The 288,358-nt window shown below is 36.1% G+C and overlaps 1 protein-coding gene and 1 pseudogene across 1 annotated transcript; both read right to left on the bottom strand.

Moving 5' to 3' along the window:
* Nucleotides 1-50,202: 50,202 nt before the first annotated feature.
* Nucleotides 50,203-275,172, bottom strand: Cadm2 (cell adhesion molecule 2). Its single transcript, XM_052159105.1, has 9 exons — nucleotides 275,169-275,172; nucleotides 269,544-269,693; nucleotides 202,423-202,575; nucleotides 199,875-200,012; nucleotides 177,555-177,725; nucleotides 166,242-166,332; nucleotides 142,334-142,512; nucleotides 51,483-51,608; nucleotides 50,203-50,321 (listed from the first exon to the last, which is right to left on the bottom strand). Exons 1-9 carry the CDS (start codon nucleotides 275,170-275,172, stop codon nucleotides 50,203-50,205), a joined length of 1,131 nt encoding a protein of 376 aa, XP_052015065.1.
* LOC127666268 (U6 snRNA-associated Sm-like protein LSm6) lies at nucleotides 77,952-78,296 on the bottom strand (annotated as a pseudogene).
* Nucleotides 275,173-288,358: the final 13,186 nt, after the last annotated feature.

Below are 288,358 nucleotides of genomic sequence, written 5' to 3'. Positions count from 1 at the left end.
TCAATGGACTCAATTCTCCAATAAAAAAGACCTAGACAGGATACATAAACAAGTTCCAGCATTTTGCTGCATACAGAAAACACACCTCAGTGTCAAAGATAAACACTACCTCAGAGTAAAATTTCAGAAAACAATTTTCCAAGAAAATGATCCCAGGAAACAAGTTGGAGTAGCCATTCTGATATCTGAAAAAAAACTGACTTTCAACCAAAAGTCACCGAAAAAGACTTGGAAAGACACTTCATACTCATCAAAGGAAATATCTACCAAGAAGAACTCTCAGTTCTGAACATCTATGCTCCAAATGCAAGGGTACCCACATTTGTAAAAGATACTTTACTAAAGCTCAAAGCATATATTGAATGTTACACAATAATTGTGGGTAACTTCAATACCCCACTCTCATCAATGGACAGATCAGGGAAACACAAACTAAACAGAGAAACAGTGAAACTAACAGAATTCATGGACCAAATGGATTTAACAGATATTTATGGAACATTTCATCCTAAATCTAAAGAATATACTTTATTCTCAGCATTTCATGATACCTTCTTCAAAACTGACCACATAATTGGTCACAAAACACAGCTCAACAGATATGAGAAGATTGAAATAACCCCATACCTCCTATCAGATCACTATGGTTAAAGGCTGGTCTTCAATAGCAATAAAAACAACAGAAAAGCCACATACACATGGAGACTGAACAATGCTTTACTCAATGACACCTTGGCCAAGGAAGAAATAAGGAAAGAAATCAAAGACTTTAAAATTTAATAAAAATGAAGGCACAACTTACCCAAACTTATGGGACACACTGAAAGCAGTGCTAAGAGGAAAACTCATGGATCTGAGTGCCTCCAAAAAGAAACTGGAGAGATTATACACTAGCAGCTTAATAGCACACCTGAAACCTCTAGAACAGAAAGAAGCTAATACACTCTAGAGGAGTAGATATCAGGAAATAATCAAGCTCAGGGCTGAAATCAATCAAGTAGAAACAAAAAGAACTATACAAGAATCAACAAAACCAGGAGCTGGTTCTTTGAGAAAATAAACAAGATAGATAAACCTCTAGCCAGACTAACCAGAGGGCACAGAGACAGTTTTCAAATTAACAAAATTAGAAATGAAAAGGGAGATATAACAACAGAAACTTGGGAAATTCAAAAATCATCAGATCCTACTACAAAAGCCTTTACTCAACACAACAGTAAAATATAGATGAAATGGACAACTTTCTAGACAGATACCAAATACCAAAGTTAAATCAGGACCAAATAGACCATCTAATCAGTCCCATAACCCCTAAAGAAATAGATAAATAAACCCTTAGCCAGACTAACCAGAGGACACAGAGACAGTATCCCAATTAACAAAATTAGAAATGAAAAGACACAGCATACCCAAACTTATGGGACACACTGAAAGGAGTGCTAAGAGGAAACTAATAGATCTGAGTGCCTCTAAAATGAAACTGGAGAGAGCATACACTAGCAGCTTAATAGCATACCAGAAAGCTCTAGAACAGAAAGAAGCTAATACACGCTAGAGGAGTAGCCATCAGGAAATAATCAAGCTCAGGGCTGAAATCAATCAAGTAGAAAAGGGAGCTATAACAACAGAAACTGAGGAAATTAAAAAATCATCAGACCCTACTGCAAAAACCTATACTAAACACAACTCAAAAATCTGGATGAAATGGACAATTTTCTAGACAGATACCAAATACCAAAGTTAAATCAGGATCAAGTAGACCGTCTAAACAGTCCCATAACCTCTAAAGAAATAGAAGTAGTCATTGAAAGTCTCCCAACCAAAAAAAGCACAGGACCAGATAGTTTTAGTGCAGAATTCTATCAGACGTTCAAAGAAGACCTAACACCAATACTTTTCAAACAATTCCACAAAATAGAAACAGAAGAAACACCACCCAACTTGTTCTATGAAGCCACAATTACACTGATACCATAACCATACAAAACTACCTCGTGTGTTTGCAGCAAGTTGGTCTCTCGTGCTTCTTTGGTTGTGCGCCGATCCGGGACTCGAGTCGGGGTCCCTCATTTGGGGGTCCTACACAGGAAAGTAGTTATTGTGGAGACACATGGTTGTTCATGGTATCTGAATACGGGATTGTTGAGTGTCCAGCATTAATGGTGGCACTATTTCACCTTTTCCAACTCTCAAGAAACATTTCAGATTATGTGGAAGGAACATAAGAGTCCTGTAATGAAGAAGAAGGGCATGAAACACTGTCTTCCGAGATGACATGATCACAGCATTCATGAGCTTGTATGGTTAAGGTTGCCTGCACAAAGTTCATACAACCTATTACTAGTATACGACAATATACTACTGAGTCTATTAATGCTCGGTAATAGATGGAGAATGGGCTTACAGGGCCCCTTCCTGTTTAAGGAAGTTGATTGCAGTCTATGGCTTCTGGTAGAGAGGAAGTCATTGTCTTTTGTGTTGGAGCCACTGCTGAGTTACTCACATTCTGGTATAGGTATACAGTATCATACCTATACACATACAAATGAACTTGGTTAAAACTAGTGGGTGACAAAGCAAAAGCAAAAGCAAAAGCAAAACCAAAGCCAAAGCCAAGCCAAAGGCAAAGGCAAAGGCAAAGGCAAAGGCAAAACCAAAACCAAAACCAAAACCAAAACCAAAAAAAACCAAACCCAAAAGACATAAAAGGGACAAGGAGACTTGGTGGTAGATGGTAGGAAGAGTATAATAGATGTGGAAGAATATGTGTGGCCAAAATAAAATTCACATACCTATAAAATTACCAAAAAAATTAATCCAATCCATTATCCAATACTCATCTATTCCAAGTAGGAAGTGACAGGGCATGACTCTAAACTCAGCAATCACAAGCCAGAAATAGGCAGCTCTCTGAGTTTGAGAAGAGCCTAATCTACCTAGTGAGATCCAGGCTAGCTAGGTCTATGTAGAGAAATCAGTCTCAAAAATGTAAATTTAAAAATTCTTCATAAACATTACTTGAAATACAATTGAAGTTGTTATGAAAATGATCACAAAATAGATTTAACAGCAGCTTTTTAACTAGACTTAACAATAAAAATATTAAAGAAAAAAATCAGCCCCTGTATAAAGACATGAAACTTGAATATATATATATACATATATATATATATTCATATATATTCATATATGATCATATGATCACACAGATCATTCGTACATATCATATATGATAAGAACATAATAGCAGAACTTCAACACTTCTAGAATAAAACAATTTCACAGTTATATACACATACATAAAATCTTCATTAGCCATATTTTAAAATTCTATAAAATGCTTATAGTAAATTAATAAGGAAAGTGTAGAGTTGAACAAGCCTGTATGTTGGCAATTCCTGACAGATCTATGGGATCTGTCAGGGACACTGTATATCTGACAATAGACATCAAGTTCTCCTAAAAGGAACATTGATTAATCTTTTCTACACACCATTTACCATACAATGCAAACAATATATTTAATCAAACTATTTTTTTGTCTTATAGAATAAAATGAGAAGAAGAGAAAAATCTGGCATATAAATAAATATGCACAGTGGTGTCACACGCCTTTAATCCCAGCACTTGGGAGGCAGAGGCAGATGAATTTCTGAGTTCGAGGCCAGCCTGGTCTATAGAGTGAGTTCCAGGACAGCCAGGGCTACACAGAGAAACCCTGTCTCGAAAAAAAAAAAAAAAATTGAACAATTTATTGCCAGGTGGTGGGTGGTGGTGGCGCACACCTTTAATCCCAGCACTTGGGAGGCAGAGGTATGCAGATTTCTGAGTTCAAGGCCAGCCTGGCCTACAGAGTGAGTTCCAGGACAGTCAGGGCTACACAGAGAAACCCTGTCTGGAAAAAACCAAATAAATAAATAAATAAATAAATAAATAATGCTAATAAAATTAATGAGGAAAAAATCCTAAAATAGTTTGAGATTAAAGAAATCAAGAGAAAAAATACCATACATGGTGCATAAAGTGAAACATATTTATAAATGAGTATTTTAAAAAGAAAACAATTCCAAACCAATACCTGATCATTATGCAAAAATAAGGAATAAGAACCTAAACTGAAAGTAAGCTGGAAGAATAAAGTTATAGATATGAAAGAGGAGTAAATATAATAGAAATAATTTGAGTGAGCTTTTGAAATAAACCATAATCTTGCCAGTATTTAAATTCTATTGAATAATGAAATACAATGTTAAAAACATTGTTATTTCTTAAGATTATAACTCAAACTCTTCAATATATCCTTGATTTTCTTTCAAACTCATGCTTTCTGTTTCTTTGTTATACCTCCTACATGCACACGCACATGAATATGTAAATGAAACCATTTTAGTCCATATAATGTTTCTTGCATGCATGTTTTCAGGTCTTCCCATTCACTGTCAACCTTACTAAGGTTTCCAGGATAGGAAAAAAAAAAAAAAAAAAAAAAAACCACCATGAACAACTGTGTGGCAACAAATAGGTGAATGAAAAATATTTCTAAAAAAAAAAAAAAAAAAAAAATTAACCAAATTACTGAAGATGACCCAGGAAGAAAGAGATAATTGAAACAGACTTACAGTTGAATAGTTTGCATTAACTTTCTACAACTAAAGGGCTGACTTGGATGGCCTTTTGGACATTTCTTCCTCATGGATAAAGAGAGGCTTATGACTGAAGGGTTGGGGACAATTCCTAATGCATCCTATGAAATTAGTAGTACTTTGATACTAACTAAAAGAAGACATTGTGAGAAAAACAAGTAAGGAACAAAAGTCTCTATACAAGGATCTCTGGTGATCACAGATACCTATACACCTTGTAAGTTCTATAAAGACAATCTCAGCACAAAGAGGTTGGAAACAAATATAACAACATTCAAAAAGGATAATGAAGGTAAACATGATATTTTTTCAAACAATACTTGTTTGGCTTAATGTTTCAAAATTCACAATTATATTATGCAATGCTAATAGAGCAAAGAATAAGAATTATGTAATCATGTCAATAGCAGAAGGAATATTAAATGAAATTGAACATATTTAAATAGTAAAATCCCTTTGCAGACTAGAAATAAATGAAAATACCCTGCCTTAAAAAAAAGCACCAGTGAAAATGCACAAGTACCTTTACAATCAATGATAAACCCTGGATGTCCATGAGAAACTTAGGAAGACTAAGGGTAAATTTTCATATTAAAAATTGTGCTTTAAGTTTTAGTCACAGACATTAAGCAAGAAAAAAATAAGTAGTTTTAGATTAGATCTAAAGAAATATCCCCTTCTTCAGATGACAGGACCTTCTATGTAAGAAGATCCTAATAAGTAAATCCAATAGTATTAGAATAAATTTAATATGATTTTGCTTTCGAAGAATTCCCGCTAAGGAAAAAGAATTATGGACACCAACATAGGGTCTAAACCCTGAGCCTATAATCTGTCCTGCTTGCAAGATATGCGGGAGCAATGGTGGTACAGAATTTATGAAAGTGGACAACCACTGTCTGGTTTAACCTAAGGACCACACCTTAGGTTAGAAGCACATGCTTGACAGTTGCATGGATGGCCAGGAACCTGAGACAGGATAGCCTCAAAACCTAGGTCAGAATCAAAACACAACTGTCAAAAAAATCAATAAAAATATTCTAATGATATTCTCCTGTACTCAGTGTGGTGCTTTTTCCAGTCATTGTTAGAGAGACTTCCTCCTGCAGAAGATGCACTGACCTAGTCAGGAAGGAAGGAGGGGGGTGAAGGAGGGAGGGAGGAAGGGAGGAAGAGAAGGAGGGAGGGAAGGGGGAGGGAGGAAGGGAGGGAAGAAGGATGAGACAGAGGGAGGGAAGATGGGAGGGGTGGGAGAGAGAAAGAGAAAGAGAGAGAGAGAGAGAGAGAGAGAGAGAGAGAGAGAGAGAGAGGAAGAGAGAGAGGGAGAGAGGGGGAGATGGAGAGAGAGAGGGTGGGGGAAAGAGGGTGGGGGGGAGAGAGAGAGAAAGAGAGAGAGAGAGAGAGAAAGAAAGAGAGAGAGAGATTCCATGCTGAACCTCTCAAGTACATTTCCTCAGAGATCCAGGAGCTGCAGAAGAGGAGGCAGAAAGATTGTTTGAGTCAGATTGGAAAGAAGACAACAGAAAAACAAGGACCCCAGAATCAATGAAGCATGGCTCACATGGCTCCCAGAGACCCAGCTGGCAAGAACTGGGTCTGGATGTGTTTGCGGCAGGTCCTTTGTTTATATTTTGTAGCTGTTAGCTTGCTGTTTCACTGGACTTGTAACAGTGGGAAGTAATATATGTGGGACAATTTTACCTACTCTTGGGATTCTTTTTCTTCTATTCTAGCCTTAATATGAGGGCTTTTATCCTGTGTTATTGTCTTATTGTGTCTTGTATGTGGCTGTGGTCACCTGTAGGTCTACTCATTTGTGAAGGGAAGAGGAGGTGGAGGGCATGGATCTTGAAGAGGAAAGGTGTAGAAAATCTGGAAGAAGTGACCAGAGGAGAAACTGTGGTCAGAATGTATTGTTTGAGAGAAAAATCTAATTATAAAAAAACTGAAAAGAGAATCATATCCAAATGTATCTTTTTGGTTTTGTTTTTGCTGTGCTCTTTGTATTTTTGTTTACTAGCAAAGAAAACTACAAAATTTGGAGAACACAAAAATGTTTGAAAATGGCATCATTCAAACAATTCAAATTTAAGTAATATGTTGAAAAGCATAATGCCATACATAAATATTAAAAATAAGAGAATGTGATTATAACAAGTAATGCCTCAGAGAAACTAAGATGATATTTAGAGGTAAATTAACAATGCCAGCAGGATTCAAAACAATAAAAATAGACATTTGGTTTTGGAATGTAAAATTATTGCTCTTTTTGTACCTAATTTATCATAAATTCTACCACAATACACATACAATCATAAGCTTTTCCTTTTTTAAAGTGTGTGTGTGTGTGTGTGTGTGTGTGTGTTTCTGTTGCGAGTATATATGTCATTGTGCTCATAGCAAGAACAGAAGATAGCTAGTAGGAAATGGGTCTTTTCCTCCACCTTGTTATTTCACAGAGCAAACTATGCAGCAATCACCTTTACATGACCCATCTTTCCAACTTAATTAGATACTTTTCTAGACAGGGTTTCTATTCCTGCACAAACATGACCAAGAAGCAAGTTAGGGAGGAAAAGATTTATGTAGCTTACACTTCCACATGTTCTATTTGCTGTTGATCACCAAAGGAAGTCAGGACTGGAACTCCAGCAGGTCAGGAAGCAGGAGCTGATGCAGAGGCCATGGAGAGATGTATCTTATTGGCTTGCTTCCCCAGGTTTGCTTAGCTTGCTTTCTTAACCCAAGATTACCAGTCCAGAGATGGCACCACCCACAATGGGCCCTCCCTACTTGATCACTAATTGAGAAAATGCCTTACAGCTAGATCTTATGGAGGCATTTCCTCAACTGAAGCTCCTTTGTCTGTGATAACTCCAGCTTTTGTCAAGTTGACACATAAACCCAGCCAGTACAACATGTTATATGTTTCTACATGGACCATTTCATTTGCATCAAAATTAGAGATATGACAATATTTCTCAACTTGATATCTCTCTTTATTTCATGTTCCCAAACAAAATGACTAAATATACTCTAAACTTAATACAAGACTCAATTAAACAGATAAATGTAACTCAATCTATATAAGCCTGAAAAACGTCCCTCTGAATTTTGGAAGGCAATTAATGTTATAACTCTAATTATATAAAAATTTTATAGTTATAGTCAAGCTTGTGTTAGTCGCTCTACATATGCTTATGAACTCATGACAAAAATATAAATAAATCTGACAGTGTTTCATAGACTATCCTCATTTTTTAAGTCAAGAATAAGCTCTGTTATATAAATAATCATTTGATATTAGACATTCCAAGTAAAAACTGGAAGCACGGCTCTTACATATTTTTTCTTTTATTGAATATTTTCTTTATTTACATTTCAAATGTTATCCCCTTTCCTGGTGCCTGTGAACCCTCCTATCCCATCCTTCCCTCTTGCCTCTATGAGGGTACTCCCCCACCCACCCACTCACTCCCACCTTCCCGCCCTGGCATTCCTCTACACTGGGGTATGGAAGCCCCTCAGGCCAAAGGACCTCTCTTCCCTCTGACGTCCAACAAGACCATCCTCTGCCACACCACACAAGCAGCTGAAGTTCTATATATTAAAAGTAACAGGAATGTCTTAGGTATCAGGAATACTGGAGTTTCTGAGAAACCAGAGATGCAGGTTTACAGTGTATGGACACCCTATTTCCACAGTTCTCCCTGTGTTTAGTAAGGACTGCATTGCCAAGCCAGTGTGCTTTGTGTGTTTAGTCAATACATAGACAAGATTAATGGTTAAGAGTGACAAACATAAATGAAGTAAATGGTCTTCTCACCTTTTCAGCCTCTCTTCTTTCTTTTACTTGAGACTCGTTTTACATAATTAGCTCTTCTCAGTCTTCTAGTGATTCAAAACTCTAAGCTCAGCTAATGTTCAAAACCATCATATATTATTTAAGAAAAGATCTGTGCTGGATGCATTCCTGTAGACATTAGCCTCCAGGGAAAACTCTTTGAAAATTTTGCTTAGTGGTTAAGTCTAGACAACATTTGTTTGGATACAACTAAAATTCCTAATGCGTCCTCCAAATGCAGTGAACTGCCAGTCCATGCTTTGTTTCCTGGTACTGCTATCTTATTTGTGAATCTGCACAGAATCAAACTTTATATCTTATACTGTTTTAAGCAATTCAGTGAAATTACACAAAATGTCTGGCAGACTAAGTTGGTGGTATTTTCCTCCCAACAAAATTAATCATTGCCTCCAGGACTAAGTCAGACTTCTCTGAATTCAATTTGACCACGCAGATTTTACAACTCACTTGAACTGTTTTGCTATTGGCAAAGTATCTCTGTGTCTGCCACTGCTGTAAACCTGTGCTTGGCATCGTTTGAACTATGAATATGGACACAATAACAAGAGAATCTGCCTAAGAAGCTAATGGCTTTTTCATCAGTCTTTCTCTCAGCAGTAATAGGCTAGCAGATTTTGTGTAATTTTTACCTGGGGATAGTAATGTTAGAAATATGTTTTTTGAAGTTAAAAATAAAAGATCATCATTTTCTCTACAGGAATAGATGAAAGGACAAATTACAAGATACCAGGACTGCTGAGAATAGCCTAGAGCCACCAGGCATTTGTTGAAAGAAAGAAAAGATGTGGACAAATATGTTCTAACATAAAACACATCATTAGTTTTTATTTTCTTCTTAAGCTTCATACCTGCTCAGGACAAATATTTTGTGAATTGGCAATACTTTAAAACTGTTTATTCATTTATTCATTTATTTATCGGTTTTTGGAAACATTATGGGATTGAGCCTACAGTTTTGTGCATCCCAAGCACGTATGTTATTACTGAACTAACAATTTTCTTTTAATTCAGTTTATATAAAGGGATCTGGCCCTGTGGAGGTTGGGTGAGGATATAACAGGGAAGGGTTGAAAATTGATTATCTGTCTGTCTGTAGAAAGCTTTGTTATATGAAAATGTATCACAATGTTATGGAAGCTGAGTTGTGTCAAAATCAGTTTGCGAGTACCCACCGGGTAGAGAATAAGGGATGAGAAAGTCAAGGCAGGCAGAGCCCAAAGCCAAAGAAACCAGTGTGCCACAAACGCTGAGGATCAGGCTCCCAAATTAAGCAGTCTGGATAGGTTTCTTTCTTAGATTTTTGTTCACGTTAGGCCTTTGGAAGATTGTATAAAGACCATATACATTGCTTAATACACCAATTTAAGTATCGGTTACATTCAGAAACTGCCAAATACATACAGAATCCTGCCTAGTGATCACTCTAGCCATATACTTTTTAAAGAAAACAATAACAACAACAAAACAAAAACCAACCAGCCAAACAAACATCCAAATTAAAAAACAAAGCAAAACAGGTAAATGGATTGGATACTACCTAATGGAACATTCGCTATTTTTATACTGAAATCAGTTTAAAAATGAATACTTCAGTCTAATCCAAATGTAGTGCATGTGATTGTGCTATATAGCAATTGTTGGCTGCTTGCAATGAACAGCCTATTTTAATCTTGAGGATCTAGCCAGAGTCTTGAATAGGGTTGGTCTAAATCTGCTAGGGGATTTTTGAATGAGCTATTGGGTTATAAATATCATTTAGTTTTGATATAATCGTACTTCACATTGTATATCATTTTTGAGCCATCCAAAATCTTCTACATACTTGATTTAATCTAAGCATGATGGCCCAAATTCTATAAAAGAAAACTGAAAGCTTTGATGTTGTATTAAAATATACTTACAGCTAGGAGATAAACAACTGGAAGCATACAGAGGTACTTCCTCCAAATCTATCTGGTATATGAAATATAATAAATGATTAAGAAAGTATGGCAAAAAAATAAGCGATAGTAACTCATATTCTTTAGAGGTTTATATAAGTAGACATATTTTACGGTCTAATTTTTTTGTGTGCAAGACAATTAGGTTGTTCAACAATTTCAATATAACTCTTCCATATGGATTGTTTGTACCCTTGTACTGAAAAAGAAACAAAAGACTTTAGATCTAATGACTTTTGGAGCCAATATTTTCAGCAAAGTCAAGCTGATCTGCAGTGTATCTGCTACTGACTAATGTAAAATGTAGCCAATTCTTTGAAGCAACCTCCATGATGTATACACACAATTATTTTATGATTAGGTGGAAACATTTAAAATATTGATTCTGAGTACACAATAAGTTAGCAAAACCCACATATATTTTAACTCAAGTCCAAACTGTATTCTGTTATTCTCACCTTTCATCTATATAAGATTCACTGTATTTCAGAACTTCTGCTGTATCGGGCAACCAAAGTATCTATACTCATGATGTCCACTTTAACACATGGGAAAGATTACAGAAGCAGTTGTTGAATACTCTGAAGTTACTTCCTTTTATATGAAAATAGTTCTAATTTACAATAACCCAAAGCTCTCTGTGCTCTGCACCAACTTTCATGAAAGAAATCATGTCTAACTATGAAGTCATTGGTGACATACATGTACCATTTAGCAATATGAAGAACTAAGTGATAGACCAATTCCAGTGTTATACCACATAGCATTAAAAGGATTGATTTATGTGTATATTATGGGCTAACTAAAACACATTAAGTTAAATTGACAATCATATGCACATAACAGGTTGAAAAGCTCTATCGATATCTAATTCTCATCAGACTTTTCCTTTTTGCTATTATTAGTGTGGCTTATAGCCACACTGGGGTTGCTGAACTGAGCATCTTTCATACCATTGCTCTTTTCTGTTAAGGCATTTGTCATAATCCATCCTTTCTACTAGCTGGAGAACCGTTATATACAAGTTCACCTTTGGGTAATTGGCATGTCATCTGCCTACTCTCCATGTGTGTAGCTGTTCCCACCCTGTAGCTAACAGGGATGCTATTTTGGAAAGACGGTAATTGTCAATGCCAAACAGTGGTTAGCATTTTCAACATCTGCACCTACCACGCCTTTCCTTTCCATTTTCACAAGGTCAAAAATCTCTTTATCCTCCCTACAATCCTGGTATGTGTGGGAAGGCAACTCTGAATTTTACCCTGAATTCTCCATTTGACTCCATCTGTTGTCATTTAACTAGTCCATATTCCTAGTCAGTATATGTCACTGTGTTATAGACTGCAGTACTGATGCACACATCTTTCTTCCAAGATTTGCTGAATAAATTGCCATCTAACCCAAAGCTAATTTAGGAAATATATTAAGAAAATCAACACTTGTAAATATTTGTCGTGCCAACTTCATGTGGATTTTCCTCTACAAGAATGAAAAAAAAAATGACTTGAATTCTTCAAATGGTCTGTTTAGTTTTTGTGCGGTTAAAAATAAGTAGAAAAGAACACACAAAAGCTATTATGTCTGGACCTTCTTGTGTTCTTTGTTTAACTGAACACTGTGTTGACTAAAATTTTTTAGTTGATTGTCTTTGTTTATAGAATTACAAAAGAATGTCCTTCTGTTAGAGATGTATTCTGTAGTTCCAAACCGTGGGAACAGTACCATACCAAATAAAGCAATGTCTAACAAAGTGCCAGGTGCAATCTCACCCTGCATACATATGTGTGATTAGTGAGAAGGAAAAGTACTGAGAATTTACTTACATATAAATAGTAGAAAAGAAACATAACTCACTTCTAATTATCTGTTTATATTTTTCCTTGTTTTAGAAAAATAAATGTATGTGTATATTTACATATATAAAAATATGCATATATATATACTCTAGAAACCTCATTTCTTGCTTTTGCTTTGTAAAGCCATAGCATTTGTCAAAGCTCGTCCATGTTACACTCCACAGATCCAAAGACGCTAAACAAGAGGGAAGGCCCAAGCATGGAAGCAGATGAGGGAGGGAACTGGAAGGGAGTGATGAGGAGATGAATGGGGATTCGGGAACAGGAGAGATGGCTGGATGGCCATGAAAATGAATGGAAATCTGCAGCTGACATGGGTGAGGAGATGGGGCAGCTACAGGATGAGAGACATGGGATAAGGGAGGAACCCAAGAATCAATGAGGGTGACCTTAGATGTGACTCATTACATTGAGGATATGGAACCTTAGTTGGCCACCACCTGTAGCCAGACAGGAACGCCAGTAGAGTAATAGAGACACCAAACTACCCACATAGCTTTCAACCCAAAATTTATCTTGCCTACCTGTAATGTGGGCATGGAGGAGGGAGCAGAGAATGAAGGAATGGTCATCCAATAGCCAGCCTAATTTGAGACCCATCCCATGGGCAGGCATGAATCCATTACACTATTAATGATACCCTGTTATGCTTGCAGACAAGAGCATGTTGTCCTCTGAGAAATTGTACCCAGCAGCTGACTCAGACAGATACAGACATTCTTAGACAAACAGTGGATGGAGCTTGGGAACTCTTATGGAAGAATAGGAGAAACTCCACAGAAATACGCAGAGTCAACTAACCCTTTGGGCTCTCAGAGTCTGGACCACCAACCAAAGAACATAACACCAGCTGGACCTAGGCTTCTCTGTTCATATGTAGCAGATGTGCAGCTTGACCTTCATGTGGGTACTAAACACCTGGACCAGGGCCTAACCTGAAAGCAGCTGCCTGCATGTGGGTTCTACTAGCTGGACTGCCATTATCAAGAAAGGAAGTACCTATAGTGCTTGAGTGTCCTCAGAGACTTGAAGTGCCAGGGTAGGAGGCTATCCAGGGTGGGGGGCACTGCTGAGAGGACAAGGGGAGGGGGGATTGGGGAAGGATTGTGGGACTGGGAGGGAGGCAGTGAGCAGTATGTAAATTAAACAAGTTAAAAAATAAAATTACATATATATATATATATATATATAAATACATATATATATATATATATATATATATATATATATATATATGAGAGTATGCTTTTTCTATTTGAACTGATATTTTAATATCTGTGAATTCATTTGTAGTTTATATTATATGACTAAAGATTATTTACAACAGCATTATTTATAATTATTAGTAGATAAAAAACCCTATATTTCTCAAAAGCAGACATTGGAAAAATCATAATAGTGATAGTGATGAATTCCAGAGAACATGATCTGTCATTGGAGGCTGTGCGAGATTATTACAACAGAATTCAAGGTAAAGTCCTACATATCATAAAAGGTTTGGGAAAAGCTTTTTTCCAAACTGTACTTTGTACATTTACGCTATTTATAAGTATATAGTACAGCTCCTTCTTTATTTAAAACTGTGGAGGGAGAATTCTTAATAAGGAAAACTGACTATACCCCAACCCCCTGTTTATGTTTTCAAATGTTTGTGAAAAGGTAATAGTGGAATTTTAGTCTATCTTTCAGAAGCATTGAATATGGACTTATACTTCAGTCCAAAGACAGAACTTCCAATCTAAAAACATTGTTTTTCTGGTTCCTAATGTTCTAAGCAGTGCTTGGATTAATCTACCAGTGCATACCCTGATTTTCTTGGCAATCAGTTTCAATAGTAGCACTAGACTAATTTATTATTTTAGTTTTAATATTATTTTTTTGTCATTAGGGAAGAAAGCCACAGAGAGACATTCTGTCCATGCTTACAGAACCAACATTATACAAAGTTAGTATTCACAGAGGAGATTGCTACCCACCTTAGTACTTATGTTCTTATGTTGAACACCACTGAATTATTTTTTCCTATCAAATGCCCATGGAACCCACAGTATCAGCCCCATCTTCTTTACACATAGAAATGATTCTATCTCTTTTTTGAAATGAGTCGCATTACCTCACTTCTCTTTTTTCCCTCCAAGTCCTCCCATTTACCTCCTCTTTCTCACCCAAATTCATGAATGTGCTCAGTATGGATAATATTATTTGTATGTCTGAGTTTTCAGGGCTGACTCTGACTAATACGCAAATGCTTGTTCTGCAATATTCATTGCTGCTGTAATCACAATAGCTAGGAAATGAAAATAATCTAAATATCTTTTAACAGACAGATAATGAAATGTAGTATACATGGAATAGTGTCCAGCTGAAAATAATAATGGATAATATTCAGAAGAGCGCAAGGAACTACGAAAGATCAGACTAAGGTTAAGCAGACCTATAAAAATGTATCTTATTTCCTCTTGTCTGCAGCTCCTAGCTACAAATCTTCAGGTGTAAGTATACAGCCTGAGTAATTTCTCAAGACAGGATATCAAAAAGGAACAATTGGGATGGGGAGGAGCAGTAGGCAGGAGAACAGCTGGGTTCAAGTGATTGGAAAGCATACTGGGAAAAATAGGAAGCTTTATTTAAGAAAGAGCATAAGTACAGAAGAAAAGGGAAGGTGGAGTCCTAAAAACAGTAAGGATGTTTGAAAAAGTTACGAAAACCTGACTTAGTCAGGGTTTTACTGCCATGGTGAAAAAACACCATGACCAAGGCAACTCTTATAAGTACAACATTTAATTGGGGCTGGGTTACAGGTTCAGAGATTGAGTCCATTATCATCAAGGCATGAGCTTGGAAGCATCCAGGCAGATGAGGGGCTGGAGGAGCTGAAAATTCCACCTCTTGTTCCAAAGGCAAACAGAAGACTGGCTAGGCATCTAGGATGAGGGCCTGAAGTCCTATCCCATGGTTACACACTTCCTTCAGCAAGGCCACACCTACTCCAACAAGGCCATACCTCCTAATAGAGCCACTCGCTGGGAAAAGTATATACAAACCATTAGATAAACATATTACTATCTATGTAAAATTACATATAATACATGCAAATAAATGCAAATTTATACACACATATACAGTTTAAGCAAAATTTTCCAACCTGGAAAACTATTATTTGAGGTTTGTTTTTAGAATTTTCATATCATCAAGATTATAATAATGTTTTCATTCTCTACTCTCTAATATTAATTGGAGGGTTCTAGTGTCTAATTGGAGTTTACAAAGATTTTAGAAATTAATAGAATTGTCAAGCTATCCCATTCATTACTTTGATTGAGCCTAACCTTTAAGTTGGTTCATTCAATTATGCATCAAGAGTTTTCATTCTTTGTTTCATTCATAGCTCCATAAAAGTTCGGTTTAATTAAAATTCTTAAATTACCCTACATGCAGATGACATTGTGACAATATTTATTTAGTATTTTCTAGCTTTTATGCAATAGCCAGATTCGAAAACAAGACTTATTTATCGCACACAGTAAACAATGAATTTTCCCGTAGAGAATTTGCAACTATTATTTCCTAAAGCATGCATGTATGAGTTAGCCTACATAATCTTTTCCTTAGTAACAACTATTGTGAAAAATTTGTCCTGCTTATTCTGGTTCTCATTCATCCCAATCTACTTGTTATGTTTAACTTTATTAAGCAATGTGCTAATTCACATATAGGATGATTTGTTTTCCCTGTATCATGGGTAGGTATAATCACTGCCAAAGGAGGATCTATCTGTTCATTTACTTTTTGCTTTTCCTTTGCTGAATTTTCTTGATTTTCCTTTATTGAATTCCTCTTTAACCTTCATTTTGTTATTTTCTCCTTTTGTACTTAACTCTGAAATTTGTTTTAAAGTTTTCACTGTCTTCGTTTTACTTGAGCCTTCATATACTGCTTATATACTGCTTTATGTCAATGACATTTATATAAACTTATTTGATATATTAAGGTTTATACATGAGTGTCACAAATGTAGAAAAAATACTCAAGTATTTTTATACTTGAGTATTTTTTCTATGTCTTTTCTGACTTATTTCTAGGATATTCACAAAATACTTCTCAAATGTCAAATCAATTTTCACAATTCATTTTTATTATTGGACTAGATATCATATATATATATATGTATGTATATGTATGTATATTACCTAATTACATACTAATTTGAAGATTCCCTCAACCACTGCTTTGATGAAATTTTAATATTTAATGTTCACAAGAAAGTAGATTAGTGAGTCACTGTAACAAGCATATTTATATTCAGTCAGATTATATTTTAATCTATTGTTTTTTTTTTTCAAGATCATCTTTCTATGGCACCAGGTAACTAACTGTGAGTTTGCCAGAGATTTTACAGTGGCTTCTTGTGTGGGCCTATTCAACTAACACTATACACATAAACACACACACACACACACAAACACGGAGGAGGGAGAAGGATAAAGAGCATTTATTAAGTGATTAGCAAGATTCCTTATATAGATTCTAAGATAGTCCTCATAGTTGACAGAAGAAAGAACTTCAAACGTGATCACAGGGCTTTCTTGGAGTTAGAAGGTATTTGATGCATTTTTTTCCTGTTCACTTTCATTTCCAGTGTTCTGGGCCTTAACACTCCTCTCAGGAGACCTGGCAGAAAGTACTAACTCCAATATCAGTTTTCTCTTCATCTTTACTGACTACAGTTTGCTTTAAAACTGCAATATGCCCATGTATTGAATATTCATGATTTTAGAATGTGTCAGGCCATATGTAAGCACATAATCAGCCAGATCTTGAAAAGGAAACCTTCTAATTGAGGGGGCCCAGCATGGTGCCTTTTCCCAAAAATGACCCATCAGATTGAGATGTCCCTGGCCTCAGCTTACTCTTCCCCTCTTCTTCTGCTTTACAAAGGGAACAATTTTGCACAAGTGATAGATAAGGAAGAAGGGCAGGGAGGACCCCTGTTCTGGTGGTGGTTTCCAGGGTCTGCTGTGGCCTTGCTTTCCCTTTTACTTTGAGTTTGAAAAGAAAATTAAAACATATTTACTAAAAGGTAGAAGTTGAATATGTAAAATGTTAAACTCATCAAATTTAGAAAGGAAAAAAGAAAGGAAGGGGTAAGGGAAGGAGGAAGGAAGGAAGGAAGAAAGGAAAGAAGGAAGGGAGGGAGGTAGGAAGGGAGGATGGATGTAAAGAAAGAAAGAATGAAGAAAGGGGAAAAGAAAAATCACTTTACTTTCTAGAGATCATATTTAAAGTTTCTGAAATTCAGTTTTATTCACTTCCATGTTTTATAGACTTATTCCTAAAGTAAAACAATGCCAGTGACATAGTGGTAGGGAAGTTAAGACTTTAATTCATAGCTGCAAAACCTAGACAATAATAAGCTCTTTATGAAGCACACAGACTGCAAGTAAAATAAAAGGATAAAATACAATGTATTTAAAACAAAGTCACTTTCAGGACAAAAAAAGGCCTATTTTAGTAAATATGCTAAAATGTAAAGCCAGTCCTCAAGGTGACTCATGGGGTGTGTGTGTGTGTGTGTGTGTGTGTGTGTGTTTGTAAATAGAATTTTTACTTAACCTTGGTTGATAAGGCAGCAGTGTAGCTATTTGTAATTCATAGTTCTAGAGTTTGCATTCTGACTTATGCCATGATGAGGTATCTGCATGATTCCTTATGTTTTTTTCTGTTCTGAGTACTGTCAATCCCAATTCATGAAGCTGCTACAATCTGCTTCAACATGTTGATCTGTTCAGAGGAAACTGGTTGTGTGCTCTGACTGTGGATGCTGTAGCTTTATGCGTTGATGCTTCGTAATTCTAAGATGAATTATTTTGATCGAATTTGTTTACCTTTATTTCTGTTGTTATTGTTATTATTATTTTATCATCAAGGAGGAAGGCAGAAATCCTTACTACATTGCAATTCAAAAGCCTTATTCTGTATGAATAAATATGAAAAGTCTCCAGATTTTATTTTATATAAAATTAGTAAAATCATTAAAGACAAAAGTTTCTAAAAGTTAAATTTCCCTTATACATGTCTCACATATTAATTATATTTGTGAAATTTTATGCTTACAACTTACGTGATGTTCTTTTGTGTTTGGATCTTTTGTTTATTCTTTGACAATTTTTATATATGCCTACAGTATATTTTGATAATATTCACCTCTTACTTTATGCCTCCAACTTCTCTAAGAATGTCCATCACATCTCCCTCTAATGTAGTATCCTTCTTTTATAATATTTTGTTTATTGTCATTTAGTCCACTGAGTCAAATTATTCCTGCCCATATACACATTGTCATGGTTCACCCACTGGCCATGGGTTCCTGAAGTAACCATCCTCAGAAAGAAAAGTTTTCTCAGCAAACATCAACTGCAAGTAGTTTCCCAGATGATATACTCTGGGCCTCTCTCTGCTTCATGTTGAAATTAGATTTGATCTTGTGTATATCCTGTACAAGTGACCACAGGTGACTTGTATGTATCTTGTCATATCCAGGAGACAGAATTTCACAGAAGTTTTTTTCCCCATCTTCTCTTGTTAATGTATTCATATGCCAATTTGTAGTATGTTCTCTGAGACTTCCAGGAAGAGGGTCTCATCTACATCTCAATCAATTATTCTTAGCCTTTTGAAGAGTAATACTTCTATTCATTAAATTCTACTTTCTACAATAAGAACCTTGTCTGATAAAGGTTAGGAGAAGAGCACATTTGTAAATACAAACATAAATATTTAAAACTCAGTTTGACAACTTGTGCACATAGAAAAAAATTAATAGCCTCTCCTCCAGGGCTTCTGACTTCTGTAGCCACGTATACAGTCCAGGTTTATAGTAAGCTTCTGTGAAGTGGGCCTCAACTCCTCTAAGAGAGCAGTTGGTTATCCCCATAACAGCAATGCCACTGTTGCATATCAGGCACATCTTGTTTGACAAGTAGCACACAGAGCTAGGGCTGGTGAAGTTCAGTCATGTCTTTTTTTCCCTGCAGTAATTATAGGTGCTTTCTGCACTGCACTTTGAAAATAAACTAAAAGTTAGATATTTTCCAAATTCACACTAGTAGAAAGGAAGAGATGATCAAAATCATGGCGGAAATTAATGATGGAAAGGGAAAAATAATACGAAGAATCCACAAAAATCTGGTTCCTTAAAAAGATTGACATGTCCGTAGTCAAGTTAATCAAAAAGACAGCCAATACCCAAGTTAACAACATTAGAGAAGGGGAGACATTGCAACAAATACCAGTCAAGTTCAGAAAAATATAAAGACATTCTTTAAAACCCATTCCATTAGATTGGAAAGCTGAAAAGAAAATAGAAAATTTAAAACACATTGAAATAAGTGATTTGAAAGTGTCTTATAACCAACAATTAAATTAATCTAGTAATAAAAGTCTCTCAAATACCATAAACAAATAAACAAGTAAGTGCAGAGCAGGAGTTCTCTGCAGTGCAGAATTCTACCAGAAAATCAAAGAAAGGCAAACAATACTACTTAAATTATTCCAGAATAATTTCAGGGGAAAGGAAGGTTGGAAGGAACAAGGAAGCAAGGAAGGAAGGAAGGAAAGAGAGAAATAAGGAAAGAAGGGAAAAGAAAAATCATTTAACTCTCTAGAAATCATATTTAAAGTTTCTGAAATTTAGTTTTATTCACTTCCATGTTTTATAGACTTATTTGTAAGTAAAACAATGTCAGTGACATAGTAGTAGGAAAGTTCAGACTTTCATTCTTTTCATTTTGAGAAATATTTGTTTTCGTTTTGAGAAATCCTTCTCCTCTGAAACATCTTGTGCTGGGTCTGCATAGCTCACAGTGCCCTGTGACCCTCACTCCCACTAGGATGACCCATTAGCTTTCACTTTAAATGTTCAATTGCTTTTTTAGTCTGAAGTCCTAAAGTTCACATTCTGCCTTGAAGCAGCATGATCAGGTCTGTCAGCACCATAACCTACTTTGGGAACCAATTTCTGTCTTAGTCACTCTTCTATTGCCATGAAGAAACATGACCAAGGCAACTTTTACAATAAAAAGCATTTAAAGATGAACTTATGTCTTAGTCAGGGCTTCTATTCCTGCACAAACATCATGACCAAGAAGCAAGTTGGGGAGGAAAGGGTTTATTGAGCTTACACTTCAATGATGCTGTTCATCACCAAAGGAAGTCAGGATTGGAACTCAAGCAGGTCAGGACACAGGAGCTGATGCAGAGGCCATGGAGGGATGTTACTCACTGGCTTACTCCTGGCTTGCTCAGCCTGCTCTCTTAGAGAACCCAAGGCTAGTATCCCAGGAATGTTACAACCCACAATAGGCCCTCCAAACCTTGATCAATAACTGAGAAAATGCCTTACAGCTGGATCTCATGGAGGCATTTCCTCAACTGAAACTCCTTTCTCTGTGACAACTCCAGCTTGTGTCAAGTTGACACACAAAACCAGCCAGGACAACTTGCTTATACTTTCAGAGGTTGAGTCCATTATCATCATGACAGGGGACACGGCAGCATGCAGGATGGTGTGGTGCTTAGGAAGTAGCTGAGAGCTAGATGACTTGGTTTATAAGCAAGCACGCACGCATGACACACACACAAACACACACACACACACACACAAACAGAGAGAGAGAGAGACAGAGAGAGAAAGGTGGGCATTTGAAACCTCAAAACCTGTGTGACACAACTGCCTCCAACAAGGTTGTGCCTTCTTTTATTTTTTTTAATATTTTTATTTTCTATATTCTTTGTTTACATTCCAAATGATTTCCCCTTTCCCGGATCCCCCCTCCCCACATGTCCCATAAACCTTCTCTCCATCCATTGTCCAATCACCTCCCTCCTTTTTCTCTGTCCTTATATTCCCTTCCAAAGCTAGATCAATCCTTTCCAGGATCAGGACCCTCTCCATACTTCTTCATGGGAGTCATTTGTTATATGATTTGTGCCTTGGGCATTCAGGGCTTCTGGGCTAATTAATATCCACTTATCAGAGATTGCATTCCATGTGTATTCTTTTGTGATTGGGTTACCTCACTTAGGATGATATTTTCCAGATTAAACCATTTGCCTAAAAATTTTGTGAATTCATTGTTTCTAATTGCTGAGTAGTATTCCATTGTGTAAATATACCACATTTTCTGTATCCATTTCTCCTGCATTTCTTTAAGGTTTTTTTTTTTTTTTTTTTTTTTTTTTTTTTTTTTTTTTTTTTTTTTTGCCTTTCTTCTTTATTGGCTTCTATCTCTTGGGCCTTATTCTCCTGCATTTCTTTAAGAGATTTTTGTGTTTCCATTATACGGGTATCTAGCTTATTCATGTTCCCCTGTATTTCTTTAATAGATTCATTCATGTCCTTTTTGTGTTCTTCTAGCAGCATCATGAACAGTGATTTTAAATCCAAATCTTGTTTCTCTTGTGTGTTGGCATAACCAGGACTTGCTGATGTTGGAGAGTTTGGTTCAGATGCTGCCATATTGCCTAGATTTCTGTTAGTAGCGTTCCTGAGTTTGCCCTTTGGCATCTTGTTCTCTGGAGCTAGTTGGTCTTGTCTCTGGCTGGTGTTTCAGCCTCCTGAGCAGCTCTAGGTCTATTTCTGCAACACTGGATGGCAGGGTTTCCCCTGTTGCAGATTGCTGATGTGCTGTCCTCCTCTTGGGTGCCCTTGCAGCCCTAGTGTTCTTTGCCCCAGATTGTGTCTGTGAACCAGATGGTGCCTGTTTGCTCCTTCAGGGAGTGCTGAGGGTATATGCTGCTGGGACTTTTTCTGTGTGCTGATCACTCTGCTGGACAGCGGAACTCCCAACCGGGTTGGTGCACACAAGGCTAGCCTAGCTGCTCTGGCCCTGAGTCTAGGCAAAAGCCTGGCAGGCCAAAGTCTGAGCAAAGTTCCCCTCAGCTGTGAGTGTTAATTGGATCTGTCAGGTGGCTAGGATGGTGGCGTGCACGCTCCCTGAGAGTGCTGGGAGAGTCTGCTGGGCTAACAACCTCCTGGCCTGGTCAGCACACAGATGGCCCACCGAGCAGCCCAGGGCCTGGGGGCAGTCCAGGGCCTGACCCTCTTAGACCCCAGCTATGTCAGCCTAGGGCTAGCCTGTTAGCTGGTTTTGCCTGCTAGGACTCTCTGGCTTCCCGTAGGCAAAATGGCGGGGTGCGCGCTGGCCCAAGCAAACAACCTCCTGGCAGGGTTTGCACACTGGTGGCCCCCCCGACCAGCCCAGGGCCTGGGTGCCAGCCAACGCCCGTCAGGCTTAGACCCCCGCTGTGTTGGTCTCTTGTGTACCTCAGTCTGTCTGATATCTCTGGCGTCCGAGAACCAACATGGAGTCCTTTTAACTGACTGGCTGGAGGCAGAGTTCTGATGTGGCTTCTGTGTGGTGAAAGGCGCCTTAAATCATCCGCTGCTTGCAGCCCGGCTGGCCAGCGATGGCCGGTGGTCGTGGGCACAGGGTCTGCCTGGACCCTGTCAGCTTGGTTCTACTGCTGATAGCCCTTCCTCTGGACCAGAGGCTGCTGCTGTTGCTGCTACCGCAGCTGCTTCCAAGATATCTGGAGTAGCCACTCTAATATCAGATAAAATTGACTTTCAACCCAAAGTCATTAAAAGTGACTCTGAGGGACACTTCTTGCTGGTCAAAGGAAAAATACAACAAGAAGAACTCTCAGTCATGAACATCTATGCTCCAAATGCAAGGGCACCCTCATTCATAAAAGAAACTTTATTAAAGCTCAAAGCACACATTGCACCTAACACAATAATTTTGGTTGACTTCAACACTGTACTTTTCTCAATGGACCGATCAGGAAAACAGAAACTAAACAGGGACACAATGAAACTAATTGAAGCTTTGGACCAATTAGATTTAACAGATATATATAGAACATTCTATCCTAAAGCAAAAGAATATACCTTTTTCTCAGTACCTCATGGTACCTTCTCCAAAATAGACCATATAATTGGTCACAAGACAGACCTCAACAAATATAAGAAGATAGAACTAATCCCATGCCTCCTATCAGATCACTATGGAGTAAAGTGGTTTTCAATAGCAACAAAAACAACAAAAAAACCCACATACACTTGGAAACTGAACAATATTCTACTCAATGATACCATGGTCAAGGAAGAAATAAAGAAAGAAATTAAAGACTTTTTAGAACTTAATGAAAAAGAAGACACAACATACCCAAATCTATGGGACACAATGAAAGCAGTGCTAAGAGGAAAACTCATAGCCCTGAGTGCCTCCAAAAAGAAAATGGAGAGAGCATACACTAACAGCTTAATGACACACCTGAAAACCCTGGAACAAAAAGAAGCTATTTCATCCAGGAGGAGTAGAAGGCAGGAAATCATCAAACTCAGGGCTGAAATCAATCAAGTAGAAACAAAGAGAACCATACAAAGAATCAACAAAACCAGGAGCTGGTTCTTTGAGAAAATCAACAAGATAGATAAACCCTTAGCCAGACTAACCAAAGGACACAGAGACAGTATCCAGATTAACAAACTTAGAAATGAAAAGGGAGATATAACAGAAACTGAGGAAATTCAAAAAATCACTAGATCCTACTACAAAAGGTTGTGTGCCTTCTAATCCTGATAATCCAATCAAACAATTCTACTACCTGGTGACTAAGCTTTCAAATATAGGAACCTATTGGTGTGGGGGTGTGCAAGGCACCATAAAGACCTCCTTTGTAAAACAGTCTGGATTCGAAATTGAGGTAATTCTCCTAATTAAGCATCTCCAGTGTTGGGATTACAAGCCTTTATGCCTGCCTTTTAATTTATATATTTTTGTTTGTTTGTTTTATTGCTCATTTTATTTATTTACATTTCAAATGTTATCCTCCTTCCTGGTTTCCCCTCTGCAAACCCCCTATCCGTTCCCCCTACCCCTTGCTTCTATGAGGGTGCTTCCCACTCACCCACACACTCCCACGTCACCTCCCTAGCATTCTATGCTGGGGCATAGAACCTTTAACTTTGAGATAGCAACATACTATAGAGAGATATATTTCCACATCATTGGCTTTATTTTAATATAAATTATATCCTAAATAAGTTCAGAGAAAATTTTAATAACATATAATCCTGTGTTCTTGCCCTAGAGTGAATATCTGTGCATACTAAAATAAATGTGATTACATATGGTTCAATAGTCATGTTCTGTGTTTCTTTAATCTTATGCACATTTCAGTGCTCTATGTCTAAATTTCTCTATCAACAAGTTATGTTTGCTTATAACCCTACCAACAAAACACACCACCTCCACTGACTGTAGACAAATATCACTTTCATTTCTGCTCAGCTGATAATTGCCATATGCATTTGTTCTCCTGGAATGCACCTTCATTGCTATGGCTTCTGTTTGTCATTTACAATCATGTCTGCTGACTGTGTTTATTTTCTTCTGCAAGCTCATTTATTTCTGGTTGTTTTCAAATTCATGTGAGGACTCCTAACCTCAAATATCCAGCAATTGCTTCTTCAGTTCTCATATTACAAATAAAGAAATAAAGACAATTAAAACATTTTTGGCAGAAGGAAAATAAAATTCAAGTATTGTCACTTGAATTCAGATTTTAATTCTATTATTCATAGTTATCTTGAACTACTAAAAATTAATTTCAACATGATGATTCTGAATATGTAAGCATACATTGACAGAAGATAACATGTGAAAAAATGATGAATTTAAACAAAAGACTTCTATAAGACAAACAGTTTGAGTTAGTGCTTCCAAAATCTACAGATTCCAGATCTTTTGGCTAGCAGGTGTTTGGATCATTCCTGCTGTTTAGTGATTCATCTATCAAATATTGACTGGCTTATGAAATCAAGTCAGGTGTATCCACGTAAAAGGTTATTTTTCCCACTTACATTTTTAGACAAATCTTCTGAATATTTCAACATGCCAATAAAACCTTAAAATTTAATGTTGTGAAACATTTATTTTGCCTTTGGATTTGGTATTAGATCTGCTATCTCAGCATAATTTGATTTCACTCTAGTCCTTCAGCTAGGGTTGCTGGAAGCCTGTGGTCTGGGAGCTTAGGAAATCTCATTGATTCGCATGCTAATGCCTGGGCTTAAAAGCTTTGGCTGAAATGTGAAGCAACCAAAACTCTTTGGGAATCTCTCTTTGTGTCTATGTGATTTTTTTTTCCAGCACAGAAGCTTCAAGGTAGTTGGATGCATTACTAGGAAACTCAAGATCTAAAGTATGTGGTTCAAGGGAAAGTCATCAGCCAAAATTGTGCATTTCATTGGGAGCATCTCTGGAATGCACATACTGCATTAACATCACATTCTGTGGGCTGGAGTAGTCTTTGACTGGCCTTCTTCCAGATCCAGAGAAAGAAGCAGCTCTTGTTTTCTGTATAGCATCACTAGAAAGATGCATGGACATGGTCTTTCCCACTCAGTCCACTTAATTATTTCTTCTTCTTCTTCTTCTTCTTCTTCTTCTTCTTCTTCTTCTTCTTCTTCTTCTTCTTCTTCTTCTTCTTCTTCTTCTTCTTCTTCTTCTTCTTCTTCTTCTTCTCCTTCTCCTCCTCCTCCTCCTCCTCCTCCTCCTCCTCCTCCTCCTCCTCCTCCTCCTCCTCCTCCTCCTCCTCCTCCTCCTCCTTCTCCTCCTTCTCCTTCATCTTCTTCTTTCTTCTATTAATCATTTTATTTGTTTACATTTCATATTATATCCCCTTCCCTGTTATCCCTTCACAAACCTCTGATCTCATCTACCTCATCCCCTTCCTCTTTGCCTCTAGGAGGGTGCTTCCCCACCCACTCACCCACTCACCCCTCCCAGCTCTTATATACCTCTACACTGGGGCATTGAGCCTTCACAGGACCAAGGGCCTCTCCTCCCACTGATGTCAGATAAGGCCAACCTCTGCTATATATCCAGCTGGAGCCATGGGTCCCTCCATGTACATATACTTTTTCATTGGTGATTTAGTCCCTGGGAGCTCTGGGGGGGGGTCCTGTTAGTTGATATTGTTCTTCCAATGGGGTTGCAATCCTCTTTAGCTCCTTCAGTCCTTCCCTTAGGTTTTCCACTGGGGTCCCCGGGCTCATTCTGGTGGTTGGCTGAGAGTGTCTGCATCGGTGTTGGTCAGGTTCTGGCAGAACCCCTCAGGGAATAGCCATGCCAGGCATCTGTCAGCAAGTGCTTCTTGGCATCATGGGTTTGGTCTTCACAGATGGGAAGAATCCTTGGTGGGGTGGTGTCTGAATGGACTTTCCTTCAGTCTCTGTTTCAGTTTTCTTCCTGCCTTTCCTTTGGACAGGAACAATTTTAAGATGGGTGGGTGGCACTTACTTTCTTCTTATACACTTGGTAACAAAGCAAATGAAACTTGAGCACTATTCTATAATTATGCACCAGGAAGGATTGTTGAGAATAGGCAGCTAATATTTTTGTGAGGTTTTTCTTGGTTATCTATGTTCATTTAGTTAATCCCAATTTACTTTTTTTCCCCAAATTTCTCTGCACTTGAACCTCTGCTTCTCTTTATTACTCTGCAAAGCTGTTACTCAGTTTCAATATTAGCAAGCACAGAAATTGAGAAACTTATGGTATATCCTTTGTGATGAATGTTTGCATGTCTGAAATATGCCTTTGATCTTTTCCTGTTCTTTCTCTCATTTATTTACTTTCAATCATTATTTTCAGGATTCTTCCCAAGTCTTATTAACTTTTCTCTTGAATACACTTGTAGCTGAAATTAGAATTTAGGAATTGTTTTTCCAACAGAAAAAGATTACACCAACCTACATAATCATATCCTGGACCTACCCACTAACATTTCAGTCAGTACTATGGAGCTATGAAAAGACAGAGTTCACCAATTTCACATGTTTAATTTTTATTTGCAAACATAGTGGTCCCATGACTTTTACAGTAGTTAGGATGTAGGTCACATAGATTACTTTGAATTTTCCCTTTTGTAAGGTTTCTTTCATCTCCCTTCTCCCTTTATTACTGAGAGCTCATTGATTGCCTTTTACCACTGTGATATTTACATTTCATAATGTGCTTTCTTTTTTTATTGATTATTTTGTTTTGTCTCCCCTCTGCAAACTCCCTATCTTATTCCCCTCCCTGCTGCTTCTTTGAGGGTACTCCCCTACCCACCTCACTGCCTTAACATCTTCCTATGCTGGGACATCCAGCCTTCACAGACCAAGGACTTCCCCTCCCTTTGAAGCCAGACAAGGCCATCCTCTGCTATATAGGCATCTGGAGCCATGGGTCCCTCCCATGTGTGTATTCTTTGGATGGTGGTTTAGTCCCTGGACTAAACTCTGTCCCAAGCCCAGAGCTAAGCTAAACTCTGGACTGTCTAGTTAGTTGAGACTGTTGTTCTTTCTATGGGGTTGCAATTCCCTTTAGCTCCTTCAGTCTTTCTCCTAACTCTTTGGTTGGGGTCCTGTGCTCAGTTTGATGGTTGACTACGAGCATCCACATTTGTATTAGTAAGGCTCTGGCAGAGCCTCTCAGGGGACCGCTATACCAGCCAGGCTCCTGTCAGCAAGCACTTCTTGGCATCAGCAAAAATGGGTTTGGTGTCTGCAGATAGGATTGATCCCAAGGTAGAATAGCCTTTCCTTCACTCTCTGCTCCACTCTTAGTCCCTGTATTTTCTTTAGACAGGAACAATTCTGGATTAAAATTTTTGAGATGTGTGGGAGGCCCCATCCCTCAACCCATAGAGACCCATTTTCCCCCAGATATGGTCTCTATAGGTTTTGTCTCCCTTGTGTTGAGTATTTTGACTAATGTCTTCCCCATTGTGTCCCAGGAACCTCTTGTTTCCTTGGCATCTTCAATAGCAAGATATTATTTTTTTAGTGGCTACTCCCTGTTACCCATCCCCCACTGCTACACACCTCTAACACTCAAGTGGAATTACAAAAATGCATACTATATATTTAAAACTTCTTATACTTAACTTAAAAGTTTTGATAACTACCCACTAGTGTTATATTATATCAGAGCATTTGTAGTTGAATTGATTGTATCAGTGACTCACTGATAATATGGCTGTATGTCTTAAAACTTTTTAATTGATGAAACTGTATTATTTTCAGTTTTTTGCTATATGAGTTAAGCTGCCTTTTAAATATTCATATATTTCTGTAGATATGTGCTTTAATATGTCTTGAACAGGCAAACTTCTCTTGGGCTTTCTGGGTGATACAATAAATCAGCCCTTATCTTGTTGAAAAATTGCAATATTTTCTAAAAACTATCCAAATCAATGAAGTTTTCCATTTAATTGAAAATTCTTATCAAAATATAAATGTAATATCACAATTAAACAGCTCAACCTCATGTTTAATGAGAACCATTGTAGCAATGTTTGTGTATATGTGCGTGTGTCTGCATGTGTGTCCATATTTATGTGGATATGTGTAATTGTGTTTACTGGAATGTGTTCTGGTGTACATGAATGTGCGTATATGTGTTCATCCTTGTGAGTATGCAAACCAGAGCTTGATGTCATGTGCATTCCTCAATTTCTCACTACCTTATATTTTTCAAGATTCATTTTAATTTTAATTATATATGTCTGTGAGTATGTGCCACTGTATGTGGTTGCCCAAGTTGGCCAGAAGAGGGCACTGAATCTTCACTGCATAACTAATGGTTGTGACTGAGGAGCACTGGAAACTGAATTTTGGCTCTCTATAGGAGCTGCAATTGCTCTTAACTTCTGAGCCATCTCTCAGGCCAACCACCTTCATTGGGAGACAGGATTTTCACCTAATCTAGAGCGTAACATTTGGATTCTCTGGCCAATGATCTCAAAGGATCCACTTGAATCCATGCCTACCCTATGCACCACTACCGAAGTTCCAGAAGTTTATCACAGTACTTGAGATTTTTACATGCATGCTAGGGATCTAAATTCACAGGATGTTACTGACTGAGCCATCTTCTCTGCCTCTCTATTAATCTTTTATCATTGCAACTTCATTTCTCTTTCCCTCTACATAGTCCATTCTATCCATTTATTCTAAGATAATTCTGTTTAATCATGTTAGAACATATAATCATCCACTCAAAAATGTCCTATGGTCTTGATATTGCTCATATTAAAAACCAAAAGTTGAAGACATCCTGCAACATCCTCTTGAATAAGATGGGAAATGATGGAACACATATTTAATCCTAGCACTTGGGAGGCAGAGGCAGGTGGATGTCTGTGATATGGAGACTAGTCCAGTCTATAGAATGAGTTCCAGATCAGCCAGAGCTAGATGGAGAAATCTTAACTCATGAGGAGGTCAGGAAGATCCTTAATTATTTTTCTTCTACTACCCTCTCACCTCTCTGAAGTCATTTCTGAATCTTTCTTACTACCAAGTGCTTCCTTATTTGTCTTCAGATACAGCATAGATTTAAAGATCTTTAAAGCATTGACTTGGCAGTTCATTTAATCTGAACAACTTTGCTGCCACGGTGCCTCAGTGGGGTCTCATTCTTTCGAGACTTTCTCTCTGTTTGAAAGTCACTATTCAGTGAGCCCTTTAATTACTCATCCATTAGAAATCAATTCCCTATCTTTTTTCCATTGGATGTTTTCAGCCTCTTTATCGAGGATCAATTGGCCATAGGTGTGTGGGTTCATTTCTGGATCTTCAATCCTGTTCCATTGATCCGCCTGCCTGTCACTATACCAATACCATGCAGTTTTTAACACTATTGCTCTGTAGTATTGCTTGAGGTCAGGGATACTGATTCCCCCAGATTTTCTTTTGTTGCTGAGAATAGTTTTAGCTATCCTGGGTTTTTTGTTGTTCCAGATGAATTTGAGAATTGCTCTTTCTAACTCTGTGAAGAATTGAGTTGGGATTTTGATGGGTATTGCGTTGAATCTGTATATTGCTTTTGGCAAAATGGCCATTTTAACTATATTAATCCTGCCGATCCATGAGCATGGGAGGTTTTTCCATTTTTTTTTTTGAGGTCTTCTTCCACTTCCTTCTTCATAGTCTTGAAGTTCTTGTCATACAGATCTTTCACATGTTTGGTAAGAGTCACCCCAAGGTACTTTATACTGTTTGCGGCTATTGTGAAGGGTGTCATTTCCCATCCTTGTGGTGATTCACACTTGAAGTCTCAGTACTTTAGAGAATGGGGCTGGAATACTACAAGTTCAAAACCTGTTTGGATCATATAGTGTTGAAACAGAACCTATTATAAAGTGCAAGAATTTTTTTGAACTATCAGATTTCTCCAAACCTCCTTAAACATTGAAAGAAATATTTTGTGGTTTTTCCCTCTGTATATCTGATCACAGTCTGATGAAAATGTGTTTATTTTATACATTATTTTATCTAGAAATTAATTAAAAATACCATAAAAGCAAGGCTTATCTTCTAAAAACAACTATGAAAGCATTATAAATGTGCAGGAGGCTCTAACATGTAGCAGATACTAGGTGAATGCTGATGTAATGAACTGTTAAAATTTTGTCAATAATTACTACATGGAGTAATTTTTAAAAGTACTTTACCAATAGGAAAAATATTTATGGAACATCGCTCATGTTTTTAGATAGTCCATAATTTGTTTTGAAGTTAGAAACTCAGTTTATGCTACACTCTTACATCAAAATCCACTCTTCATGTAAATCCTTTCATATGTAATGTAATGTTCAGTTGCTCTCACAGTCAATAGGAAAGTTCATTGTATTAATAAAATTAACATTGTACTCAAATGTGGGTAACAATGTTCCTCTGAGGATGGCTATATGTTTTGGAAAGGAATATAGTTAATACCTAAGAGATGTTTAAGGAATCAGTTAAGCATTCTGCAGGTAAGGTTATCCTAGAAAAGGCAAGTAACTAGAGTGGCAGAAGGATATACCTACTTCTGTCCTCTCTGTAAGTCTGAGCTTACCTTGTGCTGGTTTTAAGGAACTTCCTGTTCCTTGACCTTGACAAACTGAAAGGAAGGGCCATAAGAGTCCATTTGACTGGAAGACAATCTGCCTGTAGCTGGAACTGGATGGTCTGCATTATCTGTGTCTAGCAACTCATTCACTGCCTCTGGGCTGGAGACTGTGTTCAGTCTTAGAATGTTTGGATTTAACTGAATTGTAGATCATAAGGGAAATACGATGGATGGTGTATTGTGATTTTGTTTTTCATTCAAACGAGTCAATTTAACCAAAACACAAAACAAAAAAGAAATCTGGTGTTCTTCCAAATGCTTGCAAGTCCAGACAAGAGAAGTAGAGACAGTTTCTAGATTTACGAAAGGTACACAGCAAAAACTTGTCTTTTAAAAGTCAGAGCAGGGGCTGGAGATATGACTTAGCAGTTAAGAGTGTGTATTGTTCTTACAGAAGTACCTAGCAAATGTGGTCTCAGTACTGCCTGCAATCCAGTTCTAGGACATCCCATGCTCTCGTTCAACTTCCAAAGGCACCTTAAATCACCCGAGCATACAGGTGTGTGTGTGTGTGTGTGTGTGTGTGTGTGTGTGTGTGTGCCTGGGCATACACACACACACACACACACACACACACACACACACACACATACACAAATCTATCTTTAAATTAGAGGAAAACACCAGATATACAGAGGTGAAACCACAAAGTATTTCTTTCAATACTCACTCAATAATCTACAAAATGTGTAAAAATAATGCAAATGAATCATGAATACTTCTAAAATGTGCAGGCTGTAATCTCTAAGCAATATCATTCTAAATGAAAAGAAATTACTAAGTATTTTTCTGTTCTAGCAGCAGAAAGAGAGAAGCACCTAATACAATAATTGTGGGTGACTTCAACACTCCACTCTCACCAATGGACCGCTCAGTAAAACAGAAACTAAACAGGGAGACAGTGAAATTAATTGAAGCTTTCGACCAATTGGATTTAATAGATATATATAGAACTTTTCATCCCAAAGCAAAAGAATATACCTTTTTCTCAGTACCTCATGGTACCTTCTCCAAAATAGATCATATAGTAGGTCACAAGACAGACCTCAACAAATATAAGAAGATTGAAATAATCCCATGCCTCCTATCAGATCACTATGGAGTAAAATAATAACAATAAAAACAACAGAAAGCCCACACCTTGGTCAAGGAAGAAATAAAGAAAAAAATCAAAGATTTCTTAGAATTTAACAAAAATGAAGGCACAACATACACAAATCTATGGGACACAATGAAAGCAGTGCTAAGAGGAAAACTCATAGCCCTGAGTGCCTCCAAAAAGAAAATGGAGAGAGCATACACTAACAGCTTAATGACACACCTGAAAGCCCTGGAACAAAAAGAAGCTAATTCACCCAGGAGGAGAAGAAGACAGGAAATCATCAAATTCAGGGCTAAAATCAATCAAGTAGAAACCAAGAGAACCATACAAAAAATCAACAAAACCAAAAGCTGGTTCTTTGAAAAAATCAACAAGATAGATAAACCCTTAGCCAGACTAACCAAAGGGCACAGAGAAAGTATCCAAATTAACAAAATTAGAAATGAAAAGAAACCGAGGAAATTTAAAAAAATCATCAGATCCTACTACAAAAACCTGTACTCAACATAACTGGAGAATCTTGAGGAAATGGACATTTTCTTAGATAGATACTAATTGCAAAAATTAAACCAGGATCAAATAGACCATCTGAGCAGATCTATAACCCCTAAAGAAATAGAAGGAGTCATAGATAGCCTTCTGACCAAAAAAAGCACAGGGCCAGGTAGTTTTAGTACAGAATTCTTTCAGACCTTGAAAGAAGACCTACACCAATACTCTTCAAACTATTTTACCAAATAGAAACAGAAGGAACACTACCCATCTCCTTCTACGAAGCCACTATTATGCTGATACCAAAACCACACAAAGATCCAACTAAGAAAGAGAATTTCAGGCCAATTTCTCTTATGAATATCGATGCAAAAATACTCATTAAAATTCTTGCCCAAGAACACATCAAAACGATCATCCACCATGATCAAGTAGGATTCATCCCAGGGATGCAAGGAGGGTTCAATATAAGGAAATCCATAAATGCTATCCACTACATAAACAAACTCAAAGTAAAAAAAAACACATGATCATTTCATTAGATGCTGAAAAAGCATTTGACAAAATTCAGCACCCTTTCATGCTAAAAGTCTTGGAAAGGACAGGAATTCAAGGCCCACATCTAAACATAGTAAAAGCAATATACAGCAAGCCCGTAGCCAACATCAAACTAAATGGAGAGAAACTTGAAGCAATCCCACTAAAATCAGGTACTAGACAAGGCTGCCCCCTCTCTCTTTATCTTTTCAATATAGTTCTTGAAGTCCTAGCTAGAGCAATTAGACAACATAAAGAGGTCAAAGGGATACAAATTGGAAAGGAAGAAGTCAAATTATCACTATTTGCAGATGATATGATAGTATATTTAAGTGACCCTAAAAACTCTACTAGAGAACTCCTACAGCTGATAAACAACTTCAGCAAAGTGGCGGGCTACAAAATCAATGCAAGCAAATCAGTAGGCTTTATAGACTCAAAGGATAAGCAGACTGAGAAAGAAATTAGGGAAATGACACCCTTCACAATAGCCACAAACAGCATAAAGTATCTTGGGGTGACTCTAACCAAACAAGTAAAAGACTTATATGACAAGAACTTCAAATCTCTGAAGAAGGAAATCAAAGAAGATCTCAGAAAATGGAAAAATCTTCCATGCTCGTGGATTGGCAGGATTAATATAGTTAAAATGGCCATCTTGCCAAAGGCAATCTACAGATTCAATGCTAGCCCCAACAAAACCCCAACCCAGTTCTTCATAGAGCTAGAAAGAGCAATTCTCAAATTTATCTGGAATAATAAAAAACCCAGGATAACTAAAACTATTCTCAACAGTAAAAGAACTTCAGGGGAATTCAGTATCCCAGACCTCAAATTTTACTACAGAGCAATAATGATAAAAACTTCATGGTATTGGTACAATGTCAGGCAAGTGGATCAATGGAATAGGATTGAAGATCCAGAAATGAACCAACAAACCTATGGTCACTTGATCTTCGACAAAGGAGCTGAAAGCATCCAGTGGAAAAAAGATAGTCTCTTCAACAAATGGTGCTGGTTCAATTGGAGGTCAGCATGCAGAAGAATGCGCATCGATCCATTCTTATCTCCTTGTACTAAGCTCAACTCCAAATGGATCAAGGACCTCCACATAAAACCTGACACACTGAAACTAATGGAAAAGAAACTGGGGAAGACCCTTGAGGACATGGGCACTAGGGGAAAGTTCCTGAATAGAACACCAACAGCTTAAGCTCTAAGAACAAGAATTGACAAATGGGAACCTCATAAAACGAGAAAGTTTCTGTAAGGCAAAGGACACTGTCAAAAGGACAAAACATCACCCAACAGATTGGGAAAGGATCTTCACCAACCCTAAATCCGACAGAGGGCTAATATCTAATATATACAAAGAACTCAAGAAAGTAGAGCACAGAGAACCAAATAACCCCATTAACAAGTGGGGTATGGAGCTAAACAAAGAATTTTCACATGAAGATCTTTGGAGGGCTGAGAAACACCTTAAGAAATGTTCAACATCATTAATCATTAGGGAAATGCAAATCAAAACAACCCTGAGATTTCACCTCACACCAGTCAGAATGGCTAAGGTCAAAAACTCAGGAGACAGCAGGTGTTGGTAAGGATGTGGAGAAAGAGGAACACTCCTCCACTGCTGGTGGGATTGCAAGATGGTACAACCACTTTGGAAATCAGTCTGGTGGTTCCTCAGAAAACTGGACATGACACTTCCTGAGGACCCTGCTATACCACTCCGGGGCATATACCCAGAGGATTCTTCAGCATGCAATAAGGACACATGCTCCACTATGTTCATAGCAGCCCTATTTGTAGTAGCCAGAAGCTGGAAAGAACCCAGGTGTCCTTCAACAGAGGAATGGATACAAAAAATGTGGTATATTTACACAATGGAGTACTATTCAGCCATTAGAAACAATGAATTCATGAAATTCTTAGACAAATGGATGGAGCTGGAGAACATCATACTAAGTGAGGTAACCCAGTCTCAAAAGATCAATCATGGTATGCACTCACTGATAAGTGGATATTAGCCTAGAAACTTTGAATACCCAAGACATAATCCACATATTAAATGATGTCCAAAAAGAATGGAGGAGTGGCCCCTGGTTCTGGAAAGACTCAATGCAACAGTATAGGGGAATTCCAGAACAGGGAAGTGAGAAGGGGTGGATGGAGGAACAGGGGGAGGAAAGAGAGCTTATGAGACTTGCAGGGAGTGGGGACACAGAAAAGGGGAAATCATTTGAAATGTAAATAAAAAAATATATCAATAAAGAAAAAATGTAATAAACCCTTGATATAGCTTAATGATACAGATTTTCACCATTCTCAGGCCAAAACACTTTGCATATCAAAGAATTGACCTCTTTCTCTCTTCCATTATCTTCTCTGCTGCTATGAAAGTTTCCTTTGTTAAAATGTTATGAACCTTTTGTGCTTAATATATATCTAATGGCCCAATGAAGTTGAAGGATGCAAAAAAAAAAAAAAAAGAATTTCGAGTGACTTTTCTATAACCCAAGTAACAAGAGCCCCATTGCTCTGTGCACTATGATGCAGCATTTGCTTATTCTAAAGTGTGAATCAGAGTCCCCCCCTTAGTGTTAATTTCCTCAAATACTTAACAAAAATGCAATCATCTGATCATCTGATTATTCTGGTTATCAGTAAATCATTTCAGATTCTTGATTTTCTTTGTGTTTTCCATAAACCTGGAAAGTATTTTTATCTTCTTTTTATCTACACTCCTATTCGTTCTTGAATGTCTTCTGGCTGGTTCTTTTCCCTTATTTTCTGGAAGCATCATACAATCACAGTTATTCTTTTCATGGTTATTGAAGAATAATTGCTTGAATGTTCTCAGAGACAGTCATGATTTGACTAAATGGCATTTCCCCCTTCCTGATTTCTGCAGAAAGCACAATCTCTTTTTGTCAACTTCAGATCAGAGATATATTGTCCAATCTGCAGAACAGTTTAGCTATGTAACATAAATTGTTGTCTGAATAAATTTTAAAGAGCAAGATGGAGAGATAGCTCAGGGGTTAAGAGCACTTCTTGCTCTTCCAAAGGACATGGATAGGATTTCCAGTACTCATCTGGCAGCTGTCAAAGATGATAACTCTCTTTCTGGGGATCTGACCTCCTCTGGCCTCTGTCTATCTATCTATCTATCTATCTATCTATCTATCTATCTATCTATACACATATATACACACATATATGTATATACATATGTATATAAATATGTATATATATACTGATATGATGAACAGACATACATGCAGGCAAAATACTTATGTACATAAAACAAAAATAATTACAATCTCATAAAAGGGGAATATGAGGGCACCTTAAAATATTTAAACATAGCCGGACGTGGTGGTGCACGCCTGTAATCCCAGCACTTTGGAGGCAGAGGCAGGTAGATTTCTGAGTTCAAGGCCAGCCTGGTCTACAGAGTGAGTTCCAGGACAGCCAGGACTACACAGACAAACCCTGTCTCGAAAAACAAAAACAAAAACAAAAAAAAATATTCAAACATGGTTTAATATACATAAATAGTAGGGGTTTTCACAAATTTTCCTGAATCCCCCATTCACAATGAATAAAATAAAATAAAAACTAGAGTTTTCAAAGTATATACTATGTCACCTAAAGTATCTAATATCTTGCAATCTATTGTATACTAACTTTTTATAGTGTGCATACCAATTCAAATATATGCATATGACACAAGAACTTGGGACATGCATGATACCTGAGTCCCACCAGCAAAGATGAAAATTCTGATTGACTTGCATATCTTAACCACAAGGATGTAGTGCAAGAAAATTCCTTCTCAGCTCTTCTCTGCTACTTCATTCTGCTTCTTTCCCTCTGGCTCCAAGAAACAAGAAGGCAGAGAAGGAGAGAAGCCAAGCTTCCATTGGCTATAGTCTAAAGGTGTGTGTACCCCTGAGTTAATATCTTAAAACTGATTTCCTGGTCCAGTGTTATGGCTGATATTGAAAGGAACAGAATATTTTTCTGGATTCTTTGTCTCCTACATAAAAGGATCTGAAAACAAAGCAGAAAGGGAACCCAGAGACTGTTTTTGGAGTCAAGAAGAGAATGGAAATATGGGGAAAGGCATGTTTACAATGCTGAAGAGATGTCGGCTGAGGTAGAGGTCACAGCACACACAGACACAGTAGAGATATGTGGGAATTGTCCTGAGAAGGCGGGGCAACCTTCTCCTGTTTCCTTACCTTGGCTCATGTGTGTCACGTCTCTTTTTGATTTTGGTTTAGGCTGGTTTTTTTCAGCCATGCAACAGATTTCCTCTTTAATGCAGGAAGAATCTTATTTGAAGGATGCTTCCCAATCTTGCCTGGACAGGAAAAGTATACCCAGTCTACATCAGAAAGCTGTTAAATGGCCACAGGTTACACCATTTGTGGCAGACAATGTGGACATACAGACATTCGGATGTCCCAAACGATACGTACACAGGTGGCTCTTTTCTTCCTCCCTAACACTTCCTCTAAATATCATTACAAAACTGACCTTTTGGGGAAACTCTCAAATCATAAGGGCAGATTCCCTAGGAATGGGATTAGTGCCCGATCTAGACAAGCAGAGGGAGCTCCTTCACCTCTTCCTGCTTTGTGTGAAACCATGGCACCAATTTAGCATGTGTGAAACAGTGTGAAGCTCTCATTGCCCAGTGAATGTGCTTAAACCTTCATCTGAGCTCTCCAGACAGTGAGAGGCCAAACACCGTTTGCAAATTTCTCCATTTAAATTATATTGTTACTCTGATCTGAACAGATTAAAGCAACTCTTCTCACCTGGGGTGCCTTTAACCTTTTCATTACTCAGAAGCACAGCGGGGGTTGGGGTCTCCTTTACTCCCGGGGCCAGATCCTGTATGGGGTTTCTCAGGGCCTCAGCAAATGTGTCTACAAGTGTTGCTGTGTGCAAGTTTGCCATTGTCAGTTATCGACACCGTTTCCGCCAAGGGAGCAGGACATACTCTGTGTGCCAAGTGAACAAGCCAAAGAGGCCGGGTTTCTTTCCAGCCAGAGTGTGACAGTGGATTCGTGAAATTTGTGAGCCCGGTATACTATCTCACACCACTCTTCTGGGTTTCTTACCTGGAAATCACTGCTCCCTGACAATTTAAAATGTTTTCTCTTCTGGTGCAAAGACTCTGCCTTTCTATTTCTTAAAAGCACTTTTGTAGTATTTCACAAGTCATGCCTGTGATAAGACAAATTTGGAGAAAAGTCCCTTTGGCTGGTATCTTTCCTGCTGGTTACCGCTGATACAGCCCCTGACATCCGGTGCCTCCGTTGCTTTGGCTCTGGTTTTGATCTACACTTACCAGGCTAATAACTGCTAATTCATTAAAATACTTGCTCATATTTTCCCGCAAGAACATGTCACTTCCAAAGGGCAAGTAGTTTCATTTTTATCTTTCGTTTTCTTGTGTGAGCGGCCACATCATTAGCTAGAATTGGAGATTACATGTAACCCATTGGGGATTTTCTTTTCTGTTCTCCTCTGTTTGCTCTATAAAACATGGAAGAGTCAGATTCTTTACTTAATGGTCACTGTACCAACTGCTCAAGAGATGAACCTGGTATGTTTTATTACTTTAATGTTCTTGTTTAAAAAATAAAGAAAAGATAGCCTAGAGTATTCATGGATAGCAATATATTAAAACACTGGATAGTGTGGGAGAAACGCAATAGCTTGTCTGAATTGACAAGCAATGCAAATAACAAAGATTCATGCATCTTCTTTCTGAAAACACTAAACATTCTTGATGTGCGTTACATAAAAATCGATGAAATCTTGTTAACATTTCTGTACTAGAGAGTCTAATGGTATTAGTAAGTACCCAATTCCAAGCATCCAAGTTTGTATTTGAAGGTCTAAGGGAAGTTACAACTTCCTTCAGTGCTAAGGAGAACCAATTGTGTCTTTCTTATCCTTTGTTATTTACCTGAAAACTCCATTTCATAATTGTTCTACTCTCAGGGAGGAAATCCAGACCCAGGGCCTCTTTCATACTAAAGAGAAACCCTAGTTACAATTCTATTTTTTATTTATGTGTTTATTTTACAGGCTTGCTTAAAATAATGTCATGTCATTTCAAAACAGGTTCTGTTGACTGATCAAACTTCTCTTACAAAACATGACATCAGGGGTGAAATTATGAAGTTCAAGATGACCAAAATGGGTGCCACTAACCAGAGGATTGAGTGTTACTCAGAGCATGGAATCCTGTGAATATTCCTGATCACTGACTATGAGATCAACTCAGATGGTAAGTACTGGGCTCAATTAACGAGTCTTTCTACATTTGGAACTAAAGCTTCAGAAGGGCCTAGCTGAGGCATTATATAACATTAGATCATCTTGGACATCCTAGTAATATCCTGTCTCAAAGCTAGGAATAGAAACTAAGTCATTCAGTTATTATGTTAATAAATTATCCTACCTCAAGATGCCCCTTCATCCTTCTCTGAGACTCCTGGCAAGTGTGTCACAGTGGGGTTTTAGTCATTTATTACTGATGATAGTTTAGAAGAGAAGCATAAAGGTTTTAAAAATCGTCACTCTCAAATTCCAGGAAAACAGATTAATTCTATGTCTGATGAATTCTGTGAAAAATATTCTATAAACAACAATGAGTGAAGAAGCATCAGATTACGTGTGCTCTCAGTGGTACAAATTATCCAGCACAGAAGAAATGCATTTGAGCAGGCAGATTCAGATTTTAACCCTCCGATTCCCACAAATAGACTTCTGACTATTACGTTGGCTCTTTTGTAAGAAGTGGCATTGGCTTCAAGGATCGGTTCAAAGTTATCATCTTCTAATTGGAAAATAATAGTCCCAATGTGTCTCTGAGAAAGTAGTGGATATCTGAGGGAGACAGAAGTCAGGAGGCAGCATGAAGATCAAGATGATTGCCAGGAACAGAAAGGGAAAAAAAATGTTTCCAGAGCCTGCGGACTTGATGTTTAGTACAAGGACAGGGGAGAGTCTCAGCCTAAAGTTCTTAGTAAGAATTATGAGCTTGATTCGATTTAATGTAAATAATGTCAAATACTTATTTTTTTTTATTTCATCAGTTTCGCAGGACATTCTACAACCAAGATAGTGTGTAAAGATGCCTGCTTTCTCTTATTACTGAGGGAAACCATAGTCCAAGAGGCAGTCTTTGTGTCTTTTAGTGTTTAGGAACAAGACATGCCTTGAGAGGAGAAATTGGAGATTTTTAATAATCCATACTACATAATTGAAAGATTTATGTTTTAATGGAAAAAAAACCTATGATCAAAAGATAACATTTTGAAGCAAATAAATACTCAGTGTTTGGTTGTTTAGTACAAGTTGAACTCTTTAGATGACTACATTCTAAACTTAAGGAGAACAGTCTGTGGGATCTTAGACACCGGGAGGCTAAATTTCACAAAATTCTCTGATCTTATTAGAAACATGGTAAACATGCTCCTGTTTTTTGGTAAAATTACCAAATATGTACAGCAGAGCTTTCGATATTTGTTAATCCCCTTTATCTCCCATCTACTGAAAAAAATTTGTTTCTTTATTTGCCCTTAATTTGAGGTTAAAAAAAAACATAATTTCTTCACTTATGAGGTTTATCACTTGTGTTTACAGGACGTGGAGTGATCTTGTACTCCAAGGACATCATATTGTCATCAGCAATGTTTCAAAGAGTTAGCAGTGCCTGGAGTATATACTATTTATTGTATGCCACCTCCGAGTTCCATGACAAGGCTGTGTCTTATCTTTTGTTTGTTTGTTTGTTTGTTTGTTTTTTTACATCTCTTTCATCTCCTTTTCTCTGTTCTTTGACCCTAGGGTTCAGAATGTTGCCTGGGTTGTACATAAAGTCTATATGACCCATCCTAAATCTTTAAAGTAGGTGTGCACCACTCTACAAGACAACATTGTATTTCTATAATCTTTCATCTATTGAATGTGTGTGTGTGTGTGTACATACATGTATATGGCATGTATTGTAGTTATAGTCAAAATTATATTTTCAGGCTTTCAGAAATATCTTTAATCTGTGGTAAAAGCTACTCTTTAGAAGATGATTAAAGTTCATAGCTTGTTATTATAATAAAGCCTTTATTAATATGACCTATATAAAAAGTTAGCATAAGATACAAACAGAAAAATGCGATGTATATTTAAGATTATACACAGTGTCTGAAAAATAAATATGGTTTTGGATTTTACTTTTCTAAATTATGGGAATTGTTTCATAATATATCCATTTTTTAATTACTGAATTTATCTCCTTTTCCACCAAACATAATAATGTCCAAAGTGTGTAAATTAACTATTGTATGTAAGGATAGTCTTATTGTATTTATGAGTTTTGTAGATTAAGGCTTACAGTATTATTTTCAGTTTTTGGGTGTAATTCATCATATAGACTAATTTGACCTCTAAGAAGTGTATTTAGGTAAGGTTTTGGTTAACTAACATGTAGCCTACATTAGTGCTGAATGGAATTTAAATACACATGTAGAATTGTCTTCCTGCTTTCACTTCTTCAAGGTTTCAAAAATCTAGAAACATGTAAATATATAAACTTTTACAAAGCATTATGGTAGAATTTTTTTCCAGAATTTAAACATTGCCTAGACTTTTCTAGTGTCAAAGCACATCTTGCTGTATAAATATTAAAATTATATTAAATTTTTTATACACAAAAGCGTGATTTCATGTATCAAAACCATTATGGAATTAAAGGCATATGAATCAACAAATATTCATTGTGAATTATATGATAAATTATTTGTTTGAAACGTTAAATTTATAATGCCCTAAAATTATCAGAAGTAATTCGCCATTATCAAAGGTTATCCATGTAGGAAGCATGATTGCTGTGTGACTTCTTGGTTTGGTGCTTACATCAACAGGCATGCTGAGTAGTATCACAAGAAAAAAACCACCAATAACAAAAAACCCTTTTATGAATATTTCCCTGAAAATGTTCTTGCTTCCTTTTGATATGTGGAATCTGATTTTTAAGAAAGCTTCAAATTACCAAACATCGCATGCTTTCTTTTGCTGGAAAAAAAATAACTGAAAAATAATACATGTTATTTAATAAAAATAAACCAGATACAAAATCTTGCCTTGTATTTACAGACAAATTTTAATGGAATATTTCATGGTCCAACACAAATATCAGACCCAATGGAACTAATTCTTGTACAGCCTTTGGCTTACCCTGTATAACAAAATCTGTTATTTAAAGTAGACTACAAAATATCTCATGGTAAGTGAACTTCCAAAGACACAAAGAAAATCTTCCATAAATTTAAAAGCTTATCTCAAGTTCTTATTGTTATAAGCTTGGGATGTATATGGTTAATCGCATTATCTTAGGTAGTTGAAAGAGATTGGTTAGAGTGTGCAAATAAAAAAGTTGTTTTAGATATTTTTGCTTCTGTTCCTAGTCAACATTAGTAAACACAAATAAGTGTATGTAAAATTACTTTTACAAAATTTCGAATGTTGGCAATCTCAAGCAAAATTCTTTATGTCAGCGACACTTTTTTTTTACCCTTAGCATATTACAAGGTTCATACATTTCAAGGAGTAATGATTAAATGTTTTATCAGAAAGATAACATTTATTTTTTTAGTAGCTTTCATTTAAAAAAAAAGTTCCCTTTAGAAATTTACAAGAAAATTATGTCATCGAGGAAACCTAAAATCGATGGATATGAAATGCAATTGAGAAAAAGGTATTCCAAATAATGCGTTTGGCATAACAGAATGTGCTCCACAACACCTTTTGTAATCTTTTGCCGGAGAAGAGAAAGTTTATTTCCAATGTCTGTGATCAAGCCTAAAATACACTAAATGAAGAAAAAGTTCAGTAATGTCCAACAGATAATGAAAATTCAAATTTTATTTTTTTTCATATTTATCAGACTTTTTCTTTCTGAGGAGACATTAATGAAAGGATGAGGTGTAAATGGGAACCCTGTGGCATGTTTCTAAGTGTTGTACATGACATTTGAAGTGCCACTCAGTACACATTGAATACTTTGTAAGTATATAGGCATATCAACATGCAAGTGTCATGTACTTAATATTACAATATGCATTTTGTCTTGTGAAAATGTTGATGGTAAGAGTAGATTCAAAAAATGTGTTGGTTTTCTGTGCTTCATTTTGGTGGATCTTCCCTACAGCACAAAATATATTTGAGTGCTGTCATAAGTATACCCTTCCAAAAGATACGGATTTCATGTCATATAAATAGAACACTTTAGTTCTGAAGCTTCATTACTGGGAACACCTGCATTTCTGGACGCTGTTTTCAGAGATAAGTCTTTAAATTTTTTTTTTTAACATGGCAAACTTGTTGCAAGGTTGTTTACACTGAAATGTTTATGATAAGAATGGAGCTGTCTTTAAGGAATATTGATGATTGAATAAGAAGCTAAACAACTGATTCACAATGATATGAAATGAATATGAAGAAGAGATTAGCCATTCCGAACTCAGAAGTCCTTAGTTCACTACGCAATTGCATCATTGAATCAATCGACAACACTTACAGTGAGTACAGTGAAGCAAGTTCGTAAAAAGATTAAAATGTTACATATTTATAAGGAGCAATATTACTAGCTTTGAAAAGCTTCTAGATTGCTTTTTTTTTGTTCTATTTATGACATTCAGTCAACACATCGGAACCACAGAGAAAAGCAAAGAGGAGAAAGATAACGGTTTACATTTTGTACTTGTCTTTAACCAATTAGCGACTATCTGCTTCCAACCGTTACATTTTATTGCGCGTGACTTTCACTATCAGCAAATATAAAAACATGTCTACGAGGATCATGTACAAGGGAAAGCATCTAAAGAAAGAAAGCATTTGAGGTTTGACAGTACTGTGTGTTCGTGTAATGCTGCATTTCATGCCGCGCGTAAAAGTCCGTGTAGGAATCGCTACTGCTTTGACCCTGGATGTGGAGAAAGTGCTTAAGTGCTGAGTGAGCCCTGGGAGATTTTGCTTGTGCCTCTGCAATTGTCATTTCTCTTTTAAATTAACATCTTTGAAATATACATTATATTTCCAAGGGGGTATAGTGTTTTCTTTACATCTTTTTCACATTTGGGCCCAGTTCTCCAAAATAATCACACATTTCATATATATAATATATATGATCATATATATTACATATACATATATGGAAACGATGTTAAAGAGTAAAGCAAATAGTATTTATAACATAACCACATAACACAAAAATCTTACTTTAATTTCAAGCGTATTTTATAGATTCACCATCAGTATTTAATAAATTTATATAATCTATTTTTTTCCTGAAGGAAAATACGCTCATAAAGTGGCATTTTATTTTAACATATTTAAATTACATCATTGAAAAGTTCCTATCATGCCGAGGCAGAAAAAGTGGGCTTTTGAGGCAATATTTTGAATTATTGGGGTTATTTGTTCATAAGGAGGCAGTTTTAATATACTTAATTTTTGTTTATATAGATAATACTTTCTCTGGAAATTAAATCATATACATGATTTGTACTTAAAATACAGCATTAGCTTTGAAGAAATTCTTATACTTTAAAAAGAAAATGAAGTATCAGATTGGATTGCAAACTGCTGCCATCAGATTACTTTTAAAAAGTTACAATTACATAACAGCAAAACATTAACTAGGCATGGGAAGAACTGTCCTCACCAAAGATTCATGTGTTACCTATATGCAGCTAAAGAGAGAGAAGCTAAACAAATGCATATCCATACACCATAAAATACACTACAAGAAGTTGGCTTTTGAGATTTCCCAGGGAGTGGGGAGTGCATTGTTATGAAGGTCCCAAAATGATGCTTCCTGGGATATCCTGTAAATATTTACTTCCGCTATTTATATCGAAGTATCATAGCCCATGTTAAAAGTGAGAGGTAGAAGAATTATTGTAAGTATGCATGGCAGAGAAATTACCAGCTATATCCAATAACTATTGCATTCAATAGTAATCTCAATACATAAAAATGCTGATGATTTTAGAACCCATTCACATATACCACCCCCTTCAAGTTCCATGATTATCTTGCTACGTTCAATCCACTGCCTTTGGAAGGGTATATAGAAGTGCAAAGGGCATGTTTGGGTTGTGCTTGGGAGACAAAGGAAAATATAGAAACGAAAATGTCCTCATTAAAATATAAGTGACTTTAAGTACTAAATATACCTTATGTTCTTTGAATAAATTTTTACTTATAATCAAAGTATGTCAATCTATTAAAGCATGTATATTTCAAAGAAAGGTTAACAATGCCAAATTTGATTAGATATGAAATCAAAGGTTAAAATCCATGTCTTTTCATTCTCTGCAGTAATGTTAAGCACTAAACTATTACCTTAATAATTAACTATGAAAAAAATCTATAACTTACTATAGTTAGTTCTTTAAAAATGAGAGATGAATTAGCAAAACTCTTGGATCTTCTTTAAGAGCATTTAAAAACCCTTTGCATTAAATATCCAGCAATAGAATTAGAGATATTGCACTGAGTATATTTCAATATTGCCAATGTATATTTCAAAACAAATTATATTATCTACACTAAGATTTCCTCTTTCCCAGAATTCAAAATGCATATTATAATTACATGGGTTTCCAACATCCATACACAGCTAGTACAAGATACTTACATGTACATATAGTGTAGTTACCTATATTTTGCATAGTTTTTAGTGTGTACTTGGTGCCACTTAACAAAAAGCATTACTCGTCAGCAATTTCCTTTAGGTATTTTAGTTATTTCAGTTGTGACCACTGAGTAATTACTTCATTGTCTGTACCCATTACAGATTACCATTTGTTAAAGGAAATAAAATTGGGCATTTTCAAAAGTTTTCTGGGACCAAAATATTATGGGAAGGCTGCAGTCTAATATGAAGAGGTTTTTTTTTTCCCACAAATTGGAAAGAAACGTATGAAATTTTGTATTTTTATCTTCTAAGTTATACTTATGTTAAAAAGGTGGGGAAGAAAATGCATTTTCAGCGTGCCCATTGGTAACACTTTGCAATAAGTGGCACTAAATCACACGATAACTGCTATGTTACACGGAAGAGCCATTACTGTCCAACAGCTGCTGTACATGTGCCTATACGGTATCTCAATGCTGTTACAGTCATGGGTACATAATTACAAGTAAGCCTGTCTTTTCAATTGAATATTTATATTTTTACAAAACCCAAACAAAAACCCAAATAAAACAAATGAGGTGTTAGCTTCTTTGTCATAATCAGGAAAGTGGTTTTTCTTTCTCTACTTGATACTGTGATTGTAAAGTTTTTATGAAAGACTAAACATCTCTAATGAGATCATCCGGTTTCTAGATTAAATCCCAATATCAGGTTCCTTAAATTGCTTCTTTCAATTTCTGGTAAAAGAAAACAAGTTGGAAACTCTTTCTCTGTGTTTGTTTTAATCTCTCTTCAATACACACACACAAATACACACACACAAATGTACACACACACAAATATACATACACACAAATACACACACACACACACACACACACACACACACACACACCAATATTCCTATGCGGTATTGAGTCTTACTCTTTTACTCATGTACTTTTCCTTTTTTTTTTTTTTCATAGTTTTGGTCACCATTCTTCCCAGGACATTCAAAAAGGAAAAGAAGACGAGAAGAATATTGGTTAGATCTTACTGATGGAGGACAGTCAATGAACACTCTAAACACTTCTGTCAGAGAGGAAGCTCCTTTTGTAACGATTGATGCTCATAGTCTTTGAAGAGTGTGTGCACACACACATTCTTTTCACTGTGTTTTCTACCTACTGGACTCCCTTAGCAGAGACAGAGACGGCTCCATGTGCATGCGACTGGGCACAGATCAGGCTTCTCAGTTGACAGGAGTCCAATTTAGAAATGTTAATTAATTAATTTATTTATTTTATTTGCTGGAATGGGGAATGCCTACAATTCTCGTAACTTGTTTCCTTCAGTGAAAATCAAATAAACTTTTAGTACCGTAAAGTATAACTCCATCACTTTTGGTCCATGACAGGAAATGCCATTCAATCAAAATTAGCTACGTTTAACTGAAAACCATTTGATTAGAGCCCACTAATTTTTATCTGCCAGTAATTTTTCATTTTACGAGTTCTAATGGGTGTGTGTACTTCTCAGAAGGGTCAAAAGAGTCAAAAGTCTTGAAATGCAAACAATTTGGGGTTTCTAATTTTACAGTGTTATAAATAATGCTTGTGTTATTTAGGCAACAATTTTAGCAGTTGGAGCCAAGTAGAATATAGATGAAGAAGGATATAAATACAGCATCAATGAAGAGTAGCAATTTTGTAAATGTATCCTGAAATTAGGCTTTAAATAGTAACTGATGATACAGTTATACAACATACTTAGCAATAAGAACCTTTCCATTTTGTACTAACAGGATGAATTTTTGCTGCGTGGAGTCTTTCTAAAGATTATGCATTGAAAGATATGAGCAGTTTATAGACCTATTCTAGTTTCAATGTGTCTAGAGGCACCTACCTGATTCTCTCGAACTACCATACTATATTAACATATTATTGCATTTTTTCCACAGATGGTATGGAGTGAACTTTAAAAACAAGCATGCAATCACATCAATGCAGACTTATTTCCTTAAAATGTCATACTGTATATGATTTATTATGTTAACACTCAACCACATCATATTATTTATGTTCTGTATATTTTGAAAAAAGTGCTGCTTGACGGATGTCGTCCTTTTTCTTTTGTAAGAAATCAACAAGAATGCTACACAATTTAAAAAAAGAACTTATAAATTCTAATATTGTCCTTAAATGTTCGATACTTTTCTGATAAATAATCTAATATACAGCACCCTTGTCTTTCATTTGTTCTTAACACAGGATGTTGTATTCAATCATTCTTGTTCCCTGCAAATAAGATCCAAGGTATTTTTAAAACTCCACCATGCTGTTAGACATTACAAGTACAGCTACCATATTGTAATTTTTGTTTTCTTCTTAAAGGTGCAATGCTTGTAAATGGGAAAATAATTTTTTTTCATCTAACTGGATCTTTATTCTTTAGCTTCCAGTAAGTGTAATGAAGACTATTCTACCGATATTATATTTTACCTATAGACTTTGTATTGACTTTGTGACATCTTTAAGATTACAGAATTTCATAATAGTTCAATATACCCAAATTTAAAATAATCCAAAGAAAGAGACTTTCACCTTGGAGTTAAGAGCATGGCACAGGTTCTCTATCACTCTCTGTTTCATTAAGTTTGTACCTCGCAGAATGCATAGACAGGAATTTAATATAAAGAATTAGCTCATTTATGCAGAAAAAATATCATAAACACTTCCTTTTTGGCAAATCAACATAGTTAAGCAGCCATGAAACTGCCAAATGAAAATATGTAAAGTTTTTTTTGTTGTTTTAAATTAAATCAAACTAAGAGTTTGTTTTTAGGTTATTATTCAACTGTGGTTGTGATTTAAACCTGAGGCTGTGCACTGGTTGTTAGCATAAAATTACCTTTCCTTGTAACATTGTGCTTCCATTGTATAACAAATAAAAATTAACAAGAACTAGAAAAATTTTGTTGTTGACAGTGCTGGGACATACAGACAAAAATACTAATACATGTTATCTACTTATAATATCAGTTTATGTAATATCTAAAGGGATATAATGGACGTTAGAAAATGCGTACTTATGACTGAATAGCCTACAGCCAAAAAAGTTAAATATGTATCAAATAATGTTTAATTGGATTTATTATATGCACTATATACAGATACTAAAATGTCTCAAAATTGTGCCCTACTTCAGTTTTGTTTAGGCAGGTGAATTCTTATGGAACAAATAAATTATAGAATCAAATAGAGAAATGAATGAAATCTTTATGATTCCCAAAGCAGTTAAATGTTTGTAATAATTTATTGGTAAATGAAGCTACAATAACCTAATGGTAGGATCTATATAATAATATAAGGTGTCATGTCATGAGTATAATCCATACACATGGTGCCTGTATCAAACACTAAATTTTAAAATAGCAACTTGATACAGTATTACCAGTATAATCTCAAACATTCCAGAAACTACACTACAGTGTTTTTCAGTTTGTGTTTTCTAGGGCGTATGTTTCCACAACATGTTATCTTTGAAGATAGACAGGTAGAAAACATTGTTTGTAAACCTCTAATCTTCGATTAAGCTTAAACACATTAGGTCATCACCTAATCCTGTGACTTGTGATAACTGTCCAATGGCAAACCAATAAAGTCTATGACTTCAAGGAAAACAAATGTAGGGGTGGGGCTCTGCATACATTTCTTCAATGTATAAAAACAACTCAATATCGTGATCCAGTGAGATAATTAACATTGTTAAGGCTGTATATTCAAGCACTGTATGTTAAAAGAGCAATGGTGTCAAATTTAGGCAATAAGAAATGTCCTGCATTATGGATGGTACAATAATTAAAGAATGATGCTTTCAACTGCTGATTGTTGGTATACACTGGCTACTGAGAGCAGTACAGTATGGGTGTTAATAAAAGTAGTAGAAGAAGATGGTTGGAATGATTTCTGAAAGATGATTGCCAGTTTTCTCCAGCAGTCAGCCTAGTAGGTAAAACTCAGAACTTGAAGCCTGAATTTTAAATGAAATACTCTTTTTTCTCTTCAGCATTGACTTGGCTGCCTTCAGCATTGATAATGGCTGTGTCGGCATCTGGTGCATCTTCAGCTCCTTTAGCTTCATTTGTTAGATATGTTCCTGTCAGTATGAGAAGGAGAATGTTAGTTCTGGGCATCTAATAAAATAACTATCATTAAGAGAAAAAATTGACCAACTCTTCGTATATTGGATGATATTATGAGAAGTGATACACCGTGCAATTCGAACATTTAAAATTTTATCTTCCTTTTTGTTTTAAGAGATGTATTTCATGGGATGCTAAGGTACAATTATTTCAAGACAAGAGTGAGGCCGAAATGACTACGATGTAATTTTTTACTTTTTTAATGATGGACTGATTAAGAAGATCACACAATAACCTTAGTTCTTTATTAAGATGCATGCATTTAACAATAGTCTTAATTTTTTACCATTATTTTTCATGTTTACTCACATCTGAACTTCCAAAACAAACTTAAATGAAACTTAATGAAAATGAAACTTAAAATAAATACCAGTAAGACAAAAAGCATCAAAATAAAATAATACAGTTCAGAAGAATAATAGTCTACTTTGTATTGGCCAAATATTCCTGGGCATGAAAATTCTCACTGAGCTAATCTATGTCAATAATATTTAGATTGAACTATTAGGAAAATAAAATCTCAAAAAGAAATGATAAAAACTTTATTTTGTTAAATATCACAATTTCTCGGCTCATAAATTTATATTAATGAATAAAACTTTTAACTAAGTACTCAAGAGTTGATTCTTACTACTACAAATATATTACCATCCTTTTTGTGTTCTCATTCAACTTTTTGTTTTGTTTCTTTACTAAGCATTAAATTGGTGTAGTAAAACAATGTTTGCTTAAATAATGGCCAAAATTTCCAAAGTGAGCCAGTTGCTAGTAGGAAGAATATAAAGTACATACTTTTCTCTAACACTAAACTCCAGCTATGAATGTCTGGTTGATGGTGCGTGATTTTATTTATAGAAGTGTATATATTGTTTCTACGCTGTTAAAGGGAACACAGCATTTAACTTAGAGTTAATTGAATTACTGCTAACCCATTTGAAATAACACTTGTCATCACTTCCCTGAATTAATTTATAATTTACATCCAAATCCTCCTTTCTATCTGCATCCCTGCCTTCAATCACTTGAGAAACATATAGCCTATAAGAAGTCAGAATTAATTAGTGTGTGCAAGATTTTTACCAAGACTGAAAGAGCTTTCTCTAACTACTGCTCACCTTTATGTCTTGCCAGATATCGGCCAAGCAGGAATATGGAGCACAGAGTAACAAATACAACAACAGCCACGATTCCTCCTATGAGAGCATGATCAGGGCCATTCTGGCCAGCAAGAGAATTGGGATCTGCAAGAGAATGAATAACAGTATTTTAGTTGGTCTATTACATATCTGGAACTAGATGAGTCATTTTAAAACAGCATTTTAAAACATATTAAAATGAATTAGCATTGATATATATTAGGCCAATCATTCAGTCAGCAAATATTGGTCGTGTGGCTACAGCACACAAAATACCCGGAGATATAAGATTAAATATGTTAATAATTTTTACCATTGAATTCACATTTTAAGGAAAAGACAGGGTGAATTAAACATACATATACAAGCTTTTGATGTTACATGGTTTTTATTATTATTCACATTTGTAAGTTTAAATGTAGATGTGAATCTATATAATATATATATATATATATATATACATATATGTTTACACATGATACCGAAAATTCATAGGTACATTTTAAAATAAAATCATTCTGATGGAAAACTTCAAGTTTAGTACTATAATTTGAAATTTTCATTACACAAATAATATTTAAAGCTAGGATAATTGATGCAGGCTCTTCAAACATCTTAAGAAAAATCTGACAATAATACTTTGGGGAGTTCAAAGTTTAAAGTACAGATCGTCATAACAAATAATTTCATCAGAGAAAACTGAGGAGGAGAGAGCAGGGTGATTTTGGAGAAAGCACGTGGTGTTTGACGAAAGAGAGTAATATGCTGTGGTGACAGGTTTACACTCCTGTGAAATGCCCATAGAAGGTGAAAGATAAATAAACAACATTGAGAATGAAGTGTTCATTGGATTTATAGATTTCCAAACAATGACTGGAAAAGATTATCAAGAACCTTTACATTCTGCTGTTAATAAGATTTTATTGGAAAAAAAAATAAACCAGTAAAGGATGAAAAGATCAAAAATTTCCAGATGTTTGGACCAGAAAATGTTTGAAAATTGCCATTTATGAAACTCACATGACAAGGAACAAAACTCAATGAAACTTCAAGTAAGAAAATACATTAAGACTCTGCTCTATGGCAAAGATCAAATAAGTGTTCCAGCTTCCTCTCCCAATTGTCTTCTTGCAAAGATCCTCCTGTATTTTCTTATACTTTAGAGGCAGGATTCAGAAGGAGAAAGGCAACAAATAAGTTATGGCTGGCACTAATGCTTTCAAGATCTCAAAGAGTAGCTGTAGAGACATGTATCTGACAAATAGATTTAAGAGTGTGATATTTAATGGAACCAGTGTCCTGTCAAAGAATCATATCCAAACAAAAATAACAACCCGTGTTTAAAACTTCAAACAATCTATAGAGGCCAAAAACTTGGGAAAGAAAGAAATGGAATCTAAAAGCTGAATCGCGCCAATGAAGGTCATACTTTTTAGTGCCTGCTTCTAATGCATCCTGGCAGAGGACCTTACAGGTTGAAAGCAAGGAGAAAACAGTATCGTCAAAGCTGAAGGATCTTCTGATTCTAGTCTGACATACTGTCATTAGTGGTTTCCACTTAACTTGTATTTTCAAGTAGGGGGAATTATAATTAAAAGTGGATAACATGCCTGTAATATGAAGACTGTGCCTTGAAGTACCTGATAGATCATACACAAGGGTGAAATATATATATATATATAAATATATATATTATGTGTATATATATTATGTGTATATATATACATATATAATATATATACACACAAACATACACACATACATTATATATGTGTGTATGTACATATATACATAAACATACATTGTGTGTGTGTGTGTGTGTGTGCATGTATGTAGCAATCTCCATTCACCTCAAAAAAAAAAAACAGAGTAAAAAAGAGAACAAGTTTTCTTTTGGTTCACTCTGACATCAAAGTTCATAATCTGTATTCTGCATTTCACCATTAGAACTTGGAGCTTCAAGATGTCTCCTTTTTTATGATTTCTTTTGCGATTTTTCCTTTCTGTCCCGAGTTGATCTTTTGTCATTTTAGTCTATGGTCTTGCTAAGTTCTCTTGAATCCTTGAGTTATCTTGCATTCATTCTTTGAAATCTTTTCAAGAATGTTATTTATTTCCTCAAGATGTCCTGTTATAAGAAGTAAAGGAGATTCCAGATCCTGATGGGATAAGTTTTGTTTAAGATGGAATCCAGTATGACAGGGCCACATTTGTCACCTTGGAAAGGGCTTCAGCACAAAGGGCTGAACTTCTGGCATTATCCTAAAGATTCCACTGCAGGGGAGGGAAAAACCATCACTATGTCCATGAACTGTACAAGAATTTTAATCCAGCAACATGAATGCTCTGATCATATCCAAAGACCTATACCTGCATGATCTGGTTGGAATGCAGGCACTCTACACACCCTTATACAGATTATAGTCCTGCTCTTAGTACACACCTCTAAGATTAAATTACTTTGTAGAAGGTAACAGCCATATTTGAAAGTGATGCCTAACTGAGGGTTAGGCAAAGTATTGAATTAGAGAAAGATTTCACAGGAGTCAGCGATAGGATATGCCCAAGTCTCATGGAAATATTGCAGGCTATTGCAGCAGGGAAGGTAGAGTCAATAGGGAGGTTGGACAGTAAGTGCAGTGCAGCGAGGTTGAGCTCATTCATGACCATTGCAGGTCAGCAGAGTCAGTTGAAGCCAGAGAATAAGACAGAGCCAGAAGATTATAACAACTGCCAAAGTTAGTCTGAGGCCAAGCAGAAAAGTTCAGTCAGAAGCCGAGAGTCTTCGAGATGGAATCAGTCAGCTTAGAGAGAGTTTGAATAGGGAGAGCTGAGTTGTACCAGCCAGTAAGAGTTCAGAAAGATCTAAAAAGTGTGAGCATATTCAAATTCAGCAGTAAGCCTCCAAGAACAATTGTAACTAGACATAAAAGCAACTTTTAAAAATAGATGGTCTCTATGCATTTGACATGGCCCATTTTCATGAGGCCCTCTATATTGAGAGGGACTCATTCCCTCCTCAGGAAAAGAAATCAAAAGCAAAGAAGAAACACTGGTCCTTCTAGAGGCCATATGGATCTCAAGAAAAATATTCATGATCATTGCAAAGGACATGGAAAGGAGAATCCCCAGAGGCACAAGAAAACGAAGTAGCAGAGTTGGCCATGTAGAAGGTAGTCCTAGAATCAGTGGGGCTTCTCAAGACCTTGATTATCTTGCATGAACTTGAATTGTTCAAGTGCCCAACCTATACTAAGTGTGGGGGAGAGTGAGCAAAAATGTTGCCAAATAAAATAAATGCGTGGTGGTTTTTGCCAGAAGAGAGACCAATATTCTATGCTGACACTGAAAGACAGATGGTTGTAAATCACTGTCTTAGTTAGGGTTTCACTGCTGTGAACAGACACCATGACTAATGCAAGTTTTATAAAAGACAACATTTAATTGGGTCTGGCTCAGAGGTTCAGTCCATTGTCATCAAGGCAGAAACATGGCAGCATCCAAGCAGGCATGGTGCAGGAGGAGCTGAGAGTTCTACATCTTCATCTGAAGGCTGCTAGTAGAAGGCTGACTTCCAGGCAACTAGGGTGAGGGTCGTAAGGCCACACCCACAGTGACACACCTACTCCAACAAGACCATACTTCCTAATAGGGTTTCTCCCTGAACTAATCATATACAAACCACCATAATCACCTAAGGTGACAAGCTCCCAAATGTCAATTTCCCCAGAAATTCCCTTTGCTAACTATGAGGTTGACCTTCCAGGAGGCTGCAGAATCCTCATTGAAGGGCTTCAGTGTCCAGGATGATAGAAAGACTATATCAGTTATTCAATCAGTCCCAACTGCCCATAAGCCAGATATGACCAGAGCAGATACTATATTGGGATTGGAACTAATCAGACAATCAACTCCACTTCCAGGTCTGACAGTTATCAATGCACTATGGACCCTATTACAGTTTCCCTGCCCTGGAGGACCTCCAAGGGAAGGGTACCTGCTTAATGTCACCAAGACACACACTGGATAGTTTCCCCTATTCGAATTACTGAAACAGTACACAGCAGATAATTCCAGGAATGATAGCTGGGTGTATTTACAGGTCCAGAGACTACTCGGTTTGCTTGCTTTAAGGAATGAGCCAAGTGTGCACCTATAGCTTGTTTGCACTGGAGGAAAACACACTTTTTTGCATCCTCACATTTGTTAGTCTACAGGTGTTCATCTACAATGGCTAAGAGGACAGGAAACACCTAAATCTGGATTTCTGGGCTCTCCCCACCCTGCCCACATACAACAAGGCATCCCCATTGTCATTCCTCTGTGGGTAGGGGACTGGCCTTGAGGGCTCAGCTGCAGTTAGAACTTTAGCTATATTTATGGGGCATAAAACAAAAAACATTAAAGCAACTCAGTCACCAAGAAGACTTAGATCCAGGGCATCCAGAAAATTCTGCTTCCCAAATGTGGTTAGACTCTTTAGTCAAGGTTATTTCTGAGACTCAGAAAGAATTGGATCATTTTTTTTTTTTTTTTATGAGACAAAGGAGTCACTGTATGGCACTGGGAGAAACATATTCCTTCTGTGATTATCAGTCAGGGATAAGTAGAGAAAGTTTAGTTAAGGACTAAAATAACTTCTAAGAAAGAGGAAGGAAATATTAAGAATGTAACAGTCTTTTTTCTTCTAGTCCCCCTGATCAATTAATTGCACTACATATGATCTTGGATCAGACATTAATACTTTTGCTTCTAGCAAATATCATACATGTTGCTTAAAAAAGAAAAAAGAAAAACAACCAAAAATATTCCAGATTTTCTGGTAATAAAGCAGTTATTTTTCAAAAGATTCAAGCAGTGAAAATACAGATACTATGCATTATTAACTTAATTTAAAATCAAATTCTTTACACAGTCCAATGCTTATCCAAACCAAAATGGCATGTATATTAAACTATCTTAAGATACAGATACATGGCCTTCATTGTAAGTAACTGAATACATTTTCTAATTAGTTTTGGAGAAATTGTAAATATGAGGGTTGAAATTGTCAGTCAAAAGTAAAGTACTCTTTTATGTGCTTGATATCCCATCAGGGCAAAATGGGAGAGGGAATATGAAAGTTGTTTCTCTATGCAATGACATAAATCAAATGGGTTGACTATAGTCAGAAAGTATGCTGTGGGTTGGCGTGACTTTCTCGCCCTGCCATTCTATTATCAAGTTTTAAAATTAGTTTAAATTGAAATGTTCATCCTTTCATTTCTATTATGACTTGGTTTCTTACCAATTATGGATACCTTATGCCTTTTGTGCAAAGTCTTCCACAGAAATAAGAATTATTTTCCCCAATTATCTTTATAATTTATGCTAAACATTACAGGTTTCATCTCATTAAGAAAATAAATACAGATGTAACACAGTACTTTAAATATTTTAAATATAATTTAGATATGAAGCTTCTTAACATCTCTCCTGCCAAAATTATCTTTAAAAGTTGACATTCACCTGTGTATTGTTGGATTTGCTTTTGATCTCACTATCATCTGTTAAACTAAACGTCTTCCTTAATTTCTATTCATAGCAACTAAAATAAGAGACTGAGGATCAGGTAAGTACCATCTGAACAATGCAGGAATAAGGAATAATTTAAATGGATAAATCCTAGCAAGAAAATCTTATATAGCATTCAACTCATCTTCTACTGTCAGAGAAATAAAAGTGAGGTGTAGCTCACTTTACAGATAGCTAAATTTGCATTATTATTTAATCAAATACATCATCTATCTATAAAGATCATTATTTATTCTCAAGTGTTAGCCCATGACTTTTTTTGCAGGTAATCTGTGGCCATAGGAGGGGGTAAACGTCACTAGACTCTGCCATGTAGCATTAACATTCTTGTCCACCTGCAATGGATAGATGACAGGAAATGGAAGCTACAACTTTAAAAACTTGAGCTAAACATCATTTAATTAAGGTCATTTTTTTGATGCTTTTAAAATAAAATATTCTAAAGAGAAACTTGTGCCCAATGATATTTATGATCAGTAACTCTAGATGTTAAAATGTGGATGATAACAATACATTATAAACTTATTTGAAATTACATTATGGATAAGTCACAAACTATAAAGTCCTATTTGCAAAATCGTACCAGACATGATGCGCTTAGTTTCACATGTCTTTTAAACAAATCTAAATAACATTGCGAACATGTATAGGTTTCTAAATCCACCAAGTTTAAAAACATGTTGAAAAATTAAATTTTAATTACAGTCTGAGGAAAGTCTAAAGCATTAGGTCAAGAGGATGGGGAAGGCCAAGCTTCATGCATCTCTCCTGCAGACAGGATTGGGCCCTGTGCTGGATACACTCAGAGATGGTTTTCTGAGAGCCAGCCACACTATCTCAATCATTGCAACATGCAAAGACTATTCTCTTCCTTCTTTTTATTTTCTATATTCTTTGTTTACATTCCAAATAGTTTCCCCTTTCCCGGTTCCCCTCTCCCCATAAGTCCCATAAACCCTCTTCCCTTGGTCCATTCCCCCTCCCACTTCTCTGTCCTGGTAATCCCCTACAATGCTACATCAAGCCTTTCCAGGACCAGGGACCTCTCCTTCCTTCTTTTTGGGAATCATTTGATATGTGAGTTGTGTCTTGGGTATTCAGAGTTTCTGAGCTAATATCCACTTATCAGTGACTTCATTCCATGTGCATTCTTTTGTGAATGAGTTACCTCACTTAGGATGATATTTTCCAGTTCCAACCATTTACCTAAGAATTTCATGAATTTCATGAATTCATTGTTTTTAATAGTTGAGTAGTATTCCATTGGGTAAATGTACCACATTTTCTGTATTCACTCCTCCATTGACGGACATCTGGGTTCTTTCCAGCTTCTGGCTACTATAAATAAGGCTGCAATGAACATAGTGGAGCATGTGTCCTTATTGAATGCTGGGCAATCCTAGGGCTAATATCCAATATATACAAAGAACTCAAGAAGCTAGACTCCAGAGAACCAAAAACCCTATTAAAAAAAATGTGGTACAGAGCTAAACAAAGAATTTTCACCTGAAGAACTTCGAATGGCTGAGAAGCACCTTAAGAAATGTTCAGCATCATTAGTCATTAGGAAAATGCAAATCAAAACAACCCTGAGATTTCACCGCATACCAGTCAGAATTGCTAAGATTAAAAACTCAGGAGACAGCAGGTGCTGGCAAGGATGTGGAGAAAGAGGAACACTCCTCCACTGTTGGTGGGGTTGCAAGATGATACAACCACTCTGGAAATCAATCTGGCAGTTCCTCAGGAAACTGGGCCTGACACTTCCAGAGGACCCTTCTATACTCTTCCTTCTTTTTGCAGCAAATTTTGATTATGCCTTTTCCTCCTGTCCCTTTCTGATAACCAATCCCATCACTCAATTACACAGTAATTTGTTGACCTATCTATGCCATTCTAAATTCTCACCAACAACTAGGGACTAGAATTCCTCCCTTCACTTGTGGTTTTAGAAGCCTCTTTGAAATCTCTAAGTTCCTTGATTCCCATATTCAATCAGCCATAATTTCCATGTTGAAATCCTTCTATATGGTGTAAGCAATTTCTCTTTGTTTCTAAGTAGTTGTTTTGTCTCAGTTTCTGTTAATGGTCAGGAAAAGTATGAATACTATATAATTTAGCCCTCAATTGTTACAGTCACTTTACAAATGGAATTTAATAATATTTTTATATATTTGCAGCCTGAAAAATTAATAAGGTTTAAAACTATATGTCCTCATAGAAAATGATTTAAAATAATGTTACATGATTACTTCTATAAAAATTGACCATTATTAAAATTAAAATAAATAACATTTAAGGGGAAATTTTTATTAGCATAAAGCCTAATAATTTTTAATGTGGATGGTACTTTTAAAAGGTAAAGATTTATAAATTATTTATTTCAATTATTAAGCCATTTATTATTCTCTGTGTGTCTATGTACAAGTTTTTAAGTACATTTTTTTCTTGAGCTTCATACAAAATAATGTGATTATATTCAACCTTTGTACCTCTTTCTAGGTCTTCCAAGATTTAGTTCCCCATCTTCTCCAAAATCTATGTCTTCTTTTTGATTTTTATAAAACAAACTGGATCCAATTTGGGGTGACTTTATATTCTGAGACAACCAATTGAGTGTAGTCAACCTACCAGCAGCCATTCCCTTAAGAAAATCCATTTCTCCATACCCCTAGATGGTTTTGATTGAGTTTCTGCAGTTAGGACATGAGGCTCTTGAACCACTTACATTAGAATGTAATTGACACTGCCTTGACACTGCATGGCTCCTATGTAAGCAACCACAGATGATATGATTTGATTAGTGGCCTGGTTTCATTGTGTTCAGAGAATACTCTTTCGTTTGGTATGCCAAGACTGCTCGCCCTTACAATCGTTCTGGTACCTCGTTGGTTACCATTCCAAAGGTGTGGGTGTTCAATCACTTGCATGTCCATTCTAGCTCAGCAGTCCAGTGACAATGATTTTCTCTATTTTGACAACTCATGATTTTTTTCTGTTTAAGTCAGATTTTTAATCTCAGCCTTACAATGTAAATAATTGTTATCATACAAGGTCAACAAAATGTATGAATGCGCAAAAAACAACATAAAAGTAAACATAAAAATTAAGCGTTACCTAGGGGGTACCAGGACAGAGAAGTAGGAAGGGGTTGATAGGAGAATGGGTGGAGGGAATATGGTTTAGGGAACTTATGGGGAGTGGGTAACCAGGAAAGGGAAAATAATTTGGAATGTAAACAAAGAATATAGAAAATAAAAAAATTATAATAAAAAAACAAAGGGAAAGAGAGTCCATTGGCTTTCAGGTTCTCAGATCTTTTTCTGAAACATCATTCTTTTTTATTGTAAAATAAAAGTATTAAAAGTTAATTTTCTCCCACAAAAATTTCCAAAAAAAAAATAAATAAATAAACATGACTTAAATGTTAGAACTATGTTGAAAAAAAAAAAAAGACGGAACAAGATGGGAGTGGGAAAGTAGTAGCTTTCCCTTAAAAGGGTCACTTAGCATTTCGACTTGTGATGGTGGCTGAGAACCATGCGAAAGGGCTAAGGGGTTGAAAGATAGGGGAAGTATTAACAATGGAAGATTGTCAGAGTGTTGCAAATAACCTGATGACAATTTCTATAGGTAGGATTAAACAAGAGGGTATCATTTGTTGAAGTTTAAATCATCCAGGCCATAGATTATGAATGTATGTTTTGTTTAATTCACTCAAGCTGTAGACTCAGATATGCATAGTAATTTTAGAAACAAAACTGGATAATCTATGGAACCTCTTTGTGAAATTATGTTTGCAGAGTTCACCAGCAATCATTAAATTCAAATTCCTGATAGTCCAGATTCCGCCCACTTTAGGATGAGATTTGGTTGAGGTCCTGGGTGCCTTTGTGTCCTTCCTCATGACTGCTTTCTCAGATGTCCGTCTGTCTTCAGGGAGCACCTGCCAGTGTTGCTTTATACTTTTCCTCATTCTCTCTCTTTCTCCTTATGCAAATTCTAGACTTAAGTGATTAATTCAACCATGTCAATTTCAACAAAACTATTTAGTTCAAGAGCTTATCCCTAGGTATTAATTCCTATACTTAAGGATGATCATCCTTGAAGATGTAAATTCTCACGAAAATAAAGGTTGCCCTATGCATTTGTAATGCAACCTCAACAGTTTGAATCACTTCCAAGAACCAAGCTAATCAAGTGAATGGCAGGAACATATTAAACTCTAATGCTGAATTCCAAGGAGATTTGTGTACCAGTGTGCTGTCCTGAGAGCTAAAGTATTGCCCTTTCCTGATATTAAGTCATAATAATACTGCTTCGATTTGAACTGCTTCAAAAATTGTGTTAAGTAAACATGACTCATCACACTGTTCATTTAATTATTGTTCATTGGAGTTAAGTTTTAACATTAAATTTGCATTTCCTATGTTCCTACAAACTTATGCTCCCCTCGTTTAAAAGAATAATGTTTCACAAAGAAACATGTTAAACATCATGTTAAAAATAAGGAATAATTACATATTGTTATGGATAAAATACACTGTTATTTGGCACTACATGGAATTCTTTCTTTAAAAAAAAAAGTCCTTAAAAAAACTGTATACTTTTTTTTTTGGCCAAAGGGCTATTTATTATCTTCTAATTTAACATACAATTGTACTTCGTGACAAAGTGCTTGAGATAAATTTCTAAAGAAAAAAATATAAAATAAATAATTTTTATATACATGATTTACATGTATATGATTAAATATACTTATTTTCAAAATAAGTATATTACATATTACATACATATATATTACATATATATGACTAAATATACTTATTATCAGAAACAGTATATTTAAGAGTTAGGTATAGTGCTGTATGTCTATAATTCTAGTAGCTAGGTGGTTGAAAGAGAAGGTTTACCTGGGCAAGTGCTTGTCTCAAACACAAAACAAAACTCCATATGCCTTTAAATTTGTGAGTTTCATATTAAGACTTGAGTTTAAGACTACGTCATGCAACAGATTTTCAGCATTAGAAAAAAATACTGGAAATAGATGCACTAGCCTTCCTCTTCTTTTTCATGCATTAATCAATTCATTTGCTTACATTTCAGATGTTATCCCCCTTCCTCATCTCCCCTCCATGAAGTCCTCCCCCACAATGCTATTAATACAAGCTGATTTCCACATCAAGCTAATATAAAGCAAATGTCCAGTGTTAGTCAGTATTCCACCACTATCAGGAAATAGCTGAGAAAATTTATAAAGAGAAAAGGTTCATTTTGGAGCAATGGCTTCGAAGTTCTATTCCAAATTGTAGGACATTCTTTGCTCTGGGCTGTGGAGCCAAATGGCAAAGGCAGAATGTGTGGACTGGGAAAAGGGTTCCTCACTCATTCAGGCTCTGCACTGGAAACGGCCCACCACTTCTGGGTAGTACTTCCCTAGGAACCAAATCTGTATACCAGACACTTTGAGCATTCAACATCTGGGATGTTACATATCTATGCATTTGTTTGTATTAGATTTCCTATCCAGAGGGATTTTGACAGTTACTATAAATTCACTGTTATTATTATTATTTTATTGCATTTTTAAGTGTCATGCCATTTAACTCCTATACGATCCAATTTTCGGCTTCTTAAGCCTATGAAAAACATCTTTCAGAAAAGATGTTTCTACAATCTATACTAATTTCACACACACACACAGATGTCCTTTCTCTCTCCTAAATATGGCACTTTCTTAACATTTTCCCTGTGACTTGTCACCTTAATTGTAAAACAATTGATTTGATTAACTTTCACTTATAAGATGCCATACTATGCTGGGACATGAATAAAATATAGACTCTATTTGTCCATGAGCATAAAAACTTAAGTGAGAAATGATTCATCAAATAATATTTGCATCTTCAGAAAATAAATGTTCCAGCATCCTTCCTTTCATTTTATGGATCCATCTCTCTGGTGAGCTCTAGCTAGTATTTTTTAAAACTCCCTTAAGGGAGGAAATATCGCAACTTTGAAGAACTGTGCATCTCCAGCAAGGACTCTCAACCTGCCGAGTAGTGCAGCCATTAGTGGCAAGAGCCCTTCATAGAATGACTCACCTCCTTTAGCACTGTCATCCAGAAAAGGAGAGAACCTGCAGAAAGATTGCCTCTGTGATAAGGAGAGCCAAAGAAGGGAATGCATTTCAGGTTATCTAGGTGATCAAGGGAAAAACCTTTTGCTGCTGGGAGAGGAGAGATAAACTACCCTTTAAGCACCTGACCCAAGTCTAATTTTCCTGAATTAAATACTAGTACTCTTAAAAATCAATGAAGAATTGGAAAGACATCTCTCTCAGAATTGTAAGATCCAATTCCAGTTTGAATCTGACGTTGCTTTCAGTTTCTTTATTTACAAATGAGGACATACCTGCTCTGCCTTTCAGAAAAGAGTTCTGTTAAGCATAGTTTACATGAAATTTGCTATAATAGAAACATGTGTATCCCCTTAAAACTCAAGTATCATGATATTGGGGAATGGAGAATTGTGGAGGTGACTGCATCACTAGGGGTGTTAATGGAATTAACACCCTTATAAAATGGCCCTTCAGAGTTTGCCTTTGTGCTCCAACACCAGAATCCATTGAGAATGTCCCAGTAATATAACAGACAGGGCGCTATAACCAATTCTTACTGTGCCTTATTTCCAACCTTCCTATTAGGCTGCAGAGCTGCGAGAACATATTTCCATTTTTAATAAGACAACAAAAACCAAAATATTTTGTTCTGTTATTGGAGTCTGAGTCCACTTAAACAGTTTCTATGCATATGTTTTATCTCATTGATACTCAGTGAATAGCATGTATAAAATAATGGTCTTCCTATTATTAGAAATTATTGGCATAGCTGTATTTAGTAACACTACCTGGCTTTATGAGGAAAGATAATACTCAAAGTCATTTTCTACATTAATAACTTCTTTTACCATTAGAAATTGACCCTTTTAAAATATGTATTGTTTCCTCAATTTTCTTTTTATAACCAGAAACTCTTCTGCCTTTGAAATCAACAGGGGCTAACCCTTTGTATATTAGTAGCCTTAGCTGACAAACACAAAATCAATAAATGCAAGGAACCATTGAGAAGGAAGACAAATGACAAATTAATGGCACTGGCATATGTCTATTTTGGAAACATATTCTATGCAAGCTTAAATAGATTAATGAATGCAGTTTTAAGCAAAATAGATCTTTATTTTTATAACATATTACCTATATTAAAAGTTAAATGACCATTTGCCTAAGAATTTCATGAATTCATTGATTTTAATTGCTGAGTAATATTCCATTGTGTAAATACACCACATTTTCTGTATCCATTCCTCCATTGAGGGATATCTGGGTTCTTTCCAGCTTCTGGCTATTATAAATAAGGCTGCTATGAACATAGTGGAGGATGTGTCCTTACTGCATGCCAGGGAATCCTCTGGGTATATGCTCAGGAATGGTATAACAGGGTTCTCTGGAAGTGTCATGCCCAGTTTTCTGAAGAACGGCCAGACTGATTTCCAGAGTGGTTGTACCAGCTTGCAATCCCACCAGCAGTGGAGGAGTGTTCATGAAATTCTTAGGCAAATGGTTGAAACTGGAAAATATCATCCTAAGTGAAGTAACCCAATCACAAAAGAACGCACATGGAATGTAGTCACTGCTAAGCAGATATTAGCCCAGAAACTCTGAAAACCTAAGACACAATTAGCATATCAAATGATTCCCAAGAAGAAGGAAGGAGAAGGCCTTGGTCCTGGAAAGGCTTGATGCAGGGGATTACTTAGGACAGAGAAGTGGGAGGGGTTTGATTGGCGAATGGGCAGAGGGAGGAGGGCTTATGGGATTTTTGGGGAGGGGGGAATCAACCAGGAAAGGGGAAATCATTTCGAATGTAAACAAAGAATGTAGAAAAAAAGTTAAATGACATAAAATTAGAAAGGGGTAGGAGGCTAGAGAGCTGGCTCTGAGGTTTTGAGTACTGGCTGCTCTTCCAGAGGTCCTGAATTCACTTCCCAGCAATGATGTGGTGCCTCACAACCACCTAAATTAGAATATAATGCTATCTTCTGGTATTCAGGTATATGCATAAAATTAAAAAATGATTACGATTGGCCTATGAAGATTATTTATAATAGCATGTCTTTATGTCCTTTATGTACCTTTATGGAGAAATTTAGACATGGTCTACAGATTTGAATTTTTTTGATATTAATGTCTTAATTAAAAAATGTTAAAACTTTTTTTAATCTGTAGAATATTCTTCAAATAGAAATTAAATTTCTCTCATTCAGTCCTGATCAGTCTTCTTTATGTCAGCTGTCCACACAATATGTTACCTCTTTCTTCCTCTGTTTGTACATTCATGAAACAGAATAACAGAATCTATCACAAGAAACTTATGTGTGAATCATAAGGGGGGTCAGTTAAGGTAGTATATCCAAAGTATCATTCAACATATGTTCTATAAAAATGAGAATATATATTTATTAGTCATATTGTCTTTATCAATTGAAGTGACTCCAAATAGATTGTTCATGCTTCTGTATGTGACCCTGCACATAATTCCATAAGGACAGCACTGGCTTGACTCATTGCACAATTAAAGAGGACATGAAGTTGAGAGAAGAATATTGGTAGTGAACTTCTGGAGTAATGGTGTTGAAAATGGAGTTGGAGATAGATATGATCAAAATACATTCTATACATGTACAAAATTCTTAAAGAATGAATGAAAAATTAAAGTAATAGGAACTTACTGCACCCATCATTCAAGCTATAGCAACAATACTATGTACTTTTTAGTTTAATAGATAATTTAGTAGATGTATAAGAGAATAACAAATGTTTCCATTTTAATATATTCAGGTAGAATTTTCCAAGTTAAAATTTGAAGCCAACCAGTGTGATGAGATTCACCTTAGAATACAGCCCAGAGGTCAGAGGCAGAGGCAGGCAGCTTGCTCTGAGTTTGAGATAAAACAGGTCTACATAGTGAGTTTTAGGCCACCCAGAGCTAGATAGGGAGGTGCCTTAAAAACAAAACAAAACAAGACAAAACATAACACCCCAAATCTCACTTAAACTGAATTGAATGGGAATGAGCTTATTTTTATAGGAGGGAACACTATTAACAGTGTAGGCAATGTTCACTGTGCATTAAAATTTAACTGCTTGACTAGCAGGTAACAAAATATTCCAAAGGAAATTTCCCTCCTCAGACTTCCAACTCATCTCTGCAGTGTTATCTTTGAAATTTACTGGAGAAGTTACAACAGAACACCAAAACAGAAAGTTAGTCCAAATCTCCCTTTACAAACTAGTCCGACAGCCACAATATGTATTCTCTTAGTAAGTTGTCCAATACATCTAAAAATTTCACATATTATTGGTATGGATTAGGTATGAGTAGTTAGATACTAGTTCATTCCCCCCAAAAAGTCAATTGTTAATGAAGTATGGGAAGTTGAGAATTGCTCTTTCTACCTCTGTGAAGAACTGAGTTAGAATTTTGATGGGGATTGAATCTGTAGATTGCTTCTGGTAAGATGGCCATTTTTACTGCATTAATTCTACTGATCAATGAGCATGGGAAATCTTTTCAATTATAAAAGAACTTCTGGGGAAATCACCATCCCGGACCACAAGCTGCACTAGAGAGAATTATTGATTAAAAAAAAACCTGCATGGTATTGGTACAGAAAGAGATGGACAGATCAATGGAATAGTATTGAAGATACAGAAATAAACCCCCACACCTACAGTCACTTGATCTTTGACAAAGAAGCCAAAAACATACAGTGGAAAAAGCAAGCGTTTTCAACAAATGGTGCTGGTGCAGTCTGCATGTAGAGGAATGCAAATGGATTCATTTTTATCTCCTTGTAAAAAGCTCAAGTCCAAGTGGATCAAGGCCACATAAAAATTGGCTAAGATCAAAAACTCAAGTGATAGCAGATGCTGGTGAGAATGTGGAGAAAGAGAAACACTCTTTTATAGTTGGTGAGATGGCAAGCTGGTACAACCACTCTAGAAATCAATCTAGTGGTTCCTCAGACAATTGGGCATAGTATTACTTGAGGACCCTGCTAGACCACTCCTGGGCATATAACCAAAAAGATGCTCTAATATGTTTACATCAGCATTATCCAGAAGCTGGAAACAACCCAGGTGTCCCTCAACAGAAGAATGGATACAGAAAATGTAGTACACTTACACAATGGAGTACTACTCTGCTATTAAAAACAATGACTTCATGAAATTCTTCAGGCAAATGAATGGAACTAGAAAATATCATGTGTGAGGTAACCCTGTCACACTCACTGGTAAGTGGCTCATAGCCCCAAATTTCAGTATATCCACAATACAACTCAAAGACCATATGAAGCATAACAAGAAGGAAATCCAAAGTGTGGATGCTTCAAACCCACTTAAAAAGGGGAACAAAATAATCATAGGAAGTAGATGGATGGGGGGACCTGGGTAGGAGAGGGGAGAGGGAGGAAAATTGGAGGGGAGCAGGACCAGGTATGGAAAGAGACAAGAAAGAAGTCCAGAGGGCCAGGAGCAAAAAGCACTAAGCACTGTTACTTAGAGATAAGTAACAGTGGGGGGCAAGGGGCTGGAGAAACAATAGAAATTCCCAGATGCAAGAGATGGGAGAAACTCCCAGGACCAAATGTGGATAACATTAGTGGAAATAACCAACAACAGGGAGAGAGAATTTGAACAGACCCCTTCCAGTAGATAGACACCCACCTATCTCAAAAGTTTTAATCCTGAATTATCCCCCATCTAAATAAAATACAGGAACAAAAATAGAGCAGAGGCTGAAAGAAAGGCCATCTAGAGACTGTCCCTCTGGTGATCCATTCCATTCTCACACACCAAGCCCCAACACTATTTGTGATGCCAAAAAGTGCTTCCAGACATGTGCCTGGTATAGCTTTCCCCTGAGAGGCTCTTCCAGTACCTGGCTGAAAAAGATGTAGATAGTCACATCCAACAATTGGATTGAGCCTGGAGACACCAATAAAAGAGTCGGGGGAGGACTGAAGGAGCTGAAGGAGATTACAACTCCATAGGAATAGCAACAGTATCAGCTAACTGGACGCTGCAGAGCTCCCAGGGACTAAACCACCAATTAAAGAGTATACCTGGGCAGCTTCATGGCTTCTGCTACATGTATAGCAGAGGACTGCTTCATCTGTCATTAGTAAGAAGAGAGAAGCTTGGTCCTTTGTAGGTTTGATTCCACAGAGAAGGAGGATGCTACAAGAGTAAGGCAAGAGTGGGAAGAGGGTGGGGAGTTCTCTCATATGACCAAAGGGGGTGGGAATAGAGATGGGCTAGTGGTCTGGTGGAGGGGTGTCTTAGTCAGGGTTTCTATTCCTGCACAAACATCATGACCAAGAAGCAAGTTGGGGAGGAAAGGGTTTATTGAGCTTACACTTCCACGTTGCAGTTCATCACTAAAGGAAGTCAGGACTGGAACTCAAGCAGGTCAGGAAGCAGGAGCTGATGCAGAGGTCATGGAGCGATGTTTCTTACTGGCTTGCTTCCCCTGGCTTGCTCAGCCTGCTCTCTTATAGAACCCAAGAGCACCAGCCCAAAGGTGATACCACCCACAAGGGGCCCTCCCCATTTGATCACTAATTGAGAAAATGCCCCACAGCTGGATCTCATGGAGGCACTTCCCCAACTGAAGCTCCTTTCTCTGTGATAACTCCAGCCTGTGTCAAGTTGACACACAAAACTAGCCAGTACAAGGGGCAATAGGGAAGGGGGAAAACATTTGAAATCTAAACAAATAAAGAGATTAATTAATAAAAAATTTAAAAATTACATAAAGGATTGGAATATAATCCAACAAAGGCATTTAGAAGTGGGTGTTTGGAAAGTGTAGAAGTTTGGATAAGGTCCAGAAAGAAGGATCTTTATTATAGGCTCCGAGCAGCTTTCTACAAAAAGAGACAGAGTACAGACACATTAGCATGTCCATGTAAGCTCCTAGTTACCTAACATGTGAAACCCTAAGTCTGTACAGGGATCTGATGCCAGTAAGGTCATCTGTGATAGGGCTTCTATAGCTTACACTTCCAGAATTATGAAAAAGTCATAAACATTATGTATTATGCTAGCCCAGCCTCAGGCATTTTGTTATGTAATGAATATGGATTGATGCAATTAGATTAGTAAGAAATACAAGAAGACTAGTCTTATACTAGACTATATTTTCCAGTCTATAAAGTACATTAACTTACTCAACTATTTAAAAGATGGAGGAAGGAATAATTAAATATAGTAATTTTTATAACATGAATTCTGCAAAAATTCTGAGTGTAAAACTGATGTCGACAATATTCAGAAATCAAAATTCACTTATATTATTTAGTTATTGACTACATTAGATATCTAAGCTTAGAAGATACAGTGTTTTTAACCCTAAAATCTTAATAACTAGATAGCTATTCAAATGACAGATGCTAATTAGAACAACAGTAGTGGTACATACATTTATAACTGTCCAAGCTAATGATAGTTCATAAGAAATGTAATATGTTTATTATGACAGTGCTTTCTATTTTAGTACGAAATGAATTTGCATACTCTGTAAATATGTAGTGTATGACTTTAAAATTAATATAACAAATGAGAATGTGGAAGCTGAGGAGAAGGCCAAGAGGTTCAGAGTACAGGCTGCTCATTCAGGTCATGTAGGTTCACTTCCATCCCTTCAGTTACAGGAAATCTGCTTCCTTTTTCTGGCCTCTCTGAGGACCAGGCATGCATTAGATGCATGTGCAAACCCATGCAGAACATGCATAGATATAAAAGTAAAAACAAAATAATTTTTTAAAAAGACAGAACAAGGCAAAATGCAGCTATTTAACTCTGTAACAAATTCTTTCTTAGTGGGAAATGGCATTAAATATTGATAATGTCACAGACACGGCAATATATTAATTCTGCCTTTACAAATTTCTATAAAGGATGTATCTAATATTTTGTCTTGCATCACTATTAAACAGTGCTAGATCTCAATTTATAATATGCATGAAATTTAATAATTTAATTAAATGTTTATTATATAGACCACTTTGTAGACCAAATATTGAAGCTAAAGGTCATAACTGAATGAGACCACTTATAATATACCAAATGATAATGTTAACTGGCAACATTAAAATACCTTTATATCATATCTGTAACTATTTTCTTAGTATAAAATTACAGATGTAAAACCTTCTTGATCTATTACAAAGGAATGTGGCAAAATCTTAATGATAAAAATCCTTTACCTTTTCTGTGCTTCAGCAATAAAATGCAGTGTAGAACACTAAACTCTGTTAACAGAAGGGTTATAAAATCTCTAACTTCCAATAACCCATTTGGTAGGAGCTAAAAACTGGCCCTGTGTGTAAGTAAAAGTGCTCAGCAGCAAACCTGAGGATCCAACTGTGATAACCAGAACTCAGGAAAAGAGCCCCGAGCTCTGGAAGTTGTCTTCTGACTTCCAGACACATGCTTTGGAGAGTCCCCACATAACCTAATTTAAAATATTCAAATCACACAAAGGTTGTAACTGAAATCCTGGTGTATTCATTTTCCTTCTTCCACATTTGGGATGCTTATTTATTCCTCTCTATAATATTTTTCACCCTTTTTATTTTTCCTTACATTACCTAAACAATCGCTTTCTCAATACCCAAGTCACTCAGGGTAGTAGGTCAGAGCTGGCATGAGAGTTGTTCTTTAAGCTTCGGAGCTACCATGGGATGTGTGTGCCCTTTTGTACTCTTGCTCCCTCTCCCTTTCTCTCCCTCCCTTCTTCTTTTCTCTCTCTCTCTCTCCCTCTTTCCTTCCCTCTCTCCCTCCCTCTTCATTTCCCTCCCCCCCTCTCTCATAGGCATGTGAAATAAAACAAACAACCAAACAAATGTATGTATGTTATTGGTAGAATGTTTTAATGCCCTTGATTTAGTGTTTCAAGTTTAATGTAATTCAATTTAATGGATATTATTTTGACTAATTAATTTATTATTTTAATAAATAGAGTAAAATCCTAAGCAATTCAATTAGGACAATATTAATAGCCACTAATATAAGTTTGATCAAGTAATAACATTTGAAGTCATTTCAGATTGTATTAATTGAACATTTCTCATGAATAAAATTATCTTTTGTTTACTTTCTTTTAAATCTATGTGTGTGTTTCTGTGTGCACTTGTTGAGTGCTATTGGTCACAGAGGGCATAATAGGGGGTTGCATGCATTAGTGATGGAGTAACAGGATTGTGAACTGCCTAGAATAGTGGTAAAGATATGTCCTGTGCAAGAGCAATATGTACTCTTAATCACTAAGTCATCTCTCTATGACCATGGAATGATTCATAAGCTCTATTGATATATAGAGCCTATAAATGTAAACTGTTACATTTAATTTTCTGTATGACTTAACTTTTCGCTTGAAATTGTCAACAATGATATATATATATCATTGTGTGATATATTGTTATAAATAATAATTATATACAAATACATTGTGTGATATATATAATCAGCTATATACTGATGTTAGCATACATATGTGTGTATTTCTTTAGCTATGATCCAACTAAAAAACATTAACATAAAAAATGTAATAGCTGAATATTCTCCATGCATTGAAGCTTTCCATTCCCTCTCTTCTCTAGTAAGAATTCATGTATATTTGTAATAGGCATTTTATTTCAATATTCTTATGCTTATTATTTTCCTGGCTAGAAGATTTTGAAGAACAGACTTGGCATTATCTTCCTACTTCCATCACTGATGCAGGAAATGATGCCCCATTAATTTCCACTGACATAAGTAGAAGTCAGAATGCCTTGCTGGAGGTCAGGAAGTTCTGAGCATTTTATTGCCATAAGCCTTTATTTTGTCTAGATTTAGTTTTTGAGAAATTGTGTAGTTTATGCCCTACTCTCCTCATTTGCCATGCGTGGGAGAGAGCTCTTCTGGAATAGCAGAAACTCTATTTTTGGGTTCATTCTGCTCTCATACAAGCTAACTAAGAGTTTGTTTTACCCTTCATCCTGGAGGTACAAGATGCAGCACTTTCTCCTAGGCATTGATAGATGTAAATTCTACCCAGAGGGTCATGACTACAACAGTCTGCAACTGACAAACTCATTTTCTGACTTCTCCTGAGACACTAATAAGGCCTTGAATCAAAGGTCCACAGTAATTACCATGTGTATTTCAGATTAAATAAATGTGATAAAAGCTTCCATCTGGCTGTTGATCAAACATGTGGGGAGATGCTGATTTTCAGTGACATATTGCAATATGTCTATTCTAACAGTCCCTGATGCCGTCTTGTAAATTACTTACATTTGGGATTACTTGACTTAGGCAGACAGAAATATCACTCACTTCTTAAGTGCTACCCAGTGGGAATTTGTGAGATGTGGTCTAATCTTATACTTGTTAAGGAAGACATTAAGAAATAATAGAGCCAAGTTTATTTTACTAAATGACAAGTGTGCGCAAACTATTTAAAGAAGGCAAACTCAATTTCATATCAGCCAGTAACTTGTTCTTGATGACAGAAAACTACATCTAAAGAGAGTGGAAATTAAGATATCACATAGATGTTTGCTTATATAATACAATAGTCAAACTTTGGTAAGTGAAACCTTAATGTTTATTTTGCAAAAATGCCAATGGCATAATGAGGGCATTAAAGACTAAGAAACATTTGGTTGAAAATTTCCCAAGGGTTCTCTCAGCCATTGCCATTATCACAGTTTTAGGATTTAAAGAATAAGCAAACTTAATATATCAATTTCTATTTACAATGATAATAGGTATGGTAGGAGAAACCAGAAGGAGCGAAATAGAATAATAAAATCAAAAGAAGCCACTTTTGCTCAGTTAAAAATAAACACTGCACAGCAGTCATTTTCATGCTGATGTAAAGTCATCTAAGGCTACCAAGACTGGGAATTTGCTCTCTTGACATAAATAACACATTCTTTAGGTGGGAAAGTTTTTTTCATCCTGAGTGTTGTCCCATGCATGCAGGAGGCTTAATAGTATCTTGGCTTCACTCGTGACCTAACTAACAGCATACCTAGTCTTTGATAGTGATTCATGAGGAATTACCTTTCCAAAGTGCTAAATCTCTTAGGAATCCAAATCTTTGTCTGCACACTATCATTCATCCGTCCCTCCAAAAAACATATGCTTAATAATGGTGGAGGGTACTTTGTGGATGAGAAAAACAAAGATTATGTAACATAACATATGTTAGATATTTTTGACTCCATAGGCAGATACTACATGTTGTCTTTTGTGTGATTAAGTTATATTTATGTATGTACATGTATCATAGGAAGGGTCAAAGTCATGGGGAGCAGAGCAAGACTGGAAAATGATTATGTGTTACAGAAATCATAAGGGGGACAGAAAGGTACCAGTTAGAATGGGAGAGGTTGTAAAAGAACAACACTGAATAGTTCATTTGCATGAAAATATAATGGCAAACCCAATAGTGTTTATATTTTCTAAAAGGAATAATTACAGTTAAAATCTTAATAAATTTTACAAAAATACAATCACAAAGATCAGATGCAAACATTTTTAAGTACATGTGTGTAGGAGTTTTAAAAACAAAAGAAATATATTGTCTAGGTTAACAAGTATGTAAAATACAGGATATTACAGAATCAAATTAGATTCTTAAAAGTTTTTAACATAAAGTTCTCTAATAAATATTCTTAACCAGACTGTATTCATTTCATCATCCTCAATTTCTGCTCAGTATTGGACTGATCCATTTTTTTGTAATAAATTGGACTTTGAACAACAAAATCAATTCAGACTCAACAGTGTTGTTGAGAACATAGTGCTTGAACTTCATTTTTTTATTTGAACTTATTTATTTATTCCTTAGTTTGGCAGTGTGCTGAGTACCACAGTGTGGGTATGAAGGTCAGAGGACAGCTTGTAGAACTACTTGTCTGCTTAGACCGTGTATGCTATGGGGATTGAATTCAGCTTGTTAGGCTGTGTCTTTACTTGCTGAGCCATTTCAGAAGCCCACAGTTTTAATAAAATTGTCAGTAAAGAGCTTTCTCTGAGTAAAATGGAAATAATAATAATAGTACTTACTCTACTGGGTTAATGAAAGAGTGTAAAGGAAGTAACATGGTTGAAATACATTATAATAACAATATTTTAGTATTATTTATATTGCTGCTATTGCTATTGGAGAAACATACTTGAAATTAAATATCGGTCAACGCAAAAATAAAGCTTACATAGCTAATAATTCCACTTAGAATTAACAAAAACTGAGCTTAAAAACATTTGTTTTCTGGAATAAAGCTACAGCTAAGAATAAGATTTAATGAACGTAAGAGAAAAGTTTGGTTCAAAGGCTTATTTTTCCTTTTTTTGTCTTCTGTTTTAGTTAGGGTTTCATTGCTGCAAAGAAATGTCATGATCATTGAAATTCTTAAAAACAAACAAACAAGCAAACCAAAAAACCAAAACCACTTAATTGGGGCTAGCTTATGGAGAGTTGGTCCATTATCATCCTAGCAGGCACCATGGCAGTCTGCAGGCAGACAAGAAATCCACCTCCTGATTCAAAAGCAGCAAAAAGGGATTATGTGTGTTTTACATTGGGCATAACTTGAGAATTTATGACTTCAATGCCCATGCTAACAGTGACAACAAGGCCACACCTACTCTAGCAAGGCCACATCTAACTATTAATGCCCCTCCCCATGGACCAAGCATTCAAACGCATTCACACTCACACACAAGCATTCAAACACATTGTTTAACATCACACACCATCCAGCAGGTTGGGGCTTGGTTTAATAGGATACTCAGCAAGTGTTCAAGCAACTTAGTTGTAAAGATGCCAGGGATATTTCTGTCTTTATGAAGAGGAAAGAAATGGAATGATCGTAGACATTACAGACCAATATAATTACCTTCAGCTTCCAGGAGGACTGTTGGCATAGCAAGCAACTTAAAACAGTGAGGCTAACTGACTCCCCTCCCTGCAATGATACTTCTATGAAACTTAGTACATTTGCAGCATTTATACCTTTGCTTTTGCGTTAATTTAATGCAAGGGTATTTAAAAAAAAAACAACTTGAAATTGTAGAAACAAACAAACATATAATGCTACTATTCTGCATTTCAGATTCTTAATCTAAATGTTCTTTTCAACACTGACCCTTAAATCCTTGTTGCCAGTGGTAGAAAACTACAAAAATAGAGGATCATATGGGTGTGAATATGTAGTACACCTGCTGGATGGTGTGTGATGTTAAACAATGTGTTTGAATGCTTGTGTGTGAGTGTGAATGCGTTTGAATGCTTGGTCCATGGGGAGGGGCATTAATAGTTAGATGTGGCCTTGCTAGAGTAGGTGTGGCCTTGTTGTCACTGTTAGCATGGGCATTGAAGTCATAAATTCTCAAGTTATGCCCAATGTAAAACACACATAATCCCTTTTTGCTGCTTTTGAACCAGGAGGTGGATTTCTTGTCTGCCTGCAGACTGCCATGGTGCCTGCTAGGATGATAATGGATGAACTCTCCATAAGCTAGCCCCAATTAAGTGGTTTTGGTTTTTTGGTTTGCTTGTTTGTTTGTTTTTAAGAATTTCAATGATCATGACATTTCTTTGCAGCAATGAAACCCTAACTAAAATACTACATATTCACACCCATATGATCCTCTTACCAACTTACCACCTCTAAACTTGAAGTTATGAAAGACATTTATCCAGCTTTAGAAAGTAAATCTAACTTTATAGGGAGATTATTAGGATGAAAATAAAATTTACTTACCATTTGATATTTTAACTAAAATATAAAAACAAGGAAAGGTAAGACATTCTACCAAAGGGAGGAAAAAGGGGAATAGAAATTTATCACACATGCGATGTTTAAAATATAACTGAGTGGCACAAACTAGAAATACTTATAATAGAGGATGAAAGAATTCTGAATGCTGAGGAGAAATTTGGATGGAATGTGGCCTCTAGTTCATTACTGGTTTCACTTTCCCAGGTAAATGCATTGATCTCTAAGAGGTTGCTTCTTGAAAAAATGACCCAACTACACATGAATTGGTCTTCCATGACTTCCTATGAAATGTGGGTCAGAGTCTCATTGGGTCAGATATTCTTGGATGCTACATGTCTCCAAAACTAATATCACAGTGTTTTACAAACTTTTGTACAGTCCATGCCTTCTTGGTTCAAGCAGTGTGTAGCCCTGAGTTGGAGTGTGGTTAATATAGAAAACTATACCATTATAGGCAGTCTGAAGGAAGCTGTGTACCCATGCATTTCTGTCCTCTTGGGGGGAAATGCTTCAAACATGGGGCATAAAATGAGTATTACAGGTTTCTGAAAAGGGCATAAGGCATCTTTCTTATTTTCCTGTTTTTCCATGGTTCCACCTTGATGATAATAGACTGAATGTCTTAACTTATAAGCCAGCCCTAATTAAATGTTGTCTCTTATAAGAGTTGTGGCTATCGTGTCTCTCCACAGCAACAAAACCCTATTTAAGACAGAAGCTGGTATAGAAGAAGGGGTTTGCAGCACCATAGGAGGAACAATGATATGAGCCACCCAGTTCTCCCAGAGCTCCTAGGGAGAAACACATCAACCAGATAGTACACATAGCATTACCCATGAAGGTAGCAGAGGGTGGCCTTATTGGACATCAAAGGGAGGAGAGGCCCCTGTTCCTGGGAATGCTCAATGCCCCAGTGGAGGGGAATACCAGGACAGGGAAGCAGGAGGAGGTTGATTAGGGAATAGGCAGAAGGGAGATGGCGTATGGGACTTTCAGGGTAGTGGGACCAAGAAAGGGGGAAATCATTTGAAATGTAAATAAAGAATATATCTAATAAAAAAAGAGATCAGCCTCACTAAGGTAATATCTTGTGGCAAGTGTTTTCTGAGAGCACAAAGAAGCTGTGCTCCAGGGATAGCCAAGGTTGTACCTTGAGCTTCAGCTAGACTTGGTAATGTGTAAGAAACATTCAGGTGGTACTGGTTTTGAAGACATGAAGGAGTCATGGAGAGCAGCTAAGTATTGGAGCTGTGGGAGATTAGGGAGCGCCATTGGTGTAGGTGCAGCCTCAGTTGCAGCTGACAGCCCAGGACTGAAGGAATCATGCAAATAACTTGTGGCTTTGTACTACTATGAGTATCTATAAGAGGCTATTGAAGAAGCTTAGGTGCATCAGAAGACTCCAAAACAATTGGAGATGCAGTACTACAGCATAACCACCAAGAACAACAGCAGCAGTGGCATGGAGTCGAGCAGAGCCTAGAGTGCTACAGAGGGCAGAGATGAAGAAGTGACCAAGCCCTTTGGAGGAGTCCAGAAGATTGTGTGGATCCCTGACATCGGAACAAGAAGGTATAAAGTTGAAGTTGTCTTGGCTAATACAAGATTATAGAGATGTCGGAGCTGTGAGATACCTTAGGAAAGCAACTAATAGAGTAGAAATAGCCCCAAGAGAAAGAAGTTGGTTGCAGTAAATAAAGATGAAAGGAGTTGGAGATAGTAAAAGTGCTTTGACATCAGATACGGCAATGCAGAACTTTGGACTTTGCTAAGCTTGTTTTATGGTCTTGTTTTGGTCCTATATTTCCTCACTATGACATTTTCTTTTTTCTTATTTTAGAACTAATCCTTGAGAAACAAACTTTTAATTTTAGCATTCTGTACAGGCAAAAATAATAAAGAATGAGACATAAATGTGAAAAACCTAAGATTCAATCTATAATGTAATACCTCTATCTTATTCCAGTGTCAATTAAAAAAAAAATCCACCACCATGAAAACAACCCAACTAAGATCGTAAGAGAGCCAAAGCACTTCATCTCTCCATCTCTGAATAGCAGTACCTCCTGATATCTTCACATCCATCTCTTGTGTACTTATGTATAGCACATTATTTCCTCAGATGAATGCATCTCTGTAGGTTTTCTTCAGCTGTCTCTTGATACACTCCTCTGTCTGTTTCAGTGCTATATTCATGCAGCCACCCAGGTAGGCCAGGACCCCTCAATAATCCATGCCAGGATTTAATTTCACAACTGGCCACCTGATGATCTGCTTTAAGAAGTCACTAGGAGGTTGTTTCTGCAGACTCATTTTTAACAATCTTGGGAGACAGGAAACCTGGGTTCTAATCTCCTCTGCTACTTAATTAGCTGTGTAGCTTGGGTAACCCATCACTACTTGACCTGTCAAGGCCCCAGGCTCATCTAGTAGCCAGATTCAGAACCCTCACAGGCCCAGGTTCAGGGGACACACACACTGAAAACCAAGACCCACTATGAGATTTTCGAATAGTAATGTATGACCTTTGATATAGGAGGTATGTGGTCTGCTTTTTTGATTTTTACAGGGCACAACAGTTAATTGACTGGATAAATCACAAAAGAGACTTTGAACTTTGGACTTTTAACCTTGTTGAGAGTGTTATAGACAACAGGACTTTTGGAGGTCCACTAAATATATTTTGCAATACGCTATCAACAGATTTGGCCTCCATACACTCTTGTGTTTGAACAAGCCTACAGGGGCAAAGGAGAGGAATGTGGTGGTTTGAATGTGCTTGGACCAGGGAGTGGCACAATTAGAAGGTGTGGTCTTGTTGGAGTAAGTGTGGCTTTGTTGGAAGAAGTAGGTCACTAAGTGGGCAATGAGACCCTCGTCCTGGCTGCCTTCCAAACAGGAGGTAGATCTCTCAGCCCCTCCAGCACTGCCATGCTCCTGCCTTGATGATGATAGACTGAACCTCTGAACCTGTAAGCCGACCCCAATTAAATGCTGTTCCTTATAGGAGTTGCCTTGGTCATGGTGTGTCTTCAGAGCAATGAAACCCTGAGACAACATCTCTTCTCTATCATTTCCTTTTAATCTCCCTGTGAGTCTGATTAAATAGAGCCAACAACAGGCAGGCCAGAGTTCAAATGTTAGGCTGCTTTACAATTTTCCCCCACAAAAATATGCCTCTCACTTTTTAACTAAACATCACTAAATATCTCACTATAAAGAGGATGTGTAGACATCATTAACCAGAAGGTATCTAGTCCATATGATGGTTTTGATAAAACCATCATGATGTCCCAAATGACAGTCTAGTTTTCCATACACATTTCAGAGTTGTCTCTGCTTATCACATGCTTCTGAAGCCCACACCTCCAGACATTTTCCAAATTTATGTCATTCTACTCCTAACAGTCACATAAATATATTTAATTAGAACAACAATCCTAAACCAAGTGTTAGTCACACCTTTACCTCATTTGGAAAATAGCCACGAAAAGCATTTTAAAAGGTGAAATAGTTATTTTGTCTTAGTTTCATATGTGTTAACTGTTGTCACTAGTGGTGCTTTGGGGAAAAGAGCTTGTTATCCTGTAACATCTGGGAAACATGAAAACACAGATTAAGAAAGGGGATTATGGCAAATTGTCTCTGTTATGTATTTCTTTCAACTAGACCCATCCTCTACCTTTAAGCACCTATAAAAAGTCATCATATTCAGAATCTATGAATCCAATCATTAGTTCATAGTCCTCATGAAGGGCTCATAGCTGTACAGAGCCATATTTGGGAGTCATACCACATGGTAGGAACTTGACATTGGCCAAGGACAATCCCTGGCTTCGGCAGAAATATGCCATTAGGGACATAATAGGGAAGTAGGTTAAGGCAGGAATTTTGATCCTAGGGTGGAGAAGCTTAGAGTGAAGGTTAAGCTCATTGTTCCTCTAGGTCTACAAATTCCTGAATTAAGCAGGTGACCCACCCAGCTGTCTGAGCAGTCGAGACAAAGACCTCCAGGAGAAGCTAGACAACTTCCACTGGAACTCAACCCAGAGTCTTGGGGGAAGGGTTTGCCCAAACTGTTAAAAGGTCTGACCGCCATTAAAGTTCTGTCCTTGATCAGTGAACATTGTCCTGGCCCTTCTTTCTTTTCACTCCTTCCCCTTCCATCCCTCAGCTTCTGTTCCAGCAACCCAGTTCATAATAGCTGCAGGCAGCTATGGAATACAACACATAGCTGTAAAGGAACCAGAGATACATTCATGTATGAGCTGGCATTCATGAGCAGACATTTAAAATCCAGCTAACAATAAAAAAATTGTCATTTTTAAATATTAATGTTTATCAAGTACATGGCAAACAGATGATGTATCATACACTGAACTTACACCTCTGCCATTTATATGTGGGAATTGTAATCCACAATGCCACCACCCTCTTCACAATCAATGCTTTTAGTAGGTATTCAACTTTATAATAACAATATTGACAGAAGCCCTAAAATGAAATTACTACCTTCATTAGCAGGAAAATAGATAGCAGAGTTTCCTCTCTTTGACATGAGAGAGGAGGTTATAAGCTGCAAGATAGAAGAGAGTTTTCAGCAATAACTGAATCTGTGGATATAGTGATCTTGAATTTCCCAGCCTTCATGACTGTAAGAAATTAGTATGTGTACTGTAAGCAACTAGTCTACAGAATATAGTAATAGCATCTTGCACTGAGTTCTACAGAATATATTTTGGAGCAGGAGAAATCAGAAGATAATTTGAGGCTAACAATAATTGATCTAATCTTCATAAACTCTAGAAGCTATAACATTAAACTCTGTGACCAAGAGTCTGGAAGAGTCAGTGTCTGGCAAGTACTTGATTCCTCTTTGAAAATATATATCATCTGAATGCAGTCATATTGAGCTAAGCTAGTCTCAGAAAGATAAATTTGTTTTTACTCATGTGTTTCTAGACTTTTTCAAGATCCCTAAATCCATGTATAAGTAGTATATATCACATTAAAGTAGAAGCTAATAGAAACAAAGGGAGCTAATAGGAGACAATGGTGAGAATGGGCAGGGCAGGGGATATGGAGAGAATTTTCTCACAGGGTAATATATACTTGAATGAAACCAGTCATATGTAACAGATCTGCATACACACAATAAAAACACAATGGTAATAAAAATATGTTATGGTCTTCTAGGAGAAGACTTAGCCTGTATTTGGACTCAATGGAAGTTTGTACATCCTTATCGAAAGGTAAGTGTCTTTATTGTAAGGATCCTAAGGCAGCACTGCAGGTGACAGTGTATTTGATTAGTGAAGTGGCTTTCTGGGGTGGTCTGGAAGCCTGTCATCATCTGATTTCAGGAACAAGTGTACAGCAACTGAGATGAGGTAAAATTATCTATGAATAAATACATAATGAGTGAATTAGAACTTGAAATTGTAGAGGACATATAAATATTCAATTAAGATGTAAAGGCAAATATATAGAAAGATAAGTGATCATTAAATCAGAAGAAAATTAAATTTAGAATATTTTAAGAAAAATAAGGCGATCTGAAGGGAATGAGAAAGGCAGGATCGGTTTTGAGAGAATTTGATGCAAAAAATAATATCTGATGCTTTGAAAGTACATACCTCTGCATAAATGGTTCATCAAATATTTACATAGCTTTAATTCCTCTGCTAGTTTTCTGTCAAATTCTAAGTTGTAACTGTTAAACCAAGTTTCCCAGGGGTTGCATTTCAAACTGTAGGTCTAAACAGTAATCAGTTACAATATAACTTTTTAATCACACCTGAATTATCTGATAACAAAATTTTTGTCTATTATATCCACAAGTACATAGGTAACTTATCCTTTTATTACAAGGATATATGAATGATTTGTTGATTTTAATTTCTTCAAAGCTATTAATATGTGTTGTTACATGAGTAATAAGCTTGAATTGCATTAAAGTGTTTCTTTTTGGTTACTGTTCTGAGATATATTCTGATATCATAAAACAAAAAACCCTTTATCCTCTGAATGTCTATTTTATATTTTACAACATTATTTCCTAAATCTATAATTCCTGTTCAAGCTATAACACTAATGTCTTTTGGACCAGCAGTTGTTACACACACACACACGCGTGTGTGTGTGTGTGTGTGTGTGTGATAACTGTTAAATTACAATAAGTTTTATTCAGAAAATATAAAAGCATTTTAATCCAACTACAAGGTTGCTCTAGCAAAAGATCTCATCACATCCAAAGACCTTCTAAAACTGTGTCATAATGCTGCAATGGCATACCTTTAATCTCTCTGACTATAATAGATAGATCCTGAGTAAATACCTTTAATAACAAGCAATGAAGGTAAAGTTAGTTTGTAGAAGATAGCAGCTGTCCTGTCTAAAGGAAATACAAGGAGAAAGAGTGCAGCAGAAACTAAAGGAAAGGCCATCCAGAGACTGCCCCACCTAGGGATCCATCCCATATGCAGTCACCAAACCTAGACACTATTGCTGATGCCAAAAAGTGATTTCTAACAGGAGCCTGATATAGCTGTCTCCCAAGAGGCTTGGCTAAAGCCTGATCAATAACATCTGGAGATGCTTGTAGCCAACCATCGGACTGAGCACAGGGACCCCATGAAGGAGTTAGGGGAAGGACCCATGGAATTCAAGGGGTTTGCAACCCTATAGGAAGAACAACAATATGAACCAACCAGAACCCCCAGAGCTCATAGGGACTGAACCACTGATCAAAGAGTACACATGGAAGGACCTATGGATCTAGCTGCATATGTAGCAGAGGATGGCCTAGACTGACATCAATCGGAGAAGAGGCTCTAGGTCCTATAAAGATTTGATACCCCAGTGCAGGGGAATGCTAGGGCAGTGAGGCTGGAGTGGGTGGGTGGGGAAACAACCGAATAAAAGCAGGTGGAAAGGGAATGGGATAGGGGGATTGCTGAGAGAAAACTGGGAAAGGGGATAACATTTGAAATTTAAATAAATAAAATACTCAATAAAACAATAAAAATAATAAATAAAGTTATTTCTGATAGATTTACGAAGTGTTAAACCAGAGAAGGACTTGACAGAATGAATCAGAGAGAAGATACAACGAATAGGAAAGAGGTGGAGAGAGAGAGAGAGAGAGAGAGAGAGAGAGAGAGAGAGAGAGAGAGAGAGAGAGAGAGAGAGAGAGAGAGAAAGGACAGTTTTAAAGAGCCAGGTTGCAGATGAAGACAGAATTAACCAAAAGATTAAAACAGATTGCTAGGGTTAGAGGCCAAGCAGAGCAGTTCAGTCAGAAGCCAAGAGGAGCCAGTTTGATTTGGTCTAAATAGAGAGGAGTCTGGGAAGAAACTGAGTTATGTCAGCCAGCTAGAGGTCTGAAAGAACTACAAACTGTGAGCTTTTTCAGCAGTAGGTCAGTCCCCTAGTCAACAATTACATCTGGCAAATAAAAGTTAATTTTCCACGGGGGAAAAACTGGCTTGAGTGTCTCAATTGGGTTGAAAGGATATTTCACTTTTTTGGTATATGTAATGAGTGTTTCCCATTTCATTGCTAGATTTTGATTAGAGTTCATCTAAAAATTATGGTCGTAATCAAAAATAAGAACAATACAAGGCTGGTCACTCATTTGTTTGTCAGGGAAATCATTTGATTTAAGATACACTAAATTATTCTTTGAATCACCTGAACACTCTTATCTCTATGTGCCAATTATTATTGAACTATCTCCCTTTTATCCATTGTCTAATGGTCCATAATTGCTTTGTAACATGGAATAATTAAGCATTTTCCTAGTTTCAATTATGTATATATTTGGTTTGTTATTTTCATTTACATTATCTGTGATCACACAGTGTGATTCTTAACACACACACAAACACACACACACCACACACACACACACACACACACACACACACTGACAAAAACACACAGGCCATGCCCATATAGTTTTGGAATTGAAAATTGCCGTTTTAATTTGCCAATCTTAATTTTTAATAGAAATGATCAGTGTGGAGTTTTAATTGACAGCACTATTTGAAACTTCACTGACTTATAGTCAAGAAAATAAAAACATCTGTTCAGATATCACATTCAACAACTCAGGTTTTATTGTTTTACATTAAATAATGATGTAACTTCTTTCAGAGTCCAATGTCATTGAAAAATAAATAACTAAAATCTTCCTTTTAACTGTTTATCTCTCTGATAAAAGAGGTACAGAAGACAGTTGAGTCTCCTTATCATAATATTCAGGACCCTCATAAGTATTTATATAACATAATTGATGCTGGATTTTTGTTGTTGTTTGTTTGTTTATAAAAATACCAGTCCAGGTTGTACATACCTGTAACACCAACTCTGCTGGATGTTGAGGAGAAACGTCACAAGTTCAAGACTAGCCTTGGTGAGTTACAAAAAACTGCGTGCTAAAAGCAAAATATCCCACTAGCTATGTAGTTCAGTAGTGAAGCATTTTCACAGTATAATCAAAGACTGGCTTTAGTCCACCGCTCACATCCCCCAAATGCTCAAATCTGTAAGGGAAACTGAGCCCAAAATAACTTGTAAATTATTAAATCACTTTTTTTTCAGTGACACATTTTTGTTTTTGTTTTTTTATTGATATGTTTATTTACATTTCAAATGATTTCCCCTTTTCTGGACCCCCACTCCCCAAAAGTCCAATCAGTCCCCTTCCCTCCCCGTTTTCCCACCCAACCCTTCCCACTTCCCTGTTCTGATTTTGTTCTATACTGCTTCACTGAGTCTTTCCAGAACAAGGGGCCACTCCTCCGTTCTTCTTGTACCTCATTTGATGTGTGGATTATGTTTTGGGTATTCCAGTTTTCTAGGTTAATATCCACTTATTAGTGAGTGCACACCATGATTCATCTTTTGAGACTGGGTTACCTCACTTAGTATGATGTTCTCCAGCTCCATCCATTTGCCTAAGAATTTCATGAATTCATTGTTTCTAATGGCTGAATAGTACTCCATTGTGTAGATATACCACATTTTTTGCATCCACTCTTCTGTTGAGGGATACCTGGGTTCTTTCCAACTTCTGGCTATTATAAATAGGGCTGCTATGAACATAGTGGAACATGTATCTTTATTTCATGCTGGGGAATCTTTTGGGTATATGCCCAGGAGTGGTATAGCAGGATCTTCTGGAAGTGAGGTACCCAGTTTTCGGAGGAACCGCCAGACTGATTTCCAGAGTGGTTGTACCAATTTGCAACCCCACCAGCAGAGGAGGAGTGTTCCTCTTTCTCCACATCCTTGCCAACACCTGCTGTCTCCTGAGTTTTTGACCTTAGCCATTCTGACTGATGTAAGGTGAAATCTCAGGATTGTTTTGATTTGCATTTCCCTAATGACTAATGATGTTGAGCACTTCTTAAGGTGCCTCTCGGCCATCCAAAGTTCTTCAGGTGAGAATTCTTTGTTTAACTCTGTACCCCATTTTTTAATAGGGTTGTTTGGTTTTCTGGAGTCTAACTTCTTGAGTTCTTTATATATATTGGATATTAGCCCTCTATCTGATGTAGGATTGGTGAAGATCTTTTCCCAATTTGTGCTCTAAGAGAACACAAATGTCAGCCAAGACTACTATACCCAGCAAAAGTCTTAAATCACTTTTTGAGAATCTTAAACCTATTAAATCTTATTTTTACCTACTTTATACATTTAAACCTCATTCATGGAGAGCATCAATACATTTATTAAAAATATTCTTCCAAGTTAAAATTCTAATATAATTTGGCCAATAAATATAAATTAAGTTATAATTAACAATAACATTAAAATAACATATTGTTTTGTGTATATATTCTAAGTTAGCATTCAGTCATACAACTTTACCTTTGTTCACATTAGATCATATGAATTTGTGTGTGTGTGTGTGTGTGTGTGTGTGTTTATGATGGGTTCTGGGTTCTGATTTTATGTTTGTATGAGAAGGTAGGATGGATTCCTGAGTGTGCAACTGAATGGTTCTTAGTGTGAATTTCTTTTTCTTTTAGTGTAGAGTAGAGTTTAGGGCATGGGGAGGGGAGTTAAGGGGGTAGTAGAGGTAGAGAAAGGCAGAGAGGAGAGAGGAGAGAAGTAGTGGCTAACCATGACTGCATGGAGAGAGGGGAGAAGGGAAGTGGGAAGGGAGGAGAGCCCAAGAGGGCAAGAGGTGAGAGAGAGAGAGAAAGACAAGACAGTAAGAGGGTAAGAGAGGCAAGAGTCGGTACCTATTTCTGTTTCCGGTGCCTTTTCCCGGGTTCGTTTCCTTCAGTTGGTTTTGTCCTATTTTGTTGTATTTGTGTTTATTTTATCTTAGTATATTATATTCTACCTTATTTTATCACTAGCCCTTAGAAGCTTGTTTGTTTTCTGAAAGACAGAAAGGGCATGAGTCTGCACTGCATGGGAAGTAAGACAGGGAAGAGCTGGGGGCAGATGGAAAGACAGGACACAGTAATCCGAATATATTAACTGAAAATCAAATCAATTTTCAATAAAAGAAATAAAACTGAATCCTCAGTTTACACATAAAGGGCCTGAATCTGAGGAAGCCAACTGAACATTTTTTGGTATTGTCATCTAAGGACCATATCACATAGAAACAGATGCATTAATGACAAGCAACTAAGAAAGTTGCAAAACAGTTCAATAAATCATAAATACTACAATCCAAAAGAGAGCTCACACTAAGCCACAGAGCCATAGCCATCCTTTCACAGCATCAGCTGTTTGTTTATCCATAAAAGAGACAAAAATCATGTGGGTCATTTTGGTTGGTGACTTCAAGACTCCAGCAATGCCTTTCTTCTCTCCTTTTGCCGTGAGGCCGCAAACAGGACCAGAATCAGAAAAAAATGCCACGTTAATCGTGGTCTTCAGGTTTCAGCTAATTACAATATGGGCTAAATGTCACTTTCATTAAATGTCACTTTCATCTCCCGTTATTACAATAAAAGCCTGGTCTCAAAGGAGTTCAGGAGTTAGCCAAAGGAACTAAGGCAACTTTATTAGTAAACCTGCCTGTGGCAATTATTTTTGTATGCTCTGCTTTTGTTTTTTTATTGTCTAGAAGTATATAATCTCTCTTCCTGGAGAGTCGTACTTCAGATCACTTCCTTAGTATTCATTCCTGTCACTGAAGTTTCGAGTTTGCTGACTTACATAATAATTTACCCCTCCCAAGTCCCAATATGATTCTCAAAAGCACTGTGTCTGGGCATCTTCCAAGATCTTCCCTGAATTGAAATACCCAGCACAGTGTAGCTAATGGAATTGTAATCCAGTAGCCAAAAATTTAAATGTATATTCTTAGCTGAAGAAGCGTGAGTAATTCACTCATCTTTTTAACTCCAAGAACTCATGATTAAGTCAGAAATTAATACAAAGGATGTTTCTCAGTCTTCTTACCAATGCCCAGTGTAGAGGCTATTCCTGGTTGTCATCTTGACTATATATGGAATGAACTACAGTCTAGAATTGGAAGGCTCACCTATGATCCTAATTTGGAGGCTCAGAGATATAAGTTTCTGACCTGGATCTTGGCATGGAGACCTTGAAGCATAGCGGCTAAGACAAGGAGATATCCGAGTTCAAGATCATTTGGGATTAAAGGCATGGATGCACACACCTTTAATCTGGGCCACACCCTCTGTTGGAGACCTACAGCCTTTAATCTGGGCTACACCCTCTGCTGGAGATATATAAGGACATTGGAAGAAGGAAGATTCACTCTCACTCTTCCTTGCCTGCTTGCTTCGTGGGACTGAGAAACTGCTAGATCCTTGGACTTCCATCCACAGCTGCTGCTGATCATTGTTGGGGAGTTGGACTATAGACTGTAAGTCATTGACAAATTCCCTAACTATATAAAGACTATCCATACATTCTGTGACTCTAGAGAACCCAAACTAATACACCCAGTAAATGAAATGAAAAATTTCAGACATAAGCTACTATAGTGATAATTTATTCAAAATAAACTCTTGTGTAACACATACACCCACATCATCTCTTTTGTTCCTCAAACCTTATCACTTTTTACTGAATCTAGTTTTTTTTCCCTTTGCTTTCCACAGACGATACCATATAAATCCTTCTGACACACTCCCAGCTTTTCCATTTCTCTGGACTTTCCAAATCTCACACAGAATCTTGTCTTTGCCTTGAATATCCACCAATTAAATTAAGACATGCTCAAGAGTGTCTTTACCAGTTTTTGTTCAAAGACCCACTATAATTATAATATAATTATTATATTCATTCTCAAGGCACTGCTCCATTCAAATCCCTCAGTAGTTCTCTTTGGCTGCAAAGTTTCTCTTTAGTGTGGTGTTTAAGGCATATCTCAGAAATGATCCAAAACCTGCTTACTGTCTGTATTTCTCTCAATTAGCACTGCTTTGCCTTCTAGTTAAACTATAGTATGACCCTCAATTACCACTGCTTCGCCTTCTAGTTAAACTATAGTATGATGGGCATTCTCAACCCCCTGTACCTCCAATCATCCATTTATATCTAGCCCAGATGCACCAGTAAATATATCATTACTCATTCTTCATCTCTGCATGCTGAAACCATGCTATAAAAGGGAACACGTTTAACATATTGGACATTTCATTAGGATATGAACTTCCATATATATGATGATCTGTAGTAAACCAAGTATTATTATTTCAGAAAGATTATTTAACAGGTGCAATAACTTAAGTGTAATAAAAGTACATAACAGGTTCATCAACCTAGAATTTAAAACCAAAGAAGATGTTTAAATATCTAGAACTTCAAAGTCAATGTAGATACTTAAAAGGCAAAGTTGTGTGTAGCATTTAAGATTGCTATTTCTAGACTATTTATATATTTGAAATCAGAGTTTAGGCCAAACAAAGAGACAGGAAGAAAGTAAGCATTCGAGTTGTTAATCTTATTTCTACAGTTTCAAAGTGAAGATGTTCTCTAAGAGAAAGGGAATCTAAAGGAAGGAACATTTGAGAAAGGCCCTACAAAAAACTTAAACCTCTCACATTGTTTGATGATACATCTTGGAGATGTTTTTCTTATGACCCTTGATATAATTTCATAGCAGTTTCTAGGCAATTTTTATTCATCAGTTGGCAAACACAAGGAATTCCTCTAAATAATTTACTAGATTGTTTTCTTATTAAAATACAGACAACTCAATATTTCTTGTATAGATTTGCTTCTGTATATTAGCATCTGATATTTCATGAGGGTTACAGAGAAGTATAAGAGTAGGATCCCTTTACTTTCCACATGTAATTTTGTAGTTTGCTTCTCAGCATTAATTTACAAATGCCAATCCCCAAATAATATTCCACTGCTTCAGTTGAAGACAAAATAAACCTTACTTTACCAAGTTAAACACGTAGATTTCCATTTTCATAACCACACAATGTCTTTGAAACCAAACTACCCTCTATTAACATGTGGCAGCTAAGGAGTTGGTGAGATTGCATAGTGGATAAGAGAATTCACTGAGTGGCCAGGATGAGAACCTCAGCTCAAATCTGGATAACTTTTACGTCAAAGATAGAAAGATCCCAGGTAGTCATGGAACAGCCATTGTAGCTATTATTGTGAGCTCTAGATGTAGGGAGAGATCTTCTCTAAAGCTAATATTGTAAAGAGTAACAGAACAAGACTTCTGAAATTGTCATTCATATACCACATGCACTCATACATATACATGTACACACGTTTGACTGTGGGCTTGTGACATGTAATTCTTTAGCAAATACTAATGAGTAAATAGACAATACTTGGCAGTTAAATGATAATTTTACTTAAAAATGAGCTAAATGAGTGATCACAGAATAGTGATGTACTTCTTTCTTACGTTGACACCACCAATGTAATTCTTTGGAAGTTTTGAAGGTAGTCATTTGTTTCTAAACACACATAAAACTGCAAGTCATAAAATACTACTCTGCTGTTGGATCTGAATTCAACACACATCCAACTTTTGAAAAGGCAAAGACACAGACTTCAAATCTCAGAACTATAATTCTATGGGAGGTTCCTGAGAGAGAAGGTAGACTTAATTTATTTGTTTATTCATGACACCTAGACCAGACATTACCTTAAGTAGGCCCTCCTTTTAACAATTTAGGGACTGACTACTTATCATAAAGGAAAGTGATTTTAAAATTGAAATCTAATTAAATTTGTATATTTAAAAGCTGGCTTAAAGTAACTTCCAAGAAACTATGTTTTTAGTCTAAATTTAATATGGCAAAACCATTCAAACATAACCTTTATTCTTATATTGTTCCCATAAATATGATGAGTCATTTCTGTAGGCTATGCCTCATGGAACATTGCAAATAAGCTTGAGAACCAATTATGAGGAAATGGATGTTTTGCAGCTGGTGGCAACACTGGAAAGAGAAACCAAAGTTCCTGCAACTGTGCTGATCTAATTAGCAGCAGCTAGGCATTGAAACAGTGTGTCCTACAATGATTTAGAGTGAAGTAAATAAAAGAGGATCGATATTTTCTTTTTTTTTTTTTTTGTCTTTTTTTTTTTATTTGATATAATTTATTTACATTTCAAATGATTTCCCCTTTTCTAGCCCCCCCCACTCCCCGAAAGTCCCGTAAGCCCCCTTCTCTTCCCCTGTCCTCCCTCCCACCCCTTCCCAGTTCCCCGTTCTGGTTTTGCCAAATACTGTTTCACTGAGTCTTTCCAGAACCAGGGACCACTCCTGCTTTCTTCTTGTATCTCATTTGATGTGTGGATTATGTTTTGGGTATTCCAGTTTTCTAGGTTAATAACCACTTATTAGTGAGTGCATACCATGATTCACCTTTTGAGTCTGGGTTACCTCACTTAGTATGATGTTCTCTAGCTCTATCCATTTGCCTAAGAATTTCATGAATTCATTGTTTCTAATGGCTGAATAGTACTCCATTGTGTAGATATACCACATTTTTTGTATCCACTCTTCTGTAATAACGATATTTTCTTTTTAATGTCATGTTTTGTCTCTAGTGTGGGTAGTGTTATTGTTTGTAACTATTGTTATGTCTTTGTTTGCAAACTATTATACACATTGTAAATATTCCCGTGTTCTGCTATGGGGCAGGTAGTTCAAGGAAAAGGCAGGGCATTCAACAGGTAATGAGTTTCTAAATCTGTAATGAGTTACTAAAGTGTAAGTTAGTAAAGACTTGTGAAGAAGAGTGGAATGTCAAAATGAGAACAAGCTGGCTGACAGGAATACACTGGAAAATTAAAGAAACATTTTCTCCAATCACATGCTTTAAAAAGAATGGATAAGATTTGTAGCTCAGTCTTTTTAACAGGTGCATGAGCAAACAGGAGATGATGATGGAGGAATGTTGGTCAGTATCTCCTCCCACTTCTGAGGCTTTGGGAGATAAGCAGCAATGAGAAGGTACAGAAAATATAGCAATATAGTAGGATATGACAAACTATGTTATGTTTAATACATTTCCAGCAAAATTGTACATACTGGATAGTGTTATGGGCTGAGTTCAAGGAAGACATTAATTTCTACACAGCTCCTTTTAAACTCCCTTTCCCCACAGTGTTTGGGGACAGATACAGTTGGTTTAATTTAAAAGCCACCCCAAAACTGTGTTAGTGTCATACAATGTAAAGATACTACAATGAAGGCTAAGCTATGTATTTCCTATCACTCAGGATGACATCACAACAAGGTTCTCAGTCAGTTAGACTTACTGCTACATACTTTAATGTAATAGGGGAAAAGAAAATTTTGAATTGGTACTTGGATTTTAATTGCAGTTTTGACCTTAGTTAACAGAATGTGAATAATTTACCTTATGTCATGGAAACTGTTTCTATGTCCACACAGTTAACGCATATCCCTGATTTATAATCTAAGAGAATAGCAGTCAAACCACAATTCCCAGGTACATGCCAATTACTCACTGAACAGAACTGTTGGCATTTGATTAGAAGTATCAGTGATATTTTTATTTTAACCTGAATATATCCATGTTACTCCCATAGTCCATTTTCAGGGTGGGTTTAAAAAAATTTAAAACTCCTTCAAGTCATGATGTTAGATTACATTACCAAATCAGAATAATTTTCCCATTCTCTCATGAATCCTTATGTGCCTCAGTTGAAAATAATCATTCATTTCTGTGCTTTCCTATGGTGTTCAGCTCCATGGTTATTTCAAAGATAAAAAGTAAATTTGCAAAGATTAATTATTTAAATAAAAATCATGTACTATGTTCCATAGGTATTGACGTTGATGATCAACTACTTACTAGGTATAACAAATACGAGGTCTGATTGTTGCTAACATGCAAATAGATCATTATAGCACCATAATAGAATATCTGTCTCTGCAATGTGGAAAGGGTTACTAAAATAAAGTTACCTGAGAAAAAAGATATGAGACAATCATGCAGCATATGTAAAGAGAGAAAATCTGGAAGTTCTGGAGACTATGAGACTATAATAAAATCTTCTTAACATCCCTAGAAAATATGTATATCTTAAAAATCCTTAGAATTTTGATTCAAGTCACTATTTCACCTAAAATGGAAGGATGCATATGTAAGCTCTTAGTGGAAATGTTTATTCTAGGTCAGTATTAAGAAAGCTGAAATAAACATTATTTCCTCTGTTTCTGTTTTGTCAAAGTACTTCATTCTTCTAAGCATCTTTAATATTCTTTGTAGCAAACACTTTTCAAGAAGGCATCAAAATTAATAAGATTTTTTTGGTATCCAATTTTAGTCATTAAACCATTTTTATTGTTGTTAGAGATTTACTAGTTCATATCATGAATAGCTGTGAAGTTAATACATTAAAGGCAATGCAAAATATAATTGCTCCAAATTATTCATACTGTCCTAGTTTGTGCAAACCACAGACATGAGATACATTATTTGAGCCTGAAGATGTAATATACTAAGACACTATGAATAACATCTTTGTATGAGGAAAACATTGCTTTTTTTAAAAAAAAATCTGGTCATATTGAGAACAATAACTTTTCAAAGACAGTGAGGTAAATTTAAATTAATGATGCTGTGAGCCAGAACAGTGAAAAATAAAGTTTAGACTGTGTGTGTGTGTGTGCATGTGTATGTGTCTCTCTGTGTGTGAGTCTGTGTGTGTGTGCGGGTGTGTGTGTGTGAGCCTGTGTGTGTGTGCGTGTGTGTGTGTGTGTGTGTGTGTGTGTGTGTGTGCATGCGTGTGTGTGTGTGTGTGTGTGTGTGTGTGCATGTGTGTGTGTCTGTGTGTGTGTGTGCGCGCATGTGTGTATGTGTGTGTGAGTCTGTGTGTGTGTCTGTATGTGTGAATCTGTGTATGTGTGTCTGTGTGTGTGTCTGTGTGTGTGCATGCATGTGTGTATGTGAGTCTGTGTGTGTGCATGCACGCGTGTGTGTCTGTGTGTGTGTGTGTATGTGTGTGTGTGTGTGTTAATGTATGTTAATGTGGATGGTTTTAGTTATGTGGGTTTTTTATTTTATTTTTTTGATGTAGCTCAGGCTTGCCCTGTATTCACTAGATATCTCAGGTTGATCACTAGCTTGAAGCAACCATTCTACTGTAGTCTCCAGTGTTTTAGGATTATAGGTATGAACCACAAAGAACATATACTCAGGTAGAAAATGCAGAAACCAAAGTAACAACTTTGGATCTGTTAAGGGAGCAATTTACTGTGCTAATTTAAACAAGACAAAAGAAAGTGATCACTGCCCTCCTCTGCAGTTTCTTCCAGCCTTTCCCTAATTCAACCACAGGGGCTTGCAGCTTGTGTCCATTGGTTGTGTGTAAGCATCTGCATCTGTCTCAGTCAGCTGCTTGCTGGGCCTCTCAGAGGGCAGCCATGCTAGGCTCCTGTCTGTACATATTCCATAGCATCAGTAACAGTGTCAGGCCTTGGAGCCTCCACTTGAGATGGGTCCTAATGTGGGCCTGTCACTGAACCTCCTTACCCTCAGTCTCTTCTCCATTTTTGTCCCTGTAGTTCTTTAGACAGAAACAATTCTGGGTCAGAGTTTTTGACTGTGGGATGGCAACCCCATCTCTCCAATTGATACCCTGTCTCTCTACTAGCGGTGGACTCTACAAGTTCCCTCTTCCCACTGCAGGGCATTTCATCCTTTCAAAGGTCCCTCCCTTCGTATCCCGAGAGTTTCTCACCTCCCAGGACTCTGGTACATTCTAGAGGGTCCCTCCACCTCCTACCTCCTGAGGTTGTCTGTTTCCATAAGAGGGCAACCCCATAGGAAAACTAGCAGTCTCAATTAACCTGAACTCCTGAGATCTCTCAGACACTGAGTTACCAACCAAGTAGTATACATAAGCTGACATGAGGCCCCTGGCATATATACAGCAGAGAACTGCCTGGTCTGGCATCAGTGAGAGAAGATGCACCTAATCTTCAAGAGACATGAGGTCCCAGGCAACGGGGAGGTCTCATGGGGCAGGGGTGGGGGGGGGGTGGAGACATCCTTTTGGAGACAGGGGAGGAGGTATGGGATGAAGAACAGTCAGAGGGCAGACTGGGAGGGGGATAATGACCAAACTTCAAATAAAGATTAAAGAATTAAAAAAAAAAAAAAAAAGAAAGTAGTCCTTGCTTCCTGAAGGCTACCTTCACTGAAGCTGTTTGGAGAAAATTAGATCCTAACCTCGGATACACTCTATCCCATTCATAAATGTATGCAACTTAATTGCTCAAGAAATGTAAATTTTATCTTAGTACAGTACAATGATAATTATTAGTGGTAGAGGAAAGCCAAAGTAAATTAGATTAAAATAGGAGTAAAAATTAAGAGCGTGTGTAGGAAGTCAGCTTTTAGTCCAACTCAAGAGTTAGTGAGAATCAAAAGGAAGGATAAAATTAGCTAAAACTCAAATGGTCCAGAGTTACACAGAAGATTGGCTCAAGTCATCATGGCACTGAAGTGATAATAAAGATCAGTAATTTTAAGCCAAGGTGTGCCTAGCCAGCCTTGTAATTTCCAGCAAGAGACAGTCCTTCAGAGAACATGAAGCCAATGAAGATAGATATATTAATTACTTTTCTGTTGCCTTACCAGAAGCAACACATAGAAGACATTATTTTGGTGTATAATTCTAGGGCGTTAGGGTCCAGAAGAGCATGAATAGCATGGTTGGAGGAGGGGAATCCTGAGTATCCACACACAAACAAAACAAAAGAAGTACAATGAGGCTGTAGACCCCCAAAGCTTATCTCTCTAGCAGGGATACACCTCCTAATAATTCTATAATGTCTCCAAACAGCTCCACCAAGTGTTTAAATGCATGAGCCCATGGGCAATGTTTCTTATTAGATCCCACAATAGGGAATGCATGCGTTTTAGGAGACATGCAAATGAGCATTGTTTACTGCAAATACTGATATAATCTGAAAACCTCTTTAGGGATAATAGTTTTCTTGAGTTTCTAGGTATTTCTAGTGGTTCTGTATAAGAGAATCAGCCACTAATTATTGTAGTTCTGTCAAGGGCAGGTGCCAACAAACCTACCTATGTAAAAGTAGTTACACATATCAAAGACTGAATTTTCAAAACAATCAAGTTTTCTCTAGCTGCTATATTAGGTTAACTGTGTATAATAAGTTAGATGCTTAATACTTGTTCTGCTTTCATTTTATTATTTTTATAGTGTGCAGACTTAGAAAATCAAAGAAAATTTATTTAAAGAGCCAAGTCTGAACCATGCACATCTCAAGCAGGAATACGTTTCTTGTTTATTGCCCAAATGCTTTTATTTTTAAAAAGTGGTCCCAATTATGCATGTACCTGAGGAGAAACACGAAAATAGATATTTCAGTCAGCACCACTAAAACTTAACTACAAGAAATTCAGAATTGTGCACATTCCGAGGCATATGTTCTGGAAAGCTAAGCCAATATTTTATAAAATTGAATTAAATAATGAACAAGAATGTGAGAGGAGGGAGCATGCAGTCCATAAACACTGAAATGAACTTAATTTTGTTCTTTTTCGTTTTTGTACATTCTCATATTTAAGTTAAGCTATAACATGATGCTGTAGAATACATGGGAACAGTAAAATAGTTACTAGTATCAGTTAACCTATTTATTACGCCAAGTATATATCCACCTTTCTTCATTGTGGCAACAGGCAAAACTCAATCATAGGACGTTTGTCCGGTGTATTTAATTATTTCATTATGCATAAGTTCTTACATCATGTACTTAACCCCTACTTCTGACATTCCGACAGACCGACTACATTACATATCTTCTTTCCTTCCTGTCCTCAATAACAATTTACAATCTTTTTATTGTTCTTTCTCTACATATTTCAAAGTTGTTTTTATGTTTCTACATACTAGTGATAATGTAGTATTATTATTCATACAATGACATCCTGACACTACCACAAAGTATATGACAGAGGACATTGAATTAGGAGAAATGGGCCTGAAAGAAAGTATAATCCAAATGTTAAAATCGCACTTAGCTCATTGGATACCATAACTTAACATAAATGAGATTTGGTTTTAGTTTCTTAAAAAGGTTTCCTCAAAAATGATAAAAGTATTGAGATATGGGTTCAGATTTAGTCTCAGAGGTTATTTCAGCCACCAAAACTTTGACTAACTAAAAATTCATAAGTTAATGTATGCTGCTTCAATTGGATAGGAAAGAAGATTTGAACATGAATTAAAATAGATGAATATGAGTAATGATTTATAAAAAATACATAGGACAAAAATAAGTTTTACAAAGGCAATCGTGATTTAAATATTAAAATTAAAAAATAAAGAAGCCAGAAACTGGAAACAACCAGATGTTCCTCAACCGAAGAATGGATACAGAAACTATGGTTCATTTACACCATAGAATATTATTCAGCTATTAAAAATGAGGACATCATGAATTTTGAAGACAAATGGATGGGACCAGAAAATATCCTCAGTGAGGTAACCCAGACACCAAATGACATGCATGGTATATACTCACTGATAAGTGGATATGAGCCCAAAAGTATAGAAAACCCATAAAACAACCCACAGACACTAAGAAGTTTAACAAGAAGAAAGGCCCAGGTGAAGAAGCTTCAATCCTACTTACAAGGGAGAACAAATTAATCCCAGGAGGTAGAGGTAGGGAGAGAGGGATCTGGATGGGAGAGGGGAGAGGGTGAGACAAAGAGGAATAGGATGAGGTATGGGAGGCAGGAGAGAAGCTAGGGGCCAGGAGAATGAGTTGAAATATGCATCTTCTGGGGGTGGGTGGGGGAACCTTCTAGAAAGTCCCGAAGATCTGGGATGTGAGAGACTCCCAGGACTTAATGGGTGCTACCTTTGCCAAAATGCCCAACAGTGTGGAAAGGGAACGTGAAGAGTCCACCTCCAATAGATAGAGAGAACTCCAAGGGTAAGGTTGAGATTACTAACCCTCATCAAATTATCTAACCTATAATTATAGGTTCCTGTCTAAAGGAACTGGAGAGACAAAAATGGAAAGGATACTGAAGGAAAGGCTGGACAACGACTGGCCTAACCTGGGATCTTTCTCATTGGTGGGCACCAAGGCCTAACACTTTTACTAATGCTGTTGTGCTTACAGACAGGAGCATAGCATGGTTGTCTTCTGAGAGGCCCTACCTGTATCTGACTGAGATGGATACAAATACTTACACCAAATCACTGGACTGAAGTCTGGGAGCCCTATGGAGGAATTAGGGGAAGGAGTGAAGGAGCTCTAGGGAATGGCGATCCTATATGAAGACCACAACTTTCACCTAACAACCAAAAAATTAGTAGTTCAACCTATCAAAATTAATTATTATAAAATATTATTAAAATATTAAATTTAAATATTTTAAATTAAAATTTATTTGATGATCTTAATTATTAAATATCAAAATTAGTATATAGACATGTTTCATAAATATGTTTTCACAAACATATATAAAAAGAATAGCATCATATATTTGTTATATTAGTGCTTCAATGTAATATAAATCTTTTCGTATTTAACATAATTTAGTTAAGAAGCAATATATACTTATATGGTAGCATGTGCTTGTAAAGGACCTCTACTACATTTTTCTCATACTTAGACAAAAATGGTAAACTTTTTTTTGTAATATTTTTATTTTATATATTCTTTGTTTACATTCCAAATGATTTCCCCTTTCCCGGATCGCCCCTCCCCATATGTCCCATAAACCTTCTTCTCTCCAGCCATTCTCCAATCACCTCCCTCCTTTTTGTCTCTGTCCTTATATTCCCTTCCAATGCTAGATCAATCCTTTCCAGGATCAGGACCCTCTCCATACTTCTTCATGGGTGTCATTTGTTATGCAATTTGTGCCTTGGTTATTCAGGGTTTCTGGGCTAATAATATCCACTTATCAGAGATTGCATTCCATGTGTATTCTTTTATGATTGGATTACCTCACTTAGGATGATATTTCCAGATCAAAAAATTTGCCTAAAAATTTTGTGAATTCATTGTTTCTAATTGCTGAGTAGTATTCCATTGTGTAAATATACCACATTTTCTGTATCCATTCCTCCTTTGAGGGGCATCTGGGTTCTTTCCAGCTTCTGGCTATTATAAATAAGGCTGCTATGAACATAATGGTGCATGTGTCTTTATTGCAGGCTGGGGAATCCTTTGGGTATATGCCCAGGAGAGGTATAGCAGGGTCCTCTGGAAGTCTCATGTCCAGTTTCCTGAGGAATCTCCAGACTGATTTCCAAAGTAGTTGTACCATCTTACAGCCCCACCAGAAGTGGAGGAGTGTTCCTCTTTCTCCACATCCTCGCCAACACCTGCTGTCTCCTGAGTTTTTGACCTTAGCCATTCTGACTGGTGTAAGGTGAGATCTCAGGGTTGTTTTGATCTGCATTTCCCTAATGACTAATGATGTTGAGCACTTCTTAAGGTGCCTCTCCGCCATCCGAATTTCTTCAGGTGAAAATTCTTTGTTTAGATCTGTACCCCATTTTTAATAGGGTTATTTGGTTCCCTGGGGTCTAACTTCTTGAGTTCTTTGTATATATTGGATATTAGCCCTCTATCAGATGTGGGGTTGGTGAATATCCTTTCCCAATTTGATGGTTGCCATTTTGTCCTTTTAATAGTGTCCTTTGCCTTAAGAAACTTTGTAATTTTATGAGGTCCCATTTGTCAATTCTTGATCTTAGAGCATAAGCTATTGGTGATCTGTTCAGGAACTTTTCCCCTGTTCCCATGTCCTCAAGGGTCTTCCCCAGTTTCTTTTCTATTAGTTTCAGTGTGTCTGGCTTTATATGGAGGTCCTTGATCCACTTGGAGTGAAGTTTAGTACATGGAGATAAGAATGGATCAATTCGCATTCTTTTGCATGCTGACCTCCAATTGATCCAGCACCATTTGTTGAAAAGGCTATCTTTTTTCCCACTGGATGTGTTTGGCTCCTTTGTTGAGATCAAGTGACCATAGGTGTGTGGATTCATTTCTGGATCTTCAATTCTATTCCATTGGTCCACTTGTCTATCACTGTGCCAATACCATGCAGTTTTAACATGATTGCTCTGTAGTATTGCTTGACGTCAGGGATACTGATTCCCCCAGAATTTCTTTTGTTGTTGAGAATAGTTTTAGCTATCATGGGTTTTTTGTTATTCCAGATGAATTTGAGAATTGCTTTTTCTAACTCTGTGAAGAACTGAGTTGGGATTTTGATAGGGATTGCATTGAATCTGTAGATCGCTTTTGGCAAGATGTCCATTTTAACTATATTAATCCTGCCGATCCATGAGCATGGCAGATTTTTCCATTTTCTGAGGTCTTCCTCGATTTCCTTCTTCAGAGACCTGAAGTTCTTGTCATATAGATCTTTCACTTGTTTGGTTAGAGTCACACCAAGATACTTTATATTGTTTGTGGCTATTTTGAAGGGTGTCGTTTCCCTAACTTCTTTCTCAGCCTGCTTATCCTTTGAGTATAGGAAGGCAACTGATTTGCTTGAGTTGATTTTATAACCAGCCACTTTGCTGAAGTTGTTTATCAGCTATAGGAGTTCTCTGGCGGAGGTTTTCGGGTCACTTAAGTAGACTATCATGTCATCTGCAAATAGTGATAATTTGACTTCTTCCTTTCCAATTTGTATCCCCTTGACCTCCTTACATTGTCTAATTGATCTAGCTAGAACTTCAAGTACTATATTGAAACGATATGGAGAGAGAGGACAGCCTTGTCTAGTCCCTGATTTTAGTGGGATTGCTTCAAGTTTCTCTCCATTTAGTTTGATCTTGGCTAATGGTTTGCTGTATATTGCTTTAACGATGTATAGGTATGCGCCTTGAATTCCTGTTCTTTCCAAGACTTTTAGCATGAAAGGATGCTGAATTTTGTCAAATGTTTTTTCTGTATCTAATGAGATGATCATATGGTTTTTTTCTTTGAGTTTATTTATGAAGTGGATAGCATTGATGGATTTCCTTATATTGAACCATCCCTGCATCCCTGGGATGAAGCCTACTTGATCATGGTGGATGATCATTTTGATGTGTTCTTGGATTCAGTTGGCAAAAATTTTATTAAGTATTTTTGCATCAATATTCATAAGAGAAATTGGCCTGAAGTTCTCTTTCTTTGTTGGATCTTTGTGTGGTTTTGGTATCAGCGTAATTGTGGCTTCATAGAACGAGTTGGGTAGAGTTCCTTCTATTTCTATTTTGTGGAATAGTTTGAAGAGTATTGGTGTTAGGTCTTCTATGAAGGTTTGATAGAACTCTGCACTGAAGCCATCTGGTCCCGTGCTTTTTTTGGTTGGGAGACTTTCTATGACCCTTTTTATTTCTTCAGGTGTTATGGGCCTGGTTAGTTGATCTATTTGACCCTGATTTAATTTTGGTGTCGTATATCTGTCTAGGAAACTGTCCATTTCCTCCAGATTCTCCAGTTGTGTTGAGTATAGGCTTTTGTAGTAGGATCTAATAATTTTTTGAATTTCCTCAGTTTCTGTTATATCTCCCTTTTCATGTCTAAGTTTGTTAATCTGGATACTGTCTCTGTGTCCTTTGGTTAGTCTGGCTAAGGGTTTATCTATCTTGTTGATTTTCTCAAAGAACCAGCTCCTGGTTTTGTAGATTCTTTCTATGGTTATCTTTGTTTCTACTTTATTGATTTTGGCCTTGAGTTTGATGATTTCCTGCCTTCTCCTCCTCCCGGGTGAAATAGCTTCTTTTTGTTCCAGGGCTTTCAGGTGTGTCATTAAGCTGATAGTGTATGCTCTCTCCATTTTCTTTTTGGACGCACTCAGCGCTATGAGTTTTCCTCTTAGCACTGCTTTCATTGTGTCCCATAGATTTGGGTATGTTGTGTCTTCATTTTCATTGTGTTCTAAAAAGTCTTTAATTTCTTTCTTTATTTCTTCCTTGACCAAGGTATCATTGAGTAGAATATCGTTCAGTTTCCATGTGTATGTGGGATTTCTGTTGTTTTTGTTGCTATTGAAGACCACTTTTATTCCATAGTGTTCTGATAGGAGGCATGGGATTAGTTCGATCTTCTTATATTTGTTGAGGTCTGTCTTGTGACCAATTATATGGTCTATTTTGAAGAAGGTTCCATGAGATGCTGAGAAAAAGGTATATTCTTTTGCTTTAGGATAGAATGTTCTATATATATCTGTTAAATCTAATTGGTCCAGAGCCTCAATTAGTTTCATTGTGTCCCTGTTTAGTTTCTGTTTTCCTAATCGGTCCATTGAGGAAATTGCAGTGTTGAAGTCACCCACAATTATTGTGTTAGGTGCAATGTGTGCTTTGAGCTTTAATAAAGTTTCTTTTATGAATGAGGGTGCCCTTGCATTTGGAGCATAGATATTCAGGATTGAGAGTTCTTCTTGTTGTATTTTTCCTTTGACCAGCAAGAAGTGTCCCTCAGAGTCTCTTTTGATGACTTTGGGTTGAAAGTCAATTTTATCTGATATTAAAATGGCTACTCCAGCTTGTTTCCTGAGACCATTTGCTTGTAAAATTGTCTTCCAGCCCTTTACTCTAAGGTCGTGTTTGTCTTTGACCCTGAGGTGTGTTTCCTGTATGCAGCAAAATGTAGGGTCCTGTTTACTTATCCAGTCGGTTAGTCTATGTCTTCTTATTGGGGTATTGAGTCCATTGATGTTAAGAGATATTAAGGAATAGTGATTGTTACTTCCTGTCATTTTTGACATTATTTTTTAAATTTGATTGGTTAACTTCTTTTGGGTTTGATGAAAGGTTACTATCTTGCTTTTTCCAAGGTGAAGTTTCCCTCCTTGTATTGGTGTTTTCCTCCTATTATCCTTTGTAGGGATGGGTTTGTGGATAGATATTGGGTAAACTTGGTTTTGTCATGGAATATCTTAGTTTCTCCATCTATGGTGATTGAGAGTTTTGCTGGGTATAGTAGTTTTGGCTGGCATTTGTGCTCTCTTAGAGTCTGCATGAGATCTGCCCAGGACCTTCTAGCCTTCATAGTCTCAGGTGAAAAGTCTGCTGTGATTCTGATAGGTCTTCCTTTATATGTTACTTGGCCTTTTTCTCTTACTGCCTTTAATATTCTTTCTTTGTTTAGTACATTTAGGGTTTTGAGTATTATGTGATGGGAGGTATTTCTGTTCTGGTCCAGTCTGTTTGGAGTTCTGTAAGCTTCTTGTATATTCATGGGCATCTCTCTCTTTAGGTTAGGGAAGTTTTCTTCCATAATTTTATTGAAGATATTTGCTGGCCCTTTAAGTTGTAAATCTTCACTCTCATCTATGCCTATAATCCTTAGTTTTGGTCTTCTCATTGTATTTTGGATTTCCTGGATATTTTGGGTTACAAGCTTTTTGCATTTTGCATTTTCTATAACTGTTGATTCCATGGTTTCTATGGTATCTTCAGCATCTGAGATTCATTCTTCTATCTCTTGTATTCTGTTGTTGATATTTGCATCTATGTCCCCTGATTTCTTCCCAAAGCTTTCCATCTCCAACGTTGTCTCCCTTTGAGTTTTTTAGTTGCTTCTGCTTCTAATTTCAGATCCTGGACGGTTTTGCTTAGCTCCTTCACTTGCTTTTTTGTGCTTTCCTGTAATTCTTTATGCAATTTTTGTGTTTCCTCTTTCATGACCTCAGCCTGTTGACCAAAGTTCTCCTGTATTTCTTTAAGTGTTTTTTGTGTTTCCTCCTTAATAGCTTTTGTATTCTCCTGAATTTCTTTCAATGATTTTTGTGTTTCCCTTGCAAGGGCTTCTAACTTTTGATCCATTTTCTCCTGAATTTCTTTAAGTATGTCCTTCATGTGTTCCTGTACCAGCATCATGACCAGTGATTTTAAATCCAAATCTTGTTTTACTGGTATGATGGGGTATCCAGGACATGCTGTTAAAGGAGAATTGTGTTCAGATGTTGCCATATTGCCTTGATTTCTGTTAGTGAGGTTCCTGCGTTTGCCTTTTCCCATCTAGTTCTCACTGGTGTTAGTTAGTCTTGTCAATGCTGGACTCACCAGTGCAAGCTGCCTCTTCCCAGGTGGCCTCTGGTGCACAGCTTACCTCCTGCACTGCCTGGAGACAGGGTGCTGTTGAGCAGGCTGTTCAGATCCAGAAGCAGACACCTGAAGGCTCCTGCTGTGGCCTGCTGGATTCACCAGAGCACACGGACTCCTCCTAGTCAGCCTCTCAGAAGCCCCTCTTGCCACCCAGGCTGATCTGGATCCGGAAGCAGAGAGATCTGAGGGCTCCCACCAGAGGCCTCAGGACTGGAACCTAAGCTCTGTGCCATGGGAGCAAGCTGTGTGCTCCCAGTCTGCTTCTGGTGCACACCAGGTCTCCCGCACTTCCTGGAGACTGAGTGCTGTGGCCCAGGCTGTTCAGATCCTGCAGCAGACACCTGAAGGCTCCCGCCAGGGCCTGCTGGATTCACCAGAGCACACTGACTACTCCAAAAATGGTAAACTTTTAAAACTTAAACTATTGTGTATAATCATTTCATTGATTTGCAGAATAAACTATGCAAAACTAAACTTACCATATACATTATATTCATATATATGTGTGTTTGCATAAATCTTAAGTGAATATATATTGTTCTGAGACTGACTTGTAAGCATTGATATCAGAAAAATATATATACATATTTATTCATAAATAAATGGAGCTATTTAGAATAGAGAGAGAAGGGAAAGTCAAGTAATTTTATTTCATTTAAAAATGTATCCAATTTTTTAAAAAATAGAGAATTAGTGCCTTTTGAGTGTTCTGCTCTAAATAGGACATTTATATCAACACTCCACTGAGGCATGGGGAACATCAGAAGAGAACGGGCAGAAAACTAAGACCTGGATAAGTTCTATGTTTTCTGGATGTTTTACTCATGAATTTCCAGCTGTTATGGCTACCTACACATGATCAGTCCAGTCAATATTCAGCATGGAGAGAAGAGAGATTCATGAGACTTTACCACTAACTGCAGAAATATTGGCAATTGATAGTTGCTCGATTAGAGGGTTTTATTTTTATCCACGTATGTGTGTCTGCTGGTAGGGTACCCACGGTTTACTTTGAATGATAAGTCCTTCCCACAGTTCCAACATAATGAAAACTTGATCCTCAGTTGGTGATGCTGTTTGTGGAGATTGTGTAATCTTTGGATGGTGTGGCCTGTGGAAGAAATGCATTATAATATGGTGGCTTTGACAATATCAACCAACCAGACCACCCAGAGCTCAAGGACTAAACCACCAACTAGAGTGCATATGGAGGGTCCCACAACTCCAGTCGCATATGTAGCAGAAGACAGCATTATGTGGCATCAATGGGAGGAGAGGCCCTTGGTCCTATGAAGGTTCAATTCCTCAGTGTAGGGGAATGCCAGGGTGGTGATGTGGGAGTGGGTAGGTGGGAAGGGGAGCATCATAGAAGCAAGGGGAGGGGGATGAGGATAGGGAGTTTCTAAAGGGAATAATATTTGAAATGTAAATACACAAAATATCTAATAAAAAAAAGAAAATGTAATGTCTCAATTTCCTGCTTTATCTGCCTGCTACCGTGTCTTATCCACTACTACCAACTTTCCACAGGAACTGAATGAACCCTTCCTCAAATCACTTTTGTTTATCTTATTGTATTACAGCAACCAAAAAGCAGCTCATGAAGAATTTCCTATCAGACAGTGGGATATTTCTGTGAAGAACTTGACCATGTTTTCTGGTGATTGTGTGTTATATTTTCACATGTTGAAGATATAACATTAAAATCAAGTCTTTCCAGAACCATTTTTTTCTGTAGTAATTTTGAATTTCATTTGCTAAAAAGCATTATATTCTTATCATTATATGAGAGATAAAAAAATCAAACTAAATAGTTTTATCAACTTGAAATCTTTCATTTGCTCCTTTAAGAGAGTTCGCGTTTGTTCTTTAATCTCATTTGTCTAGCAAAAGGTTAGCATTGGTTCAGAAAGAAAGACTAGGTAACCCTAACAATACATAATTTGATGTGTCAGAACAACTGGATGGAGCCTTCCTATTAGAACTCTATGAATATTTCTTTCATTGTTCTGTGTGCTGAGGATTTGGTTTAAATATGTACTTCATGACTCATAGCTCACAACTTTTTTGGAACATAAATCTATTAACACTTAGCAATGACATTTTCTTCTTTCTTTCCTTTCTCTTGTCCAGGAATGGCCGAATTGAAAGATTTGTTTTATCCTCATTATGTACTATCTTATTGTGCTTTGTGCAGTTGGTAAATCCAGGCTAATTCAGTTTTAAAGTAGGGAGAGTTAAACACCAATATGATTGCTAAAATGTGGAGATTGTGACATTCAGACTGTTCCTGGGCAGCAACAGGGACATAAGGAATGTGAGAGTGAGGGAAAGGACAGCAGGTAGAAGAGAGGGACACCTGCAAGGTCATTTTGGTCCACAGTTTCAAATTAGTAAGGTCTCAAAAAGATCAGTTTTGAGAACAGTGGTCCTCAAAATACCCAGCTCAAGACTTCGACAATTGACAGTAGCCCTTGGGCACCACCTGAACTTTCGCTTCTTGCAAGTTACTTTATATGTAATGGAGAAAAAAATGAAAACAAAATAACCATCCTTAGTTATTTTAAAATATTAATTATATTTTCATTTATTAGCCTGTAGCACAGGACAAAATCAATCCTGAAAAAAAAAATAAATAACAGGTGCTAAACTATCCTTCATCAGAGCTTACCAGCTAGTGAAGAATTGATTTGTTATATAACAGATGGCAGATGTATTTCCAGACTCATATACTATCCATTGACTCCTGCTTCCATGCTAATAATTCTTTCATCAGAAAGTCTTGTCAAAATGTGAAGGTTTGGCTGGCCTCTGTTAGGAAAATTATTTAAACAGAGCCTCGCCCCATAATAATCCCTAATATTATGCTAATTTACTAGAAAAATATTGCTTTAAGAAACTTTGATGAAATGCCTAACACTGGCGAGAGGGAACTTGTAGAAGCCGTCGGTTGACAGGACATCGAATGGAGGAATGCGGTTGCCATCCAACAGTCAAAAAACTCTGACCAAGAATTGTTCCTGTCTAAAAGAACTTCAGTGACAAAAATGGAGACAAGACTGAGGGAAGGAGGTTCAGTGACCAGTCTAAATTGGGATCCAGCTCAAGCGGAGGCTCCAAGGCCTGACACTATTACTGATCTATGGTGTGCTTACAGACAGGAGTTTAGTATGCCTGTCCTCTGAGAGGACAAACAAGCAGCAGAAAGAGTCAGATTCAGGATACTTATACTCAACTAATAGACAGAAGCCAGGAAAACCTGTGGTTGAATTAGGGAAAGCTAGAAGAACCTGAGGAGGAGGAGAGCTACTCCATGGAAAGACCAGCAGTCTCAATTAACCCAAAGCCTTGTGCTCTCTCAGACACTAAGCCACAAATCAGGCAAAATACATTAGCTCATATGAGTCTTCCAACACATATACAGCAGAAGACTGCCTGGTCTGGCCTCAGTGAGAGAAGATGCACCTACTGTCAAGAAACTTGAGGCCCCAGGGAGTGGGGAGGTCTGCTTGGGTGGGAGTTGGGAGTGGGGACATCCTCGTGGAGACAGGGGTTTGGGGGAATGGATGAAGAACAGTTGGAAGGAGGACTATAAAAACAGAATAATAATAATAATAATATTAAAAAGAGAAACTTTGAAACATTGATTGTTAAAGTATTCCATAAGAAATAGCTTAACATGATGTTGAGCCAAATATCAGATGCAGAAACAAGATGAAACTCTGAGATACTAAAAGTATAGTTACTAGTAGAAATTTCTGAGGACTGCCAAGGGGGGATGGAGGGGAATCTGGAGGAGGAAGAAGCCAATAAGGGAGAGTGAGGAGAAGGATGTTGCAGAAGAGGAGAAGGAGGATGGAGGGGGAGAATTTTACATTTTACAATCAGCTGAATTGAATAGGAGGGAAAAGCTGATAAGCCTTATTGACTTTATAACCTTTGTGTTCAAATAACACTTGTTTTGTTACAATTAATGTAAACTCAATGCAAATGTAAATTAGAAGGTATTTAAACAGCTTAAAGCTTGTTTAAAATTATCAATAACAGGACTATATAATATACCACGGACACCTTAAATATTGATAATGGAATAAAAAATGATAACGTTTGCTACAAAATACATTACTTAACAGCTGGGAGTACAAACCTTTCTGTTTCAGAGAGCTTGAGAGCTCAGACCTTTAAGGTAAGTCTTATAGTGTTGCATGTAAATCGCTGAGAGCAGTATCCACATTAAAGAAACTTATTTTAAAATGTTAATTATATTTTACTTAGTGTGTGTGTGTGTGTGTTTGTGTGTCTCTGTGCCTGTGTGTGTGTCTGTCTGTGTGTTTCTCTACGTGTGTATTCTTGTCTAGGTCTATGTATGAATGATCACATGAATAGGTCTAAGGACAATTTTCAGCAATGAGTAGTCTTATTCCAATGTATATCTAAGGGGTGGAACTTGGATTATCAGTCTCAGGGGCAGGCAATTTACATACTGAAATGCGTTGAGATTATAGAATGTTAAATTGTTCACATTGACTCTGATGGTCCACTTTGGTGATAAAAGCATAAAGATCATGTATCTGAGAATGTAGCTTATTAGGTAGATAGGTAATTTTTTTTCACAATAACTAGACTTAAATCAAAGCGCTTGTGTAATCTTAAATCAAAGAGCTTGTTTGTCTGTGGGTCACAAAAGAATTGTGGTTGCAATTAAGAAAGCATGAATTTAATACAATTTTCTAATCTATGAATATGGTGTGTTAATTGATCATAGGCTGCTAAATCCACATCAAGGATCGGAAGGTCAAAGAATGGGAAGCTTGCATGCTAATTAAGAATCCAGCAAATAGCTACAAATAGGCCACAGATTGGCCTGTTTGAAAGATATAGAAATGTGATTAAGTTGCTCATTTGAAAGTCATACATTTGCAAGGCAAATACAGACTTGATGAGGCATGCCTTACATTTATATAGTCCCTTCCTTTACATACAGGACTTCATGATTAATAATTCCTATTCCAATTACTTTAAGATCAAGAAGGAAGTGTTGTAGGTTGAATTAGGAAATCACAATCTATGGATATTTGTGATTCTTCTTCTAACTTCCTTTTGGTGGCTCATATTACTGTCAACTCATACGTTTCTAACTTATTTACTATCAGGTTCATCCTATACGGACTCTCAGAAATTCCAATATTTACAGATGTCTTGCAGCAAGACTACTATAACCAGGAAAATGTTCAATCATCACAGATGGAGAAACAAGATATTCCATGACAAAAGAAAATGTAAACAATATCCTGCCACAAATCTAGCCTTACAGAAGATGACTGAATTACCAATCAGGGAGCCTTCAGGGGACTGGTCAAGGCCTTTGGCATATATACTACAGTTATGTAACTTGGTCTTCTTATGGGACTCTTAACATTGGAAGCAGGGCCTGCCTCTGTTGCCTGCCTTTGGGACTCTTTCCCTCTACTGGGTTGCTTTAATAAAAAAGGAGCATTTGGTCTTGATACGACATGGCTGGTTGATATCCATCAACCATCAGATATCCATCTGAAGAAAGCAAGAGCAGGGGGCTTGGGGGACAGTGTGGACTGGGAGGACAGGAGAAGGAGCAAACTGCAGTTAGGATGTAAAATTAAACAACAACAACAACAACAACAACAACAACAGAACAATGACCAATGGGATAATGTCAAACTTCATGTTTCTTTTAACAAAATTAAGCTATAGTTATGAAAATGTTTTGAAACACTTTCACTGAGATACTCTTCTTAAGTTTTAAAATTATGTCTATGCCTAGATAATAGAGTTTATATTACTCTATATATTTGGTGTCACATGGCTTCAGTGTTTTTGAAGACCTAAGACTCCATCTGCAACTTAAAGAGAATGGTTTAATTTTAAAGGCAACCTGCGTGAAAAGAAGAAAGTGATAACTGTGACCTTGAATCGACTCAGAGAAGCAGAGGGCAAAGCTGTTACAGCTCCACACTGACCATACATCACGCGGCTCCAACTGACCACACATTACACAGCACTCTGGTTATAGGACGAGGCTTTCAGAGCTGGGAATGAAGGCAGTAAGAACGTTGCTAAGCATTATAGGAAGCATTATAGACACATGTAAGGATTGGTGAAGATCTTTTCCCAATTTGTTGGTTACGATTTGTCCTCTTGATGGTGTCCTTTGTAAGGAAAAGACTTTGAAGATATTGAATTAGGGAGCCATTGCCTTTATGACTTATCCAATGAATTTCTAAAATCTGATATAAATGAAAAACCATTAAAAGAAAAAATAACCATAGATGTCTTTTAGATTTAAAAATAATTCAGGGAGCCTGTAATCCCTCCCAGCACATTGGATGCTGGGTCAATAAGAACATAAGTTTAAAGCTAGCCTTCTTGGCTATATAAGAAAACCCTGTACAAAACATATTCTGTCTCTCTGTCTTTCAACCTCCATATATATAATATACATGTCTAAGAATATATATTTAATTAATATGATTTATATATTATATAGTATAGATATATACATTAATATATTCATACACATATACATATATATGATAAGAATGAGTTTCCAGCTAGGCCTTAGTGAGTTGCATAGAAATCATGTACAAAATACTTGTTGAATTTTATAACGATGAAAGATGAAGTTTCTCAGAATACTTACAGGACAATTTAAACTCAGTCCTCCAGTCTCTGTGTATTTACAAGAGTGTGAGGAAGGGCTTTGCACCTGTCTGGGTGTGTCCATGAGAAACACGTTAATACCTTTACTAATTTGATTTACTTTCCTTTTTAAAACCATTTTATTTATTATTTGTGTGTGCATGTGTATGTGTGTGGGTATGTATGTACCTGTGTATGTATTTGTGGGAGTGTGCCTAAGGCACATATATGGCAATCAGAGGACAGCTTTTAGGAGTTGTTTCTTTTCTGACACTGTGGGACCTAGGGATCAGGTCAGATCATTGGGCTTTATAAATAAGTAAGTGTTAAATGCCCGAAATTTCCTTTTCCCTTCAATTTGATTTACTAAATTGATGTTTGTATTGCACAGATACAAGCATGTTGTAGACAATATATAATGTATCTGTGAATTTTAGTTCTAATTTACAACTACTTCTACTATCTTCTGTCTATGACAATATCGGAACATTTACTTAGAACAAAATCCATAAGGAAAGATGCACAGTGACAGTTCTAAAAAGGGAATGAAAAGAACTTCAAGTTTAAACCTCTAAGATGTGTGCTATTCTCCTTCAATGTTTTCAATTATGAGAATCTTAAAATAGTTCAAGAAAACATTTTTGTTGTTTTCTCTCCTATTGTTTCTGAATCGTGGGATTTTAATTAGCACAAAATTAGAAATTACAAGCTGATAATTTTTTATGATGGAAAAGAACACCTGCCACCGATATCTTTTGGAAGAAAGCGTGGTAACAGGGTGCTGTGGCAGACCTTCTGACTGGGATCATATGCACATCCGGTCTTTCTAGTAACCCCATGTTTTCACATAAAAGGTCTCACTCCTTATGTATTTTACGTTCATCATTCTAAACTACTATTATTATTTTAAAATTCCAAATAACTGTAATGCCAAAGATATTGCAGGGAATTATGTTAGTATTTGATTGATGCACTAATACACTTTCAAGTGTAACTTAATCAATAATAACATTTTAAGATGAGGAAGAACACCCCTGGTAGTAGGACCATGAGTCATGAAAGATTCTATGAAGCTATTTTCTTTCCCACTTGAAAAGTCATTAGAGTTTATTTTCTACTTGTTGTTTGTGATGTATTAGCAACTAAAAACTGTAACTGATAGTGAAGATAGACAACTCTTAGTGAAGCTCCCTGGCATCAGAGTGGCAATTGTAACTGTACAAACTTCTACTGATACGTGAATTTGGGGGACCTACAAGCATTTAAATGGCTTTCATGCTTTCTTTCTTTTTTTCACTTTATAACATGATATTATTTATTTTTTAATTTTTTTGGATATTTTACGTATTTACATTTCAAATATCCTCTTTCCAGGTTTCCCCTCCAGATCTCCCCTCCCCCTGCTTCTATGAGGGGGCTCCCCCTCCCACCCACACACTCCCACTTCACCGCCCAGGCATTCCCCTACACTGGGGAATCAAGCCTTCGTAGGACCAAAGGCTTCTTTCTCCTCCCATTGATGCTTGACAAGGCCATCCTCTGCTACATATGCGGCTGGAGCCATAAGTCCCTCCAAATATACTTTTTGTAGGGTCCTTTAGTCCTGAGAGGGAGCTCTAGGGGTCTCGTTGGTTGATATTGTTGTTCTTCTTTTGAGGTTGCAAACCCCTTAAGTGGCTTTCTAAAACCGATTGTTTGATGGTTTTATTGGTAAATTCTTTAAAATGAAGTGAATTAAATAAATAAATATATATAAACAAATAAATAAAATATGAGAACTTTAAAATTGTGTAGATCATTTACCCTATTTCCTGCTTTTTAATTGCTATTATGTAGACCTACCAAATTTCAACACAATGGTGAAATGATTTTAACAAATATAATTAATTATACTTTGTCACACTAAAACCATAAATTATTAAGATACTTACATCTTTTCAGTATGAAATTTTGCTTACATTGACTAAATATTCAGCATGTGATCATTAAATGCATGTATATATATTTTTTATGTATATGTATATGTATATATATATATGTACATTTTTTTTCAAGACTGAGGTAGGAGAATCACTCTGTGTTCCAGTTTGGCCTAGGAGTGACATCCATACCAGCTTATGTGACATAATGCCATTGTTTCTCAATAAACCACCAACAAACTTTCTTCTGCCACCTGTCTGGATTTTAAATAGGTAGTTAGAAACATAAAATAGTTATGTCGTACTGTGTCGCTATAGTCTCACTTTTACCACATTAAATAAAGAATATGGCAATTATAGTCTGATAAAATGTGAGGATGTCTATTCCTGTTTTCAGGGGGAGTATTTATACGCAAGAGGAATCTGATGAAAGTGTGCACTGGCAACTATTGTGATAGTGAGACATAATAATGAGTGTTTATCTTGTCTTGAATGTGTTAAGAAACTTTATCAGAAGTCTCACACAGCTGTTTAATTTACCAGATGATTTTAAATCTATTTTAATCAAGTCAATTCTATGATCATTAAGCAGCTTCACAGGTGAGTGCACCAAATGTGAATATGGATTTGTACTTAGGAATAACAACAAATCATCAAATATGTTTAATATAAAAATGAGGTCAAGTCACTTGTTTTAAAAGCCCAAATCATTGAAGGTAAATGTGGAACATCAACATACTTTTATAACAAGAGCTTCATATTTATACAAAATCTCTCAGATTATTAAAATGACAGAAATGTTTTTAACCATTTTAAAATTAGCATACAAAATGTTAGATATCATTATGGGATTATTCTTTCCATTAATTAATTCATTCATTGATTCACTTTACATCTGAGTTGCTGTCCCCCTCTCTCCTCCCAGTCTTTCCGCATATAGATCTTCCTCAATCCCTCTCTCCCCTTCATATCTAAGAAGGGGGACCTCCTTGGATACCAAACTACTCTGGACATCAAATCACTGCAGGACGAAGCACAACCTTTTCCACTGTGTCAGATGAGGCAGCCCAGTTAGGGACGCAGGATGAACAGACAGGAAAGAGTCAGGAACGAACCCCCATCCCCACCACACTCCAGGTTTGGGATACCTGAATGAAGACAAAGCTACTCATCTCATGCATATATTCAGAGGAGACAGAGAGCTATTCCCTGTCAATGTGCACCTTTTGGTTGGTGGTTCATTCTCTGGAAGGCCCCAAGACTCCAAGATAGTGACTCTGTTGGTCTTCCTGTGGAGTCCTATCTCATTATGTGATCTTTCCAAATAATTATTTTTGAAGAGATACTTTCCTTTCTTATCTCATATATTCCAATTTGTAACCTTTCTCTCAGTGTCTTTCCTCTTCATGTTACATGTATTCTTTTGCCTTTCCCTGTCATAACCAGACATCTATTTTATTATCTCTTGGTTTCCTTTCTAACATTTTAGGTTTTATCCATATTTATATCTTATGATTATCCAAATGATACAGGATAGAAATGACTTTGTTTACATTGATATTTATTTTCACACAAACACAAACACACACCATATACACTAGGAACTGTGTATGACACAGTACTTATTGTATTTATATCTGGGTATATGGTCAATTTTGGAGAAGGCACTGTGAGTTGCTGAGAAGAAGGTCTTCTTTTGGTTAGGATAAAATGTTCTATAGATATCTTATAAATCCATTGGGTCCATGACTTCTGTTAGTTTCACTGTGTTTCTGTTTAGTTTGTGTTTCCCTGATCTGTCCATTGATGAGAGTGGGGTGTTGAAGTCTCCCACTATTATTGTGTGGGATGCAATGTGTGATTTAAGCTTTAGTAAAATTTCTTTTATAAATGTGGGTGGCCTTCTATTTGGAGCATACTTGTTTAGAATTGAGAGTTCATCTTGGTAGATTTTTCCTTTGATGAGTATGAAGTGTCCTATCTCTTTTGATTACTTTAGGTTGAAATTTGGTTTTATTCGATATTGGAATGGCTACAACAGCTTGTTTACTTGGAAAATTGTTTTCCAGCTTTTTACTCTGACATATTGTCTGTCTTTGTGCCTGAGGAGAGTTTCTTGTATGCATAAAAATGTTGGGTCCTGCTTATGTATACAGTCTGTGAGTCTATGTCTTTTTATTGGAGAATTGAGTCCATTGATACTAAGAGATATTAAGTATAAGTGAATCATCTGACTCAATACTAATTTTCTAGAACTATTCATATGTATCTGACAATTCCTTAATTTCATATTTTAGATAAATAAAATTGCACTGTGTGCATTTTTATAGTTACATTACCCATGCATCTATTAATTAGTAGTCATCTATTGATTGCCATCAAGGCTGGTTGAATTTCTTGCTAATGTGAACAGAGACTGAAAATAATTGTGCAAGTATCTCTGTGGTAAAATATGGTTTCTATGGAATTCTACTTAAAATATTGCAGGTAGATTACATGAATTGTTGCTTCTATACAAAAGAAGATGATCAAGAATCAAGACTGTAGAATATTATGTCTATTTAACAACTGCCAACTATCTCATCAATAGCTCAAAAGAACAAAACCGTTTTATCATTTATGGGATTTATCAAATTCCGTAAAACCTAATACTTCTTGTGAGTATGCCATTATTTTATGTAAGTTCTAAATATTACCACACCTACTTTTAGTAATTGCAATGTTGGAATAATTCATTTTTACTCACGGGAATCTAACCTTTTGGTGTTATGACACAACACTGCCATCTGCAAATTTTGTGGGAGAATTTACAAAACAAGCTGAACCAAGAAAAACAAACTTCATAATGTTTGGAGTAGATGTATAGTTTTGTGTTGGGTCACATGTGTAACTGTCATTGAAATTTGTGTAAAATTATACTGCTATAACGTAACTACAATCCCAGATGATAGGTGCTCACTAGTCAGGATACTAATCATTCTATTTTGCCCTAGCCATTTCATCCAATTATAGTGATATCCCTTTTAACCTGGAAGCTTCCTCCCTGTTGTCTACATTTCATGGTGCTAGAAGGATCTATGAAGGTCACTGAAGAACAGAAGTCATCAACAGGCTTACTCGGTTTATGCTGAATGTAACAAAGCTAACTTGCCAGGAGAGATGTTCCAAACAGTGCCCTAGTGGCCAATTTTCATGGGGTTAACTGCTTTCTGATTGTTTTGACATTTTCTCTACAAAACGTATTTCATGCCTGGTAAATGCAAATCTGTTCAAAAGCTCACTACTGAAAAAATAACAAAACAAAACAAAAATAAAAACAAAAAGAACTAGACAGATCCTACAGGAACTAATATTGTTTTGCTATATATATAGCAAAACCATATATATATTGTTTTATATATTTATATATTTTATAAATATATTATAAATATAATATATATTATATATTATAAATTATATATATATATATATATATATATATATATATATATATATATATGCTGTATTAACCCATGCCAGGTAAAATGGCACCCCAATAAGGCTCTCTACACTCGGGGTTAATTATGGCTGTGATGAAATACCATGACCAGAAGCAACCTGGGCCTATACTTCCATATCACTATTCATAATGGATGAAATTCAGGACAGGAATTCAGCGAGGGCAAGCAGGAGGTAGGTGCTAATGCACAAACCATGGAGAAGTACTGCATACTGGCTTTCTCCTTGTGGTTCCCTCAGCTTGCTTTCTTATAGAATCCAGGGACAACACCACCCACAATGGGATGGGCTCTCTTCCTATCAATAACTAAGAAAATGCAGAACAGACTTGCCTATAGCCTGATCTTATGAAGGTGTTTTCTTATTTGAGGTTCCCACTTCTTGGATGATTCTAGCTTGTGTAACTATCCCATACAGTCCTACAAAAGAATATCGAGAAGTCATGTCCAGATAAACTTACTAACCTTTTTAGAAAATGACTCATTCTCTAATATAAGAACATAAAAGAAAAAAATCAGAGAATTTGATTTCATTCTCATTCTTTTTAAAAAAATTAAATTTTACTAAGGGTAAAACTCTTTGTGCTTTAAACAGGTAAAATGCCACAGTCACAATTTATGGCAAACAGATAAACTCCAAAGAGAAAACAAACAGAAGAGTTTTATTTACATGGCTTTTTTTTAAAAGCGGGTAACATGACTGAATTAATAACATGTGCATACTTTAATATCATCAAAGAAAAATCAGATTGTGTGCTAAGGGCTAGGATTGCTGTTGCTAAGATCTTTCAAGAGTGTGATTGCATTTTTTCTGAAAAGCTATTATTTCAGAGCTGAAAATTATTTGTCTATGTGATGTTGAAATTCTCTTAATGGAAGGAAAACTAATAAGTCATATTTGCATAATTTTGTATTAATTTACTGGTAATTGATTTTCAGATCCTTTCTCTCCCTGTGGTCAAAACTCAGCAACTATTTTACTCCATACAAGTAAAGGAATAAATAAATAAATAAATACATAAATAAATAATAAAACAAACACAGATACTAGAGGCTTAGAGACTTTGCACTCATACAGGTAGATTTGAAGACATTTTAATGACAATGTCCTCCCTACTCAGTGAATTCTATATGCAAAAATAGTCACATTATTTTTTTCTTGGAAAGTGACCTACTGAAATGACAATGGATATATATTTGTAAACGCCTCTCTGTTCAATAACCAGTCTATCCTCCAAATTTTCGTCATCAACCTTCCAGCATCTAGTGCTGGAATCTTCACAATTATAGTCTATAACATGAAACGAAGTATCTAAAAGAACTGTGAGCATGGGCAATTCCTACCTATGATTAGCCAATTACTATGTTACTATTACACACGTGTATGATTTGGAGTGAAATAAAACCTACAAGTAAGGGTAAGCATCTTACCATTTGATAAAAACGCGTGACTTCAGAACCTGTTTCTGCTTTTGATTCCCAGTGCAATCTCCAGTCCTTTCTACCTCATGTTTTCCCCAGAATGTCTCTACATGGCTGCACTATGATTCTTCTGAGGATCACAGAAGGCCAGTAAGCAGAATGGTATTAGGCAGAACAAAGGTCTCATCGGAATCTTACTTCTCTAAAGGTCCTCAGAGAGCTCAGGTATTCAGAGATAAGAGTCTGAAACTGCCTGTGGCCTCTGGTAATGACAGTGCTATTCGAACTGGATCTCTTCTGCTTCCACCTCTTTCAAAGCAACTAAAGTCTCTTACTTTTGCAATTTTGACATACTTCTAAAAGTATTTTGCTATCACTTATTCAACCTGTATTGTTTCTCCAAACCAGGCACATACTCCAGCTGAATGCAAATGACTTCCAGGGTGTGTAGCACTGGACAGTCAATCAGTTGGTGTGCTCTTCTTGGGGAAAACCTAGCTCCCTGCTCTCTGTTTTCCTCTGTGGTCCTAAGTTCTTTGAACCCCAAGAATATACACAGCAGTAACATTATATGAACTGAACAGATTATAAATAAGAATATTTGCATATTAGGAATATATGTATCTGAAAGGGAGCAAGGAGTGGTTTATGGGAGGGTTTGGAGGGAGAACATGCAGGGAGAAATGTTATAATTAAGTTATTTTCTCCAGAATGCACCAGAGACCTGGGAGGTGAGAGACTCTCAGGACTCAAAGGGATGAGTCTTAGATGAAATGCCAGACAGGAGGGAGAGGGAACTTATAGAGCTCACCACCAGTAGGAAGACAGGGCATCAAAGGAGGGAGTGGGGGCCTTCCCACAGTCACAACTGTGACCCATAAGTGTTCCTGTTTGAAAGAATTACAGGGATAGCAATGGAGAGGAGCCTGAGGAAAGGCAGGTCCAGCAACAGGCCCAAAGTGGGATCCAACTCAAGGGGAGGTCCCAAGGCCTGGCACTATTACTGAGGCTATGGAGCACTCACAAAAAGGGACCTAGCATGACTGCATTCCAGAAGACCTGACAGCAGCTGAAAGAGTCAGAAGAAGATATTAGCACCCAACCAATGGACAGAATCTGCTGGCCCTTGTTGTTGAATTAGGGAAAAGCTGGAAGAAGCTGAGAAAAAGGGCAACCCTATAAGAGGACCAGCAGTCTCAACTAATCTGGATCCCTGAGCTCTCTCAAACCCTGGACCACCGAACAGGCAGCATACACCAGGACCCCAACACACATACAGTAAAGGACTGCAGGGTCTGTGTTCATTCAGCACCTAACCCTCAAGAGACTGGAGGCCAAAGGGAGTTTAGAGGTCAGGTGGAATGGGGGGATGCGGACATCCACCTGGAGACAGTGGGGAGAAGGTAAGGGATATGGAATAGTTGGAGGGTGGACTTGGGGGGAGGGATAAAATCTGGAGTATAAAAAATTAATTAATTAATTAAAAAAGTTATAATCTCAAAAAAATTATTAAATATTTTTATATTTGAGATTCTCTTTTGCTTTCTCCCAATATATTTAATAAAATACTTAAGCCATTTTCTAAAGGTGTTTATTTGTGTCAGAATCAGCATTTTCAGAATTTCTACATGAGTACTGATGAGACTAAAATTGCATAAACATTATTTCCATTTTTTTCTCCCTCTAATCACCTTACACATGCTTCACACCAGCTAGCTCAAGAAGCCTTTAATTTTCTGACCACAGACAACCTAAATGAATATCAGAAGTGAACAGGAGCATCGTTGAGATCTAGAGCAATAGGAAACTACTATATTATTGAAGCAAAAGCAGTTTAAAATGCTGCAATTATCTGGGCACTTACTGCAATTCCACAAACTCCGCAAAGTTAATAGATTTTATTAGACCCTTTTCATAAGTCATGTTTTGTGGCATTTGGATTTACTTGTTGTCCTGGCTAAAAGTTTCAGCTGAAGCCAAGGTCATCTTCTGCCCTGAAGTTGGTGTAATTAGTATCAATTCAGTGTTTCACTGGGCTTACTGTTATTAACTATGCTTCATGCAGAGTGTCAAAGCAACAGGGGCACCACTGCCAATCTCTCCAGCTTCAAAGGCACAGCTCCTAATTTAATTCATCCGTGAGTAAGAAATATGCAGCCTGTATAGTTTATTAATGACTTTAAAAGTAATTTCAGAGATGGTCTAGGAATATATATTCATATATGAGCCATGCATTTCAAATATGAAACTGTGGATCACATGTAAGTCTTTTTAGCACAAGCTGTTTAAAAGCAATGTGCTTGCTGAAATAACTGTGGTATAACTTTAATATTTACACAAATAAGCATATATATTAAATTTGAACTTATACAGAACTTAAGAAAAATAGATTAAGCAACCTTTTGTTTCCAAGAGGTTGCATTGGAAGAAATACTTGTAACTTACCAGATTGCATTAAATCAATAATTTACTACCATACAGTCACTTAAGATATTCTTAAACTTATATATATGAAAGTGAATAATAGTCCTATTAATTTAAAATATATGAACTAGTATAAAAAGAATTGGTTCACGCTTATGTAAGTCAAATAGAGAGGCAAGGTTAAAATAACATGCCTTAAAGCCTTTTCAGGAGGGAACCCATAATAACACTTTGAGAAAATGTAATATAGCCTATATATTCACTGCACTTATGGACTGGTACTGGAAAAAATATAGACACAAATTTTCCTGTATTATAATTTGTAAACTCCCATGTTATATTTCCTGTTATATTTTGTAAAAGCCAATAAAGATTGAAAATTTTGAAACATAGAAGACAAGTTCACACGAGTCAGAATTAAATTCTTCATTTCATTTTAGAAATGAGTAGAAAAGAAAGTGACAGGCATCCCTCTTCTGAGATCTGCTACAAAACACAGCAATGAACCCTCAACTAGCCATGCTGATAATCCATTCAGTAGCTGCAGTGCAGTGTGGAGGGAGAGAAGATAAAAGCATTTCTAACAATAGAATACATGCACTATCCGTATGTGTGTGTGTGTGTGTGTGTGTATGCATATATATATATATATATATATATATATATAAAGAGAGAGAGAGAGAGAGAGAGAGAGAGATAGTATTTTGTTTTCATTATAAACCATCAAACCTATATTAGGAAACAACTTCCTAATATAGAGGCAGTTCAAGGACTGAAGGAACGACATCACCTTTTATAGTAGACTAAATATCAAGGCTTGTCTTTATTTCCAAAAACAGGTTTTTAGATACAGGCAAACTGTCTGGATAAGAAATTATTACTTAATTTTTTGTAAAGTAAAGACAAATATAACCCAACATATTGGCACTTAATTTTAAAAGCTCACAACACCATGCAAATTGTTTTGTATTACTCTCATAAAACCAGAAACATTTTAATAGCTAAACACCAGTAATAAAAGCTCATAAACAAAGTCTTGATTTGCACACTTTGAAACTTAACTGAGTCAAAATGATATATTCTTGACATTTTTAATCCTCCATTTGAGTGAGTTTATTTTGACTGATTCAGAACAGACATGATTGTGAGACAATCATTCTTTGTTATGACTCAATTTCTCTTTTTCTTATCCTGACCAATATTTATCTCATTATATTCTTCTATTTAAAGCCATTTATATACTAAAGGAAAAAGAAGATACTTATGAAAACAGGTAAAAATATGATTGAAGGTATACAGGGTCTAGAACCTATGCCCACCCACATATTATACACAGTATACACATATAAGAATAATAGCAAAATGCATTTAAAATAAATGATTTATGCCTGTTTTAATTGAGTAAATGCTTTTGGTGCTAGTTTCAAATGTATATAATATTTTCTATTTATCATACTTGAACTTTTAAAAAATATATACACGTATATTCCAGTGTGTGTATGTGTGTGTATGTGTGTGTGTGTGTGTGTGTGTGTGTGTGTTGGTTTGAATAGGAATGGCCCTCATAGCCTCATGTTTTTGTGTTTGAAAGCTTCATTAGAGGGAGTGGTCCTATTAGAAGTTGTGGCCTATTGGGAATAGGTATGCCCATTTCAAGGGAAGTGGATCTCACGGGAGGTGGGCATTGAGCTCTGAGAAACTCAATCTGGCTAGTGTGTCTCAGTCTTCACTTCTACAGTCTGAGGATTAAGATGTAGACCTCCCTATTCCTTCTCCGCTACCATGCCTGCCTGCAAGATGGCATGCTTCCTACCATGATGATAATGGACTAAACTCCTAAAACTGTAAGCTAGCCCTAATTAAATGTTTTTCTATATAAGAGTTGCCATTGCGATGGTGTCCCTTCACAGTAATAGAAACCCTAAATAGTACACACATATGAACACACACACACACACACACACACACACACACACACACACACACACATTTTGTTTGAAGATTCATCTATTTGAATTCTATTATCCTGGTAGATCTAGAGACAGACATGTGAGAATGACCAGTTGTAAGTGTGAACCTCTCTTGACTAGAATATATGTTGTCACCTTTTACCCTTTGTTGACAGATGTAGAAGTTACTATGTACGGATTAGTCCCTTACAATATAGTAAGTCTATGTTTTAGATAAAAATCACCTTGATGAAGATAAAATATTGATCATAAGACATACTGGCTATTCTATAGCATTCTATAATCATTTGCCACTAACTTCAATGTGTTGAGATTTTCCTGAAATTATGGATTGCAAAATTTGGTATTAAATTCTCTAGAATAGAACTTATAATTTTAATGTTTACATTGATTATATAAAAAAATTTAATTACCATTTTAGGTTTTCAAATATGTGATTGTTTGAACAGAATCACCAGACATAAACATTTTAATACTGAGCAGGTCATCTCTATATGTATAGGATATTTCATAGAAAGAGATATCAATATCTAAGAATACATTTGTTCCAAATTTGAGAGTTCAATTATGATTTTTGTTTAAAATATCATACTAAATATATACTGCCTAATTTTACATAGATATCTTATTTCTCTAGAATAACTGAATCAGTTTTTCAAAATTCTACCTTAATCATTACTTATTAAGTGGATAAATCTGGCCTAAGTCTTTATCTTTTCTTGAGTTATAGAACTTTTAAAATTATTTCCTTAAGTTTTTGTTTGTGACATGATAAAATATTAAACCCCCATTTTACTCCCTCAAAACCTCCTAAAAACCATCCCTCCTCTCTTTTCAAATTCATAGCCTCTGTTGTTTTATGAATTATTGCTGCATACCTTCATGTATATGTATATAGATATATACACCTAAATATACAAAACCAACTCGTTTTGTCAGTATAGTGTTACTGACATATATCATTGTTATTGGATAATCAATCAGTGTGTTCTTCCGTGGATAAGACTGTTTTCTGGCTTTCCACATTTCTTAGTTGCCTTTGGTTTTGTAGATTTGATGCCTCTTAGGTATTCTGCTACCTACATTCGCATGCCTCTTCCATGTCAGGCAGTGACACTGTTGAGATTTTATGGTCACTTCTGATATAATAAGAGGGAAACCATGCCCGGTACCATAGACATAGGTAACTACACAGACCCGTGACGTCATGGATCTTGGAGGAACATAGGGTTTTGTTGAAAGTTGCTTCCAGAAATAAGATGTAAACTGCAACCATAACTAGAAGAAAAAAACTGGTAATTTGAATATATTTTACTAACAGAAAACTGAGCCAATGCAGTAGTCACACTGAAGCCAAGAAAGGCTCCTAATGGACCAGAATAGAATCCAAATGCATCTTAACATCACAGCCATTTAATGTAAATGGTGCTTTGCCATTCTGATTGTTTCTATATATTACTTCTTTTTCTCTGTTTATAAGTGTAACCAGGATAGATGGCTGACAGGGACATTGTCAAATTCTTTTCTGAATATAGGTCACTACTGATATTTTTCTGAAAGGAATTTGTAATATTAATTCATTGAAAAAGTAAATTACTGAATTCTGGGAAATGCATTTCTGTTTTGTGTTTTTTGTTTTGAGGAAAATGCTACATGTTGATTTGTTTCTTCTTACAAATCCCCAAAGCTCTTCAAAGAAAGACCCACCACCAAGCCTCAAAAAACAAGAACTTCAGTATTGATTCCCTGTCTTTTCCACCAGTATGTAAAAAAATTAATTTGTTTATGACTTAACACATTTGCTGGTATATGAGTCATCTAATAAAGCTTTTATTGTCTAATTAAGATGGTTTCCAATCTTATTCCTCATAGGTAATGCATTTGCCACAACAAGAGATAAACATGATCTCTAGGATATGACTTAGATGACTTGGAGACATTTTTGGTACATTTCATTTGAATACAGTAATTGTTCTTTAAATTTATTTAAAATTTCATGTATATCATGTCTGGGATAGAATAGTGCAGATATTAGCCATGATTCATATGTTAAAATTTTTATACATATAGAGATAAAGGGTATAATTTATGAGATTTCAAGAAATTCTGTTTAATCCTAATAAAATCATAGGCATTCAGTTAACTTTATATTATACTCAATAAAAGGGAAAACCCATGAAATCTGATTGGCAGTGTGTAAGAACTCCATATCACAAAATGAACAGAGTAAAATGCTCACAGCATTGATTACATACTCAATAAATTATTTAAGCCTTTCTCCTCCAAATATGGACTTAATTGTTAGTGGTGTAGGTGACATTGGTTACATTTTTAATCTCCTGATGTTAGTTGGAGTGAAAAGAGGAAAACTTGGGTTAATTAAGCTAACATTCACAGTCTTCTGTATATGTTTGTGTGCATACGTATGTGTGTAAGTGTGCATGTACATGTATGTGTTTGTGTGTATATGTATGTGTGTGTGCAGTGTGTGTGTTTAAATCTCACATAAAAATTATAGCATACTCAGGCACATAATCTTTTTCTTTACATCTTACTGCATTCTAAATGTTTATTTCTATGTTTAGGAAAATAAAAGAGAAGTATTTTATGTGTGTGGATGAAAGCCGTTTTAATTTTCTTTTATTAGTTTTGAGCATGTGTTTAATTGTACTATTTCTCCCTTCTGTTTTCTCCTTCTGAACTCTCACGTATATCCCATTCCTTGCTCGCCTTCAAATTTATAGCCTCTCATTTCAACTGTTACTGCTTGAAAATATGAATTTGAAAGCATATGTATCCCCATGCATATCCTATTCAGTCCATGTAATGTTACTTGTATGTATGGTCATAGTCAGGACTGGTTGTATTGCTCTTTCCTGGAGAGCATCACCTCTCCACTCCCACTTCCCTCATGTAATTCTTGGTGAAAGCACAACTGTTCATGATCGAATTTTTCTCATATGATATGGCACGTGTACTCTTATGATCCTGGCTCCCATCTGTGTTGTCATCTTTCTGTGCCTGTGAAGTCTCATCAATATGACCACATATGATTTTTTAAGGTTTAATTGTATGTTTGTGAGAGAATAAGATTAGTTCTCGCACTTTAGTATCATAAAGCATATATATATATATATATATATAAATTTTATAAATAATGATAATATAAACATAAAAATAATGTAATAATATTGAAAGAATATTTAGAATAAAAAATGGAGAAAATTAGATTTCTATTATTCTTATGCCTTAAATAATTTCACTTTGGCTTATAGTTTTCTGTTTCTTTCCCTTGCTCATAACACAAGTATCTATAAGAAAACACTTTCACACCAGTCAGAATGGCTAAGATCAAAAACTCAGGAGAAAACAGTGATGGTGAGGATGTAGAGAAAGAGGAACACTCCTCCACTGCCAGTGGGGTTGCAAGCTGGTACAACCACTCTGAAAATCAGTCTGGCTGTTCCTCAGAAAACTGGGCATGATACTACTGAAGGATCCCTGCTATACCACTCCTGGACACTGTACCCAGAGGACTCCCTAGCATGTAATAAGGACACATGCTCCACTATGTTCATAGCAGCCCTATTTATAATAGCCAGAAGCTGGAAAGTACCCAGATGTCCCTCAGTGAAGGAATGGATGGAGAAAATGTGTTATATTTAACACAATGGAATACTACTAAGCTATTAAAAACAATTAATTCATAAAATTCTTAGGCAAGTGGGTGGAACTGGAGAATGTCATCCTGAGTGAGGTGACCCAATCACAAAAGAACACACATGGTGTGCACTCACTGATAAGCAGATATTAGCCCAGAAACTCAGAATACCCAAGACACAATACACATATCAAATGTTGCTCAAGAAGATGGAAAGAGAGGCTCCTGGTCCTGGAAAGGCTCAGTGCAGCAGTGTGGGGGAATACCGGGACAGGAATGCAGGAAGGGTTTGATTGGGGAAGAGGGTTTATGCGACTTTGGGGGAGGGGAGATCCAGGAAAGGGGAAATCATTTCAAATGTAAATAAAGAAAATATCAAATAAAAAAAGAAAAAAATAAGGGATGAAAAAAAAAGAAAACACTTAAATCCTGCTTCCATAAATTAACAGATAAACTGAAAATAAATTTATTTATCAGACACAAATAACCAAGATATTTCTAAGAAACTTATTGGAGCAGATATCAAATTATTTTGTCACCATTCACTGACATGTTATAATATTCCTGCACATGATTATTAATAACAATGACAAGACACATTTTTTCCAAAAGGGGAAAACTGATTTTTAAAACTGTTGTGTAAGACTACAACCTATTTTCTTATCAAGAATGAATAAAATTCCAAGAAGAAACATATGCTGTAACAGAACACATTGTAAGTCAAGATATTAAAAACATAAAAATAAACCACTTTTTAAAATTTATTTACCAGTGGGAACAAGCAATCTCCATGAACATCCAGTTAAATTGTTACATTTAATAAGTTAGTATAGCTCTATGACACAAAATGCACGTAAGCAAGGAAAGGAAGGGTTACAAATAACTCTCTCTGCACTTTGTTGTGGATATACTAAATTTAAGGCATATCTTGTCTATAATTTCTGCAATTATTTATTATTATTATTAATATTATTATTATTTTGCCTTTGTGGCTACTTCAGTTCCTTTATATAATGTTGTTATTTGAGGTTGAAATAAAGTGCTTATTTGAATACTAATTTCAGAGTATTCAAGCCAAATATAAATTCCTGTTAGGTAAGAAATCTCTGCAACATTCCATTCTAGAATATCCTACCAGTGGAATCAATTTATGGTAACATACATTTTGAGTATTTACTTGAAAGCTCTTAGTGGTGAATCACACATGACTTCATTTTAGAAAAATTCAACACTGTGAAAACTTCAATTTGTAGAGGAATATTAGGTCAATGATATTAGAGTAGACTATTTACAGCCACAGGCTATCTCCGCATCATTGAGCATGCTATTTCTTTACATTTCAAGGCAAATCAGAATCTGCGTTCTACCTTAACATCTCAAGTTTGCTCAGTGTAGTGGAGATGCATGTATTTTTAAACGGCATCACATAGTATTTGGATACTAGTTGTAAGTGACACTAAAATAAAACAAACCATTTGACTCCTACTCTCCTTTAGTAATTCTTCTTCATACTAGTCTTGTTGACCTAATCACATCATAGAATTAAGATAAGATAAATATGTAAATTGGATCTCATTATTCTATTCTAAACAATAACGCCCTTCTACACAGCTCTGCTTATTGGGCTTCTGAGGCTATAACAAGGAAGCATACTGTACCTCTTCTGCTGCTGCTGGATGCAGATGTGCTTGGGCTGGTTGTTATGGCTACAGAGGTTGTTACTGGTGCAGTGGTAAGGGAGGGGATGATAGTAGTGGGAAGCAAAGTGTTGGGAACATCTGGTGAGTGGAAAGAAACAAAATATAAAATAAAATCATATCATGCAAACAAAAGAGAAACACAAATGATTCAAATTATAAATACACACATCTTACTGAGGCGTAATCATTTAAAGCTGAAACAACGGAATAACAGGTACACAACAACTACCACACACACAGGTTCTGTCATTTTTCTTTCACTTCTCTTTTATGCTCCACAAAAAGAGAGAGAGAGAGAGAGAAATCCGGGAGCTAGGTTTGAGAATAAGTAAAATCGCGTGCAATTGTTTTGAGTGAAATTTAAAATGACAAGACTTCACTTGTTCTCTGAGGCCTTCGAAAACTCTCACATGCAGTAGCAAAATACATATATGTAAAATAAAAATGACATGCATTGTCAAAGAGATAAACAACAAAATACCACATACAGAAAGAAACACAAATACCGCCAGATAAGATTAAAGAGGTGTTAACGAAGAGCATGTATATGCATGTTAAGTGCCTCTCTATTTCCTTTCAGGAAAGTGATAGGAAATAGCAGGAGTGCAATCTTTAGAAACAAGCAAAGGAAGCCAATGGTTATTGTAATTGTTATTGTGCTCCTCTGGGTTTCCACAAACAATGTTAATGTACAGTTTAAAGTCTTGCAGTTCTTACCCCAATTAGCTGGTAACGCCTTCTAACAAATTTGCAGTACCTGGGAGTCTTTAACAAGTATCAAGTCAACTAGCATGGAACCCACAATGACGCGATGTTCAGAAATGTTTGTGATTTATTTAAAGAGAGAACACCAAAGAGAAGTTACTGAATGAGGATTTGAAAAATACCGTTCAGTCTCCAATCCATAATTAGTCAAGTTGTCATAAATTAAAACTTGATTCAAATCCAGGCATAAAACGGTGAGCCGAAAGAGCAGTTTAGTAATAATATTCAATGACCAAATCTTGATTTCATTAAAACCAGTCTAAAAGTATTTAGAATAGCAAAGAGACCTCAAGCAAAGTCTCCAGTGTCCGTGATGAAAAACCTCAGGATAATCCTTGGAGAGAAATTTTGTTCCCAGCAGACAGGCATATAATTTACACAGCGAGGGAATTAGAAACATTTCCCCAATTACCTGGAATTATTGTACTGGGGTTTGATTTCATATGTTTGTCATGCAACCCCCAAATATTCACAATTCTTCACGGATTATCTGGCTGTTGAAAGGTTGCTTGTCATTCTTTCAGTAAAAATCTTCGAGTCACACCAGACATTTTTCTAACACTTTACCCTGATAAATAGCTCTACTCCATCTGCTGACTGTACTGGGCTTAATTCTCCACACTGGAGACACTGAAACCAGTGTGAGATCACTCTCTTATCTTGAGTATTGATGTTTACATCTGTTTTGCAACAGGAAAAATGCTTCCTGGCCAGTCAAATTAAGAAAACAACCCCTGAAAACTCAATGATGTTACATTAATCACTAGGGAAATTGGGTATTGCCTGGGGAGCAATTTATCATGATCATAAGGTGACACTGGCTTTAGAAAGAACATTGTGAATGAATAAATACTGTGTATTTATGTCCATAGACTTCTTATTTGGTACATTTTTATCCTATGTTCTTACTTCTTAGTGAGCATTTTAGAAGATTTTACACACAGTAGAAGTAAATGGAAACATACTGAATAAAAATTAGTTAACATTTTATGCCTCTTTAAAATATAAAATAATTTATTTTTATTAGGATGAGCTCAAATTTATTTTTGTAAGAAAATTGCAAAATGAACATCTAGTACTACAATATTTAAGGACAAAGAATACTTCATCTTTAAAAGTCCATTTATTGAGTCTGATATAATTAAATTTATCACAGACTATGAGACTATATTTTTAATCAAAGAGTAACATGGAATAACAGTCTCTTAACCATTAATCTAGAAAAAAAAGAAGCAACCTTTCAAAATTACTTTTACTATTTTACTATAAAATCTGGCCCAATATAATAAATAGGCTTATATTAATTTGTTTAGTTTGGTTCATCCAAATAAAATATTATTTGGATTTAATTTTATTTTTCTCATTTCATCCATAATAGAAATCCTAGATTATTTGGGAACCTATAGATGTTCTTGTTTTCTAAGCATTCAAGAATGGATCAATCTGCTTTCTTACAAGTGTACAATATAGTAAATATAGAATCCTTTAGCATTTCCTACTATTTCATATGTTTGTAATTTCAGTTCTTACTAATACAATTTTAAAAAACTCATAAAAGCCTTGAGATGTGTGCAGACAGATGAGAAAGTTTGCCAGTCTCTGGCGTGTGTCTGGTTTCCAAGTATCTCCCATCATGTTCTGTTACCCTTCCTACAAGAATCATGTGTGATTGATGACAAGTGTGCACAAAAGCTGCTGAGAAGAAATCTTTCCCAACCATAATTACACATTTTTAACCTGCACAAATGCTATAATATGCTCCATAGTCAATGTGCTCTGTAGCTTTTTAAATGCTTAGTTTCCATGATTCTTCCCACGGTATTCTATTCATCAGTAATTTCTGATTTAAATTATTTCACTTCTGTTGTGGAATAGTAAAAGCTGAAATAACAGAAAATACTCAGTTCTAGAAGATAATTAGAAACAGGTAGAATTAAATGATGTGCGATTAGGTGGAATTAGTTAGAAATGTCAGAAAGATCAGAAAAAATGGGTGAAACTTCTGTCATATACTTAAACTTTCTATTTGATCTAATTTGATTCTGGTCTTTGACAGTTGGTAATTCACCAAAGAAGCAAGAACTCTCAGTTACTGCTCACTATAAAAATATGACTAAGGAAAACTAGAAAAATGCCCATGAATAACAGGATGGGTTAATTATAATAGAATTAAAAGGCTAAACCACTTCTTTCAAAACCACCCTCTATGTCTTCACACAGGAAAAAGATGTTATATTTTGAAAGGGTAAGTTTTAGAGCCACAGTGTACATTTTTATACCTTCAGTTATGAAATATAATCAAAACAGCAGTATCAGAAAGAAGTGGCTAGTTATTCTAGATCAAAGATGACTTGTTAATGGGATACATACTGGTTCTTAGAGATTGTTCTACTAACAGTTCAAAAATCTTTGAGCAAGGGTGGCTTGATTAGAAATCAGTAAAATCAGACATTATCAAATGACTCTGATAAGTATTCCTAAGTTTAAATCCTCTCTCCCCTGTTTTATAAAATTCAACTTCGCTTTTGAAATGTCTTGTTTCTATAAATGAGTAGCAATATTTGAAAAAAACATAGTAAGTACTTCAGTGATATTTGCTTACAATATTAATTTTGGTCCTTTAGAGAATGATCAAAAATTAGGTTTACATTTTCTCACAGAAATATGAGATATAAAACCTCTAACCACCTGCCTTCTATTTTTAAGACAAGGCTTCACTGTGTAGCCTTTGCTAACCTGAATGTTGTTGTGAAGTCCATTCTGTCTCTGCCTCTTTAAGAGCCTCCAAGACTGAGCCCTAAAGTTTTGATGTTTCTAGAATCATATATATTTTTAAAGCCCATATACTATTACACCACAAAATAGTACAATAAAGCATCAAGATATAAAACATAGCCATATTTCTCTTTTACTATTTATCTGTTCATTTTCTTCAAAGAATAAAACACTGTTTTTATATACAAGTTAATCACATACACATATAATACTAAATATTGGTGTAAATTTAATTTACTAATTCTTTCTATAACACAAAATAATTTACTTTTGTTTCTTATATGGTCCATATGTTTTCTTTAGAATTTTTTATATTATAACATGCTGAATATGTTAGTTTAAGAAGGGCTTGAGGCATACATACATATATAAATAAATATACATATATATATGTATACACATACAAATGTACTAACATTCCATTCTTATTTATAGGATATTGGAATATGGATCCCATAATCAATGTATGTGAAGTAACAGTCAAATTTATATATATAACTATGGTTTATAAATATTAAAAGTATAAAATGACATCTCAATATTTTTACATAATAGTTCATCTATAATTTGTACAGTGTCAATGCTTAAATCAACTTTGTCCTAAGTATTGTTCTTCGGAAAATGTACTATATATTAACTTAATCAGTTCCTGAAGTATTTGTGTGAAACAAGAATTATGGAGTCAAATGGTTCAGCATGTAAAAGTCCTGGGTGCCAACACTGAGGATCTGAGTTCAATACCCAAGACATACACTGTGGAAAACGAAACAACTCAGATAAATTGTTTTCTGACTTTTGCATATATGTGATGGTTTAACTACACACAAAATATATAACTAAGACATATGAATAAAATATAATATTGAGTTCATCATTAGTAATTTACAAAAGAGACAAAGTGTGCCTATTACATATTTCACAATTTAATCATAATTAATGTAGAATTAATGTTTAAAAATATTAAGAATGTTAAAAAGTTACTTGGAAAACTGTAACAAATAAAAGTAATTATATTTTGTCTAGATCTGATGATGGAAATTAGTAATTTTACAGAAATTATTAAGCTCTTCTTTTAATTCAAACAAGAGACACCTCAGTTATTTTTCTAATAACCAGACATTAAGAAAAGCTCATGAGTGAACTTATTTGAGTGTAACATCAGCTGATAGCTAATTTTAAAACTGTTTTGTTTATAATACATAGAACTATAGAACACCAATTTCTCTAAAAACATGATTGACTTTCAAATTTTCTTTTGTTAACAGACTCAATGCCATTATTTTAGATGAGTGGTTAAATAAATTCATTGAATTCCAGGAATCATTAAAATTTAAATGTGCAAATCCAATGTACTCAATAATAGTATGCATATATTTCAGCATATATATATAATATATATTGCTGTACAATATAATGTGCTATATGCTATGTCAATAAATATTTAAACTTTTAAATATAAATGAAGGGTCTCTATCCTTCAACACATATAATAAACACAGTACACATACACATACAGTAAACACAGAGGTTTCCTTTAAAGGAAATTTATATCCTTTTCATCGATAGGAAACTGAGAAAAGGTTTTAAGACATAAAATTTGGTTTATGAGTTTATGTGCATCTAATCTATGCATTGTGAGGAATGTAAAAATAATCTCATTGTATAAAATAAAAATTCTAAAGCATTCTAAGAATGCCAGATAAACGCCTATATCTGGGCCACTGAACAACAATGCAGATGCTTTTGAAGTAAGTTCCAAGTATGACTCATGAGGCCAATGCTGACTGCCAAATAAACGCGCGCTAATTCATAATAGTCTATTAGAACCTACTTACAAACATGAAGAATCACGGTACCTGAGCTGGTGTGTGTGGAAGAGCACTGTGAAGTTCGTTTTATAATAAATACATCAGTCTGTTACCTCTCCTCCTTAGCTTTGAAAACTGTGCTTGGAACTCCCCACCATGCCTCCGTTGTTCTGAGGCCGCCAGAGAGCGGATGCTGTCCTTCAAGGACTGGAGGACCGCAGAGCCTACAAGCTCTGCGTCTTTACTTCATTTCCCATTATACCAGTTTTAGATCAGAAAGAACTCTGAGTTGGACACACAAAAGGACATCTGCTCCTGCCTGGGGGCTTTTCTTTCTTCAAGTTCCAAATCCAACAACTTGTTCTCTCTGGGCTGTCATCTTCTCGCCTTCACCTCTCTCATGTCTATCTGCCAAGTTCCGTTCAATGCTCATATATGAGAAACATCCTTCCATTCTGAAACCGGTTCATGTTTCCTTCTCTATCTGCAAACGCTTTTCAGGAGCTCTGTATCTGTTGACTGTATACTACCATCCATTTTGTCTTCCAACTCACACCAGAAGCCACCACTTTAGCCTTACCAAAAAATCATGTCTTCTTTATTCACAAATACAGTCCCCCACTGCCACCTCTGTTTCCAGAAAAGGTACACTCAACCCAATTGCAAGTCTGAGGATTATATAATATTCGGCAGGCATTTTTCATTCACTACATTTTTTTTCATGAAGCAAGCATTTTAATGCAACAGATAATTTACTTAATGGTGTATTTTGAGAGCTCCTTCTTAGTTAAAACTTTATGGATGCTAATATAATGTGGGTATGTAAGCAATATATCACTTCTAAAGGCATAAATATGTAACCAATATTTAAACACTGTATGCACAAAAGTTGCACCACTTGCAGGAAATATTGTAGAAATTCCTTCTAAGCGGCTACAAATCCAAAAGACTAGTCTATGACATTAAAGTAGAGCATTCTGAAGAAGCTTCAGCTCTGAATGCTGGTGTCAGCGTTTTAAAGGGGCTAGACTCCTAAATCATAAATGCCAATCAAAATAGCAGGAAAGGGTCCCTTCCTTCAAATGTTAACGAAGGAATTAGAAAACATGGGAATCTGATCTAACACAGGGGCTGGTTACAGCACAGCAGATTCCATATAGCCCTGTGGGATGACATCACTTCCAGCAGGCACAGCATACAATAACCTGCAGAGCAGTTTAACACTTTTTGTTTTCTAATAAGGAGTTTTTCCGGGTTAAAGGTAGATTGTGCTGTCTATAGACTTAGTACGTAATTTCTAACTTGTCAACTTGTTTTACTTTCTGGCCATTTCTCTTTCTAAAAATGGCATTCAGGGTGGATTTTTGAAACAAAATTACATCTAAAGAGTCCTAGACACCAAGCATGCTTGTTTTCTCCCAAACAAGGAGAAAAGCTGCTGTCATTTAATCTCAGGTCTACACTTCTACACCCTTTCAACTTAATGGGGCCAAAGATCCCGTTCTCTAGGGTAATCAGTACACTTTAAGAGCTATTGCTTGATGTGGACACAAAGGGGTAGGATTCTGAAGATAACAGAATTAAAGTAAGAGTTATTATTATGCTGTAGAGAGGTCATATCTCTCTGACTTACAAAATAATATCAAACCCTTATATTGCTCATTCTGCAGCCATTGGGAGAACTAGGAAGTCGCATGTTGACTGGTTTTAGTTTTTGTAAAGAAGGGCATTTGTCTCTCTCCATTATACTCAGTCACATGTAGCAGCCTATTTATGTCATAGCATAAAGGGACAACAAGTCCAGACATCTCATTGAGTTGGTAGACATTAGGCTAACTGGACCTCAACCCAGCATTATGACCCCCTCCACAAGAGAGTTATCATAAACCCATCTCTTCCATAAAAAGAACCCTTCTCTAAATTCTCTTAACATCTTGCTGGTCTCTTCCACAGGCTTCTGATGCTAAGTGGAATCCTCATACAAAGATAATAATAACTAAAAAAAAGAAAATCTTGCCTTCCAAAATTGAAATTGCTGCAATTTTAAACTGCAGGTGGTCACCAAAAGTTCTATATAATTACAAGGAAAGTTTATGAGTAAAATGAATGTCTTATGTGAAGGATGGAAATATCTATTTTCCCCTTTAAAACACATTGTTTTACTGACACAAGTAAAGTGAAATTTAAGGCAGGATCTAAAATGCCTTCAACTTGGATGGTCCTGCATCATTTAGGTCCACATTCAGTCCTTGCCTGAAAGTATTCTACCCAAAGTATGTCACATAACTGGATGGGAGGCACATTACTGCCATTTTTAAGGAAAAGCAAATGAAGTAACAGATACACAGAGGGAGTATGAAAGATATTGAGGGAACGGAAATAGGTTTTCAATGAGTGCTCTATGATAAAGGAATCAAGAAGTGCTTGCACGTTATTTAATTTAACCACCTATATTCATTTTATTAAAAAATAGAGAGTTTTGGTCTGGTAATGTAAATAATTCCTTTTAAACCTGATTCTTGATTTTGATAAGTTAAACTGACTTAAAAGAAAGGTGTTCTGACGGATACGCATTTAACCTTTTTTACACATAATTTTAAGAGTCTACATTCCTAAAGATATTAGTCTGCTTTTGAAGTACAATGAGGTAACTTTGTATGGTACACTACACTATAAATAACATCATTCTGTAAACTTTAAAAAAATGTTTTGGGTACTTGAAAAAAATAATGTTATAAAATGCTGATATCAGTTTGTACTTTTAGAATAAAAAAATCACTGTCTTTACTAAGAGCCTCGTGTTTTACTGTAACAAGCCTGAGGTTTGAACCTCTCTTTAATTATCTGCTTGAATGGTGTTTTCCTTTGCTCCCTTTCACTTGCCAACACGTGTAAAGGATTTCTGACAATGACCTCTCTAGAGATGTTTCTTTCATTGATTAGAAATCCACAGTTTTGGTTTGGGAGTTTTTGTTGATGTTTAATTTGTGGGGGAGGTGTTGTTGTTTTGTTCTAGTTTTTTCTGGTTTTGTCTCTCTGAAACAAGAAATTATATGGATCAGGCTGGCCTGGAATTTACAAGTAGCTGAAGATGATCAAAAACATCTGATGTTCTGCCTCTCTTTTCTAGGTACTTGGATCATAGGTATATGACATCATACCTGTTTATCCTTTCTTCTATAATTTTTCTTTATCTATTTATTATTTATTTACTTGTCTATCGAACAATCTATTATCTGTCTATCTTTTATCATCTATCTCTCTATATACCTATCAATCATTTATCTATCATCTATCATCTATTTGTCTTTCTTGGATCATCTATCTATCTATCTATCTATCTATCTATCTATCTATCTATTTATCTATCATCCATTTATCTATCTATCATCTATCTATGATTCCAAGCATTAACCCATGCCTTTTGAATGCTGGGCTAGCTTTTCGCAGTCTTATACGTCATTATATTGGTGAAGTATCCATTTCTCTCTCACACATGAGCATATTGTACAAAAAAATGGACTGAAAGGGTACCAACTTAGTCATCACACTACAAGTAACATGTTATTATTTCACAACTGTTTTTTTTAAAAGAGTTGCTGAGTATTCCAAAAAACAGTTGAAAATCTAAAACTAAACTGAACTCCCAGTTTCTTAAACAGAAGTAATATTAGTGCCTTCCTTCTTTCACATACATGATTTTAAGTTGCCCATGAGAAAATGTTTCAATGCCTAGTCCAAGAGGTCAGTGAAAAGGCAAGGACAGGTTGGGAACCTCCCGTGTCGGCAGTGCTTACAGGAGGCTGATGGTAGAAGAGTAGAAATGAGGTAAGGGTTATTTAGATTCCAAAACAGTATATAATATATTATTTGTGGCATCTAAAAGGCAAGATGGTATAAGTATATTCTATGTACAAATCAATAGTTTCAGAGGCAAAATTCTCTTTCAAGGGCGATGATAGAGTGCTTGAATTATTAAACAAATAAGCCAACTCAGGACCATGTTTTTTTTTTTTTTTTTTTTGGTAAAAGAACTCTGTATACAGTGGAAAAATGGTATCCTAAATAGTTTTGCACATATGCCAACGAAGAAGACATGAGGGCATTGATTTCATCAGTGTTTGCTGTTTTATAGACTACAGATGACAGAAAGGTTATAGAGAAATAGAGCAAATATATTATTGATGTTGAAAAATTTGAATGACAGATTCTCAGTAAAGGTGTTTGTCCTTTGATATCCAGGCCCTCATCTATCTAGATCTGGAGGAACTTTTATATTAGTGGGAAATATATGCATGAATTTTGTAACATGACAGCTGAAAAAAAAGGCAATTTACACAGTGCATTTTCATCTTAAAATAGTGGAATTCAAGTGTACTCAGTGTTAACTCACACAATAGTACACACACACACACACACACACAAACACACATATACACTTTTAAATACACAGTGCCTTCATCTCCACTTGTCTCTGCAGAGGTTGGCAGCATATTCCAACAGGCAGAGACATGCATTTCCTACTAACAAAAGGGATCGCTCTACTTTTACATGTCTAGAAGTGTTGTGTTAAAGGGATCAATCATCCAGCCAATGACTGTGTGGGAAGATCTCAGACAGCACTGCTAAGTCCAGCAACTCTGGGCTTTCCATTATTAGTGCTTGTCGTTGCATAGGGATGTCTGCTTGATCTTTTTCATTCTATTCTCTGTATTTTCCATTTATGTTCCTAAAGAAATCTCATTATTAGCACACATAATTAATTTACCAGCTGGCAAGGTCTGTCTCAGTATGACAGAACAGATTTCAGTTGAATCGCTCTTTAATGTTTACTTCGCTGTACATATGTTTATGACCTAGTCTCCTCTTTCCTAATCTATGCAAAATTCACTCTCTAGAAACCATCATGATCTATAAGAATCCTCTTACCTGGGAATACAATTGGGCAAGTAATAAATAACATATAATCTTCCAATGCATCTAAATATTTTCTTTCTCGTAATTGTAATCCTATGTTAAAAGAAACCATAAATCTTCAGCCTAGTTACTATGATGACCAGAAGTACCCTTTTCATTTTATTGTGCTGAGCACCCATTTACTCATTAATTATGGATATTCTTGTTATGAAATGTAAAATTTATCCTCCCTTAGTAGGCCTGTCCATATGATAATAGTACTTGTTCAGATCTATGACAATAATTTAATAGGAACTTTAAAATATAAAATTATTAAGACAAATCTGTCTTACATCACTCAAGTATACATGTCTTATTTTGTTAAAGGTATCAAGTAATAATAAACTTAAAGTTTGTTATTTTCTGTACATTAGGAAAATATTTGAAAGAAGGGATACAGTAGATAAATGCTTCTTGCAGTGAAAATAAGTGTATTTTCCCTGCCTCAATTTGCTTTCTACTATAGTGAGCATACCTTTGCTTTGGGTATCCAGCATTCAGGTAGAGAGGAGATACTTTCCCTAGAGTTTGAAGAGGTATATTGAGCCATAAAGCTTAGAAGTTTCCTTTGTTGTGATGGTCTATAATTTCTATATGTTCGGTACTTTGTCTTGGAGTGTTTATATATTTGTTATTACTGATAAATGTGAGGGAAAATCACAGTTGTAACTGATTTTTAAAACTGGAAAGCCACATTTAATAGCTTAAAACCCTTCATGAGACTATAAATCATATAATTTATAGTAGGAACAGTCTCTTACTGTTAAGTTGTAAATTATACTTCATAATGGTTCTTTCCAACAAACAATAAAATGTGATAGGTCACATGTTACACATGTGTGCTATTTAAATGAATCAATATTGAAATAATTGTCTTGCGAACAATGGGAATGTCATTTTTATCATTACTTATTTCAATAAATACCTACAAATACAAATACACTAAAAATGCACAGTGGTTGTTTAGAACTATTAAATCAACAACTCATTAATTTTCCCTTGATTGGGAGAATAAAAATAGGAACAAGTTGCAATTCTATTTTAATCTGTGGTACCAAAATAATAGCTGTAGATAAATTTGCTTGTTTTACTGGTTGTAAAAAAAAAAATTTCTAGAAAAGAATATATGTATGCATAAAGTTAAAACATGGACAAGTATATAGTGTATAATTTCATTCAAAAGTAGCACAATATGAGTTAAGATAATGGAGTGAATAAGTCTATAACATACAAATTGTAGAAGAAAATCAGGACAAAGTAGAGTAAGTTGGACAATGGTAAAAAATTTAACTTACATGTAAATATTATTGTGGTGAGACAAAGGGTAAATTTGAGTAAGGAAGAGGAATGTCATGGAAACTTTCTGTAATATTTGGCCTTAATTACCATACAAGCTCCATACCATTTCTCCACTGCAGTTTTGACATTTATGCCCAAAAAGAGTTGTCTAATATGTGTACCTTTTCAAATTCTGCAGCTATTGGTGAAGAAAGAAACAGCTGGCCATTTGAGCTGCCTACCTTGCAGTATTTGCTCATAACTCTCAGGAAGGGCATTGGTGCTAGAATGTCATTCTTTAGCAATGTTTGCTGAAATAATATTTTGTATACCACATTTTAAAAAGATTTGAAGCAAAAAATTCCTATATGATTATTAAGCAAATTCATATTTCTTGCTCTCTTTCTTTCTCTCTCTCTCCTCTCTCTTCTGTCTCTGTCTTTCTGTCTCTCTCTGTCTCTCTATCTTTCTCTCTGTCTCCCTCTGTCTTTCCTCTCTTTTTCCTTTCTCCTCTCTGTCTCCTCTCTCCCCTCTCTCTCTTTCTCCTTTCTCCTCTCATCTCCTCTCTCTCTCTCTCTCCTCTCTCTCTCTCTCTCTCTCTCTCTCTCTCTCTCTCTCTCTCTCGCACGCGCGCACACGCTCTGTCACATGTGTGCATGTGTTTAGTGCATTTGGTATATTGATCATTGTCTATCACGTGTGCATGTATATTTGATGCAGGTGTTATAAATCTTTCTAACATGAGTTTATGAACTAAAAATACACTGAGAAATCTGAGGAGAAACTACGTTAAGATTTGAGACCTTTGGATTTCTTTCTCACTCTCCATACATATACAGGCTTCAAAATTTCTGTTGTTTTTATTTACTTATTGTGATTCAGGCATGTGCTAGGCCCAGGTGTAGAGAGGGAAAATCAACTACTCACATAGGCTTTCTCCTTGTACCCTGTGGGTCTCACGTAAACTCAAACATTCAGGCTTGGCAGCAAGTACCTTTAATAGTTGAGCCATCCCAATCCCTATTCCCCTAAAAAGGGAAGTTTTAATCAATTAATGAGAAATAAATATGAAACAATTTAACTGCTCTCAACGATTCTAGACCAAATGAATTAGACTAAGGTCACTGCTAATTCTCTGTAGCTACAAATCTCTGTTATGATGCCTTCAGTAGTTACATGTTGATCTGGGTTCACATTGCTTGGGAAAATAATTTATATAGCTTTTTGAAAAATTGATGTTTTCTTAGAGAAACAAGACAGTTTATTGATCTTATCCTGCTTTAAATATTAGCATTCACAGTGTTGGATAATGCTAGAATTTTCCTATGGTTCTTTTAGCAGGAACTTAGATTTTTCTTGTTCTTTAGGAAGTGTCATTAAAGACAAGTTTTAGCCCAATAGCTCAAGCTGCCATCTGCATTCTTAAATTTGAAAATTTCAAAATGTAATGGGATGGAAGAGATGAAGAAAACCTTTAGTGCACATAACCCAAAACTTCAGGGCTTATAACAATTAAATATCATAAAACTTCAACACTCACTTCCATTGGCATTTATGGAATAGTATCTACCAAAAGGCTAGCATCTGTGTTGTTGATGTTTTATACAGGAACATACTCCAACCTCCATCAATTTAGGAATCAATAGATTCAGGCAACTGTGGTAGGTTCAGACACGTGTTCTGAGTCATAAGAATACCTTTTGTACAACTGTTAGGTTAAGTCAGCACAGTTTATATAAAAAATCAACCTTGGTGTAAAATATGAAAGGGTAAAGTTATCGCACGTGACTGCATGCAGCACTCCTTATAGACAAAATGCCACTCTAATTTCATCATTTAGTAGTGTTTTGAAACAGCCAAACCATTAACAGAAGAGTATAGCTTTTACATGTATACAACCAGTGACTAATGAAACATTTTGCCCAGTGTGCAAAGGGGAAAAGTACCCTTTAGTTTGTAATGAACCCAATTGGAACCCCCTTTAAACACAGTGCAATGTGGTTTCACTGTTTCACTGAGCCTCTCATTACATGTGTCAATAATACTAGGTAAACTGCTGTTGAGCTTCACAGTATTTATCTAACAGCATGAATAGCATTAATCTATGGGGTGCATTTGATGACTTGGAGTTCAAGAGTGAAAGCCAAAAATGACTTCTTGAAAAGTGCTTAGAGAAGTATTTATTAGAAATATGTCAGCTGCCAACTATCCAAAGGTAGCTTGGCTCTTGGCAAAATCATGCTGTTGCCAGCTTGAAAACACCAAGATAGCATGAATTTCCCCCCACTGGAATTGCTTTAAAGAAACAAGTGACATTCTTTCATTTGGGTATATTATTTTTTTCAGTCATTTCTCCTTTAATTCGCCATGGTTTTAAGGTCCATTTCTCTCAGCACAGCCTGTCATACTATACAATATGCTGGTAGGAGTCTCACTTATTTGAGGGTAGCACTTATAAAATATAAGATAAATCAGGTACCTATGATGAATATAGATATATACTCTTGGATCCTGTTCTTAGATTCTGAGGAATTTTTGTGACAGAAGCAGTAGTTCTTATAATCTGGCTGGTAATGAAGGTGGTATTTCAAATATAAGTTCACGACACTTAATTTCAGCCTAATTATTACAAAAAGCATAGGGATTTTTCTTGTTTGATTTTTTCACTCTTCACAATCTATTACAAATACAACACAAAAATGTTATAATTTGATTATTTGAGAAAATCCTATTCATTATGTGTCTTCATTATTTTACTATAGCAGTTATTATATTATTTTCTTCATCCCTTACCCTTATAGTATTATAGCAAAAGAATACTTGGAAATATACCAAAAATAAGTTTTTTCCTCAGAACATTAAATCTTTTCAAAGAATTAGACTTAGACTTACTCCTACAAGCATTTTGTTCACTTTTTTTTTAATTTTATTGAGAGCTAGGTGACTCGTCCTTGTTTCTAACAGCATTTATACATTGACTCAGATGAAAGACAGCAGACACATTCTTTCCATGATTCTTCAAGCCCATCGAACTTATCACTGCACTTTGTTATATTCACTCCTATCTCACTTTTTGTAATTGTTCAAATGATAAAATAGTATTCTCAGAACAGTTGTCTTGGTGCAATATATGAAGAAAACATTGCTACTAATTCCTTCTCATGGAGACCCAGGATGCACTCTGGCATCTATGAGAAACTGCCAGAGGCTATTCTATAAGGCAAGCTAACTGCATTTATTACAGTATTTATGGATGTTACAAGACAAAGACTTTTCATTCCAGTCATAGATTAAAGCTACCTTAGGAAGAAGCCAAGGTGTTTGGAAGTTGAGTAAAACAGTCATTTTCTTTTCTCATAATTATTTTCTGTCCTTTTTGCATTCAAAACGATTTTGAATTATGTACAGTGAAGAGAAAATAATTTCAAATTATCACTCATAAAAAATTAATCATTAGTCTTGAAAACTTTTGTCCTTACTAAACTTCAATGGCATTATTATCTTTTGTGTGGCACAATTCAGTATTTAAAAAGCATATTTAATGATAGTAAAATGCAGTTAGCTTAAGATGTTTTCCAGTGTTCTGAATTATAACATAAAATCACTTACAGTAGATTTAAAGATATCAAATAATATAATTTATAAGTAACTACCAAATATCACATTTAATTACTTATCATTAGGCTTTTCACAAAATGATTTTATTTTTCTACAAGTGCTTTTCTTCTTAATAGCCAAATTTGAAACATATTAAATGTATATCTTAGAGATATATATACTCATGAGAAGTCCGTCTGATAGAAAAATAAGACCTATTTAATTTATTTTTTTAATCAGTTTTGACAGATTAGATTTTTTTAAATAGATTTGAACAATTCTCCACCACAATTTTCTTCCATTCATATGTAATGGTTCCCCAAAGAACTTACCATGTACAATGAGGACATACTCGGCACTGCTTTGGCCAATGGTGTTAGTGGCTTCGCAACGATAAGTGCCATTGTCCGTTTTGTTCAGGAAGAGAATGTTGAGTTCCCTACCACTCACAACCATTCGATCAGGATCAGGTAATTCTGCACCATCCTTCGTCCACAAAACAGGTTCTGGACTATTGGGTACAGGCATGCATGTAGAGAGAAAGCAATAGGAAATGTTAGATGTTCTGTGAGCAAAGTCAAACAATTCATATAGACATCTTCCTCATGCCTAACTGTGTGCTGGCTTTTACAGGGTACTAAGAAGCCATCAAACATTAACTCAGAAAAATGGGAGATAAATGTACTTTAATTCTGCTTTACTTAATAAGAAATGTGTTAAGGAACAAATTTGTTAAATCTCTGCAGCTGTCACTAGTAGGGTTCTGCTTACATCAGTTCAGTGTCCAGATATTGCTGTTAAAGACTAGCATCTCACAGCGAACTATTTTCTTTGGTCTACTGAGACAATTCTGCCTCAGATTTATCTGTAATTATACTATGGCAGCATGGGCCCAGCACTGTGGCAGGTTGCTTATTGAAGCTACCCTTCTTCATCTTATGACTACCTCTATTTCCATTCTTCTAAAGAATTTGCCTAGATGCACTACTTCAACAAAGTGAACTCAGTGTAATAGGGAGATGGCTTAGCAGGTAAAGCACTTGCTACACAACCCTGAATATAAATTCCCTGCCTGGTAGAAAGAGTAAAATCTTGAAATGCTCCCTCTACACATCATTGTGGAACCCCCTGCCCCCCCCACACCCACACACTATATGATATTGTTAATTTTTACAAAATGCAATCAGATATGGTATGACAGTTCTTCCCCACTGAAATCTATAATATCCACTGCAGAGGAAATTACAAGTGCTCTTTCAATTTTACCAGAATTGATAAATATGAAATGCATATATTTCTGCCCAAGTTGTTGGCATCGTGCTCTTGAAGAGCTTTTACTTAAAAGTGCTGCTAAAGTAGTTAGGCTTTGACACCTGCTTCTGATAATGTTCCTAAATTTGTTGTGAATATTTATGTAATAAAAAGTTTTAAGGAGGTCCACCTATAAGATGCTATTAAGAGATACTCTCCATGGGTTCCTGGAGAGTCTCAGAAGGCAGCTACTTAGATACTAAATAGAGACTCCTTCCCTTCTCACCTTTTATGAGGGGACAGAGGATAAATGTTGAGCTAGTGTCCAAAGCTCAATAATGTGATCAGTCAGGACTATATTAGGTAGCCTCCATGAAAACTCTTAAGATGTGGTGTCTTGTGGAAAATTCATTAGTGGAAAACAACTACTCCTAGAAGCTGTGAGTTTGCCAACAGAAACCCCACTGGTATGAACAGGATCCCCCTTAGGAGTTGTTGGTCAGAGAATTTCCAGGCACTTCCCCCAAATAATGTAGGAAGTTGGTGTTCATCCCCTTGGTGGTCTAACAGAATTATATGGTAAAAAATTTGCTGAAGCTGCCTACTCATGGTGCTTTCATGCTGTACAGATATCTAGCTGGAAAGGAGCCAGAGGTTTCCTTCCTGACACCTAAATTTCAAATCCTCAGAAGGTGCTATATAGGTTGCAAGTACAGAAAATGTATCCAGAGTAGTTTTACTGGGATAGTGAAAACTATTCTCAACAATAGAAGAACATCTGGAGGAATCACCATCCCTGAAATTAAGGTATACTACAGAGCAATAGTGATAAAAACTACATGGTATTGGTACAATGACAGGCAGGTAGATCAATGGAATAGAACTGAAGACCCAGAAATGAATTCACACACCTATGGTCACTTGATCTATGACAAAGGAGTTAGGACCATCCAGTGGAGAAAAGATATTATTTTCAACAAATGGTGCTGGGTCAACTGGTAGTCAACATGTAGAAGGATGAAAATTGATCCATTCTTATCTTCCTGTATAAAGCTCAAGTCCAGGTGCATCAAGGACCTCCACATAAATCTAAGATACATTAAATCTAATAGAAGAGAAAGTGGGAAAGTACCTGGAGCACATGGGAACAGGGGAAAATTTCCTGAACAGCACACCAATAATTTATGCTCTAAGATCAAAAATTGACAAATAGAACCCCATAAAATTGCAAAGGTTCTGTAAGGCAAAGGACACTGTCAATAGGACAAAATGGCAACTAACGGATTGGGAAAAAATCTTTACCAATCCTACATCTGATAGAGGGCTAATATCCAATATATACAACAACTCTAGAAGTTAAACTCCAGAGAACCAAATAACCCTATTAAAAATGGGGTACAGAGCTAAACAAAGAATTCCTCACCTGAGGAATACCAGATAACTAAGAACCATCTAAAAAACGTTTAACATCCTTAATCATTGGGGAAATGCAAATCAAAACATCCCTGAGATTCCACCTCACAAAAGAATGGCTAAGATCAAAAACTCAGGAGGCAGCAAGTGTTGGCAAGGATGTGGAGAAAGAGGAACACTCCTCCACTGCTGGTGGGATTGCAAGCTGGTAAAACCACTCTGGAAATCAGTTTGGTGGTTCCTTAGAAAATTGGATATAGTAGTATCTGAAGACTCAGCTATACCACTCTTGTGCTTATACCCAGAAGATATTCCAACATGTAATAAGGACATGTAATGCTATACTATGTTCATAGTAGCCTTATTTATAATAGCCAGAAGCTGGAAAGAACCCAGATGTCCCTCAACAGAGGAATGGATACAGAAAATGTGGTATATTTACACAATGGAGTACTACTCAGCTATTAAAAACAATGAATTAATGAAATTCTCAGGCAAATGGATGGAGCTAGAAAATATCACCCTGAGTGATGTAACCCAATCACAAAAAAACACACATGGTATGCACTTGCTGATAAGTGGATATTAGCCTAAAAGCTTGTAATAGCCAAGATACAACACACAGACTACATAAAACTCAAGAAGAAGGAAGACCAACGTGTAGATACTTTGATCCTTATTGGAAGTTTGATCAAAATACCTATTGCTCACAGCCAACCAATAGACTGAGCAGAGTCCCCAAAAGAGCAAATGGTGTAAGGACCCAAGGGTCTGAAGTGGTTTGCAGCCTCAAAGGAGGAACAATAATATGTACCAACCAGTACCCCCAGAGATCCCAGGGATTAAACTACTGACCAAAGGGTACACCTGGAGGGTCCCATGGATCCAGCTACATATGTAGCAGAGGATGGCCTTTTCAGACATCAGTGAGAGGAGAGGCCATTGGTCCTATGAAAGCTTGATGCCTCAGTGTAGGAAAATGCCCGGTCAGGAAAACGGGGGTTTGTATCGGTAAGTAGTGGGAGGGGAATGGGATAAGGTATTTTCAGAAGGCTAATGAGGAAAGCAGATACAATTTGAACTGTAAATAAAGCAAATATCAAGGAAAAAAAGAAAGGAAGGAAGGACAGAAGAAAGAAAGAAAGAAAGAAAGAAAGAAAGAAAGAAAGAAAGAAAGAAAGAAAGAAAGAAAGAAAGAAAGAAAGAAAGAAAGAAAGAAAGAAAGGAGGGAAGGAAGGAAGGAAGGAAGAAAAAGAAAGAAAGAAAGAAAGAAAGAAAGAAAGAAAGAAAGAAAGAAAGAAAGAAAGAAAGAAAGAAAGAGAGAGAAAGAAAGAGACAAAGAAAGAAAGAAAGGACAAAAGGAAGGAAGGAAGGAAGGAAGGAAGGAAGGAAGGAAGGAAGGAAGGAAGGAAGAAAGAATGGAAGGAAAGAAGGAAGAAAAGAAAGGACAGAAGGAAGGAAGGAAGGAAGGAAGGAAGAATGGAAGGAAAGAAGGAAGAAAAGAAAGGACAGAAGGAAGGAAGGAAGGAAGGAAGGAAGAAAGAAAGAAAGAAAGAAAAAGAAAGAAAGAAAAGAAAGAAAGAAAAGAAAGAAAAGAAAGAAAGAAAGGGCATCTGCTGTCTTCTCAAGCTCTGAATCTTATTAACTTTGGAAAAAAAAATGTGCCAGGCAGGATATGTCCCAGTGTGGTGTTCTGGTACATCTGCTGTGAAAGTAAAATAGCATTTTGATTTTCAGGTCTGTTCCATAGGAAGGAACCCGTGCCTTGTAGTATGACTTACAGTGTAAATCTGATCATTATCACATGTGGCAGAGACAGATCAGAAGGGTTGGAACAGTGTCTGTTACCCTTCCAACTGCTGAGACCCTTTAATGCACTTCTTCATGTTGGGGTAACCCCCAATCATAAAATTATTTTGTTGCTACTTCATGGGTAATTCCAAACCAGTCTCACACACATAACCTGAGTGAAACTAAATGTGTTATGACTCTGAAAAAGGATTGATAGGGATGGAGACAAGTGTATAGAGACGGGAGGGGAGGGAGATAAGCAAGCGAGGGCAATGGCATGATATATTAGGCTATGAACATGCATGACTTGTAAAAAGCAAACAAAGGATATACATACATACATACATACACACACACACACACACACACACACACACACACACATATATATATATATATATATATATATATATATATATATAAAATGTTTATATTTCCCAAGATTGAAGAACTCCAGTTTGACTTTTTCCTCTACACCTGTGCATCTCCTCTTTTAGTTGGTCATCTCTATTCTTTTCAATAACCTTTGTAACAAACAGAAAAGTAGAGAGCTTCTCTGAAGCATCCTAGAAAATTAATCCAACTCACGAAGGGAGACACGGCGATGCTGATTCACAGTGTGTTGATCAGAAGGATGTTTTACAGTCTGCTATGTGTAATTGGCATAAGACGTAGTAGCAGTTTCCTGGGATTGAACCTTCCTACTGTGGGATCTGACACTATCTCCAGCGACACAGAGTCAGAATTGAAGTGAATTACAGGTTTCATTGTCGATGTCCCTGGAAGGACTGATAGCTGGCAGAGAGAAACTGACGGGCACATATATTTTTTCGAATAGGGTAAATTATTGCAGTGTGTTAGTAGAGAAATGTGAGCACTTTGTTTTTTTCCTATCTCCTCAAAAAGAGAGAGTAAAGAAATGAAGGCAATTTTACCAGAATTATATTCATGAAGTTTCTGAAAGAACATTTTTATATGAAAATAATTGAAGAAAGTAAGCATAGGAAATTATGAAAAATTATTACTTTCTTATCCAAAGATATAGTAATATATCTAGTAAAAGAAAACCTAAGGCTAATAAACTTCTACTTGATACACATGTGTGTGTGTGTGTGTGTGTGTGTGTGTGTGTGTGTGTGTGCACGCGCGCATATACTACTTATTCTACTTGCTATTGGATTTTAATAATTTGAATTTTTGGAACACCCTGTATAATTTTATGTGTGCATATCCCAAGCATCCCTGGCAATGATAAAATAGGTCAAATGAAACTAGGGTTTGTATCAGATCTAAAATAGCAGAGTTTTGGTGGTTTTCACAAAGCCATACAAAAAAATAATAAAAATAACATGGAAAACTTTTATTTAAAGCCAATAACTTTTTCAGTTCCTCTCAGTTGACACACTTATAAAAACAGAGCAATACTTTCTTGATGCACAAGTCAATATTGATAAATACAGAGATCTAATGTCCATACACCCCAAATTAAAACATCAAATCTAAGAAATGGCATTTTTCTAACTGGTGAATATGTTTTCAATTACCTCTTAAGCACATGGTTCTATAAATGCCTAATTGAATTTAGACTTGTATTTTACAATTGTGTAGAAACATAAACATAAAAAGATTTGTGGAAATTTACATGCTTAGTCTGTATTTTGATTTTTTCTTCTAAACTCAACTTCCTTCTAGTAAATGAGAGAAAATTTAAATAACGGCAAACAAAGGAAACAATAATCATTGTACACATTGTGATAGTAAGAGACTGTGATTGAGTCTGTTACATAGATCTAAGCTCTAGATCTTACTCTGGGAGATAAGTCTTCAAAGTGATAAAGGTGTTCACCTTACAAGATTTAATTTGATGAAAGGACATTAGAGTTTATTCACAAATTATGAATAACCTATACATATTCTTAATTACTATTAAAATGTTCAAATTAATATCAAGTGCTTTAGCATGCCTTGGTGTAGCTTGTGTTCCATCTAAATGTAGAGGCCCCTTAGGCTTTTTCTAACTGGAACCTACAAATGATTAAGTTTCTTTCAGATGAATGACGCTCTTTCTTCAATAAAAGGGTACCAGTCTATAGTTTTTTTAGTGCTAAGGTTAAAAAAGAACAGGCGGGAGACATCAGGAATAACAGGAGAGAGAACAGCAGAACTTGTATGCCACAGTCCAACCTTACAGTGAGAACATTAACATAATCAATAGAGAATGTTCCCTTCATGTTACAAACATTCTCAAAACTTTTAGACAACCAGTGTGAGGTAAAAGTTCCTGTTACTATTGTCTATTAAATCTCCAAACTCATAGAGTTGATTTTATAAGGGGGTACACCTAAGGCATTTTCTAACAGGCTCTTCTAAAATAGAAAGTTATGGAAATAAGAAGAGTATATCAAACATCCTCATGGATTCTTTCCTGTATTTTAAAGTCTTTGCGCAATAGATTACAATCTAACAAAATTTTTAAAAAGTTAGCTTGTTTCTTTTGTCATCATGAAAGAATATTTTGAAATAATAATTTAATTACAACATTTTCCCTTTCCTTTCCTTCCTCCAAATTCTTCTCTATACTCTTCCCATTCTTATTCATGGCTTTGCCTCCACCATTAATTGTTATTACATGAATATATTAGTTTGTGTAAACATATATTCCTAAATACTAAATATAACCTGTTGATTCTGTTTAATATCCCTGGTAACATTATAGATTTTCAGGGATCATAGTTTAGAACTGGACAAATGACCATCATGCTCTTTCCTGGGGACGACCCTCTCTCCCATTCCTCACAATTCTCAGTTGCCTATAATTCTCTGTGTAGGACTGAGGTCTTGGGGAATTTTCCCTGTCCAATTTAGCATGTCCCCTGGTATATCAACGTTCAACTCAAATTTGGGCAATCAATATGGTTGAGTCTTTATGTGAATAGCATCTGAACTGCACAAGTCTGAGAATAGGTTTCCAGTGTCATTCATACATTATTATTTATAAGTTCATTTTAGTAGAAATTGATTTAACTCTTTTTGACTGCCAATTAGTTTGATATGTTAATCCAGATTAGATATCATAGTGGATTACTAACTTTTCCTCAATTCATTTTGTTTTTGGAAAACTGGTTGCGTGGAGTTGAGGATAGTAGTAGCAATTCTTCTAATCCTTCTGACAGTAAGTGCAGTCATTCCTGTACTCTGTACATACTCTGTATGTACTTTGGACAGGAAACTTTTCATGGACCACACATTAGCTTCTGCTTTAGGTCTTTTTTTTTTTTTGAGAAGAATAAAGAATCAATAGGTAATTTAGCTACACAATAGTGACTCCTGTGATTCAGGTTGCCCCACAAAATCGTTCTTCATATAGTTGGAAGAAAAAAAAGAACATCCAAAAGATGGAAAAATGCCCAGTCTGAGCTTCTTCCCTAATACTTACATTCCTCCCTGAGTTCTATAATTTTCTGTCACAATCACATATATGTTGAGATCTAACACTAAAATCATTATGGAACATAAACAGGTTTCCAGACGGAAAACTCTATGTAAAAGCATTCACATAAGCATCATGTTCTGACTCACAAGAAAGACATTCAGGAACATTTATGTCAATTTTCTCGATGACAAAGGAGATCTTTCAAGAATCTTATGTTTCATGTATCATGTAATCATTTGAAATGCCCATTGGTTTCATTTCCATTTAGAAATCCTAGAGTTAGTCAAGAGATTTAATTAAATTTTAATTATCAAAGAGATGTTTTAAAATACAGTTATTCTTTACTGATATTTCCACAGGATATTGGCAAAAAAGTATGATTACATAAACATTCGATTCCAAACTATGAATTAAGAAAAGCATTTTAAATAATGAAATTATTTCATAATATTGTGGAAAAAATCTCTTGCTTATGCCATCAGGTTTGAGGGGAAACCCCAATGAATATGAAAAGTATGTGAACTAGAGAACAGCTTGAAACTGATAAATGTAGAGGAATCTTTATTTTGTAGTGTTCAGAGAAAGAGGATCCTGAGAGGTCTATCAGTCACATAGTTTTCCCCCTGGATAGAGTGAGACCACTTCTTAAATCAAGCCCAAGATTTAATTGAAAGAAAAATGGAGGGAGAGAGGAAGAAGAGGGAAAGAAATGAGAGGATGAAAGACAAGGTTGCTTAGTATATTAAAGTTGTAAAGCAAATGCAGCAAAAGTTCAAGGAAAAAGTATTCTTGATATGCTGAAACTGGCTACTGGGGGTTAAAGGTGTTAAGCAGGAAAAACCAAGTATGATTACTTCAAAGGTATTTCGCAGGTTGATCAACTTAAATGTAAAACATAGGCAGTCATTCGTCACTGATGTTCAAAGGATATGTTTCTCATTCATGTTAATAGTATATACATATATATATATGTAAATTATAAAATATTGTTCTGTGTATTTAGAGTAAATAGCAAGCCTCATTTGTTTTTCAGATTTAACTGTTGAATTAGTTAATGAATAAAGAAATGTTTTTCATGTATCATTTTTAAATGTCTTGTGTGTTTATGTGTATATGTATATGTATGTGCATGGGCATGTGTATGTGTATATGTATATGTACATTTATATGTACATTTATACATATATGTATAGGTATATGTATCTGCATATGTGTATATATTTATGTATATATATGTATATGTATGTGTATGTGTATATGTATATATAGAGAGTATGTGTGTGTGTTTGTGTGTGTAAAGACACATGTGCACAAGTATGCACACACATGTATACAAATGTTGTTGAGAACCTGAGACCAACATCGGGTGACCATTCTTTTTTTTAATATTTTTATTTTCTATATTCTTTGTTGACATTCCAAATGATTTCCCCTTTCCTGGATCCCCCCTCCCCATATGTCCCATAAAACTTCTTCTCTCCATCCATTCTCCAATCTCCTCCCTCCTTTTTTTCTCTGTCCTTATATTCCCCTCCAATCAATCCTTTCCAGGATCAGGACCTTCTCCATACTTCTTCATGGGAGTCATTTGTTATGCGATTTGTGCGTTGGGTATTCAGGGCTTCTGGGCTAATTAATATCCACTTATCAGAGATTGCATTCCATGTGTATTCTTTTGTGACTGGGTTACCTCACTTAGGATGATATTTTCCAGATCAAATCATTTGCCTAAAAATTTTGTGAATTCATTGTTTCTAATTGCTGAGTAGTATTCCATTGTGTAAATATACCACATTTTCTGTATCCATTTCTCCTTTGAGGGGCATCTGGGTTCTTTCCAGCTTCTGGCTATTATAAATAAGGCTGCTATGAACATAATGGAGCATGTGTCTTTATTGCATGCTGGGGAATACTTTGGGTATATGCCCAGGAGAGGTATAGCGGGGTCCTCTGGAAGTGTCATGTCCAGTTTTCTGAGGAACCGCCAGACTGATTTCCAAAGTGGTTGTACCATCTTACAGCCCCACCAGCAGTGGAGGAGTATTCCTCTTTCTCCACATCCTCACCAACACCTGCTGTCTCCTGAGTTTTTGACCTTAGCCATTCTGACTGGTGTAAGGTGAAATCTCAGGGTTGCTTTGATTTGCATTTCCCTAATGACTAATGATGTTGAGTACTTCTTAAGGTGCCTCTCCGCCATCCGAATTTCTTCAGGTGAAAATTCTTTGTTTAGATCTGTACCCCATTTTTTAATAGGATTATTTGGTTCCCTGGGGTCTAACTTCTTGAGTTCTTTGTATATATTGGATATTAGCCCTCTATCAGATGTAGAGTAGGTGAATATCCTTTCCCAATGTGATGGTTGCCATTTTGTCCTTTTAACAGTGTCCTTTGCCTTACAGAAACTTTGTAATTTTATGAGGTCCCATTTGTCAATTCTTGATCTTAGAGCATAAGCTATTGGTGATCTGTTCAGGAACTTTTCCCCTGTGCTCATGTCCTCTAGGGTCTTCCCCAGTTTCTCTTCTATTAGTTTCAGTGTGTCTGGTTTTACATAGAGGTCCTTGATCCACTTGGAGTGAAGTTTAGTACATGGAGATAAGAATGGATCAATTTGCATTCTTCTGCATGCTGACCTCCAATTGAACCAGCACCATTTGTTGAAAAGGCTATCTTTTTTCCACTGGAAGTTTTTGGCTCCTTTGTCTAAGATTAAGTGACCATAGGTGTGTGGGTTCATTTCTGGATCTTTGATGCTATTCCATTGGTCCACTTGTCTGTCACTGTGCCAATACCATGCAGTTTTTAACACTATTGCTCTGTAGTATTGCTTGAAGTCAGGGATACTGATTGCCCCAGAATTTCTTTGGTTGTTGTGAATAGTTTTAGCTATTCTGGGTTTTTTGTTATTCCAGATGAATTTGAGAATTGCTTTTTCTAACTCTGTGAAGAACTGAGTTGGGATTTTGATGGGGATTGCATTGAATCTATAGATTGCTTTTGGCAAGATGGCCATTTTAACTATATTAATCCTGCCGATCCATGAGCATGGCAGATTTTTCCATTTTCTGAGGTCTTCTTCGATTTCCTTCTTCAGAGACCTGGAGCTCTTGTCATATAGATCTTTCACTTGTTTGGTTAGAGTCACACCAAGATACTTTATATTGTTTGTGGCTATTGTGAAGGGTGTCATTTCCCTAACTTCTTTCTCAGTATGCTTATCCTTTGAGTATAGGAAGGCAACTGATTTGCTTGAGTTGATTTTATAACCATCCACTTTGCTGAAGTTGTTTATCAGCTTTAGCAGTTCTCTGGTGGAGGTTTTCGGGTCACTTAAGTAGACTATTATGTCATCTGCAAATAGTGATAATTTGATTTCTTCCTTTCCAATTTGTATCCCCTTGACTGCCTTATGTTGTCTAATTGCTCTAGCTAGAACTTCAAGTACTATATTGAAAAGATATGGAGAGAGTGGACAGCCTTTTCTAGTCCCTGATTTTAGTGGGATTGCTTCAAGTTTCTCTCCATTTAGTTTGATGTTGGCTACCGGTTTGCTGTATATTGCTTTAACGAAGAGTCCATGGTTTCTATGGTATCTTCAGCATCTGAGATTCTTTCTTCTATCTCTTGTATTCTGTTGTTGATATTTACATTTATGTCCCCTGATTTCTTCCCAAGGTTTTCTATCTCCAAAGTTGTCTCCCTTTGAGTTTTCTTAGTTGTTTCTACTTCTGATTTTAGATCCTGGATGGTTTTGCTTATCTCCTTCACTTGCGTGTTTGCGCTTTCCTATAATTCTTTAAGAGATTTTTTGTGTTTCCTCTTTCATGACCTCAGCCTGTTGACCAAAGTTCTCCTGTATTTCTTTAAGTGATTTTTGTGCTTCCTCCTATTGGCTTTTGTATTCTCTTGAATTTCTTTCAATGTTTTTTGTGTTTCCCTTGTAAGGGCTTCTAACTTTTGATCCATTTTCTCCTGAATTTCTTTAAGTATGTCCTTCATGTGTTCCTGTACCAGCATCATGACCAGTGATTTTAAATCCAAATCTTGTTTTACTGGTGTGATGGGATATCCAGGACATGCTGTTAAGGGAGAATTGTGTTCAGATGCTGCCATATTGCCTTGATTTCTGTTAGTGATGTTCCTGCATTTGCCTTTTGCCCACTAGTTCTCACTGGTGTTAGTTGGTCTTGTCAATGCTGGACTTACCTTTGCAAGCTGCCTCTTCCCAGGTGGCCTCTGGTGCACAGCTGACCTCCTGCACTGCCTGGAGACAGGGTGCTGTTGCCCAGGCTGTTCAGATCCTGAAGCAGACACCCAAAGGCTCCTGCAGGGCCTGCTGGACTCACCAGAGCACACTGACTCCTCCCAGCCGGCTCCCCAGATGCCCCTCTTGCCTCTTGTGGGACCTGGAGATATGGCGTTGCAGCCCAGGCTGTTCTGGATCCCGAAGCTGAGATCTGAAGGATCCTTCCAGAGGCCTCAGGACTGGAACCTAAGCTCTGTGCTGGAGCAAGCTATGAGCGCCCAGTCTGCTTCCAGGTGCACACCAGGCCTCTTGCACTTCCTGGAGACTGAGTGCTGTCTCGGGTGTCCTTTCTTTGGAGTTTCACAAATGTTTTAAATTAATACTAACTATTATTTTCATTATTTTTTTGTTGATGATAATGTTATTGCTGCTGCTACTTGTATTGATGCTATGTATGCATGATATGTCCAGTACAAGTGAAGAATGTTGCATGCCACTGCAAGCATTGACATCAGATGACAATTCCTGGAGTTGGTGTCTATTTTTCTTTCTATACTTGCATGGATTCCAGATATAAGTGACAAATACCATTATACATTGAGCCATCTCATCAGTCTCCCTAGTTTTTAGAGCCAGGGTCTTTCAATTATCCGTAGCTTGCCAATTAGCTAGGAATGATAGCTAGCAATTCCAAGAACTCTTTGTGTCTGTACCGCCTGGTAAGCTATAAACACATCAGTGCATTTTACTTTGCCTGCCCCTAGCTATATTATCAAGCTGCCTTGATCTATTAAAATTCTCTTTATGATGTACAGAAATCTTGAATGTTGCAAATAAATAGGATTGATTTGTATTATAACATGAATATCAAGGTTTTTCTACTTAGAACATTTCAAAGTCTAAGAGCTCTGGTATATATATATACCAGTTTCCATATATATGTGCATCTATCTATCTATCTATCTATCTATCTATCTATCTATCATCTATCTATCTATATTTCTGTCACTTGTGACAGAAACAAAGACATCTTAAAGCAGTCACAAGTGAAGTCAGATTGAAGTGTGAAATTTAAATCTGTATACTCTTTTAAGGTTTCAGTCAAAATTCTGATTCCAATTTCTTCCCTCACACAAATTTCACTCCTCAAATATATTAAAGTCTTGTAGCATCAAGTAAAAAAAATTCCATTACATTATTGCCCATACTTGGTTGGAATAATAACATCAATATCAGACTTATCATATTTAAATCTTAAGTAGTAAATAAAATATGGAATTTTCTGTTCAGTCTCATCATATGGTAGGTCATGAGTCTTGTGTTTTAAGATACTTTTTTGCATCTGAGTTTTGAGGGTTGAAAAGGGAAATTACCTATATGCCCTTTAAAAGCATGATGCTAATGGCATTATTTTAGAGGGACATAGTAATCCTGACTTACTTTTCACTTTTTTAATGTGGCATTTACTGATGCTTGTGATAAATTAAAGTGATATAAATAATTATACTTCACACCATATAATTCAAACCAACTTATGCCACAACAAAGTAAAGATTATCCCTGAACATCAAGATTCTGTGATCCTAAAGGAGAGAAAAATTTTTATTGACATTAAAAATATTCAAAGTTGGGAAAAATGTTTAAACTAATCTCTTAGGGGTTTCCAGTGAAGGAAACACAATTATCCAGGCCTCATCTACATTTAACATTTCTCTGTTTGATAATCATTGAATATTAATTTTTAATTAAAACTCAACAAACCTTGAGTAAATATTCATTCCATCATACAACAAATACGAGTATCTATGTGTTTACATTGAGTATAGAATCTCTATGATAAGTTTAACAATGATCAACCTTAAATAAGGAGTTTCCTAAGTTTGATTTTAAAAAATCATAAACTCCTGAAGTTTTCCTCTGGAATATATTCACATTTTATTTTTCACATCGACATTTGTGAATTTGACAGTCTCAGGTTATACCTGTTTCTCTGTCTGTGCAGAGTGCCAGGACAATCTGAATTCAGAGAACATACTTCAAGTGCCAGAATGCATCTTTAGTTCAAACTCCATTCAGTTTACAGTTAGGTTGAAATGATAGGGTTCTGTCTCCTTAAAAACTTAGGTCCATTGTTCCCAAATCAAAGTAGCACTACTACTACTACTACTACTACTACTACTACTACTACTACTACTACGACTACTATTATCTATTCTTTGATCCCAGGGCTTGCATCTGGTCTAAATCTAACACTTCCTGTGGAAGTGATAGTGAGGTATCACTCATTTATATGGTAGTTGGGGATTAAATGCTTTAAGTACAGGCTGAAGAAAGTTGAATCTGAAATTTAAAACTTTGAAAGTATGTTTTAATCATGTCTACGAAATTCTTCTTAAAGGATTATACTTTTCTGTATTATTAAACAGAACATTCTTAGTAGCAATCTTAATTTTCCTAAAACTAAAATTTCTTCAGTTAGAAGTTTCTTTTCTGTAATGAGTTAAATGACTCAAATTTAACACGTTCATTCTGTGTGTACTAACACTCTGTAAATTTCACATTTAATAAAATGATTTCACAACTATTGGACTGAGCTTGGGGGTCCCTAACAGAGGATCTGGAGGGTGGTCTGGAGGAGGGGAAGGGGTATATACCCCATGGGAAGAACAATGACTTCGGATACCCAGACACCCCAAGACTTCCAGGGACTGAACCATCGACCAAGGGGTATACATGGTTCCAGCCAAAAATGTGGCAGAGAAATGTCTTGTTGAGCATCAGTGGGAGGAGTGGTCTTTGGTCAGGTAAAGGCTCAATAGAGGCCACAACAAAGGGAAATGGACGGGGTGGGGGGGAAGTTGGGGTGGAGGTGAGAATGTGTTAGGTAGAGGGGTATATACATGGAGGCAGGGGTGGTAGGAGGGGTAGGGAATCGTTGGGGAGGGGGGCTTTTGGGAGGGGAGAAATTGGGAAAGGTTTTACCATTGGCAATGTAAATGAAGAAGATACTCAATAAAAAATGATTTCAAATTATGTATGTTATACATTTTTTAAATTACTGGATAACATCTATCTCCCCCCCCAAAAAAACTATTTTATGCCTGTACATTTTCATTACGTTTCCCTTTCCTCCCATATCTCTAATGTCTTTCATTATTTCTTTTCTGGTTTTGGTTTTATAAAGAAGGATCCAGTAAGTTGATTTGATGACATAGTAGGGAGGCTTGAAAGGCAATTGAAGAGCATTTCTAACTCATCAGGACTCGAGTGTTGTTGACCACCTCTGCCCTGCTCTGTAAACTATCTCATATTCTTCATCCACCTTCTCAGAATCCATGCCACTCTTCAGCCCTTCTGTGCACTTTCAAGTGGCAATATATTCTGCTGACCTTGAGTCAAAACCTTTCCTGCTCCCACGCTCTGCCTTTAGGATTATATATTTCTTCCCCTCTTCTTCATGTGCTCCTTCAAGTACCTCAGATATATCTGGCACTGTGAATTTAGAAGAGTTGGACTTGTATGCCTTCATCAGTCTCTTAGTGATTCTGCCTATTGCATTGAAACCATTTGTAAATATTCATCTTTCTAAAAATTGAGGATGTTATTTTCTGCTTGATTTTTTTCCTTGACTTTAAAAATGAAAATATCTGTCTTTGGGAATTGAGGTTGTATATGGTATATACATGTATGAACCAAGATTCATGCGAGAAATTTTGTTTTACATGTTTAATTGAATAAGCCCTGCTCCACTATAGAACATTTCTTTTTTGTTTTTTGTTTTGTTTTTTGTTTTGTTTTTTGTTTGTTTGGTTTTTTTGGGGTTTTTTTGTTTGTTTGTTTGTTTTGAGACAGGGTTTCTCTGTGTAGCCCTGGCTGTCCTGGAACTCACTTTGCAGACACGGTTGGTCTCAAACTCAGAAATCCGCCAGCCTCTGCCTCCCAAGTGCTGGGATCAAAGGCGTGTGCCACCACCACCAGCTAGAACATTACTTTTATGACATTGACTAAAATACCTGACTTCTCTAAAGATTTTTGAATTAATTAGGTTTACATGTTTTGTTTCTTCCAAATGTTTATGCAGAAGTGATAGTCAAAATATTTAACAGACAGTGTAACAGGCAGGAAACAATACCCTTCTTTGTAAACTATAGTGAAAAGTATGAGAGGAATATTATCTACAAATGTCTGATACATATTATAGAAAAAAAGGCTTGGAAAAATGAATATTATTGAATAGAACTTTTAAAAGAGTGAACTAGCTTACCCTTTAGTGAAACTCTTTCAAAGATTCCTATTTTCTTCAATAATAAAGGTAATAATTTGTATAATTTCTGTTTTTGATGTCTTCCTAAAATTACCCATGATGACTTTTTTTTTTTACCACATATACACGCATAAAATATCTATAGTACTATTTGGGTAAAGATTAAAAATTGTGTAATCTCATGTCTCAATATATTCACACATGACAGATATTTTAAATATATGAGCCAAAAAAATCCTTTCTGCAAGTCTCATCCATAAATGTGATGGGTATTTTTTCCAGGATGGTGTCTTAAATATTGAGACATTTTCTGCTAAACATTTACATAATCCTCCAAAATAATTGGCTTTATTTTCCGTTTTTTGCTTTTTTTTGTAAGAAAACTGGTTTCCTGGAAAATGTTCAAGAAGTGCATATTCTCTGTGGATCTATAACCAAGGTTCTGCAGACTCTGATGGGACTTTTACAAGACACTGGAACATTTAATTGAAAATGATTGAGTGCCCAGCATACCACAGATGCCCAGCCTAAATAACAGCCGTGGAGATTACCAAGAGTCAGCTTCATGTTTTACAAACAAAACCAAAATATCCAGTCTCATATCCAAGATAACTACTTGTGTGCTTCCAGAAAGGAAATGTGTGATTAAAAATTGAAGCCATGAGATGGAAGTAAGGGAACATATGGGCTTCAGCAAGGGAAGGACAAGATGGGGCGCTTATCTTTATTATGGAAATTTGGAGCTGATTTCCTAGTATTATACCTTTAAAACTAGCCTAAGAATAAAATGGTTATATTGCTTTAGATTTGAGTTAATTACAATAATTTCCAAAATTCTATATTCCAAAGATAAATATTTAAATATCATGTGACTTCTATTGTTTATACTTTTTATTACAGAAATTAATCTGATATATCTGATATATATATCATGTTTTATGAAGTATTTATATAATATCTAACATGAAAGAGTTACTCATGAAGAATGTATTCTTTAAACTTCTTGCTTATTTTAGAAAACCTTTCTGGCCTTTCATTATTTTATATTATATTGGTAATAACATTTAGATCTATGCACAAGTTTCATATATATCTATATATCTATACAACTAAATATATATATATATATATATATATATCCACTGATATCTATATCTATTATCTATCCATATATCTTAGACATCAGATATATAAGACAATGTTGGGTTTACATTACTATTTTATAACTATTTAATTAACACTCAGATTCATAGTTTGTGAATGCTCTTTAACTTTTCCTAGGCTCATAACAGTAAATAAATAAAACATTACAGCCATCACAGTTTTTAATATAGATTGCCCTCTCAGTTCTAGTATATCTAGATCTAGTCATATATCTTTTATGAGGTAAATGCTTTTAATCTATAAAACAGAAAATGTAGAGTGTCAAGATATTTGTATGATTTAATTGTGCCAACTACGCATAACAAAGTTTGGGGTTCTAGAGATGTCTTAGCACTTAGTGTTAGGTCCTGCTCTTGCAGAGAACTGAGGTTCAATTCTCAGCACCCACATGAGGCAGCTGACAGCTACCTTTAATGGCAGGTCTAGGGACATGCAAAGCCTATGGACTCTATAGCAGCAGCACTTATGTTCTCACAAGCTCACACACACACTCATACTCATAAACACACAAACACACACACACACACACATACTCATAAACACACACACACACACACACACACACACACCACTCATGCTCAAACACTCTCTAAAGCACACAGTGCATATAATTCTAATGGCTTTAAATTAATCAATTCAAAACAAAATTAAAAAGAAAGTTTTCAAAGTGCTGACAAAACAACACGTTATATAAACACAGACCTTGTATTTTTAAAGACACACTGGACGTGCCATTATTTAAGTTTGGGTTTTATAAAATTCTGTGATTTCTTTTCCATTTGTTGCCGTGAAAACTTGTTAACTGATACCTGTTCTTTTCATGCCAATAACAGTGCCTGGAAGGGCAGCCACTTCTGTACCTGTGGAACCAGGATTATTTATTTTCTCTTCCCAATTCTTTCAAGTTTTCTAAAATATTTACTACACAATTACTCAGGTATTTGTGAAGATGCAGTTTCTATGCATTTTCCAATCACCCAATTCTCCTTATTTTAATTTTTACTATTAGCACTATTATTGTTGTTGTTACTATTATTTTAACCCTTGTAACTGTGGGTTCCCTAACATGTTTTATTTGACTTTATTATTGATTCATTTGTCTCTACAGTGATTTATTTGTCTTCTATATGTTTTTTAAAATTATGAACCACTGTCCTGGAAATTGTTTATTCTGGTCAAACTCTTGCATTTGAGAGACTTGGAAGAATCTATGATCCTAACTCAAAGTTTCTGGACTTACTACGAAAGCTTACTAACAATTCAGTTCTAAATATATTTAAGACTTAGGTACTTTGTAGTTAATCCCTTCACCAAAAGTCACTCTGTAGTTCTTATGAAACTTATGTATTAAGATGTTATCTCCTGTCAGGCATTACATATGTGTGTGTATGTATACATGTATACACATATATATGCATGTATACATGTAATTGTTACATTCATTGTTTATTAGATACAAACTACATCATTTAAGAAATAAAAAATGCTTCTGCAAAGGGATGAACCTGTGTAAAATGGAAGGCTATGCTGCCACAGTGACTGGCCAGCATGGCTCAGTTAGACACAGATGAGAGCCATAGATAACACTGTTTTTGATGACTAGTGGCAGAGCAGTAGCATATAAGAATTTTCTATGCCGTCTGCTCATTTAGCTGTGAATCTAAAGTTGTTCTAAAATCAAAGTATATTAATTTAAAAAAGCAAATTAAACTGAGTGGCTAAGAATCTGGCTCCAGACAACTAAGGACTTGAATACCCAAGTCCAAGTCCGACCACCACAAAGACTCAGAGCACTAGACCAGAGACATCTGACCAGAACACTTATACTGATATGGTGATTTATTAAAAAGATTTCTGATTTGCAGGAGAAATATAAATGTTGATTAATGTACTGGCTGATTTTGTGTGTCAACTTGACATAGGCTGGAGTTATCACAGAGAAAGGAATTTTAGTTGGGGAAGTGCCTCCATGAGATCCAGCTGTTGGGCATTTTCTCAGTTAGTGATCAAGGTGGGAGGTACCATCTCTGGGCTGGTATTCTTGGGTTCTATAAGAGAGCAGGCTGAGCAAGCTAGGGGAAGCAAGCCAGTAAGAAACATCCTTCCATGGCCTCTGCATTAGCTCCTGCTTCCTGACCTGCTTGAGTTCCAGTTCTGACTTCCTTTGGTGATGAACAGAAATTTGGAAGTATAAGCTGAATAAACCCTTTCCTCCCCAATTTACTTCTTGGTCATGATATTTGTTTGGGAATTGAAAACCTAACTAAGACAGTTAATAAGTTTAATAACATCTTTTATGCATTAGATGGAATGATTTGAAACTGCCAAGACAATAGACTGGTACTGTGGCATCAATATCATATCTTCCTTGTTTTGGTGATCAATATTTCACTATGGTGATAACTTGCCTTCATTAACTCCTGGGTTGTTTTGCAATTTCTTCTCACTAATTGAATTGTGTAACAATTGGCACATGACATACGATTTGTGCTATATAAGGGGAAGCCACATTAGGTTGAAGAAACTGACTAGGTTAGAGCTATTTTGCCTTCACAGTTTTGTCTTTGAAGAACCAATTCTATTTCCCCGAGGAATGCATTTATATGCATGTATCAGAATTCTTCATTAATTTTGGATCATATCCACAATGTATATGTAATTGTTCCTTTCCAATACCTCACTAGTTGCTTGGTGGCATGTAATCTGTCTTTCTAACGATTAAAATCTTTCTTTTCACACATAATAGGATGTTCTTCTCTGTGCAATTATGCATACTAGATTTCTGCCAAGAAAAGAAGAAAAATTATAATTACTAGAAGGTAAAATAGTAACTACAACACAAACATTGTAGTGTATACACAAAAAAATATTCATCGGATCCTTTAATTATTTTCTTCTTATAGAATAAATGCCAAATGCTCGCTTCTTCCACCAGAAATATGTCTCACTGATTTTTTTAAATGTAAATTCAAAATGTACTATACATTGGGTCAAAATGAATGCTGATTCATTTGTCACAGCATGCAGGGGCCACCCTGCATCTTTTAAGGTCATGACTTTAATGTAATGTAAAGGTTATATTTCTTCTTCCACTCTTATAAATGGAAAATGTGAAGCCTAAAAGCTGTCTGGGAATTCAGCCAAAGACAAAAGAGGGTTGCTGAATCTCTGGGGGCTTGAAAGAAAAGCGGCTGGCATTAGCTTGGTCCTCGCCATAGACAAAAATTAAAACAATAGACATGTATGGTAATCTCTCTTTTAAGGAAAGAATAGAATGCCTCTATAGTAATGTCAAGTGGAACAATTTGGTCCTGGCCCAAGTTATGCAGCTGTTCTACAGGAAAATGGCAAAAAGGCTCCTGTCCAAAGCAGGCAAATAAGGCATGATTGTTCATAAACAGTCACTGGGGCCCTCACATTTAGAACAAGCAAAACAACATTAGCATTCTGGCCGGCAAGCTACGAACATGAGTCTCGCTGTGACTTGAACCACGCCGCAGTTTTATGATTTATAGCAAAGATAGTGGTGTGATTTTTAACATAAACAATGCACGCAATAGTGATGAATTGCTCATTCTTTAGGAAATCATATGTTGGTCAAACATACACTGGAAAGAAACAGTGAAGATCCGAGAATGAATTAAGAGTGTTATTCATGTTGCATATAAGATGAAAATGAATTGTATTATCTGTTATGTATTTGTGATTCCCATTTGCTCATTACACCTGGATCAGGTAAATAGGAAAGATAATAGGAATTAACTGTCTTGGGAAACAATTGAATGCGAAACCAATAGCGTTGCCTCTGAGTGATGCCAAAATAACAAAGTGGGGAATCAGGTGCAATAGCTGCAGAGTAATGGAGCGGAACTTAGCTGGTGATTACGAGAATAAATGACACAATTTCCGAGTACCTAGAGTGTGCCCGTGGTACCACACTCCTCATTTTGGCTCCCTCTCTTTTGAATATGTTTTAGAAACATGGTCAGCCTCCCTGTGCTTTACTTTATCCCGTAGTTTGAAATCATTTTAAAATTTACTCATCATCTCTTTCCCACTTTTTATGTTTCGTCTTCTGCAGTGAGTGGGCTTCCCTTGAATTATTATGTTCCATTCCTAGTGATGAACTTCCTAAGGAACACTCATCAAGTTTCCACCGTGCTCTGGAAAAGACCATTGTCTTTACGAACTTGAAGATTTCTTGTGAAAGGAATCAAATGGATTCTTTCCAGTCTTCCCTTGTTTTATAGCCTGTCTGTCTCATCTGACACTATTGTGGACATTGTTTAAACCACAGAGATCTACAAGTTGAATCATCTTCAAAGAGGTTAATGCCTTCATGTATTGGAAATGACAGTTTGAAATGGGGAGGAGCGGGCAGATTTTGAGACAAATTGGGAAGAGCAAAGAAATCAGCATTCTAAAGGAAAGAAGGAATCAAGGACATGGACCCTAACTTTACTGTGACTACTGTGACTACTGTGACTTCCTACTTTATAAGGAAAGAAAACAAATATGAATTAATCCCTGATGATAGGTCTATATTAAAAAAGAATAAATTAAAATGTCTTTTGTAAAATGATACTAGCATATTTGTTAAAACACTGGGACCAACAAGGATAAATGCCAAACATGACTGACGCATTACTAATCTATGACTTAAAATTCAAAGATACTATGGGGATTGGGATACTTTAAAAATATATGGGCACAAATTCTCGCTGCATATTTTAGTTAAGGATTACTTTAATCCAAATAAATGTAAACAGTGACTCTCCTTTTTTTTCTTTTTTCTTTTCTATATTATTTGTTTAAATTGCAAATGATTTCCCCTTTCCCTGTTCCCCCCTCCTCATAAGTCCCGAATAAGCCCTCTTCCCTCTGCCCATTCCCCAATCAACACCCTCCTACTTCTCTGTCTTGGTAATCCCCTACAATGCTGCATCAAGCCCTCTCCTTCCTCTTCTTGGGAATGATTTGATATGTGAATTATATCTTGGGTATTCAGAGCTTCTGGGCTAATATCCACTTATCAGTGATTGCATTCCATGTGTATTCTTTTGTGATTGGGTTTCCTGACTTAGGATGATATTTTCCAGATCCAACCATTTGCCTAAAAATTTCATGAATTCATTGTTTTTAATTGCTGAGTAGTATTCCATTGTGTAAATATACCACAGTTTCTGTATCCATTCCTCCTTTGAGGGACATCTGGATTCTTTCCAGCTTCTGGCTATTATAAATGAGGCTGCTATGAACATAGTGGAACATGTGTCCTTATTGCATGCCGGGGAATCCTCTGGGTATATGCCCAGAAGTGGTATAGCTGGGAAAATATCTTCACCAACCCTACATCTGACAGAGGGCTAATATCCAATATATATGAAGAACTCAAGGAGTTAGACTCCAGAGAGCCAAATAGCCCTATTAAAAATGGAGTACAGAGCTAAAAAAATAATTTTCACCTAAAGAACTTCGAATGTCTCAGAAGCACCTTAAGAAATGTTCAGCATCATTAGTCATTAGGAAAATGCAAATCAAAACAACTCTGAGATTTCACCACATACCAGTCAGAATGGCTAAGATTAAAAACTTAGGAGACAGCAGATGTTGATGTGGATGTGGAGAAAGAGGAACACTCCTCCACTGCTGGTGGGAATGCAAGTTGGTACAACCACTCTGGAATCAGTCTGGCGGTTCCTCAGAAAATGGGGCATGATAAGATGACTCTCCTAAATGTCTGTCTTGCCTAGACCTCACTCATTCCTCTTTCTGCACAACTGGAGCTTCTACTCCAGTGGTGAAATCACCATGAGCCTCATTCTTGAAATTATAGACTAAATCCAGCTAACAGTGTGGCAATTTAGATTCAGCAGCTGAAGTAGCAAAGAGTAGACAGATGTCACTAAGCTTTGAACAGGGCTGAAGTGTGAGCAAATCCTGCCTCACCAATCTAAAACCTTTGTGAATAAGAAAAGAAAAATAACGCACATTTCTGAGATTACGTTTTCCCCTCCTGTAACATAAAGAAACTTTCTTATTTCCTTTTTCTGTTTGCATTCTGCCATTCATCAGCCTCCTCTGGGAAAGATTAGTCAGTATCTTCTGAGAAAAACGGAATATTCAATTTGTGAAACTTACTAAGACTTTGTGTTTTTCAATAAAATAAGAGATTATTGTACTGTGGAGTCATCTTAATGCAAGAATGGATATTGTATCCAAGCTTATCTCTACAGAACTCAGAGATTCTTTGATGCTAACTTGCTGAATCATTTCTAAGAGAAGTGATCCATGTCTCCTAGAGTAACAGTCCCAAAACTTCCACAGTTCATTACTCCTATAAATAAAATGTTGCTGCCATTGTACAGGAGAGATAGCATGATCTAAGATATTCAACAGACTAATGTATTCCATTTGAGCAAACATGCCTTCATTTCTATGCAATTCAGACATCACTGTGCCAAAAAGGAGGTCATTTGATTGTGTACCTTGCATGTATACTCTAAATTCATACACATTAATTTTACAGAAAGTTGAGAAAGGGGTAAATATAAAAGAGCCTGTTATCTTGTTTGACAAGAGAGAGTTAAAAATGTAGGTGTCTATGGTTACACCCTGACACTAAAGACTGATCTATGTAAGAGCAAAAAATGTATCATCCATTCAATCACTTACAGTGGTTTTCCTTTAGATTCACAGGTCAAAGTTAAAGCTTGTCCTTCTTGTGGAAAAGGAGTTGATGGTATAATCTTAACTGATGGTGTATCTAGGAAAAAATAGAAAAATCATTAATCACATGGAAGGGTATATTTTATAATTGAATCACCTATGTTCAGCATATTTTTTCTTCCATATATATATATTTGGAAGACTGCTACTCCTTTCCCATCTGTGCAATTTAACAAAAATATCTGAATATTGTAAGAGTACCTCTGAAATCTGAATTTAAATGTGACATTGCAAAAAAAAAAAGCAGTTCAGATGAATATCAAGTATTTCACACAATTGTTTCTTCAACTATTTATAGATAGCTATGAATACTATTATTGTGGACTGAATGCATTCATGTGCATTTGAATAACAACACATTCATTGTCACAGGACTACCAGGGACTCACAATAAGGAACCCCCAATGAACTCAAGATAAACTACTGTCTCAGAAGCATCATGCAGACTTCTTTTGAAAAGGCAGCCCTGCAGCTCGGAACACAGAGTGCTTTCCTTCAACTACAGTGGACAAAATGAATTAAATAGGCACTTATAATAGTCCGAGAAGTTCATATAGTTTCATATGCAATGATATAATTGTCAAAAATGGTAATTGCTTCACTTTTAATAAAATCAACACTTGTGGAAATAGACTAAAAAAAAAAAAAAACCCAAAACCAGGACACCTCGGTTTAAAAATCAAATGGTACATGATATTCACATGATATTCCTTAATCAAGAGGAAGCACATATTTCATAATGGAAATGAAAAAAAGAATGTTTAAAGAGTAGAGAGAGTATAAGCACAGTCATTTCTTTATAGCCTGTGTAGAATTATGTGACCAGTTCTTTAACTCTTTTTTTTAATACCGAATATTTTTATTCAGAAAAAAAAAAAAGAAAAAGAAAAAACAAACAAACAAATAAACAAAACCGAAGGCATCACACAATGTCAACGTCACTTACAGTATCAGTCAGCTTTCAATTTGGCCCTTATGTCCAGAGGTATACTGTGCACTTTAAATACAATAGCTCTGACCTCAATGTTCCCCTCCCACTTAGACTTAAAAGAAGAACACATCTGGTGTCATCTCAATGCCCTGTCTTGGAAACCAGGTCAGGCAGCCTCAATCAATTCTTCAATATGTAAGTTAGTTGTTTTCCTTAAAACACACTGTCCTAAGAAGGCCTGATGCCCCAGTATAGTATAGGGGAATGCCGGGACAACGAAGCAGGAGTGGGTGGGTTGGTGAGCAGAGGGTGTGGGGATGGGAGTCTCTCAGAGGTTAGGTAGGTGGCCTATGCTCCTTCTATATTTAAAAAGTAAATAAGAATTTGAATTTATATACTGGTAACATTTTTTCTGTAAGGGATGCTGGACAAGCTATGAAAGAAACTCCTAATATGTCAATCCATATCATATAATATAGTGAGTGAACAAAGATAATCTATACTATAGAGCCAAAGTCAATTACATTGTTCAAGGTTATCCAGAGTGTTCAGGTACTTCATTAAAATAACATATTTTGATAATGTTATTTGTTGACAAAAATATTTCCTCTGATTATTCCCAAATTACATACTTATAAAAATCATCTACATGGTTCCTAAAACATACAGGACATGGTATTAGTATATTTTTATCAGTTATCTTAGATAAATTATAAAAATGTAACATAATATATCATGCTTTGTAATGTCCTTCTTTCACTTTTCAATTTTAGTCCTAGCATTTAGAAATGATGCTACAGGATACTTATTGTGGCTTTCAGAAACCATGCGAATGATATCAGAGCTCATTTCCTTCTTATGAATAATTGTATTATCAGGGTGAATGTCATTTCTGGAACTTATTTAAATACCTTCTTGGTAAATTAACAAGCTTTTGGAATGTTCTTTTTTTTTTTCACTTGAGACTTGAGCACACTACTACAAAAATCGTAGTTTCATATTAAACTATCTTCTAATAAAAATAAACACTGATCGACTACTTGCTACATAATTCTCCTTGATGTATGGAATCCATTGTATATATCCTATATACTATTGTTTTCTGGAATCTTTTAGAAAGCACAAAAGGAATGCTGGAGATTTAAGTGGAAAACACTGGATTCAATTTATACAATCAACAACTACAGTGGCATGCAAGGAAGGTTCTGTTGTTCTGTGTATTGGTATGAAACAAAGACTTAGAAGGAGTAAATCCCCAAAGTTCCACAATCAATGCAATGTCTATCTCACCTGATCAAACCAAGTGCTTTAATACATTTGTATTTCTTCTTTTCTCTAAGATTACCCTAGGGATTGACACTTCCAGGGATGCTTTGTCTTTGGTTCTGGGCTATTTACTGTTCTATGAAATCAACTCATTACCCCTCTAGTTCAGTTAGAACACCGTTTAAGGCATGCTTTGGCCCTTTGTGACTTGCATGTTCTAAAGTCTGTCTGTTGATGTTGATGAATTATGTGCACAGCTGTGCTGTGTGTCTCATTTTTTACTTCCCATTGCTTCCCTTCATGTCACTATTTTTGTTGACAGATGGAAGAAGCCTTTTAATCTGCACCCCTTTTCCTCGTTGATTAAAAGAGTTCTTTCCCTGACAATTAAATAAAATGGTGTATTTATTTTTATGTTTTGTGTGTTTTGCATCTATGTATGTGTGCAACACAGGAGTCTTGGAGCCAGAGGAGGGCATTGGAACCTCTGGAACTGAAGTGAAAGACTGCTGTGAGCCACCATGTGAAACTTAAAAAAGAAAAGAGTAGATTTGATTGAGGCAACTGGGAATTGTTGACTGCACAATTTCTGAAAAAGAGAACAGTGCAAAATAATGTTCTAGGAGGATACGTATTCAAAGCACCATATGTCAGGCTAGGGAATTTGGGAATTCTAAAAGATATAGTAAGAAATCATCTCACATTTTTAAATGAGCAGTAGGCTCTGAACAAATATTCAGGATGTCATGCTTGTAGATGGGCAAAACTGAATAGAGTAAGGAAACCTTAGGAGCAATATGCTTTTATCATGAGACGGAGTCAAGAGGAAGATCTGAAGGAGAAGCAGAGGAAGCCATAGGAGAGGACAATGAGTGCATAACCATTTTCTTCCTCATAATTCATGTTTTATGATTATGAATGCCACAGCATATGATTGTAAGTACCTCTATCAAAATACCACTTTTCAAAAACACTCTTTCATGATTTTTATTTTTCCTGAAAGGTCTTACCAAGCAACAAAAGCAAAATTTAATCTTAAAAACAGATTTGAGCAGTACCACCTTGCACTTACGCTATAGAAACATTAAACCCTTTTAAAGTATATTACGTGTTACAGATTTATGCTTTTGCTATGCTGTCTGTATTATACAAAATGCTGCTGCATCAGCATCCTTGGAATTACTGCACCATTAACTCATCAGTTATGTTCCCTACCATGATTAAAAGATCTAATAGAATTAGAAGAGGAAAGTCCGATGATATCATCAAGAGCAGTGCTGCTGAATATATAAGTGGCTATTTAAATTTAATGTAAAATAAACTGTAAGTGTATTTTCTTGTTACAAGATCCATATCTCACCTGCGAAGCAGCCATACCAATGTCTGGCTGAAGACTAAAATTTGAGGATAAATAAAACACACTGTCATCATGAAAGTGCTGGAGCAAGAGTGACATCGGTCATTACTGTCCCTTGATCTGGATTCGTTCAGAATATTTTGTATGTGTAGAAATTTAAAGACATCTTTATGCACCAATAACATCTTTAAACATTATATATGTCTGACTCCACTATCTTTGCACTTGTTTGCTTTGCATTGTTTTGGTTTGTATATCTAAGCTGACAATTCATAACCTTTGCATGGTTACACACAAAACAGAAGTATGGAAGAAGAATAAAGACTAAAATGAAGAGGTAAACCACTGAAGATTCCTGACCACTTTTAACTTATGATTGCAGTTACATATTAAAATGTTTAAATTAATTGAAAAGACATTACTTTCTGGGTCTTCTATAATATGTATGCGTTTGACACTTTTGCAAATAATTTTTCTCGTCTATGTGTTTAATTTCCATACTTAGAATAATTTAAAACATTTTGCATTACTCATTTTGGGCCATTCTGGGATGAAGGCCCCAAATCATTCTATTTCTCTGTAAAACCAATGCTTTAAGGCGGTGTGGAGGTGTTTTTATGGGGCACTTGCTTCTCCTGTGATGTCTCTGGGGTCTACCTCAAGCCCAAGAAATAAATCCAAATCCTTTTCAATAAGCCTTTATTAGAATAAAACATTTTCAAAGACAACATTTTCCTTTTAAATAATAATTTCTCATTTTTGAAATGTATAATTATTTTGTTACCTCACTCAGGATGATATTTTCTTCTTTTTAAAATAATAAACATTTTATTTTTGAGGTTGAGTCTTAGAAAATTTTAAGCGAGATAAATAGTTCTATTGTCAAGTTTGAGAATTCTTATAGTGAAATAATTCTTATAAACTCAGCAACAAACATTGTTTCTGAGTATTCCTTTTCAGAAGCAACTATTTGCCTGTTCTGAAGTCTCTGCTGGTTTGTTTGTTTGAAACCTCAGTTTGGACGGTAGGCATGAATAAGATTTTTTTTTTAATAGTTTATGCAGGAGGAGGGCCCAGCCCCTTGTGGGTAGTGCTATGTCTCCATGGGCACACAGACCTAGGATGTATAAAGCAGCATCCTGAGCAGGCCCTGGAGAGCGAACCAGTATTTAGTGTTCTTCCATGATCTCCGCTTCAGGTTCTGCCTCCAAACTCATGTCCTGAACTCCTGCCCTTGCTTTCCTCCTTGTAATCTGAAATGATGGGGGTAATCTGAAATAAAACTACCCCAAGATAACGAACTCTTGGTGTGATTAAAACGTGGACTTAAAAGAGTTGATATTTTCTACTTACATCCATTTGCCAAAGAATTTCATGAAGTCATTGTTTTGAATAGCTGAGTAGTACTCCATTGTGTAAATGTACCACATTTTCTGTTGAAAGACATATGGGTTCTTTCCAGATTCTGGCGATTATAAATAAGGATGCTATGAACATAGTGAAGGATGTGTCCTTGTTATATGTCATATCATCATTTTTAAAGCTAAATGGATGGATAGATTGATTTCATAAAACAAAAGAGCTTATGACCAAATACATAAGATATAGTAACAATTTGAATTATGTTTAGAAATAGTAAAAGACTTGATAATTCAAACACTTTAAATGATTTGATATGAAAAGGAGTAAGCAGAATATGTCTATCAATTATATGGAAAAATCACTTAATAATCTAATCAGAAAAATATATCTGTAATACTTCAAGTAAACTAACATAGATGTAGCTTTCTAGAAAATAGAACTCTGGTAGGGCTCTGAATAGAGGTCTTGCATTAGTTGTCTTTGTTCATATGATACTTAAATGGCCAGCACTCCTCAAAAGAGATGTCAGTTGAGTGAGATACACTGTTTTTAAATACATACAGCCCATAGACCTGCCTTTCTTATAAGCGCCTATTAAGTCTGAAACAAACACGGTTTCTAAAGTTCATGGAAAATTGTGAAAATACAGTTGTTAACATTCTTAGGAGATGATTTGAAATAAATTTAGCCTTTAGAAGACATAGGTTTGTGCAAGATAGACTCATAATGTTGGATTTCCACTAACATTATTTTAATTTGCATTGTATGCATGCATATATCTCCACATATGTGGATGAAGCAGTAAATGGAACTGGGACCCAAGAGCTACAGGGAGCTCAGAACTAACTGATGGGGGTGCTTGAATTTGAATTCAGGTCCTTCACATATACATCACATGTTCTTAACTACTCTGCTCTCCCGTCTATGGACTGTTAATGGTTGTTCAGTCTTAAAGAGAAGAAACAATTGCAATGCACATTGAATGAGAAAAATAATCTGTTTGTATTTGATATTTTTGTTCTGTATGTGTCCATAAGAAACAGTACATAAACAGCAGAGTTTGTAATTCCCAAGCATGCAAATATCGAATCTCTAATAATCAGAACTGTATTTTAATAAATTCATGAGAATAAATGCTGAGTTGTGTTACATAGTTGACAAATGTAGTGAAATTTTTAAAATATTGAGTTGTGTTCCTTCAGCCCAAAGTCATTTTCCTGAGATTTAACAACAACAGAATCACCATAGAAACACTATGATATGTTTTACAATGTAAGATAGTAAGAGGGAAATGCAATATCTATTAATCACTGTCAAACTAACTAGATTGGAAATGCAAGTATCCAAACGTATAGGGCAAGAATAGAAATTGGCCATTAACTCATTATAGAGATATTTCATTTAAGAACAATAATGTGTTTTGTCCTATTTTCTGTGGATTTTGTGCTTACGTTTTCATTCATAACTAACTTAACTGACCTCATTTAAAACAGTGCTATCATTAAGCAAGCCTGGTGCTCCCTCTTGCCTTCCCTTCTCTTCCAAAGCTCTCCCTTGCCCAATCCCTCATCTCCCTGGTCCTCCTCTCCTCTTCTCTCCTTCCCCCTTTCCCTCCCTTCACCTCTCCTCTTTTCTTCACTTCCCTTCCTTTAATTACTACCTTACATTATTACTCGTATAAATGTTTGGGCCCAAATGAAACACCCACTTCATGAGTCGTTTTAATTATGTTATCTACTTCTTAAACATTAATGGTGTACATTTTGTAACAATTAATAATTTTATAGGTGAAACATTACACTCCAATAGAAGCATAAAATAAATTTTAAGGATCAATTGTAAGATTATGTGACTTGGTGGGGAAAGAATATAATGTATTTTGAAACATGCAGATATTTTACAATTTCAGGCTCTAATTTTCATCTTACTCTAGAATGTTAGAGTGTTGTCTCAGAAAAATAGCATTACTCTGGCATTTCCTATTTTACCTTGTGTTTTTCATTTTCAATAACATTTTAATATAATTATGGGAATGCAATGTCATGTGCAGAAAAGAGTTGTTTTGTTTTTCTTCTATTCTATGTACTGTGCAGTTTTCCATTGGTGCACATTCATTATTCCTACTGACCATTTAATAAAATCTGACTCATACAATTTGTTTTCCTAAGAATTAAATCAGAATAATAAAAAGGTTTGTTTCAAAGAGATATGTGGAAAGATAGATAAGAATAATCTAACAAATGTAAGTGGCTTTCATGCTCTTTAGTTGAGAAGAACTGTCTTACCTGATATGTAAAATTTGAAAGCATTTATGGTTGACAGGAATTAAAAATCTGTTCTTTCCCTTCTTAAATTCCAGGTGAAAGGAGTAACTTTCATCCAAATGGCAGTATTTAAATTAATTATTACTACTTCATAAAAACTAAATGTTGCTCTGATATAGTTCATAGGATAATCGCTTTTACATTGTACATCATGAGGATACAAAGTTGAAACTCCTCTTTATAATTTATTTTACTATGTTTTTTCCATTATGTTCCTTTGTGTGTATGTGTGCTCTCCAATTTCCTACAAATCTGGCAACAGAATATTTTTTGGCTTGTGCAGTTATTATTATGTACATTATTATAAAAATACATATATTCTCTTATCAGTTTTCTAGGAAACACTGATAAGTCTTCTAAGTGTTTCTCTATTTGGACCATTCCTGTGGTCATCCATAATGAGAATATTAGTATAGCATTGGAATATCCTAATTTCTTAATCACTCTATTTCTCCCCTTTGCCAAAACTTTTTTTCTATCTTCCACTATTTGAAAACATAGCAACTCATTCATCATATCCATTACACATGCACACCGGTGTGGGGGTGAGTATCTTGAGGTTCTAAGTGAAAAATATAGACATTTTGGCATTGCCCTTTGGAGTTTATGAAGACTGCATTAGGTGATGTCTTTGCTCTAATTTTAATACTGACTATAGCTCTCTCTAATCACTGGACTTATTTCATCTCTGGGGAATGTTCTGTATCCTTACAGGAACATTGAGAATTACCATCAGCTGTTTTTAGATAGTCCATATATTTAAATGATGATATATTAAATTCTAAGAAAATTAATTTGAGCTGATGTAGCTTCTGCTTCTGGACTCTTACAAAACAAAACAAAACAATATAAAATAAAATAAATAAAGTAAAATGAGATGGTAATTTTAATTCATCACTCAGCATGAATACGAACACTTTCATGGAAAACTTTGTAAAAGTTAAGGAATTCAGTTACTACCATCCAGGAAATTTTGCAAAACAATACATATTAATATGGAAATATAAAAAAGAACAATAAGTAGCTAGGGTTATTTTAGCACCATTCTGAATTTCGAAGGAAGTAAAAATGAACTTGGCAGTAAATGTGTGAAACTAATAGCTAAGCTAAAATATTTACAACTCTAATAAGCATTCTTATAGGAAGGGCAACAAAGTTGTTCTGTGACTTTTGGATGCTGAAAGCAAGGTCAATGCAAAAACTGAAATGGCATAAGAGAAGGCAGAATGCTCAGCTATTAGAAGATTTGCCTGATTAGTGTGCTTGCCTTTCATGTGGATATGGGAGAATCCAAATTCACATCTTCATGATTAAGTAGCAAACATCCACTGAGGCAAATACCCTCACCCATAAGCCTGATTTCATTCAAAGCATTTTCCTTTTACATATCCAAATTCAACAGCTCATCTGTTGAATCATCTCTTCCATAAACACAGAAATCTAAATAAATTAAGTCAAAATACTTCACTATCTGAGGACCTTGTACTTATGGTGTTTCTCAACTATTATGATTCACTTTCCATTAAATTTGTTCATCTGATGCTAGAATTATAGGTAAGTAAATGACAAATATCATTCCAAATACTATTACCTCACATAGAAGATATATACTTAAAAATTTCACCTACTGTAATAGCAACACTGGTCTTCCAAAATACCAATTGGGTCTATTTCTGGTAACTTGAAGATTCGTGACCAAATAAGCATTATAATGGGATGGTCATTGTCATCCATTTGAAATATTTTAAATGGCACAAACTTGACTTAAATTGTCTCCAGCTCATAGGAATTAACTGTCTAGTTTATAATCAAATCAGCACGGGAATTGATTCTTTAGTTTATAATCAGTCTAAGCCCTTTCAGTAACCTACATAAAAACATTTATATGTAAATGCTGAAACTAGAAATAATATTCATATGGTCATACATAGACTTGAGTCAGAACCTGCTTTAAGGAAAGCATGGGGGAAATCTAGTAAAACTAATCTAATACAATGCAAATTGCTTAGAAATTGCAAGAGTTTCAGACACATCTCTGGTAGTTTACCCTACTGCTCGTTATTCTGCACCAGCACGTTCTACTGTGGTCTTTCTGATTGCCTTGATTTTTCTAGAAGGAAATGTCACAGGTGTGCTCCTAATTCAGGGCTCCATGCCATCCGTTCCTCAGCAATGTGTGTGGGTAAGCTCATCAAAACTGATTTTACCACTGTGCTCATATTCCCAGCATCTCAGCAGGCTTACTTTTCTTGCATAGTAATTTTCTCTCATTGTTATGTGGCATGCAGAAATTACTTACGCTGTCTTCCTTTCACTGACATCTAGATGAGTTCTTGACCCCTTGTCTGTTTTGTTGTTTAAAGATTTATTCATTTATTATTATATGTAAGTACACTGTAGCTGTCTTCAGACACTCCAGAAGAGGGTGTCAGATCCCATTATGGATGGTTGTAAGCTACCATGTGGTCGCTGGGATTTGAACTCAGGACCTCTGGAAGAGCAGTCCGTGCTCTTACTCACTTAGCCATCTCTCCAGACCCCTAGAAGAGTTTTTGTAAGATAAATGTTTTTATAGTAGTGATGATGTGAGGTTGTGGTAGTCATGAAAACAGGACAAGTAGTTTGCTCTGGTTTTGTTCTTTTGGTATTTCCTTGTATGTCCAGGACTCTAAACCATGGCTGCTCTACAATAATGACCAATGCAACACTGACTAATAAAAGCAGAATATGCAGAATGCAATGAGGCATATTAGAACAGTGGTGTTCAAGGTTCAGCATTTTAAGGTTTAATATAATTATACCTCCCACTCAATTCCTTACTCAAGTTCTAATTGTATTCCAAAAATGCAACGAAGAAACTAACTTTATTATATCAAAGAATCAAATCATGCAACTCGGAAAACATGTTTTTGTTTGTTTGTTTGTTTGTTTTTTATCTTTTTCACTTCACCCTTTTTATCTTGACTTATATACTTAAAATTCACTCAGCTTCTTTTTTGTATATAAATTATATATTTTTATATTCTGTATTCTTTGTTTACATTCCAAATGATTTCCCCTTTCCCAGTTCCCCCCTCCCCATATGTCCCATAAACCTTCTCTCCACTCATTCTCCAATCACCTCTCTCCTTTTTCTCTGTCCTGATACTCCCCTCCAATGCAAGATCAAGCCTTTCCAGGATCAGGACCCTCTCCTTACTTCTTCATGGGAGGCATTTGTTATGCTAATTGTGCCTTGGGTAGTCAGAGCTTCTGGGCTAATTAATATCTACTTATCAGAGATTGCATTCCATGTGTATTCTTTTGTGATTGGGTTGCCTCACTTAGGATGATATTTTCCAAATCCAACCATTTGCCTAAAAATTTTGTGAATTCATTGTTTTTAATTGCTGAGTAGTATTCCATGGTGTAAATACACTCAGCTTCATTTTAGTAAATATGTACTGCTCTGACTTTTGTAAGTAAGAGTTTATCAAGGTACCATTTAGTAGCAATTGACTTATCTCCTCTGAACTTCACATTTACCCATGCAGTTGTAACTAGGGACACTGATTTCACATCAAGCTGTGTGAGATAACGCTTCTAAAGCTTCAGCATGGTCCCTCATACATGAGCATCACTCAGTTAGCATTATGCCGGCAAAAGTAAATGATAATTATGGATATAGTGGAGGTGCCCTTGCATTCAAAGAGACTAAAATATATCAGGTAGAATGTTACAAACAAGGAAAAGAAGTTGCAAATGCCTACATTATTTTGATGTAACTCTACTCTTCTCCCCAACCCTCTCCTGCACATATGTGTATCACATTACAGCTCCAACCATAAATAAACTCTGAGATGTCTTTTATCTTCCTTCACTGTTAGGACTTACACTTTGTTAAGGTACTATTCCCACTGAATGTAATTGAGACTTAAGATGGTAAGTTTTGGGCACGTTTGTAACTTTATGTACCTTAAAACTGATTTAAATACAAATTAAAAAACAAATTGTACATATAAAGGGCTGGGTTTACTTACAGTGTATTTCTAGCACCTGCATGGCTACCTGAGGTGTGGCATTGAGGGACTCGTGGTCTACTCTGCAGATAACCGCTACTCCATCGTCACTGCGGTCCACTCGGAAATCCAGCGTGCTGCTAACAGTGAAGGTCTTTCGGTTAGCATCCTCCTCTTTCAAGTACTTCACATCTGAAAAGACAAATTGTAGAAAACTTGTGACATTTTCCACAACCCATCACACTTCACTGACACGTAACTGAAATGTCACCTCCAGTTGGTGTCAGTTTCTAAGATCCAATCTGTGAATTTACTGGTAGAATTTTAAGGACCACAATAGGTAGGAATAGCATTAGAAGAATGCTTTGTATGTTGTTCATGACAATACGTTTATGGATGCGTTAATAATTTGAGACATGGACAACAAAGGTATTTCAGTTTGATAACAAAAATATAATTCCAAAAATTAATCATTAAGCCAGGTAGAGAATTAAATATGAAAAGGTAGTTGGTATGCAGTATTTTATATCTGCTTTCAGACTTACCTAGGTTATAAACAAGTCCATCCTTATCTGTCCTCAACCTGCAAAGCACCAATTTACAGAGGCACTCTCTCCTCCAGCTTGTGTTTACATTTCTCTAAAACTTTATGTGAATTCTCTTAGATGTAAACACACTTGCAAAGGGTAGTTCATTACTTTTGGTTTGTGACTTAGTGTTTAAAATGTGTGTACACTCTTGTTTTCACTCAAAAAACACAAGGGAAATTTTTTTTAATTCTGAAAATATTAAAGAGTGAAAATAACCACCTTTAAATAGAAAAGAAAAAAATTTAAATGTTGAAAATATTCAACATATATTTACTTTGAAATTTACATGGAGAAAATTTTAAGTTTAAGAACTCATTTCAATATAAATGAAGGTATTTCTCTCAAGATGTTAATTCATTTTTGGTTTTAATCTTAGTTTTATATTAAGTCTGGCATGTTGTAAAATAGTCCCTTTGGAATTGTTTTATGTTGAAAGAAAGCTTATTGATACATTCACTTAATCCATAATTTCTTAAGTTTGAAAAAGGTAGAATCATGCAATAAGCTAAAGTTAATATGCAACTATAGCAAGATTTTAGGTGCAGCTGAAACACCTCTGCGTTCTCTCTACATATACTTTATTTTCCTTTCTTTTTTCAATGTTTTTTATTGAATATTTTATTTATTTACACTTCAAATGTTACCCCCTTTACTTTCTTCCAGCCATCCAATAAACAATGATTTTGGGAATCAAGTTTGTCACTAAAGATGTATAACTTACAGTAGCATAGAAAGCTTGTTAAGGGAAATCTGTTGCTTCCTGGTCACAAGAATGACATTTATGCCTGGTGGGAAAATGCCATTGCCTTCTCCCTGAAGAGTTAATCCATCTGGGATGGTGAGTCAGCTGGCCAAGACCAAGTTTCATCAAGACAAGCTCATGTGAAGTCGTGCTAAAGATACAAGTGTGACTAAAGTTATCCTTTCTGAGAGTTTCTGCTCCCAAGCATACTCCCGACGGGCCGTTCTTCATTGTGTTGTGTTTGGCCACCATTCTGTGACTTTGTTCAAAATAAAATAGATTTTCTTCTCTTTGTGTGTATGTGTGTGTTCCTGTCTCTATGTCTCTGTATTTCTGTTTCTGTCTCTTTCTGTCTCTCTCTTTGTCTTTCTGTCCCCCTTCCTCTCTCTCTTTCAGATACTGGGTACTGGTTCTTTGGTGTTTTCTATTCTCTGATGCATCCCTCCCTAACCTGACCCACTTCATGACAGACCTTCAGGTCCTAGTAACTCAACTGGCATGGTTTTTTGTCTCTCCTAACCTTCTACCTATGAATCTATCATAAATATCATCTAAAATACAACCTCTGTGGTCTTGTGGTCTGTGATTTTCATTCTTTTAATTGATGAGACAAGAATCTGAAAGCCAGGACTGCAAGGCAGGGCAGTTTTGATAGTCTTCTAGTTTTGAGGAGTTCTAGATCCTGAGAAAGACTCTGATGTTTCCAAATATTCTTAGGCAGTATAACCCATTACTATATATTTAACCATTAGATTTTTTAAATATGTAAATTATTTTCATAGAAAGCAATATATTTCTCCACTTTTCAACACACACCAAAGACTTAGGACTCCTAGACAAGTGTGGAGGAAAAAAACCTATCTAACAGTTTGAAGCAGTATAATACTGTCTTCTAATTATAAATTTTAGGATACCATAGCAAGTGAATTACTTTTCATAAATGAATCTCATGAATATCATTTCTGCTTCTATTGATGCATTTAAAGTATTTTTGCATTTGAAGCTAACACAATTTCAGTTAAAATGTAAGAAAAAAATGAAATGACCACCTCTCAGACAAGTTTTATCAGGATAATACAGATGTGTACAGATGTGTCTATGGCTATTTGGTGCCATTAAAAATTTATGAGGCACTTTTAGTTTTTATCATCTTGGGGATTTTTTACATGAATGTCACCTACCTTCAGATTTTATTTTCTACCCTGCCAATCTATGTCCAATGATTACTATTCCTAGCTCTGAGTAGTAACTAAGACCATTTAGACTTGGCTATCTTTATAATTATATTATACAACATTTGAAAACAATTTTCTAAGCATTGTTAATTATTTTAATTGAACAACAGCTGAATTTAAAAAATTCACACATCTGCCTCATCTGGTTGATTTTTTTTACAGAATAGTATTAATATAATATTAATTTGTAATAAAATCTGAAAGTAATTGCACATAACAAATTTTTACTGAGAATCATTCAAATGAAACAGATAATATGTATGGATTTTAATAATTGTATATATTGACTTATAGGGCTAATTAAGGTCACAATGTGAACAGATCTAATCACTTAGATAAGCCAGACACATCTTTTCCTTATTAGATGCTTACCTTCTCCAAACAAAGAGGATTTGAAAGTGTATTTTATTTTTCTTTTCTTCTCTCTCTCTCTCTCTCTCTCTCTCTCTCTCTCTTTTCTCTCTCTCTCATTCTCTCTCTTTCTCTCTTTCTCTCTCTTCTCTCTGTCTTTGTCTCTCTGTCAATGTCTCTGTCTCTGTCTCTCATTTTCTCTCTCTTTCTCTCTCTATCCCTGTGTCTGTCTCTCTGTCTATGTCTCGATCTCTGTCTCTCATTGTCTCTCTCTCTCTCTCTCTCTCTCTCTCTTTCTCTCATATGAATGTGTTGGTGCACAAACCCACTCAGAATAGGGCATTTGGTGCTTTCCCCTGTCACTTTAAATGTTATAGTCTGAAACAGAATTCCTTACTCTTCTGAGAAGTTGTTCTTTAGACTATACTTCCTGAACAAAAACTCCCATGATCCACTAGTCTCCACCCCTCCACACCTGAGTTACAGACTCTACATAATTCCTGCCTTTTTACATGGGTGCTGAGAACTTGAACTCAACTCCTAACTCTTGCAGGTCATGAACCAATATCGATTGTTTCCTCTTTAACCCCTCATATTATTATTTTTTCCAAATAAGTGATAATGTACAGAGTTAAAAAGCCAATATAATTTTTCTTGCCATTGTATGACTTAATTATTTTTTCTACATGTCATTTTCTTTCATATTCTGTCTTTATAGTTTCTATTCCCTTGCTTCAACAATCACCTGTCCATCTGGGTTTCAGATTTTAAACATTATGTTTTTAAGTGAGTCATACTTCATAGAAGGCAGTGTGAAGACTGAAGGTTCTCTGATGCCTTAGAGACAGCATTTTGAAGAGTAAGAAGTTAGTGTATATTTGACGTCACATATGGTGACCGTGCCCTTAGACCATTGACTATGCAATATTAATCTCTGGATGTTCAGAAAGCAAGATTGTCTGTCTAAGAATAAAGATTGGAAAGAGCCACAAAGAAGAGTCACATAGAGACTGTGAACCCAAAATAAATGCATAATATATATGCTGAGATATAATATCTAAGAAGCAAAGCAAAGATTCACTTGAGCTTTTAAACATTTATTTTAATCAATAGAAGAGCAGGTTTCAAGAGATATCTCCATAGTCATCTTTCCTGGCTTACAGTAGTTTGCTACCTGCCTCTCGGTCTGCATTATAATCATCAACACTGAAGTTTCAGAAAGAAAATCTTCTTGAGGAATGTTCCTAGGAAAGTAGTCTTGTACTAGCAGTGTTTCAAACACACCCTAAGCAGTTCTGTCTGAACTGTTCTGATTCATTTGCTTTCCTCAGTTTTGTGGTTTTGATGACATTCTGACAGACATGAAAATGAGATACTTCTACTTTTGTGAAGATATTTCATTTTCCTGAATTCTGATGTAGACCTCCATCCCAGCCAACAACTTAGATAGGACAAGTCTCTTTTCAGCTATTGCAAAGCTAATAGGTCACACTGGGAACAAGGAAGGTCTTACAAGCCTGTTCATGTGGAATGTGTTGTGTTTCCTACATTAGGGAGACCCCTGGTCAGAAATATGTATGATATGAAACACCCTCTTCTGTGTGAGCCTTACATTATCCAGTAATAAACAGATCCGTAGGACTCAGTGTGGACATCATATATTAATACATTTTGTTGATGAATATTATTAGATTATAGAATTTGTAAGTTATTGTTGATGCCTCAAATAATAATCCCAATTAGAAAATCAAGGTATGTAGTCTCAATGTTTCTAACAATACAAACCCTGCTGGATATCCTAAAGGCAGACTGGATACACTCTCTGCTGCTGTGCAGAAGCAGAATGTACAAAGAGATTGAGAGTTGGCTTTAGTGTCAGAATGTAAAAGTCAGGATTCTGGAGATGTTGATGACTATGATCACTGTTTAACAGAAGTTCTATGTATCACATTTTCTAAGCTGAATACTTTATTTTTGCAATAGCCAATTCTCATTTTAAATGTTCTTGAAAATTTCATCTGTGCATATAATGAATATTGTTCTCATTCACCACAGTTCTTTCCTCATTCTCCTTCTTCTCCCCATGAAACCCTTTTATTTCCCAGTAAGTCCTTTTATTTTATACTGTGTGATCCACTGAGTTTAATTAGATTTTCTTGCCTATGAGTGGGTGAAAGGTTATTTACTTGAGCATGAGCAACTTATTAGCAGCTACATAACTGAAGAAAATGACTCTGTTCCTTCCTACAGTTGTTAATTGCTAACAGACCTTTGGGAAAAAATAACTGTGTGGCTCGCTTAATAATATAAAGTTTAAAATCTGAAACTAGGAATATTAAGACTTGCTTCATTTTCAGGTTAAAGTTAAGTAATCAAATACCCTTTATATTTTCTATTGTTCAAGAGAAAAGTTTTCATTTTAAACTAACTTCAAAAGCTATCCGAGCAAAATGCAGAGACCAAGGGAGACCAAGTCTCACATAAAACAATTTTAAAATGAAAACTACTTTCTCTGATGTACTTGAAAAGATCTTGAAGATGAATTCCCCAGGAAAAGCGCATTAGCAATGCTTCATACATGCCCCATTCTATAAAAAAAATAGAGTTTAAAACACTCATCAGATTCGACTTCTACAATGGATCCAATAAAATCCTGAATTTTACCATAGTCATAAACCGATGGTACTAGCATTAATTAGCACCCAAGATTAAAGGTTCTCTTGAGCAAGATATACTCCTGAGAAGAAAACCTAAGAAAGATCTTAAAATATCATGTTAGAGAAATAAGTTCCAGAGAGGATTGATGGGAAAGTGCTCTTTATACATTCATTTTGGATTCTTGCTTTCAATTTATCTTGACCAGTGGAAGGCTAATACATTTTTGTCTCCTGGTTTCTTGTAGTAAAGACCCTTAGCTACATATGATGCTGAAACCATGGAATAATTCAGGGCCCAGTCCTGTAAAGTTAATGTAAAGACACTAACTTTAGCCCTTTAAAGCTCATGGAACCTTGCAAAATAGGGGACATAATTTATGTCAGAGGGTAGAGAGGAGGGTTGGGAAATGCCATCTTCTAAACATGATATTTCCAGAGCAATTAAGATCCCACAGAAGCTGTCACAATTGGCACCAAGCATCAGTTGGACACTATTAACAGTCAGCTATAGAGAGAGAAGGGACTCATGTGACTTTCCCACTCACAGTTGCTCTTTTGGCAACTAACAAATTCTTAGTGAGATCAAGGCATAGTGAGTCCACCAGACTCTGATGGTTATTCCAAATTCTAGATCACACAGATGGCCTTCGTGAAACTCTGGAATACTGAACGAAACAAAAACTAATGCATTCAGAAAGAAAGATTTATAAGGAAGAAAGAGGCACTTGCATGAATAGGAGAGAAATAAAAGAAGCATGGGGTGGGGTGGTTACTAGAATATATAATATTATTTGAAATTGTTACAAAATGAATTGTATTAATAGTATGAGTGCTCCAAGTACCAGATACATGAATTTTTGGTTTGGAAACCAAGTATAGATGCCTTCAGTATAATCATTTGTTTAACAGTGAGGACTTGGAAACTGTTTTGCCTCTGGGCCAGAACATATTAAATTTTAAAACCCAATTGCTTTAAGCACATGTTAATTAACTGATACTAGCTCCTCTGATTTAGTAGCAAAAGTACCTCCACCAACAAGAAAAAGGTCTGCAAAAACTGGTGGTGAGTTGCCACTGGTAATTGTGAAATATTTACCTAAACAATCTGCTAATAAACTCGTTTTAGGTTTCATTTTGTTTTCGACAATAATTTGGCTACTGTTATATTTTCAGTACCATTGAATTTTATGAGAGTTTATCTAATATTTTTGGAAACTGGCAAATCCTTTGAGAATGAAAAATCATCTATAAGTAACATCAGAGTGTCAAAAATATCACATGGGGTTTGATTTCTAAAGTGAAAACAGTAGCATTTAAATAACTATTGAGATTTAGGATTCTAATGGAATACTAAAAAGTGTGGCTCACTTTAGAAGACACTATTGGGATTGAAGGAATCTTTGAAATTTACCAGCTCAACTCTAGGTCATCTGTATGTGACTGATAAGAACAGGGGTTGTGAACTGGATAGGTAGTATAGGGCCAGGAAGAACAAAAGCAGAAGTTTCAGGTCATTGCTGGAGTTCAGGAATGTTAGAAAGGAGTTTTGGGGTTTTTTTTTTTTTTAAGTAATCTCTCAAAAGAGCATCCTTGCCTGGGGCTCAATGAGAGCAGGGATGTGACTTAAACTCCAGTTTAGAGACTAATATTTTGTAGTAAATTGTTCATAAGTTAGATCACATGTATTTTCTAAGATGTTTTTATTATATCTTCCGGATGCAGGGAGGGTACAGTAGTCTTGGAAGATGCACATATGCAAAATATATATATCCTATAAGGAAAAGCTATTTGCTCCTGTCCAAAGAATAGAATCTAAATTCTATCTCTGGCCTGTACTGAGACCCAACACTCCTTGCTACTTAAAACAGAAGAGTTATACCTCACCAAGAAAATCTAATTTTATCACCATGCATATTGTGCTAATGTACTATCTTGTGTCCAAGAGCTATCATCTTATTCCTTAATCCTCATGGAAACACTTGAGGAATTCAAAGAAACTAAAACTTAAAACATACTTGACCACAGGTGCATATCTTGCCATCCCAGAATGGGTTCTGCAGATCGCATGTTGTGCCACTGTACTGAGAAGGCACGATTCAAGAATTGAAGATCTGATGATTAAAAGAGAAGTCCATAGCTAACAATCGCAGGCTTAAAATGAGCTAAATGCGCAGGAGGCTTCTCAGTCCACGACTTCCTTACGTTTCAGGGATGATTGTTGGGATTCTAATTATGTTCCCTTTACTGCTCAGAAGAACCAGTTCAGCATCAGAGCATTTAAGCCATTAACCAAGAAGTTGCACATAAAGCATTGGCTTTAACTGGCCACCTCTCCAAGAAAAGATTCCAGGATTTCTGTGCTCCTTTTCTTTTTGAAAACATAGGTTCCACAATTAGATTAACTGATGCCTTAAGGTAGACAAACAAAGCTTGCAGTGGAATTGGATTTTGCTTCCATCTTCAATGTTTACTTTTTTTTTTTTTTGACTTTTGCTTTTACATTATCTTCTCCCTTCTCATTATTGTTTTCTGAACATCACTAATTTTCAGACTGGCATATAATTTGCATATTGCAAATTGAGGACACAGTCCAGAATATCACAGATGCTTACTAAGTACCTTTTGAATTAATTAAAATAACAAGCACACTCAACCAGGTAGGTTACTCACTCTAAGTCTGTGAATGATTTGGAAGCCACTTACAGCTATTTTTTTCTTTACAGTAGATCTCTCTTAAATCTAATTATCATTCTCATGAAAAACTGAAGATGTCATTAGTGAAAATGCTCACAAAATGGACATAGTCTATATTAGCAGAGTAAAAACCTCAGAGATGATTAAACATGGGCATATATGTGCATGAAAGGCACATAAGCAAGATTTATGTAATACACTTCAATTTTGATATATTTTAATTATCTTATTTTTGGTTAATGCTAAATATTTTCCGTGTCATTTTAGACAAATTTGTTCCATCCTTTATTTTAGTTTCTTTCCATTTTACTCTGTAATGATTATCAGGTTTACTTCTTTAACAAAGAGATGCGGGGGGGGGGTGATTTGAGGGTTATATTTTGTTTTGTGTGTGTGTGTGTGTGTGTGAATATTCTGTGTTCATACATGTGAATAAACATAATTATACCTATGAAGTAATGTTTAGATAATGGCCACATCTCCCATGTAATTTAAGAAATCGTCTTGTTTGTTGCTGGATTGCCAGGCTAGCTGACTAGTGAGTGAGCCTTTGGGTGATTTTCTTGACTTCAACTCTCATTTTACCTCAGGATGCTGAGATCCACTCCTTACACTTGAACAGCAAGCTCTTTACTATTCACTGAGTCATCTCTCTTTTTCACACATGTCTTCTTCCTATTGTCCTTTTACCTCATCAAATTGAAATGCTCCATAACCTCATTAGGTATTTTCAAGTTACCTTTTAGTTAATCCTTACTTTAAAAATACATCAATACTATGTATAGGAGCTGTATTTTTTAAATGTTTTCTTTGTATTTTTTGCTATGTGTATGGATTTTTTTTTTTTGCCTGCATGCTATGTCTATGCACCACGTATGTGGCTGGAGTAAATGAGGCCAGAAGAACTATCAGATTCTCTGGAACTGGAGACACTGAGAGCTGTGAGCTAATGTTGAAACTGAACCCAGGCTTTCTGGAGGAGCTGCCAGGATGCTTAATTAACAGGGCCACCTCTCCAGCCTGGAGGCATTTGGTTATTAAAAATTTTACAAAATCAAGAAGCAAAAAGCGAGAAGTCTAATCTATTTAACTGCAGGTTAAAAGGAGGGAGGAAATTGGCAATATAATTAAGGAGAAAAAATACTAAAATAAACTAAAAATATATAAAATCTTAGAGTCTATTCAACTATTGAATCTTTAAAAGTCTTGCACAATTTTCTCTCTATAAAATTCATAAAAATTAGTATCTAAAAATTACCTATTATTACAAAGAGAAGACATGGTGAGATCATTTCAATCTTTATTGAGGAAAAATAACTTTAACTATTAAATTACCAAGAAGAGAAATATATGTTTCTTCTACAGAATAGCAAAACACTACAAATTAATTATAAAGCATAAAGAGATGAATACATTTATGGAAAGGTAAATTAGTAGAAATCATGAGATGGCACTGCAAAATTCCATGACTTAAAAGTCATGGCTTTCAGAATAACAGGCTTTTTCGCTTAAATAATAATCACTTTTGCACACAAACATATACACACTTAAAGTCTATAAAAATTGGCTGTTGTCATATGCCACATTACTAAAACCATTGTTTGAGAAAAGTCCATGAAATCTTAGAAAGAACTGATAGAATCTGTTTTGAGTCTGTCTCCATCCTGTTCCTAACTCAGTAGAAAGAATGGATGGAGCCAAGAGCCCAGGAATCATCATCCCTCTATTCAAGATACTATGCAATCTGACTTCCATTACTATGACAAAACAGAAAGGCCTTTGGGGAGGTAGGTGTGTCATAGCTGGTGGTTTCAGAGGATTATGCCCATGGCTCCCTAACTCTACTACTTTGGTGCTAAAGCAAGTCAAAACTGCCATGGCTATAAGACCACGTAGAAGAGTCTGCATATCCCAGAAAGCAGAGTGCCAGGGATAGGAAACAAGGTTGTTTCTTCTTGAATATATGGAAATAATGTACTTTTGAGAGAGAAGTAACATTATATGAACTGAACTATCTGTTTTTATGTACATTGAAATGAATATGTATATACATATATGCATGTAAATGTAACAACAATTAATGAAAGAAGAATTCATGAATATGAAAGAAATCAAGGAGAGGTATATGGGAAGGTTTGAAGGAAGGACAATGTAATGGTTTGTATAAGCTGGGGCCAGAGAGTGTGACACTATTAGGAGGTGTGGCCTTTTTGGAGTAGGTGTGTCACTGTGGGTGTGGGCTTTAATATCCTAGTCCTAGCTGCCTGGAATTCAGTATTTTGCTAGCTACCTTCAGATGAAGATGTAGAACTCTCAACTACTCCTGCACCATGCCTTCCTAGATGCTGCCATGTTCCCATCTTGATGATAATAGACTAAACCTCTAAACTTGAAAGCCAGCGCCAATTAAATGCTATCCTTATAAGAGTTGCCTTGGTCATGGTGTCTGTTCATAGCAGTAAAACCCTAAGATAGAAGTTGGTACCAGGGATTTGGGTATTGCTGTGATAACTGGATCATGCTTTTGTTTGAAGGAATGTGGATTTTGGGACTTTGGAAAGCAGTGGAATGCTTTAAGTTGGGTTCAATGGACCATCCTGATAGGAATATGAAAAACATTGTTTCTGAGTATGATTTGAACTGTGCAGATCTGGCTCAAGAGGTCTTAGTGGATAAAACTTTCAGAATGAGCCCTAGAGACTGTTTTGTAGTATTTGCATGAAGAATGTGGCTGCTTTTTGCCCTTGTCTGAAGAGTCTAAGGTGAAGAGACTCAGATCAATTGCATTGACAAAGGAAGTCTCAAAAATGCCCAACATAGGCTTTGTTCTCTGCTTAAGTCTCATAAAGGGCATTTTAAACAAGCATAGAAGCTTAGAAAAGAAAAATATAAAAATATGGTTCTGAAGTACTGAAGGGGCACCAGGAAGTAAAATGGAACTGAATCCTGTGTTCAAGGATATTAAATTGAATTAAGGGAGTAGAGACCTTGGGGCAAGAATCCATCCAGCTAAATGGTGGATTTAGAACCATCATCTTTAGAACCAGGCATGCTAGTACAATCCTTTAATCCCAGGACGCAAAGACAAGCAGATCTCTGAGTTCAAGACCAGCCTAGAACAGAGCAAGTTCTAGGTAAAGAAATATATAAATTCATATTTGGTTTCCCATACCTTTAATCCCAGTGCTTAGAAGACAGGATGCAGATCTCTGAGTTCAAAGTCAGTCTACAGAGCAAGTTCCAGGACAGCCAAGCTTAGGCAATGAACGAATTGGAAAACAGAAAGCTGGTGATAATGTAATAGAACATGGGGGCCCTGTTCTTGCTCCTGCAAGTAGCAGAATTCATCAGCTTTGGTCATATGGCTCTGGCTTAAGGGTAAAAAAATAGAAGGGACTCTTCATGCGGGCTAGTTGGAGCTTAGAAAGTAGAAGTGATTAAGAAGAGATCATTTAAGATTAAGCATCACTGAGGTGAAATCTTCTGGGAAGTGTTTTCTGAGAGCAAAAAGAAGCTGTGTTCCAGAAATAGCCATGCTTGTACTTCGTTTTGCAGCTATACTTGGAAATGTGTAAGCGTCACCGGGGTGGTACTGGTTTTAAAGGCATGAAGGGGTCATGAGGAGCAGCTGAGGCTTGGCACTTTGAGAAGCCAGGGAAGATCATTGGTGAAGGTGAAGCCCCAGTTGCAACTGATGTCCCAGTACTGTATTGGTCATGAAAAGGAGTTGAGGCTTGGCACCATGAAGAGAGCCTATGAGATGCTATTGGTGAAGCCTATTTTCAGTGGAAAACCCCAGTGTATTGGAGATGTCAGTAACATGGGATGATCACCAAGAACAGCAGCAGTGGAGTGGATCGACCTGAGCTTAGTGTGCTACAGAAGGCAGAGCTTGTGAAATGATTCCAGCCCTTTGAAGGATCCTAGAAGATCGTGTGAATCCCTGACATTGTAACAAGAAGCTATAACATTGAAGTTGCCTTGGAGGTCGTGAGATGTTTGTGAAGCCAGAGCCATGGACTATCTGCCAAGGAAAACTGCTAACAAAGGAAAAGCTCAGCCCAGGAGAAAGAAGTTTGTCACAGTCAACAAAGATGAAAAAAGAGTTGGAGATTTGAAGACCACTTTGGCATCAAGACATGGAGATGCAGCGTTTGGAGTTTGCCCAGCTTGTTTCCTGTCTTGCTTTGGGGATTACAGTTAAATGATGGGATGAATCTCAGATGAGACTTTGAACTTTGGACTTTTAATATTGTTGAGACTGCTATAGACTATGGGGACTCTGGAAGTTAAACTACACGCATATCATATTATGCTATGTTAAGGTGTGGCCCCTATAAACTCATATGTTTGAACAAGCCTATGGGAGCCAGAGTGGAATGTGATGGTTTGTATATGCTTGGGACAGGGAGTGGTACTATTAGGAGGTGTGACCTTGTTGGAGTTAGCATGTCACTGTGGGTGTGGGCTTTAGTATCCTAGTCGTAGATCTGGATGTCAGTATTCTGCTAGCAGCCTTCAGACAAAGATGTAGAACTCTCAGCTCTTCCTGCACCATGCCTATCTAGATCCATGCCATACACCCATCTTGAACTTCGGAACCTGAAAGCCAGCCCCAACTAAATGTTTTTCTTGTAAGAGTTGCCTTGGTCATGGTGTCTGTTCACAGCAGTAATACCCTAACTAAGATAGAAAGGGAAGGGGAAAATAATGTCATTGTAGTCTCAAATATAAAAGAAATGATTTATAAAAGGAAGTATCGATTTCACAATTCCATTAAAGTTGTGATAGAAGTTTGAAACTTCACATTGAATAGAAATTGCTACAACCAGTAGAATGTTTAATCTTCAAAATTACCTGAAATTAAATAGACAATACTCCATCAACCTGAGTGTAAATAGTCAATCAAAGTGGGTACTGATATACTTCATTCTCATTCATTTCCTTCCTATATTATATGCCTTGGAAATAAGCAGACTGACAAAATTGGTTCACAATATTGTTTTATTAAAATTGTTACTCTTCTACATTTTACCAGATAAGGCAAGAATGCCTGCTTCTTCTAGCCTAGTTGAGGTAACAGGGCTGGATTTTCCTTTCACTTGGAAACAGTGTTTAAAGCATTGGGTACATGAGGGATGAAACAAGAGAACGGAGCACTGTGAGGTAGAAGCTTGGCAGGGTGTGGCCCACGGAAGGGGTCTATGTTGAACTAGCTAGGGTACAAGTAAGAGCTTTGAAGTGTCTGGTAAAGCCAACTCACCTTTGAAGACACGTGATCAAAGAGAGCTGTGCAGAGAGCAACACATGCTTTTAAGACCTCTTGTTACAACGTACTACATACTAGTCACAGCATCTGAAGTTACTGAGCCTGGGGTAAATGCTATCTGAAAGATGAGCAGGATATTGCAAGGGGCTTAGACATGAGCTACTATACAAGACTTACGTTATACTACTGAGTGCCCAGCAACATTTGCCCAGCAATATTTAATATTAGTATTGAGAAAAAAATTAAATCTTATAGAGAAAGACGTTACCAGACCAAACTAGGAAAATTCAAAGGGCATAGTGAAAGACTTTTCATAAGTAAATTGCCAGAAGAAAGTTTAAGATTCTTCTCTTTAATTAGTAAAACATATTTTAAATAAAAAGTGAACGAGGATTTATAATATCCACTAGAATAAAAATAAAACTAGCAATATTTAAAATACAGTCAAAAAGTGATCACCAAAACTGACTATAGTCAAAGGAAAAAGAATATGTATCTTTAAGAAAGAGGACCGTCCATTTGCTAGAAAGTGTCTTCCTGAGCAAGGTAACCCAATCACAAAAGAATACACATGGTATGCACTCACTGATAGTGGATGTTAGCCCAAAAGCTCAAAATAAACAAGTTACAATTCACCCAGCACAGGAAGCTCAAGAAGAAGGAAGACTTAAGTGAGGGAGGATGCTATGGTTCCTCTGAGAAAGGGAACAAAACACTAACAGGAGCAATAAAGGAAACAAAGTGTGGAGCAGAGACCGAAGTAAAGGCCACCCAGAGACTGCCCTACCTGGGGATTCGTCCTATAAACAGTCATCAAACCCAAACACTACTATGAATGACAAGAAGTGTATAACAAAAGGAACATGCCATGGCTGTCTCTGGAGGGGCCCTGCCAGAGCTTTACAAATACAGAGACAGATGCTAGCAGCCAACCATTGGTCTGGGCATGGGGTCCCCAATGGAGGAACTGGAGGATGTTCTGGAGGAGCTGGAGGGTAGTCCAGAGGAGCTAAAGGGGTCTACAGCTCCATGGGAAGAACAATGATTTCGGCCACCCAGATGCCCCAGGACTCCCATGGACTAAACCATCAACCAAGGGGAACACATGGGTCCAGCCAAAAATGTGGCAGAGAAATGCCTTGTTGGGCATCAGTGGGAGGAGTGGTCCTTGGTCAGGTGAAGGCTCAATAGGTGCCCCCAATAAAGGGAAATCGATGGGGGGAGGTGGGAGTGGGTCAGGTGGAGGGGCATATACTTGGAGGCAGGAGGGTGGGAGGAGGGATTAGGGGTCTTTGGGGAGGGGGAAAATTGGGAAAGGTTTTACCTTTGGCAATGTAAATGAGGATGGTCTTCAATAAATAATTTAAAAAAGGAGCATCAACCAGTGAGACTGAAATATCACAGCTGACAGAAACAATAAACACATCAAAGTATACACAACTACTTCAGTACTTAAATGAAACCTAAACTTAAGTTACATAATTTAATGTAATAATTTTATTATCTAAGATTGTGTAAATGTTCTGACAACCTCCAAAGGGAAATTCAAGAAAAATAATAATAATTTGAATACAGAAATCAGAATAATCACTTTTGACAATAGCTGAGTATCTTCCTAAAGATTGTGAAAGCACCCTGTCAAACAATCTAAAATTAACAAATTATGATGTTGTAGTAAGTTCATCTGTACATATTTAATGAAAATTATACAAAAAAATCTTATTTATTTTCTTTTTTATAAAGGCATAATCTCTGGCTCACAATCTAATATAGTTTAAATTAGGATCCTTAGGTAACCAATATTAACTAAATCATTATATGAAAAGCAGACTGTGAAATCAATGTGACATTGAATGCATAACTCATCATCTCTCAAAGTTGATCCTGCATATAAGTTTGATTGTAAAATGAAGAAATAAAGAGGAAAGGAAAGTAATTATATGACCAAGGAATATTGCTAAGATGTAGGTTAATGCATCATTCTCAGAAACATTAAAATACTGAAGTGCACTTTGATTTAATTTTAGATAATAGCTCATTAAGAACTGATTTAAAAGGGTCATACCCAGACCCCAAAGGACATGCATGGTATATACTCACTGATAAATAGATACTAGCCAAAAAGTACAGAATACCCATGATATATGCCCACAGACCCAAAAAAGTAAAACAAGAAGTTAGACCCAAGTGCGGATGCTTAAATCCAACTTAGAAGGGGGAACAAAATAGTCATGGGAAGTAAATCTAGGGAGAGATCAGGGTGATAGAGGGAGGGTTGAGGGTGGGGCAGGATCAAGTATGGGAGAGACCGAAGAGAGGCCCAGAGGGCCAGGAGAATGAATGGAAATATTCAGCTGTCACGGGGTTGGGGTAGAGAGAATCTCTAAGAAGTCCCAGAGACACGGGGATGGTGGGAGACTCCTAAGACTCAGTGTCAGTAGTGTTAGCCAAAATCGCAACAGTGGGAAGATGGAACACAAGGGAGACCAGCTCTAGTAACCAGACAGGATCCCCCCAGTGCATAGATGGGGACGCCAACTCACCTGAAATATTTTCGACCACAAAGAGAAATGCAGTGACAAAAATGGAATGACTGACAGAATGACCTACCAGTGACCAGTCCAACTTGAGATCTATCCAGCAAGTGGGGCACCAAACCTTGACACTATTATTGATGCTATGTTGGACTTGCAGACTGGAGCCTAGCATGGCTGTCCTCTAAGAGGCTCTACCTAGCAGCTGACTGAGACAGATGCAGATACCTACAGCCAAACATGGGATAGAGGTCAGGGACCCCTATGGAAGATACAGGGCAAGGATTGAAGGAACGGAAGGGGATTGCAGCCCCAGAGGAAGATCAACAGTGTCAACTCACCTGTATCTCTGGGAGTTCCCACAGACCACCAAAGAGCATACACAGGCTGGTCCTGGGTCCCCAGGACATGTGTGGCAGAGGGCTGCCTTGTCTGGTTCTAGTGGGAGAGGACGTGCTTAATCCTGTAGAGACTTGATGCCCCGGGTGGGGGGATAAGATGGGAGCCCTCTTAAAGGTTAAGGGAAGGAGGAGTGGAAGCTGGGGAGAACTCTGCGAATGGGGTCTGGGGGAAGAGACCGACCTGGAGGGGTTAGCATTTGTGCTAATTAATAAATTAATAAAATGGCTAATTATGTTTTTAAATCATTAAATCATTAAATTTAATTAAATTAAATCATTAAAAAGCAAAGATGTCTTCTAAATGAGAGATTTGGGAACACCGCCTTACCTTTCTTAAATACCTATTAAGACATTGCTTTTATTTAGTCTAAGACTGCGGATTTAGTAAATGCATTTTAATATTGTTAAGAGAATCATGATGCTTTAAAAATAGCAGGAATTTTGTTTAGCATGTCTGTTCCAAGGCAAGCATCCTTGGAAAAAATTTAAAAAAAAAAAACTACAATCTGGGTTTGTATTAATTCAAATGGTCTAATAGTCATTTAGATACACAAAATTAAGCAGTTCACTGTTACTTTTGTAATTAATAACAAGTCATATACTGAGAAGCAGAAATCAAATTAGGATATACTTAGCCAATTCAAAAATTGGCTGCAACACTATCTTTCATTTGCTTTATTTACAAGAAAAATGGAGCTAAAATCCCCTTAACACTTTGGGTGAAAATTGAGATGCAGGAAGGGTAATGGAATAGGGACAGTTGTGTTGTAATGAATGCATTTAGGTACTGGCTATGTTCAGGAACACTCTGCAAAGCCAGGCTTTCACGGGCATGCAATTCAATTAATTCAACCTCGGATTTTAAATACTTAAAACATGACCAATCACTGAACTAATTTCTAATTCTGTTCTTATATTAGGGGTTCAATAGAATGTATATTGTCCCAAAGATTCAGCATTCTTGAGTTTAGAATCTTCATCCTCAGTTTCCTTCTAGGTAGGGTTCTAGGAAATCTGTCTTATCTTTTGATGGGCAGGGAAGAACTTGCAAGGCGGAATAGGAAGGAGGGACTGCTATCACTATAACTATTACTCCATTGTTACCTCTTTAGGACATTGTTATTTCATACCTGAAATATCTCCTACTCTTCTAACATTCATATTCTTGTTCCAAACCCTGAATCCCAGTGCTAAATCTCAGAATACCATCTCTTCCAGATGTGTGAAAAGACCCGCTCATTCCTTGGGAGATCTGTTTCTTCTACTGAAGTGCAGTAAATGACCAGAAACTTAGTGAATGAGAACAAAACACATTTGCTGTCCTGTAAGTTATAAAGCTTAGTCTGGCTTTCCCATTACCAAATCAAAGTCTGGATGGAAGCCGAAATTTCCCTTGTAAGTCTCACAAGCTTCTTCAAGTTCACTGGTGGTCAGCAGTTCATTGTTTGTTTTGATTCTGTGCATATTCACTTGTCTTATTGCTGAAGGGATGTATCTATGCTCCTAGAATTTACTAACAGTTCTCTAGCACATGGTATCTACAAACTATTTAAACAGGTATTGATTTTCTTCAAGAACGACAGAAAAAAAATCTTCCTGACTTTTTCTTTTAAAGATCTTATCTTATTCCAGATTCGCTTTTGATGATTTCCTTTATAATAGCACAAAAGGCATCTATGGCTATGCATGTCAGATTTCTTTTACCATATAAGGTAAAATTATCACAACAGCCACCTCACTTTAAATTCAGGATTTCCTCCTACACTTAAGGAGAGAGGTTATATAAGGATGCTGGGTCCTTGGGGGTTATCACAAATTTTGCTTAATGCGTTAAAGTAAAAGCTAGTTATCCAGAAAAGAAAAATCTCAAGATTTGGTAATAAGAAATGCTCAAACTGCAAATTACCAAGCATATAAATAGAATGAAAACTTTAATGCAGCTGCCAGCTCTCAGGGCGCTGAATGATTTAGGAAGGCAGTGCACATCTTTTTGCACAGTAAATGGCAGAGACTCAGACTTCCTTACTTCCCAGAAGATTAAAGGCTGCAGTGAACACCTGTGGTTTGGATGTAGAGCTTCCCAGAGGCACCAAAGGGTGTCTGCACCAGTGCCTGGAGAGGCAGGAAACCCAGAGCTAGATGGAATTGTGATGGTTTCATTCTACCCTTGAAAGCTTTTCAAAAAGATAAGTTTCACTGCTGTTCAGAGAACACATCCTTAACTCCTTAGACTGGAATAGAAGAGTTTCAAAAGCACATCTGAATCCCACGTCCTTGGTTGTTTTGCCTAAGCATACCTTTTATAAAATTCCATCAGTATTTGAAACACTTAACTACAGGGATAAATTAAATCCCTGTCTGTAGAATGTCCTATTAGTTACTCCTAGCCCCTACTCAGATGATGGATTTGTTAAGATCTATTTATTCAGTGGTAACAGATTATTTACTAAAAGCCTGTTTATGAATGAACATCTGAGGGCTTTTTAGTTTCCATAAAATAGGACCAGTATCTGCTACCTGTACACAAACACTACAGCTAATTCTTGTATTTGAGCCTGTGAGATCACAGGTTTACACAATCATCTGTCATTTGAGAATGTACTAGTGAACCACTGTTCTTCCTGTTTTGTTTATAATTTTAATTTAGAGATTTGCATACCTTAACAATTATTATTTATTAATTATAGAAATAACAAAAATGATGAAAATCTAAAACATACTTAGTGATTTTTTTGTACCTGGCAGGAATTTCTGTGTGTTATCTGCAGCAGCAGTATCAAGGAGACATTATTAAAGCAATTTTAGATTAGAAGACAAAAAGAATCTGAACAATGAAGGACTTCTACACAGGTAATTGATATTTATGCTGTTGTCTAAATGAATGAAGAAGTCCTCCACAGATAGATGTGATCCACAGGTAATCTAAAGAAAGTTACTTAATTTTTATACACATCTTCATAGAACAGAATTCTAATAATGATTATTTTAAGAACCCAAGTCACCTTAAGCATCTCCAGGTTAATTCTTCATGGATTCTTCATGTGACACTTCTTTCACAAGCCCTGACATACAGGGAGGCTGAGGCACATTAGAAAACTCTTACTGAACGGAGTTGGGTTGGTTTCTAGTAGCTTCACTCCCTTCTGTGTTATTCTAAGACTTATGTGTGCTTAAAGTTGCAAGTAATGCTGCAGTAAATTCTGTCAGATGATAATGTAAGTCATACGTTTTTATCTCTGGAAAGACAAGGTAGGGCATGATGATGATGGACCACTCCTTGCCGCATATAGTGTCGGCTAAAATAACTGTTCTGTAAAATAGCACTTAGCAAATTCGGAGGACAGCAGGCAAAATGGATGTCCTCGCTATGCAGACTACTGCACTTATTTACATGGATGCCTATCAAAGGGAAGTTTACAACACTCAGGAAGCTCACCGTCTTGTTGGTAAGACAAATGGCCTAGATATTCACAGGAGTTGTAAACAAACAAAATGATCTATAGATGAATTAAAGTGTGTCTGTGTGTGTGTGAGAGAGGGGGCATCATAACGGTTCTATAAAACATTATTGCAATGGAGAGCATAAGAGAAGGAGGCTTAGTAACTTCAAAATACAAAATAGGATACCACTTCCCTTTGCATATCTTCAGTTTTGCTTGAAATTCAAAGGAAAAGGCAGATTTGTTTTAAAAAAATCTATTGAATAAAGAAAATATTATACTACTGATTTTTTTCCCATGAGGTTACAATGTTAAGTACAGTCAGTCGATATTAATTAACTATCTAATGTGTTACCTCTTTAACTCCCCTGGGGAGTCAGGAAAGAATAATCCTTGGACTATGGAGAAAATACTAAGAATTTGTATTCAACCAACTAGTTCACTATGGTAAGGTTAGGGTAAAGATCCCAGCTTAAAAAAACAATCACTGGGCTGGAGGAATGGTTCACCCTTTAAGAGAATTTTCTCCTCTTTCAGGATCTAGCTCTATTTCCCAGCCTACACATTGGGCAGTCACAACTACCTGTAACTCTGACATCTTCCGTTCTCCACAGGCATCCTAATGTGTATATTTTACAGTTCTCACAAATACACACAAACATGTGTACATGCCTAAGCACATGAACGTGGACATGGACATGTGAACACACCAAACAGATCTAAAAAGTCCTTTCAAAATCATTGACATAATACACTTAAAAAATTCTTACAATCCTAAACCAAGTCTTTCACTGAAAAAAAGTCTACTGTGAGGCTTAAGAATCTGCTGCCTAGAATATTTCTGTAAGCTGCAGGAGGAATTTTATACATATCCTGCAGTATAGGGCTTTCCATTCGAAGTGCCTAACATAAAACTTACTGGAACAAATGCTTGTCACAGTCAGATTACCAGGGAAGCAAATGAAAGATTAGCTTAGCAAGATGTTACTAGGTCCACAAAAACATACTACATATATCCTAAAGTCGGTATTACAATGGACATTATTGAGCTTGCTGTAATACAAGATTCAAGGTACAAAGCAATTTGAATGTTAGCTTTAGAATAATAAAGTGTCTGATTTTAATCTTGTGTCTTGTACTATTAGTTAATCTTATAACTAGAAGCAAGAATAAGATGGTCAATAAGGTTAAACTTATTGATATGGCACTATTAGGAGAGTATACATGTAGAAAGTAAGATAGAACACACATGACTGCAATTTTGTATATTACAATCTTGCTAAGATAAGCAAATCCACATGCCAGGACTGTTTTTTCACCACTAAGAATTAAATAATCAGATACAAGATAAGAACCGCATATAAAAATAATTAAAGTGACTGGCAAAGCATATCATATAGAAAATTATGCCAAAATTATACCATTACCTTGTCATAGGCAACTTGTTTGAACAGCCTGCATAAACAATTGTTCTCTACCAACTAACAATCACCACTAAGTAATTAATCAACTACTACTAATGTATATGTGATGATACCAGTTCTAACATCTTCATATGAGGTTCAAGACACACCAATCATACCAGGATAAACTACTTAATTAATCATATACTAAGCATTTCTTATTTGAACTTCCTTCCTTTGACAACCTTAGAGTATATATGTTTTGTGTGTGTCAGAGAAATCCTGGAATCAGTACAAAAACATCTAAATAATTATGAATTTTTACTGAAACAAAACACTTCACTTACATTTTTGGTAATCATTAGAAATCAAATTTATGATAGTTAGGTTTTACTTTCAAGACATTATAATACCAGAAGTCTACAAAATGAAGAAATAACTCACACCATCTCCACGATTATAATATATAATATATCTATGGGACTTGAAATAGTGCTGTGTTTACTACTCTATGTCTTCAAGTGTAAATCTTCATGTTCTCATCCTTACATCAACTTATTTTTTGGTGTTGTCTTTTTTATTAGTTCTACAGTTGGGATTGTTTTTATATATAAGTAGAAAATGAAATACACATTGACTGTATTAAAGATTTTGATTTAGAAAAATCTTTAATTTTTGAAAAAATTGTGTGCATTTCACACACACACACATGCTTTGCATATATGCATGTGTGCACATAGAGTTCAGAGAAAAACCTGCAGGGATGAGTTCCCTCATTTTATCATGTGGATCCCTGGGGTCAATCACCTGGCATCAGACCTTTGTACATACTGAGGCCATCTTGCTGCCTCACAGTGATGACAGTAATACACTTTGCGAAATTATATAATAAGAAAATAATAATTCTCTTTAAAATTAAATTGAATAGTAAGCAATACTGGGGTCTGCAACATAGGAAGTTCTCTATTTTAACCCAGCACAATAGTTTCATTAATGTTGACTAGGGGACTTTCCCTATGCTTTACCTTTGATTTCTTTGTCATTTTTGAACCATCTTATATCAGCCGCAGGCTTACTGCCAGATGTCTTACAAGTCAGTTGCATCAGGTCTCCCTCCATGACTGGTGATGAAAATCCACTAATCTGAGGCTTCTCTGGAACACCTAAAATTTAATAAGGAAAATGAGCATCAGTCTCCAAGGATGACCTAAACATCTGCATGCTAAAATAAACCTTTTTTTTTTTGGATGTGGCAAATATTTATATGCATCATCCAGAAAGAATTTTAAAGTATACACAGTTCAAAGTAGTTTTTAAATAAAAATTATATATTTCACCTGCAAAAATAGTCTTTGTACGTTTTAAGATACAATTCAAATACATGTGATTTGCCAGTGTGCAGCCTAAGAAGGTAAGCTCCATTAAGGAAACTATTCACAAAACGCATTTCTCTTTTGTCAGCATTATGATTTATCTAATCTAGAAACTTTCATTCGTGATTTTATAATTCTCAAACCTCAAAGGGAATCATTATATTCCCTGTATTTTATTTAAGAAAATTAGATTTTGAATAAGAGATTCATGTATGCTTACATCCATACTGGCTTTTGATTCATTTAAAGTAGAGGATTCATTTCAATATTTTTCAATAGAAATTCAATTGTGTCTGGAGAATCAGCATATCTATCTACTATTTTAATCATCGCTACTTTTTTCTGTTTCAAATGACCTCATGTAAGTAATTAGTGCTTTAAAAAATATTTCAGTGATTTGAAAACATACATTTAAAATAGATTTATTGTAATTGTATAATATGAATGCGTCTGAGTGAATGGGCACGGATTCATGTGGACGGCTGTACAGATGTCATGCCTAACATGCAGAAGTCACAGGAAAACTCGTGAGCTGCTCCTCACTTTCTCCTTGTTTGAGGCAAGCTCTTTCCTGTTCTCAGCCACTGTGCCCGCAGCTCCAGAATAGCTGGTCCACGTGTGCCCTAAGAATTCTCCATCATCGCTTCCTGTTTAGATGCAGGAATGCTGGGTAAAAAGACCGGTGCTGTCTCATCAGGCTTTTATGTGGGTACCAAGCGTCTGAACTCAGCTCATCCGGCTTCTGCACGAAGTGCTTTTACCTGCAGAGCCATCCCCACAGCCTGAAAAAAAAATCACACATCTCCTATCCTATATTATTTAACTATCTACTTGGAGGTTTGTTGAAGTTTCATGTAGCATTATTCCGTCACAAATATGCCTGGAAGTTGTCCGTATTTTACTGCTTTAACTTAATTTCTGAGGATTTTAAAATGTAAGAATATTAGAACGCTCCAGCATGTAATATACAAAGAAAAATGACAATGAAAATAAACTAGAAATAAGCTTACATCTCTTAACTAGCTAGCTGGTGTATGTGGGCTCACCTCCAAACCCGTTAAAGAAAAAAAAAATCAATGTCATACCGCAATTTAATAAACTACTCTCTGTAGTCATTTATTTTGTGAGTGGTGAGTTGGCGCTACAGAACAATACATTAACCTTAGGCAACTGTTATCATGGAACATTCCACTTTAGTGGATAGATCTTGTCCTTAACGGCAAACTTGTGAAGATTTTTATGAAATCGTTCCAGAGGGACTTGCAATGAAACGTATTTCACATCCCAAGCACAGAACCAATTCACTAGCTGGATTAACTTTAATATTCCTACCCAAAAGGATGTTATGCATTGGCTATTTTAAATGCAACACTATGCCTTTATCTATCTAAAAAGGAAGGCAAGCTGGGGGCAACAAGAAAAAAAAATCAATCTTTAAATTTCTCAAACTTGTTCAGTACACAGGTGCGTTTCAATGAACTGCAGCAATTTCAGCTGACTGGGGCCCTGTGCAGTCGACGAGCTCTGAGCTGTGGCTTTATTGCCTCTGAATCTCTACAAATGCGTTGCTTTTTTATGTCACTTTAACCTTTTGGAAAATGGCCTGATACTTAGAGGATAAAAGCACAAGGAAGCTACAAGCTTCATGCACAAGTGACATTACGTACTTCATTTACGGATCCAGAAAATACACATTTTTCTTCTTTTAAATAGAGACACTTGGAAAAGTCGGGGCCATTTAAATCCACTAGAGTACAAAAGAAGAGGTCGGTTTTGAAAGCCACGGGTCCTTAGGGGAGGCCCCCCCATCAGGTGACTTAGACAATATGATAAAGAACATCTCAGAAGGTAGAGTCATCGTGCCCAGTATTCGATCACTTTTTAAATGGCTTCAAAACACAGAGCATATACCACAGACCTTGGTAGAAAATTAATTGGAAGAAGAATAAATTTAGTCCCTAAGATACAAAATGGTATCATGCTTTCTGCCGTTTGCTCTAACCTTTGTGTCTACCTTTGTCCATTTCTAAAATTAAAGCAACTAAGTGATTCTTAAAGGTGTTCTTCTGGGAGGCAGCAATACATTTAATTATGTCTATTGATTTGATGTGCAATAAGTATTATCTGATTGAACCATGCTGTGTAGCAGAGCACGTTTTTCTGGGAGTGTGATTCCATGGTGTTAGTGTCTAGTACTTACCCAGGACAGTGAGATAGGCCTTGGAAGTTTTGACAGGCATTGTAAATAAGGAGCAGGTGTACTGTCCTTCATCCGAGAGAGACACATCACTGACACTGATGCTCAACTCATGCCAAGAAGCGCGAACCAGCTCGATCCGATTGTCCCTTAAAGCTGGAAAGAGAAAATATTGGAAATGTGAATAACACAGCACACAGTAAGCACATTTAAAACAGATTTTGGACACAATATGATGGATATTTTATTGAACAATATACTAAGTTTTCACCTTCTGAGACACATTAAAGAATATTTTAAGTATCTATACTTAAAAACAGAACAATTGGGAGTTACTTAATCACCGAAGAAATAACCATTTAATTATGTGGTCGAATTCTGAATAAAACTTTGAGCGAGGAAGAGGTTAATGGTGATAAAAATGGTTTTCATTGACATTCATTTCATAGAATGAATAATAATGACCAAAAACCACTATGAAAATGAATGATATACATTTTAAAAACTGACATTGCTAGAAATCTTGCAAGATGCCAACAAATAATTTCTATATATTAAGAAGTGCCCCTGTCATAGAGACACTTATTGAACATTATTTACACCAGAGCTGACATTTAGCTGGGAACTACCTGTGTCATCATACACTACTCAATCGGTGCAAATGTGAGTAGTGTATTATGATAATATATTCTTAGGGTAAATCGCTCTTCTACTACAACTATTTCTAGAGTGTCTGCTAGAATGTTACAGAATTTTGTACATTTTCACTCAGTTGGGAGGAAAAATGAAAGTTTATTATGTACTTCATTAAGAAAAGCAATAAAATCTAGAATCAAGTGAGAGAGAGCTAAGAGGCTTTTTCATGGACAACCAACCCCAGAAAGCAAATAAATCCCCTCTGTATTCTGTGACTTGTACCCATTAAAAACACAGAGAAATAATCAGTACACAGCAGGACGGTTGCCCCCTCCTTCACCACCCAGAAGTCTTGCCTGGGGGATATCTGCTTCCCAAAGTCACAAATCTAATGTAGAAATTCGTGTCTACTCATATGTGACTGAGTAACTCCATTGGACCAGATAATACCACAAAGTCTGAAAAAAAACTGAACTCTTGTCTTATGTATCTATGGATACATAAAACATAACTGCAGACCAGGATCTAATTGTTACTCTTAAAACATGCTGAATGTCCTTAGTGCTAGCATGTTAGCAGTTTTTCTAGGGTCCACCCAACATTTACCTAGCAACAGAGCCAGGTAGGAGCCTGGCTTGCTATAAAAAGACTGTTTGGCCTCTCCTGTGCTTTTCTCACCCCCCCTCTCTCTGTTCTCTTTCTCCTTCCTGCTTCCCTCCTCTTTCCATGTTCCCATGCTGCTTCTTCTTCTTCTTCTTCTTGTTCTTCTTCTTCTTCTTCTTCTTCTTGCTCTTGTTCTTGTTCTTCTTGTTCTTGTTCTTCTTGTTCTTGTTCTTCTTGTTCTTGTTCTTCTTGTTCTTGTTCTTGTTCTTCTTGTTCTTCTTGTTCTTCTTCTTGTTCTTCTTCTTGTTCTTCTTCTTCTTGTTCTTCTTCTTCTTCTTGTTCTTCTTCTTCTTCTTCTTCTTCTTCTTCTTCTTCTTCTTCTTCTTCTTCTTCTTCTTCTTCTTCTTCTTCTTCTTCTTCTTCTTCTTCTTCTTCTTCTCCTCCTCCTCCTCCTCGTCCTCCTCCTCCTCCCTCTTCTTCTTTCTTCTTCATTCTTCATCCTTTTTCCTTCTTCTCCTACTTCTCCCTCCTCCTCCATCTTCCTTCCTCCCTCCCACCTCTCCTTTTCTGACCCTCTCTCTGTCCCCTTCCCATGCCCTCAAATAAACTTCATTTTATACTGACTGGTACCTCAGGGCATGGGGGGGTGTGCCTCAACACGGGTCTGCTAAGGCACCCCCTCCTGCTGCACCATAAGTGCACTTTATAGAACATATCACCTAGAAGTGATCTATTCTTATGGCATCCAGCCTTGATGTAACAAAGATTTCTGGGTAAAATTCACTAACTTGTCACTTATTGCTTTGGTTACTGATTTATACTCTTGATAGGATTTAGAGTCACCTCAGAGACAAAGCTTAGCACATGACTCTTAGGGATTACATTATGTTAGTTGAGACAAGAATACTCATATCTACTGTGGGTGTCACCATCCCTTAGGCTGATGTCCTGTACTCAATAAAGGAGAGAAAGGCAGCTGAGCACTTCTCTGACTTTAACATGGGTTTAATGTGCCAGCTGCCTTTTTTCCATAATACCAGTGTTTAGGCTGTTGTGATGCACAATGTTCCCTGGAGCTGGAAGTCAAACACTCTTCCTCAAGTTGCTTTGGTTGTGTATTTTTGTTAAGAACTAAGGATCTAAGACACTGGCCAAAACACATACTAGGAAAATGGTAATTTTAGTGAAGAGAGTATCCAAGGAACCAACACTAATCAGAATCAAATATTGAGATTTTTCTGACAAAGATTTTGAAGCAGCTATCAAGACTATAAACAGAACTTAACAAGCAATAACTAATTATAGTAGAACAAATTTTTAAAAATTAAAAAGAAAATTAATTTTTAAAAATATCACAAAATCGAGAAAATAAAAAACCACATAGTATATATGATCTAATTTTATATATATCTACAAATAAATGAAATTATAACATGTGCAGGAAAATGAGAGCAATTGCAAATCATACTCTACAATAAACCACATTCAGATAGACAATGTTTATGTTTTCTAGCAAAGGTGCAATCTAAATATTGTAAATGTATGTGTGAGTCCATTTACATGTGTGTTTGTATGTTCAGAACTTAAAAGGTAATCATGAGAGAGGAGGAGAGAGGAAGTGATATTTAGAAAGCAGAAACTGGTGAGGCCCGTGAAAGGCATCCTAGGAAAGCAGAAGGGGAACTCATTAGTCGGGAGTGAACAGAACCAGCTGCAAGTGGGAACCATACAAAGGAGAACCAGACAGGGTACAGGGCAGGATGACCAGCAGGATGACCATCATGATGACACATGTAGGCAAAGATGCTCTAAACCTGCGTTCCCACAAAAAACTCCTCACAGCTCCATACAACATGCTCCAAGCCACACTGATCATCAAGTCTTCGTGATCATGATTGGTATCTTACAGGTCAAGAGGCAAATAATCTCTGGTTTCCTTTAGCCCCTTACTAGTCAGATTACTTCCCAGCTCCGTGTACAAAAGACTATCAGTTAAGCCTTTTAAAATGTATCCATTGAATAAACCATCTCTGATCTCCTCTGAGGTCAGAGCTGATTTTTGTTGTTATCAGCACAGATGTCATGAAACCTGTTAGGTTTTATCCTAACCTACACACACACACACACACACACACACACACACACACACATGTACACAACAAAAAAACCAAAAAGAAACTCAAAAATTTTAAACAGAATTTGAAGTATATCAAAACAAAACCATTGAAATTATCAACAACATAAATTAACCTTTACTAGATAAACTCAGTATATAGTACATTAAAAAACAGCAGATTTAAAGTCAGAATATCAGATGCTCTGCTTGCAGACAGGAGCCTAGCATGGCTGTCCTATGATAGAATCTATCAGCAGCCGTCTGAGACAGGTACAGATACTTACAGGTAACCATTGGATTGAGGTCAGGGACCCTTACGAAAGAGTTAGGAGAAAGATTGAAGGGAAAGCTGAAGGGAAGACCAACAGTAGCAACTAACCTGGACCCCTGGGAGCTCTCAGAGACTAAGACACCAGCCAGAGAGCATTCATGGGCTGGTCCAAGGCCCAGGGCACATGTGTAGCAGGGGACTTCTTTGTCTGGCCTCAGTGGGAGAGGATGTGCCTAATCCTGTAGAGACTTGATGTCCGGGGAAGAAAGATGCAAGAGGCATGGGGGAGTACAGGGAGCACCCCCTCAGAGGCCGAATGGGAGCAGGGATGGGGTAAAGAACTACGGGAGGGGGGACAGGATGGAAGAAGCAACATGTAAATAAATAAAATAATTAATTAAAAAATTAAAACTAAAAAGATGGTCAGAGCCTCAAAATGCTCGAACTAGACAAACCAAGAGAACATGGATGGGAAGCTAAAGGTGAAGAACACGGCACACTGTTAGTGAGCCTGTGATACATCCAACCCAGGTGCCACTAAGCTGTCTGCAGAGAAGGAGGAAGACAAGGTTGTAAAGAAGAGTGAAAAAGAGAGCAAATCTTTCTCAAATTGGTAAAAACTATAAATATACAGCTTTAAGACACCGAGGACTCTGACATAGGAAAAAAATCCACAATCCAACTAAGTATATGTTAAAATAAAACTTCCAACATTTTAAAATATTTAGAGGAAAACAGTAACACCAAATGATTTCTCACATATGTGTATAAACCTACTTAATTAAGCCATGTGCTCTGCTGGTTAAACTGGAACTCCTGGGAGACAAGTCCCTGGAACCTGCATGGACACCAGCTTCCAGAGCTTGATGGTTGGTTTCCTCCCATCTTGCAACTTCATAGGGAATCAACTGCATCAGCTAGTATCTATGTTTCTTTACAGTACATTTACAGTGACGATATGAAAATATTTTCATTTCACAATCTTGGTGGCAAACTGTTTTAATCTCCACAAACGCTTTCATCAGTTCATTTACTGAAATTGCTTAGCATTTCAAAGCTTTGATTTCGGTTGCTCTACAAGTTTTATTTCCTTTGACAAGAAGAGCTAGGATTCTCCCCCACTCCACCCCTCAAAAAAATAAAAAATAAATACCCCCCTCAAAAAAAACCAAAAAACAAACAAAAGAAATTTAATGTGAGTTTTGCTATTTTTCAATGAACTTGAACACTTAATTCTTGACAATATTATCTGGAGCTTTTTATTAAATCACACTAAGAACTACCCTCTGAGATGGAAGAGAAAAAGGAAATCTGGTTTAGGACTTCATAATTGACACGCATGAACATATATCCATAGATAAATGTACATATATTCAAAACGAAGACCCTGTTACCATCATCACAACTATCCCTCCACTCTCTTAAAGAGTCTCACCCTGTAGACCAGGCTAGCCAGGAACTTGTAACATTGCCCCAGGTTCCCTGGTTGGAAATGTTGATTCACCATAGGCCCCTCTTACTTAGCATCTCAATTTCTCTGGAGTTTATTTGCTAAACAATAAAACTGACAGATAAGGTTTCCATTACGGTAAATGTTTTAGGCCAACCCTACTTCCAGTGTGGTCTTTTCAAGTCCATGAATTCTATGATGCTATCTAAAGCTTCCTTTTGAACAGTGTTTCATATATGAGAGGGTAAAGAAAGGCCCATGGGATTCCAAAGAGGGATGCTCAGTACCTGAATGGGCTGCCTGTGAGCAGGAAGCTAGTCTCACTGTCTCAGCACCGTGAGTTGGAGTTATCTGCGCAGTAGGCATTCAGTGAGTGGCTATTGAACTGACACTGAGAGCCAAACTCTGTCTATGTATGATAAGAACGCTGTGAAAAAGGTCCGAATTACAAAGTCCTCTTTGGTATCTCTCCGCAGGACCCCTGTGGGACCTAAGCTAAAATAAAATTTCCACTTTCCATTTAGACAGTGATGATCATAAAGAACATAAAATTCATGCTAAGTAAAAATGTATCAAGGTTATAGCTTGCTAGAAAGTGATTATAATACCAAATAAGTGATCGTTCAAAATATTACACTCCTCCCCTCCCACACCATAGTTTCCAAGTGAACTCAAACTGGTAATTAATCAGATTCTATAATAATTTTTTAACCTTTGTGGGTAGTAAGTTCCAAATACAATAAAATAACTGTGATATTATTGTTCACAGTGAATTCAGCATTTAAAAAGAACATCCCTTCAAAAACACAATCTAGGTGGGTTTTTTGTTGTTGTTGTTTGGTTTTGTTTTTGTTTTTGATTTTTTTGTGTGTTTTTTAAAGAACTCCGATTGTTAGCTTAAAAATATTTAAATTATCCCCTAGGAACAATTACATCAGACGTAATAATGCATGTGTGTAATAAAAGAACAAAAGTGAGTCTTCACAGAGATTAAAAAGTGAGCTAATACGTTAAGTAATGCATTCTCAGGTCACGCCTCATCAACATTTAGGTGCCTGCCACCTGCTCAGGAATGTGATTTAAATGGTTCAATGCTCAAGAGTTCTGGAGAATTTAATCTTAGCTGTAAATAAGCACTGACCAATGAGTAAGAATCTATTAAATAGTATTTGACTGTGGATAAAATTATTTCCCCAATACACCATTAGTCTAAACGGTTCATCTATTATACAAATGCATGTTTCGTTTTCATGCTTGGTAAAATAAAATTCCTAAGATATTTAGAATTGGAGAGTTTTAGTCCCCCTCCCATTTGGTGGAAAGGTACTGGAATATTTAGCAATTTATATATTAATTAATTTTAAACCGCGGTGATTTAACAGTGATCCTGTGAATTTATTATTTGCCATCATTTAAGCAAGGACCTGGTAAGAAAGCTTATGGGATAGCACAACAGTGACAAAGTATTTGCTTAGTAAGCATGAGCCCCTAGGTTGAAAAACTAACACTGAGAGTTTAGGGGTCTGCTAGAGATTGTGATTAAGAAGTCTCCATCCTATACAAAGAACAATAAGAAATTAAGAAATGCTGAGAGAGGAAGAAATAGCCTTTCCATGAGAGAACATGCTAACTGGTTATCTAACACCAGGTGGTCAGTCCTAAAACATACATACTAGTTATGAGCAGGTTTTAGTTAGGATTATATATGTATATACATATAACAGCATTATATGCATATAACATATGCATATAACAGCAATTAATGCAAAAAAAAGTTGCCAGGAATTTTAAAGAGACAACGGAGGGGGATATGGGAGAATTTGGAGGCAGAAAAGGGAAGGGTAGAATCACATTATAATCTAAGTAGGGGTATACAGAGGGATATAGAGAAAAGAATAGGAAGAGGAATGATGTTATTATATTATAGCTCAAAAATAAATGAGGTAAAAATAATAATGTAGAAGAAGAAAGAAAATCGACTCCCTGGTAGTCTTTTTTGGTGTTTTTATTTGTTCATAGCTCGACAATCTTGTTTGATATATTAAAATGTTTCCATCCTTTGTAGTAGAAAGAAGAACCAAGTAGTTTCTTCTAAAGCCCACAGATGAAAGATCAAGCCAGTGATTCTTTTCCTGTTTTGTTCTTTTGCAGGCAGAGAACATAAAACAATCTAAATCAATCTTCTGGAAAATTGGTAAAAAACAACCATTACTTCAGAACTACTATTTGGTATATGACATTTTAGGCTGTGCTGAATCCTTACTGAAACCATAGTAAATGAAGTTTTGAGTAGAAATGTGAACCAAGCCTTAGCAATAAATCTGGGAAGCATGTAGCTATTCGGTGGCAGGTTTTCAGCAGTGGAATCTGAGATTTTAAACGTTTGCCTTTCTTCTTGAGAGTGTATAAAATCAGAGGCACTCCAATACTTACAATTGCTCATTATGAAACATTTGAAAAAGAAAAATGTAGCCCCAAACAAAATGTACTAGACACAAATAAACATAAGTTGAAAGGGTGGTGTGTTTGAAGAATGATTCTAAACTCCTTGCTGATGTCTTACTGTTCAGCATTTTTGCCTTTGCTAAAAGCCTCCTCCTCTGCCCCTGCCTTCAGGTCTCTTCCTAAGGAAACCCTTCTACTCTCTCACACAGATCCATCACATCGTAAACACAACCGGCTGCGGTAGCGCACACATATCCTTGCAGGAATCACTCTCAGCAAGATCATGTTTAAGCCGTTTGTCATATAACACACGGGCCTTTGAGATCTGCATAATGTCCACTTTCCAATGTCTGCTTTCCCGTCCTTCTTTAAAGAAAGAAATTCATGTGGTTTTGTTCCGACATTATCTTTTGGATGTCCTCAATTCGTGCATGCCTTTCAGCTTAATCAGTGTTGTCCTTTCCTGATGAATCCTGATTCCCTGTCTACTTCCAAGCATATTTGCATCGTCTGTTAGGTTCCCAGAGTTATGACAGCGAGAGGCCCAAAGTCAGCCTTCTCTTCCGCATTATTTCCCATGCTTCCGGACGTCTTTTTAAAGCTCTGAGGCATGGTAAACTTGGAGCATTGTAGCTGTATAGGAGAAACCTCCAACTGGCCAGAGCAATTAACACAGTGCACTGACTACAATTCCCATGCTCTCTATTTATCAAGTGACTGCATAAATAAGTGACCGAGCAGAGGCATAAATAAGATGGCAGTGTCATAGACTAAGTCACCTCAGAGAGGAAAATAGCAAAACAACAAACCAAGGAATGAATGACATGGTAACAACTGACAATGACTTCGAAACCTCATTCGTAATCGCTCCCACTTAATATATTTTTATTTTATGAATTTAGACTTAAAGGAGGCTTGATGCTTTCAGTTTTTCAGTATTAGATTTTTCACTATTTTTACTTACATATTATCAAATACAATCCGTAGAAATAAAAAATAAAACTAAGGTATATTTCCAGTCTATCTATTTTCATTAGACTAAATGTAAATGTCTCTAAATATCTAAACTTAATTCTGACCACTTAACTGAAAATAGAAGGGAGCATTAAATGCACTATAAAATGTTATTTTATACTCACCTACGTTTAAAAATCTTCGTATACATGGGTTCGGACATTGTAAATTTACGCTTCCCAAAGAAACTAAGTAAGGTTGTTTCATAACCTCGTTCATACAACAGAAGGGGAAAGAATGTTGCAATGACAAATTTAAATCTTTGTCTCTCAACTATCTAGATCAGGGATACTTAAAGGTATCATGGTCATGATTCCTTTTATTCATTTTTATTATTAAAAATATTTTTTTTCATGCAATACATTCCGACCACAGTTTCCCCTCCCTCTGTTATTCCTACCCGCCCTGCACCGCTGAGCCTCGCCCACAAATCCATTCCCCTTCCAGTTGTTAATTCAGAAAAGAGCAGGCGTCCAACAGACAACAGCCAAACAGGGCAAAACAGGTTATACTAAGACAAGGCCCCCCTATCTAGGCTGGGCAAGGACACATTAGGAGAAAAAGGAAGCAGTCAGAGACACACTAGTTTTCATTAGGAGCCGCACAAAAACACCAAGCTAACAGCTACAACATGCTCACAGCGGACCCAATACAGACAGAGCCATGCAGACCCTCTGTTTGCTGTTTTGCTCTCTGCGACCCAGTGTGAGCTCTGCCGAGTTGATTCAGCGGACCATGCTCTCCTAATTCCCTCTCTTTGGCGTGAGAGGCCACGCTCGAGGCTATGAAAAGAGAAAGCTGGACACCAACCCAGGCACTGTTGGCCTGCCTGCAAGACTTACTGGGGCAACAGTGGCAAAGCAACGTTTGGTTTAACGTGTGTACCATGCTACAAGAGGAAACCCATGACCTACAATGACTGAACAGTAAGCAACAAGAGACTAGATAGCCCGAAGACTGCGGTCAGAACCAGACACAACTGGAAAAACGAATCAATGAAGAGATTCCTAACGCTGTTACTCTCATAGACTGGTGCCCTGTCCCATAATAACCCAAAAGCGTTCCTCCAGCGGCAATGGGAATGGATTTAGAGACCCACAGCCAGAAACTATGAGTCTAACTTGGAAATCTCCATAGGGTGTCTCCCAGCAGAAAGTGGGGATCCCATAGAAAAGGAGGAGACAAGATTGTGAGCATCTGGGAGGCCATGATTTCTATTTGTTCAAGAAATTTTAATGTAACTCTGAGTAACAGGACTATATAACAGGTACACAAATCAAATATTTACTGTTAACAACTTGTAATAAAACATTTTAAAATAATACAGTAGCACATTCATATTGAGGATGTAGATATATTGCTTAGTTTTATATAAAAAATGAAATATTTAAGAATATTTCACAGGGTGGGACATAGAGATTCTTCAAACTTTGTCAGGTCTGAATTATACATTTTTGATTTTATAATTTGATTTATATTTTGATTTTATAATTAGTGAAAAGAATGCTCTGTATAATTACAGAGTGCAACAAGGAAATATATGTTTAAGGATTTTCTATGGTTCTTTTTGGAAAACAAAAAAACAAAAAAAAACATTTATTCTAATTCTAGTCCAAACTCCATTTTATGTCTCTTTAAATGAAACTTGAGTCCACAACTCAGTCATTGATTTTTAAAAATTCAAACATTTGAATAAAACAATCCAAAGGCACTAGTACTAAACATTTTACTTAGATGCCAATGAAGTGAATTCGGGTCCATATTGGAAATATTTAATCTCCATAATGAAATCATCATGTGTCCATGTGTAAGCCTAGCAAGCATGGTAACTCACACACTTCACAATGGCGACAAGTCAGAGCTCAGCTGTTCCAGAGCGAATCCGGTAGCTTTGCATTGTCTCAAACATGACCACTGCAGAGAGTGCATGGGAGTCCAAACCAAGGTGTTGGTGACATCATGCAATTTGGCCTGGGAAGTTGCCAGACACACCAGCTCCATTGTGCATTTGATTTTAAATTAATTTTGTGAGATAAAGAGTGAGGCAGGATATTGGATGACAGAATCAATTCTGAACAGGTTGGAAGAAATGGAAGTACATTTCTTAATATTTCAGTTTACCAGGCATAGCAGTGGAGACATGTGTATATGCACATATAGCTTAAAAATAAAAATATTTTCATGCCAAATAATCCCTTTATTCAATATTATCTTCTCCTGGTGAAAATAAAAATGAGCTTCATTTCTATTATTTGTGTAGGGATTTTGTATAAAAGACTTTATGTCAAGAAGAAAAGAATATGTCATTTGACAAATGACATGAACGTACAAAAGGCACCTTTATGAAATGTTGACTTAAAATGAGAAATATTGAACAATCTGCAATTTTAAACACTGATCATCTGAAATAGAAAAAAGGAGACATTCCTAAGAGTGGTAAATATCAATAAAAATATGCACAGCAGACCACATAGGGAACTACATTTTGACATCCTTAGATTTCAGAATATTTTTTAAGCCTTGAAGGTTAAATAACTCATGAGCATAAAATGTCAATTATGATTTATTACATATGCCAAATGCCCAAATGCTACAAATGTGTAGCAACAGTCATACTTGCTGAATAAAGACCATGTTTGCCTACAGTTTTCCTAAAGATGGATGTTTTACACCTGGATTCAACATATCTCTGCTCTATTCTTAATATGAGTAATTTTATTAGGGAAGACTAGTGATATAAAAATGACCAAAGTTAAGTACAAAGTTTTATAGATTTTTCAGGCCATATACAAACATGACATTTTCTTCTGGTTTTCACCACTAATCATAAATATTTTGTTTGATATCTTAAAATTGTATTTTTCTAGATGTTTCTCATATTCTTCTTTTTTTGAGAAAACCCTTTTCTTAATTTGACATACTTTGAATTTGATATATTTCTCTATTGGTCTAAATTCATAGAAAAAAATAATGTGATATTTGAAGTGAACACTTTGTAAGTGATTATTCTGTCCAATACCCTACAATATAGAGGTCTTCTCACAGACATAAGAAATTGACCTGCTACATTTACCTATATAATTGCCAAATGCAGTCATGAATTATAACTTTCATAAAGCATTTATATAGAAGGGACAAGAAAACTGTATGTCACGTGAAAGTACAAGTGCATATAAATGGTAGTTTGGGAAGAAATCCATCCACTTTGTTTGAACAAGAAAATCAATTAGTAGAATTTGTTATCGTGAAACTTTGCATCACCCACATTTTTTGAAAGCCTTCAGCGAGTGTTTGTAAATTTGTAAGAAAAATTTACTATAGATTTCTGTTCTATAGATAAGAACCCCCAACTTGTACTTCCTGGAACTTGATTTTTTAATATTTTAGTTCTGTGCTTATTAAAATGAAAGCAAAGTTAAGAGTTGAGCAAAATTTACATTTTACACAAACTTATATGTAGACTGGAAATCTAGGAACATGCTATAGAGTAAAGAAGTTTTTCTCAACACAGCCTCAGTAATAGTGTCAGGCTTTCGGGCCTCCCGCCTGAGCTGGATCCCAACTTGAAACTGTCATTGGACCTCCTTTTCCTCAGGTTTTGCCTTTTTCTATTGTATGTTTTGTCCTGTCTGGCTATTGCTGCTTGCAAGTCTGCTCTTTTCTGAAGAGGAAAGGGGTCACGGAGGCAGTGGATGTGAGGTTAAAGGGAGGTGCACGCGGCTGGGAGGATGGTGGAAGGGGAAACTCAGGTTGGCATATATTACATGAGAGAAGAATCTATTTTCAATAAAAATAAATAAAACAAAGAAAGGATGAAAATACACATCAAGTTCAATATAGAACATGGGATGTAAAATATAAGAGTATATTATATTTTATTGCTAAATATAACAATTCAGCAGTTACCTTCAATTTCTAGTCTCTATTTTGGCTGAAGTAAGATATACTGGAAAGAGGAGATCTGAAACCCAGAGGGAAAGCTCTGAACTCACACTTCTCTTACTAATTCTCAAGAGGAAGATGCACACTGCGATGCAGGTACTGCTTCAAAGGCTCGTGTGCTTGCTGACTCCGTAGCTTTCCCTTGAGCTTTGAGATTGGACTTGCAGGCTTTGAGCTCCGCTTGCCTTTGGATAGATCAGGAGCTTAGCAGTTATCTATCCTACGCTATGGAATAGATCCTAACTCTCCAATGGAGTGCTTCCCTTAAGATAATAAAGGCCACATGAAAGGGTGGAAGGAACGATACCCTTCCAATTCAGAAAAGAGTTAAGACAGATATGAGGCGTATCTCAGAAATTGTTTCTTCCTGTATTCCAAAACGTACCTAGCAAATGCTTTCTCGGGTTTGAGACAAAGTAAAAAAACACGTTTCAAATCAAGTTGTTGGAATTGAATCAAGAACTTCTTAGAGAGCCAGGTTAACTACCAACCACATATTCAATGGAGGAACAATAGACTTGCCTCATCAAAGGTCTTTATACTAATGTGCTCTCATGTAGATAATAAAATCACATCACAATGTGACAATAATGACTATGATGATGATGCCAGTGTTGTTTTTTGGATCAACAATTTTGTGCTCCATTATGTGAAATTTTGTGTCTATTATGTGAAAAATGATTAACTGTTTATGTACATAGTCTTACTTTGACAGCTTTATGGACATATGCCAGTTATGGATTTTTTTCCTTTTGATTTTTCTATACTGACCAAGGTGTCCTCAAATTCTTGACTCAGTTTCTGGGACTGCAGATAAATTAAAATACACTGGCTTATAGATACTAGTTATTTCTTTTCCAAAGATAAAATTTCAAAACATCAGACAGATTTAGGAAATATTGGAAAGTCACATGACTACTACATAGTAGGACACAGAGGGTTATTCAAGTGACTACTTATTCAATATTTAGTCAGACTCATAGCATTTTCACAGCAAATATCTGAATGTTTCTCATTACTCTAAGAATAAGTAACTAGTCTTATATATTAAGCAGACCACCTGAAAGGAAGCAAATACTTCTTCTTCTTCTTCTTCTTCTTCTTCTTCTTCTTCTTCTTCTTCTTCTTCTTCTTCTTCTTCTTCTTCTTCTTCTTCTTCTTCTTCTTCCTCTTCTTCTTCTTCTTCTTCCTGCTTCTTCTGCTTCTTCTTCTTTAAATGACAATTTGACCAGCCCAAGAATTCTAAGATAGAGTTGTTTGAAGAAGCAACTGGAATTCTATTACCCAGTCAGCCCTTGAGTGTGTGTATGTTGTAGTAAGAAAGATGGCAGGCCAAAGGCAGTATTCCTACATCTGAATAGGATCTGAGACTGACATCTTCCATCCTGTACAACAGAATTCAGTGTTTTCAGTCAAACCTTAGGCATATATAGGAACAGGAAATCATTTAAGCGATATGCCAAGATGCAGAATAGACATGATATAGAAATCTGTTATAAGATTCTGATTACCCAGAAATATTAGAAAATTTGAAATCCTACTGGAGATGTACAGAACTCCTTCCTACTAAATTGGTAATTGTATAAGGAAGTAACATTTATGTGCTATGAATTGTACAATGTGACTACATGAGATTAATAGACAAATTGTTACTATTGCCAATTAATGTGGGAATTTCTTTTCTTTTAAAATGCTGATAATTACAGGGGATAAAAGTTGGACATTCAATATTTTTAGGACTGTCCTTGGTTCTATTCCAAGAATGGATAAGGAAACTCTGCTTGCTTATCTCCTTGTAAATGAACTTCCTTGCCTAGAGACCCTCAAGAGTGGACCTGAACTCTAGTCTAGAATCTATTCTCTTCTAGTGAACAGTTTAGGAACAGGAACACCATTTTCAGAGCAGAAATGGGTTATATCTATTTCCCACTTTGTCACCGTCTCCTAAATTATGTGAGCGTTAGATGATAAGAAAAGGGAAAGTAACACTAAAGTTAACCAGGAATCTACTGAACACTTTTAGGGGGGAAAGCTTTTCTGCTGGGTCAAGAGGATGTGATCTGCCTTTGGTCTGTATAAGAACCTATAGTTCCAAGCTGTCTAAAACATAAAAAGAGATAAATCAAGATGGGGAATCAGTCCCCTGGCCAAGAGAACACATTTCAGAAAGGTAGATTCACCTAACTTTATGCCCAAAGGATAGAAATGATACTTTTTTCTTTAATGAGCTAATTAACACATATAATATATATTAAGATACTTATATCTGTTTAGAAATATACACATATACCCAAAGAGAGAACATACACACATACACACACACACACACACACACACACACACACAGAGAGAGAGAGAGAGAAAGAGAGAGAGAGAGAGAGAGAGAGAGAGAGAGAGAGAGAGAGAGGAAAACAGAGACAGAGAAAACTCATTTCAAGTCTTAGTTCAACAATAGTTTCCTGTGAAGGTTGTCAAGGGACCAGTAATATGGATATATAATTAATTTCAGTGCTGAAATTTAAAGGCTGGTGTAATATTTCTATTTTCCCCTCCTTCTATGTGGAAATAGAGGTTATTACATATCTATGTGATGTAAAATTTTGACTTAACAAGAGGCCATCATATTGCAATGGCCAAATAGTGCTCTTGAATTAGCAATTTACTACATGAAGAAGATGTGACCCTACTGGAAAACTGAAGAATTTAAAGGGGTTCAATAAACTTATCTTTATTATATTCTAACAATCCAGTGTGGTTTGGAATTTTAATTAAGATATTCTCCATGTTAAAGTATTCTCATGCTTGTTCCTTTGTTTTCCTTGTCATTTTTAAAGCTCAGACATCAGAAAGATTATGCCACATTAGTGGAAACTATCACCTATAAAGTAAACATAGTTAAAATTTTTAAAGTATCTCTTTTTGTGTTTTGAAAAAAACACGAAGATATTTACCATTCACTTATTTTTATTTTTCTTACATTTCCAGTGTTATATACCCTTTCCTGATTTACCTTCATTTTAAATGAGCCCCTCTATAAAACAAAGACCACTTGTATTCTGTAGGATTTGATGATAACATAAAAGTCATTATCAAAAGTTCATGATATTATAGAACAAGGGCATATTTTCATGATAACGTAGCATGCATATCAATAAGTAGTCCCTGTATTTATTTGTGGAATTGAAAGTGAAAGTGAGTTTAAGACACATAGGTGCATAGCAGATGTGACAGCCTTGAGGGATGACACAATGCTCCCTTGTCTGTGATGGTGACAGAATGGCAAAGGACACAAAGCTGTCAGTCTCATTGTTTTCTTCTATCTGAGACTAATAAAGAAGGGACATGATGGACAGCAGACAGGCTCTGACACTGTCTTAGACATACAGTGGTAACCTTCTACACATACATAAACGGTGGTGATTGACCAAATCATGTCTTTGTGACACTTTAAAGATGCTGTCGTTACTCGGATGAAGCAATAAGAATTTTGTGGGCTGTTTATGAACAATATATATTATCTATCTTGAAAGAACTAGTCTTGATGTCTTATTTTTATGTCATTGATGTGTTTTCACATATTAAATCTGTATGTTTGTATTGTACATATATATTTACAAAGAGAAATTAAGAGATTTCTAGTGAAAGTAGGCAAAAGAAAATAAAAAGTTAAGAATATGAGGAAAAGTATAGAGTAGAGACTGAAGGAAAGGCCATACAGAGACTGACCCACCCTGGGATTCATCCCATATACAGACACCAAACCCAGACACTATTGTGGATGCCAACAAGTGCTTGCTGACAGAAGCCTGATATAGTTGTCTCCTGAGAGGCTTTGCCAGTGCCTGACAAATACAGAAGTGGATGCTCACAGCCAACCAATGGACTGAGCACAGGGTCCCCAATGGAGGAGCCAGAGAAAGGAACCAAGGAGCTGAAGGGATTTGCAGCCCCATAGGAGGAACAGTAATACGAACTAATCAGTACTCGCCCCCAGAGCTCCCAGGGACTAAACCACCAACCAAAGAGTACACATGGAGCGACCCATGGCTCCAGCTGCATATGTAACAGAGAATGGCCTTGTTGGACATTAATGGGAGGAGAGGCCCTTGGTCCTGGGAATGCTGGTTGTCCCTGTATAGGGAAATAACAGGACAAGGAAGCAGGAGTGGGAGGGTTGGTGAGCAGGGGGAGGTTTTCAGAGGGGAAAGGAGGAAAGGGGATAACATTTAAAATGTAAATAAAGAAAATATCTAATAAAAAAAAAACAAAAACAAACACCCAAGATCAAAAACCAAAAGAAAAAGAAGAAGAGAACAATACTGGAACTAAGAATTTATTTCCTTTGCATATACTTCTTCCAAGCACATAATGTTTTATATTCCTTACAAACACTCACTATGTGTAGTGGAAGCTTAAAAAGTGTCTGTACTGATTCTTAAAAGTTTTAAATACATTTCAAGATTGCATGTAGAGATACCAAATATGACGGTGACACCTGCACATCCACATGTGACCAAGTGACTGATGATTCAGGATAAGCTTCATCAGTCAGCACTGAAGATAGAAAGTCCTTAAATAAGCATCTAATGAGTCAAACAGACTTGTTTTGGTAACCTGCAGTAGAGTTAGGCCACTGATTGAGGAGATTGGAAAGATATTAAAAGTCAGATGATTCTAATATAAGAAAAGATGTGCTTAGTAACAGAGTGAGCGGTCCTGGAAGGACAAGGATCATTCCCATACGCATACAGATCTGGTTTTCTCCCTACACTCGTTTGTTTTACCTTGTACTCAGCACACTGTAATCCATTCTGGTATGTCTAAAAAAAAAACCTCTGCACCTTTAAACCCCTTCAATGTTCTATTTAGAAATCTACCATTTCCTAAACCAATTCATCTCCAAAAAGTATCTCCCTCATAGTCATTGATGTAGAACTGGTGCCTCATTAAGATGTTCTATTTTTATGAATTTTTAAAATATGGTTTTCAGGTACAATTTGCTAATCTCTATGATTCATATTTCACAGGATTCATATCATTTATGTTTCATAGGAGTGGCATTGCAGATGTAAGTGTGCCCACCTCACAGCTTAATTAAAAATAAGAAGTAAACTTTTCAAACTAATATTCAGCCATCATGACTTCTTACACTGAACTCCAAACATGAATAAATAAATACAAACTTTACTGAGGTGACCAAATTTTATTGCAGTTTACATTAGTCACAAAAAAACATTCCCTCTCAAGGAAAGCACATTCAGATATTACCAGGTTTTTTTCAAAAGATGGTATCTTGACATTATGACACAAATATTTACAAACACATAATAAAATAGAAATAAATATTGCAAACACATACAGACAGAAGCAGAGCAGAATAGAAGGATAAGATGGGCAGGTACACAATCACAGACCTGCCTAAGCTCACAGCCAGACTTCATTACAGCAAAGGGGACTGAAATGCTCTTAGACAAAAAGCGAGACCTGGGATTCTAGGTTCTTGAAGTAAGGACTCGCAGTACAGCTTGCTAACCCTTTGAAGGAATCTAAAAATAGAACTCCTCCATGCGAGCTGAGCTTTCAGATAGCTTACAGGTCTCTGTCAGAGAGGCCAGACTCAAGATGCATATCAAGAGGCTAGAGAGCTGGTTCCATCACTAAAGCGCTTGTCCTGTAACCCAGAGGATGAGTGTGGATTCCCAGCATCTACCCAAAAATCAGGGCTTGGGGAATTTCTATGATGTCCATCTCCCTTAAAATTGGAGAGACGGGGGCAGTAGCAACCTAGGGACTTGCTAGGCAACTGGTCTTGTCAAAATGGCAATCTCTACCTTAAGTGGAGGACTCTGTTTCCAAAAATAAGGAGAGGGCTGGATAAATAGCACAGTGGTTAAAAAAGCATGTACTGCTTTGGCAGAGCACTCGAAGTGGGCTCCAAGAACCCATGGTGGAAACCTCACAGATACCAGAAACATCAGCTCCAGGGTAGCCAGTGGCTCTGATCTTTGTGATCTGAGCACTGCCACACATATGCACAAAACCAGAAATAGAAAAATACATATAGACTTTAAATAGATAAGATAGTGAATGAGAAAGACATTCAGTGCCCACCTCTGACTTGCAGTTATATCCCTCAGACAGACAGACAGACAGACACACACACAAACACACTCTGAGACAGACAGACTTAGAGGCAGATACAGAGACAAAGACAGAGACAGAGACGGAAATGGATACAATGAAAAGAAAGGACTGAGACCATCTCTAGTTGCATCACCATCTATTGAAATGCTTCCTTCCCCATAAAGGAGGCTTCTGTACTGGTAAAGTACAAAGTTAAATGACAGTGAGTAGAACAGCATTCGGCTCCAGAACATAAGGCTTGAGTGATCATATCTTTGCGAAAGCAAAAGGTAAGGTAAATGGGGAGGAGAGAAGCTGTTAAAAAATAAAACAAACACTAGTCACTTTCAAAGACTAAGGAAAACAAGAGAAAGTCATATCGTGTATCAACTGAAGAATAGAAAGCAATTACACTAGAAATACCTATAATAATGACCAGATAATTTCCATTAACCCAAATTGACAAAGAACATTCAGAAATAAAAAAAGGATTAATATTAAAAAATAGTTTTGCCTTAGAAAATGCCAGAACTGAGATTTTGAATGAAGCTAACAGACTGGTAGCAATTGTGTGTAAGTGAAAATTTAGGCAAGTATCCTAGCAACATATGTAAATGTAAACCTATATAAATATATACTATACACACTATCTGCTTAATTACATTTAAACATATAGAAATATAGATGGGCACATTTTAAAGTGTAAGAACATCTGGGCAGAGTGTAAATTGACAGAGCATCTAGCATACATGTGAAAACATATCTGGAAGAATTGTAAAAATGACCATTACAGACAAATATCTCCTAAAATTACAATATAAAATAAAACAAATTCAGTACTGAACTGCGCGACTGAATTCAGTGGCATGTCTAAAGGGTGATATAAGCATATTGGGCCTTATTAATTTAAAATATATAAGGAGTTTATAATTACATAAAAAATTAATCCATAAATTTTGCAAAGATGAAAATTTCTGTGATTTGTTTCAAAAGGAGCACATAATATTTTTGGATTTCTTTTTGTTTTAAATTACTAGTTGTCAAAAAAAATTACTAGTTGTCATGGTAAGCATCTTGGCCACCTTGCAAAAGAATAACTGGTGACTTTCTTGTGTCGATGACTTTTCTTACAGTGCTCTGACTTCTCTGCATTCTGTCCTGAGAGTTCAGGTTCCATTCTCTATGTTGCCACTTGAGGGCTAAGCTATCTTTTACAGCCCTTCATACCACACTTCTTCCTCCTGGTCACCCACTCACATCTCAGTCCACTCTCCCTAGGACTCCTTTAATCTAACAGAGCTATTATCCTTTGATGCTGATGCTGTTTCATGGCCATCTATGTACTTCATATCAATGCCACAGTATTGCTCAGCTTGGGTTCCAGGGTCAGTTGTGTTCATTCAGGCACTAAATATATGTAGCCAAGAGCTTTCTGTGCCCTCTTGGCACACCTGCAAGCAAGATCACTCTCATATATTCACTCTTAAGCTCCTTCCTCTTATTATGTGAATACAGTCACTGCCATCCTTGGATAAAATTGATCGTAGAGCCCATTCCTGTTTTGCTTAGTGTATATATAAAAGCATTACATCCCAGCACTTACCTTTAATGCCATTAGCACACTGACCATTTCCATATTAATTGTTTAAGAGGTACCTGTCTTAATAAATGTGGTGGCTTGAATATGCTTGGACCATGGAGTGGCACTATTAGGGGATGTGACCTTGGAGTAGGTGTGGCCTTTGGGAGGAATTGTGCCTTTGTAGGGGTGGGCAATGAGACCGTCAGCCTAACCACGTGAGAGCCTATCTTCTCTTAGCATCCATCAGATAAAGATGTATGACTCTCAGCTCTTCTGCACCATGCCTGCCTGGACTCTACCATGCTTCACACCTTGATGATAATGGACTGAACCTCTGAACCTGCAAATCAGCCCCAATTAAAGGTTGTTCTTTAGTAAAACCAGAAGCTAGAAAGAACCCAGATGTCCCTCAACAGAGAAATGGAAACAGAAAATGTAATATATTTACACAATGGAGTACTACTCAGCTATTAAAAGCAATGAATTCATGAAATTCTTAGGCAAATGGATAGAACTGGAAAACATCATCCTGAGTGAGGTAACCCAATCACAAAAGAACATACGTGGTATGTACTCACCAATAAGTGGATATTAACCCAGAAGTTTGGAATATTCAAAACACAATTCACATATCAAATGATGCCCAAGAAGGAGGAAGAATAAAGTATGGATGCTCTGGTCCTTCATAGAAGGGGGAACAAAATACCCACAGAAGGAGATACAGAGAGAAAGTGAGGAGCAGAGACAGAGGGAAAGACCATCCAGAGGCTACCCCAACTAGGGATCCATCCCATATACAGTTACAAAACCCAGACACTATTATCTATGCCCACAAGTGCTTGCTGACTGGACCTGGATATAGCTGTCACCTGGGAGGCTCTGATAGTGCATGACAAATACAGAGGAAGACACTCTTAGCCAGCCATTGAACTGAGCACAGTGTCCCCTAATGGAGGAGCTAGAGAAAGGACCCAAGGAGCTGAAAGGGTTTGCTGTGCCACAGGGAACAATATGAGCCACCCAGTACTCCCAGAGCTGCCAGGGACAAAAATCATCAACCAAAAAGTACACGGAGTTACCCCTGGCTCCAGATGCAAAGGCAGCAGAAGATGGCCTTGTTGAACATCAAAGGCTGGAGAGGCCCTTGGTCCTGGAAAGACTCAATGCCATAGTATAGAGGAATACCAGGTCAGGGAAGTGGGAAAGAGAGAGTTGATTAGGGAACAGAGGGAGGGGAGATGACTTATGGGATTCGGGCAGGGGGAAGACCAGGAAAGGAGACAACATTTGAAATGTAAATAAAGAATATATCTCTGCAAGTAGAGTCCTGTATAAAGACTGGTAATAGTCTTAAGTTATTTAACCACATTTTTAAAGATTTATTTTTATTATTTTCGTGTCTGTGTGTGTGTGTGTGTGTGTGTGTGTGTGTGTGTGTACCCATGTGAGTGAATCCCATATGTGTACTCAGAGCAGCCAGAAGAGGACATTTGATCCTATGTAGCTACAGCTAATTGAATGTAAGCTTCTAGGTATGAAGGCTAGAAACCAAAATTTTGTGCTCTGGAAGAGAAGCAAATTCCCTTAACCACTGTCTTATCTCTCCAGTTTCCATGAATTGTTTTTATTCCCTGGTTTTCTACTTGCAAACAGAATATGTAAGGCACAGTTGAGAAATCACTAATCACTTCAGAATGATTGATTTGGCTTCTAAGTTACACTAGTACTTTTAGAAGCTCTTTAAATTTACAGTGCGTTCAGCCACTTTTGTACACGGAAAAAAGTATGTATTCATATTCCAATAAATTCACAATATAACACTCTGAACCAGAACCAAATATAATTTCTAGATATTAATTATATTTAATAACCATATATAATAAGCATATAATAATATGCTTACCATCTTATTATTCAAAGTGTTAAAACTAGTTAAGTTTTAAAATTTAATACGTGTCTGTGTCAAATGAAATTTAAATAAGGTTTCAAAGGAACAATTCGTTTTCTAATAGACACAATGACTAGTACAAACATCACAGTGATGACTGAATTTCTAAGTTTAATGTGATTCCAACTAAAGTACAACTAATTTTGTTCTAAAATTAATATAAATAAGAACAAGACACAATACATACATACATACATACATACATACATACATATATGTGCATTTGGAAGGAAATGTTTGAAGTATGTGTGGTCTTTTATTCAAGGGAAGTCAGGAAGCACTCTCCTGAGACAGTGATATACAGCATTTGGAAAAAGGAAGATTAAGAGCCCAAAGGGTGAAAGTCTTTGGAAGTTGGATTAATTACTTCTTCATTCCTGTGATAAAATATCCTGACCAAGGCAACTTCCTGGGAAGTTTATTTGGGGATTATGTTTCCAGAGGGATCAGACTCTGTCTCTCACCATCCTGGCAGGAAAGTGTGACAACAGGCAGGTATAGTTATAGTGTCAGAAGCAGCAGAGAGTATACAACTCCACCCAGAGCTGCAAACAGAAAGCAAACTGGAGACTGAGTGTGGGGTTTGAAACATCTACCTCTAGTCTTCCTTTAGTCTACTTGTAGTGACACACTTCCTCCAGCAAGGCTCCATCTATGCCTCCCAAAACAGTTTCACCAACTGGGAAACTAGTATTCAAAGGCTCATAAACTCAAATGTGTGGAAACACCTCACTTCAACCAGCAAAGAAGTGACGGATGGGTACTGAGGAGAATTTGCAGACATTTTATAACACATGTGACGATGGATGTCACTTAGGGGAAATGCAGCACAACTCTGTATCCCCACATGTAGGACAAAGCACACGGTATAAAGTGAGGCTATGTGGGTATTGCTCCTGAAATAGGAGCTCATTTCCTTTCCCCTTATTTCAAGATCTCTAAAATATGTAACAAGAAAAGCATGTTCTTTATTATGCTGCATTGAAATAGTGTGAAAATATTGAAAGCATTTCTTTCCGAGTCTTTCAAATCAACACATACACATATATTGTTTCTCACTACTACTGAGCGTCAAGCCTTGACGCACGTTGTGTTGGCATGAAGAGGCTTCAGTGGCCTCTGGCGTTCTCTTTCTGAAGGTGAACTCTGTAGAGTCCAGTGAGGTGCTTTTACAAGTCCTAAAACCCAGAGGAAAAACTGCGAACTCACCAGAGCATTTAGCTTTGAGTGAATCATGACTATATTCAACTCACGTACCTCAGGTAATAACAGAACAGTTTATTATCATCGCAGGTGCAAAATCCTGCCAACATTTCAGGCATCTGGGCTTCCACAGGGCAGTCAGTACACAAGCGAAGTACGTGGATGAAATCTGTGACTTAATTTAGCTGTGTCCTCTTTTTTTATTATTAAGGACTAGATCACAATAATTTTACCTGTTTGTGACAAGTAATTCTGCAAGTTTGTTGACCTCAGAAAGCCTTCAACTTTTTCTAACCTGCATTCATTAGTGAACTTATTCAAATGGATATTCAGATGTCATCTGATAATAGGAAATTTTAAAATGTGTACTGTGATACATTTTTTTTAGACGTTAACATCTTTCAATTGATAAGGGGACAATTTAAATTTTAAAGTGTATACTTCATACATCCTATAGAGATCGCTCATTTGGATACAGAAAATGTGCATTTACACATAGACACAGCCCCCAGTGGAGGGATGGGGCCACCCACCCATCTCAAAGTTTTTAACCCACAAATGTTTCTGTCTAAAGGAAGACAAAAATGGAGTAGAGACTGAAGGAAGGGGCATTCCGGACCTGCCCTACCTGAGGATCCATCCTGTCTGCAGACACCAACTCCCTACACTGTTGCCATTTGCCAGGAGGTGCTTGCTGACAGGAACCTGGCTGTTCCTTGGGAGGTTCTGCCAGCAACTGACCAATGCAGATGTAGGTGCTTAGAGCCAACCATCAGACTGAGCTTGGGGACATTGGTGGGGGAGCTGGCTGAAGAACTGGAGGAGCAGAAGTGTATTGCAATCCCATAGCAAGAATAATGTTGGCTGATAGAAACATTCAGTGTTCCCAGAGACTAGACCACCAACCAAGGATGGCACAGGGAGGTTTTCATGGCTCCAGATATGTATGTAGCAGAGGATGGCCTTGTCTGACATTAATAGAGGGGGAAGCCCTCGGTTCTCTGGAGGTTTGAGGCCCCAGCATAGCTGGAGCAGTGGAACAGGAGAGGGTGGATGTGGATCAGTGCAGGAGCATCTTCACAGAGGCAAAGGGGATGTGGGAGAACAAATGTGGGATACATGGGTGGGGAGGTGGGGTTGTGGAGGAGTAACTGGGAAGGGGGATATTTGAGATGTTAATTGAATGAGCAATTACAATAAATAAATAAATGAATGAAAAAGAAAGAAAGAAAGAAAGAAAGAAAGAAAGAAAGAAAGAAAGAAAGAAAGAAAGAAAGAAAGAAAGAAAGAAAGAAAGACTTGATTCTATTACTTTGAAATTAAGTACTCGCTCTCAAAGCATTTAGCTTGTGATGACAAAGAATAGAGAAGTTACATGGGGTGTTACACTACAATTTTACAACTGAAATAAGTTTATTTACAGTCAATAGGTTCTCCTTTGACCACTCCTAACATCAAATTTGGCACAGTCATGAGGAAAAATGTTTTCAGTAGAATTAATGATCCACCTATTATTCTTTGCATTTGGTAACACATTATCTACAAATAGCAAAATCCAGATACTAAATTTAGTTTTGAGCTTGCTTTACTTGGCTAAAAATTCAAATGCAATCAATATTATTTATCCTACTTTGGAAATTATTTTAACCTGACGGTGAGAAAAATGAAATGTAATTATATTTAATATATTTTCATAATGAAGAAATAATACCAAGTGCCTTTTATTCAAACAATTTTCTAGGGATCCAAGTGTGATAACACAGTGTTAAGAAGTGATGGTGTTTTGTCAGCCTTCTTTTGGTTATTCTCTGTCTTCTAGTAATCTCAGAATATCAACACAATTAAGTATGCAATGTAGACAAGGGATGGAGGTGGTTCATGTTAGACATTGGCATGCTATGCCACAACTTTTTGCTTATATACACTTGACTGTCTTGGTATATTTATGTTGCCATGTGATTGAACTCAGCTTCTGCAAAGAACTAATGTTTGTGTCCACTCAAATTTACATATTGAGAGGGTAACCTTTGATGATGTGGGGTATCAGAAAAGGGTATCACTGGAAAGTGGTAAGTCAACCAGGTGGAGGCAACTGATGATAAGGGTTCTTCTGAAGGAGATGTGAGAGCTCTCTTACTTCCTGTTTACCACATAGGAAAAAAAAACAAGAATACAGTAGTTTGCAAAGAGGAAGAGAGCCACTAGCACAACCTCAGTTTCCAATATTTCCTAAGACACACCTTGCTTGTCCTACCATACATAGCACAAGACAGGCAAACAAACTTTTTACTTCATTTCCTAGCTGTTCACTAATTCATCCTAAATATGATTTATAGGGAAGTTTTCTGCTGATCCTCAGAGAAAGTATCAGGAATACTGTTCTTTAATTCATGGTGAGTTGTAGCAGTTAATGGCGCTGTGAATTGTCAATGAATTACAAAGTATCAAAATATCAATTTTAGTATTCAAAATCAAATTCAAACACAAAACAGTGTTCCTCTTCAAAGGGAGACCGTCTTTAGGTCAATAGCGAGAGGTACCAGTGTCTCAATAATTACAGGGAAGAGCAATTATAAATGTCAAAACCTCTGAGGAGGTCAGATGATACTTGTTAGCATTGCCATTATGAACATTATTTTCATAAACACATTTAGAGGGCTACCATAATATGGTGCCTTTGTAGAAACTTTAGTTAATAGAAGAGCTAGAATGAATAAATAAATGAATGTTATATAGTTTTATGTATATACTATATAATATATTGAAATATGTAATATATTATATCTATGTATTAATCACTGCAAAACCAACTATATATATATGTATATATATATATACATATATATATCATTATTCTGTTGGAGGTTAGGGTTACATGTTTATAGTTATGGAAATTAATATCTACCAACTGCAGAGGAAGAGGATGGCTCAGTGTAAATATATCCAAGAACAATGTCACAATAATCATCTTTTCTCTTTGTTCCAACAATGGGACATTAGAGGCACTACATTATTTCTTATTAATAACAGCGCCACACATTGTTTTACTGTCTCATTCATTTTGACATTCTATTAAAAAGTTGAATAAATACATGGCTGTAAATCTTATCAGACATATAATTCCATGCACATATATCATTTCTTTAAATCACGGCATATGTGAAGTTTGTTTTCATTGAGAATGTATTTTGTGTTTCAAATAGCTTGTGATTTCTTCTTTTCTCTATTGGGGCACATTACATATTTCAAAAGTGGGATAAAAGGGAAGTAACCATGCATGCCAAAGTCATTTTTATCAAGCAATTCTGGCAATTTAATAAAGCATGAGGGTAAGAGAATTATCTAGTTTATGTTTTATAATTTTATACTATTAAGTATTTAATATATTTGCTGAATTACTTAGCTCTTCTATTCATGAAAAATGTAAAAGTAGGAATATTGAAAATGAATAAATGTTCTGTTCCTCATTATTTTATTTTCTGTCTCCTTTATTATTTATTTTTTTGTTGCTTATGATACAGCTCCTTATGCCTGTTTTAATATCTCTACAGTTGATTGTGTAGAAGATTCTTTCCTGCCCTGGATGCTTAATTGGTCTTTTTCTGCTGCACAGTCATCTAGAACTTCCACTTATGGTTTTAATTACTACTAATGTGTTAATGACAATACTGGTACAGAAAGGACACTTTTAGACTTTTTTTAAATTAAAGTTACTGGCCCCAGCTGGGTTTTTTAAATAGCTGTTACCTTTATTTAGGTATTTATATTATATTTGGTATTTTTTAATTTTTGAAATCTTAAATAATTTTTTAAAATTGGGTTTATATAGATTCTGGTTTTCTGTATTAGAAAAGAGTAATGACATTATACAGTCATGAATTTACTTAACCTAAGTGCGCACACAGACACACACACACACACACACACACACACACACACACACAAAGCACATAAAATAAAATCAAAGAAAAGAAAAGCAAGTTTTCATTAGATGCTGGGCACCAAGTAGACTATAAGAAAGAACACAGCACCAGGATCAATGAGGTGTACATACAACTATGGTATACAGTGTCTGGTTTCATCTACATACAGCCTGCAATGATAACTAGGTTCTGTTAGCTGGCACAAATGTACAAACACACAATTTTATGTAGAGATCTTGCTACAAACCTGTTCCTTTTGTAATGCCTTAACAAGGCCACTTTCTATATTTGTATTATCTTCATAATTCTATATCCTTGTCCCCATGCCTGTATATTGACACAAGTTTAACATTTTGAATGAGTTTCACTTTTTTTAAATTTATTGATATATTTATTTACATTTCAAATGATTTCCCCTTTTCTGGACCCCCACTCCCCGAAAGTCCCATCAGTCCCCTTCCCTACCCCTGTTTTCCCACCCAACCCTTCCCACTTCCCTGTTCTGATTTTGTTCAATACTGCTTCACTGAGTCTTTCCAGAACACCAATAACATATGCTCTAAGATCAAGAATTGACAAATGGGACCTCATAAAATTACAAAGTTTCTGTAAGGCAAAGGACACCATCAAAAGGACAGATCGGCAACCAACAAATTGGGAAAAGATCTTCACCAATCCTACATCAGATAGAGGGCTAATATCCAATATATATAAAGAACTCAAGAAGTTAGACTCCAGAAAACCAAACAACCCTATTAAAAAATGGGGTACAGAGTTAAACAATGAATTCTCACCTGAAGAATTTAGGATGGCGGAGAAACATATTAAAAAATGCTCAACTTCATTAGTCATTAGGGAAATGCAAATCAAAACAACCCTGAGTTTTCACCTTACACCAGTCAGAATGGCTAAGATTAAAAATTCAGGAGACAACAGGTGTTGGAGAGGATGTGGAGAAAGAGGAACACTCCTCCACTGCTGGTGGGGTTGCAAATTGGTACAACCACTCTGGAAATCAGTCTGGCGGTTCCTCAGAAAACTGGGCACTTCACTTCCAGAAGATCCTGCTATACCACTCCTGGGCATATACCCAGAGGATTCCCCACCATGTAATAAGGATACATGCTCTACTATGTTCATAGCAGCCCTATTTATAATAGCCAGAAGCTGGAAAGAACCCAGGTATCCCTCAACAGAAGAGTAGATGCAAAAAATGTGGTATATCTACACAATGGAGTACTATTCAGCCATTAGAAACAATGAATTCATGACATTCTTAGGCAAATGGATGGAGCTGGAGAACATCATACTAAGTGAGGTAACCCAGACTCAAAAGATGAATCATGGTATGCACTCACTAATAAGTGGATATTAACCTAGAAAACTGGAATACCCAAAACATAATCCACACATCAAATGAGGTACAAGAAGAATGGAGGAGTGGCCCCTTATTCTGGAAAGACTCAGTGAAGCAGTATTGAGTTTCACTTTTTGCATTTATTTTTGCAGATGAATTCTATAAAGGTTCAGTCAAAGCACTGTATCTTTCTTTAATATCCATGCATCAATTAGTATTTATTTAAGGCCCATTAGACTGTTACATGTAATAAAAAGAATGTAGGAAAGATGAAAATGAGATCCTTGTCTGAAATCTGTTATCAGTCTTTTGACGAGGGAAAGAGAATAAACTTGTCTCATTGAAGTCTGTAATCCATTTATCCATTCCTTCATTCGTGCACACAAAGAACATTTACTCAGTGCCTCTTATGTACTTAGGGCTGTTATGGGAATCATATTTTGTTTTCAGTAAAGCAGTCAAGAGGGTAAGGCAGACAACATAGGAATAGTATATTTAATAAGTAAACCAATACGGCAAGCATTCATCGCTCTGTGGATCGAGAAAATGAAAATCCAACTTATTATAGGAGGTCAGAAAAATTACATCCAGAGAGAAAGCATAGTCATTTTCAAGGTTATTGTATTCGTGCATGTGAGAGTCTGACACATGTAGCTACGTGACATTGCCAGGAATCTTAAATTTAAACACACAAAATAAATAAATTACCCACCCAGCTTCATTTACACCTAGCCCCCTTCTCTGCACACATCTGTTTTCTTCCATTTTTCATTACCTCACCGAGTTGGAACTTCTGTGCTTCTATTTGGCACTAAATAGAAATTCTTGATATCTTTTTTTTCATCTCTTGTCAATATAAATTTTATGGAGTCTATCTCCAAAATCTCTTTCAATTCTGTCTAATTCTGTTTATTACTCAGCATGCCGCTGCCACGCTTTGAGTTCAGCTGTTATGTGTCTCTCTTTCTGGTCTCAGTTAAATTTCCTTTTCGGAGATACAACCCCACCCTGAGGACAGCATGCAGCTTGATGACACCTTTGATAGTACCTCATTGATTTCCAGTGATTCACGTTACTTTGTGCTTACATTGAAAGTGAAACTTATAAAAGATCCAAAGCATCTGTGATGATAGAATAGTAATACACACTTTTTTCATACTTTTTAAAGTGAAATAAAATTTAGTAGTAAAAACTCTCAAGTTCTGAAGAGGGTGCATATATTATATTCCAATCTTGGAATGGGGGAAATGGCTGAACTTTCACCCTGTATATTAAAGAATTCACATGAAAAGACAAAGAAGAGAACAATTGTAAGCAGCGCAAGCAAGGTCACGCTGATTGAGAAGGTGTCCCTAGAGGGAACCCATGCCCTCTTATATCTATTTCAATTGATCATCATAAACAATTTCAAACTGTCACAACTGTCCTCAGGATTCCAACTGTAACAGAGAGTAGGCAGCTATTTATTTCATTACATAAATTAATCTGAGCATAATTTTGTTTTCATCAGACCTGACTGAAACGTTTCTACTTGTTCCATAAAATACTCATTATAAAATAGAAAAATCCACAGGAAGGGGAGAACTTTGAGGCTTATGCTGTAAGCAGCGTATACACAATGCCTGCGAAGTAGAGGAACACCATGGTTCCTCCTTATCTACAAATGGTGGGGTTGTTATAGTTTTTAGGTTAAGAGCATTCTCACCCTCAGAGGGTTGGTCTGCATCTGGTCCATCTCCAATTATTGAAAGGTTTATAGGACACTTGACCAGATTAATAGATTGTTCCATGTGCATATAGTAGTTTAATAGTATTATTGAGATGTTCTAACAGTATCGGGTCTTAAGGAAATCAGTCACTGGGGTCACGCTAGAATGGCAGCTGATGCCAGCTCCCTCCTTTCTCTCTGCTTCCACGAGATGAAGAACCAACACCTATAACACATTCCCACTGCCAGAGGTACTGTGCTTGATGCTGATTGTTAAAGCAACATATTCAGAAAACTGGAGTGGAAACTACAACCCTGAGCCAAACGATAACGTTTCCTCTAAATTTTCTCAAGTATTTTGACACAGCAATGAAAAACTAATTTCAAAAGTACTCCAAAATCTAACCATCCCAAATGTCTGTCTGAAACCACACGGACAATGGATCCCTCTAGCTGGTGACTACCTTCTCTATGCATTTTAACTATAGACTGTAGCAATTTCAGAATATACTTTTTTTCATTAATAACATTCACTTTTTCATTTAAAAGACATTTTATAGGTTCTTTTTGGCATATCCATATTGTCTAAATGACCTCTTGTTTCTAGGGTTATTATCAACCTAAGTAAGACCTGCTTGAAGATAAACATTACAATTCTCAGTTCCTTGATCTGAGGTAACTGTTAGTGATTAACTGATGTATACTCTACTGTGTAATGGATCAATTATGGTTCATATCAGGTGAAAGAAAGATGGAGCAGAACATCACAATGTTTCATCATGCTATGAAAAAGAGTACAGATTTTCAAGTTAACCAATTGCTTCTTTTAGAATTTACATATAGTGTTTTGGCCCAAGGCTGAAAATATCTACGTGTAATCACAAAAGCAAAATCATGGATTGTGAAGACAAAAGATAATCAAATAACAAGTAAGCTCCACCCATAAGAGGTTCTTAATATTTCTTTCTTTGTTAATATTTTTTCAGGTCTGTGAAACAAAGTGGTGGGGTGAAAAAAGCAAATATTAGTTCAGGCTAACATGGAAAATTTAGTGACTAATCCTAATTCCCAAAGTTTTACAGCATTCAGGCAGGGATGAGCACCCTGAAATATATGGATCCACAATGGTTGCCCAAAACATTACAGTAAAGCATGCTTTAAGTAGACCTTGCATGAGTTGAAGAGCAGTATATAAAAACTTTCCGCGAATCAAAACAATTCAGAGTTGATAGACACCAACACCAAACATAAGATAAATATCTTTGAAGCAACAGAGAAGGAGGACACAATTTATGACAGAGAAGTGACAATAAAACATGGAGCAGCCACGTAGCCAGTGTTTGCCTTTACCTTGACACGTGTGTGTTTTATAAGTTGTCCTACTGTGACTGACAGGCACAAGGAGGTGATGCATTCAGTCCATTCCAGGCAGATAGAACATCAGGACTTGGGACTTTCTGCTATGTCACTCCCTCTTGATCTATGTCGTCTGCATTGGACATTCTGTTTTATGTTTACCAGGATAAGGAAAGACTTGGGAATCACTGACTGAATGCATAGTAAATATGCTACTAACTTCTCATTCATTTTAAATATTTCTCCATGGTATCTTGAAGTAAAATAATTTTCTGTTAAACTATTATTGATCGCTGAATCCCATACTGAAATATTTACGCATTAAAACTTCTTTGTGAGAGACTGCACAAGCTCTGAGATCAATGTCTGGGGTGTCCAGTGTCTAATTGTTTTGTATTCTCTTAAACACTGTATTTTCTAAATTTGTGTATGCCTTATTTCAGGACATCTGCATGAAAATAATGCCCATAAATGTTAATACAATAAAAAAATCAAAGAATACACAAACAAGCCCCCAAATATAGTCATTTAATATTTTAAAATTTCTACTGCTGAGTATTTGGGATACAGGGTTGATATTCACGTATGATGCTCACATTCAGGTGTAGCACATGCTACACAAGTTAATATATTAACTGTCGCATACAGTGTAAACCTATATTTTTTTGATAGAAGGCTCATCTCAACTAAATATTTGTGGTTTGAATTATAATGACTCCTATAGGCTAATGTCTTTTTTAATGCTTTATCATTACATAATGGATCTGTTTGAAATAATTGGAAGGACAAAGAGATGTGACCTTCTTGGAGAGGCTTTGAATCCCAACTCAGATCCAGCATGTCTCTTCCTCTCTGCTGTGGATCAGGATGTAATCCAACTACCTCTCCAGCATGATATCGATCTGCATGCTGCCAAGCTAGCCACCATAACGACAATGTCCCGATCCTTTAAAACTGTAAGCAAACCCACAAATAAATTCTCTGCTTTATAAGAGTTGCCTTGGTTGTGGTATTTCTACACAGCAATGGAGTGGTGACTAAGATTAAACTTTCTTGTTTTTTTCTTTTTGCATTATTTCTGGACATTATAGATACTTTATTAGTATAAGGACCTACTAATATATAATTACAAAAATTTTTTGAAAGAAAAACAGCTATGGTTTTTACAAAATTCTTTTTTAGGGGTATATATGGAAAAAAAGGAAAACTACTAAATGTAAAGAAAATGTATTGATTCTGTGAATAAAATTAAACAAAGTAGCAATTAAATGTTTACCTTGCCTTTAATCAATTACTAATTTAGTTGCATAAGACATTCTAAAATGAAAATACTTTAATTAGTGGGCTGGCAAGAACTCATCGGGTGAAGGCATTTGTTTCTTGTTTCATTACCTGAGTTCCATTCTTGGGAACCATAGAGTAGAAGAAGAGACACGATGTTTGCAAGTTGTGTGCAGATATTCACATGGATGCCATGGTGTGCACTGGCATTCACACATACACCACACACACACACACACACACACACACACACATGCACACACACATATACCATGCATACCCACATACCATGAACACACAAACACACGATGCATACACACATATATACACACATATAAACATTCACATGTCATGCACAGACACACAAACACATACATATATACCCACATACAAAGTGAATAAATAAATGTAACAATAAAGGAAGAATAATTAGTAAAACAAACTGATTGAGCGAAAGTAGAAAAAAGAAAAATACTTATATTTCTAAATAGAAAATAATCAATAATCTAAACTTTTACTTCCTTAAGATTGTGGCACTGAATGAATTTAAGGTATGATACTATAGTTGTTTTTTAGATTCTGGGTGGATTTTGATCTTCTTTAACTTCAATAATATAATGTCATATCCTCATATTTCTGTTCAGCTAAACATCTCAACATTGTCTACTGTTCCAACAGTATTTTACAGGATACCGGAAAGTCATCGGAAGAAAGATGAGATATTTTATTTTTGAACCACTTTTTCTCCCACAGATTTAAAGTTTCAGAAATATGATCTACTACTATACAATGAACATTTTCATAAAGAAATACTTCTGGACGGCCAAGCTCCATGTGCTTGGTTTTCTGAAATCCTCCTGTGTGTAGCAGCGTATATGCAGGATCTTTTCATATGTCAGGAAATTCAGGAATACTGTCACTAAAAACATTGTGTTGTCTGAGATCCATAAAAATATAAGGTTACCAGATTTATGGAAAGCATATCAGTGTTCATTTTTGATATCATTGTTGTTACTTCAAAGTTTCTCCCACTTTTTTTTTAATTTTTTTTATTCGATATAATTTATTTACATTTCAAATGATTTCCCCTTTTCTAGCCCCCCCACTCCCCGAAAGTCCCGTAAGCCCCATTCTCATCCCCTGTCCTCCCATCCACCCCTTCCCACTTCCCCGTTCTGGTTTTGCTGAATACTGTTTCACTGAGTCTTTCCAGAACCAGGGGCCACTCCTCCTTTCTTCTTGTACCTCATTTGATGTGTGGATTATGTTTTGGGTATTCCAGTTTTCTAGGTTAATAACCACTTATTAGTGAGTGCATACCATGATTCACCTTTTGAGTCTGGGTTACCTCACTGAGTATGATATTCTCTAGCTCCATCCATTTGCCTAAGAATTTCATGAATTCATTGTTTCTAATGGCTGAATAGTACTCCATTGTGTAGATATACCACATTTTTTGCATCCACTCTTCTGTTGAGGGATACCTGGGTTCTTTCCACCATCTGGCAAATATAAATAGGGCTGCTATGAACATAGTAGAACATGTATCCTTATTACATGGTGGGGAGTCTTCTGGGTATATGCCCAGGAGTGGTATAGCAGGATCTTCTGGAAGTGAGGTGCCCAGTTTTCGGAGGAACCGCCAGACTGATTTCCAGAGTGGTTGTACCAATTTGCAACCCCACCAGCAGTGGAGGAGTGTTCCTCTTTCTCCACACCCTCTCCAACACCTGCTGTCTCCTGAATTTTTAATCTTAGCCATTCTGACTGGTGTAAGATGAAATCTTAGGGTTGTTTTGATTTGCATTTCCCTAATGACTAATGAAGTTGAGCATTTTTTAAGATGCTTCTCCGCCATCCGAAGTTCTTCAGGTGAGAATTCTTTGTTTTACTCTGTACCCCATTTTTAATAGGGTTGTTTGGTTTTCTGGAGTCTAACTTCTTGAGTTCTTTAGGAAGTGAGTTTATAAGTTAAATCATGTATAAGTTATTGTGCCAGAATGACTGCTCTTCACAGATTAGTACTGAATTGCTACTATCATCACCCTTGTTAGCAATATGATATGAGAACTTTTCTGAATATTACTGTATTGGGATGAAATATATCGTGACTTGAAAATTTAAAATATTCTTATCTCCAAGATTATGGCTGCAGACTTGAGAAGTTCTATCAATCTTAATGATCTCCACATAACCATGAACTCATGTGACCTGGACTGTGAGCTGTGTCATTTGAGAAGACGATGCAAGGGAAAACATACACATTGTCTTCACTTTTGTTTTAATTTTTCTTTACTGAAAGTATGGATGTCCAACAGAGGTGAAACCATAGTAACCAAGAATTCCCTTCATAGCCTGTTCCCAAATTTTTATAGCCATATAAATGATATGTTTAGATAGTCTTGCAGTGATATGCAAAACATTGCTACAGAACGCATTCCTGTTTTTAAAGTGTAGTCCATGTTTGTGCATCTTCCAGTGATTCTATAAATGACGGGATGCTCACTTTTCTAAAGTAAAGGATTTCCTGTTTTGAACCAATGAGGAATTAAAATCACTATCAGGAAAGCTTTCTATTTTTGTCATATATTTGGGAACTCTGTGTCTAAATAAGGAACTACAAAGGCTGGCAACATTACCTGATTTGTTATCTGCTCTGCTTCTCCCCAAGAACAACCCTTATCATTTATTCTTTTTACTTCGAATCTTCCATTCAGTGAATGAGAGGTAGAAACCAATGCTGTCTAGATAAATATATTCCCACCCCCACCAAAACTTTAGCTTGATACCTGGAGTCTTGCTTCATACCATGAGTCCAGGGCACAAGTAAAGATTGATCTGTGCACCCTGTGAAGATCTAAAAGTAATTATGTTCCTTGTTATTTTTTTTATAAACTATCCTTCATCCTTATTTTTGTCATATACCATGAGAGATGGATTATAAATGTCTATAAGACTAATAAAACCTGTTGTTCTGTTCCAAATATCTCACAGGGCCTTCACTAAATGTCACTGTATTATTAACTTGGCTGCAAAACTGTAATGCAGTTTGGGGAATTACCTGGTCACTATGATAATGAGATGGGAACCAGTAGTTGCCCTAGTAACAAGCTGTTTTAACATAAACACACTTTTCATAAATTTGAAAATATAACAGATTCTTACAAGATTAGCTCAAACTCCTTTATGCAAAAAGCTGATAGCTGACCTACGGTGCATACTGTTGAGGAGGGAAAGAAGAACAATATCAACACGAAAAATAGTGAACAAATGGAGACTATCATTGCCAGGATGTCATTTGATCTCTGATCACCCATCTCATTCCACTCCTCTCCACATTATCTACGAGCTTCCAGAATAAAGTCCAGAGAGTCAAGTGGTGTCTGAGTCAACTTCCAGTACAAATTAATCCAAACAGATATGAAGATCAAGACTATCACAAATTTTCAATAGGACTAGCACCCCTCCAACCATATACACAAATGTGTACATTCAGATGTGAGACTTATATATAACACATGAATTTTTGAATAATTAGTATGCTAGTATTACAGAAATATTAAAATTTTCAACTTTGGTTCATATAATTTGTATTTGTTTATAACATGCTTTTATTTTATAAAAGTGTATGAAAAGTAATATTAGCTCACCATTGCCAAAATAGATTTTATAATTCAGAAAGTTCATCAGTGATCAGAAGATAAAAATAAAATAGAATAGGTAAAGTGAACCAAAGGACATCACAGTCTGCATAACTAAATTCTTGGGATCAAGCAATAAATTCTCTGGAATGACAAATTCAAAGAGTGCTTCGACAACTGCTTGTCATTTTGTGAAATGAAAAACTTCCTCTGAAAGAAACCTCTATGAATTATCATAGGTATTTCTTCCAAAACTTTATGGGACTATTTGCAATTAATGCAAACAGGATAGTAGAGTTTCAAAAGCTTCTGTGTTGTCCATTGATTTGCAACTATGTCTGAATCTGAGATGTAGCAGGGGGTCTTTATGCAGAATCTGAATTTATAAAGAACCTATAATTCCTGAATTCCTGAGTACTTATATAGGAACTACAGCTGAACTAAGCTTTTTTTCCTCCTCCTATTACACACACACACACACACACACACACACACACACACACACACTCACATTCTCACACACACACACACACACACACACACACACACATATACACACAAAACTAATGAGTTCATGCTGTTGCATTTTTTAAAACAAAGATTTATAATAGCTACTCTATTCTTGGACCACACTTGGGCGGTCAGGGAGTATATTGGCTTTAGAGATCCCCACCCAACCTGTTGTTTTGGCTTCTGTTGTTTACCTGGAACATCAAGCTAATCCTCAGTTGTAATGCTGAGGATGTGGGAAGAGAACCAGCTTAAATGTTCATTAATGATAATCTCATGCACAGTCAACACTTTTAAAAGTATGTAGGTTGGTTTATCCTTATTTAATTAAACTGATGAGAGAAAGTCATAGTGTACATGTACTACTTTGGAAAAATCAAGATAATAGAATGATTAGGAAATCAAAAATAAATTATTATTATCAGAAACAAGTTATTTTTTATTAAATATAATTTTCATTATGTTTCAATTTAAATATGAAAACAACTATCACTAATTTAAAGTTGATAACTGTCATTTTATTTTATCACAAAAGATAGATATCCATGATTGATTTTGTAGCTAAAAAAAGTCAGTGAATCTACTATTGAAATCATATACTTAAGGCAGTGAAGAATATACAATGAAGCTGGAAGCAGGAAGATTGTAATGTGTTTGAGATCAACAAGGGAGATATAGAAAGACTACCTCAAATAAAAACCAAACCCATCATCTATATAGAACAAACTTTTCTGTATATAAAATATCATGATTTAAAGATGATTCTAGAATGTTATATTTTGCTTATTTTGCCATGCTATTCCAAATCTATTTCCTCAAAGATAATTCCAGACTTGTGTAAACTCCAATAATGCTAAATATTTAAACACAGTTTCATACATTACTTTTACTAATTTTAATACAAATATACACAGACACTAATGATACATAGCTATAATTATCCACTTATTTCTATTACAGATAACACCTGTAGAGTGGCTATCATATGAACACACATAATTGGTATCCTCTATTTTTAACCTGCTATTTAATACAGAGATCAGTGCAGAATCATTTTTGTGTATAATCTACATTTTTAAAATATGAGACCTAAATGGATTAATCTGTGATCATTTGCATATCACAGACCTGATCCTCCAATATGTTAACAGTAGAGTCATATAAACAGAAGGACAAATTAGTAACTTGAGGAGATGTCAAATAAAAACATACAGTGTGATTTTTCATTTTCATCTATTAAGTGTGCTCTGCTAAGAAAAGGAAAAGAGAAAGTGACCAATACCTTCCTGATCTTGGCCAGAAGACAGACATCAGTGCCTTATCTCTAGGACAGCCTTCAGAAAGAAATTTAGATTTCAGAGGGATTTACGTGAGTAGGGGGAAATTAGTTGACCCAAGAAAATAGAACTCATTGATTTAAGTCTAGTTTTCCCACAAAGCACTGAAAAAAACATAGCAGGTGTCTTGGTATGAAATGGCAGCATTTTTAAAATAGAAGGTTGTGGAAAGCAGGCAAATATAAGTTGCATTCAAGCAGAACATTTTATTTTCTCTATCGCTCTGGCTTGGTTCCTCATCTCCAGAGACTCTCAGCTACAGCCATTTGGGAAGCCACAATGGATCTATTCTATTCAATCCTCTTGTGGGGCTAGGTCATTACACTAGCAGTGAGGGACTTCCCAGAACAGATTTTCCTTCTCCCGCTAATTTGTTTTTCTCTGGAGCAATACGCAGAGGAACTAATCATGAGGGTGCATCGTGAATGTTTCCTTGGTAGAGTTTTTAACCTCTGCTGCAGCTGCAGAATTGCAAAATGTATGCTTTAAAGCAATTAAATATGAAAAAATGTAAGAGGCATAACATATGAGCAATGTATGCTTGATAAGGTTTATTACAGAAAATAAACATACATTAAAATTAGCTACAAGACAGCAACTATGGTTTCACAGACAAGAAGCCCTGAAATTTTCCTGACAATTATATGTGGGATTCTTCACAAATGTGTATTAGTGAATTATGAGAGGGTAAGCACTTGAACAAGAAAGGCATGGTAAATTTTATAATTCTCGGTCTTAATATGAAACAAGGGAAGTTTTTAGATTCAGGAATCTCTGTGACTATTATTTTATGGCTGTGCTACAATAGAGATGCTAGTGTAAACATGTAAATGTTATTTAAACCTTATTAATACATTTGAACCTCATTAGTTATATATTGCCTTACCTCATCAAGCAATGCAATGATAAGATAGTTAGGGCACGACTGTTAAGTTATCATTAGGAACAAGTAGAGGAAGCCTGCCCTGCCCTTCCACATAAAAAGCTTTGATACCACCAATTACCCAATTATGGATGAATTTGGAAAAAACAAAAAACATCATGCTCATAAAGACAGCACTGGGAAAAGAATATGTCTAGATGAACTTTATCTCCATTAAGTGCCAACATTTGCATATTTTTCTAGCAAAATAATCAAAAATCCATGTAGCTTTGAACATATGCTATGCTTTCTTCTCTGTAGTCCTTTTAGTTTGAACCCTAGTCCTTTCTCTTTCTTACCAATCCTTGTATTTTATAGCTGAACAGGAAATTGCTTTGAAGTCTGACTCATTACCTGTGAAACTCAATTCTGGGCTTTGTAATTGTCAATATTATTGTTGAAGCATTTGTGTTATCAAGTGAGAATAATAAAATTGAATTCAATCTACTCAGTAATTAAGCATTTCCTTTGCTTCAGCGGAAGGCCAATCCCTCTGACATATTGGGTATTCCGTTATGATGGCACAATGTGAATTGTAATACTGGTTATTAATACAATAAGAATTGCTGGTATCTAAATGGTATCTATAGGGATGGTTCTGATGTTAAGGTTCTGTTCCCCATTTGTTTCTTGATCTATCAGTAAAGATGCCATGAGCCAATTGCTGGGAGGAAGGAATAGGCAGGATTTCTGGTCCCTGCAGGTAAACTGGAGACTCAAAGAGAAGAGGGAGGGAGAGTTTTCACCAAGCTTTGGAGGAAGAACAACCAACCAGTCATTTGAGATCTCAGGTAGTGTCCACAGACCATTTCTACTGATGGGATGCTGGAAATGTTGAGCTGGGTCTGAAGATGGCTAAGCAACTGAAGTTGAGGGCAGATTTTGGGTGCTGAGCTCAGAGTCCTGGGAAGGGCATGCTAGCTGAGGTAGATTGGAGGCACCCAGCAGTTAAGCCAATGGGGCAAGTGGAAATTGATCAACTGTATGTGTCTGTGTTTTTCATTCTTGGATCCAAAATTGTCTGCATGAGCATGGTCCACCCAGCGCTTAACAGGGTAGTAAAAGCTACATGCAATAAGTATCTATCACAACTATATGAACTGTGTACACAGTTATTTAAAGTTATTCATTAGTTTTTTCTGGTGCTTAGAAATTGAAAGTCTTAAATCTTTATATATGTCCTGTTTATTGGTCAATCTACATAAATAAATGTCAGAGTTAACTTTTATCCTATAAACTCTTTCTTGGCTAATGAGTTATATAATCTGCATTTAATTATATCTGGTATACTGTTTTACATAATATAGTGCTAACATAAATCACTATATTTTATAAATATATATATTTAATATATATATAAATTTATATTAATATAAATTTTAAAATGTGAATAAAACAATAATTGTATTGTATGTCTAACAATTGTAGCTATTACTTTAAATTTTTAAAAGCTGTTTGTGTAACTTTTAATCATAAAGGATATTGTAAATCACTGCTTGGTTCACCAAGACAATCAATACCAAGCACTAACAGACTGCTGTGAAAATAAGTGTAAATATGCTTCAGATCATTGAGGGCATGAAGTTCAAAGTAGTTGCTCCACTGGACTGACTGACCAGTTAGAATCCTCGTTGTTTAAATAAGTCATTTGGGCATTTTAAAATCATTTAAATATGTCATATAAAAATAAAAATTAATTATGTCATATATTTTAAATGATCAGGATGAAATGTAGTTATTTGGGAATATGATCACATTCCTCTTGTAAATGTTTAGGAGGCAAGAAACTATGTCCTAGAATTAGAGGTCTGAGGTGAGGGGCCCTGGTTAACAGTAAGTTGTAAGAAGTGTTTATTCTTTCAGGAACAAAGAAAGGGGTGTTGACATTTCTCCCTAAAAATGGGAAGCAAAAGCGAAACAAGTCTCAAAAACTAATTAAACTTGCTGCTACAGAAATGAAAGCATTTTTGGTGCAACTTATTAAAGGGAAAATGCTGTGAAATTAACAGTAATCAAAAGCTAATTAAGGTTGATGCAATAGGAACAGTCAAAGAATACTTGATAACATTTATTGAACTGAAAAGACATGGCTGTCAGTGGAGGACATGTGTGGAATGAAATTCGCATAATTAAAGGGGAAAGGCTGAGAGGGGATGTAATTTTATATTACATATGAATTAAAAATGAGAATTCCTGGAAATCAGCTGTACATGCAAAGACAGAGTGATAACTGCCAGGGTGTGGAGGGGTTGGGATGATTCTTGTCCACTGCCTCTTGAGCTAGTTTTAGCCATTATCCTACCAACAGTCATTCCTTGTTCAAGTCTTCAGTGCTACTGACATTCTGTGTTCAATAGAAAACACCTGTTCTTATCTTAGCAGACCATTAGTTTCCACTAACTCAAAAGACAGCATTGAGTCTCCTAGAAGGGATTTCCCGATCTTACAGATCTTATATCACTATCTTTAATGTACCCACCAAGGTATTGGAAAGTTGCTTTGATTTATGACTTTCTTTGTTTTGTTACTATAGAACTCCATGAAATGGCTTCCATGTTGGAGTTTAGATTTGGGAAATCTGAATGTATGTTCTCAGGTTACATTTACTCGTGTGAGCTCCAGAATAAATCATTTTATTCCTTTGAGGTAAGAGTTGTTTGAAATCCACAGTTTCTAATGCCATCTTACTTCAAGTTGAAAATATCTACATGACGAACATAAGATTCATAAGTGATCCCTCTCCTTGTCCCTCCTCTGTGGCACATGGTGATGTGCAGCTCTCAAGCAACCATGTGACCATAAGTTATTTTTCAATTAAATGAACTATTTCATAAAATCTGTAAGAACATGTATATATTTACTTAATCTAGGATACAGGAGCTAAATTCAGTGTTTTTCCTGAGTGAGTAGCATAAGGACATAGGATGCTGATGCTTTGCTTTTGATTGAAGCTAGTGATTCTGCTGCCCACATTTGCTACTAGGGGATACCAGTGCCTTTTCTTCTCTACTTTCAGCTCGCTTCATCTTCATAGTCAATAAAACAGGCATGTTAAATTCTGTGGTTATTTATGTAAAAGACACTCATTGTGCTTCAACAGAAAGGGTAAAAAGAAGTGCAGCACAATTAACTCAGAATTAAAACAGGGCAAAAACAAAATGGGGGTAGGGTTGAGCAGAAACTACACCATGGTTTACTGCCTTATTATTAAGTGCTGTTAGATTTTGTTCATGTGACCTAGGCACAGGGGAGAAAAATAAACACACAATGAGTAATTAAAAGCATTATCAAAGGAGCAGGAGTCAAAAAAAATGACATAAAAATAGCACTTTATGCACAACGAAGGAATGATTGTCTTTAACTGAACATGGAAGGTGTTGTGCTATTTCAGACATGATAGAGGGTAGAAACTGCTACTACAGCTAAGTGAAAAGAGAAAATAAAACTGTAAGGGCGCCGGAGTAGGGAAGTACAGGGTGCGTTTTGGTTTTGATGCTCCCCATACAAGTGCTACATGTTCATCACAGTCACCAAGCTCTAAGCCATGTCAATCAGGATTCCTTTACTATGTGCTGTTGCATTTGCTTTTGGAAGGAATAGCTGTGAGTGAAAGACCTGGGTCTAGACCATGTCTCCTGAAGGTCCAGGGACACACGCTCCAAAGAGGAGATTGTTCAAATGCATGCTTGGGGCCTAACCAGTAACCACTGATTTTGTAGATCAGGGTGAGTTAGAGACATTTAAAATCTTAGCAAGCACTATTAGTGAACAAGCAGTTGAGCCTTTCAATTCTATTGTGGTCTCTGGGCTGTTAACATTCCTTAAAGGCAAGTATAGTTTATTCCCTGCTGGCTCAACTTTGACGCATGAGTCACAGTAATAATGCTTTTCCTATTCTATTACTAAGACTAGGCAAAAGAAAATAAAGAAACAAGCCCACAGCCTGTATCTTATGTATTTTCATGTATAAAAACACTCCTCAGAGGTGATAAGAAATAATTTATTAAAATAATAATTTTAGTACTTGGCAAAAAAATCATGGGCTTTTTATAACTACTACTGCAGAAGCCAGAATGCAATGTATCATTAACTTCATCTTATGAGATGAGCTTCATTCATGTGTGTGAATATTTACGTGGAGATAAGAGGTCAATTTCAGACCTTAGGTGACATCTGCCTTCTTCTTTTGAGACAGGACTTCTCATAGGACCTGGAATTCAAATATTAGACTTACACGGCCACCTGAGAAGCACCAGACCCCATCATGATAAGCTCATCCTACCTCCTTATTACTGAATTTGCAAGCATGACCCAACATACCTGGTTAAAATTATTAATTATTTAATGTGGACCCTGGACATTGGACTCAAGTTTTCATGTCTCCCCTCCCCAGCCTTGCCTGTGTTATTTAACCCACTCACAGGTGATTCCAAGGCAGAGCAAGGGAGGGTCTGGGGTGTGAAAGTTTAAACAGTCCATCACTGATTTTAATCATCTAATAAGAAACTGAGATTTTTGGATCCGCATAATTACTAGAATTTACTTTTTTCTGTTATTCTTAGTCTTGAATAGGCTATGATGTTAAGCTTGAATAATTTTTTCTAGCTTTCCTACAACTACTATTTAAGGTTTTATAAAATATCATTTTACTTTTGAGAATTTTATTCCTTCACGTAAATTCATTTTAACTAATACAAAAGGAACAAAATCCCACTTATTCAAGGCCTTTGGTTGTTTTATATACTAATGTTGATGAAAGCAGATTAATTTTTCTTGAGTTTTTTAAATGTTCAGTGTATAATCATCCACCCTATTGTACAATAGCACACTATATAGTCTCTGGCTCCTAGTTAACTCTAATTTAGTGCCTAGTGATCAGTCTCTTCTCCCGTGTCCGTCTGAATCCATCAGTTGCTCAAAAGATTTTGCTTAATAGTATACAGTGTGTCAAGTCTTGTTGAGAAGAATGTGGGATCTTCAATTACTGCACAGAAAGCTTTGCAGAAGTCAATTAGATCACCGTGGTCTACTGGGTTCTGTTTCTGCTGTCTCCTTGGTGTTTTCTGTCTGTATGACCTCAATTTTGCTGAGACTTCGCTAAATGTTTCCTACTATTTTGTCAATTTGTCTGTCTGTCTCTCTGCCTTTCTATTTCTCTGTTCTATATATATATATATATATATAGAGAGAGAGAGAGAGAGAGAAAGGAATATATATATATATATATATATTTCTTTCTATATTTGGATGCCTGATACCAGCTGCCTCTATGTCCAAATGTGTTGCTTTCCTCTCACTTACTTCACTGTGTATTGGATGACCTTCATTGTCATTCTTCTCTGCTATAGACCAAATATTGCTTTTAGTTGATTGAAATGTCACTGTTGTCACCTTTTTGGGAGAAGTTTGGACATCTTACTTAGCCCTCCTCTTTTTTTTTTTTTTTTTTTTTAACACAAATTGGGGACATAAACAAATGCAGTGAGACCACTCAAAATATTTTTTTTGTCTTTTTTTTAATTTGATATAATTTATTTACATTTCAAATGATTTCCCCTTTTCTAGCCCCCCCCCACTCCCCGAAAGTCCCGTAAGCCCCCTTCTCTTCCCCTGTCCTCCCTCCCACCCCTTCCCAGTTCCCCGTTCTGGTTTTGCCAAATACTGTTTCACTGAGTCTTTCCAGAACCAGGGACCACTCCTCCTTTCTTCTTGTATCTCATTTGATGTGTGGATTATGTTTTGGGTATTCCAGTTTTCTAGGTTAATAACCACTTATTAGTGAGTGCATACCATGATTCACCTTTTGAGTCTGGGTTACCTCACTTAGTATGATGTTCTCTAGCTCCATCCATTTGCCTAAGAATTTCATGAATTCATTGTTTCTAATTTAGCCCTCCTCTTTTATATATGTGTATTATCAGAGGTAAGTGATATTTTCATTAGGAATATTGATGAGTAAACCAATGAATAATCTTTCTTTTATTACATTATTGAATGACTTTAAGTAATTAGAGAAGTTAATGAATTTACATTCAAAGTGGTAATTGGTAGGGAAGGTATTCACGGTAGTTTGAATAGGAATAGCCCCTGTAGACCCTGTTTTGGAATGCTTGCTCAATAGGAAGCTACTCTATTAGTAGGTGTGGTCTCTTTGGAATAGGTATAACCTTGGTGAAGGAAACGTGTCACTATTGGAGTGAGCTGTAAGTTCTTACATTTTCAAGGTATGCATAGTCTCCCTCTGCTGCCTACATCAAGATGTAGAACATTCAGTTCCTTCTCCAGTACCATGGTGGGCTTTATGCTGTCATGTTTCTCAACAGGATAATGGACCAAGTCTCTAGATCTGTAAGCCAGTCCGTAATAAATGTTTTCCATTTTATGAGTTTCCATGTAATGGTATCTCTTCACAGAACTGAAACCCTAACTAAAAGAGTATTAATGTAAATCCTAGGCACCTTGATTTATAGTTTTATTGGATTTTTGCCTCACTGCAAGCCTATCTTTGTGGTTAAGTTTTTTTTTTTTCAGTAGTGATTTGATATTTTGATTTGAGTCTTGGTATGTTCATAATAGATTGCTGCTTTGTGACTATTTTAGACATAGAAAATCATCAAATTATAACAATGTTTTCAAAAATGTTAATAATAAAATGAAAATATGCTTTCAAATATTTGAAGTGGAAGAACACAATCAAATTAAGAAAACTTTTTGGCTGAGTTTATTAAACTTACACTCCATTTCAGGCTACAATTTGAAGTCTCATTTCATCATTCTACTTTCTTACCTCTGCCATTATTAATCTCCCCACTATTTTAATCATTCTGCCTCATAGTCTTCATACTGAAGTTACAATGGCCTGGACACAATATTTATTATACTAGGAGAAGCATTCTGAGTTTCATATGTAGGTTTATACTCTAACTTATTTTTTACTCATTAGTATCCTTTCTTCAGCTTAAAGTCTACTTGTAGAGTTTCTGTAGGACAGGTCTGAGAGTGGTTTGTTTTCTAAACTTTGACTTAGAATGTCTATATATCTCCTTTCATTCTTAAGAAGAGCTTTGCTGGGCACAGTCTTGGGGTTGGCAGTTTCTGAGCTTTATTTCTGCAAAAACATCTTGCCACTTTCTCTTGGCTTGTAAGGGCTATGTTGAAAAGTCTGCTGTCAAGCTAATTGGTCCCAATTATGCATTATTCTTATCTCTTCTTGCTACCTTGAGGAATTGCTCTTCCCATCTCATCCTTGTTAGCTGAATTATAATATGCCTCATAGTAGATGCAGTTAACCTGATGACTGTTGGTAACCTTCTACTGAATTAAAACTTCTGCAAACACTTATGGTTGGTGCTGAGTAGAAAACAAGTGCAACACTTTACCGTGGCACAGGAGAAAGATCACTTGTGCTAACTGGCCTGTCCTGCAAACCGTGGCATTGTGCTGGGAAAGGTTGTCTGTTCCACCTACAAAGGAAATGTTTTAATACTTTTGTACTGGATTAGGGTTTATATTGCTGCCCTTTCTGTCTCCAGTGTCACTTTTCTTCATGTAATGGAAGGAACAGGCATCGTTCTTTCACGTAGACCCTTAAGTTATCAGAAGGTGGCTCAATATGTGCCTAGCTGTTCAAATTTCTAGATGATCAAACGTTTCCTAGTAGAATATCAGATAAAAAGAGAAATATTTTTAATGTTTCAGTCACAGAAGTGAAAAGGGCACAGGTGGGCTTCTGTTTTAGAATCAAGAACACACTGTTTTACACTATTCATTTATATATTTAAGCCCCTTTATCTTCGTGATTTTGCAGATTCAATGCAGATCCCCCAAATTTAACTGCATATACATAAAAGACTAAATCATGTTCATGTCAACATATCATTTAAAGCTAGAATTTTCTTAATTGTATCTCAGAACATAAATTGTCCCGTATAATATAGTCCAATAAAGATTATTGCCATTTCACAGTTTATTGAACTCACAATGTAGAAACCAAAACCTTCATTTAAAGTGAAATCAGTTGGCAGTCTCTCCTGTGATGTACATATGCACTATATTCAAATTTTTATTCATTTAGTTAGAAGCCACCAGAAATGATCTTTCCTATTATCTGAACTATTTTTTCTCAAATATTTAGCTGGCCACTGACATGACTATATTGCTGTTGCACGGTATCTAACTGAAAGTTTAAATATGAAAACAGAATCAAGGTCTTGTAGCTGAGTTTCGTGTCATAGAAAGACAGCTTTCACGTGATTATTCATTTTGAATCATGCAGAAGGAATGTTCTTTGAAGATTCTCTGGCCATCTCCTTCAGTGCACAACATAAATTACTCCAATTCAGTTTCTATTACCCTGTATTCCAGGCCCATTAAGTTTTTCCAAATAGATATCCTTTATGTCACACACATACAGTGAAATTCAAGGCCCCTTTTTTATCATATAGTTAACTGGTGCCACACACCGCTCCCAGACATAGAGAGTAATTTCTACATTTTAAAGCAACTAAATTAATCCTGACCTCTACTACAGACTCTTCATAAAGGTGCATGACCTGATAGGTCTTGCTTAGTTTGCCTTTAAAAGTCTCTAATTATTGTTAACAGTCAGCAGAAGGTAGGAAAATCAGAACTTGAAGCCTCATGTATTCACAATATATTTCTTCCATGAGAGTAGATTCATCTGTATCGGTAGCAAATGGTCATTTGTACAATCATACCTACTGGACTTATTTGATTATTAATGACCATGTCACTGTCCCAGGAAAAACCAAACCAACAAACCAAACCAAAGCAAACTAAACAAACAAACAAGACAATCACAATAAGAATGACACCAACAACAACAATAAAACCTTTGAAATCTCTTTAAATAAGTGATCACACAATCCCAGGTGTTATCAATATGCTGTAGTCCCGTTGCTACAAGACAACACCAGCTGATAATTTGCCTTCAGTTATGGCATTTGGAATGTCAGTATGAATAACACTAAAAAAGATATGTTTTTTTCATGGTAAACACATACAATATTTTATAACTGGGAATTAAATAGAAATACAGTACCTGCAGAAAATCTAAGGGAACAACAAAAGACCTAATTAAAATAAGGCAAGATAGTTTAAGGTGTGAGAGTGAATGGGACCATAGCAACAAATCTGTATCCTGACTCTGGGAATAAGTTACTTTTATAGTGATATGCATTATGAACGAAAGTAGAGTCTCTGTAATTCACTTTGGGGATTAAATTGCAAATTTCTTTCCTAGGAAAATCAATAAATGGCAAGGTACGTGGGATACGCTGGGAAAAATATCAGTAACAAAGCAAAGGGACAGAAAGTTTCATGATTCTTTCTGATAAAGTTGACTAACCAGAGAGGCAAATTTTGCTGAGAATTTGAAATGAGAAGTTTTGTAATTCTGATTAGCTTACAGGTTCGCAGCACCAGGCCCAGCTTCTCAAAAGTTCCTAAATGAAAAATGCCCTCTATGCTCTACCTGTAGGTGGTCTTGATTATTTCCCTTGACCTTAGAATAAACACTGATCAACTCAAGGCCAACGAGTTTACAAAACAAATAAAATTGAAACCATTGTTATATTTAGTGATTGCTCACATATTGCAGAATGTAGAAAGAACACATTTTAAATCGTTTTATCCCTTCAAAATACAACGACTGCAATATTTATCACAAGTATTCAAGGAAAAAGAAATGGTAGATCCTGCTAAACCATTAGAGTTACAGGGAGAGGAAGATATTTTTTTAAATCACTTACATTTATTTGTTAACTGTTCTCTAAATGTTTGACAATATTTAAGAAGTTAAAAGCTTACCACAATGTGGTTGCTGGGAATCAAACTCAGAACCTCTGGAAGGGCAGCCAGTGCTCTTAAAAACTGAGTCATTTATTGGATTGTCTGTCCGGCCTAAATATTAGGGGAGTTGCCTAATCTAATTGCAACTTAGTATGCTATGTTCGGTTGCTATCCCTGGGAGACTGCCCTATTCTGAAGGGAAACAGAAGGAGTGCATTGGGAAGAAAGTTGGAGGAGGGGAGGGAGGAGTTGAGAGAAGGAGCTAGGAGGAGAAGTGGGAGCAGAATCTGCAGGTGGGATATAATGTATGAGAGAATAAATTAGTTTTTTAAAAAAGGAAAGGGCTGTCAAGAAAACAAAAACTTAAACAAAATATTAAATTGTTCATTGCTTTCTACATGCTTCCCAAGTGAACTATTAGTACTCTGTATTTTAAAAAAAAGTTAAACATATTCTTAATCCTAATCTTAATATTACCATAGGGACATGAAAACATTAAAAGACTATCTTGAGAAGTTTCAACAACTTTCAAACGTGTAGACATGTGTCAAGCATATTCTCAGGGTTCTCAATACTAAATACCTACAAGGGTAATTTGAATTCCTTAGCTAATTTAATTAGGTTCCAGCTAATAATTCCAGTTAACCTTTATGAGCTTGTAATTGTTAAGAATTTGCTTAACTTCTCTAAGATTGTATCTATAGTGATCTCTGAAACGTAGGATACATTTCAAGTGCTCTACCACCATACCTCTTTTCCATAGCAAATGACTGAACCAACAGGCAGAACTAGAGATAAAGAGATGTGGAGTAACATTTGTGATAAGTGAATTGTGTTAACTGTCCACTGATAGATGTCCACATGGCCACAGTGGACAAAGGAGTGACTGTTCTGGGAAAAAGCATGGAAAGTAAAATTTCCCTATGCTACTTATAAAGGCATGGGATTTGAAGCTCATAGTTTGTTTCTGGAATTTTCCATTTCTTAGATTTTAATAACCAATGATGAAACAGTATAAAAGGGGATCTACTTAATCCAAATTGAAGAGATTGAACAAGATACCACTCATGATTTCTCAACCCAGTGTATAGTAATGCCAATGTTTGCTGAGTATACATTCCATCACTGTGTATACAGAATAATATATTTTTCTCCTAAAACATATGCAAGAATTAAACAAGAAGTATCAAAATTTTCTCATGAGACACTACTGGACGTTTCGTTACTAGCTAATTCAGTATGCCATGTGTTTTTAAGGAGGTATAACTAAAAGATACCTGGAACTTGGGTCTATAGGACCAAACAATGATTATGTATTAATATTATTATACCTAGAAAGTAGATGTTCAACACAGAATCAGAAAACAATTTAAATACCCTACTATAATCTAAATTACTAAATTTCAATTACTGTTGAAATTGTATTGAAGTGTAGAAAGTAGGTTTTCTATATTTATACTCCTTTATATTCCCAAATATATCTCACTACTAGATCACTGTTATATATACACACAAACACACATTCAAACACAGACACACACACGTGTGTGTGTGTGTGTGTGTGTGTGTGTGTGTGAATGTTCCTTGTCTTTGTTGTTTTAAAAATGTCCATCAGCAACATATGAATGCTTATACCTTGGATTAAATACATTTTGGAAAAATACAGTACAACATTATATTTTGAAACCACTAAGGATAAAATAAATCACAAGAAAAGTGTACTTTTAAACAAATACGTCAAAATTTCTTAGCATTTGTTTCATTAGAAGTTGTTAGTCTGATCCTACAAAATAAAATAATGTTTTAAAAATATATAAGAATGACTATGTCTATAAAAAACGTAATTTCCCTAGCTAAATTTACTGAGACTCAGTTGCATAACTATGCTTTAACTTCCTTATCAAATTATGTGTTACTAAAGAAAGTATGTTAATAATAGAGATCATGGCCCACTACACACTACACTACAGTCCATATATATTACTGTGTGGACTAAAAAGATAATAAAATTCATATTTTACAAAATGCACTAGAATTTACACAGCCTTAATAATTTTCTCCCAATTTACCACCCACTTCAACATTTGCAAGCGATTACAATTTCCACAAGAACTGCTGGAGGGCTATCCACTTTCAATGGTCACACATTTTCATATTGTATTTTCCAAAAAATGATTATTCATTTACATAACTGTGTGATTTTATTCAATATTAAATGATTCCAATAAAACCTATTGTGAATTCCTTTAGACCCTCTTTTTACAGTCATTGGAAATAGAAGTACTAATTTTTTTTAAAGTGTCCTTGATCAAGTTTATAGCTTGAATTTATGACCTTCCATTATAAGGTCAATTTGGGTATTTTAGTGAAATTATATTTTTCTCATAATCTCTGGATTATGAAGATGTCAATGGATCCTAACTACACTTATTATGCAATCAAAATATAACATTGTGTTACAGTTCCCCTTGATTGGTAATTGTAGTGATATTCTTTGAAAAGTGCTTGCAAATTTCACATAGAGACCCAGTTCTCCAAATGGGTTAAACAGAGTTCCCTATTTTTAAAAAATAAAACTTTTAATATTCGTTTTGAGGCGGGTTGATCGTCTTTTTCATTAGGAGAGTAGAGCCCACACTGAGAATGTCTTCCTACCATCTGAGTAATTAATGAGCCACCACGGCTGTAAATCTTCCACAAATTCCCTGTGGTTCAATTCAAAGAAAAATGTTTATTCTTTGCCTCCCCTCTTTCCTTCCATTTTTGAGTCTCGTTTTCAAACTGTAGGGGAAATCTCTTATTGTGCTATTCAAGAAACAGGAAGTATTTCACTTCTTAACAACTTTGCTTTTTTAAAACAATCCTTATAATTTGCATTTTGCTAACCGTGAAAGAATAAATATTATTTAAAAAATGCTCAGAACAAAAAGAATCATAAAATCCTACAATCAGGAAAAACTATTCATTTCATTGTTGTTGTTGTAATGACTGAAATGTGAACATGTGATTTGTGGTTATTTTAGCAGAAGCAGAATACAAAGTAATGATTAAGTCTAAGAGCATTTGTTCATTAAATACAAAGTACAGTGGCAGCACTTTGCAGAAAGCAGGGTAAGCTTGCCAATAATTACGCAAATCCAATAATTAACTCATTGGCATTGTACAATGCTCCAAGGAAAGTGATTGATAATGTACTTGAAAAAAAAATCTAACAAATGAGTCACATAGTTTGAGAAAGGTTTTGATAATTATTCTGAATTTCTGTAAGAATGTGATAATAAAGAGGTCAGTAATTATGCTGTCATGATACTATGGTTGCAAAACTAATCTTAGCTATATTATTTTACTTGCAAAATATATTACCAAAATTGTGGAGCATAGCAATTGTTAATTAAAATAGTTCTCAATGGAAATTGGTTTTAATACCTTACACACACACGCACACACACACACACATCTCACACATACACACAGACACACACACATATCTCACTCACACACACATACACACACACACACATATATATCAGTGAATTCAAGTTTCAATAATTGACTTAGGGACTAATGTCTATATGCAGTAACCTAAAACTTACTCTAGGAAAGTGAAATAGAATGACTATAAGACTATAGACAATCCTTTAAAATGATTCTGTAAACAAGCTTGTTACTCATCTTGGTTGAAATACATCATACCATTTTCAGTACAGTTTTTTTTTTGTTTTTTTTTTGTTTTTTTTTTTTGTTTTTTTTTTGTTTTTTTTTTTTGTGGTTTACCCCATAATCCGACAGGCTGACAACAAAGGGAATTTCTTCCAATAGCTCCTTACCTTATATCCTGGAGTCAGTTTCAGACAGATGGACAATGAATAAGAGTCTCCTGATACGCTCCACTGATAAAGTGATTGACAATGGTTGTGAGTTCAGGATCACGTTCCTTGCTCATACCTCCTAGTGTCATACCATTTCACTACCTCAGACATTGTAGGGTCACATCAGTTACTCAGTTCCTTTCCCTTTCCTTTGGTATCCATATATGGAAGTGGATGTAACAATTCCACCATTGTGAATACTCTGCATTAAAGATTGTTAAGCCCCTCTTAACTCAAATATACCAGTTGTTATTTCCCAGTATATTCTGTTAGATGAAAAAGAGTCAGACGGGAGCGTAAGAATGAAATGCATAGAACTCTTCCAGCTCTGACTGAAACTACTGCAAATTGTTCTGCCATCTCTTTAAACTCACTCTCAAAATCCTCTTCCAATTTTGAGTTGATGATTCCAATTTGCTAGAAGTTTTTTCCATACAGACTTATGACTGTCTAACAGTTTGTTAGTCTTTCTGATAGGAACTACTTATTATAATTGTATATTTGTATCTTTTTCTAAGTGTAAAACCTTAGCTATAGGATAATTTTACACAAGATTGTCTAGTTTTTCAGTCCAAGCTTTCTCTTTATTTACTTTTGCTACAAAGTAGACTTAAAACAAAGTATAACTGCATATTAATTTTCGAAGCTGTTTATAATCAGATGCCTACCAGCTCATTTTTTACAGTTATATATGTAGACTTGCAACTTTCTTATATTCTGATATATTTGGTATCTTCAAAAATCTTAATTACTTTTTCAAGAAAACTATGCAGTGCCTTTTGCAATGGTAGGATCAAAGCACAAAAACATTTAGAAGCTTAGGATTAAAAAATTTTGATAATTATTTATCATAGGATATCTGTAAATTCGGTACATTTATTTTGTTATCCATTTGCAATGTATTATCCTGGAAGGATACTAAGATACTTTGAACTTTGTTTTCTTATAAAAGATATGCATTCATGAAGAAATCTATGAATCTTGAATTGGTTCCTTTCATACAAAACTGCATTTCCTTACACGTTTATAGGATAAATACTGGAAATGGCTACTAACACCAGATTGAAGATGAAGTTTGAAAATGTATCAAAATTTGCCTCATTTTGTATAAAAGTTTAAAATGAGAACTTAAGCATGCTGAAATTGCTTCAAAATCTCTTCTTCCATTTCTGCTGATGCACTTGTCTGAGACTCATTTTTCTGCTATAACTGCTATTAATATGATATAGCAATAACTTAACTCAAAACTTACTTCCTGACATCCTGCCACAAATGTTGTCAATCCAAATAATTTAGATACATTAACAAGCAAAAAAGTAACACATATATCACACTAAAATTTAAACCATTGGAATATAAATAATTACTATCTGATAACTTATTGTTTACTCTAAGCGTAATAATAGCTCATTATATTATTCTTGGTAAGTAGCCTTGATTTTGCACATGTAGAAACTAATAATGAAGTGGTGTGACTTATTTTAGCATGCCTTTATTTGGTTATCGAACAAGTCATTTCACTTATGATTATGAACATATTTTGTGCTTCAGAGAACAATCTATGTCTCTCAATGATTCATAGAGATTTGAAAAAGTTTCGGAGCCAGAGAGATGGCTCAGTGGTTAAGGGCATTGACTGCTCTTCTTAGTCCCCATGTGGATATCACAACTGTCTGTAACTCAAATGAGAGTGGATCTGACTCCCTCCTACAGACACACATGAAGGTCACATATCAATGTACATAAATCAAAAGGAAAGAGAAAGCTTCCTTTCTGAGGTTATGTGTCATGGTCATTATTGCAGATATAACTAGGCTTCTGTTCATATGAGAGTAAGAAGGTAAAAGCTGTCCTTGATACAACATCAAGTTGTATATAAACTATGCAAGACACTCCCTGTGCATGAAAAAATAAACAGCCTTCCTCTTTTCTGTTTCCTTCTCAGAGGCTGGGTCAAACTGAGGAGAAATGTGATGTCTCTTTACTGAAAGACATCACTTTCAAACACGGCTGCTTCCATCTACAAAGTACCTTTACCTTCACCATTTGAGATTAAAGGGCATGTCTGTGCTGCAACCACAGGGATTAAGGGCTGAGCCACACCCTAACGAGAAAGAGGTTGAAGTATCCTGTAACAGAAACCTGTATAGGAATATTAAGAGCTGCATCACCCCCTACATTTAAACCTCCAGTTGCAGTCCTTGCTACCTCTAAAGGTACAGAAAGGAAAGGTTTCCTGTTCTGTTATAAAAGATCTGTGTCGATGTAATTCTTATTCTCCTTCTGTGTTTTCTCAGAAGCTTACAGCCTCTCTCTGCTAACCTAGGTCTAATGGGGGAATGTGTCTAACCTCGGTACAATCTAATCTAGGTCAGAATGCTATTAGCATCTGAGACTTGCTCCTGAATAAACTCACCTGTTCCTAGGTTTTTTTTGTTTTTGTTTTTGTTTTTGTTTTTGTTTTCTGAACTGTAGCTGGCTGGTCCAACTAAAGTATTTGGGCTCAATCTCCACTTCCAGGTGATTTATTCAATCTGGCTTTTCTTTCAGCCTCTGAATTGCTCTGTGTGGCCTCAAGCTAACTCTAGCAATCTTTTCTCATCTTATGGTCCATTCCCATTCTCTTGCTCATTTTGCTTTTACCTGTGTCTAGCTTGTTCTCCCTTTAATCTGTCTCAGTAAGACTGCATCCTTCCCCATCTCTGTGCTACTCTAATCTCCCTCTCAACTCTACTGAGCTCCTCTCCATTTACTCTCCTGTGTTCCTGTACTGTACCATTGTCCTCCTTCCTGTGTGTGTGTGAGTGAGTGTGTGTGTGTGTGTGTGTGTGTGTGTGTGTGTATCTTCATTAAGTAGCTCCCATTGCCTTTCTATTCTCCTCATAGTTAGACATAATCTATTCGGTCAAATCTTGCTCTGATTCATCATTTTGTCTGCCACTCAGTTAAACATCACTTTCAAACAGGGCTACTTCCTTCAACAAAGTAACTTTACCGTCATTCTTTGGGATTAAAGGTGTATACTAAGGCATCTCTGTATTCCAATCAGAGGCATTAAAAGTGCGTGTTAAGGGCTGATGCACACCCTAACTAAAAACAGGTTTAAGTATTCTGTCACAGATCTGGAGGATGGGAAACCCACAGAGGAATATTAAGAAAGAATATGAAAGATAGGAAAAGCATGATATATGCAGAGAACTACAGCTGCACTGAGTGATTATTGTTATTATGTGCCTTCTAAGACACACAGCAATCAAAGGAAAAATAAGAATGCTAAGCATTTCTGGAACTTTTCATCGCCATCGCAAGAATAGTCTTAATAGTCTTAATAGAGTAGATGTAACTGTGTCTTCTTAGAACTTAAGTCCAGAAGATTCAAAAAACTGCTCCACTTGAAGTTGCTTGTAATTTCACCTTTATTTTTGTTACTGTGTTTAAGATTATGACTAAAAGCAGTTCAGGGAGAAAGGTTTATTTCACGTTACCCTTCCAGATTAAAATCCATTGAGGGAAGTTAGGGCAGGAGCTCAAGGTGGGACCCTGAAGGCAGGATCCTGGAGCAAGAACTACAGCGGAATGCTGTGTACTGGCTTGCTCACTCTGAATCATTCGCTGCCAACTTTCTTATACAGCCACTAAGAATCAGCCCAGGAGTATTACCACATACAGTGGGCCGGGCCTTCCCACGTCAATCAACAATCAAGGCAATTCTTCAAAGACATGGCCATAGCCACTCAGATTTGGGCAATACTTAATGATACAATTCTCGTTTTACTCAGATGTCTCTGGATAGTGCCAACTTGGCAAAACGCACTACCTAGAACTGTCAAAACTGTGAATCCAGATATTATTTATTTAGTCTAAAAGATTTTTGATTATATTAGTCTCTTATGATGCTATTTGACTCTCCCTGCATTTTTGATACATTCAGATGTAACAGTCACAACTGTGTCTTCTTAGATCTTAAGTCCAGATCTCCTTCTCTGATGAATTTTTTTTTGTTTTTCAGATATTTAAGCTAAAGCTACAAAAATCATATATGTTCCCTCCTCTATTCCTTACTTTTTTATTCTACACATCAGATAGTGAGGTTTGCTCCCATGTGATATAGTCAGTCTACTTTCACAAACGCAGGGAATTCACACAGTTCTCATCAACTTCCTTATAGTATCTGTGATCTCAATAAAATTTGTCTTTTACCAGATATTTGCGGGGAGGGTGGGAGGGTTAACAGGTACATAAAGAGTTTCATTGCTTCTGATCTTTCGTCTTTCTTCAATGTTGATTCTCTCTCTATGGCATTCCGAACTACATGGCAATATTTTAGAGTGTTGCACTTCTTACACCCTCCTACAGTTCTAATTCCTCACTGTCTGTCAAAGACCCATGTCCAGACGATTCCGGGACATTGACTGCCTCTACTACCTCTTTGTGCACTCTGTTGTGGACTCAGTAGCTCAACGTTCCTTCCAAGACACTTAGCATCTATTTCAGAGTGTTTCCCTGCTTGACTCACAGCCAGCACACCATGAGCTCATTTAGCAAGTGTGGTGTTTCAGAACTACAGTGGCTGCATTTGTGAAATGGAAGCAGACCAGGAGTTCAAGGGCATTATTGGTTATTTACCAATTTAAAGGCCATCCTAAACTACATGAGATCTCATCTCCAAACAGAATACAAAACTAACAAAACACAATACAATGCAGAAAATAATAACAAACACAAAATGAACTACCCCCCACATGAACCAAACAAACAAAAATAATGAGCCAATTCAAAAGCTCAATAGAAAAATACATAGCCCACTAAATCTCACTACATGTCTTTTTCATAAATAAAAGAAAGACCCTCTTTGCAGGAGCTTCAAAAGTTCAACTTTCATGAATTTGCCAAGAAAACATTTTTCTCAAACCAACACTATTTTGAAAGACAGAAATAAAGACTATGGAGACTCAAAGCAATTAGTATCCTAATGCTAATGGTCCAATTCTGCACCAGTTCCCACAGAATTCAACAATAAAACTATCAGGAATCTTAAGTCTTACAAAAACAAACATTTTGAGATGTACTTATCTTCCTGTAATTTAATATAAATTCTCTAGCAATAAAACATTGCTATTCCCAGGATCCTGTTAAAGATCCTGCTAGGACTACAGAAATAATTTAATAAAAGCAAAGTATCATTATTAACCTATAATCTTCATGCTCAAAATTAAAATACATTACAATAGTTTTCAGATCAATTATAAATTATTATTTTGTATGAATATTGGTAAATATTTATGTAGAAGAAATGTGGGTGAAAACAATATTTATGAATTTTAACAATGTCTAAATATAAATAAGGCTGATAAATCAAAAAGGAGGCCACCATATCTAAGAATGTTTAACCATAACACGGTTATAGCTTCATATGTTTATAAGTTAATTCAACAATAACCAGTAGCTGTGTATCATGCATTTGTTTTTGCTTACATTTATATTTGGATCTCAGGTCTTTGTTTCTCATATCACATATGAGAACCTTACTGGGTTTCAAAAGAGATGCAGAAATTTCAGGGATATCCAAGCAATAATGTTTTAAGTACACGCTTTTTACTTGTCTACTCTGTAGTATTTACATAAAGAATCTACTCTATCATGAAAAGGTTACCCTACATACACTTTACAAACAGAGCTATCTGATGGGACTGCCACTGAACAATAGAATATTTAAATTGTAGATATTCTCTGGATCAATAACCACATACTTCTGCCTAAAGTGTAAAATACAATAGAGATATACATTATCAACCAAGTATATATCTATTCTTACCCTTGATCTTAGCCAAAAGGCCAAGAAGCGATTATGTATCTATTCTTAGAATTTTGAAAATAGAAAAGTAAATTGCAGTGGTAATTGTCTACAATATTGTTGTACATTTAAATTTTAGTCCATCAAAATTTATAAAATTAGAAACATTTCCATAGTATAAATGCATTACAGGCAAATCAAAACCTTATCATATAATATATATTATTTTTATTATTTATTTTATATCCCTTCTTATATTTCATCATTAAGAAAATAAGACTGATCAAAAACACTACAAACTAAAAGTTAAAACTTTAGTACGTTTTACCTGAAATAAAATATATAGGTATATATATATAAATCATCTTATTATAAACAGAATGAAATTTATCCATCATTCATTAGTATTTCTGGTACTGTATTTACTGAATATAAGAGAACTACATTAACAATGTTATTGTGAAATCTTTTTCAAAAACATAAGATTTTCTTCAATTCTCACTCTTACGAATTTGATCAATAGGTTGTCCCACAATGATAAGATGCCAGTTGGCCAATTATTACTCAGTGGTAATTCTTACTCTTTATACTGGGAATGTTGCATATGCTTAACAATTACAATGTTAAAAAAAAACCTTCCTAATAAAAAAAATAAATCAATATTCCTAGAATCAGAAAGGATATTTTTTTTAATTTTTTTTATTCGATATAATTTATTTACATTTCAAATGATTTCCCCTTTTCTAGCCCCCCCACTCCCCGAAAGTCCCGTAAGCCCCCTTCTCTTCCCCTGTCCTCCCACCCACCCCTTCCCACTTCCCCGTTCTGGTTTTGCTGAATACTGTTTCACTGAGTCTTTTATGAGGAACTTGTTGAGTATATATCTCCCATGAGAAAGTTTATTTCCTATGCATAAATTTATTATACAAATAATAGAATTTTAGTTACCTATCTATACAATGTATGGCCTTAGTATTATTTTCTATCTAATATCCAATTTGCTATTCTTATATAGATGACATATGACAATATGGCTTTTAAGGGCAAACAATATCATACACACACATACATACACATATGTACATATGTATATATGTATATGCATATATATAATACCATAGAGTTTTGAATCATCTATGATGCACTTGTACTATAGAAATATATATGTATATATATGCAGCACTTAAAACTACATATCCTACAAAATGGTAATAAGAATTCAAATGGCCCACTCTCATTCAAAATACCTTAAAATTAAAGTTTATTTTCAGAGAATATTAATTTTCAAGTAAAACATTTTAAATGACTTTATAGAATTTTTTCTACATAAATATAAAGTTAAAGCTATGTTAAATATGGAAAATCATAATGAATTCCAAAATTTTCCCAATGGAAGCATTCACCTATGTGCATGTAATATCAAATCTTCAGTATAGACCTTGTTATAGCTTTGCATACACATGACTATGTTGATAAGTTTTCTGAAAGTGCTGGGCTCAAGTTATATCATCATAAATATGTAGAGCAATAATTATGTACTCTATAACTGAATGATTTCTGTGTGTTTAATCCAAATGGCTTCCTCAGTAACAAAAATGGAAGTGTAACATCTAGATCACCTTTCTGGAGTATAGAGTCACATGAAACTAATTTTGCAGAATGTAATATGCTACTGGTCCTTCTCTCTCCTTCTAAAGAATCAGAGAAAACTGAAGGCAGTTGTGAACACAACATGATACAATGTCTTCATGGATTTGTGTGTATTACATATTGGGCATGTTACTTTCTGCTTATCTTTGCTGCTCTTTGCCTTAAAGTACTAATATATCCAGGAAGCCTTGGCATATAGTTTCCATTTATATTCATCCTAGGGAAGGCACAAGCAGGATATTAGTGTCAGAAAAAGGAGAGATATAACTTACACATCTCCACATACTGCGCCCTTGCTACTCTGTTGCAGGACCTAGTCAGAAGTGAAGGGTCTTTAGGCCCAAAGATCAGATCATTTTCCACTGTTGCTACGACCTTGGTATTTCATCTTTGTTGATTTCCATAAGCAATTTTGTCTTTCTATATGTAGTTTTCACATTCTATTTACTTAAGTGGAACATTAATTTCCAAATGGAAACCTGATTCGTTTGTTCAATATGTGTGTATTTATTTGCTATATGATTTCTTAATTACTGTAAAATTATTGTCAGTTGAGGTGTGAGGTGCACCTAAGATCTCAGCTACAAAGAAGCTTTCTAGGGAGCAGTGTCCTAGAATAAGTTGCGGCTTCTGCCAGAAAAATAAAATGATAAAGACTCAATAAATAAAGGCAACAAAAAAAAAATCTTCCACAACAGCATATTATACAGAGTAAACAAAAGAAATTACAGGGCTGTGATTGCACAAATCAACCCTCACAATGTTACTATTCACAATCTTCAAATCTTGAATGGTCTGTTTATGAAAATCATGGGAAGGCCTTCTGAACCTATAGTTGAGGATTCAGTGAGAAATGAGAACTGTTAAAGGTGGTGAAGGCGATTCATGACTTCTATATATTGTTTTATAAGACAACAATATTAATTGTAGATTACAGTGAACTAATGGAAGGACTGCGTGTTTAGAAAGAAAGAAAAGGCAAGTTTAATATTGTCCACCTTGATACCTGCTTTGCTCTGCTCATCTTTAATATTTTATACCTTGTCAAAATGATTGACACCAGGTGCGTAGATAGACACTGTGAAGGGTCATTGATTGCTATGGAACCATGAGAAGTTGACCTTCACTTAAAATTCACCTCATTTTTCTTCTCTTTTTATCACTCTTGTTTTAGAAATCTCATTCATGTTCTTCTCTGTCCTTTGTTCTCACTATTAATGCAAAATTATCTTCAGAATAGTTGCTTAATTAACACCAGTGATTTGGAGATTTGCTCTTGGGAGATATTTACTTGCACTCCTTTGGGAAACTCATGGTAGTTTTAGGCAATATTTGTGCATGTGTATTTGCATAAACTATATGCATGGAAGTATGTATTGCATACATGCATTGATGTATGTATGCATTCTTATGCATATGTAAGGAATACATGTACATGAATATGAACTGGCTGCCTTCAATATCTTTCTACATCACTGTGCATTATTTATTAACACAGTCTCTTACTGAATCCTGAGCTTGTCGATTTGACTGCTTTGTCCAGGGATCTCTTATGTCTCCTTCCCACTAGGATTTTAGGAAGCCTCCACACTTGGTATGTTACAAGAGTACTGGGGATCTAGACTATATACAGTCTTTATGCTTTTAGGACAAGCTAAACCATCTCCCCATCAAAAGTCTGGTAAATTAAATTCCACAGAGCAATGTGTTTCACATTTATATATGATGTTAAGTCAAGCACATAGAGATGCAACTGTAGAATGTGCACAATGTGTGCTCCTAGAGATGCTTGCTAAGGTACTTGTCAATAGGAACAGGTTGAACTGTTTTCTGAAAATGAAGTGATCAGCTTTGGCTTGTCCAATTCTTTTATCCTTTGCCTGCAGAGAAACAGACACTATGATCTAATTGATTTTTTTTTATTTCTATTGCCAAATACCACACAACATTCCTGTGGAGTTATAATGACCTCTGCTCCGCATTTTCTCTGTCTTTACATACCCACACGGTTCCACCTGCTCACCAACCATTTAGAACAGTGGGGATGAGCTCTGTGTAAATTGGAGGAGGATTCTAACAAGTAAATGCTGCCTAGCAACATGCGCCAAGCATTCTCTAAACCCCGTGGGCTCCTGCACGCTCTTCTTGATTTTATTTTTCATTTAATCTTTTAAAAATTTCTAAATATTAAACAAAATAACTTATCTATAGCTATGCAAAAAGGAATGGCAGTGTAATTGCAGTTCTTCTTCAAAGGGTAATAACTTCTTATCTCCAGGTGTAAACAAAACAGATAGGAACCTATTAAAAATGAGGTTCCAATCCAACAGCCAGATCACCTGATTTAGAGAGGTGTCAATAATCACTTTCTATTAGTCAATATTAGGCTCAAAAGTCATATCTGACCCAATGCCTATCATTTCAACAACACAGTTTTATTTGTTTAACACTGAATGCCTATTTTATGAAAGGCATGTGACTCTTTCCAACTTTATATTCTACTGCCTGTGTCTGTAATTCAACAAGGTTGTTATGTCAGGTAAGGAACAATCTACTTCCAGAACCATGTTTCCAAAGAGTAACTGTCAGCTGTATAATATTTGTTTGGTGATGAATGTGCTTAGGCAGTGGAATTTTAAGTATCTATTCACTTTAAAGGAGTCTAAGTACAGATATGTGTATGAGACTACTGAATTGTTCAAACCAGGTACAAGACAAGTCTTATCATGTAATTATTCTTTATAGAAACACTTACAATGTGTCCCTTTGTCTTATTTTCAACAGTGTGAAAGGAGGATCTGCTCTTTATGGAAGGAGTCGGTGGCAAAAATATGAATGCAAGAATTTGGGATGTGATGATGTCTGTTTGTACTGGAGAGGAAGAATTAGGAGGACTAGGAGTTCAAGGCATCGCTAAACTTCACTAGGAATTGAAGATCAGCCCTGGATATGTGAAAAGTTGTTTCAAACAATCAAACAAAAACAGATAAGGGCAAATGTGCTGAAGTTTTTCTGTGTGGACATTCTACTTGCAACCAAAAAAATGTCAGGATTAAAAATTCCTTCAACTCCTCTCCTTAACTTGGAAACAAGTTTCCTTAGCCTTTGAATATCTTATTTCTATCTGTGGAAGTTATCCTTGTTTCTATCAAATAATCTGTGGAAGTTACTTATTACAATAGATCATTATTTTTATTTAACTATGAGTATAAATGTGACCAGCGTAGCTTCATGTTAACCAATAACCTCAGTTCCTGCATGCGCCTCCCTAAAGGTGATCCTGGAGCCTCACATTTGACAGAGAGCTTCACCAAGGAATTTCCATTCTCATTCTCTTTTAAGCGATTATCGCCTGTCCAATGTTAGGCAGGCTTTGTTATAGCTCATCACTCTACGTGAGCAGCTCTTCTCTAATTCTAAATGGAGAACTGAGACACCTTTCTGCATTCTTCATCTTCACAAATAGAAACACTTAAGGGTTTACCTTTTCAAGCACATTTCATGTTTAAATGCATATATTCGAGGAACATCACTGCTATGTATTCATTCAAATAAGGTATCAAATACAAACGGAATCACTAACAGGTGAAGGAACAACCATGTTTGAACGGCATTTCAAATAGGAGTTTCTCTGCAAACGTGTCTTTACTATAGTATGTTGGTAATTCAATTGATAGAGTAGCCAGAAACCTGTTATACAAAGTATAATGGGGTGGCGGTTGGGAGCTAGGTCTTTGCAGTGTCCCTTTAAGAAAGGAACAGTGAATTAAGTATGTACTTCACGAATTTATGTGATCAGGTGCAATATATACTTTACAAAAGTCCAAAGATGCAAGGACATATAAGTAGCTATTGTAAGTGTACTCTGAGCTTTCCACACTGCGTGTTTATCGCTCAGAATGAGAGTTGCCTATTTGCAACTCTTTGCAGATATTGTATTACAACTTGCTCTATTTATGACAGGAAAAACGCATTAGCTAGAAATACTCAGAATCAATTCCAGTTTTAGATGCTCTGTAAAGGATAACTTATAGAACCGCAGGAAGGGAGGCCAGGGCAGTTAATATAGATTTTTGTCTTTGTGCCTGAGGATGTGACCTGTCAACTGTAAATGTCAAATGTAAGCACCTTCTCTTCATCCTGAAGAAGTATGGGGTCTATTTAAAAGCAGTGCTTGCCAGCATTCTACAGTATGACCATCGAGCAACAACAATAGAGAGATTTAATGTTAATTATCCATGATTAGTGGTTATGACAAATATTTCTTTGATAATATTTTTTACATTTAAAAACTACTGTCTGGGAGGTGGCTAAATTGATAAAGTACTAAACCATCTTTAAGAAAATGAACAACCAAAAAATAAAAGAAAATAAAAGGGCACACCACCACTAACATCAACAACAATACCAAAAATCTAGTGTTTTGCTACCCTTCTTGTAATGCAGGCTCTGGAGAAGCAGAGCCTAGTATATGCCACCCGCTCACGAGCCAGCCAGCCTAATCTACTTTGAGTGTTCTAGGACACTGAGAAACCATTTCTCAAAATAATTTGGCAGTGTTCCTGAGCAATGATGCTTGAAGCGATCCTGTGGACTTTAGACAGGCTCCTCACATGCACATGTGTACGTGTGCACACATACAAGCATGAGTGCACACACATGCAGCTGAGTCATATGTAAACACACACTATATAACACACCTTTAAAATGTACTTCTAAGTGTTTAACTCAAAGCAGGAATAGGAAAAAGGAAATATTACTAAATTAATGTACTTTACTTTTGTCCAGATATGTACACGAACATAAAGTGTAAGGTATGATTATATAACAATATTACCATATGAAGACATACTGTGTGAGGAAAGAGTTCCTAGAACCCTAACCTCAGACAGCAAAACTAAGATTAGCAAAGGAATGGTGCCTGGAGCCTTCACTACGCTGCACCACTTGTGTCATTCATTGGTTGTGTTGGAATGCATGTCTCACTGGAAGAAATTATTGTCCTAAATATTGGGTAAAACAAAAGTTTGCATGTTGCCATAAAACTATTGCTCAGAAACTAGTATTGCAAGTTTTAGATGTTTTATTAAAGGAATATACTCTTGTGAGTGGGTCTCATTCAATCTGTTGAAAACGTTGAGAGGAATTCTGATCATCCCTGTTGGGAAGGCAGGTCTACCTTTACGCACAGGCCATGAGGGGACAATTCTTTGTTTCTGTTGCTCCATAGCCTGCCCTTAAATATTTTAAACCCGTCTTCCACCACAATCACATGACGTAGTTGCTCAAAACGAAAGTCAAGTTATCCTCTCGTCTATCCCATTATTTGTCTCACTGGGGATTCAGATAGGGTTCTTTTGAAGAATAGTACTCAATCTCTGAGCCCACGTTTCAAGCCCCTCTTCATAGAATCTTAACTAACACAGACTCAAATCCATATTGATGGTTTTTCACAAGGCACCATCTAAAATATTCTGTTCATTTACTTATTTGTCATCTATTCTACTATGTATCAGAGCAGAGACTACAATTAATCTATTCTCACACAAAGACTAGTAAAAAGAGGTGTTCGATACACTTTAACTTATCTAATTACATTAACTATTTCATTATATATTAAAAAATTAACACCTTCAAAGCTATTTTCTATTGATAACATTAAAGGTAGAAAAATCTCACCAATATACAAAACATATATGTTAAATATATAATAGACATCTTTTATTTTTTTAATAGATATCTTTATTACAGTTTGTTTGGTCAAAATTTGGATAGCTAAGTTAAGCTAATTTTAAGTTTCCTTATTGTTATCCGCAACATTTCATTTAAATATCAGAAGTAATTATGTAATATCTAAATCGTATTATCTATCTTGTATAATGCAAATTTATTTATAAATATTTCCATATCTTTATTACATTTCATAAACTCACTACTTTTATTTACTGTTATTGTGGATGGAGAATTAAAAACTTGACATAATATTAGATGTTTGCTTGAGTTTCAGAGTGTGGATTTCTTCACCACAAAACATTCAAATCCTAATTTATGTTTTATCTAATTAGAAGCCTCTTTAGTAAATTAATGAAGTCCAAGTCATCTTTCCCTCTATGCACATAAATAAGTTTCTTAATGAATTTTTGGTTTTTTAGGAACATGGCTATTGTTATCCTTATTAGATAAATCATTTCTATGGTATTTTTTTCTTGCTGATCCAAGTGCCGATAATAAATCTATAAGAGGAAACTTTTTCTAATGAAAGCATCCTTTAGACATGTAAAATTAAGATCATAAAATAACAGTATATTACCCAATAGTAGAAAAAAATTTTACTCTACAAACAATAAGTCTCCTAAAATGAAAGCATGTAGCGTTCGGATGAGTGTGAGAAGCAGGCAGGGAAAGCATTTTCAAATAGAATTGAAGCTGTTTATTTTATTAGAAAGTTGACACAGGTTGTCTTTGGTGTTTATGACTTGCAAAGTAAAGTATTTAATATTTATCATGTTTAAGTACAAGCAGCAGCAGTTTAGTAATCAAAAGGAATAATTTGAATCATCTTAGGAAAATAAATTCATTATAATTAGGGTATTTCAGAACATGTTTAAAACATTTCTGAGAAAATATATTCACCTTTCTTGTCATCGAAGTACAGAGTCTGTTGAGCTGGATTTGACCACTGGAGGGAGGTGTTATCATTTTGATCAACTCTGCAGGTCAAAATTGCAGTTCCACCTTCAACAACCGTGACATTCTGAGTTAGTGGAAACTGCCCTTGGCTTCCTAAAAGGAGATTAAAGAAAATGTTGATTAAATGAAAGTTATAAAATGATTAATTTCCACGTTCTACATTGGACATCAGGCTTTACTCAAAATAAACTTAAACCACCAAAATTGTATAGAACAAAATATAGAAAAGCAATTTAAAATCATTAGACCACCCTACTGGGACACCATTACATTTTCTTTATATTTTATTCTATTTCTCAGAATATGCATCTCTCTTAGGCACACATGAAGATGTATTCCAATAGTAATATAAAAATCTTTAATTTCCCTTGGCCTAGAATTTGTTTTGTGGTGTTAGATGGAGTCATTGTTGAAGGCAAGACAGAGAATTATGTTGCACGAGTTAAACTCTCTGCAGGAGCCTAGGAAACACATAAAACTCTTCCCTGGTAGCTTTTTATAATGTAGAACAAACCTCATAATATATAAAAACTAGAACTTTAGAGTGAATTTATGATAAGGGAAATGAAAAATGAATCTCATTTTACTGGGAAAACTTATAGAGCTTTTTCTAAAATACAAAATGTTGGCAAAAAAATGTGACTATTCTATAAAGAATATTTGTCCTGTAGAATATTCTGTGAAACATTTCAAAGTTCTGGTTGTGGTGGCATGTGCACCTGCAGTCTTAGCTACTCTGCAGGCTGAAGAGGGAGGCCCTGCATTGCAGGAGTTTGTGATCAGCCTGATTATCAATAGTTGTATCTTTTCTCCAGAACAGCACATACATATATGGTTGTTACCCAGGGAGATATTTATGACTGTTTTGTCAACATTTCTGTAATAATTATCTTTCTTTATAGTCAAGAAAATACATCTTCTTAAATTCTTAAAAGAATTGTCAATTTGTGTAGTATCAGTATACAAGCAGTATTCTAATTTCACATGTGTATATTAACTATTAATGCAATCTTTGTAATACATTTACTTAACAAGTACACTTCTAATCATTTAAACAAAGTTACTGCATGCAAAAATAGATACATTTCATTTCTGCATTGATTTGGATCAAAACCTCTTTCAAGTCTGATAACAAACATTCTGAGGCAAAAGGATGTACTATATCCAGTTTAAAATACTATTACATGAGCAAGGTAGTTCATTAAGTCAAAATAATTTACATATTCAAGGACATTAGGATGGCTTAATCACACCCATGAAATGTATTTCTTTTCTCTTCTTCTTTTTTCTTTTTTTTTTTGTAATGATTCTGTCATTATTCCAAGCACCACTTGAGGTTATATGGGAGCCATTGGCATAAAGAAGTTTATTACTAAGACGCCTGTTGATTGGCACCAGAAGAGACAAAAGGGCCTGAAGGGAAACATTTCTTTCCTGTCTTAAATGACACGAGCACAGAGGTTCGTGACCACATTCCATAATTAAGACTTTAGAGTATTAAAATCTTTTATCAGGAGCTTTACCTTCTCTCCATGCCAACCCCTTCAAGTCACCATGACAACTCCCCAGGGCACTTCCCTTTAAGCTTTGAGATGATTTGAATTTGACATTGGAGTTCTGAATAATATATTGCTTGATAGTTTACTTGAAATTCAACAAGAAACATATGGGGTGTATCTGGACTTCCGCTCAGAGATGACCTCTAGCAGGGAGCACAGAGAACTATCAGTCTTGTAAAGTGAAGTGGAGCAAAACACAAAACACGCCCAAGAAAACAGGAGCTCAGACACAAGAGAGTGAATCCTTGCCTGGGATTATCAGCTCATGAATATGGAGTTTAGTATGGTTTTAAGGTGCTATTCTTGGATCCCCTGGTGTTAATAATATGCATAAATTGAACAATCCAGGGGTGACTCTCCAAGAATCTCAACTGCTAATAAATATACATGGTTGGACCCAGATGATGTTTTGACTATCAACAAGTATATAAATAATGCTGTCTGTTTCTTTAAAGAATTCAGAGAGAAAAGTTAGCGATGCTTGCAGTAATTTTATCTACCACATTTTTGGAATAATTTACAAAACATCCCCATAAAAAATATTATCCCTCTCATTTCACAGATGGGTAAACTGACACTGGGAGGTTAAGTGATTTTTTTCTTTTCCCATGGTGAGACAAAGTCAATGAACCATTGGAAGCTTATTCTGAAAGTTCAACGTTTCTTCTTCTCATTCCACAGTAGCTGCTGGGTCATAATAGCTGTGTTATCATTTCATGAAATATGAATTTGACAACAAAAGGGGAAAAGTCAATAATCATTTTTAACAATGAAATTTAAATTGTAAAATCAGACATGAGAAATGTCAGTATTTATTGCTTTTAACTGTTCTGTGCTAATACAGAAAAACATAAGTTTAATGAATATTGCTGGTCCACAAAATGCAGGAATAAAGAATGAGAGAGAAAGAGAGAGTGTGTGTGTTATCTCCATGCTAGGTTTTAATATACATCCACACGTCTGCATCAGACCCGTCGTCAAGGATGAGCATAAAAACTCTGTCCCTCCAATATCTCCCTCATGGTTTCTGATTTAAAAGTAGTATGATTTCATTTCTCTCACTCTTGCAGCATAAAATTCTTGAAAGTAGAATAATTCAGTTTTACAAATAGTGAGGTTACTCAGGTGGGGAATCAGCTAATCCTAAATACCCTTAGGATATGTGGTTTCCAAAATCAATTTCAAAGCCTGTGTGGCAGGCAGTCAAACTTCTTCTCAGAGGTCTGAATGGCCACTTACCTCTTCCTCTAACCAGGATAGAATACTGAGTCACTGTGACCTTTCTCTTTCTAATCCTGCATGACTCAACTTTACCTTTGAATCTCAGGACATCTTCCCAAAGAAGTTTCCTCAAGTAGAAAATTTGACATCAGGTGAAGTGAGCAATGCAGCCTGAGTTCATTTATTATGTGCCTGTGATGTGAGGCATACCACTTCCTTGTCTTTCATGCACCTGCATTTACAGGATGGATAGCAGAAGAGAAACTTGCTAATGAACCAGCAAGGTAACCACATACCTGAGAAAAACTGATGTGAAGGCAGAGGAAACCTGGTTCAGTCAGCAGTGATTTCAATTTACTCAACCAGCTTCACACAACCTATTCCTCCAGGCAACTTTTGTTCACAATTTTACCAACTCCTTTCTTAACAGTTACTATTCATGCTTTTCTATAATATCTATTCAAAATTTTAGTTGTATTAGTATCTGTTATCTTCCTTAACTCTAAAGTAATTAAATATTAGATAGTCACAGGCCATGCCTGACTAAAAACCAAGTAAATTGCTCACAGACTCTTTCCTTTTTCTCTGTTCCTTCAGACTCAATCCCCGAGTCTCACACCCAGGGCTGCAACAGAACATCAGCTACAGTCTTCTGTCTACACAGGCCACATCTCCTGTGAATCCCACAGAACATCATCTTCTAACTTTCCTCCCCAACTTGTGGCTGTATCCTACCCTGAAACTCCAGCAGGCACCCAGTGCTAACCCAAGGGCTGCTCCTTCCTTCCGGGGTAACAAGTAGGCTCAGGACAAACTCACAGCTTTCAGACTACTCTTGAAATCCAGTCCCTCCACCCCAAGTCTCATGCCCACCTCCATAGTTGGAACCCTGCTGATGCCCCCCTTCCTTTTCTGACTTTATCCATATGATATCACAAAAACCTTCTCCACCAAACTTCCTTACCCCAATTCTTCCAAGTATCTCAGCCTGAAGTACCCTTCTCCCCTGTCCCTCCCCCAAGGAATTCCAAGTGAACACACCAGTTAAAAAGGACAGAAAATTAGGCAACATAAGATACTTGACAACACACTCTCCAAAAATTCAGTGAGGAATTAGAAACTAAGAAACAAAACACCAATACCTCATTCATAATAAAAGTCCTGGAGATATTAGGGTTACAATGGACACACAATATAGTATTTGACTTCTTAACTAGACCACTAAGACAACCAAAGAAAATCAACAGGATAAAAGATGAAATGGAGAAACTCAAAGTATTATTTACAAATGAAATGATAGTATATATAATTGACCCTAAATTTTCTACCAAGGAATTCTTACAGCTGATAAACACTCAGCAAAGTAGCTGGATATAAAATTAACTTACAAAAGTCAGTAGTCCTATGCTAATGACAAACAGACTGAGATAGAAATCAAGGAAACAATATGATTCATAATGGCCTCAAATAATGTATAATATTTGTGGTACCTCTATCCAAGCAAGTGTATGATAAAACCTTCAAGTCTTTTAAGAAAGAAATTAAAAAGATATCAGGAAATGGAAAGATCTCTCATGATTATAGATATGTAGGATTAATATAGCAAAAGTGTGTAGGCAATCTACTGATTTAGTGCAATCTCCATCAAAAGTTTAGCAAAATTCTTTACATATTTCTGAGACAATGCTCAACTTCATATAGAAAAACAAAAGGCAAAAACAAGCAAGCAAACAAAAGCAGAATAGCTAAAAACAATGCTAAACAACTAAAAGACTGTTAAAGATCTCACCATTCACTATTTCAAGTTTTACTACAGAGATATAGTCATCTCTGTAGTCAAGTTTTACTACAGAGATAGCATCATATTGACACACACTCAACCATATTTATCAATGGAATAAAATTGAAGACCTAGACATAAATTCTTATACCTATAGACACCAGATTTTTTTTAAAGAAACAAAAAGTATGTTTTGGGGAAAAGATAGCCTTTTCAACAAATGGTGCTGCTTGTCAAACTGGGTGTCTGCATGTAGAAAAATACAAATAGATCCACATATATCAATCACTCTGAACAAAGGTCTAAGCCAAGTGGATCAAAGACCTCAATATAAAACCAGGTACAATGAACTTGATAGAAGAGAAAGTAGGGAAGAGCCTTGAAATCATTGGCACAATAGAAGGCGTCCCAAACAGAACACCAATTATATAAGCAATAAACTCAATTTGTAAATGGGACCTGAGAAAGCTGAAAAGTTTTCTGAAAGTCAAAGAACATAGTTATTCCACAAATGACTGCTTGCAGAATGGAAAAAGATTTTTACCAGTTCCCCATTGGATAAAGGGCTAAAGTCCAAAATATATAAAGAACTCGTGAAAATAGACATCAAAACCAAACAAAACAAATAATCCAATTAAAAATTAGATATAGATTTACACAGAATTCTCAGTGGAAGAAACTTAAATGTCAAGGAACATTTAAAGAGATGTTCAATATCCTTAGCCCTCAGGGAAATGCAAATCAAACTACTTTGAGATTACATTTTATACATATCTGGATGGCTAAGAACAAAAATCACAAGGGAGAGCTCGTGCTGGCAAAGATATGGAATAAAGGCAACATTCTTCTATTGTTGACGGGAGTGCAAACTTATACAGCTACTATGGACACCAACATGACATTTTCCCAGAAAGTTGGAAATCAATATACCTTAAGATTCAGCTTTGCCACTCTCGGTTGAGCATATACTAACGGACATTGCAACCTACCACAAGGATACTTCCTCACCCATGTTCATTGAGGATTTAATCATAGTAGAAACTTAGAAACAACCTAGATAACCCTCAACAGAAAAATTAATTTAAAAAAATGTGGTTAATTCATGCAATGGGGTGTTACTCAGAGATGTGGGTCTTTGCTTTTTACCATGTCACCAGGTAGACGAAATGGGGAGCACTAGACTGCCTTTACCCTGCACTAGGGAAGTGCCCATACACTGCGCAGGGAGTGGATGTAGGAGGTCTGAAGTTGGAGTTCCCTGACTCCCAAGCATCTGGTCTCCACTGGAAACCACGCACAGAGGAGTTAGGAAAAGAGGGTCTGAAGTTTACCAGCCTGGGGCCTGGCGGGAACATGGGTATGTCTTTCCAAACTTCTAGACATCAAGAAGTCGGTAGGTCACAGGGAGTCGGGAATAGAGTTGAACCTAAAGACTGAGAAGGCTGAGGAGTCCCAGCCAGGGGTTCTCAGACTACTGGACTTCCAGACTCTGCCAGAAGTCATAGAGGAGCTGACGCTCGGAGTGGCCCTCAGGCTGAGGATGACTTAGTTTCAAACTGTTTATTGATTGTTCATTGTGGAAAATGGGTGCATACTGCTTCCTCAGGGTGGACCAGAGATTGAATACCTTTTGCAGAATGGAATGTCTGGGAACAGAGGCTTATTAGCTAAACTCTCAGGGCCTCTAGCTACCTCATTAGCATGGAGAATTCTGCTCTGATATACCTGACCACAGGCCTCATTTTCTGTGTGAAATGTTTCAAGCCAAGAATCTTGTTAGGAGAAGGAAGCTGCCTACCATCTCAGGTGGTGCCAGGGTATCAGGGTCTCTGAATCCGCTCAACCTTACCAACTTTCCTAGAACAGTCCATTGTCCCACCTCCAGATGTTAAAAAAAAGTACATCATGATATTGGCAGATTAGTGAATGGAACTAGAAAAAAATCCTGAATGAGGTAACCCAGACCAGAAAGATAAATATGCTAAGTATTCACTTATAAGGGAATATTAGCTCTTAAGTTAATGATAACCAAGGTACAGTCCATAGACTGAGAATGGTTCGGTAAACAGGAGAGTTCAGGGGAGGCGCTCATGCATTGCCTTACTAGGGGAAAATTTAATAGATTTAAAGGGCAGACTGGGGTGGATGGGAATAGAGTGGGGTATCAGGCTGTGACATAGATGGGGTGGAGGGAGAGAATGTCTGGAGAGACAACTGAAATTGGGGGAAGCATTTTCAGGAAAGTGATGTGGAAATCTCCTGGAATCAAGGAAGGTGACCCTAATGACGACTCCAAGTAATGGAGGATAAAGATTTCTCAGCACACTGTATCTTATAGCCATGTAAGATTTTGAATTTTGAGACTAGGTTGCAATCAACTGAGGTGTTGGTCAATGGAGTCCCATGGACATCCCATTAACTGAGTCTGTTACTAAGAATAATTACATCGGGGGAGGGGAGTATGTCTGAAGACAATACCCACAGAACTCATTGAACATGGAGAAGTCAAGATGTTGCCTACTTGTAGTCCTAACCCTTATGTTACAGTCTGTTTGGTTTGGGAGGGTACTCTGTAGTCTACTGGAAGAGACATGTGGACACCAAGCCATACACAAAACCTTTGACCTACAATCTCTCCTTCTTGCATAATAAGCTAGGGCAGTGTTGGAACAGAACTTGTTTTGGGAACCAACCAGTATCTTATTTGACGTGAGGCCCAGGCCATGAGAAGGAACCCACACCTGACATGGATTGGGTAACTAAGAACTAGAGACTATATAGCCTAGAGGCCTAGGGTAAACCACACACTACTGGTCTTAATAAAAAGAATCAATGAAACTATTCCTAATGATACTCTGCTGTACTAACAGATCAGTGTCTTATCCAATCATTATCTGAGAGTCTTGTTCAAATAGTAGATGGTAGCAGATGCAAACACCCATAGTCAGACTTTACATGAAGAGACTCTGAATTGGAGGTCCCCAATCTCTCCTCTCATTGCTCAGGGAATCGATGGAAGATGAAGCACAAAGAGTGTAAGAACCAGAAAGGATGGAGGACACCAGGAGAAGCTGACCCCAACTAAGTAAGTTGCATGTCAGCTCACAGTCAGAAGCAGCAAGCACAGGGTCTACATCAAGTTCTCTGCATCTATATTAGATTTACTAGCTTAGAATTTGATGAGATTTGTGACTGAGAAAACAAGTGGATTTCTGACTCTTTTTGCCTTCTCTTTGGACTCTTTTCCTCCTGTTGAGTTGCCATGTCAACCACCTTCAATACCGTAGTAGTTTTTCCTTCATGTTATTATATTTTACTTTGTCCTGTTTCGCTGTTATATCATTGGAGTTTGTTCTTCAATGACAGACAGAAAAAGAGTGGATCTGGAGGAGAGATAAGTGGAGGATGAACTTGAAGGAATAGAAGGAGGAGAAACTAGAATCAGGATATATTGTATGAAAAAGGAATCTATTTTCAAGAAAAGAAAAAGGATGTAAATAATAAAAGACATTGGTAGCAGTGTATTTTACCTGTGCAACAGTTATACTGTACAACATTCTCTATCTTAAAGGGCAGCTCCCTTTAAGGAGATGCTCAACAGCCAAAGCGAATATATTTTCTTAGCATGGTGGTTGGCATATGAAGGATGGCTGGTGAGAGGGGAATGACCAAGATGTAATTCAGACATGCTAAGTTTGTTTATGGTCATATTAACATGGAAATGTATAGACTTCTACTCCACTAAAATAAGTGGACATATACATCACAAGGGGCATATTAACAAAATACCATGAGGTATGTTTTATTTCTTTTGAAGCATTATTAGGAGTATATGTAAGAATATTGAAGTAGTGACAGAGAATTGATATATCAAGCACAGTTATAGCCCTAAAACGGGGCAGAAAGAAATAGAGAAAAGATCATACAAATTGTATACACTACAAACTGGGAAGACATTTCTTAACCATTAAGTAAATGAAAGCCAGATTTAAGCTTCATTGGGTGGAGAGATCACTGATTATAAAATTATGCTCCTTTTTCTTGTCTCACTAGCCATTTTCATTTCTTTTCTTTTTCTTTTCTTTTTTTTTTTTTTGTTATTTTCCCCTCTCCTATCAGACACTACCAATAGATAATAGAAAAAAATGCAGGGTATTTAATGGGTTATACTCATTGTATTATGAAACTAGACATAATTCTAGGTACAGTTGGTGAATTCATGATTTTATCTGAAAATGTGATCTTGACATCATCTCCAGCTTGAAGATTGGGGTTCTGGAGCATGGATACCTTAAAACCCATGTAGTCACAAAGATGGAAGCATGATTTTCAACTTTTCTCTTGACTTTTTAGCACTCTGCTTAATTATAGACTGGTCATGAACTAAACTAACTATAACTATGCCTGTTTAGTAATGATTTTAAAAGGATATAGCTTGCAGTCAAGCATTTTAAAGACATAGGCGAGCCCTCACACCTCTTTTTGGCAAGTGAAAATGTATTTGAAATTTCAAAGTTTAAGGATAATGAGTGCGGACTGATTCTGTGTGGCTTCTGAGGTTCCATGGGATACCACCCCACACTCAGTGACATAAGCCGGTAGCTTGAGATTGACCATGGAGGGAATATTTTCACCATAGACATTGGTAAACACTACAGGCCAATAATTTTCCCCACAGAGACAGTTGTTAAATATTTACAGGGCACCACTGAAATCATTGATGTCTCTGGTTACTACAACTGCACCGATTTTCGACTTGGCCTTTGATTCCTCTAACCCATCACCACACTAATTAAACTTTTTGAAACAGGTTCCAATTGCCCCCTCCTCCTTGTCTAATGAGGTTGAAGTGCTAGATTTTCCTAGACGCTCCAGCTTTTTTCAATCTCCCATCTGTGCCTATAAACTTTCACTAACATTACACATATAATTTGCTAATGCCTAGCTAAGAGAGGAACGGCAAAGGAATAATTCAAATACTGAAATGTTACATTTCTTTCATATCTTGACCTAGCAGACCACAGGTTTTGTTTGTTTGTTTGTTTGCTTGCTTGCTTGCTTGTTTCTCTAACATTTCCATCTGTTGTAAAGGAACCTCAAGCTAAAGGGGAAATAAACACAGCCTTTTCCCCTACTGACCTCATTTAAAAGCTGTCCCACATTCACAATTTTTTGCCCCCTCCCTTTACGATCAAACCACAAAAATAAGTATCGCATAATCACACAGGACACAAAGTAGCTGGCTCTTAAATAAACAACAGACACTGTAACTTGGTTATGAGCTGTTATGGACCATGAGAACTAAGAGGCATGAAGAAAATACAGGAGTGGAGTTAATAGAATAGGCAGAAAAAAGATGCATGTTTTAACACGGATCCCCAAACATGCCTGCACTTCCACAGACAATGCATTTCCAGCTTTGCTCTCTCTTGAGTGGAAACAATGGTTTTCTCTATCTCTTCCTGAGCAAGAGATTAAGCATAGACCACACAAGTGCACCAGTGTACTCTCTGCATGAGTGCTTTCTCTAGGAGAGCACCAGCCGCAGGAGACAGTCCTAGACAGACAGAATGAGGCTGGGCTTCGTACTGCAGAGAGGGAATAAAGAACAGTCAGTGATTTTTAAGGATATATGTTCAAATTTTTGAGGCAAATTAGCAGTAAGTTAGGATTTCTCATATTTCTTTTCCTAAATATTAAGAAGATATGTTTTCCTAAATATTAGGAAGACATATCCAGCCTTAAAAAAATAATAATGGAAAACAAAAAGGAGAGAAGGGAAAATGGGAACGCTCAGCTTTTCATTAAAAAGTGTATCAAAACCCCAATACAATTGCCTGTCATTTAACCTTTTCGAAAGTATGTTTCTATGTTCCTATACCTGCTAAATGTATCTGTACAGTTACCTGATTCCGAAAAGTTACTGCTGCTAAATGACACAAAATAATTTTTCAGTTTGTTTAAAATTTTTTTTCTTTTCTCTCAGAAACATAATTAAAACACAAAGCACATTCCTTGTGTTGAGGTTCTTATTTATTGGTTGCGAAAAGCACAAATGCCACGTGGATCAGTACATGTAAAATATGCTAATCGTTGTGAAATATGATGCCAGCAAAAGAACGGAAAGAAAGAGACTGCGTGTTTTACAGTGTTGTGCAGTGCAGATCTCCTCTTGTTCAGCTTGTTACTTCCATGTTATTTTCAGCTTTCCCTGACTCTCTCTGTCTTTCCTCCCTTACTTCTCCAACCTTTCTTTCCTCTCTTTTTCTGTCTCTCTACCTCTATTGTCTCTTCTCTCAACTAGTTTGGGGAGTATTTAAATAAAGAAATGCACATCTTACAAAGTTCAAGATCATTCATGTCGTCTAAATTAGAGTCTAAAAATACATCGAAGTGCACACACAGCGTGTTATTACTTCCACTAAATTACCAAAGGCATTCGAAACAAATAGCCTTCTAATGTGAAAGTTGTGGCTCAGTAGTTGTGTGGACGGAAACACATTGCATACTAAAACCTATTAGATGGCAAAACACAAATGCCACGAAGGCAGGTTTCAATGCCCAAGGGAACCGCAGTGAATGCTCTATCATGTGAGACGGGAAATTGGAGGGAAAATTAAGACTGATAACGAAGTGTAAATTGGTTCTCCCAAATTGGCATAACCCTCTCTTCTTCCACATACTTACAGAGATTTTACTTCCCATCTTGTTTTCTCTTTTCTGTTTTGTTTTCTAGATTTTAGAAAATTTCTAAAATCTATTGGCTGTACCGAATAATTTTATTTTTCTTTGAGTCTACTTCATTTTTCCCCCCTGCATTCAACTTTCCGTTTAGAGTATAACACCTGGTCTCTACCTTCTGCGCTATCCCTCATCCCAGCCACGGTGGAGCATGGCCATCAGACCGTGCTGCCTGCCAGTTTCCATAGAGACAGGATGCACATTGGAGACCCATGTTCCATTACGACTGCCAGACCAAGGCCGGGAGGAGACAAAGCTGGCGGGCAGTGGGTCTTGCAAGGCCAGGAAAGGTTGGAGAGGCTTTCTGTTTCTGATATCGAAGCAAAACAGTGCCAAACTGGCAGCTTCCGGAGTTACAATCCTGTAGATCAGATCCTGGGGTTCACGGTGCCCATTGTGAGCATCACACTGATACCAACCCAAAGAGCAGAGGCAGCAGCATACCCAAAGCTTGGACCTCACTCCTTGTTGGCTCCGATCCGTGACAAAAGGCTCTTTCAGATTTACAGTGGTACCCGCAGCGTAGCTCCCTGAGGCACAGAAGCCTAACTCTCCTCTAGAAACTCCTTGTCTTTCTCTTTGTAGGAATGTGAAATAAGTTTTACAGGTCATTCATACATAGCAAATATTAAGACTTATGGAAAATCACGTCTACAATTTATCCACACAATGACTCTGACTAGGTGATCCTATAAACTATAACCTTCTTAGAGATTTCACAGCAAAGTTGTTCCGCCTACATAAAAAATTTTCTAGCCTGTTTTATTAAAAATTAATAAATAAAAATTTATAGTTTATTAAATGATAATTTTATTATTCGGGATTATCACTAAGTCCACATATTAATTATATTTTTTTTTAATTTTTAGCGAGTATTTATGAATCGCTAAGAAACTTACATACATGCTTTCTGTTCTTATATATAGTCTGTAGTTCACTAACCTATATTTTAATATCATTTGGCTATTTAAAAAATTAGTATATTTTTAAAAGTTACACCTAATAAAGTCAATTTTCTTCTGGAGGGGAAAAATAGATGTGTTATAATCATTTAAAATTGAATTTCCTTGGCAGAAAGTTCAATCAGAATGTAAAATAGTAGTAAGTTTGCATACATTTTTGTTTGACAAGAGAAGTCTGGCCAGGTCCGGATATTTAAAAAATATATAATACAAAATTTAATATATTTTAAATCTCAAATACAACAGATATTTGCACTACTAGTTATATTTTTAGAAGAGTTATAAAATTTAAAGTACAGGAAAATAATTAAATCTTAAAAATATTAATTTATGATATACAACTAATATACATATATAATACATCTTAGCAAAATAAGATAAAGATTATGGGGTAAATTACAAATACAAATATACTAGTTTTTTACTCAATTTTAAACAGAAAACAAGGTTTACTAGATTAAATAAAATATAGCCTGTGTTTTAAGTACTAGATATTGATTTAAGTTAGCATTCGTATTCAGGAGTTATTATTTTTTATAATTGTCATATATTTTATACACTTCTGAAAAATATGAATATGGCATTGCCTCTCTATTTATAGTTTTATTATTCTCTGAACTAAATATAAATAATTTCATTAAAGCAATCGATATATCTATGTATGTTTGAAGGAGCCTTTATATTTTCTTTTGAATAATCTTTCTGTAAATTTTGAATTATGAAAAATAAAATAATAAAAAGGTATTTATAAAACAAACCAAATGTACATTTTAATGAATAGCTTCAATTTATATTAAGCACCTAAACTATAATTATAATGTGTTTTCTGAACATATATTCAGTATTTTAGTGAAGTTTTTCAATAAAATGCTCTTCACTTACATGAATTTATTTGTCAGATCTATGATTGATGGTGACAGTATACCTCCCATGGATATGACTTGAGTGGATCACCTAGAAATGACAGTTGTCCCTTCAGAACTGTCAATGAAGAAGAAGCAGCAAAATTGAGAAGACAAATACTAAAAGAAGTACCCAGCTGAGAAATGGTAGCATTTCAACTATTATCTGCTTTCAAGAAAAAGCCAGCAATTTGAAAATAGCCTTAGGGCAAGGATAGAGCAGAGCCAGCACTGAACCACCAGCAGCTTTAAGTAAAGGTCTCCAGATCAGAGCCCCCTCTCCCCCCCAAAAAATGGTGGGCGATTGAAGGAACTGAAGGAAAGACACACAAATGGAAACAAGACCCAATGAGACTGGCGCCCAATGAGAGGCAACTGGGCGTGGTCCACGGTGAGCAGGGACTGGCCATGCCAGACCACACAGACTTTTTCATGTTGTGAGGATTTCACCTTTACTCACTCAGCTACTAGTATGCAATGGAAAGCTATCAAGAGAAGTCTTGTGATTCACTTACACTCCCAGAGAACAGTTTTTCTGTTTAATATTAACCCTGTTTCAAAGCGCTTGATTGTGCGCAGGAATCGTTGTGAAAGTTGAACACAATGGCGAGAACTTTGTTGAATTAGAGAGTTATTAAAGGTTGTTAAAGGTGACAAGTCTTTTGTTTGTTGTTTTGAATAACCTTTTGTTTTATTGACTTGCACTTTTACTAAAACACATTCCCCTTTGATAGAGAAATAAACAAGCATTTCCTAAGTGTCATGGACAGTTTAGTTGTTTTGTTACTAACAATGATAAATCTTCAATGTCAATTAAAAATTGCCAGGTTTTATTTATTTACAATACTTTGGAAGACTTGGGATGTGCATGTACCACACTTGAGTATGAGAGCCAAAAGCACTTGTAGGAATCAGTTCTGTCCTCCCGCCATGGTGGTTCCAGGCATTGAGTTTAAGTTTTGGAGCTTGGGGCAATAAAAGCTTTAAACACAAAAAAGGTAAGGACCATTATTACCTGAACCATCCTGACAGTTGTTTTAAAGGCTGCATTAGTTATTAGGGAGACAGGAAAATAGTTATTTTAATTTTATGCTTAAAAGAGTTTCCTTTCTTTCAGAACCTTTCTCCCAGTAGCTAAACATGATAGTCATGCAGATGAATAATGTTTTCCTAAAAATAAAATATAAAAAGAATAAAAAAATAAAAGAAAGAAAAAGATTTTTGGTATTTTTTTATCATATAACTCCACAAACAATTCGTGCTTTGAATTATATAACATAAGTATCTTCTAGCTGTGGCATTTTAGTCCTCAAGGTAGTGACTGGCATAAATTATTGATGGAAAATTATTGATTAAAAATTATTGATTAGGAAATTACACATATACTTTACCTCTCATTTCCTGACATGCATACAATTGTGTCTCACAACCATGGGCACACAATTCTAAACACATAAACATAGAGTTCAGATGATATCACTTTAATTATTTAAAGTGGAGATCAATATGTAGTAACATATGAATCAACAGACTCTTCCTTGGGGAACAATCTCCCTTTTGAAAAAACTGTGCAATAACACAGTGGCTAATGGGATGTGTTTTTCGCTGTTTGATCATTTCTGAATGCACAAAGATTTCATTAATGTTGATTTCACCCATCTTGTCCATGTTTACATGCTTTGATGTACAAGCCCTTTGTAGTGCCATATTAGATCTAGGGGAACATTACCCTGCTAGAGCAAGTGCAAACTGATGTGGGAAAATATTAAAATCAAAGTTGATACTTTGTACAGAGTAGTGCAGACAAACCAGCTTCAAGAATTATACTTTTGATGATTAAAAAAAATGCAAAGGAGTACTAATGCCTGCATTCATGGTGATTATTGCATCTTTATTTGGTTAGATAACTAAAACGGAGTGAAAAGTTTATAAGGTAATAAGTGAAATAGATTTTACTAAAAGTTAGGATATTTGGCAACCTTCTGATTTTTCAATTTAAAAAATTGAATTCTACACAGTAATAGTTAATGGGATTCTGACAAAAGGCACGTGTTTCAAGGCTGGCAAAGGGTAGGACTGGAAGGTAAGCAGTCCCAGCTGATGCTGGCCCTTATTCTGCACTCAGGAACTCATAGCTATATATTGCATCAAAAATAACTAGAAACCAGGGTGGTTTTGAGGTACTCTATTAAGTTCCCAAATGTCATTGTTGACACTATTTATTGAGAAGTAAAGTGTCAGGACCGATTAGAAGTTGTCCCAGAAAATGAATCATTAAACCAAGGCGGTATGGTCTAGTAAGTGAAATATAAAACCTACAGGAAGTCAGAGGCTTCCAGAAGCTGTAGATGGCTGATGTTGAATAGTTGAGGCAACCCAGCCCTTTTGGGGGGGGGGGGTTGAACCAGTCTACTTTGGGGTGATGCAGTGCTGCACATATTTAAAAAACATTTCAGAGAATGTCAGCACATCTGATGGCTTATTGAAATCCATGATTTACTCACTTCCTTAAGTTTTAGGTAAGTCTAGTGGTAGATAAATTTGTTGTATTCCCTGGCTATTGATGTAAGTATGAAGCCAAGACTTGGGCTGATGTTTATTAGCACACTGGACAACAGTGAAGTTTATATCAGAGAAAGAGAGAAAAACCAACCAAACAACAACAGAACTTCAACATCTGCATAGTTTTCTAGCAGAAACATTGACTCTTTCTAAATTTAATAAAAAAGTTTATTCACAAACAACATTGTTCTGATTTGTCTTGCTTTTTTTTCTTTGTCAGATAAGATCAAAATACGTTTAGAAAATAAACATGAATTCCACATCTAATCTGCAGAAAAAACAGGATTTTTCTTTTAAAAATTATATGTCTGTTTATATGTAAATATGAATATTTCTGCTAGGCTAATAAGGGTATGTATGATAGATTATTGATCCATAGATAGTAGATTTTTGTTTGTCTCTAAAATTCAAAGTAATATTCATTAGAGCTAGGGTGGTTGGAATGAAGAATGCCCCTCATAGGCTCAACTATTGAATGCTTAGTGGCCAGGGAGTGGAACTGGGAAATTAGAAAGTGTGGTCTTGTAGGAGTAAGTATGGCCTAGGTAGAAGTAGGTGTCATCTGGGTGGAATAGGTGTCCTTTTAGTTAAGGAGGTGTGGTCTTAGTGGAGGAGGTGTGGTCTTAGTGAAGAAGGTTTGGTCTTAGTGGAGGAGGTGTGATCTTAGTGAAGGAGGTGTGGTCTTAGTGGAGGAGGTGTGGTCTTAGTGAAGAAGGTTTGGTCTTAGTGGAGGAGGTGTGATCTTAGTGAAGGAGGTGTGGTCTTAGTGGAGGAGGTGTGGTCTTAGTGGAGGAGGTATCGTCTTAGTGGAGGAGGTTTATACTTTGAGTGGACTTTGGGGCTTCTAAAGTTCATGCCAGTCCAGTTTCAGTCCCTCTCCATCCCTCCATTGTGTGTGTGTGTGTGTGTGTCCTCTCTGAAGATCAGAATGTAAAGTTCTCAGCTACTGCTGTAACATGATGCCTGTCTGTTTCTCATCATAATCATGGAATCAACCTTTAAAACTCTAAGCAAGCCTCCAGTTAAACACTGTCTTTTATAAGAGTTATCTTGGGCAAACTGTCTCTTCATGGAAATAGAACAGTAACTAAGACAGTAGCTAACACATATTGGTCAAAATTAAACCATGTAAGTTTTCAAGTTAATGCATTAGAAAAACTATTACAATAATTTCAACTGAATTGTCATCTACAGAAATCTCTAAAGGAAATTCTACTGATGTACACAGACAGAAAAGTTAAAATGTAGTCCTACTTAACCAGATGATAATGTCCCTACTAGACACCACATGGTAACAAATAAAACTCTCAATGCAAAGAAACTGGGGAAGACCCTTGAGGACATTGGTACAGGGAGAAAATTTCTGAACAGAACACCAATAGCGTATGCTCTAAGAGCAAGAATTGACAAATGGGACCTCATAAAATTACAAAGTTTCTGTACTGCAAAGGACACCATCAAAAGGACAAATCGGCAACCAACAAATTGGGAAAAGATCTTCACCAATCCTACATCAGATAGAGGGCTAATATCCAATATATATAAAGAACTTAAGAAGTTAGACTCCAGAGAACCAAACAACCCTATTAAAAAATGGGGTACAGAGTTAAACAGGGAATTCTCACCTGAAGAACTTCGGATGGCAGAGAAGCATCTTAAAAAATGCTCAACTTCATTAGTCATTAGGGAAATGCAAATCAAAACAACCCTGAGATTTCACCTTACACCAGTCAGAATGGCTAAGATTAAAAATTCAGGAGACAGCAGGTGTTGGAGAGGATGTGGAGAAAGAGGAACACTCCTCCACTGCTGCTGGGGTTGCAAATTGGTACAACCACTCTGGAAATCAGTCTGGCGGTTCCTCCGAAAACTGGGAACCTCACTGCCAGAAGATCCTGCTATACCACTCCTGGGCATATACCCAGAGGATTCCCCACCATGTAACAAGGATACATGCTCTACTATGTTCATAGCAGCCCTATTTATAATTGCCAGATGCTGGAAAGAACCCAGGTATCCCTCAACAGAAGAGTGGATGCAAAAAATGTGGTATATCTACACAATGGAGTACTATTCAGCCATTAGAAACAATGAATTCATGAAATTCTTAGGCAAATGGATGGAGCTAGAAAACATCATACTAAGTGAGGTAACCCAGACTCAAAAGGTGAATCATGGTATGCACTCACTAATAAGTGGATATTAACCTAGAAAACTGGAATACCACAAACATAATCCATACATCAAATGAGGTACAAGAAGAAAGGAGGAGTGGCCCCTTGTTCTAGAAAGACTCAGTGAAGAAGTATAGGGCAAAACCAGAACGGGGAAGTGGGAAGGGGTGGGTGGGAGGACAGGGGGAGAAAAGGGGGCTTATGGGACTTTCGGGGACTGGGGGGATAGAAAAGGGGAAATCATTTGAAATGTAAATAAAAAATATATCGAATAAAAAAAAAAACTCTCAATGCCAGAAATTAGTTACTTCCTTAAACGATATTTGATATTATAGTACCATACCTCCTACTCCAAGCATGCACTATAGGCTACTACTAGCAGTGAATAATCTTCAGGTATAGTTATCTCTATGAGTTTAAGACCAGTCATGACTACATGCAATTTCCAGGAATAGGAAGATGTTCATAGAAAGGTCTTGACTCAAAACAAATAAATAAACAAAACAACAAATCAGCAGACCCTGTTCCTGAGGACAACACATACTCTACTCTTACAACATTGAACCATCATACTGATACTACTTGGACATGATACTACTTGGATACTAACACTTAAGTAATTTGGACAGTGCCGATGGTTGCTATTTGAGCTACCAGAGTTGAAAAGCAATCTTCAGTCTTATCAAATTGTGAACTTTGGGATCTGCAATAACTAAAGGCCTGGGAAGACATGTCCTCTTGTACAATTAAGGTACAAATATCATAGGGGTCATCAATTACTTTCCGATTGGATGAAACACATTTTCAGCACCATTATAGAAACCTATGCTTAGACACATTTTAATTCCTAGAGGAAA

Source organism: Apodemus sylvaticus, chromosome 15, assembly GCF_947179515.1.
Source record: "Apodemus sylvaticus chromosome 15, mApoSyl1.1, whole genome shotgun sequence".
NCBI lineage: Eukaryota > Metazoa > Chordata > Mammalia > Rodentia > Muridae > Apodemus > Apodemus sylvaticus.
This window is presented reverse-complemented; position numbering and strand designations above follow the sequence as displayed.

Bases quoted from the DNA above. Each gene is read 5' to 3' on its own strand.
- Cadm2 (XM_052159105.1), bottom strand. The intron at 177,726-199,874 runs GTAAAGCATAGG...TTGTCTTTTCAG, and splicing joins AAATGACAAAGAAATCAAAG to ATGTGAAGTACTTGAAAGAG. The intron at 166,333-177,554 runs GTAAGTAAACCC...ATTTTTTCCTAG, and splicing joins GCAGGTGCTAGAAATACACT to ATACACCATCAGTTAAGATT.